The 282736-nt window shown below is 51.2% G+C and overlaps 6 protein-coding genes and 2 long non-coding RNA genes across 13 annotated transcripts; 5 read left to right on the top strand and 3 right to left on the bottom strand.

Annotated features, from left to right (window-relative positions):
- Positions 1-6380: 6380 nt before the first annotated feature.
- RAMAC (RNA guanine-7 methyltransferase activating subunit) lies at positions 6381-11473 on the bottom strand. 2 transcript variants are annotated; one of them, XM_080809286.1, is made up of 3 exons: positions 11375-11473; positions 8286-8464; positions 6381-7587 (listed from the first exon to the last, which is right to left on the bottom strand). In XM_080809286.1, exons 2-3 carry the CDS (start codon positions 8453-8455, stop codon positions 7401-7403), a joined length of 357 nt encoding a protein of 118 aa, XP_080665412.1. In that variant the 5' UTR covers positions 8456-8464; positions 11375-11473; the 3' UTR covers positions 6381-7400. The 2 variants fall into 2 exon arrangements, with proteins under 2 accessions (XP_080665412.1, XP_080665413.1); XM_080809287.1 differs by lacking the exon at positions 11375-11473 and adding an exon at positions 10393-10563 and having other exon boundaries at positions 6387-7587.
- A 30441-nt stretch (positions 11474-41914) lies between these two features.
- HOMER2 (homer scaffold protein 2) lies at positions 41915-118454 on the top strand (the record flags this gene model as incomplete). The annotated part of the gene is given in 11 exon segments (XM_080808471.1): positions 41915-41938; positions 41940-41960; positions 41962-42005; positions 85004-85160; positions 94921-95052; positions 106886-106978; positions 112496-112602; positions 114544-114700; positions 116418-116528; positions 117123-117203; positions 118266-118454. Coding segments are annotated over 11 exon segments (1116 nt in total).
- A 13961-nt stretch (positions 118455-132415) lies between these two features.
- Positions 132416-149228, bottom strand: WHAMM (WASP homolog associated with actin, golgi membranes and microtubules). The gene is made up of 10 exons (XM_080808381.1): positions 148517-149228; positions 147252-147425; positions 144968-145118; positions 143189-143358; positions 141916-142081; positions 139966-140153; positions 138864-138950; positions 138507-138602; positions 134461-134932; positions 132416-133192 (listed from the first exon to the last, which is right to left on the bottom strand). The coding sequence occupies exons 1-10, from the start codon at positions 149114-149116 to the stop codon at positions 132891-132893; spliced, it is 2406 nt and encodes an 801-aa protein (XP_080664507.1). The 5' UTR covers positions 149117-149228; the 3' UTR covers positions 132416-132890.
- LOC308345848 lies at positions 133590-139781 on the top strand. The gene is made up of 4 exons (XR_013967116.1): positions 133590-133893; positions 134404-134577; positions 136448-136593; positions 138915-139781. It is a non-coding gene; the product is annotated as an uncharacterized lncRNA (long non-coding RNA).
- A 162-nt stretch (positions 149229-149390) lies between the features above and the next one.
- FSD2 (fibronectin type III and SPRY domain containing 2) lies at positions 149391-194822 on the top strand. The gene is made up of 15 exons (XM_080808382.1): positions 149391-149972; positions 151986-152175; positions 153160-153330; positions 170847-171474; positions 171616-171711; positions 173470-173700; positions 174977-174999; positions 175938-176059; positions 178308-178463; positions 180647-180781; positions 181515-181665; positions 183877-184010; positions 185930-186062; positions 189844-190020; positions 192003-194822. The coding sequence occupies exons 3-15, from the start codon at positions 153173-153175 to the stop codon at positions 192253-192255; spliced, it is 2397 nt and encodes a 798-aa protein (XP_080664508.1). The 5' UTR covers positions 149391-149972; positions 151986-152175; positions 153160-153172; the 3' UTR covers positions 192256-194822.
- LOC308345849 lies at positions 194168-200044 on the bottom strand. The gene is made up of 3 exons (XR_013967117.1): positions 199971-200044; positions 196502-196640; positions 194168-194485 (listed from the first exon to the last, which is right to left on the bottom strand). It is a non-coding gene; the product is annotated as an uncharacterized lncRNA (long non-coding RNA).
- Positions 200045-221013: 20969 nt separating this feature from the next.
- On the top strand, positions 221014-224133 carry LOC308346067 (uncharacterized protein; the record flags this gene model as incomplete). The annotated part of the gene is made up of 4 exons (XM_080808673.1): positions 221014-221031; positions 222665-222866; positions 223118-223407; positions 224101-224133. The coding sequence occupies 4 exons, from the start codon at positions 221014-221016 to the stop codon at positions 224131-224133; spliced, it is 543 nt and encodes a 180-aa protein (XP_080664799.1).
- A 772-nt stretch (positions 224134-224905) lies between these two features.
- On the top strand, positions 224906-254171 carry AP3B2 (adaptor related protein complex 3 subunit beta 2; the record flags this gene model as incomplete). 5 transcript variants are annotated; one of them, XM_080808832.1, is made up of 27 exons in its annotated part: positions 224906-225018; positions 232690-232765; positions 232907-232981; positions 233236-233331; positions 236235-236395; positions 236670-236736; positions 236836-237018; positions 237110-237393; positions 238065-238119; positions 238420-238491; positions 239735-239797; positions 240140-240272; positions 240523-240632; positions 241059-241235; positions 246434-246620; positions 247392-247510; positions 247620-247676; positions 247922-248030; positions 248332-248449; positions 248828-249011; positions 249188-249248; positions 249575-249681; positions 249853-250081; positions 250471-250555; positions 250768-250865; positions 253448-253586; positions 253691-254171. In XM_080808832.1, 27 exons carry the CDS (start codon positions 224906-224908, stop codon positions 253839-253841), a joined length of 3309 nt encoding a protein of 1102 aa, XP_080664958.1. In that variant the 3' UTR covers positions 253842-254171. The 5 variants fall into 5 exon arrangements, with proteins under 5 accessions (XP_080664958.1, XP_080664959.1, XP_080664960.1 ...); XM_080808833.1 differs by lacking the exon at positions 247620-247676; XM_080808830.1 differs by lacking the exons at positions 224906-225018; positions 247620-247676 and adding an exon at positions 227900-228147 and having other exon boundaries at positions 238065-238134; positions 238393-238491.
- Between the last annotated feature and the right edge of the window lie 28565 nt (positions 254172-282736).

Raw genomic sequence — 282736 nt, forward strand, 5'->3', positions numbered from 1 at the left:
TGTTACATGGATCACTGTTAGGATGCTTTCCTTGACAAGTAATGGAAACCCAGCTCTGTCTGGCTTACACAACAAAGGGATTTATTAACCTGCTACCTGGCAAGTCCAGAGGCAGGGCTGGCTTAGGTGTTAGCCTGATGCAGCAGCTAAGTGAGTTCACAAAGGACCCACTTTCTCTCCTTCCCCTGACTCACTCTAGGTAGCAGGGCCAGCTTTAGCCCTAGGCCCGCTTCCCTCATGGAGGCAAAAAGGCAACAGCTCTAGGTTTCAGGTCCATATATCAACCATCCAGCAGGCAAAGAGGCCACTCACCGAGAAGAGCTCTGATTTTTTTTTTTAATATTTTACTTATTTATTTGACAGACAGAGATCACGAGAAGGCAGAGAGAGGGGGGGGGGGAAAGCAGGCTCCCCGCTGAGCAGAGACCCCCCGATGCAGGACTCGATCCCAGAACCCTGGGATCATGACCCGAGCTGAAGGCAGCAGCTTAACCCACTGAGCCACCCAGGCGCCCCTCTGATATTTTCTAAAAGCTCTAAAGCTTCTTCCCCCTCCTTTGTGTCTAAGGGTTTAGGGGGTGGGGGAGAGAACCAGAGAATGTAGGTGGCACCTTTGCACTGTTTAAAGTTCCAAACAGCCAAAAACTCGGACTTCAGGAGGCAGGTTTTTTCTGGGCTATGAATTGCTGGCATCCCCCCCACCACTAGGAATTTGTAGTAAGGGATCTGGTTAAGTAGTTCCTTTTAACTGTAATGCAAAATGTAAGTTCCCGAAACACACTGTGACACCCACTATGGATTTTTAAAATGCATGTGACTAGAGACTAAAAATTTTAAGAAGCTAGATTTTCAGTTTACATCCAAGAGATGGCACCATAACGCAACAGCAGGAAGCCACCGAGACTCTGAAGGGACTGACAATTCCTTTTGAAGCACTAGTAGGAGATGTCTTCCGTAGCTCCTGACTACCAGCGTCACACGCTAATCCTTCTTGTCTGGTCTTGGAGACATTACCTAGGCTTAGCCCCACATTCCTCGAGTTCGGTTCCGGCCAGAGTGTGGTGTTAGCGGCTCCATGGTGTAACCTCCTTGGCTGCATACTCAGAGGTCCTGGCTCAGTACCTCAGTGGAGTCAGCGTGGCCCCGAGTGTCTCCATTCTGCAGCTTTCGGAAATCCCCAGCTTAGTTGATGTTTTTGAAAATGGAATTGGGCTGGAAAATTGGCAAGAATTCATTTCTAAACACAATGCCAGTTTACTAATGTGAGTGAAGAACACACCTGCCAGATGGACTGTATGGGGGCATCTTCTAGTGAGCACCTTGTGTTACTTTGGGAAATCTCTTCAAGAAGCCAGTCATCATTCGAAGACCACTTGGAGAGCGTGGATCAGAAATGAGGGGAGGGGGCAAGGGAGTTCGGACCATCAAAGAGACTCATCATATCTTAGCCCCTCTCCTGGGACAACACTGGACACTCACACTTCTTGACACAGGCGCTGCCCTTTTCAAGGTTCCATGAAGACCACGTACTTCTGCCCAGATGGGCTTTCCTCTGCCTCTACACTTCAGTTGATGAGCTTTTCAGCATTTCGTAATCCTTTCCTGGCTGTGTGCCACAGGGTCCATCTAATCCCTTTGATAGAGAGTCTGGGCAGGGGGGAACCCTCAAACTCGGCAGCACAATTTACAGGCTCAGTGGTCATTTCTACCTGAGACTCCTCCAGGATACGGTTTTGCCACCACATTGGCCTTCAAGTTGTGTCAGAGCCTTGTGTTCCTCCAGAGATACCCTGGGGGGTTGGAGAACCGGGGCAGAGGGGAGTGAGGCAGGTCAACAGAACTCCAAGCCTTTAGTCCTCTTCCGAAACTGTGCCATCAGGATGGCAGCTGCTAGGCACATGTGCTTACTGAGCACTTGAAAGGTGGCTTATCACATTTTTTCTTTTTTAAACAAAAGCATCAGGGAAAAAAAGGCCACGTTGGAAACAACAGAGAAGAGGTTGAAAATAGGGCACAGAATTTGGAGGGCAGGATGGAGAAAGGTGAGCAAAGAAAGGAGAATGACAGATCTGAAAGGCAAAGGGAAGTCAACGACATAACTGGGGTCCTGAAAAAGAACCCCAAAGTGGAACAGAACAAAGATTTCAAGATATAATCAAGAAAATATTGGGGAAAAAAGGATTTTAAGGAATAAAAGGTGCAGCATCCCAAGGGAAACACTGACAAAGCATGGCTGACAAGGACATAAAACCTAGTGAAGTTCTTGGAATTCAAAAACAACGCCCGTGGCCATCTAGATGAAAAGTTGAAGTCCTAGGAAGGGAGAGGGGAGACGCATATGTACATTCATATGTGGTCACCTGGGAATGTGAACTGCTACAGTGTTTTGGAAAACATGGCACTTAACTAAAAATGTAGGTGTTTTAACCTAATAGTCCTACATTGGAGAATACCTCATAGAACACACAAAAATAAAAATGCCAAGGAGTATATGAGCAAAAATGGGGAAACATAATCTAAATGTATACCTACTGGAGAATAATCATATAATCAACAGAAAGTTCGTACGAGAGAGTATTAGGCTGTTAATTTTTAATCTATAATTACTGAACTAGAGTCCTGTCTGTTACGTTGCACAAAAAATGATAGACGTGTGTATATATATATTTATATACAATCTCACTTTAGTAAACAAGGAAAACTATCAAATTTACACATTTGTGTGGGCATGGTAAAAGAGCAGCATACACAACAGGCCATATCGCCGGGTGAGTGCAGTGATGGGTGGTGTTTCACTTCTTTACAGTATTTATTATTTTGTATGCACACCAAACATATATAGTGAAGGAAATTTTAAAATGAGAAAACACTCAAATGCAAAAGCTCTGGCCTTTAGCAATGAGAGCAGCTTTATTTATGTAATTCAGACAAAGGCTGGAGATCCATTAGGGAGTTAAAGGCACTGGCAGTGGAAAAAAACCATGAGATCATCATCACATCATTCCCCTGAAGCTGTCTCAGGAGAAGTCACTGAAACCCAGAGAAAATCTAACTGGTAATTAATACATGGGGCTCTGTGTGTCCCTTAGGGACAGGAATGAAAACAGCAACTGAATTAGCCCATCAGCCCATGGAGACACTGGGTAAAGACGTGTGAGCTGCATTTCTTGCACCAGGCGAGCTCAGAGGTACCCCCCCCCCATCCCACCGCACTTCCGGACGCACACAGCTGACCCAGACCTGCAACCTACCATGTGCCCAGCCCCGTGACACACGCTTTCTGTAAATGCTTTCACTTAATCCTGCAAGGGGGCAGTCTGATTACACGTTAGCAGTTTTGATGGAAGACCTGTCCTGTTACCGTCTCATACTGTCCTGTAAATCTTAAAATCCGGAGGGTGTTATCCACAACTTATCTCCACTTCCCCAGTCTGAGGGCACTGGTAACCAGCTCCTCAGATAATGTTTCTTGGCACCTGGCAGCCTCCGCAGCGGGACAGGAGCTGAAGCTGCTTCTTCAACCCTGGCTCATCCTGAGAGTGTCCAGCCCTATCGATGAGGCCCATGCAGCCAGCCCAACCCAGGCCATTCTCTCCCAGAACAGCCATGGGTTAAGGGATCTCCACTACAGTCCCTATTTTCCTCAAAACTTGGTCCTAGTAGAGGTCTAGACTTCTAGAGAGGAGGAGATACTTGCCCAAGGCTACCCTGGAGTCCAGTAGTATAATCTATTTGAATCTAGTTGTTAATTTGGCTCCATAATAATTTATCTGGAGCCAAGAGAAATCTTTGTTTAGATAATACAGAACACAGCATGAAGAGTCTATCTGAATTTTGAAGTAGAAATCTAAAAATGAACAACTCCTGCCAATGTCAAGAGTATTTACTCCTGTTGGCCTTAATTCATTCTAAATTAAAAGCCAGAGGATTGTAAAAGCACACATTTCTAAATTTATATATAGAGGAAGAAACTGAGTGACCTATATAATTGGGTTTTTCACACAGAATTAGCCAAAGTCTATCTAGTACTTCAAAATCCTCATTTATATCTCAAATATGATTCTGTGGTTAAAATACAATATATTGAAAGACAAATCCCAAATAAGCTTTTCAGTGAATGGTTTATAATACCTGTTTGTCTAACGCTACCAAAGTAAAGCACGTTCACAAGCCAGCTTCCCAGCTAACTGAAGTTATTAAATCGTACTACAAGTTGCTGTGAGCTGGGAGTCTATTTCCTACATTTTCTAATGAAAACAATAAATTGCCTTTCACTATAAGCAATAGTGAAATAATAATAAAAGAAGTCAAAGGCCATGGGCATAGGTTTCCATACACAGCCAAATCCATGTTTGGGTTGAATGAATCAGAGGGAATGGGTCTTGGAAAAATTTTAAGGTGTTAAAAAAACTATCTTTAGAAACAAGATGTGGAGTTCAGAATTAGTGTTATCAGTAATCTTCAGGGCAAGAGATCATTTCCTTCCGTTTTAGTATTCTAAACTTAAAACTGACATTTCATTACTCAATTCTATCAAAATTCTAGATTTTCCTTTAGGCGAATAAATTACAAAGGGAAAATTAAAATTAAATCCTGTCTGTTGAGCATTATATTATAAGGAATGCAGCTTTGAAAACCAAAACCATGCTAGAAATCTCACCAGATGGCTTTTTTCCTATCTGGTTTCAAGAGTTCAGACTGTCCTCAGAACCGTGACCCATGGTTATGAGTACTCTGGATAACCTCAAATCCTAGCACTCAAGAAAGAAAAAAAAAAAAACCTCTAGCTCAAGTCTCTAGCAAGCTGGTCTCAAAAGGATATTAATCTGGTATGTTTCCATAATCAGCATTTGACATTTTAAAATGTGTCAATTTCAAACAGCAAATGCTAAGTTTAGCTCAATATTTACATAAATTTTCTTCGATATTTGAAATTTGTTCTATTCTGAAGGACAGAATATCTTCTTCATTTGCTAATTCATATATTAATTCACATAAGAATCACAAATCTTTACTCTCAATAAGTCTCCTGCTCTACCTTATCTTCTGTCAGTTACTCTATACCCTTTAGATCAACACCGTGCTTTATAACTTACCAAATACTTCCCTCCCATTGACTCTGCAAATGTTTATGCAGCACCAGTTATGTGCCAGTGGGGGTTAATGGTCCGAAGCCCTAGTTTCTAATCTTAAGCTCTTGTATGTTTGGTCACTTTTTTTATGATGACCCTGTGAAGAGTGGCAGGGTATTTTCCTCATTTTTACAGGTGAGCACATAAGCTCCATGCTTAACCGATTTTTCTCAAGGTCCTCTACCTGTAAGAACAGGACTGGAAACCAGGGCTCCTTACACTTAATGCTATAGGCTATTACAACAGACTATTTGAGATTAATTCCATTTAACACTATTTTAATTCTTTCTTCGGGTCATTCTCTGAATTATCCTTATTTTTTTTAATGTTATTTTCTGTCTCTCCCACATGAAGCAGAAACCATGACTTTTATTTCCTCTCCATTTTAAGCATAAAGGGGAGTCTAATGGTGACTGTTTAAAAAAAAAAAAAAAAGACAAACCACTACCACATGGGCTGTTCATGCAGAATACAGAAATAATTCACGTTAAAAGGACTCATCGTATTTTCCAGCAGGGCTGATACTCAGGCCATCTGTGAATATTTCAATACTATTAGAAAATAACCTTTCCTTGGAGACCCATCCCTCACTCTAAGCCCTGCCCCCTGGGCCCAGAGGTCCCCCTAAGTAGTGCCAGCAGCTGGCACAGCGGACAGCCCTGAGGGTCCTGCTCTAAAGCTGTGGCTGCTGCCACCCCACTGAGTCAGTACCTGTGCTTTATCACTTGATGGGTAGTTTTAATAACCCACCCGCCTGCAGAGAAGATCGTGGTGTGCGGTGAGGCCATTTTGAACTCTCTAGGCTACATATCTGCAGTATCAAGAAAGAGATGTAACAGCACTGTGCCTATTTATGTAATCAGAGGGGTATAGGGAAAACCCTTATCTTACTGTTAAAATTTTATTTACATCTCAGTGTGAAGACCTGATTTATTAGATCCTTTCCAATCAAAGAGTTACCTGAAAGGACGGCTCTTCCTGAAGGGCAGTAGAGGGGAGAGGGGTTCAGAGCATGGAGTAGTGGTGCCTGGAGAAGTCAACCTCAAGGGCCTAGAGTGCAGTGCTAAAAGAGAAGGCAGCAGAAGGCAGGTTTAGGGAGTTGCCTTTATACTCCTTTTCCCTATGATGAAGCTTCTACTCTTAATATTACTCTTAAGCCAAATAAGACTTTTCAACAAATATAAAGGAAACAGCAATAAAAAACCAAAAGGTTCATCACATTAATGAATGGTCTAACTGCCAAAACTTGAGAGAGAAATTGCTTAATCTTGTAAGTACTTTATTTGAATGAAAGCATTGAAATGGCCATTAAAATGATCTGGAATATACTGATCGGTCTGAGAGAAGTTCCAACATCACGGTATTTACACGAGGAAGCAGCGAAGATGCACATTTGGAAGTGAATATAACATTGTACGATCAATTCACATAAGTACATAAAAGTACGTAGTCGGAATGCAGCGTTATATACACACTACTGAAAAGGAAAGGAGAATATTTACAGAGTGAAACTTTCTTTTAGAACATGTGAATTTTGATCTGCTTTAATTTAGCAAAAAACCTCACGGTTTGTAACAAAATGACTGTGTGCCCCAATCTCACCACCACTAGATCAAGACACTGAAACTGAGAAGGTTCCCTTCCCCAGTTTAAGGTTTTATTTTTGACATCCTCTAAAAAGAGACCAAAGCGATTGTGGACCTCACTCATACCTGGAGTAATGATAAAAAAGTACCACAGTCACAACAATGGAAGCCAAAAGAAGCCTCTGCGGTCGTTTTACCTTCAGCTGCTGGTGCCATGTACAACACGTTACAAGTGAGCATAGTTGTGCATTCGTGAGTTGACTGTACTAACCGCTGTAAAAATTTGGGAATGAGAAAATCTGAGTATATGGATACGTCCTTATCTTACAAAGTAAAATCAAGCATTTTCCACTTTATAATTTTTATTTCTCTGTAAAACAAAGACAGAACTCCTGGAGGTCAAACAAGGAACACAGACACCAAGTTCAAAGCACTATTAAGTCATGAAACAAAGAAAAATCTGAGGTAGAAGTCAGGCAATGGAATCCACAACCTTTTTAGGGGAATACTGAACCAGCACATCTCTAGTAAGATCTTTTTTTTTTTTTAAGTCACAAGTTCCAAAAAGTTTATAATCCACTCTCTGAAATCAGATGTAAAACTATGACCAACAGAAGATACACACAAACTTTTGTCATGTTAACAGAGGAAATGATTTCACAAAAAGCTGCTGACGTTTCCATCAGTAGTAACCATAGGGAGGCCGTTGGTTGTAACCATAGTGTCCGTATTGGTGGGGGTAGTAAGGTTCTTGTCTGTGCTGCGGGTAATTGTTACCCCAGGATCGTCCGTGCCACTGATTGGATCGATTGTCACTTGGCCACCCCCGTCTGCTATCCCTACCTCTAAACTGTCTGTTATCTTGCAACCTACAACAACAAAACAAAAAGATTTTTATACTTCCCTTTTAAAAAAATACAAATGACAAATCTATCCCACTGCATTTCATTTCTCAACCTCATACTCCATAAACAAAAGTTTAAAAAACATTTTTCTCTGCAGAATGTTATATATAGCAACAGTTATTCAAAACTCTCCTAAGATTTAAATCTTTCTTCCAGTATTATACTGGATACACTTTGCAGAGAAATAGACAGACCACAACACAAAACCCACAACAACAGGACAGTTCTGAATCAAACTGAGGTCTATTTGATTGTACGAGAGCTATTCTGAATTATGAAATAGATGAAATCCAACTGTATAACTTTCTTAAAGTAAAACCAAAGACAAGGCCTTCTTTATAGAACCTAGCACAAAGTTTTGTAGAAAACTCCAGGTTCATAAAATATATTGGCAGAGAAAATAAAATGTTAGTCTACAGAAAGAATATTTTAAAAAACAACATTAAAACACAACTGAACAGCGAGGAAAAAAACACACGGTGCTGACAAAACACTAAAGTAAATCTTTACCAGCCACTCACTGCATGCAGGCAGTGACTAGGCACAAGGTATACGGTTCTGAACAGAAACACCGGTCCCTGGCCTCACTGGCCTTACGGGCACACGGAGTAAAGCCGTCCTCTCCCACATCAGCCACCTGTGTCTCCTGAAGTAATACATACCGACTGCCTCTGTTTCTCTGGTTCCCACCAGCTCTGCTATTCCATTCCTCAACGATCGGCGGGGACTCAGGAGGGCGTTTCAGGTATTCCTGGTACTCTTTGTCATCTTCTGTGAATCTGCTGGCAAACATCTCTTCAAAGTTGGGAACAGCTTCAGAAGTGTCTGTCATCCTGAAATTCTGCACAGTTTTTAATAGGTTTCTATGAGAATTTTTAAAAATATAATACTCTCCCACTTGACAGTGAAAAACCAAGAAATGAACAATTTAGTCAAGGTACACGTAAAAGTCTTTGTATACTTTTACATTTAAGATGGTTTTAGATACTTCATTCAGTATTTCCTGATTTCAGTACCACAGGCACTGTGCTAACTGGCGCCTGGGATACAAAGATGAACGATATATCGGGGCCTCCACCCCCCAAAGAGCTCTCAGTCTAGTGTAAGAGACAGACATGGTGCAAATACAGAGGGAGGAACAGTGAGTGTCCAGAAACAAAGCTGGAAAAATGGGCAGGGACCAAACTGCAAAACTGTGTTCCAGGCAAACAACCCTGCCCTTATTCTGGTAGGAAAGGGGAAGTCTTCAGCCTAAGCGGTTTAAGCAGGGAGAACTCTAGGGCAAACTGACTACTCAGAAGGACCGCTTTGCTAACAGGGTAGGGAAGAGACTCGTGAGGACAGACCAAAGGCAGATAGCTGCAGGACTGGAGGGCTGAATCTGAGGCAGCAACTACAGGTACAGTTTGGTAGGAATTCCATTAGAAATTAATGGACTGACTACATTGGACTACATTGACTAATGGACTGACTAGACAACAATGACTAGATGTTGGCGGGGGTGGGTATAAGGGATAACTTTCAGACGTCTAGCCAAATGACCAGATGGGCTGTGGTGTCATAGGAACCACAGGAAAAAGGGTGGGTGAGGATATGGAGTCTGAAGTTAGTTATGGGATGTACATCCACATGGGAGAACCAGCTCCCAGTTACCCATTTTGGGACTGAGAACTAGGGTGATGATACATACGGGAGACATCAGCAATTTTGTTGGTGGTTAATGCTGTGAGAGTGGGTGAGATTTCTCAGGAAGGCTGTGGAATAAGAAGTGTATCAAGGAACAGAATCCTGGAGCACACTGACCTATAGTGAAGTTGGAGATAAAGAAGGGATAAGAGGAGAATACACACAGATCAGAAGCAAAAGAGCTTCCCACAGGAGGCAGGAGAATAGAGTGAATGGTCCTCAGTGTGGAATGGCACAGTGACAGAACCAAGAGGAGAAAATTAATTGGACTTAGCCATCAGGAGGTCATTATGTTAGAGTACTAGGGATTGAAGCAGGACGGCAGTTCTGGAAGCTAAGGAACTAGAAATCTACATGGATTATAGAGTGAGCTTTCAAAATGCTTCACTGAACACGAGAGGAAAAAAAAAAGTAGTAGCAAAGGGGTTACTGGAAGAGGACCTCTAGTCTTCCCAGGACAGTGTCACTGAGGTTGTTTATAGGAAGAGAAAACCAGTAAGAAAGAGAAACTGAAAATACAGGAAAGACATGAAAATGGAAAAGCAAACAGGCATTTAAATGAACAGCTAATCAACTCTGGGGTACTTTATAGAGGCATCCAATGTAGTCTTACTCTGGAACAAAATGAAAATATGATAAATACTATCTAACAGCTAAAAAACTCCCAAAACCCTGAAACCTCTTATCAGCTGGGTTCCGCCAGCCGAGTAGTATTGCTGCACCCACATTCTCAGAGACCCTCTAGCTCTGAGGAAAGATCTGGCTCAGGCCACAAGAGCCTCATCCTTGAGAAGCCAGGGGACCAAGAGTTCACTTCTCTTCATCCTTATGCACGGCCTGGAAGCCCCATCAGTATTCTGTAGGTAGCCCCACTTGCCGTCTTCCCCGGCCAAGCAGTGCTCAGTACTCCCATCCCCCGCCTCTCCTAACCCTAACTTCATCTTCTCGTCGCTCTACTCTTCGCCTCAAGACTCCTAAAGCCTGTTTTATGATTCGGGGCGTATGGGACATGCTAAAACTAAAGCTGAATCTCCCCCTCTCGCCTGACATCCGACAGTTACTTTTCTTCCTGCGTTACTTCACCTTTGACAAACACGTGATGGTGGAAGCCCGCGTCTTCCTTGATTTTCCCGGGATCCCTCCAACATACGCCGGGGTGTACACTCCTGCCCTTACCCCAGCAAACCGACACCAAGACTGCCGTGCGGGTGCAAGAAGCAACACCCGGACCTTTCTCTTTCTCCCAGTGTCTGGGACTGGCAGACTGGTGTGTCGTCAGTTCAGCTACGGAAAACCGCGCCTGGACTTCAGAGGAATCCGGGAATCTCCGAAGGACGGCCCACACCCCACCAGACGGGGAGGAGAGGTCACAGGGCAAGGCACAGTGCGACTCCCACGACCCCTCCCCCAGGTGGGCAGGCGTCTTTATCGGCGCTCCTGAGAGAGAGTTGAACAGAAATCCGGTGGATCTGAGCTTTACGTACGCGAGCAATCTGAGGCAGTTGCAGTGGTTCATGTTTATACTGTTTCGATCCGAGGGAAGCAAAAACCCGCTTGATTCCCTCCAAGGAACCCTCAGAAGACTGGGGGGGCGGCTGGTGACAAGCGCCCCGCCGGGCCTCCTAACCCAGTACGCTAGTCCGAGCGCTACCGGGAACGAGCTCCGTTCTCCTCGCGGGAAGGAGGGGTCAGCCCTTCAGACTCGTCCTCCGACACCACTCGTTTCCGTGCACGTACCGCCACCCGCAGCTGCCCGCAGCCGACTGGCGCCGGACGCGACCGCCTGCCTGGGCCTTCGCTGCCGGGAGACGGACGCAGACCGCCAGCAGGGCCCGGCAGGGCTTGCCCACCACGGTCCTGACAGGTCTGCTCCCTCCCGGGGCCCCTCATCGCGACGGCCGGTGGAGGCCGACAGGGGTTCCCGCTCCGTGAGGCCCCTCGGCTCGGCTCGGCCCGCCCGGCTCCCTGCTCCCCGTGGCCTCCCCAACCGGCGACCGGCCCGCCGGCGGCCGCGTCCATCCCGCTCGGGCCGCACCCCGCCCGCCGCACACGCAGGGACACCCACCTCCGGCCCACACCGCGGCCAAAGGATCGCCCGCCACTTCAGCTCTCCAAGGTAACGCAGCCACTCGAGCGACGAGCCGACTTTCGCCCCACTTCCGCTTCCGGCGGGCGGGCGCGGGGGCGGGCCCACCAGGTATCGCGAGAGCGCGGGCTCGCCTTCCGGCTTCTTGGTAGTGGCTGGGTAATCGCGGCGACGTGCGGGCGGTGCGCGGCAGGGGGAGATGCCTCGCTGGCGCTCTCGGCCCGCGCTCCCTGGGATGTGTGTGGGAAGTGTCCCCCTGGCCGGGCGCCAGGGACGGGTGGGGACAGGCGTTCGGGAAATAAGCGGAGGGGACGGGGGGAGGCCACTTCCGGCGGGGCGAGGGCTGCCGGGGACGGTGGGCACGAGGGGAGGGCCTCGGCGGTGCCCCGCCCCTCGCCCCGCGGGAGGACGGCGTCTGTCGTCGGTTCTGAACCGGTTTTTGCCGAAACACCCCCTCCGCAGCCGCTGACTTCGGCGCTCAGCTACCGCCTAGCGTCTTGGCCGTTCCTTCCCGGACGTTGTGCGGTCGTGCCCGCCGGATTTCCCACGTGTAACCGGGCCCCGTCCTTGCAGACGGCGCACCCCCTTTGTTAGCGTGAGCACCGGTTTCGACTGGGACGCCTGGATGTCCGTAATTGACGCTTCCCCCTTGACTGACTGCCGTCCGTTGACGAGCTCTGTCGGTCCTACCTCCGCAGGAATGCCGGCATCCCCTCCTTACCCCCTGCGTCCGCCCGCTCCGCGTTCTCCTTGCCAGCCCTGAGCGGGGGAAATGCACTGCTTTTCTCCCAGGTACCTTCCTCCGGCGTCGCTTGCCGCCGGCCCAGCCGACAGCTGCTGTGATCTTCCCTGGCTCCCTGTTGCCTATAGGCTAAAGGCCAAATTTATTAACTTGGTTTAAAAACTCTAGCTTCGTTTTTTGCTGTTCCCCTTTCGTTCTCCTTTGCCCGTGGCAAGGTCGCAGGAAGCACCTCTTGCGTGAATGACCCATTACCTTTCTAAAGACTGCTCCTGTCTCTTTCTCCTTGGAATACCCTCCCCTCCCCATCTTCTAAGGATGCTGAGATTCTGTCCAGTCTTTAAAGTCAGATAAAGTGACCTCTCCATCTAGAAATAAATTTTCTTTCCTACTGAATGTCCATCCTGCTTTCTGGACCATTCTTCATTCACATAGTACCACTTTCTAATTTTGAGCTAAAATTGTGTACAACTCTTCCCCATACTAGACTGTAAACAGACCTTTATCATTCCTACGTTCTGGAATGTGTAATTTGTGCTTCGCACAAAGCGAGCCCTCAATAAATGTGGAATGAATGTGGAGCTGTGAACATTCCAAGCCATGTTTTACAAACACTGAGCCAGCAAAAGTGGCTAGGACAGTATGGATGAGGAGCTCTGGCAGTGTCCGTGTGGGATAGTAAAGGTGAGAGGGGAAGAGCAAGGTTGCAGTACCTCGAGTAACACTCTCCTTAGTGACGGAACGGATGGTGGGCGAAAAGGATTAGGAGGAATCAGGGAAGACTGCAGCCCTGTGAACCTGGGAAATTGGGACTGAGAAGGGATAGCCATAGGGTGAGTGGGTTTTATTTCTTTGAGCGAGAGCAGGGGAGGGGCAGAGGGAGAGAAATCTCAACCCCCGCCAACTCTGTGCAAGGGCAGAGTCCGATACGGGGCTCAACTCCACACCCCTGAGATCATGACCTGAGTTGAAACCGAGAGTCAGAGGCTTAACTGACTGAGCTGCCCAGGCACACAGGGACCCCCCAGGGTGAGTTAATTTAAAGCAGGAGTTAACACCATGCTCAGAAAGATTTGTAGAATTTGAGATGGCATGTTAGGAATACGGGACTAAAGCTGAAGAAAGAGAGGTTATGCCTAAATATGTATATGTGTGAGTCATCCGTGAAGAAACAACAGTTGAAATCATCAGTGTATAGGATCTTTCCAAAGGAGAAAGTATTTATAGAGAGGAGCAGAAGGCCAAGGCCTACGCCTCAGGAAAACCCATATTTAGGAGGCAGGAATAGGAAATATAAACTTGAAGAGGAAATTAGAATAAATACATGGTAGCAGTGTAACAGTTGAAAAACTTAGAAAAATGCTTCCCCACCTGGTATCAGGAGTCAGGGAGGACAGTTGGAAAAAGGAGGGTGGTCGGAGACCATTTGTTTGCTTCTTTGTGACTTTATTATAGCATTATTTCCAGGTGATGAAGACTTGCACAAGAAAGAGTATATTTCTTTAATTTCATAAGTACTTAGAAGCTCCTAAGCTGCTGCGAGTTTCTGTAAAGAACTCTAGGTATTCAAATCAATTTTCACATGCAACTATTTCTGCCCATTAATTCTTTCAATATTCTTTCTTTAAAAAAAATATTTAGGGGCACCTGGGTGGCTCGGTCAGTTAGGCATCTGCCTTTGACTCAGGTCATGATCCCAGGGTCCTGGGATTGAGCCTTGCATCAGGCTCCCTGCTCAGTGGGGAGCCTGCTCCCCCTCCCACTGCTGCTCCCCTCTGCTTGTCCTCTCTCTTTCTCTGTCAAATAAATAAATAAATGGAATCTTAAAAAAAAAAAAAAAAGATTTATTGGGGCATCCAGGTGGCTCAGTCAGTTAAGCATCTGCCTTCGGCTCTGGTCATACTCCCAGCGTCCTGGGATCAAGTCTCATTTCAGACTCCCTACTCAGCAGGGAGCCTGCTTCTCCCTCTCATTACCCCCCCCCCAACTCATGCTTTCTCTTGCTATTTCTCTGTCTCTCAAATAAATAAATACAAGATTTATTTATCCACTCTAGAGAAAGATTTAAAATTTAAATCTTAATTTAAAGTTTAAAGATTGAAAAATCTTTAAAAATACAAATAAAAATATTTTTTAAAAATTAAGAAATTTATTTACCCACTCTAGAGAAAGAGCAGGTGAAGGAGGTGATGAGGGGGCGTTTGGGAGGAAGGGACAGAGGGAGAGAATCTCAAGCAGATTCCCCACTGTGCGTGGGGCCTGATGCAGGACTAGATCCCACCATCAGGAGATCATGACCCAAGCCGAAACCAAGAGTTGACTGGATAGTAATGTCCTTGGGCCTGTGGATACATCTGGAAAAGATTGCCCTATGTTAGTTGACTTTTTTGTCTCTGTTACTAATCTTATATCTCAGTTTTATCTTCAAGCAACCCTATAAATTAACTTAATTTTACCCATAATTTCAAGCCTCATGTCAACCCAGTCATCTGGAGGCAAAACACACCAACAGATGTCCCTGGGGGATTGTGGCAGCTAAAAACTCCTACTCTCAGAGGCTGTGAGTGACCTTGGACAATGACCACTTTAAAGATGGTGAAACTGGGGTTCCAGCGGTTATGCAGGTGTTTCAAGGGGCCCGGCTGGTGAGTGGCAGCAGGATTTGGATCAAGTCTGTGATCCTTCCACAAAACCTTGCTCTTTCCACAGTGAAACACCGTTTCCTCCCGTTCCTTCCATACTCCACACATGGGGAGCCACACTGAGCCCCCTTGCTGCTGCCGCCCAGCCCCGACTGCCCCGAGATGGGGCTGCCGGGGAGCCCAGAAGGCAGGAACTCTGCCCCCGCAGCCTCCCCCCAAAACACGCAGCCAGGACAACCTACCTGTTGCCTCGTGTCCCCCACCTCTGAACAAATTTCTCAAAGGTGTATCTCACAGGCAGGACCCAAGTCAGAGGGCTGATCCCCAATGGAAAGGAAGGCTGAGCAAGTGAGCTTTTAGTTTCCTCTTGGGAGAGGCAGGACTCACAAGGTGGCACATCCTCTAAACAGAGGAAGGATATTCAAAAGGTGCTGGCAGACAGGAAGTGTGACAGTTACCCCCTGTGCTCCGGTTTATACTCCATTTGGCCTTGTGTTATGGTTATGGTTCTGAGCATACGTAAAATCACAGTATTGAAGCACTGTAAAGGATTGTCTGGCTGGACGCTTTTTACATTTTTTTAAATTTTTATATTTTTTTAAAGATTTTCTTTATTGTTTAGAGGTAGAGAGAGGGTGCGAGCAGGGGGAGGGGGGAGGGGCAGAGGAAGAAGTAGGCTCCCACTGAGCAGGGAGCCCGATGGTGGGACTCAGCTCCAGGACCCCAAGATCATGACCCAAGCCAAAGGCATACCCTTAATCGACTGAGTCACCCAGGCATCCCTACTTCTTTTCTTTTAACTAATGCCACAGGAAATGAAATGACTTCTCCAAGGTCACAGTGTTGGTCAGCGGCAGAACTGGAACCGGAACCTTCAGACGTACTTCGTGATTTAACAGATGTCTTTCGAATACCTATTAGATGCCAGGTTCTGTGCCAGGCGCCGAAAACATTAGCGAATAAGGGTAAAAGCCCTGCCCTCGGGGAGCTTCTGTTCTAGTGGGGAAGATGGTTGGTTGAAAAAGTGAACAGAAGAGTGACTCCACGGGGCAGGAGGACAGAGGGCAACGGGCCATCACTTTGGAGCGTGTCCTCAGGGAATGTGGGAGTGCGTGGTTTTTATCTCAACCCATTTCCTTGTAAGGTGGAGCTCTCACACTTTCTCCCTCTCAGGAATATACAGATGGAATACTGTGTTTATTTTTGACGTCTGTTCCCCTTCTAGTGAGTAGAGGAATAGGTCTCTCATTTCTGGGACCGGGCAGATGTGGCCTACTGTGTTCTGAAACTGTGCCCCGTGGCAAGATTGAACTGCTGTGCCTATAGCTTGAGTCGGAACTACAGGCTCACAAATTGTCTTTCTGTCTTCGTATCGTGTTATTCAAACCACCTTTACTGGGGCGCCTGGGTGGCTCAGTCGGTTAAGCCTCTGCCTTCGGCTGTGGTCATGATCTCAGGGTCCTGGGATCGAGCCCCACATCGGGCTCCCTCCTCAGGGGGTGCCTGCTTCACCCTCTTCCGCTGTGCGCGCGATCTCTCAAATGGATAAATAAAAATCTTAAAAAAAAAAAAAAGAATAAAAAGAATAAGCCACCTTTCTTCCCCCCAGCCTCCCTGCCCCACCCATGAATATACTGACCGTCTTCCATAGAGCCAAGCACACGGACTGGCTCAATAAATAAGTTCTTGAAAAAGAATTAAAATACAACAGCCTTCCACTCACTTTTTCTGACCTGGGCAAATGTCAACATGTTTCTCTGCCCTGCTTTTATCTTCTGCAGAATGGGAATAATAATCCTTTCTCTCTCTCTGCCTCGGTAGGTTATTGTGAGAAATAATTACTGCATATACGAAGTACTTTACGTTCAAGTGAACAAAGACGTTATGCAGATGCTAATGATAGTTATTATATGCTACATAAATATTTAAGCGGCATGAAAACGCTTCAGGTTATATGCAGCATTGGTTTAGAGAATTTTCTTTTTTAAAAATTTATTTATGTATTTATTTTGGAGAGAGGGAGAGCACGAGCCTGCACGCACCCCTGAGGGGAGGCGCCCAGGGAGAGAGAATGTCAAGCAGACGCCCCGCTGAGTGGGGAGCCCAGTGCGGGGATTGATCTCAAGACCCTGAGTTCAGTGACCTGAGCCGAAGTCAGAGACGCAACCGGCTGAGCCCCCGAGGTGCCCCGAGGCATCGGGGTAGATTCACATCTGTCCTCCTGTGACTTTTAATTACAGGGAATTGTTTTAATCAGAGATTACAAGATCCTAATCCAGTTCCGGCTCTCGGTGCCATCCTCCCACAGGAGGAGTCCTTTGGGTAAGGGGCTTTCCCCAGGAGAGGGTAGGAAGCAAGCCCGTGCTACTTCTTTTGTTTGCTACCTGAGCTTGACTATTTCCTGTAGCAGCCAGTTGGTATCATCGAAGAAATCACAGAAGGAAAGATGAGCAATCTTGGGGAGGAAAAAGCTATGCGTTGCGCTTAGTGGGTTGGAACTAAAGTCTCTTCCCATTCTACAACCCGATTGTGATATGAAGGGTTTTTCTCTCCTTTTCCTCGTGTTTGTTATGTAAATAGTGGCCCAGTCTATGTTTTCTAGGTGGAGGAGACTCAGATTCAAGTTGTGCTTGAGTATCTCTCTGATTCTGCTCCATTTGGCAGGGCCCGCGTGAGGCCCCGTGGTGGCTCCGTCTTTAGTGTCCTTCCTTTGCTTCCGTGGCTGCTTTCTCCGCATGCTGCAATGCCCAGCTCTCATAACCTACTTCAGCGTCCTGTTCCTGTCCACCTCTTCATCAGATACGCCTGTTACTCTTAGAAGGGACCTTGGAAGTGTGCAGAGAGGCCAAGAGACTTGTCCACTGAGGTGATCATCACAGTTTAAGTGTTACAAGCATTCTCTAAGCCGCTGGGACGGGCATGAGTGAGTCAGGATCCTTATCTGAGGATGAACTTCTGCTAACTGCCCCATTTTAAGAAGGTCTCAATCCAGGATCTTGGCAAGCTTCTTGTCTTTGATGACAGGGTGGCCTGTTCTGCCCTTGTGGGAAGGCAGCCTTATCTGGTGATCTTTCCAAAGAAAAGTATGGGAAGCCCCTCTTAACAGGGCAGCGTTATGTGAGGCAAGTGTCTTCAACCTGAGTGAGTGTAACGTAGGGAACAGAGCACCAGGCAAGGAGTCAAAGACACTTGAGTTAAAATCTTACTCCCTGTGGCTTGTTGCAGGAGGTCATAGACAGGGTGTGACCACCAGATGACCCTGGAGCTGGCCCGGGAGCCATCGAGCTCCTCACCTCTCCCTCAGCCTTCTAGTGCTGGTCCTGCCCACCATGCCCATGGCCGGAGCTATTTTCAAGGATGCAGCCTGGAGAGACAAGACGTTGAGACCAACCCAGTGGAGGCCTCTAGTAAGCGTCCGAGAGTCTGGCAGGCAGTGTGGCAATCTACCTGTCTTGCGGCCACCCAAGACAAGCCTCAAATGTACGTTCCCTTGCTTATGAAAGCCGCCATCCACTGATCTGGAGGGGCCCGCCTCTTTCTTTGGTCTCTCCCCGCCTTCAGTGGGGGGTGGGGCAGTTTGCAAACCAGCGGTTGTCCTGCAAGTCACCCCGCCCCTGGGCCTTACTTTCGCCACCTTGTTCCCGACCCCACATATGGAGTTGAGGCTTCAGCCTCTGTTCCCTCAGCTTCTCGATCGCAGACCTACAGTGCACCCACCTCTCGCCCCTTCCCCCCATTTGTCTTCCAGGGTCTCAGGGCCGCCGTGTCTTGGGTCAGTGTGCAACCTGCTCTTTGGGTCTGTGCTTCTGCAGTTCCTTCTGTCTCCTCTGTTTTCATCCCCCCGCCCCCACCCCCGAGAGTTTACTTGCTCAAGTTTCTCAGTCTCAAAACAAAACCGATACCTGCCCTCAGTCCTGTGTCCTCCTCTGAACACCTCGGATCTGCTTTCTCCACACCGTGAGCCCCTCACCAAGAGCCCTGCACACCTGCACCGGCCCCTTTCTGCCCCCAGGCAGGCCTCCGAGACCAGTGCGGCACACTTCACCAGGACGAAGTTGACCTGGGGCCGAAAGCGATGACTGGCTGTCTAAGGCTTCGGTTTATTTCGCACTTGTGCGGCATCTGACGCTGTCCTCTCCTTGCTCCCTTACACCTTCCCGTCCCCTTGTTTCCAGGTTTCCCATGATCCTCCTCGGCCCCAGGTCACTGTCACGTCTCTACCTCGATCTCCTTGGCCGACTCCTCAGTCCCCTGCTCATCCCTAAGTGCTGGTGTCCCGTGACCCCGTCTGTACTCGCCCAGTGTCACCTCTGCATGCTCGGTGTCTCTGTGGCTCCAGCTTCCAGCCCTGGGCTGACGACTCAGTAGTGGTACCCCTAGCCAGCTCTAGACTCGTAAGTCTGAGCTCTAGATTCATAAGTACTGCCCGCTAGAAATTTCTCTCTGCAGGTCTGGCCGACATCTCCAGCATATGTCCACTGGCAAGTTCATCCTCCTTTCTGGACCCATTCATCTGCTCTGTCTTCATTTTCAGGGACTGTGTCCTCCCAGTTACCCACACTAGAAACTGGCGCTCATCCCGGACCTCTCCCCCTCTCTCACACACCCTCCCCTCCCCGTGCCCTGGGGACCTCAGCTCCTGACCATCTCTTCAAGCAGAGAGCCTCCTCTTCCCTGCTGCTGCAGTTCTGACCCTCACCCCTTCTCATGCAGACCAGGCAACAGCCTCTAACTGTCCCTGTAAGCCGGCTCTGCTCCCCTCCAGATACTTCTCCACCCCGTAACAGGTGTTCTTTAATTCTTATGAAACTCGCAGAAAAGAACTGAAAATAACATAACCAACCCCAATGTGCCAGCCAGCTCGGGGTCGGGGTGGGGGGTTCTTTCTAAACCACAAAGCTGGTGTCTTCTGTCCCTTAACAGCCCCACCTTTCCGGGCTTTCTCGTTACTTCCAGCGTGTACTCGAGGCTGCTGAGTGTGGAATTCCGGCCCGGGAAGTTTCATTCTGTCCTATGCAGCCTCTCCCGCCACTCTCCCCATGTGGACTAAATGCGCGGCCGCTGCAAACCATTTCAGGTTCCTGGAAGACTGTGTGTGTCTACGTGCTATTCCTTCTGTTTGCGGTGCCCTCCCCACTCTGGTCTACTCGGTGAACCCTCGCCTGTTATGTCACTTTCGGGCGGCCTTTAGTCGTACACCCCTTCTCCGTCCCCACCTCCAAGGAGAACCAATGATTCCTTCCTGAATATCTTGCACCTGTATAGCCCCAGGTCCCTAAATTACAGACTCCTTGAGGGCAAGGCTGTATCTTTCACATCTTTGGCGATTAGCGTAGAGTCTAGTGACCTGATACATAGTTGGTGCTCGGGAAATGTTGACTGCTCCGGCCCCTACCTTCCTGTCCCGTCTTGTATTTGAGAAATCTTCTCCCACTTACTTTCTCCCCAAGCGCGTATAAAGACCCTGCCCCCCTCCTGTGCACAGCGTGTGTGTCCCCTGGACACCCCTTCCCTGAGCACCCTGGTCACCTTGTGGAACCTCTCCGTGGTCCCCGCTGGAGTGTAGGTGCTGCGAGCCCCTCCGGACCACCGTGCGCGGTCTCTGCCTCCCAGACACCTGAGCGCCAGGGCCAAGGCTCAAGGCAGGGGAGAAGCGTTTGCGAGCCTGCAAAGGAGGGAGTCAGGCTTGCTGATTTCTACGTCCTCCAGCTCCAACTGTGTGATTTGAGGTTCTGAAAACTGTGACATAATCTGGAAGTTTTCTCCCAGCAGATGGTCAGAACAGTTGAGACACCGATTCAGACAGTTGGCAGATACAACGGTAAACAGTGAAGACAGTGAGTCAGAAGGAAGGTGAGTCCTCCGACGGGAAGGGGAGCGCTGGCCAACAGCCTCCGTGGTCACCCGCGGGCCTGCCCCCAGCGGTGGGCTCCGTATGTTTGCTCCCGTGATCCATGGGCCTCGAGACCGTCTCAGAAAGGTGTTTGACAACTTCCCTCTGACTAAACCCCACTGGCTAAGAATGAGCTGAGAGCACATTATTTCTTTCTCTGCAGCAAACATTACTTTTTCTTTCCCTTCAGCGTTTCACTTTAGTTTGCTCATTTTTGTAAACTCTAACACCAAGTTTGGTCATTTATTTAATACTTTATTTCTGTCCAGATAGAACGCTAGAGAAAACCCCGCCTAAATGCTAGAGAAACGCCCCAAGACGTTTTGGGGGCTTGTGGCCTTTTCTCCCCTCCACGAGCACTTACCCACCTCCAGCAAGTTTCTAGGGTAAGTGCTGGGGGGAATGGACAGAAGTGAGGAGACCTGGAACACAAACCGTAGGATCTAAGCGAAGAGTCCAGTAGAGGATTGTCCCGCTGTAGCGTAGGCATCATCTGAGCAGGACGAGGTGACCCCATCGAGTGCAGGGAAGGGGTAATTCCAGCGAGGTACCCGGTGTAGACAGACTCGAGGCTGAGGGAAAACTCAGAGCAAAGTGAAGTTAGGACAGATGCGTGCACCCACGCACACGCACGCGTGCTCACGGCCAAGCACAGACGCCAGCGGTGAGCCCCTGGGAGGAATCTGGGCTTGGGGTGTGGCAGATGACAAGGCTCCCCACTTCCCTTTAGGCCGACTCACTCCCTCTCTACTCCTCTCTCTCCTGAGACCCGCCCCCCAGAGAACCGCTGCGTAACGTTGCCCCCTCCTACTTGGAATGAGGGTTGTGACCTCTGCTGACACGGGGCAACATGTGTCTCTCCTTGACTTTGGCCTGTTCCAGTGAGACATTGCTGAGGGTGGACTCTGTCTCCCTCCTGGCGGGTGAGAGCCTGCCCCCTCCTACAGGCGTGTGTCGGTGGGAGAGCTTTTGCTGCATGGGGACCCGGAGCATTTTTAGGTGGAAAGAACATCGGCTTTCCATGCAGGCCAGCCTGAGTGACCTTAACCAAGAATGAGGTTATTTCTCCTTATTTCTAAAATGATGATAACAATTATTATCTTCCACTCCCGAGATCATGATTGTAGGACTTAAGAAACGTTAGTGAGTCCCCCCTCTCCTTCCTCACCATTCTCCAGACTGAAGCAAAACACTCTGACTTGGCTGGTTTGAGCAGGGAGAGGCTCTGAGGCGAACCCTTTGCAATGGCCCCGTGAAAACACGCCTGTCGCAACACTCCCACCAGCGCCGTCTGCTGAGCGCGGACTCCAGGCCCCGGGCACTGCCTCGGAACTATGTTATCTCCTTCAGGCCTCGCTGACGCCAGGTAACTTGCACAAGGTTACACAGGCACACAGAAGGGAGATTCAGATCCACGCCCTCCTCCCCAGAGAAGGGACACCAGACAACCTCAAGAACACCGCATCGGAGCTGGAGGTTTGAGGAATAGGCGACGTGAGACAGGCCAGTCATGACTGCCCCCCGGGGCTGAGAAATGAGAACCCGGATGTTCGAGGCATCGGTCAAGGAGGCGCCATTGGCTTTTGTATGAGACCTGCTCGAGCCGGCCGTGGACTTTCACGTAGCAGCTGAGACTCAGTTCACTTTGACTTTGGTTTAGTCTGAAGCAGGGACGGGAATGAGGCAAGGAGTCCAGGGGGGCTCCCTGAGGCCTGCCTTCCTGCACCTCAGGGAGGTGTGCACACACTCTAGTGTGTCCAGCGAGCCCACGCAGGGTGAGGTGTCCGCCAGATCTGAAGCTTATGACCCAGTAATGACGTGGGCCGCCACGGAATGCCATCAGTCTGCTACTCACAAGGCCGCATCACCTGGACCTGAGAGCCACGTCTTTGCCCTTGAACTTCCTGCCCCGTGTGCTAGAATGTGCAGCAGCACATTTCCCTGCACATACACTGCGAGGCCTGACAGTTTTCCATTTGTGTCCACTCGTGTCCACTGAGGTGCTTCCTGTGGGCAGGCCTGGCCACGGCCTACGGCAGATGCACAAGCACAGAGTCACGTTCTGCTGTAGAAACTGAAGAAGGCGGTGTGCGTCCTTACCCAGAGGGCCTGCCCATCCTCAGGCACAGGTGTGAGAATTTATGGATGGCGACACCCAAAATTGTGTTCAAAAAAGAGGCTCTGATGGAGACAGAGGACTCATCAGTGATTGCCGGGGTTTACGTAGAAGAGAGGGACAGACTACAAATGACAACGGAGGAGCTTTTGGGGGCCAGGGACCACGGAAATATCCTGACGCCAGATAGTGGTGGTGATAGTGGCATGACTCCCAAACTTTGCTAAAAAGAGAGAGAGAGAGAGGAGAGCATCTCTGGATCTGCATGAACAGATGACAAGCACTTTGTTGAAACCCCAGCGTGACAGACCATGGACCACAGAAGAGAAGATTCTGGCCTAGAAAGTGTTAAGAACAGAAGCAAACCATTAGAATCTACTGTCACACATCCAGCCTTGAGTAGTCTGCCTCCTGATGGGCCTCCTTGGAAAGTTGACGACTGCAATATATTTTTTTTAAAGATTTACTTATTTTAGGGGTGCCTGGGTGGCTCAGTGGGTTAAGGCCTCTGCCTTCGGCTCAGGTCATGATCTCAGGGTCCTGGGATCGAGCCCCTCATCGGGCTCCCTGCTCAGCAGGGAGTCTGCCTCTCCCTTTCCCTCTGTCTACTGCTCCCCCTGCTTGTGCGCTCTCTCTCTCTCTGTCAAATAAATAAATAAAGCCTTTAAAAAATGTATTTATTTTAGAGAGAGTGTGGGAAAGTGTGTGAGTAGGGGAGGGAGAGGAAGAGAGAGTCTCAAGCAGACTCCCCGCTGAGTGCAGAGCCCAGCTGGGGGCTCAGTCCCACGACCCTGAGATCATGACCTGAGGCAAGATCAGGAGTCGGGGGCTCAACGGACTGATCTGCCCGGGCGCCCGACAGTCGTAATATTAACAATGCCTCTGACAGAAATGGCTCGTCCCCTCCCGCGATATCCACCCTCCCCTTCCGCAGAGAGGGAGGACTTTGAGGCCTGCCTTCCTGCACCTCAGGGAGGTGTGCACCTGGTCTAGAGGCGGACGGACCCCGGCTGAGTCTGAGGTTAACAGCCAGAGCCATCCTTTCTTGCTTCCAGGAATCTTTCGAAATCCATTTGAGTTTTCACATCAGTTCTCCGTGGTAGAAGTTGTTGCCTCTGAAGAGAAATGTCACGGTGAGACATTCTCAGTCACTAAAATTTGAAAGGGTGTCAAAGAGAAAAAAAGATACCCTTAGTGGCTCTGCCTCCCCAACAGCATCTGTCCGTCTCCCTCTGTGTGTGTGTGTCTGTCTCCACGCCCACCCACCCCTCCAACCCTTGCCTTTGACCACCACCTGTTCCCCCACCCGGTGCAGAACTGAGAGAACCAGCGTCACCGGGGTTAGGAAGAAGCCTCGTGCAGTCGCCACGCCAGGGAACTGGGGCGGCAGGGAGGGGCACGTGAGCCTCTTCTACCCCCTCCCCACCAGGTGATTTGAATTACCCGCACCTGTGGCATGATCCAGAGGCCAGACCCCCCGCTGGAAACATCCAGAACTCTGAGTTGCTTGCTGTTGGCTTATACTGACCAAGCTTGTGTAACCACGCTAGCATACCAGTGTCTCGGGAGACCAGATGTCAGTTTATTAATTTACGGTGAGAAATACACCTTCTTTCCAATGGGCTACCCCCCCCCCCACCCCCGCCAGCCCATCGACAACTCAGAGTGCCTCTTTCCTGGTGTCTGAGCCTCTGGGCCGCCGACCATGCCTTTCCACCTCGGCCTCCTTGGAACACAGCTGGTTCTCAGTAAATATTTGCCAAACCGAGCTGAAATTTTGCCGGGGATAAATGTTGTTTATCTTTCGCCATTTTTTGGTTGAATAGGAGCTAGCGATGTTTTACTCAGCGTATTTTCTGAGTCAAACGCTGTTTCTAATCCACAAGGAGCCATGCAAGCACTGTATGGCAAGATTTACCAAGAGGCCATTTGTCTGATTTTCTACCCCCAACACGGCTGACTTCGTTCTAAAGCAAATTCTTCTCAGAGGATTTACCTAGCAAGAAAGCAGTCTGCCTCACTGTGTGTTCTCCCTTTTCCTCTGTGTTTGAAACGAACGCTGTAGAAGATACAGTAATAATAGCACACACAGCTACGGACGGTCCACTGGCCATCCCCGAAATAGATCTTCAGTAGAAGAACAACAGTGTTGTCATTTACCCGGTGGTATGGGAAGCAGAGATCGGAACTGCAGACATAAAAAGACTTATGAGTCAGTGGAGCCTAATTTAGCCTTGGTAGTAGTGTGAGGCCTATTATTAGGTCCATTTTCAGGGAAAATTGTATTGTTAGGGAAGGAAGCGTCCTGTCCCTTTGTCAGAGCCCTGGCGATGATGTCCCTGGCCGTAGGGAGCTCTTTTTCAGGCCCTCAAACAGTCCTCCCCTTCCGCCCTCCTCTCCCCTCTCCAATCCCCTGCTGAGCTAGACACCCATAAAGGTCCCCAACCCCTCTAACAAGCTCTGGCCACCCCCCGGGGCAGGCAGGAAGAGTTTCTGGGGTAGGGTTGGTGAGGTCGTCTTGCTCTGAGCTCTCGGCTGCTGTGACACTTGCTTTGTCTGTGGTCTGTGTGCCTGGGGCTCGGCCCCTGACCTCTTCTCATCCTCTGCGCTCTTCACAGGGACCATGTCCGATCCTGTGGCTTCCACCACCCCAGATGCGGGCGCCCCTGCTGCTCATTCCGTGGGGTTCGGCCGACGCGTCTGCTGTCCACCAATGATCTTCCCTCCGTCCCACTGCCTGCTTGGTCCAGCCCCACAGACATGGACCGCAGGGTTCTAGTCTCTCGAAATAAATGCTCCTTGTTCAGTTTGCAGGGTTTTCCAGTTTTTGTTTACTATCCAGCAACTGTTGGAATCCCTGAAGTCTTAGCTGTCCGCTCCTCTCCTCTTTCTAGCCCTGCACCCTCCCTGACATCACTCATTAATACATTTCTGTGTCCCAGAGAGAATTTTCCAATACACATGTCTGGTTCCAACTGTCTCCTGTCTCATTTGGTATATGAACTTGGATGTTTCTCTGTCTCCTTAAAATAAACGTCTGTTGTGGCTTCGGTTCCTGGATCTCTAAAATGCAGCAGTGGATACAGAGGTAATTTAGTAAGTTACGGTGTATCAGTGTGATGCAGTTTTTAAAAAAATATTTATTCATTTATTATTTGAGAGAGAGAAAGAGAGAGAGCGCACACACGTGAGAGCAGGCGTGGGGAGGAGGGCAGGGGATGGAGACAGAATCTCAAGCAGGCTCCATGTCTGACATGGGGCTCGATCTCACAACCCTGCGATCATGACCTCAGCCGAAATCAAGAGTTGACCGCGTAATTGACTGCACTGCCCAGGCGCCCCTCAAAACAACGCAGTTTTGAGCAGCTATTAAAAATGCTTGCAAGGGGCGCCTGGGTGGCTCAGTGGATTAAAGCCTCTGCCTTCGGCTCAGGTCATGATCCAGGGTCCTGGGATCAAGCCCCACATCGGGCTCTCTGTTCAGTGGGGAGCCTGCTTCCCCCTCCCTCTCTCTGCCTGCCTCTCTGCCTACTTGTGATCTCTGTCAAATAAATAAATAAACAAACAAACAAACAAACAAATAAATAATGCTTGCAAACGACTGTGGGTAAATCCTGTCTCTCTATGCACTTCTAAATTTCCCCAAGGAGAATTCCTTTCTTTCCTAATCAGGAAAGAAGGGAGGACACAGGTGACATGATCAGTTGTGGTGAAGAGGCAGTAATTCACTGACCCCTTCACCAGCCACACCTGGCAGATCCCTGGAGACTCCCCAGAACCCTCCAGATTAGCCATCTTTACCCTTTCCCGGTGCCCGACTGTGAAGACAGATGAGATGATGATCGGCCTCGAAGCAGAAGCCTCTCGTTTGTCTCTAGTTCCCTCTTCTCAAAAGAAAGTGCTCTTTAGACCCAGAGCTTCCCCGGGAGAGGACCTTATTTTATTCATTCCCGTAACCCCAAAGCACGCATCGCAGGACGCGGATTCTAGCCTGGCACCACGGATACTATGCAGCTGGGAAAAAGGGGGGGTTCTTTTTGTTCTGTCCTAGAACGAGCTGCAAGGTACTTAAGGGGGGAAAGGCCAGCCGCAAAGCAGCGTGCATAAGATGGTACCGTCTGCGTAAACGAGGAGGAAGGAAAGTTCTAATTTCTGGAAGGATGAGTAAGAAACAGGTACCTCTGGAGAGGGAACTACGTGGTGGGGCCAGAGAGGTCAGAGCGAAGATTTTCACCACAAACCCTTTTGAACTTTTTCAGTTTTAAACCCTGTTGAATGTTTTAGTGATTAAAAAAAATAAAATTTAAATTTAAAAAATAGATGTTGAATTTATTCCAAATATGCAGAATAGGTAAATCTGTGCAAACAGAAAGCAGGTAAGTGGTAGCCAGGGGCTAAGAGGAGGAGGGAGCAGGGAGTGACGGATTAATTGGGAAAGGGTGTCCTCCTGGGGTGAGAGGACTGTCTGAGGCTGGATGCTGGTGATGGGCTTGCGCAACCTTGTGAATGTACAAAATGCCACCGAATTGTACACTTTGTTTTTTATGGAGGTATAATTGGCATCATGCACACTTGCAAATGGTTAAAATGGTGAATTTTATGTTACGTGAATTTTGCCATAATTATACACAGGTAATTTTACATATTCTATGTAATTATATTTTTGAATGAGCAACTGAATGAAAAGATATAATGCCTATTGTATTTACAGGCCTAAATTAGATGGTGTCTCTCTGTAATGAGATGTCCCTGCTTTGTGGAGTCATCGTCTTTTTTTTTTTTTTTTTTTTTTGATTAAAAAAAGTTTTTGTAAGTAACCTCCGCACCCAATGTAGGGGTCAAACTCATGACTCCAAGGCCAGCTGAGCCAGCCAGGCGCCCCTGCCTGCTTTGCAGAGGTTTCAATGGGAAATTCCAAACATACACAAAAGCAGAACCATATAGTGGCCCCTTACCTAAACCCCCAGCTCCGACAATTAGCAACTCATGGCCAGCCCAACTGCACTGATACACTGGGCTGCTTCTCCTCCATACCTCCCGGATTATTTTGAAGCAAATTTCAGCTATTGCTGTGTAGACCTCTAATAGCTAAGGACTCTTTAAAAAAAAAAAAAAAAGTTACTTACAGTGCATTACCATCTCTAAGAAATTAGGTTATTCCTTAATATCATCAAAGGGCAGTGTTCAAATTTCCCAGACTGCCTCGCAGATATGCTTTTTTAGATTCGATTCATTGCTATGTGGTTTAAAGAGACCAAACTGCTTTTCCCAGAACCGGCCTGGTAAGTTCATTCCCAGCCACAACGAGATTTTAAAGAAATTCAAGTTTCTTCATGAGGACAGCTGAAGTTGGGCAGCATGCTTTTAAAGTTCCAGTCCTGCTCAGGCGTTTCCCGGAGGAACCCCTTTGCCTGCCCTGACCCACGTCGCTGTGTGGCGATGGAGGCCAGTCCTGAAAGGCCAGTGGGATGACTGAAATCCTCGTTTGAGAGGCCGCAGTTTAGCACTGGAACTCACCAGTGAGAGCATCTCCGTTCTCCCTCTCTGTTATTAGTATGGTAGCCCCCCCTTCCTTGTTTGGGGGGGATGTTCCAAACCCCCCAGCAGATGCCTGGATCCACAGAAAGCACCCACCCCATACAGACGACCTGTTCCTGCACACAGATACCTGCAATGATGCATACCTACGTACCAGTTAGAGACGGCAGGAGATGAAAACAGTAACTCATTTTTTTTTAAGATTTTATTTATTTATTTGACACAGAGAGATCACAAGCAGGCATTGAGACAGGTGGGGGGGGGGAGGGAAGCAGGCTCCCCGCCGACCAGAGAGCCTGATGTGGGGCTCCATCCCAGGACCCTGAGATCATGACCTGAGCCGAAGGCAGAGGCTTTAACCCACTGAGCCACCCAGGCGCCCCAGTTAACTCATTCTAAAATAGAACAATTGCAACAGTACAGTGTGACAAATGTTATGTCAATGTGGCCTCTCTGTCCAAAGACCTTACTGGGATTTTTCTTATTCTTCCCATGAGGATGTGAGATGAGAAAGCGCCTACGGGAGGAGATGACATGAGGAGGGTGACGCAGGCACGTGTCTGCGACAGAGTGTTGGGCGGTTGGTGACCTGGGATGTGTTGGGATCGTCTGCTTCCAGACCTTGTGTTGACTGCAGGTAACCGAAACCCCCGAGAGGGAATAGTGCGTGTGCGGCGGGGAAGCTACTGGATCTTAACTTCTCCCCTTCTTGGCTTATGCAGTTCCGGATGACCGTCCTTCTCCCCCTGGGGACTCCTTGGTGGCTCTCAGCTCCCCACACTGCCCCGACTGCCCTCGTCGGTCGTCAGCCCCCTGAAGACAGGGGCGATGGCACTCGAGGCATTGCAAGTTACCGCAGAAGCCGTCCCAAGAAATTCTGAGGTTTGACTCTTTGCTTTCTTCTCCTCTGCTTTTTTCCCCTCTATTTTGTGTTTGTAACACCTTGGTGGACCCGCGTAAGTACGTATTTCTACATGGCCCATCTCAAGGCGGACTTGATTCTCTTCTGTTTGTCTTTCTGCACATTTTAGTGACCGTCCTCCTTCACCCCGCACCTCTGCATAGCCGCCCAGACGCTCGGAGTTTTAGTACAATGCTCGTCTTCGGTTAATTCCTATCCCCTTCCTTCACCCCTCCATTCTACTCTCCTCCCAACGTGCTGTGCCTTCCTAGGTGACCACTAGCTTATCTGCAGGACCATCAAGCCCGGAAGTGAGCGAGAGGACCCCCCTCCTGCAGGAGACCATGCCTCTGTGGTTGGACAGTGCTAGCTCAGGGCGTGGCTTCATCTCCTCGCCAGCACCTTAGTGCAAAGGTGCCAATACTGCCCATTTTACAGATGACAAACTTGAGGCCTAAGGAGTTTAGTTAACATGCCTGAGCCTAAAAGGACGGGGGGAGAGCCCGGGTAAGAATCGAGACTGTCTACTCACCTAATTACCATGCTATGTTGCTTAAGCCTCGGAAGTGATTTTTGTGGTTACAGACAGAGGAGTTGGTATTCACCCGAGAGCAAACACAGTAGCAACCACGTCTTTCTTTTTTTTTTTTTTAATTAAAAAAATTTTTTTCATTAACATACAATGTATTATTTGTTTCAGGGGTACTGGTCTGTGATTCATCAGTCTTACACAATTCACAGCACTCGCCATAGCACACACCCTCCCCAGTGTCCATCCCCCAGCCACCCCATCCCTCCCACCCCTCTCCCCTTCAGCAACCATCAGTTTGTTTCTTGTAAGTCAGGTTGGCACTGGGTTATGGCATCCCTTGTTTCACCATTTCCCAAAACGTGTCCCCTCTGGAAAACATAAGGTTTCGTTGTTAGTAAATTCACTTAATTTAGAAAAGATAGTATATTGCATTTACTTCTTGGATTTTCCTGTCTATACCGACACAGTACAGGTTCTAAAAAGCGAGAGAGAGACAGATAGACAGACAGACAGACAAGTAAAGAAACCTATTTTAGTTTCATCCAAACCTACGGAGGACAGAAACTTTTCCTGCTGCGTAACACCTGCTGACATCCCACGGAAACACTACTTTACGTCAACTCTGGAGGGAAGGTCAACACGGAGCTTTTTCAGAAATTTCGTGTCCTTTTCTAATTTATTTTAACGACAACAAAGCCCCTTCTGGCTTTATTAAAAGGAAGACATTTCTGAATTTCTAGCCTGTTTGGCCATAACCTGCTCTGACCCATCGTACCCTGGAAGGGTTGTGGGAGAGGGGGGTCATGTTTCTGTGGTGCTCGGAGGCCCGCAGGGCCCCCGGCTAGAGCAACCTGAACATGAGTCAGCCTCCCGGGCCTCGGGCTTCCTCCGGCTGGCTTGCATCAGGAGGGCCCCGAGGTGGAATTTCAGCTGTGATGATATGGTTGGTGTCCAGTGTCTCCCTCGGTAAACACCAACCTCCGATTTGGTAGATATAAGCTTCCAGACTTATTTCCATGTAATGACCCAGATGGAGCTAAAGGTAGAGTCTGATGTCACCGGCTAGCTGCAGTCATTCCCTAATTAATACCTAGCCATGACTACCTGGCTCTCTTGTTCTAAATTAGGACTCTAGCTCATTGTCACCCCTCAACTATGGGGAACCAAGCCAGGGGATGAGCCGCCAGAGCTCTGGATCCACCAAGGCCCTCGGCACAGAGCAAGGAACGAGAGGCAGCAACGGGCCCTGTGTTCAGGATGTGGAAGAGGAAGGGCCAAGCGTGCGGAGGCAGCCAGGCACAAGGGAGTCTTAGGGGCCGGGAGGCCAGGGAGGGCTTGGGAAAGCAGCCCACTGGTCTGAGCAGCTCTGGAGCATAACGAAAAGTCTGGCGGGGAGCCTTTACCTTCCCAGCCCCAGGCCTCTAGGCTGGCCCCGCCTTACTGATGGAACATTCTAGTTCATTCTTTCCCAAATTTGTCTTTCATAAGAATCACTCCACGTATTTATTAAATATGCAGATTCCCAGATCCCACGCCCAGAAAGTACTGATGGGATCTGCTTAATGAAGGCCCTGAGAGGTCTGTGTGATGAGGCAAGTTGGGGGAAATCGTCCTCTGGTTGGTCAAGGGATGTTACTCCGGAGGAATGGGCTCGGTCCACGCCTCCAAGTGATTTTGTGTGCCGTGGGTTCATCTTTTGGTCTGAGATGGAACCCCACAAGGGTCTCACGTTCTCTCAGCAGAGAGGACTAGGGCCTCGTCCTCCTCGTTCTCATCTTCTTTGAGGGTCTTGGACACCTAGCTCCTCTGGCCAGGGACGGCACGTAGCCTGATGTCGGGCCCCATCTAGAAAAAGTTTCCAGGTTTTCTCCCTCTTGGGAGGAGGGAGTGTCAGTCTTCCCCCTCTTGCTTTAGTAAGACGTCATTTTGGGAGATGTGGTTTAATGCACTCTTGGTTCCTGTTTGGTGTCTTTTATATTAAACCTCTTGTCTGCACTAGTTGGCCCAGACTATTTATAGAGCAAGGATTATGTGTAGAACAAGGAATAAAAACTAAATTAAACATGTTCCCATCCTCTGGGCGTTGACAACTTTGTTTGGATTTCGAAAAATTAAAAAGTTCTGGAGACAAAGAGTGGTGATGGTTTTGTGACACTGTGAATGTGTGATTTCACCAAAACCGTACACTTAAAAATGATTAAAATGGTAAATTTTATGTGACATGTATTTTGCCGCAATTAGAAAGAGAGAACAAAACCCAACTTGCTCAGGAGACGATATACCCGAGAAGCCACTGAAGAAGATGTTTCCCGAGCGATAAACCAGCAAATGTAAAGAAGCGTGTGACCTTGAAGGGCCACTTGAGTGAAGAAAAGCAAACGCTCAGGCAGGTTTTGTGTTGTTTCTGAAAGAGGCTAGGAATCCTGAGCTCATGGGATGTTGCAAGGGAAAGAGTTCAGAAAAGAAAACGAAGTTCTACAGGGGAGGCTCCGTGGAGAAGGCAGCCCGCACACTTCCTAGCAGCCCGGAGTCTGGGAAGTGGTTGCCGGGAAGGAAAGGGAATGATGATGGGGAGATCTCCCTGGGGGAAGCAAGGGTGGGCTCTTGTTTCCACGGGGTAGAGAGTTATTGTCTTGATTCTGGGGGACTTTCTGCTGTCTGGTATCATAGCACTGTTAAGAGGAAGGAAACTCTGGAGACACGTCCCCCATAACCCCACCTCTAGGGACGACTGTTGGAGGGATGGTTAGAAATGGCCAGAAAAGGTGGATGTGCTCCTCTCTGGACCGATGCCGGATGGCGCATCTCTGTCCTGCGCAGCATGGCGAGAGCCAGAGGTGGGTCTTGGAGCAGGACCGGGCTCTGACCGGGAGCCCCGCACAGGCAAGGCTTTGTGGAGCTCACAGAGCCAAAACCCGCTACGCAGTGATGGGAAACAGGAGGTTTTCAGGAAAGGTGTTACTTGGCACAAGGACCCAGATTTGCGGGGTGGGGGGGCTCACTGAGGACAGCTGGTGGACGGGCTAAGCTTCATTGGAGGCGGGGTTGCCAGGAGCCGGAGCCGCTGTGGCCTCCCAGATGGGGCTGGGGAAGGGACGAGGGGTGGGGCTGTGGGTCTGACCGGCCCAGCCATCTGTGGCCGGTCTGGCACGTGGTAGGCGTTCGGTGACTATGTGCTACATTGAAATGAATCGAAAACCCACTCGTTTCTGTTTCGTAGGATTTGCTTTTTGTTTGTTTGTTTTTGTTTTCTAGTAGAGAGTTGCTTCTATTTTTTTTTTTTAATTTAAGATATTTGATTCAACTAAATCTAGCTGAAGGGGATTGGTCCACATCTACAACAGGTGGCCCCCTGGGTGCCGAGGGCCACTTCTCCACCCCCCAGGCTCCCTTCCCTCTCCTGGTGGTTGGCCCTATGCCTTCCAGCCCCACCTCCGCCCCATCAGCACAGGGATGCTCCTCCTAGAGTTCTGTCTCGGGCGGCCCAGAGTCCCTTTCCACATGCCATACCTGCTGTCTCCGACTGTCCACTGATCATCTCCTCTTGCTTGTCCCTCGGTATCCTGCATCTCAGCACGTCCAAAATTACACCCACCATTTCTCCTCTCTGCTCTGCAGCTGCCCCCCACCGCCCGCCCTGGGCTTCCCTGTACCCTGGAGAAGCATCACCATCTACACCATGTCTCCAGCTAGAAGCCTGCTTAACTCACCCTCGGTCCTGTTGAGTCGCCTCAGACGGGGCTCCGGAACCCCAAGCTGGTCTAGATGTGCAAGCAGGCGCCTCTCTGTTCCGGGGCTGATGCCAGTCAGAGGCAACTCTCCCCTGAACCCAGCCCCCCTCAGAAAGCGAGAGCAGGCTTTAGGATTACCTCCTTCTGTCCTGTGCTCAGAGGGGGCCCCGCATGTCCGTGGCCCCACAATTTCCTGAGGTTTCTTAATTCCCCTCTGGAGCCCTAAGTCTCAACCAAGCCCAACCAATGAGCTAGGATATGTCCTTTCTCTCCCTTCCAGGTCCCAAACTCCTGGGGCTCTTGCCTCACTCGTGCCACTCTCTGGGCATCCCGAGGCTTGGAGCGGTGGTTTGCAACCCTGGCTGCGCGTTGGGATGGCTTGGGGAGTTTATGGGCTGACGGCTGTCTGGGCACCACCCAGGCCAATTAAACCCCGCTGTCTGCAGGTGGGGAGCCGGTGCTGGCATTTTGTCAAGGCTCCCTAGCTGACTTCAGTCTCTAGCCAAGGTTGAGAGCCACTGGTTTGCAGCATGTCTTTCCACTCTTTCTTTTTGGGGGGGGATCTCAGAATTAAGTGTTCTCCAGCTCCCCAGACTGGGTCTTTCAAGTTCTCCTCCAGGAATAGCTTAACTTGGAATGATTCTGTCATATCTTTGAATTTCATCTAACAATTCACCCATCTCCTCTGTGCCTGGTCCCAGGAAACCAACAGAACCGTGTGTTCACAGTGGGCATCTGTTCTCATAACCCCCCGCCCGGCCCACATCGGTTTACTTTGATTGTCCCAACCCTTGATTTTCCTGTGGGTGTCTGCTCCAGTCCCGACCCCAGCCCACAGTCCTCTGCGAGCAGTTGCCTCCGCACCTCACTCGGGGCTGCGTGTGACCCCCCACTAAGCCCATCAGGGCACGTCGAGCCCCCAGGCAGGCCAGTCAGACGCGGTGAGCCTCCATCCTGGGACAGCGGTTTGAATCGCTGGGGAATTTACTCATTTCTTGCTACCTCTGAATGTGGTCCCAGCGCTGGGAAGAGAGCCTATCCACGAACAGAGCCCAGCAAGGAAGACCAAGCGAGGGACCCTGCCCTCAAAGATCGCTGTCCTACAGGGAGACTCACCTGCTGAATCGTCCCAAAGGCCCAGTGGGGGTGATCGGGTGCTAGCTCAGGGCTGCGTAGCGGCAAAACCCAGACCGCCCTGGGGTGCCCGCAGTTGGCCGGGCTGCTCCTCTGGTCATTCCAGTGTTGCCCGTCGTAGCTGAACTCTGGGCGGAGACGGCCAGGGAGGTTCAGCCTCGCCTCAAGTTTGTTGGACTGTTGGATGACTGACCCCTCCGCCCAGAAGCTGGAGCTTTCCAGCGTCACAAGAACTCCCGCTCCCTGCTCTTAGTCCAGGCTCCCATCCCTTCCTGGAGGCTGGTCGAGACACCGCCTCTCCCTTCCCAGCCTTGGCTGAAAGCTGTCCTAACACCATTGTGCCCACGGTCCCCGCCCCTCTAGGCCATTCTCCCTCCAGCTGCCAGAGGGTCTAAGATCGAATCTGATCATGGTCAGGGTTTGTACTTACTCCCCGTGGCCCTCAGAATCAAGTCCAACATCTTCACGTGTCCCCGAGATCGTTCGGTGGAGTCTCACCTGACCTCTCATGCCTGGCCACTTCCTACCATCCACTACTGAGCCAGCCACGGGGACATTGCTACCGTTCCCCGCGTGAGTCACACCCTGGCACTGGTCTGTTCGCAGGAAGCGGCTTTCTCCCCCATAACATCCTTCACGGCCCAGCTGGGATGTCCCCCTTTTGCTGTCTAAGCCAGAGTAAGTTAGTGTCTCATGGAATTTACTTGTACCTCGGTTACACTTTGTGTATTAGGTTGTTTGGAATAGGTGCTCAGTTAGGGTTAAATGAGTTAACGAATGCTTTCAGAATTGCAGCAGGACAGACAGACTTAGGAAAGCCCTGGATGGGAGAGTAGAGGGTCACAGGGACGGCTGGAGACCGGTGATGGCTCGCCTTCCTGAGGGGAGGTCCTGGGCCAGATTGGAAACAGAAGGGACTGGCGCTGGTGGTCCCGCATCCCTCTGGTGTCATCTTAAGACGACATCATCTCTGACCCTCGGTGCCCTGCAGAGGAATCTTGACACTATGGAGAGTTTGGGACACAGGTTTGCAGAGTGTCCCCAGGCGGGAAGTGCGTGAGCCGTTTCATACATTCTCAGAATCCTTAAGCTGACTCCACTAAATTGTAACATGTTGACTGTATAAATAGTATTGGATCAGTATTCCTTCGAATTTCCCCCTGGTTCCACCACAAAAGCCGGTAATAATAATGGTACTTATAATGTGTCAGGAAGGTACTTCTCCAGGGACGGAGCTGAGCACAGAAGTCTTGATTGGGAGGACCACAGGGAGCAAGCGCGGTCCAGTGAGGTCCCCTTGCCTGGCAGGCACGTGGACAGAGAGGCCGGGAAGCTGGCCCCCATCACCGAGATGGCTCATGGCACCGCCAGTGTGAGGCCCAGCTCTGTCTGACTCTGGTGTTGGTGCCCCCCTCCCCGTATTCCTTCTGCTGCCCCGTGAGCCAGATTTTCATGTTCTGTACGTCCGGCCCTTGGTCCCACACACTGATAGGTTTTGCCTAACCAGAGTCCCGACACAGTGAGAATGGAAACCTAGATTACCATCCGAACTAAACTTCCGATCAAAACACATACCCAGTCCCTCACCCGGTGCTGTGGACTCTACCCTCAGATGCATGTCTGACCCACAACCCACCTTCCTGCAGTCCCTCCCTTATCTTTTGTCTCTATGTCTTTACTCCTGCCCCCTTCTCGCCTCTCCTCCCCGTAACCAGACTGGGCTTTGCAGAAGCTAAAGTAGATCCTAGCATCCCCCCGCCCCCGCCCCACCGCTGCCAGCGAGCCCAGATCCCTAACCAGGCCTCGGGCCCCCAGGTCCCCCTCCCACCTCTTCTCGTGCCTCATGAAACTCACCACATTCGAACCAGCCTGACTTTCCAGTTCCTCCGCACTTCCCGCTTCTCCCCCAGCCCAGAGCCTCTGTCCTGTCCTCCGCCCAGGACCTCTGGCTCCACACCATCCCCGGCCCGGCCCTCTTCAGGGGCCGTTTCTGCCCCCGTCCTCAACCTAAATTAGAACTCTTCTCTTCACACAGATCACAGTTTATATGTTGTGTGATGATTTGACTCCTATATTTCACGCGATTTTATAATTCCGTGATGGAAGGATCAGGTCTCTTTTGCTGACAGCTTTGTCCCTGGTGCCCGGCACAACATCAGACACCCAGTAGGTGACGAATATTTGCTGAAAGAATAAACATTTTTCCATGTTACTCTATGGTCTTCCCAGATCTCATCTAGTAGCTGCGTAGCCCCTCGTAGTTCTCCATTGAATTAAGGGCTTTCGTGCGACGTTTGTTTCCTATGTCAAGAACTGACCTTGTGGGGTCAGAAGATAAAAAGTGTTTAAAGTCCTCAGATCAGCAGCATCAGAAATCTGAACACACTAATAATATCATCCGTGGACACGGTGAGCCTCATCTTGCTGTTGAGAGAAAAAAACATATATAGATTACAGGTTTCAAAATCAATGGAGTGGGTTGTGGGCAGCACCGCTTTTAAAAATAGAATAGAAGGGACGATGCTGAATGCTTCGCGGGTGAGAGGGTAAGCATTGTTCTGTGTGACTTTCCTATATATATACATATGTGACTTTTGTTTCCATTTTGTGCAGACAGGTATCTGCAGAGAACGCAGAAGCCGGGCCTGGGCTGTGGTGTCAAGTGCGTTTCTCACCGCCAGTTGCCTGCAAAGCAGGGATACGGGCGGCTGGCTTTGGGGGTCTTGCACACTGTGTCAAGCCCCAGGCTTCACCAGGGGGGGTGCTGGCTCTGAGTTCCGCAGGCTCACCTTCCCGCCGTGGCCGGGGCGACAGGCGTGTGGGACTTGGCATACAGGACATCCCCAGGGCTACTTTCTTTTTCAATAAACTTGTTATTTCGGACCAGTTTGCGATGTACAGAGAAGTGGGAATGATAAGGCCTAGAGCTCCTGCACACCCCTCACCGGGCGCCCCCCGCCATCAGCATCTTACGGTGCCACCGGATGGCAGTGCGAGGAGCCCGCCCTAGCGCGTCACTAGTCACTGAACTCCCGACTTTCTTCGAATCTCACCCGTTTGCCTTTTTTCTCTCCAGGGCCGAGTGCAGGATCTCAGATGCATTCAGGCCTCACGTCTCCTGGGTCTCCTCTGGCCTGTGATGGTTTCTCGTTCTTTCTTTCTTTCTCATGACCTTGACGGAGGAGTCCTGGTCAGGTATTTTGTAGAATGCTCCTGAACGTGGATTTGTCGGGTGTGTTTGTCATGAGTCAACCGGGGGTTATGGGTTTAGGGGGAAATAGCGTCACGCAGGTGAAGTACACGTCTCATCACACCCTATCAGGGGCGCGAGATGCCAACATGGCTCATCACTGGTGACGTTAACCTTGATTGCTTGGTCAAGGGAGGCCTTCTGGGTTCCTCCACTGTGATGTGACCACGTTTCCCTCTCTGTACTCTATGCTTTCGAGGCAAATCACTAAGACACTAAGACCTACTCTCAAGGGAGAGGAGGGTGGAAGGGTGGGGTGTGTCACATGCTACCTCCCAGAATGGGGGGTATCTGTGCATCTCATTTGGAAATCTTCTGTAGGGAAGATTTGCCTCTTCTCCACTTACTTAACAATTTATTATTTTTTAAAGATTTTATTTATTTGAGAGAGAGAGCACGCGCACACAGAAGGAGAGGGAGAGGGAGAAGCAGACTCCCTGCTGAGCAGAGAGCCCGATGAGGGACTCAATCCTAGGACCCAGAGATCATGACCTGAGCCGAAGGCAGGTGCTTAACTGACTGAGCCACCCAGGTGTCCCCTTAATAATTTACATACGCATGGACCGATGTCTGTTTGTTTCTTATTTTGCATCGTAATCCTAATCAGTGTCATTTATCGGGATACTCCGAGTATTCCAGCTTTGGCCACTGGGCCACTCTTTCAGGGGCTCTTGGGTCCCCGTCCTCGTGTCTGCTCGAGCAGGTCCTTACTTCCTGGCACACCAGCATGCTTTAGCTCGCCTTGTATTCACCTTGCCCCAGACTGAAACTGGCCATTTCTCCGGGAGCTGGTGTGGAGAGGCAGGAAGTGAGAGTGGTGGAATGCTGGGGTCTCGGGCACAGAGAGCGCACAGTGCTTTTCCGCCAAGGCAGCTGGGGGTTGAGGTGGGTCGCAGGCCGTACGGAGGAGGGGCGCATGGGAAGCTGCTCCCTGTTTCCTCACTTCCTCAGCTCTCTGCACCTGCAGCTCTCGGCTGAGCCCCCCTACCCCCCCCCCCCCCGCCGTGGTCAGATCTGCCCTGGTCAGAGTGTGAAACGTTCCTCAGGCCGATTGTCTGTTCCTGGCGATCCAGCTCTGGAAACCTCTGCTACCCACACAGAATGGCAGGAATGCCAAGTGCCTGAGTTTGTGCCGGTCGAGGTCTGGCTTCCCAGACTTCTGTGGGTATCTCTGCCCCGCCCACTCCCAGCTCTGGATCTATGCAAACATCCCCTTTGACCTTCCCGAGGCCGCTGTTTCCGAGTTGGCTTTCCCCAGCCCTGCTCTTCGTGCTTCCGGGAGAAGACTGTGAGCCCACCCTTGCCGTCAGCTTTCTCCCGCAGGCCCTCCCCTCCTCTCCAAGGCTCACACCTCTGCCTGGGGCTGGACCCCGTGCTCCCCCGCTCTCGTCCGGGCGGGACCTCCCTCCCCCCACCCGCGTCTTCGGTCTGTGCCCCACTGGCTCCTCCTGCCCAGCCTAAAAGGACACCCAGGCCTCCTGGCCCTGCCTCAGCCTCCCGCCAGCACAGCCTCTCTCCTCTTCACCTCGGGCCTCTTGAAAGAGGAGACTCGGCCCATTCTTCTCCTTGACAACTGGGCCACACAGAGCATGTCGCTGGGAGATGTTTCACACAAAAGGGGTGACAGTTGGTTTGGATGGAGCGGCAGGCCCGGATAGGAACTCCGAGTGGCCCCCCTCAGGGGGATCCCACGGTGACCAAGTGCTGCTGGGAGGGCCCACCCGAGGCTCTGGCTTGTCTGCGAGCCTCCCAGGGGGCAGCCCCACTCTGGGCCCGGAGTCGGGGTTGAAGGAGAGAAGGGAAGCCTCTCCCCACAGGTCCTCTAGCGCTGGTGCGGACGAGGGGCATCTGTTTCCAAATCTTGTCTGCTCCACGCTTTCCCTTTCTATCCTCACCCTGTAGGGAGGGCCTTTGTCCAGAGGGACAGGCACTTAACTCATGGAGTTAAGCCTCCCGTGTCGAGCCTTCCGTGGGCTCCTACCTCCAGCATCGCCCTGCTTTGCACTGACTGAGGGAAGCAGCCCAAGTGAGTCACCAACTCCACCTGTTGTGCCTGGCTGCACCCTCCCGAGGTAAGTGGGTGTGCCCTTCCCGTCAGTGGAACAAAAAGCTATTCCTGTTCAGGGTTCGGGAGACTGCTCGGCCGCGCCGCGGGGCGAATCTGTGTGCCGATATCCCCCGCCAGCTGAACGGGCCTCTCCATCATTCTCCTCTACTGACTTCTGCCTTCCACACTGCCGAGGACAGCCCTCACCCCCACCCCAACTCCTGGTCTTCGGAATTCAGCTGCTGATAGATGCATCTCCTCCAGGACCAAGTACTGAACAGACTCCGAACAGACTCACTTGTGCTTGCAGACCCCGGCCGGTTCTGTCTGTCTGGGGCCTGGCTTATGCCAATTCGTTCATTCAACAGGTGTTTGTGGAGGACGTGCAGGCATAGCTTTATGCACCGGAGAGACAATGATGAACAAAAAGAGACGGCTCCACAGAGTTTGCAGATGTGCCCAGGAGATAGATATTACACTGGTAGTTTCACAGATACATATTGCAAATGATAGGTGCAGTCTGGGCGTTCACAGTTTGTCTAGGGCGTTAAGTAAAGGTTCCACAGGAAGGGACAGTTTAACTGGGATCTGAAGAGTGAGTAGGAATTGACTAGGAGTGACACAGACAGGAGAGGAGAAAATCTTCCCAAAGGGCGAGAATAGCATGTGCAAAGGTCCTGGGGCTGGAAGGGGGATGGTCAGTTGGCTAAGGGCAAGAAGAGGAGAAGGAGAGAGAAAAGGCCGGAGAGGTCAGTGGAGGTACCATGGGGCAGGGGCTTGAGGCATGTTTAGTATCTTGGTCTTTATCCTAAGGACAGTGGGAAGGAAACCCCTGAAGGATTTTAAGAAGAGACATGATCAGATTTGTAGTTGAGAAAATTACCGACCACAGTGTGAAGTACAGGGTGGGTGCCCCCCACCCTCGCCCAGGAGACCTTGGTGGTTAGCAGGTAAACTTGTGGTCCCAGAAGAGATGAGGGGAGGTTTGAGATGGTGGCCCTACTTCTTATGCTTCTTCCTTTACTTTTTTTTTTTTTTTAACTGTCCTGAAATGGCAGGTTTATGTGGGCAGTGTGTTCCCAGCAGATGATCTGGTGGGAGGCCTTCAGGGGCAGAAGGTTAGCTTAGCCCCGGGGCCAGCCTTTCATAGGGAATCGGAACATGATGTGTGGACAAGGGATTCAGGGACTGCTCTTCAAGTTCTTGTTGCCATCTCAATTTCCCTTGCTCTAAGAATAAAACCAAACTTAATTAAGCCTCCTTAAAAGCTATTAGGCTCTCCCTGGGAGCCCAGCCTCATCTTCACCCGGGGAAGAGCCCAGAGCACCCGCTGCAGGTGCAGGACCGCCTGCCACGCTGGCTTCCCGGGTTTCATGGCGGCGGGCACCGGGAGCCACGGAGCCGGGCAATGGACAGCAAAATGAAGGGCTCCGAGGAGGGGCGTGACCGTGCCCGCCTCAGATTCTGGAGACCCGAGCTCGGGTCTGAAAATGTGACCTGGGGCAACTCACTGACCCCCGCCGGAGCCTCAGTTCCCTCCCCTGCAGTCTTGGGTGGCCCCAAAGTCCCTCCAGCTGCGAGAGCGACTCTCGGTCCCGCAGGCGGGGTGCCCGCCCGGAGGTGCAGCGCCAAGCCCCCTGGGGCCAGGGACGGGGGTGCGCCCACGCTGCCCGCGGGAGGAGGGGGCTGCGCGGAAAGCGGGCGGGGGGCGCGCGGCGGCGCGTGGGAACGGTCCCCGCGCTGCCGCGCCCCCCGCCCCTGGCCGGGCGCCGCGGCCCCGGCCCCGAGGTTACGTAAGGAACCGGCGTGGGGAGCGGGGCGGGGCGGGGCGGGGCCCGAGCGCGGCCGCCCAGCCCCCCCGCCCAGCCCCCGCCCACCCCCGCCGGCCCAGCCCCCTCCCGCCCGCGCCCGGCGGCGGCGGCAGCCCCACAGCAGCCGCGCAGCCCCGCGGCATGGAGCGGCGCCGGGGCTGAGCCGGGCGCGCACGGGCCGCCGCATGTGCCGCGCGGGGAGCGGCTGCGGAGCGCGCGGGGAGCGAGCGCCAGAGGGCCCGTCGGAGCGGCCGCCGGAGCAGCGCCGGAGATGGGGTGAGTGAGCCGGCGCCCGCCGGAGGGGCCGCCACGCGTCCGCGGCTCGGAGCCCCCGGGGGGCCGGCGCCCCTGCCCGCGCGCGCCTTCTCCCCGCACCGGGGGCCGCCGACCCCGCGCCCTCCGCCCCGACGCGCCGGCCTCCCCACCTCCCCGCAGGGGCAGCCCGGCCTGGGCGCGGACTTTCGGCCCCGCGCGCCCGGCCCTCCGCCTCCGAGCCGGCCCCGGGCGCGCGGCGGCGGCGGGGACGGCGGTCCCGGGCGCGACCAACTCCCGGGCCTGTGTCCGGAGTACGAGCAGCCGTTAGTCGTCCTGCAGGACGGGGTTCGTTTCAAGCGGAATGGAAATGGAAGTTTTCCTGCGGCGAGAACGGGCGGAATCAGCCCGACCCCCTCCCCGAGCGCAGGAATAGTGGACTTTGCTTGGGGACGGGTGAGGGTGAGGAAGTCTGGAAGGAGCCGGAGGGAGGCCCCAGCCCTCGACACAGCGGAGTAAGATGCTCAGGGGAGAAGTTGAAATACTCTGTCCGAGTGACTAATGCTTGTGCGTACGGAAAGTAATTCAAAAAGCAGGACTGATTGCGCCCTCGGCGTCTCCGCGAGCAGCCGGCGCCGTGAGTCCGGGAGCCGCTGTGCTGACTCGACCGACTCCTTACACCTGCTCACCGGAGAGCAGCCGTGACGTGCGCTCCCCTGGTTCCGGGCACAGCTGTTCTGCCCATTTTACAGATGAGGAAACTGAGGCCTTACGTGGTTCGGTGACTCCCCAGGTTGGACAGCTGACGAGTGTTTGTAGAAGGACATTTCGTGCATCTGCAGAGGGAAAGCCGAAGCTGACGGCGGCCACGGGGGTGGTGGGCGTGCGGCGAGTTTCTGAATCTCTGTGTCCCCTGCTGCTGTGCTTAGCGCCCTTCAAACGGCCCTTATCGCTTTTGCTGGGTGGGTTTAGAGAGCGTGCTTTTCTGTATGGGGTTGGGAAGGAGTGGAAAAGGGCAAGACCGTCCTGGCGGCCTAGCTCCCACCGGTCAGTGGCTCTGTGGCACCTCACTCCAGGAAGTTTCTGGAGTCCTCTTACCCAGTGAACCTTATCTGTGGGGTCGGCAGGGTGTGGGAGGGAACCAGAGGCAGGCGGAGAGGAATTTTGATGAAAGGCAGTGTGAGGGCTCCAGACCCCCATGAACAGGACAGTGGGGAGAGAAAGGGACCGAGAGATTTGCTTAAGACATTGGTGCCAATCCAGGAGATGTCACACGTAGAGAAACTGTGGGTGAGTATACCAGAGCCACACTGGTGGGGAAGCAGATTTTCTGTAACATTTTCAGTGACCTCTTGGTAGACTATGAAAGGGCTGCTCTTTGTGCAGTGGGAAACTTTGAGGTTCTCAGATTTCATACTTTAAAAAAAAAATACGGGGGGAAGAAGGAGTTGGCAAATGTAGGTCTCAAGATGGAAGATAAAAGGGATCTGGTAATTTTACCTCCGTGTCCCTCCCCACAGACAGCCACAGAACCAACTCAGCACACTTGCGTGATCAAAAATATTGAAACTCTGTGGTTGAGATCAAATAGTTCTGTGGAAATGAAAATGTTTACTACAGGAGCTTGAAGAAAACAGCAGAAGGCAACTTGTTTGTGGGGCATCAGGGAGGACTGGCTTGGGCATCGGGTTTAAGTGGGAGGTGGCTGTCCTGGACTTTTTTCATCACTCAGTGCATGTCCGACCCTCACTTCGCAGAGGTGAGGGCTGGTTCGTGACTCCTGCCGACTTCTGCCAGTTTCCATATATCCCTTCTTCTGTAATTTATGTGATACAAAGCACGGCTGAAAATGGGGCTGGAGCTAAGGCCGGATGAGCAGTTCAGACAGAGGAGGGTGGAGGGAGCCATTTTCACTGGAAATAGAGCCAATGTCATGCTTTCTGGGAGTCGAGTGGGATGGGGGAAAGAACACAAGGGCGGCCAGTGGAGAATCTCACTGTGGCCCTCCGGCCCTGATACGGCTCGACTGTGCAGACGTGGCCGAGACTTAAGGAAAAAAAAATTCTGAGTTTACTTCTTCCCTACTTAAGATGCTTTTCCTCTGTCAGACATGAACTGTTTCCGCTTCTCTTCTGTGAAGTGTTTTGTATTGAGCGTGTGATTTCCCCAGTACGTTTGTGCTTTTTCTCCCCGAGGCCGATGTTTCCTACCTTCTCTCCTGAGACTTGTCTCCTCTCCCCCCACACACCTTCACTGACAAAACAAGAGCCACAGACCGAGGAAAGCCTCATGTCCCTGCCCCCTGCAGTCCCGCGGGTGGCTGCCCCTGGTGGCTTTCTTGCCCCCTGTCTCAGCAGCTGGCCGGGCCCTCCTGTTGTCCCCCAGCCAGGACCGTCTGTCCCGCCCCCTCTCTGCCTTGCCAGGCCCCCTCCCTCCCTCCCTCCCTCCGAGGTCTGCCACATCCGTATACACGCGGGCTCTGGTTCCGTGCTGTCCCGTAGACCTTTCCACATCGATGGGAACGTGCTCTGTCCTCGGGGCCCGAGACGGCTGCCACCAGCCACATGTGGCTGTTGGGCACTCGAAATGTGTCTCGTGTGACCGAGGACCTGAATTTTTAATTGAGGTTGAAATAGCCCCATGTGGGTAGTGGCTGCCCTCTTGGAGAGCGTAGCTTTCGCTTCTGTCATCTCTCTCTCTCGTTTCTTTGTTCTCCTTCACCTGAAAACATCTCAGAAGATCTGTCCCAGTCCCAGTCTCTCCCTCAGCTTCCTTCTCCTACCGTGCGTTACCCTTCACGCTCTGCAGTCGCACCCAGCTGCGGGATCCCTGGGGACCTGCCAGATCTCTGTCCTTGTGTTGGCCCCTTGGCCCTGTTCCTCACCAATGGCTACTCCCTCCTTCCTGGTACAGATCCCCCACCCGCCATCCTCCCACCACCCTCCAGCTTCTGGCCTCCGAACTCCCCTGGTTTTCTGCTCATTCTGATGGTTCCTCTTCAGTCTCCCTGCTGCTGCTTCTCTGATCTCGGAATGGTGGGGCTGCTTAGGGACTGGACCGGCGTCCTTTGTGCCCTTGACTCTCTCTTCCGACCGTGTTATCCACCCCACCCCTGCTGGTGACTCCCATGTTTTTATTTCCAACACGGCCCTTCTGGGCGCTTCCAACTCTTGATACCCCTTCCAGCTCTCTCCTTCCCTTCATCTTCTCCGTCTCAGTCAGGGGCCCCACCATCCACCCACTTGCTAAGAGTAGTCCTTGCTTCTCCTCTCCCTCTCCCTCCACATCTGCACTATCTGTGAGTCCCATGGTTCAACCACCAGGATGTCATCTGGTGTCCCCCTGTCCTCATGATCATAGCTCCCACTCTGGTCCTGGCCACCGTTGCCTCCTTCCTGGACCAACATCCTAATAGATCCCCAACTTCCACCTGGGTATCTCCAGTCCATTCTCCACACGGGACCCCGAGTGACTGGCTTTTAAAACTGCCCATCAGATCACATCACCCACCTCCTTGGACACCCTTCAGCCACAAGGGGCTGGCCTGTGCCTCATCCCCAGCTTCCTGGTCCCTCTGGCCGTCCCTCACTGCTTTCTGCTAACATGAGCCTCATTTCTGTCCTTGCTCTGCCTGAGGACCTTTGAACTTGCTCTCCCCTCTGCAGATACCCTCCTCCTCCTCACGCTTCCAATTCCAACATCGGGGCACCTGCAGAGTCTCTCCTGAGCGCGGCCGTTGCTTGCTAGCGCGGCCACACCTTTTTGTCTGCACGAGCTCACCACGGCACACCTGCGATCACTTGGGCTTTGTTTACGTGTTTATAGTCTGTCTTCCCCAGTAGCATCCCACAACGATCGAGTCTTCTCTTTTTCCCCAGTGTCTCTCAAAACCTGGCGCGGTGACCGGCACCTAGGAGGCCCCCAGGATTTCTTGACTGAGTTAATGCTTGACTGTGGCGGGTGGCCTTGCTTGGATGCTGGCCTGGAAGGTGTGATAATTTCAGCATTACCTTTTATATAGCTTGCTTAATTGAGGGTTGCAAGGGCCAAGAGAGAAAGAAATCACATTTGGGTGCAATTTTCTTTTAATGCTAAAGCAAGCCATTTAGCTTTTATTATGACTTGGGTTAATTCTCGGGCTGTCAGCTGTCACCCGAGTATTGGGGCTGTAAATTATCTTTTTACCCGCCTGCAAAGCTAACAGAGAAGCCAGCTTACCTGCTGTTGTGACTTTTAGCTGGTTCTGCCGGTGTTTACAAGCAGGATCTACTGTAGTTCTGTTTGGCTTCAGTTTACGCACTCATTTATCTTGTCCAGCCAAGGTTATGTTGCGATGTGCGGCGGGCGCAGCCGTGGTCATCGGACACCTCGGGCCTCCTTGCGGTAATCTATACCGGTTAGCCTTCAGTTGCTGATCCTTCCTTCCCCTCTGCTTTCCATTCCTCCTGCAAAGTACGGGCTTTGCCCTGGGGTTCGTGTTGACTAGAGCAGATATCGTCTCGCCGATACACTGAGGGAATTTGTCTTTCTTGGTCCTGCCTTGGGCTTTCGAAACTTCCCTCCTAAGGCTCATTCAGTCTGTCCATATGGAAGGCATTCGGAGGATGCAGGACGAGCAGACCTGCTAGGTCATTCCCGTCCTTATGGAGTTTGTATTTTAGCCTCGGAGATAAGCCACAGAGAGAAGTAGCAGCTTTATGTGTGAGTTGAAACAAAATGTTGTCCTGCAAAGGGTGTCGGAGGCAATGCCAGCCTATTTGGGCACTTAGGACAGATGTGCCGGCTTGCTGGAGGGGGGGCCGGGGGGCTATTAGCACCTAGGACCACCTTCATGATGTCGGCAGCCCTTAGTGCCCCCTTCTGTGCCAGAGGTGGGAGAAAACCACAGTGTTTGGAATGGGGTAGACGCCAAATGGATACTTGTGGCATGAATGAGTGCATGAAAGGGAATGAGTGACTACTCGCCGGGTTGACTTTTACCCTGGGGAGATGCCATCATTCCTGTTGAAAACAGCCCCCAAACCCCTTACCTGTGAGAGTTTGAGGATGGAGCCAAGGGCACATTGGCTGCTCCCACATGGTCCCTTGAAGGGGGACTCAGGGCACAGCGGAGGGTTTGTTTCTGTCAAGGGCATGTTGTGATTTCTGTAAATCATGGGTTTTCTTTTCTGTAGCGGCTCCTGGGGAACTTAGAGTTAAATGCGCGGTCACTGACAGCGAGTTTACCAGACCTGTCCTTTCCCGCACCCTCGCTCCATCCTGCGGCCCTGCCCTCGTTTGCCTTTCTCCTGGCTCGCCTATGACCTCTTCTTCCTCTTCTTTTTTTTTTTTTTTTTAACAAAATGAAAATAGCTTTGCTTTTTTCTAATTATAAAAATGCTACATGCTCATACTGAAACATAACAGCATAAAGAAGGACGTGAAAATTACCTGTCATCCCACGTCTCAGCGATGACCCCCGCCAGCAGTCAGATGCTGCCTCTGCAGACTTGTTCCTGTGTATCTGCGTCCCCGTGTCTAGATGTAGGTCTACCTGGAACAAATGTTATTTTTAACAAAATGGAATCATATCCTACATCTGTTTTGTAACATAAGTTTTGCAACTTAAAATACCTTGAGTGGACATCTTTTCATGCCAGGAACTATAAATAATACAGCAGCCTTTAAATCCACACCTACTTCTAAGTTGTCATTTTGCTAAATTTTATACATCTTTGTAAATTTGTTTGAATGCCCTCTAAAACAGGCAGGGTTTTTTTGGGGGGGGGGGAGACATTTTGACAATTCCTTAAAGCAATCGGTTGCTCTAAATGAATTACCAAGGGAAAGGAATGGTAGAGAAACCAGCATCACAATTAAGATTGGGTAATTTGCGGCGACTGTGTAATTTTGGGTGAGTCACTGCTCCTTAGTGAATCTTGGTAAGAACGTCAAGGATTCATCGTTGTTGCTAAGGGTGGTTGGTGGACTAGGACCCAGCTGCTCAAATTCTTTCTGCTTGTTTGGAAATATCAGGGCAGAGTGATTCTCCTTTCAGACCTGGACGAGAAGGTTCTCCGCGAGCGGAAAGCACCCGTACCCACCCCTGAGGGCCGCTTTGGCTTCAAAGCCCTTTGCCTGGGGGGCACCACAACCCCTCCTTCTGAGAATTCCCTTCGCAAGACGGTTTACAGGGACAATCATACGGAAAGGACATTATAGTCCCTGCTTTCGTTGTAAGGCAATTAAAACACACACAAAACCTGGATAAATCCTGTAACCTGTCACCTCAGCCAGCACAGGCATTTAAAACCTTTGGAAAAAGACTTCCCTTCGGTCAAAGGAGTGGGGATGAGAAGCACTTGAAAAGAAAATCTTTACTCCACCTTTCTTAAAAAAAAGCAGTGAGCACGAGACCCCTGTGATACTGTACGTCAATTAGGCTTTGATAATTTCTTTTAACAGTGTAAAAAAAAAAAAAAAAAGGTAAACAGCAGTCCCAAAACAGATTTACGGTGGAGAAAAAGCATTTTTCGGAAGATTAGAATTCTCCAGTGCCAAGTCCTGACCTTCTGGATCTCGAGTGAGACTCCCCCCGCCGTCCCTGCCGCGTGTCTGCATTTCTCAATGGGGTGCGGTGTTTCTGGGTTCGGAGGTGAGCCCCGGCATCACGGGGCCGGTTTCCGAATGGGGTGAGCCTGCGTGGGACGTGGCAGGTTGGGAGCCCTCGCTAAACCACGCCGAAGTTTCCAGCAGTTCTGCCGCCGGGCGCTGCTTGTCATATGGTATCGTTCGGGGAGAATTTATTTAAATTATATTTCAAATTAGCTTGTTAGAATAAAAATATGCTTGTGGGGAACACATTTAGACATTTGTCAACGACTAGAGAGATTTAAGGGGGGGGAAAAAGCATTTTTATTCACAAGCCGGCTGATAATCCCGTGGTTATTGCTCTGGGGGTCCGGGGACGGTGGCATCACCCCCAGCCGGGGTGGTCAGCCCGAGAGGTGTGCAGTCTGAGCCGCGGGGCGCAGGTGTCTCCCGCGCACTCGGAGCCGGGTCCCAGCTGAGGGAGGGGCTCCTGCAGGCCTCGCCCTGGGGAGGTCCAAGTCAGGGCGGCTGAGGCTGTTTGTCCCCTGGCTCTGGGGGGTACTCCCGTCTGTGGGTTATTGGGTCGGGGGTATCCGTGGGGACCCAATTAGTGGGGAAGAGCGCAGACGCTGCTGTCTGGCCAGTGGATTCCTTCTGGGATTTTTAATTGGGATTCACGGAGGGAGGGGAGGAGACCTGCTTTGCCTCCTGTTGTCCTGGGGGAGGTCCTCATGGGGAGGAGGAATGGAGCCTGTTCTGGAAGGCTCCAGAGAGCTGGAGGAGGAGCTCCTGGAGGGCTGGCTTCGAGGGACAGCTCCCTGCTGCCTCCGGGTGACTGAGGACAGAACTCTCACCCAGTGGCTCCCCTCCGGTCACACAGGGCCACCTGCCAGGGGGACCAGGACGACGGTGAAGTAAAGTGCAAACCCAGTGCCTCTGGCTGTGTGCTTGAACCGGTCACTTTCTCTCAGAGGTCGCTGTCCTCCTCTGTACCTGCACAGCGAGGTGACTGAGCAGGGGTTGGGGGGTGGGGCGGGGGGAGGGTGTGAGGCGTTGAGCATGGTGCCCGGCACCTAAGTCCCCAATGCCTGGTGGCCAGTTTTATTAGCCTGGCCGTCGTTCCTGCGCTGGGTGGGATTTGGCGGGTGAGCCCTGAGGAACCTTCTGGAATATGTGGTCAGGGATGCGCCATCCCTCATCTTGGATCCTCTCGTGCACCCCACCCCACCCCACCCCCGTGGCTGCTCCCAGCCCGGAGCACTGCCAGAGGCGGCTCCCTGTCACCGGGCCGGACAACATGAAGCCTGCCCTTGGAGCCCTTGCCCACCGCTCGGGGGTGCGGGAGCAGGACGGTCACTGGCCGGGGGACGGGGAGGCTCAGGAGAGCCCACCCACGTACGCCAGCCAGAAAGCCAGTCTGCCGGCCAGTTGCTTTCGTGGGGAGGAGAAAATGAGGGGTTTCTCCCCATTCTAGGCCTCAGACTAAGGATTTGCGTTGCTGGTTGGAGAACCCTTGGCTTGCTTAGTCATACATTCCCTCCTTCGTCCAGGAGACCATCCGTGTGTGGCTCCCTGAGACTTCTAGTCCGGGGGCATGGTGGTCACCGGACAGACTTTACCTCATGGATCGGCCCCGGGGAATACGGGGCCAGGGGCCGTGTAGACTATGAACCAGTGTTGTTTAGGGCCCTGCATTTCATGGCCCTCACCTGCTCCTAGGGGTCCCAGCTCCTTTCTCATCACCCCTCATCTCTTCATCAGCTCCTGTAGCTTTCTGGAGCCTCTGCCCGGTGACCACCACCCGGCCGTTGAGCGCCACCTCTGGGCCAGGCAGCGGGGAGACAGAGGTTGTAGAACCGGCGCCCCGCCCTCCTGCGGGAGACCGATGGTGAGCAGGTCAGGGGGGCCTGGCCCTGTTGTTGCGATAGGAACAAGGCTGAAGTGCTTTCTTCCGGAAGAGGTGTGAGAAGGCCTCTTGAAGGAGGTGACCTTCAAACTGGGTCTTGAAGGATGCGTAGGAGTTTCCCAGGCAGATGAGGAGGAGTTTGGGCGGGGTGGGTGCGAGACATTGAGACTCAGAGGTCTGCCCGGGCCCACGGGAAACGGTGGAGCACGGAGCTTGAGCACGAGATCCTGGACTCAGTCCTGGCTTCCTGTTCACCTGCTGTGTGACCCGGAGGGAGACGCTGACCTCCTTTGAACCTCCATGTCTTCATCTGTGAACTGGGAGCAGTAACAGTACTGACGTCATGGGGTCATCGTGAGGAGCCGAGGAAAGGCACATTTTGATGTGCCTTAGCTGGGAGCAGCGGAGGCCAGGGAGAGCGTGAGGTGCACAGTCAGCTCGGGAGTGCAGAAGGTCAGGAAGGTATAGGCTTCTGCACCACGGTGCTGGGACTTAGTCCTGAGAGTGCTGGGACTTAGTTTTGGGAGTGGCAGGGAGCCCGCCAGAGGTGAGGTGGCATGGAGGCGAGCAGTGGGTCCTGGGAGGTCCGGGGAGGACCCCGAGTGAGCTCGGGGAGCAGGAGAGGACCAGGTGGGAGGCAGAGGCGTGCTGTCCCCTGGGGGTTTGGACTTCAGTCTGCAGGCCAGGAGGGGACATTTTTGGGCTTGAAGATGAGAGTAATACTGGGATCGAGGATGTTACTCTGCGGACTGTGCTGGGAGCAGAGGGGCAGAGAGGGGAGAAAGACACAGCCCGGGTGTACATGGCGTGAACCTCGCCCGGTTCAGTAAGGGATCCGAGGAAGCCTCCGGGAATACTGGAAATACCAGGAAATGGACCGTGTGTGTCCGGCATCTCGCTGGGGCCTCCCACCCACTGGGAGGGCTGGAGAGTCTTTCCTAAAACATCCCTAATTTGGGACACAACTGGAGCCATCACCTCATGAGACGTTAGCGGGTGGGCGTTACTGTGTCTGTATCTCACTTCTTCTCCCAGCCCCCACTCTCATGGCTGGGGAAGCTGGCCCTGGGGAGACTCTATGATCTACACAGGTCTCCACAGGGAGGGACAGAGCTTAGGACTCCAGCTTGAGTCTGTTTGGGAGCAAAGCCCATGTTCTTCAGATGCATTTCTTGGGGCCTCATCCCCTGTGCCAGTCACAGGGCCAGGGGACCCACAGCTCTTGCTTGCTGGGATGAGGGAAGGGAAGAGGCTGGGGGGGGGGGCGGGCAGCTTGTTGAGATGTTTCTTGACTGTGTGGCTGGTGCCATTGGCTGAAGTTAGGATCGTAAGGGGAGGTGCAGTTTTTTGGTGGGGGCAGTTGGGAGACCTTCGTTTTGGGTGGATCTGATGAATTTCTGTCTGGGGTGGATCTTGCGTGGGGTGGCCTCTGTACGTGGAAATTCGGCTCTGGCGCTCAGCAGTCCGGAGAGAGCTAGAGGATTGGATTTGGGAGCCGTCTCCTCTGGACTCCGTCTCCCAGGGAGAGGACGGGTCCGGAAGATGACCGTGTAGTTCTGGATGACAGTTGAAGGGATTGAGAAGAAGCCAGTGGATGAGACAGAGGCCAGAGGAGAGGAGGCAGAGAGCACGGCTGCTCCTGGAGCCAAGGCCTCAGAAAGCTTGGAGAAAGGTGGGGACCCAAGGTACACCCCAAATACAGCAGTGTGGGGCGGGTGTTGGGGCACGGGTGGACCCTAAGGGGAGCTCTAGTCCAGGGTAAAACTCCAACCCATTTAAGGCCTGTCAGGGAGCGGGTACGTGGTGAGGAGGAGACAGTCTGGCTGAAGAGGAAGGTGAGCAGGGAGAAGGAGGGTTGACTTCCCCCCATAAATTGAGCACATTGGGAGCTGAGGGCAAAGGAAAGGAGGAGACTGAAGGTACTAGAGAGAGTGAGAGGCCAGAGCCTCCGGGAGGAGACGGAGACCTGGTGGGGCGGTGTAGGGAGGGAGGCGTTCTGAGGCTGTGGCGGGCAGGGGTGCGGGGAGCTGGGTGGGCTGGCTTTTCCTTCTCAGCGTGAGCGAAAGAACGGATTGGAAGACCAGGGGTGGGTCAGGGAGAAATAAATGGTGCATCTGCTTGTGGAGGTTGGGGCAGGGAGGTAGCCGGGGGCAGATACACCCTGTGAGTAACCTTGAGGGCCCAGCTGGAGCCCCAAGAGCAGGAGTCTGTGAGGGGGCCAGTCGCCTCAGCTCAGAGGTCACCGGCATGCCCGGTGAGCTGGGGCGGCCGCAGGCAGGCGGTTCCAGACCCTGACAGCAGGTGCGCAGAGATGGGGTAGGCTGGACCCTGAGTGCTGTGCCCTCCACAGCTGGGGGACACCGTGTGGGAGGAGAGCGAGCCTGCTTCGTCCCCATCGGTCCCCTTTCTGCCCTTGCTCCTCCGAGTGGTGAGTCATTGTTGTGTTGTAATAATTCTTCCAGACCCTCTCTCAAACATGCATTAACATTCTTGCCAGCACGCCCTCTTTGAGTAATGAGATCTGTAAGTTTATTAACCTCTGTGAGAAGTGGATCTCCTTGCTCCACGGGAGCAGATAATCTCTGGGAGGGATGAACATTGCTGTGCCGACCTGCAGGTTGAGCTGGATGCCGGAGGGCAGGGGCGGGGTGGTGGCCGCTCATTGGGGCCCCCGCCCCTGTCGGGCTGAACAGGTGTCTCATGGAAAGTGGGCTGGTTGCTGCTGTACTTCGCGCCCCCCCCCCCACCTCAGCCCCACTCAGGGAGTCTCACGACGGCCAAAAGTTGAGCTGGCCAGAGAGACCGAGTCACAACAAAGCCTTGTCTCTCTACACGAGCCTAATTCTTTAAGAAGGGGGAGGAGGAGAGGCGAGCGTTGAGCGTCACGCACACAAGAATATCCAGACTGTGTGTTCATTCACAGCGGCCTGGGAAGCCACTGGAGTTCGCATGGGCATTAGGACACTTGCTGTCCGGCCATGTTGAAACACGTCTTTTGTCTTCCCAGTGTTGGTCTTCACATGTGCACACGTGTTGAACAGCCGATGGAAGCTACGGGTGAGGCGTCCAGCTGATGGCGACCATCTGTGGCTTCAGCCTCATTCGTGTGGCATTTCAAGCCTGCTGTCGCCCAACCTGACCCGCCTGTCCTCGGGCGGACCCTGAGGACTTGGCCCATGCCCCTGTGTATTGCTTATCACCTAAAGCATTTCGTTCTAACACAATGTTCTGTCGACCTGTCATCATCTGCCTCTCCCCCATCCTTGACAACCGGACCCGCCAGTCCTCTGGAAATATCAGTGCCGCATATGGAATTTTTCATGCTCTAACATCCACATCCAAAGAGCAAAAAGCAACAGGTGAAATAAGTTTTAATGTATCCGAAGCCGGCATATCCAAGATATCATGGTTTTCAATATGTAATCCCTAGCAAGTAAATCAGATATGGTCCCTCTTACTGTGGAATTTACATTTTAGCGAAGGAGACAGATTCCACCTGTCTCCACCCTACACCCGATTGTGAACGGATTCACAAAATGACCTGCGAGTCGTGCTCGGTGCTGTGAGGGAATGAGGCAGAGCTCGAGATGGACTTGAGGATGCGAGGCTCGGAGATGCCTCTCAGAAGATGGGACCTTTAAGCCACTACCTCGTGTGAAGGATGAATAGAACATTCCAGGGAGAGGGAGGAGCAGACGTACAGACAGAGTGGGAAGGAGCTGCCTAGAATGTTGGAGAAATGGAAATCAGGAAAATTGAAGGTTTCACCAGGGACGTGACGCGCTCCTCCTTAAGTTTTTAGGAAGATTACTCCTGTGCTCTGTGGCGACGAGCGGAAGGGAGCAAGAACTGGGGCAGGGGCAAGGCTCCTGGGCTCCGGGTGACGGAGGATGCTGTCTGAGGCTAAGAAGGTCGCAGAGGAGAGGGAGATGAGTGGGCGGATTCCACAGAGCTTGGAGATGGGTTCACCAGGACTTTCCGAGGGGCTAGCTGTGGGGTAAGGGAGGAAGGAGGAGGACTCCTTTGGTTTCTGGTGTAAGCGCCCGGTAGATGTGGAGAAGCTGCATGTCGGGAGCCGGGCTGGGGAGTCAAGGTCAAGGATCCGCAGGTCAAGCTTGAGGCAGTGAGTGGAGTGACAGTTAACTTTGCGTGTGGGGCTCAGCAGAAGTCAGACTGGAGATAGGGCAGGGTGGTGATGGAGACGGGGTGGGCCGAGGAGGAGAGGGCTGGGAGTCGAGCCTGGAGCACCTGTCTCCACCGTGGTACAGGACGAGGAGCCAGCCCAGAAGGGGAAGGAGGAGTGGCAGGGGGGGCAGAGGAACTGGGCTGATGGCATCAGGGTGGCCAGTGGAGAAGTGTCTCAGGGAAGGGCTTGGGTATCCGTGTTGCACTTCTGGGAGGTGGCCTCCGACTGGGGGGCAGTGGCACCTGCTGGCGGCCCTCACCTGAGCTGGGTCAGTGGTGCGGTGGAACCGTGGGCCACGTGGTTGACAGTGCAGGGAGGCTGGGCAGCAGAGCGGGAGCAGAGAGTAGGACAAAAATGGGAGAAGCCGCTGGTGAAGGAAAGTTGTATCCAAGATGGGAAGACCCCAGCGCCCGTGGGTGCGGATGCGGATGCCGCCTAAGAGGAGGTGGATGGCGGAGGAGCGGAGGCCCACAGGGGATGCCAGAGCTGGGGTTCAGTCCCAGAGGAAGGGCCGTCCCTTGGAGCGGGGAGGGAGGCACCCGTCATGGGAGGAGGCCCCAGCAGGGGCAGATACAGACAGGTTTGGGTGTGGTGGAAGGTGCGTGAGCTCTGGACGCGGCTCCTGTTTTCTCCAAGAAGTAGGGGGCAGGGTCACGAGAGAGCCGGGGTGGAGGGCAGGTGCGAGTAGTTGGAGCAGAAGAAGGCATGAATTGTCTGGGAGTGGGTGGCAAGCCTGGTAGGGAACCCCAAGCTTGTGGGCCACTGCGCAATGACAATTTGAGGTCAGAGAACATGCATTTAGAGCGAAACTTGTCCACCCAGTTTTGCGGTGTCGCCCAGTGGCTTGGGTGTGGGCCTGAAGGCAGGCGGATGGCAGGGTGCTCCCGGCTGGGGTTTCCCCAGGCCGGAGAGGTAGGATGTTCACACGGGGCTGGCAGCAGTGATGGTCCCATAGGCTGGGTAGGGGCCGCGGAGGAGGAGAGGGAAGCCAGGAGGTGGCTGGTGGAGAGCAAGTAGGTTAGTGGAGGCTGGAAGGATGGGCCGTGTGGGCAGGAAGTCAGGACCCGAAGGTCACATCCTGGGGGGCTGCTTTCTGGAGACAAGGGGTCCCGCACATGGCTGTGGGAGAGTGCCCCTGAGGGGAAGAAGGCATTGCAGCGGAGGACAAGAGCTGAGTTCAGGGCGTTGGGGGTATCCAGGTACATGGTGACTGTGACAGGAGGTAGGCAGAGCGCGAAGCCAGGGCCGGAGCTGAAGCCCCTCGTCGGTGGCAGGAAATGACTTAGAGGTAGCACGGGCAGAAGGCAGGGGCCTGGGATGGCCTCGCCTCCATGGGCATGGCGAGAGCCACCTGCCAGGGCCACAAAGACACCATCCTCTGTCTCCGCTGGGGCTCTGCCTATAGGCAAGTGGAGAGGAGCAGAGCTGTGCGTGGTCCTCACGGACTGACCTGGTTTCAGGGAAGGCGTGACCATGAAGGGAACACCCCGGCAGGGCTGCTGGTGTCTGCGAGTCTCCGACGGGTGTCAGCGAGTCCCTGGAGGGATGGACAGCGTAGGGAGGAGCCCGGAGCTTGAGAGAGAGGCCCGGGACCAGGAAGGTGTGGTCTCTCCCAGGAAGGGGTGGGAAGGGTTCACGTCTTGGGGTGTGCTGACGGGCAGATCTTTCCGGGCGTGTGAGAGACTCGGGGCCTTCTAGTTGAAGGTGAGCTCCGTGTGAGTCAGCCCTGCCGGTGTGTCCGTCCCAAGCGCCCACAGAGACGTCGAAGACCTTGGTCGAAGCCTGAAGTAGCTACGATAAAGGAGGCGATGGGTGGGAGGAGGGGCAGCAGAGCGGGAGGGGTCTGGACACGTTCTGTGAGGGTGGCGTCGTTTTTTCTTTGTTTTAGTCTTCTCTTGTTTTTGTTTTTTTAATATTGAATTAATCTCTACCTCCAACATGCGGCTCGAACTCACTACCCTGAGATCAAGAGTCGCAGGCTCCCCCGACTGAGCCAGCCCAGCACCTCCCCCCCAACTCTGGGAGGATGGTTTGGAGGAGAGGGTCTCAAAGAGTGGTTTCTCTGCCTTTCAGGGGTCTGTGAACGTCCCTCCCCCAAACTGCATGGGGCACCCTATGCAGGTGCTTTTCTGGGGAGACACCATCGTTTTTTATCAGATTTTCAAAGGGGTCTCTGACCCAGATGGGATTAGCACCACCGGTGAAAAAACTTGGGGGTGCATTTAGCTGAAGAGGGGGAGCTGGGGTCTGGAGGAGCAGGTGGGGGAGGGGAGAGTGCTTTCCACGCAGGCCACCAGCTGTCACTGGGTGTGGGGGGGCTCATGGTGTGTGGACTCCACTGGGCCAACCCGAGTCACAGAGAGGGAGGCACAGGGAGCCCGGGTTTGGCTTTGTGGGCGTCTGAGGGATCCTACAAGCACCCGTCGCAGGTGGGGTACACGCAGGGCAGCTGACAGAACCAGGGGGGCCTGCCTGCCCTTCTGGAGAATTAAATACCGTCTTGGGGAGCGGCCCTTCCACGTGTCTGGGAGCCTCAGCCGACTCCACTGGGATGGGGGAAGTAGGTTCCTTCGGTCCTCCCCGCATCTCATTCAGGGCCTGTGAGCCCCCTGACGGGCCCTCCGTCGCCCAGCTCTGTGGTGTGTGGCACTGGGCTCCCTTCCACCCCGCGGAGCTGGGGGGCTCGTGGGCTGGGGTTGAGCACAGCTCTCTCTCCTGGGGGGGCTCCCGTAGGCCCCCGCACCCCGTGTGCTCGAGGGGTAGCTGGGCTCTTACCTTACTTTGGCACCAACAGAGTCAGATCCGCTAAATTTAAAAGTGATTCCCGTGAGACAAAAGTGATGATTAATCGGGTTTGGCTCTGTCAGAACTTCCTCTTTTTTTTTTTTTTTTTGTATTTAATGTTTTGTTTTCCCTCAGTCTTTTTTTCTAAAAGTAGGCATGCCTCACCAAGGTTGGAATATTCTGGAAGACTAGAATTGGAATCCCACAGTCTGATTGAAAGCCATATCACTTGCTTTAAGGGAGGGAGCTAAAAAAAGCCACTCCTTGGCTTCTCCCATGAATTTTAAATGTTCTGAAAATGTTGCCCACAAAGGAAACAATGTCTCATTCCTTAAATAATTAAGTAGGGTATACCAGGAGTGGGGCATTACCCCGGTCGGGTCACACCATAGCCTCTGGGGGCCTCTTCCGCAAGGGGAGAGCTTGGGTGGGTGCCCGAGGAGGTTATCCTCAGGAAAATCGATGCGGCCTCCGCTGCCTTTCAAGCACTTGGTGAAATTGGCGCAACCCCGGAAATGTCACGAAAGAGGAGAAAGGTGGAATGTGCTAGAATGCAAGCTTTCCTCTGGGAGGCTGCCTCCATCAGTGTTTGCATTAGCCCTGCAAACTCACAGTTGGCCTTGTTTGTCCCCTCGTGGCCACGTGACTGCCCACGAGTGATGACAGTGGCCGGAGGCCAAGTCCGTATCCTCGCAACCACTATAGTATTGGCACTCATTTCTGTATGTACTTGATAGAAATTTCTGGAGAATGTGTATAGGGAAGAGAAGGCTACTTTATCTTCTGGCAAGAAAGCCTCCCGCCCGGAGCCCTGGTGGTCTCTCCGACCAGACCCATCATTTCCGGGCCCCCTGCCCAGCCGCACATTCTGCGATGACCCGGGATGCTTGCAGGTGCCGGACAGACAGAGGGTCATGCCAGATGGTCGTTACGCGGTCTTGCTCTGTTTCTGTAGAAGAGTGAGCTGAGCCGGGGGAAGGGAACTGCGTGTATCGATTATGGATATGTACCCTTTCCTTTAACCATTCTGATTTACCGAGGAGGAACGGGTGGGAGTCCCGAGAGGGTGAGTTCCTCGGTTAGGGTAGTGCGTCCAGGACACAGACGGGCTGGCGGCCGTTACCAATGTCCCGCTCTGGGGTTCACACTCTGCAAGACTTCTACAATTCCATGAGAAAAACGACCTTTGTTTCAAGAGTACACCTTGCGGTCTAAACTGTCATTGAGAAAGACGTACCTCCGGGGAGTTCTGTCAGTCCCCCTTTAAAAGAGAGGGGTTTGAAGCAGGGATTTGCTCTGATGTGCGCACAGCTGTTCGCACATCTGTCTGAGCCGTCCACGGATGTCTTCTGCCCGGAACCTCCTGCTGTCTTTCCTTCCTCATCCTTGTCTCCAGGTTCTCCCAGGGTCCTTTCTGTCAGATCCCGGTGGAGGGTCTCAGAGTGACGCCGTTCTTCAGTCTCGAGCTATACGTTGTGATCACGACTACGGGGATGTTACTCAGATCATGCAGTAGGGATCTAAATCTCCGATAAGTGGGCCCGTTGGTCTGGGTCTGCTTCTGATCAGTGACAACGATATTAGTCTTGACAGGAGCAGGGCTGTGAGCTCTCCAAAGCCCCGGTTCCCCTCCCTCTTCTTGGCAATGACTCAGAACCCGTCATGCTTGTCAGTGTTTCACACTCGAGGTGGCTGCCTGCGTCGTTTGCCTCAAAGACGCATGAGAGCTCTTTTTCCCTTCCCTTCCCTTCCTCTATTTCTTTCCTTTCCTTTTCTTTTCTTTCCCATACTATCCCGTCCCACCGCGTCCCGTTGTGTGTTCTGGCTACATCGTTGTAGCTGGGGATCTCCCGGCCGCAACAGAAGGACTTGCCCGTTAGGAACCTGAGTGGAAACGTGGGAAGGTGCCTTTGTGATGCGGTTTTCAGGAGCGCTTTGCCAGTCAAGCCACACCTTATCTCTGTAGAAGGTGGGGGTTTCAAGCCCCTTCATCCTAGGTAGGGGTCAGACTGAGACTGAAGCAGTGAAATTTGGTGCTCTCCATGACTCTTATAAAAATTGTTTGGTTTAGGAGCGCCTGGATGGCTCAGTGGGTTAAAGCCTCTGCCTTCAGCTCAGGTCATGATCCCAGGGTCCTGGGATCGAGCCCCGCATCAGGCTCTCTGCTCAGTGGGGAGCCTGCTTCCCCCTCTCTCTCTCTGCCTGCTTCTCTGCCTTTTTGTGATCTCTATCAAATAAATAAATAAAATCTTAAAAAAATAAAAAAAATTGTTTGGTTTATTTATATGTCCCCTTCCCTGGAGCAAGTCTCCTACCCACCAACGGCTAAACTAACCTGGTGAATGATGGGTGCAGCTAGAAGAGGACGTCAGAGGCTGGAATGATCAAAACCTGGATGGGACCTTGTTGCATGTTTTTGGCTGGAAGAAGTTCACGGTTGAGGGTCTTCTGGGTCATCTGTTTTTGGAATGAAAATTTCCAAGCAGTTGCTAACAGGTAACATCAGTCCCCCCTCATCCGTAGGATCACGTGTTTGCACGGCAGAAGCAGAAAACCCTGGATGTGCTCCTGTCCCCGTGTCCAAGGGCTTCCGGTGTCATGTGCTTGGGCTTATCAGAGTCAACACCTGTGTCAAGGTGGCAGCCGGTGGGGTGGGTGGGGGAAGAGCTGAAGTCGGGGTGGAGGTCACCTCGCCCGAAGCAGAGTGAGCCCAGCCGGGCGCATCTTATGCCCCACCTTGCTCCTCCACAGCCTCCGTTAAGCCATATTTACTGGGTACCTCCAGGGATGACTAAGACACGTCTCGCCCTGTCCTTGTGGAGCTTATGGGAAATTGGATGTTGATTATAATTCACTCATTCATTCAACAAGTATTTGTTTAGCGTCTGTATTTGCACTGGGAGCTGTTCGTGTATTGGGGATATCAGAATCGCTGCCTTCATGAAGCTTACATGCAAATGACACACAACAAATTAAAATGTAACAAGTAAGTAACTTTCAGAGTGTAGGGGAGGAAAACTTTCTCTCTCCTCCTTTTTCGGTTCTTTGGCCAGTCTAATAATTAAATGTACACAGAACAGATAAATGAGAGAAAAACTTAATTGCTAGGGGAGCCCCCAAGATAGGAGGCTCAAGGAAGTGACCAAAGCCGGCAGCTTTTTCACCTTTTAGAGAAAGAAACTATAAACTTGCGAAGAATTGGAGAGACAGGTTTGGGCTTGGCAGGCTCAATTAGTGAGGGGGTAACCAGTGTTGGTTATACAACCTTCTCAGCCTTGGATTCCCTGTCTCTGGTGATAAGCTTGCCCTCTGCCCTCCTGGTCCAGGAAAGATTCCTTCTCATGGAATGATTTACCTCCTGCTTTCAGGGGGACAGAGGGGAGTCAGAGTCTCATTCTTGCACCTGCTGTTTCTAAACTAGCTTTAATGCAAAACGATCAGTATGCCACAGTGGTGTATTTTGGGGGGCATATTGCGCTCCCCCTCTGTGACATGCTGTAAGGGGGTAAGTGCTGTGGGAAACAGGCAGGTAAAGGTGATTGGAAGTATGGGGGGGGGTCAGTTGCAGAGGGGGACGCATGACATGAAAATTATGGCTAGGTTGGAGTTAAAAACCAATGACAGGTTATGACAGAGGGGTGGAGGGCTGCAGGGAGAGAGAGGAGAAGTCTGAGCCCCTGGGGGCGGAGGGAGGATCATCCGTGTTGTGTATTGAAATGACTGAGAATCAAGACGGGAGTTGTGTAGGAGGGAGGGACTGTGGCCCGGGAGCTAAAATCATCGAGAAATAAGGGGGCGTGATATGGGGGTTGCTGGTTGATGGCAGCAGTGAGGGGTAGTGGGTGATGGTCTGATGACAAGTGATTGAAAGCTAGGGAGTTTGGGGCGGGGGGAGGGAAGAGAGTTGTCTGGAGGGGCGGGAGGAACTTGTGGTCCAGCCATGCATGGGAAGGGCTCGGAAGGGGAGTTACAGGGCGGGTGGGGGGTATCAACCTGGGCTGGATGGGCTGGCGATGGCTGCTGGGTGCCGGATTTTAAAATCAATACAGATTTGGTCCTCGTGCCATTCCTGGTACAGAGCTCCCAAAACCTCTGGAATGAGAGCCAGAAAGGTATCTTTTGTTATGTTAATGAGGTGGCTTTTGGAAGGCACCTGAGGAAGGGGGCTGGTTGCCTGGGATGCCAGCCCTGTGATTAGAGGATCGAACATTCAGCCCCAGCCTCCTCTGTGGAGGGGAGAGGGGCTGGAGTTTGAATCAGTTGCCAGTAGCCAGTGTTTTGATCAATTATGCCTACATGATGAAGTTTCCATACAACTCCAAAAGGACAGGCCATAGAGCTTCTGGGTCAGTGAACTCGTGGAGGTTTGGGGAGGACAGCGCGCTCAGAGGGCGTGGAAGCCCCATACCCCGTCCCCATACCCCGCCCGGCTGTTCCCGAGTTCTGAGTTCTGTCCTTTCATAATAAACCGGGGAGCTCACGAATACTGCGTTTCTCTGAGCTCTGTGAGCCGCTCTGGTAGATGAATCCAGCCCAAGGAGGGAACCTCGGGTGTCCAGCTGGGAACAACCCGGACTGGCAGCAGGTGTCAGAAGCAGGAGCGAGGGGGCGGTCTTGGGGGACGGGGCCCTGAACCGGCGGAACCCGGTACCCGACGCTGGCTCCAGGCTGAGGGTGTGAGGACCGAGTGGAATTGTAGGACACCGGGCTGTTGTCTTAGAGAATCGCTCAGTGGTGTGAGGGCGGGAACCACACATTAGAATTGGGTGCAGCATCTTAGCCTCCCTGAGGGGCTGCCATTTGAGGGGGTGACAGGTGGGGGGGGGTGTGGTCCAGAGGCCGTCAGGAGGGAACAGGAAGTTTCTAGGGCTGCACTCAGGAGGAGGTCTGCTTCACCTGTGTGGGGGCCAGTGGGGGCATGGAGCTGGGAGAGACGGGGTTTCCCAGGGTATTTGTTTAGTGTGTGGGAGGAGAACTGTTTTGGTAGTTGGAGGCTGCAGAGAGATCCTGGGGGCCAGAGGGAGGTTTTCTGTGGCCACCCAGGAGGCGGGCTGTTGAAACACCAGCAGAGCCCCGTCTTACTGACCTAGTGGTTGGTCGATCAACATGGTCCAAACAGGGCTGAGAGGTACCATTCAGAGCCATGAGTCCTTAGACAGGAGCTTGAAGGTTTGGGGAACTCAGGTAGAATTTTCCAGACTCTCCGCTGACTGTTGGGACTCGGGAAGAGCTGGGGGGTTGCTGCAGGAAGACAGCCTGTGTGAGAGATGGGTAAGGGTGAGCCGGTTTATTCTGAGACCCACAAACTCCTCAGGAGAGCCTTGGCCTGCCCTTGGTGATGGGAGAGAGGAGAGCAGCCGAGGCGGGCTGGTGTGGGGGTGGTAGAGCGCAGGTGTGGGACATCTCTGGGGCCCCCCCCGAATGGACCTGCGTGAAGAGCACCCGAAGCAGTGTGTGTTGGGCTCAGGCGGATTCCGTGACTGTCACTTAACGGCCGTGACCTTGGGTACATCACTTTATCTTTTTTCCCCTTTCTGTTTTCCTCTGTGAAACGGAGACTTGGATGCTGATCTCTCAAGGTTGGTGGGAAAATCAGGTGAGAGACGGATGTCAGGGCCCAGCAGGATGGCAGCACACAGCTGCGGACCCACTCGTGCTAAAACCTCCAGGAAGGACCTTTTCGGAGGCACCGCTGGGACGGGTGGGGGGGCTGGCACGGAAAGACCACGGAAAGGCATTTCCTGTTGAGAAAACAGATACAGAAGGGAGCGTGAATGTCACCCGTGATGGAAATGTGCGCAGAAACCCGCAAATCTTGGAGAAGATAAAAATGGAGTGGGGAGAAATCTACACACGGCCATCTGGCCCTTTGGAGGAGAGGGGCGATGTGTCCTTGGTGCAGGGGAGCATGCTGGGGCTGTTCCGGGGCCAGACTCTGGGCCACACACACAGGCCCCAGCTGTCTGGCACCTGCCGGCTGCCTCGCTCCGCAGAAAGCCCAGCGTCAGACCTTTTCCGAAAGAGGGAAGAGACGGTAGAAGACCCAGTACTGTAGTCCCGTGTTTGATGCGTCAGACCCTGCAGCCCACACAGCCTCCAGAGCCTTCCACGGAGGGACGGGAACACGTGTCACTCTTCCAGAAGGCTTTTATTTCTCTCCACTGCAGACCCGCCGGTACTCTGTCCCTTGTCCTCCCAAACCTGAGGACGGTGTTGGTGCCCGTGCCCTGCTGCTCCGTCTCCGCGCACCCTAATCTCTCTGTCCTTTCCTCGGCTGTGGCACGGCCCAGAAGAGGCGAACATGAGCGCGTGGCCCTCGAGCTCCCCGTGGCAGGGTTGTGCCTTCACGCCAGGCCGGGCTCGTGGGGAAAGGTCACTCGTGCAGCCCAGCAGCGTAGAGGGAGGAGGAGGCTAGTGGGGACGCCAGGAGCCGAGCCTTCCCCTGTCCCGGCGCCGCCTGGTGCTGGGAGGGTCGGGACGTCTGGGTGGCCCACGTGTCCGTGCACGCCCTGGGAGAGAGCATCACCAGGCAGCTCGGCAGTAGAGTCTCCCCCACGCTCCCACAAGGGTCTGCTCATCGCTTGCCTGGCGGAACTGCGCGGAGCCCACCAGCGAGCCCCTTGTCCCCCTGGGCTCTCTGCTACTCGGGTCAAAGCTTCTGGCGTCACCGTGAACGCTGCCGGACTCCGAGCGAGAGGCCTTCCGGGAGGAGGGCACAGCTTTCCTGAAAGCACCGCCGTGGGGCGAGCAGGGACTTCTGTTTGGTGAAGACGGGGCGCTGTGCACAGGGATCGCTGGGGAGGAGACCACGACGTCAGGTGGAGACAAAGGCTGGGTGAGGGTCTTGCGTTTCAGCTCGTGGTGGGGGGCTGTCTTCAGAGCCTGGCTGTGGATGGCTGGACGGGGCGGACATCTGAGGTTGGTTTGAACGGAGTGTGGCTGACTCGCTGTTGTACAGGGGACTGCGGCACAGAAAAGGCACAGAAAAGGTTCCCTTCAACTCGTGTCACCTGTTTGAGGTCCACAAGGGCTAACTTTCCGTGGACCGTGGCCTCTCGTTCCTTCCGAGCCGGCGTGTGCCCCGGGTTGTAAGGCTCCGGGGCGCTGTGGGCACAAGACTATTTTTGTGGTCCTTCAAACGCCTGTGTTTATTTTTAAACCGGAGCCTCTGTACAGCCGGGAGGTATCACGCAGGCTTTGCTTTTGAGTAAAAAGGTTCTCTCGGACTGATGGAACCGGCGAAAGATGTTCTCAATGTAAAGTTGTCCGTGCTTTTCATTTACCGCCTCAGCACATGTGATCGGCGTTTTGGGGAAGGCCACCGAAGTCCTTTGCTCTTTAAACAAAATCCTGGAAAGAGGAGACGCACATTTAGTTTGCCATTTCCTGAGCAGGCGCGCGCGCAGGGCTGGGCCCTGAGCAGCGGTGCTCAGACAAGGGGCGTCCTTGGGCGTTGGGGGTGGGACCGGGTGGGCTGTAAGTCTGGGCCCTGCCAACCTGCCTGCCCCGCTCTCTCCAAGAGGAGCCTCAGGATAGAGCGTCTGCTGTCTCAGCATAGGCACTTTGTAACTGAAAAATGGATGAGAGCAACCGAGTCGGAGGTGGGGGACTCAGAGCAGGTGTGTTCTCGTGCCTTCCCTCCCCGGAATCATCAACCTGCTGGTAACGCGATCACATAACCCTGGGACGGCAAGGTGAACTGCGATCCCAGGGGAGTAGCAGCAGCGGGGAGATTGCTGCAAATCCCCGGACGCAGGAAAACAAGCAGGGAAATGGTGAGGCCAACGATGTGTCCGAGGAGCCCAGAGTGCGGCAGAGGGGCTGTGGGGGATATGGGGGTGCCGGGGGGGGGCATTCTGCCCTGTGGCCCTCCGGTGAGCCTCCTGACCCAGCCCACAGGTCCAGCCCCGGGCAGGCCTGAGAAGTGGGGCCAGAAGCTGGAACTTCGATGGAAGCTCCCAGGGGCGCTGTGTGTATCAGGAGAAACTGAGGGCACGTGAACATACTGGCAGAGGTGAGGCGGAGTGGGGGTCGGCATTGTAGAATAAAGTCGCGCTGGTCTGGCAGGGACCCGGCGTGGGCGGGAGGCATTGGAAGCTGTGGAACGAGTGTGATCAGCGAGGACAGGGAGTGCTTGGAGCACGAGGAGTCTGGAAGAGGAGGAACCAGCAAAATGAGCTTCTCATCCGATACAAGGGATCAGGATGTTGGTAAAGCAAGGCTCAGAGGGAAAACCGTTTGTCAGCCATTAAAAAAAAAAAAAATTCCTCTCCAGCGTGGGCAACTGAAACATGCCCCCTTATCTGTTCAGCCCCAGACCTCTGAAACCAGCCAACGCGACCACGTGCGATAAGAGGGTCTTTGCCGACGTGGTTAAAGCAAGGGCCTTGGGATAGGGAGCTTCTCCTGAACAATGCCCGTGGACCCTACATGCAATTACGGGTGTCCCGATGGGACTGAGGCAGAAGACAGAGAGGGGACGTCCGGCCCTCAGCAGGAAGAGTGACCTGAAGATGCCAGGCTGCTGGCTTTGCAGTCAGGACGCCAGAGACTGAGTCTGGAGGGAGCGCAGCGCTCCTGGCTCCGTGGTTTCAGCCCAGAGGCAAGGACGTTGTGCTTCTGGCCTCTGCTCTGTGAGAGTCTGGACCTCTTGTTTCAAGCCCCCAGGTCAGCACGGATTCAGTGCCACAGCCCTAGGAAACGCACGCCCGCCAACGCAGTCAGGCGAAAAGGCGGTTGCAGATGTTCAGGTCCTTAACGGCTACCTCCCACTCGCCTCGAGGGTCCACACAGGTAAGACAGGGGTGGGGAACGGAAGGAGACAGGTGGGAGCACGCAGAGGAGCCGTGTCTTCCAGGAGTCCGAAGTAAAGCAGTCCCAGACAGACGGCCGTGAGCCGGCCCCCCAGCGCCAGTTAGAACCAAGGGTCACTGGTTGCAAGAATAACATCTTCAGGACAGAAACTGGGAACGGACTCCAGACGACGGACAGAACAAACAAGAAGCCGGGAGACACAAGCATGGTGGAGGGATGGGCTGTGTTTCTTTTTCTCAGTCGGAGAAAGAAGGCAAAGGAAAAACACAAAGAAATAAGAACGTTCCCACGCACATCCTATTCCAAATACGAGAGGCACTAGGATCCCACCTGCTTTTATTTTTTATTTTTATTTTTTAAAGTAAACTCTGTGTCCAACAGGGGGCTTGAACTCATGTCTCCAAGATCAAGCACCACCTGCCATACCGTTGAGCTAACGGGTGCCCCTGTATTTCCTGCTTTTTGAACAGTTGGGAGAGTGCTAAAGAGAAGCTTCTCTCTCTGACCTCAATGCCAGAAGCCTTGTCTTTGAGGAGCACTTGGCTCTGGACATTGGAAAGGTCCAGAAAGAAACAGGATCCCGGCCCATTTCTTGGCTCTGCAGGGAACAATATTTGTCTAGTTCTTATAATGTTCTCTTTCTTGGGTGGTTACACAGTGCTCTTGTGTTAACTTAGTGATCTAACTCTTCCTGGTGCTGGGCATTCCATTTAATTTCTGGTTGACCTTTCTGTAAGTCATGCTGGAATCTGACGTCCGTCTGATCCGTGGAGCCTCCTTGTTGGAAGGGCTGGAGAACTGAATTGTTAGCCCGGTTGTGTGTGTTTATGTATGGAGGGGCAGGGGCCTCAGGGGCAGGAGTGATGACCCAGTTCCGAAGGGAGGTGGCTGGTCTAGACCGACCCCGTTATGGGCTGACCGGCCCGTCGGCTTCCCTGCTCCTGTACCCCCAAGCAGCATGGTGGTGCTTCCCTGAGCAGGTGCCGGCAGGCAGGAGGGCGTGTTGGGTGGGGCGGGCAGGCCGACTCACAGGTCAGGTCGAAATGGGAGAAACCCAAGCTTGTGTATGTCCTGACAGAAAGGATCCAGACACAGAAAGAAACTATTATAATCAAGGTTGGCGTTTCCCAGTCTTTTTTAATGTCCCGGACACAGAGCACATTTTTGTTCAGTACACGGGTAAATGGATGAGCCCACTCGTGGTCGGATGTGACCCGCCGGGCGCTCCAGTTGTGCCCCACGCTGAGCTCTGCACCCAGAAGCTCGAGGAGAGCCTCCTGCTCCAGCCCAAAGACATCTGCGCCGTTGAGAAACAGGCACACCCTCCTCTAGATGCCTGCTGGATCTCTGCCACGTGCTGGATCCAGTTGGGCAGAAGAGTACAGATCTTTGGGAGCACGGAGACGGCCATCCTCAGACTGTGTGCCGAGCCGCCGGTCGCAGGCTGGCTTGGCTCGCTGCTGGCTCACTCGAGGACGTTGTGCGCAAGGAGGCCGAGGGCCCGGGTGGCGACGGGCGTGAGCTCCTGGGCTTCTGGCTCGCGGCTGGAGCTGACGTGGGACTCACTGAGCTGGGGCTGCGGGGAGAGCCGGTAGGGAGGGGAGCTGCAGCCGCTGAGCTCAGTGCTGACCCCTGGGCTGCAGGTACACACCAGGGCTCCCCAGGGAGAGATGGTTCTCAACACTGTGGAAGTGAGGCGTAAAAAGGGTTCCTGGAGGAGAACCTCAAACAAGCCCTTGCCGAGGGGGGGCCTGGTACTCCATTGGAGGGGATGCTGCACACGGTGGGGTCCTGTCCCAGTAGGATCGCGTTGCCCTGGGACATCCCTGGCAGAGACCTCTGACCGCCTTCCCGGAGCCCCGGACCTGCACCCTCAGGCACCGCTGGCTCTTCTGGGCGGCAAGTGCAGTGGGTGGGGGGATGGGTACCGCATCCATCTCTCTGCCCCTGGGGCCCGGTGTCTAACTTTTGAAGGGCACCGATGACCACAGACAGAAGGCCAGAGTTGGACTCTGGGTGACACGGGGCGCTAGCGCCCTGCCAGCTCCCGGCCCCGGGTTTCCTGCAGGGGCTCCCCAGGATCCCTGCTCTGAGCTGCCCCACAGAGCGTGTGGCCCACCCGGGACCAGGCTGGCTCTCCTGCAGGGCGCGGGTGTCGGCAGCTGTCCCGTGGGGGCCCCCCAGGGACTGCAGGTGTCCTGTCTGGGGGCTTGTGTGTTTGCACCGGACAAGCCGGTCTATACTTCTGCCCCTTTTGACAGTGGTGGGAAACAACAGTTGTTTTGCCTTGCTGGGCCCAAGTGATGGGGTTTCCATGTTACATCAAAGCCAAATAATTCAGTTTAGCAAATATTTTGGACCTACTGTGTGCATAGAGCTTGGGAGGTGCCCTGTTTCCACATGTCCGAGTGAACTCAGGCGGCTCTAGCGCGGTTGGCTTATTTTTTAGTTACTAGGTCTCCTTCCTCGAAACACCCACTGCCTCGGCCTCGTAACGTGAAATCCTGAACGTGAAATCCTGAATGTGTCACTTTTCCCTTCTGTGCGCACCAGACCTTGTTGCCTCCCCCGCAGGCAGACCCCCCGGAGCTCGCACCTCCCACAAAGACCATGGATGTCGCATGCACTGTCCTTGGGCGCAAAGGGAAATGTTCTCCAGCTGTCCCCACCCAGGGGCCTGGGAGAGCAGGGACAGGTGTCCACACTGTTCTGCTCTCGCCCCGAGACAAAGGGCAAGTTGTTGGAGCCCCCAGACAGCCGAGGCTGGCAACGAGCGTTCCTGCGTCTTTGGCTGGAATCCTATCCGTTCTTGGGGCCACCTCGGTGAAGTCCTGTCGGGTAGAAAGCTGTTTGGCAGTTCGCTGTGACTTTGATCAATAAAGAAAAGAGAAAACAAATTATTCTTTCATAAATACCACCCAGAAGGCCAAACTCTCTCAATAAACAGGGTCCACAGGGAAGACACAAATAATAAATTACTTCCTGGTCACGAGGTTGGAAACCAGCGGGTTAACCATGAGGTCGGATCAAACCCAGATGATAACTCAAGATGGGGGCTCTGGCTTTTTCCAGAGCAGTCCCTGGTTTAGAGATCTCCAGCCAGGCACCTGGGTGCTCAGAGGGCCCCATCCAGCTTCTGTCATCTCTGTCCCCTGGCTATCTAAACTTTTTAAAATCACTTTATTGAGGTATAATTGGCCTACAAGAAATTGTACGTATTTAATGGATATTTAATGGATACAGTTTAATGAGTCGGGAGATACATACATGCCCAGGAAATAGTCACTACAGCGTATGCCATAAACATTTCCGTTGTCCCTAAAGCTTTCTCCTGCCCCCTTCATCATCATTGTTGTGTGCGTGTGTGGGGGGGCATACAGGCACTCTAGGAACACTTAGCACAAGATTTCCCGTCTTTGCAAGTTTCACACCATGCTGTAGAAAGTTCTTGGGAGTACCTGCCTCTCTCCCTCTGTCCATGGTGGGGTTGGGGTCCTCTCACCCCTGTCTTGTTTGGTGCACGTAATTGCGCCTTTGACCTTAAGCTTGGGAAGCAAGAGAGAGGGGTCTCTCCCTTGCCCAGATACCAGTCCACATTGCACGCATTCGATGAGCCTGGTCCCTCTCCTGCCAGAGAACACCCCGGCTGCATGGTCACCTTTCCACACTTGTCCCCTTGCACACACACGGGCCCCGACACAGACAGGGAGGGAGCTCCCTGGATCCTGAGGCAATGCCTTGGGCTTATTTCCTGGGGTGTTTTCAGTGCCCAGTTCAGCCCTCTTGTGTAGCTGCTAGTAAACATTTGTTAAGTAAGTACGTATCGATATTAGTATACATATTTGTAAGAATGGGAGTGGAGCAGGATGCTGTTCTGTAACCTTATCTTTTCTCTTAATACTGTGTCCTTGACATTGCCAGCCCTAGTACTGGCTAGGTTCTGTGGCAATTCTGAAACCTGTAAGGTTTTCTCCCCCCCCTCCTTTTCTTGTTGTTGTTTGTTTTCTTTTCTCCAAAGCAAGAGATTTTGAGAGACATTCAAGTTCTCCAGCCACTCTGCTTTCGTGGTAAAATATTCGCAACATCAAGTTCTCCATTTTAACAATTTCTAAATGCATTTGCAATTCAGCGGCATCGAGAACATTCACAGCGCCGTGCACCTGTCACCACCATCCGCCTCCAGATCCTCTTCATCTTCCCAGACAGAAACTCTGTCCCCACGGAGCCGTAACACCGCCCCCCCACCCCCCGCACCTGATAATCACCTTCTACGTTCCGTCTCTGTGCATTGACTGTTTGGGTCACGGAAGTGGAACCATACCGTTTTTATCCTTCGGTGGCTGGCTTATCTCACTTAGCTTTATTTTCAGGGTTCACCTGTGTTGTCACGTGTATCAAAATGTCATCCCTTTGATGCCTAAATGCTGTTCCATTGCATGTCTACCCGCTCATCCGTCAGTGGACACGTGGGCTGTTTCAGCCTCCTGCCTGTTGCTGTGAACCGGCCGCCGTGAGCGGGAGTGTCCGAGCCTCTGTGTGAGTCCCTGCTCTCAGTTCTTTTGGGTGTGTGCCGAGAGTTGCCAGGTCCTAGGATGATTCTATGTTTACCTCTGGCGGGGAGCAGCAAACTTTCTTCCGTAAGCCCCGCATGCTTTCTGGATAAGTGACAACAAAGAGATGGCCCCCGCGGCCTCCGGGACCTGTGCTGTGTGGGGACCCTGTGCCTGGGGGTCTGGACCAAGGGTCCGGGCAGGGGGCTGGGGCAAGAACAGTTTCCTAAGACTTGCAGAGCTTGACGATGTGGTCGACTGGCTGTCCGTAGATGACTGCTGAACGTGGGCTGTAGGGAGGGTGGCCCCGCACGCTCCTTGCTGGGGTGAGATGCCCGAAGTGAGGACAGTGGCTGAGATCTGGGGACAGGAGGGCTGCAGGCTCTGGGCCGGGGGGTACCACGTCAGACTGTTGGGCCCCTGCAGGTAGACACCACTGGCCAGGAGTGGCCAGGAGCAGCCAGGGCTTTCCCAGCTGCACAAAAGAGGTTCTAGAAGGATCTGGAGCTCTCCTGTCCTTGCAGTTCAAGCCTCTGCAGGATGCAGACGCAAGGTGAGAAGAGTGGAGGTGCTCCCAGGGGATTGGGGGCTCCTATAAGCCACCCCCCCCCACCCCAGGGCACAGGGATGCAGAGCTGTAACTGTCCAGGTCACTCTAGACAAACAGAAGGGCAGAACCCAGAAGGCCGTCTTCCTGGCCTTGAAATGTGCCCCCCGCCAGTCTACAGGTTTGCCTGCGTCTTCCGAGGTTGCCTTAGTAAAAACCATTGGCTGCGCTAATTTCCCAAATCCCTTTCTTGCTTCTCTCTAAACCCCACCTCTCTGTGTTTTCTGTATTTCTCAAAGCAAGAAAAAATTCTCCTGTTCATAAAAGACTTTGAAATAAGCGGTTCGGTTCCCTCCTTCAGCAGCAGCCACCAAGGAAGGTGGTGGGAACACAGAGGAGGCACACATTCTGTCACCGTGGGTTGTGGTCACCAGACCCAGGGTGGTGCGGCCTCTCGGAAACCAGGCTCCAGCCCCTCCCCAGAGCTGCCCTGTGACCCTGCAATTCCGCTCCTACGGACGTACCCAAGAGCTAAGAAAACACACATCCATGCGAAGGTAGGACACAAATAATTCACAGCAGCATTCTTTACAAGAGCCAAAAGGTGGGAACCACACAGATGTCCATCTCCTGAAGGACGGAGAGACAAAGTGTAGTGTGTCCGTACAGCCGACTGGTGTCCCCCACAGAACCCGGTGAGGTAGTGAGACATGCCCATCACGCGTGACCCTTGAAGACGCTGTGCTCGGTGAGGACGGCCAGACACGGCCCGCGTGAACTGTGTGACTCCATTTATGGGAAGTGTCCGGGGAAGACAGATCGATGGAGACCGAGCGTGCATCGGTGGTTACTGGAGCGGATGGAGGGGAAGGGGGAGTGAGTGCCGAGGAGCACAGGATTTGGGGGGAGCTGCTGAAAATGCTCTGAGATTAGACAGTGGTGGTGCTGCACACTTACGTGAGCAAACCGAAACTCACAGAATCACGTACTTCCCAAGGGGGAGTTGTGTGGTGTCTAAATTATAACTCAATAATGTAAAAACTGTCCATGGTTTATATGAAATTCAAGTTCAACCAAAAATCCTGTATTTTGTGTGTGTGTGTGTGTGTGTGTGTGTGCATGCACGCACGCACACGCCAAATCTGGCAACTCTGTAGTTGTCACTTATGTTTGTAAATGAAGTTTTCTGTAATACGTAAAAAATGCAATAGCCCGAGAGGTCAGTCGATGGTGTAAACGAAGGCATTGGGGCATCCTTTGGGGGTGTGTCTGCACCTTTGGTTTCGTGTTTTACATCTTCTGCAGTGGACTTGGCAAGTCACCAGCCTCTTCATACCGCACGTTTTTCATTCTAAACAAGAGTAAGTCCTACGAAAACAGAAACAGCTTTTCTCCCCCCAAATCTGAATTCAGAGCAGTAGCCATGCACTGAACGAGGGTTTGGCTTCTTGAACTGGGACTAGAATCCCCCGGCGGCCACGCAGGAACCTAAAAGGGTGAACCACGAAAGCAATTAGCTGCAACCAAAGGAGAAAACAAGTCTCAGACTTTTAAACTTTGAAAAAAAAATTTTTTTAATTATGAACACACACAGTTACTCTTCTTGAAGATTTTTTTGTTTAATTTGATGCTTTTAGGAGAGACGGCTCGATGGTGTCCGGGCGACTTGAGCTGTCCAAGGTGGGAAAGGGATGGTCCTCCGCGCAACGAGATCTCTGCCGTCACTAGCGACTTACAACCTTCCTTTACCAGGCTGCCGTTCGTGACAAGCATTTTGCACATAGTCCCTTGGGCTGGTGGGATTCAGAGTGAGGTGACTGGCCCCAGGTCGCACAGGCAGGGCGAGCGTCCCCTGCCCCAGGGCCCTGATGCAGCTCCTCCTGACTTGTCAAGAAGTCCCTCCACTAGAAGGGGGAACCCTCTTACACTGTTGGTGGGAATGCAAGTTGGTGCAGCCACTTTGGAGAACAGTGTGGAGATTCCTCAAGAAATTAAAAATAGAGCTTCCCTATGACCCTGCAATGGCACTCCTGGGTATTTACCCCAAAGATACAGATGGAGTGAAAAGAAGGGCCATCTGTACCCCAATGTTTATAGCAGCCATGGCCACGGTCGCCAAACCGTGGAAAGAACCAAGATGCCCTTCAACGGACGAATGGATAAGGAAGATGTGGTCCATATACACTATGGAGTATTATGCCTCCATCAGAAAGGACGAATACCCAACTTTTGTAGCAACATGGATGGGACTGGAAGAGATTATGCTGAGTGAAATGAGTCAAACAGAGAGAGTCAAGTATTACATGGTCTCACTTATTTGTGGAGCATAACAAATAATATAGAGGACAAGGGTAGATGGAGAGGAGAAGGGAGTTGAGGGAAATTGGAAGGGGAGGTGAAGCATGAGAGACTATGGACTCTGAAAAACAACCTGAGGGTTTTGAAGGGGCGGGGGGTGGGAGGTTGGGGGACCAGGTGGAGGGTATTAGGGAGGGCACGGATTGCACGGAGCACTGGGTGTGGTGCATAAACAATGAATTCTCTTACGCTGAAAAGAAATTAAAAATAAAAAAAGAAGTCCCTCCACGTCTTCAGCCTTGTCCCTGACGGGGACAAAGTGTCCTGGAATGGCCCTGAGACCAAGAAGGACTCTTAAATCTTGTTAGTCCCTCGCTCGGGTTTCTGTCCCTTTGTTTCCTTTCTCAGAAAAGGTAGAGCAGCCGGGTGGCCTTTAGAGGACGTGGAGCCCCTGGTCGTCCGCCTGGGTGGCCCGAGGACTTCCTTGAATTTCAGGACCTGCTCCTTGCTCCTCTTCCCGCCCGGTGCTGGGTGCTGGGCTGGGTCCCTGCTTCGGTCGTCTGTCCCCTCCTTTCTCCCTGTGGGCTCTCTGTGTGGTGTCGTCGACCCAGGCGGCCCCTCGAGGTACTTGCCCCGGAAAGGGACCGCGTCCTCTCCGGCATTTCCGCTGGGCGGGCCGCACGCCAGGCGGGCTCGGCACCGTGCGGGTCCCTCTCAGCCGCCCCGGCCCGAAAACTCCGTCACTGGGTCTTCTTTCTGCCCGTTCTCACGCACGGTTGATCTTCAAACAAAACAAACAAACACACACCAAAGCCATTTTAGTGCGACGTAACTCAAGTACAGTACAAGTCAGTTTTATAAAATATACAATTCACTGATTTTTTTTTTTTTTGTATTCAGAACTGGGGCAACCATCAGCACAATCTAATTTTAGAACATTTTGATCCCTCCTCCAAGAAACCCAGAGCCCATTAGCAGTCACGCCGCGTTCTCCCCATCTTTACTACAGACGGGTACGCCAGTCCCCAGCATTTCAGGTTAGGAGCATGTGTTTTCCGGTCCTTTGAGAACATCCGTCTGCTGTGACGGGGCGTACTGTCGCCAAGTCACATTCCCATCTCACGTTTGGCATCGAGTCTTCTGTATTTTGTTGTCGTTGCAGTGTCGTAAGGAACTCTGTGCCCAGACATATTAGAGCACGAGGAAGAGCATGGACCGCTTCTCCAGCCTCCTTTGGGGCTCCCCTGAATTAGCCGTCCCAGGACTCATTAATCGTTACGACTTGGGCAGCTCGCCACCTGGCTTTTCAGAAATCATCACTTGGGTGATCTGATTCTTGGCTTGGTGTTCACAGTCCATGAATCATAAAACTCTGCTTTTTTGTTTAAAACTCCCTTTTTTTTTCTACCATAGATTCAGATGGAATGAGTTTTGATAGCATAAATGCTCAGTATGCCACACACAGCATGAAATCATGAATATGTGCTAAAATCCCAAGACAGGATACCTTCCGCAGGATAAACACGAACAGAAGGTGCCCATCGAGGTGACGGTCAGTTTGCGTGTGGCGAGCACACACCTCCCAGATGACTTCCAGCGGTCTTGGGTAGAGAATGCCATTTCTTTCTTTTCTTTCTTTTTTATTTTTTTAAAGATTTTATTTATTTATTGGAGAGAGAGTGAGCAGGAGCAGAGGGAGGGGACAGAGGGAGGGGGAGAAGCAGACTCCCCATGGGGCGCCAATCCAGGACCCCAAGGTCATGACCAGAGCTGAGGTCAGACGTTTAACTGACAGAGCCACCCAGGTGCCCTGAGGATACCATTTCCTAAAGGTGACACCACATGGTGAAGAAAATAACTAGCCAGATGCATTTCACATTTTCCCTACACGCGTATTTCTTGGAATGTATTTGAAGAGAACACAGCCTTGACATAAACCTTCCATGGAGCCCAGGTGGGAGAGGGTGGCCCCAAGGCGGAGACTCATTTCCGTAGTGTGGCGGTCAGCGTCCGTGGGTATCCAGCCGGGGCCCGCCTCTGGCCTCGTCTCCTCTCTCCGCTCCCGCAGCCGTGCTCACCGTGGTGCCGGCTTGTCTCCGGGCACACCTGCGGCGTCTGGAGGGCCTCTTCCCCCGCATCTGCCAGGCCCAGAAGAGTGGTGCGGGGGCAGCGGAGGGTGTATGTGCGGAGGAGGGAGAGAGGGTCTGGACGGGGATAGACGGGGCCCACGTGAAAATGGGGTGACATTGTAACTGATGATGAGGTGGGGTTTTTAAAAGTGTGTATTTCATTTCCAGTTCACATACAGTGTCCTATTAGTGTCAGGTGTACAATATGGTGATTAAACACTTCCGTACGCTGCCCAGTGTTCATCAGGACGGGCGCCCTCCTGCGTCCCCATCACGTGTTTTGCCCCCTCCCTGGCCACCAGCAGTTTGTTTTTTGGTTCATCTCTTTTTTTCTTTGTTTCTTCAATTCCACATAGGAGTGAAACCATATGGTATTTGTCTTTCTCAGACCGACTTATCTCACTCAGCAGAATACTGTCTAGCTCCAGCCATGTCATTGCAAATTGCACAATTCCATTCTTTTTTTTTTTTTAAAGATTTTATTTATTTATTTGACAGAGAGAGAGAGAGAGAGATCACAAGTAGGCAGGGAGGCAGGCAGAGAGAGGAGGAAGCAGGCTCTCTGTGGAGCGGAGAGCCCGATGTGGGGCTTGATCCCAGGACCCTGGGATCATGACCTAAGCCCACTTTAACCCACTGAGTCACCCAGGCGCCCCCATTCTCTTTTTTAAGAGCTGAATAATATTCCTCTGTGTGTGTGTGTGTGTGTGTGTGTGTGTGTGTGTGTTGCTGCTATAAACATCAGGGTGCATGTATCCCTTTGAATTAGTGTTTTTGTGTTCTTTGAGTAAATACCCAGTAGTGGGATTCCTGGGTCATAGGGTAGCTCTATTTTTAATTTTTTGAGGAACCTCCATACTGTTTTCCACAGTGGCTGCCCCAGTTTGCACTCCCACCCACAGCACAAGGGGGTTCCCCTTTCTCCGCATCCTCGCCAGCACCTTTAGTCTCTTGTGTTGTTGATTTTAGCCGTTCTGACAGGTGTGAGGTGGTTTCCCATTGTTGTTTGATTTACATTTTCCTGAAGAAGAGGGAGGTTGAAGATCTTTCCATGAGTCTGTTGGCCATCTGGATGTCACCTCTGAAGAAATGTCTGTTCATGTCTTCTGCCCGTTTTTTAACTGGATTATTCATTTTGGGGGTGGTGAGTTAATAAGTTCTTTATAGATTTCAGATACTAACCATTTATTGGATACGTTGTGTGCGAATATCTTCTCCCATCCAGTGGGTCGCCTTTTCGTTTTGTTGTGTCCTTTGCTGTGCAGAAGATTTTTATTTTGACGTCGTCCCAACCATTCATTTTTGTTTTTATTTCCCTTGTCCCGGGAGACAGACCTAGAAACATACTTCTGTGGATGACGTCAGAGATTAATGCACGTTCTCTCCTCTAGGATGTTTATGGCTTCAGGTCTCACATTTGGGTCTTTAATCCATTTTCAGTTTACTTTTGTGCGTGGTAAAAGACAGTGATGGTCTGGTTTCATTCTTCTGCATGAGGCTGTCCAGTTTCCCCAAACCATTTGTAGAAGAGACTGTCTTTTTCCCGTTAGATATTCTTTGCTGCATTGTTGAAGATGAGTTGACCGTAGAGTCGAGGGTCCATTTCTGGGTTTCCTGTTCTGTTCCACTGATCTGTGTGTCTGCTTTTGTGCCGGCACCATACTGTTTTCATGACGACGGCTTTGTGATAGAGCTTGAAGTCAGGAGTTGTGATGCCGCCAGCTTTGCTTTGCTTTTTCAAGATTGCTTTGGCTTTGCAGGGTCTTCTGTGGTTCCACACAGATTTTCGGATTGTCTGTTCTAGTTCTGTTGAAAAATGTATTTTGATGGGGATTGCCTTAAACGGATAGGTTGCTTTGGATAATAGGATGTTTTAACAATATTTGTTTTTCTAATCCATGCGCATGGAATGTTCATGTGATATCTTCAGTTTCTTTCATCAGTGTTTTATAGTTTTCAGAGAGGTGGGTTTAAAAAAAAAACAGTTCTTTAACCAGATTTATTTCTGGTGTATCATCATTTTTGTCAGTTTTGCATAAGATGTATTTTTAAGGAAAATTTTTTTAGTTATAATATATATACAGAAAAGTGCATCCATAAATTATACGTGTACAGCTCAGTGAGTTTTTACAAAGTGAGCGTGATGATGTAAGCATCACCCCGAGGAAGGTACAGAACATCACCGGTACCCCAGAAGCGTCCCTTATGTCCCTTTCGCTTGTCACCCTGGTGAGTTTTGTTTTATGTTCTCTCTTGTTCCTGCCCTTGGTCTTGTCTTCCCATAATCTGTTTTCTTATCCTTCGTCCTCAGAAGAGCCCCCCACGGTATCCCATGTAAGTATTTGCCTTCCATATCAGCTTTGATTTTCTGAAACTCTGCCTCTTCCCCTCCTCACTGTCGGGATCCCCCCCCACTGTGGGAGACTCCTGATCCTTTCCCAGAGCACATGGGAGTGGATCTGATCCAGGGCAGCCCCGCAGCCTGTGACCCTGTCCCGGAACTTGGTCAACCCCACATCAGAGGAGGACCCACAGAGAATGTGTGTGGAGGGCTCCCGAGAAACTGTCAAGCCTTCTGGGACCTAAGGCAGTGTCATCAACAAAACCCATCAGCATTCATCAGGGTCACTTGCCTTATTCTGTTCTCTGATGTAAATGTGACCCGAAAAGGGAATCCCTAGTCCGTGGAGGACTGGTGACAGATGTGACTTATGTGAGCTCTCTCCTTAATCGGTTGTGTTAATCTGGGCAGTTTGGGGGCAGGCAGAAATAACCTTGATAGACCGGGTCTGCCATGACTCACTTGGCAGGGCTCAGACCAGGCGTGGACACAGGCTTCTGGCTAGGGTCCAGCAGGTGCGGGTTTTCCTCAGAGAGTTGCTAACCCCTTGTCGTAACAGGGTATGTGGGGCGACTCCCATGCCCCGCACGGATGAGAAGTACCACCTACATCATGTGCTGAATTCCTTGGGCTTCTGTTTCTAAGTTGGTTGTTCAGTTCCATTAATTTACTTCTTTGCTCGATACCTCCCTGTTTCACGTGCTGGACTCTACAATTAAGTATTTCATTATCCGACAGGGCTGACTCTCCCTGCTCTTCATTTTCAGAATTTTCCTGGCTGTCTTCATAGGGCAAGTTTCCCACACAAATAGCCCCGTCTGGTTCTCAAGATACTCCTGTTGATATTGTGACAGATGCATGGATTAGTTTAGGGGTCCTTGACATTTTTTTTGTTTAAAGACTGACTTTATTTATTTGAAAGAGAGAGAGCACACACAAAGGAAAGCGAGAGGGAGACGCAGACTCCCTGCTGAGCAGGGAGCCCCATGCGGGGCTCGATCCCAGGACCTTGAGATCATGGCCTGAGCTGAAGGCAGAGGCTTAACGCACTGAGCCCCCCAGGAGCCCCAAGAGTATTTGATATCTTTATATTGACTTTTCCTATTTAAGAATAGAATGTGTCTTATTTATTAAAGTCTGCTTTTCTGTGCCTTTAGAAATTCTTGTCTTGATGTTTTTGGGGCAGATCTTGCACACTTCTATAGATTTCTAGAAATGGTATCTTTCTGTTTGGTGCTCTTGAAGGGATCTTTAAAAATCTGTTACATCACCTGCGAGGTTGTTTGCATCTAGAAGAAGGCTGTTGACTTTATTTTTTGTTAATCTTGTAACTAACCATCTTACTGAACTTTATTATTCGTGTTCACTTTTTCAGTTGATTTTCCTGGGCACTGTAGGTGTGCAGTTATGTTAGCTGCAAATAACAGTAACTTCACTCTGTTGTATTTATTACGGGGGTTGGTATGAAAGGAGAGCCATAATGCAGTCATGAGTTCGAGTCTTCGCATGGAGCATGCACTAGACGGATCTTCTGCCCGTTATTTCCTTTGTCACCCACTCTGTGTCCTCGTCTTTGGAGGCTTGACCCTGTCTGCCAAGGGCCTTATTTTTTTGTTGTTGTTTAAAGATTTTATTTATTTATTTGTCAGAGAGAGAGATCACGCACAAGCAGGCAGAGTGGCAGGCAGAGGAGGAGAGAGAAGCAGGCTCACTTCTGAGCAGGGAGCCCGATGCGGGACTCGATCCCAGGACCCTGGGATCATGACCCGAGGCGAAGACAGAGACTTAACCGACTGAGCCACCCAGGCATCCCTGCGAAGGGCCTTATTAACCATCCTGGTTAATAACCAGGTTAATAACCAACCTGCCTCGGAGTCAGGAGAGACCACATTGCTGGTACCTGTGACAGACACTCAGTCCAGGGTCCATGTCCTGGGGCGCAGATGGGACATCTCAGGAGGCCGTGACAGCACGTGAAGGACGAAGAGGAGGTCTTCTGACTCTCGAAGAGGGTGGGATGTTTAGGCTCAAGACAGGGCATGGGCTGGCGCACCTGGAAATGCTGACAGGTGAGGAGCAGGGCCAGGTGGTCCGGGCTGGGGGGACATCCTAACACACCTGGAGCGTGTCCGATGGGGCCCAGAGCCAGGGAAGGCCTTTGCGACGGGGGGGGGGACCGTGCCTTACCTTAATCTGTCGAGCTTGGCAGCGAGCGTTTCTTTTGGTGCCAAGTGATCGATATCTGGAGGGGTTCGAGACCCAAGGTAGAAAAGCTAGCCAGGGCTTCCTATGAGACCATGAAACACTGTTTAAACAGCTGCAAAATACTGTCTGGATGGTTTGGTTTCCATTCAAGCCAAGCAGAAGTAGGAATAATAAGAATCGTGAGGTTTCACAGACCCGTATCCGGAAAAGCGTGGGGTCGAGCATCGCCGTTGCACGTGGAGGGTGACGATAAATTAAAAACATCATTTTTCTTTTTATTTTTTTTTCCCCCTGCAAAAATTAGTCCTGCCAGTTCTTTGCAGAATTCTCTTACACGGAGCCAGAAACCATTTAGAGCAGGAGTGGTGTCTCTGCTGAGTGGGTTTCATATTCCAAACATACATATGTTGCACAGAGTGTCTAATTATTCTCGGGGACAATTACTGTCAGGTTCCAAAATGTGTTCAATGAGCAGCAATTGGTGTTTATTCAGCTCTAAAAAGACTGTGCGAGGGAACAGTGGGTTATATTGTCTGCCTAAAGCAACGTTTCGCCATCCGGAAACATCTGCTTTCTATTTAAAACACTGGAGAAGGACTGGGAGTATTTTTGAAATCCACTCCCTAAGCATCGAACACCAAAGAAAAGAGAATAAAATTGGGTATGAAGGTAGTTTCTGTTCTCTGATACACACTCTCTTCAGCTCTTCCCTGCTGGGAGGGAAAGGCGGCCTCCTGGGTCGGAAAGTTCTGCTTCTCTTGAATTTTTCTATTTATACTGACTTGCACACTTATCGGAACTGAATCCTGTGTCCTAGTTCCAGCGTTTTTGCTTTTTCAGGTGAGGCAAGATGATCTCTCAGAGCTGGGAATCTGCGTTTCTGAATTTTGGGGCGAGGTTTATAGACTTCTCCGATTTGCCCATCACGATGTAAGGAGTTGTGATATGTAGTAGACTTTCTATGAAGGTCGAGGTATTAGTTCTCTTTTGCTGGGTAATAAGTTCCCACCAACTTAGCGGCTTAAAACAAAGGACTCTCTCTGGGTCCAGAGTCTGGGCGTGGCTTAGCTGCGTCCTCTGCTTCCGGGTCTCTTAGGAGTGTCTTTAAGGTGTCAACAAGGGGTGGGGGTCTCAGGAGAGATCTGACCCCTGAGTTTCCAAGTGGTTGTTGAAAGAATTCCAGTTCCCCAGAGGGTGTTGGGCGGAGGGCCTCAGTTTAGGGCCTCAGTTTTCCTCTGGCTGTTGGCTGGAGGCCACTCTCAGTTCCTGCAACTGTGGGTCTCCCCAGCATGGCAACGCGCCTCACCAAAAGCCATCAAGAGAGTCAAGAGAATCTGCTAGCGAGACAGACATCATAACCCTGTGTAGCTTACTTGTATAATGACATCCCATCACCTTTGCTGTACTCTTTTGGTTAAAACACGTCACAGGTCCCTCCACCACCACCATCATCAAGCTCGGGGCAGGGAGGGAGGGGGTTCCATAAGGGCATAATTACCAGGAGGTGGGGATCACTGAGAACCACATCAAGAGCTGCGTCTTACAGAAAGCTATTCTTTCCGAAAGAGTGGAGCGTAATGATTAAGAGGAAGGTGACCATGTCCCTTGGAACTGCTTTCACGTCTCAGATCTGTCACTTACCGTGTGACCCAAGGCAGGTCCTTGGCCTTTCCGAGCCCCCATTTCCCCACCTGCACACCTCCCGCAAAGGATCTTTATGATCCTAAAGGAGAGGTCACGGGTAAAACATGGCAGGTGGAAGGACTCAGTAAATACCGACTTTTTAAATTCTTTCTTCCTCCTTTTCTTTAAACACCATTAGATTTGTGAATTTTAGAAGAATTCATTAGAACTCCCCACTGGCCTCAGACGTGGTTATTCATGTGGAAATCCCAGTCCTGTGAGCAGTTTCCTGGGTTCAAGGCTGCGATCAGACTGGCCCCATCTTGCCCAGGACTGAGGAATGCAGGTCTCTGGTCTCCCGGGTGATCTCCTCAGCAGGGGTGCGGGACTCCCCGCAGCTCCCCTTCCAGGGCCTCTCCCTGTGCCTCTCCCCCTGCAGAGGCCTGACCACGGGAGACCCGGGCTGCAGCCAAGGACGGTGTGGCCGGCTGGGTCCATGGTCCTCTTCTGACATCCTTGCATTTCTGGCCGGGGTCCCCAGGGCGGCCCACCATACCTTTGGTCCATCCCCAGAGCCGAGCCGCTTCGCAGGTGACTCTTGGCTTTGGCTTATCCCCGGTCAGGAAGCCTCCCTGTCCTTCCCGCCTGGTCTCTGGTCTCCCTGCTTCCCTCACTTCCTCTCTCCTGCCGGGCTCAGGGACACAGAGTGCTTGACGTCCGTGACAGCTTGGCCACACGGGCTTCCCGCGCCCCCCATCTCTACCCAGAGCACTTCTGCCTCCCCACTCTTTGCACCCCCAAAATCCTGTCCTCGGTTTCACCGCAGTCCCCTTCAGGCTGTGGGAGGAAGATCTGGAATCATTCAAAGCTCGTTGTGTCTTTCCGGAGGAGGGATGCTGGCCATAGGCTCACTTCTTCCGTCTTTTGTCTAGATCACCTGTTAATGTCTCATTGTGGGTTTCTCCCCAGCTTCTCTGAGGATCAGAATCACCTGGATCTCTTGTTAAAAATGGAGCTCCCCAGGCCCGTCCCTGAGAGCCAAGTTCCTGCGGGGGAGGGACGGCGGCAGAGAGACTTTAGCACAACGCAATTATTTTTTTTTAATTGAGGTATAATTAGCATATAACATCATTTTAGTTTTAAGTACACAGCATGATTCGGTATTTGTATACATTGCAGAATTCCTCTACAACTCTTTTCCGTGGTTACTGTCCTTTCAACCGTCGCCTCCTCTCGCATCTGCAGAATTCCGTGTGAGCAAGCGTTTTCCTTTCTGGTGCTGTACGTCGATGATTAGCAAAATACGGTGCCTGGGCTGGTAGTAACACAGCTGGGGGCCCAGATGCCAGACTTCCCCACGGGGACTTGACGAAGAGCGCGGCAGTCATGGGCACACGGGCTCCCCCACAGGCTGGCTCCCCTGGTGACGACAGTTGCGGGAAATTGCAGGGGGAATGTTCCTTTTGTTTCTACGTCCTGTCACCCTGTGGCTGGAAGGGTGTCAGTTTAGGCTCAGGATGGTGGGTAAACCTAACCACGGTTGAGGGAAGACAGACATCCGAGTGATCCACGCCCCCAGAGGGGCTTGTCCTGCTCTGGGATCTAGAAGGGAGGTTTCAGGGGTGCGGGCAAGGAATGCTTCCATTGGTTCTTCTGGAAAGCTGGCCTCTTGAACCCACTGCATTGAGTTAGCACAAGTAGCATGCCCTTGGCTTTTGTTCTCCTGGAAGAGCGGTCATGGAAAGGGGTCTGCAGCCACAACTGATGGTTGATGCTGATGTTTCTGGCGATAGTATTCTTTGCAGGAGGCTCAAATAATAAATTGCTTCTAGGAAGACGTTTCTCTTCTAAAAGAGCTTTCTTTCCAGTAATGAGCCTCATCTAGGCAGAATAGGTTCAAAGACTGCTTTGCCTAAAACCACTCCATCTGGAGACCAGAACACTTGAAATTCACTTTCTCCCTTTGATTTTTTTTTTTTTTTGTATTCACTGAGTGTCCTATATTTTATGCCACCCCTTTGGACACTGTAAGGATGTTAAAAGTTAATTTGTTTTGAGTTACTTTTTGGTTTTGTTTTTATCTCTAATAAATGCTCATTAAATCTCATGAACATGATACTTCAACAGAAGTATCACCAAGTTAACAACAACAACAAGTAGACTTGAGGCATCTCATGAACAGTGGGGCCACTTTTACCTGCTGGGAGCTGCTTCCCCCCCACCCCGCCCCTGTGTGATCGTATTTGGAACACTTAAAGGATTTTTGAGCCAGTTTGCCCGAAAACCCTTTCATTAAAATTAAGTCTATTTTGTAATGAGTTTGTGTCTCCTTTTACATTACTTTGTGAGTTAGGTACCTTACAGATTGAAATGCTGTGGTATCGGTTTCAGATTTTTATCCATCTGCTTTATTTCTTGATGCTTTATTGTCAAGATCAAAACAATTCCCCACTTTCCAGAAAGAAACCTGGCTCCTGTGTCCATTTGGTTGATAGTCATGTTAAGAATTCACAGGAGCCAAAGAGCAACAACCCTACAGAGGCAAGAATAGCAAAAGGAAAGGATTTCCTGAATTAAGCGCCTGGACCTCCAAAGATTTCTAAGTTGGGAACATGAAACTTTAAGGCTCCGTCCATTGTGAGCGAACGTGTCTTGGGTAAAATGCTGCGAATTTGAGAAGTACTTACTAGAAATATAATACGAAGTTGCAAATTGTAAATCCTAAAGTCGTGGCAAGATCCTCCGAAAGAAATGTATTGCAGCAACCCGAGCACGCCAGCAGGTTGTCAGACAGGACCGGGACGCTCGACAGGAAGCGAGGACTCGGGACCCGCACGTAGGGCGAGTCGCTCCTTGCCAGTTGCCCGCAGCCCGCGGGGGGTGGGTTTCCGTGGCTCCCGTGCTGGCCTCTCTCCTTCCCCCTTGTCTTATTTTATTTGTCCTCCTGTATATGCATCTCTCCCAATAAGCCGTTGAGATCTTTGGGGCCCGCAGGAGGTGGGGCGCGAAGTCCTAAATACCGCGCGAAGTCCTGCTCTGACCCTCACGCGCCCTCCTCTCCTCCCGCAGAGAACAGCCCATCTTCACCACGCGGGCGCACGTCTTCCAGATCGACCCCAGCACCAAGAAGAACTGGGTGCCAGCGAGCAAGCAGGCGGTCACCGTTTCCTACTTCTACGATGTCACCCGGAACAGCTATCGCATCATCAGCGTGGACGGAGCCAAGGTACCACCCGGAGGCTGATGTCACCATTCCCAGTCCCTGCCTTGTCAGCAAGAACCGTGTGATACGGGGGCGCCCCAGGGGCTCAGTCCATTAAGCGTCTGACTCTTGGTTTTGGCTCATGTTGTGATCTCAGGGTCCTGGAATCGAGCCCCGCATTGGACTCTGTGCTCAGTGCAGAGTCTGCTTCAGATCCTCTCTCCCTCCCCCTCTCTCTCTCAAATAAATAAGTAAAATCTTAGAAAAAAAGGTCAGTACGCTATGTTTCAAAGTGGTGGAGAAAGGATGCACGCAAATCCTGCCACGTTACACAGGTGTTTGTTCCTGTATTAATCATGACATTGGTCTAATCCATGCCCTGCCTTTTCTTTTTTTCCCATTTAAAATTATGACAAATGAGGAAGAAAAAAAAAAGAAGATTTCCCTGTTACCACATTGTCTTCGTAACTAGCATTTTAATGCTCGTGTAACAGTTCCACTACGGTCCTGCATTCTTTTTAATCTCTCCCCTTATGGTTGCCTATGTTCGTGGCTTCCAGTTTTTTCCTGGTCTAGATAATGAGCATCTTTATACAACAAATTCTCCCACTCATTCATCACGTACCTATTGCTTTCTTTTGGGTATTTCCTTAGGCTTGATTCCTGGAAGAAATACGGTAGGCTGAGATAGTAACCATTGATTCCTGGCATGTGACCACTGTGACCAAATTGCTTTCTGCAGAGTCTGTTCTGCTAGCGTGCATGAGAATGCTGGCATATTGCACACGTCCCAACAATTATAACTAGATAGGTGTTATATCTAGTGTGGTTTTTATGTTATTATTCCTAGCGATCAAATCTGATTAAAAGATTTTGGAGAATTTCTTGAAATACCTTTTTCCCCAGGTATTTGTATTATTCTGCTGTCTTCCTTGATATTTTTGCCACGTTGCTATGGTGGCAGAGTAAAGAAGGGATAGCAACAGAAGTATCGCCAAGTTAACAAAAAAAAAAGTAGATTTGAGGCTTTATAATTTCTTTTCTGTCTTTAGTCAATGTTCATCCCGCTGGACAGTTTTATAATTTCCATTATCTGCTGTCACCCTAAACTCAGTGTATCTGGGGCGCCCAGACAGCTCAGTCAGTGGAGTGTGCGACTCTCGATCTTGGGATCGAGTTCAAGCACCATTTTGGAGGTAGTTTACTTAGAACAATTAGATAAATTAACAAAGTCACTTATAAAAGAAGAAAATGAAATTCACTGTATTTGAAGGAGAATTCCATTTGCCCTCTAAACCGCCTCCCCATTTTCATTCCCTATCAGTTTAAGCTGGAAAAAAAAGAAAGAAAAGCACAAATTCATTCCCTTTTTAGTTGGTCAGTGAGTCTGCTTTTGAAGTGCCTCACATTTATACCTAGTGTTTTAAGACCATAACTTGTCCTGAAGGTCTTTTTTTTTTTTTAAAGATTTTTTTATTTCTTTATTTGACAGAGAGATCACAAGTAGGCAGAGGCAGGCAGAGGTGGGGGGGAAGCAGGCTTCCTGCTGAGCAGAGAGCCCGGTGCGGGGCTCGATCCCAGGACCTTGAGATCATGACCTGAGCCGAAGGCAGAGGCTTTAACGCACTGAACCACCAGGCACCCAAGTCTTTTTTTTTTAATTGGAGTATAATTAGCCCGCAGTGTTGTCTGGGCTTCAGGCGCCCCGTGTGTTGGACAGTTCCGTCCCTCGCCCGCTGCTCCTCACGAGAAGGGTAGTCACCGTCGGTCACCAACAAACATTTTTACGGGATTACTGACCGTATTCCCTATGCTGTACTTCTCGTCCCCACGACTCATTCATTTATCTTAAAGCCGGAAGTTGACACCTCTCAGTGGCCCTTACAGATTTCCTCCTTCCCTCCCACCTGCCTCCCCTCTGACAACCATGCGTTCGTTCTGGTTTTGTTGGTCCGTTTGTTTTCCGGATTCCACCAGTGAGGGAAGTCATACGGCGTTTGCCTTTGACTTGCTTCCTGTAGCCTGACTCCTTCTAGGTCCATCCACGCTGTCACAGGTGGGGAGAGCGCGTTCTCTCACGCCTGAGGGATGCTCCGTTGTGCGCCTGCGCCCCGCGCCCTTTGCCCGTTCATCGGGGGCGAACACTGGGCTGCTCCCGCACGGTCTTTGGCTACTGTAGATAATGCCCGGGAAACACAGGGGTGCGTATCTTTTTAAATTAGTGTTTTCATTTCCTTTGGGTAAATACCCAATAGTGGATGACTGGATCGTATGGTAATTTTATTTTTGATTTTTTGAGGAACCTCCATACTGTTTTCCACAAGGGCTGCACCAGTTTACGTTCCTGCCAACAGTGCACGAGGGTTCCCTTTCCTCCACATCCTCACCAACACCTGTTGTTTCTTGTCTTTTTCTTTTTTTTTTTTTTTTAAGATTTATTTATTTGAGGGGCACCTGGGTGGCTCAGTTGTTAAGCATCTGCCTTCAGCTCAGGTCATGATCTGAGAGTTGTGGGATCGAGCCCCACATCGGGCTCTCTGCTCAGCGGGGAGCCTGCTTCTCCCTCTCCTGCTTGTGTTCCCTCTCTCGCTCTCTCTGTCATAAATAAATAAAATCTTTAAAAAAAGATTTATTTATTTGACAGCGAGAGAAGTCAGAGCAGAGGGGGAGAACCCCAAGCAGACTCCCTGCTGAGCACAGAGCCTGATGGGGGGCTCCATCCCATGACCCTTGAGATCACAACCCGAGCCGAAACCAAGAGTCAGATACCTAACGGACTGAGCCACCCAGACACCCCTCTTGTCTTTTCAGTCCCGGCTATTGTGACAGGTGTGAGGTGCTGTCTCACTGTGGTTTTAATTTGCATTTTGCTAAGGAAGAGGGATGTTGAGCACCTTTTGTTTGCTCAGAATTTTAGTAGCCTTCTGACGGGCTCCCCTCTCCTGCCTGAAGCCTGTCCCACCCTCTGCCTGTAGGCCAGCAGCCCTCGGAAGCAGGGGACTGGGGGTTTGAGCAGTGGACTGGGGCCTGGTGGACGCTTCTTGCTCCTCGGAGCCCCCAAAGCAGAAGGCACAGAGAAGCCTCCATCGGAATGTCCTCGAGGGACGTTGGGAGAGCCTCGTGCTCCTCCTGATCTCTGGCCGAGGCTCCTTGTGCTAAGACAGAAGCCCCCCCTTCAGCCGCGTTCTCTCAGCAGAGCAAAAACTGCAGGTGACGTTGGCCGGGCGCCTCGATCCTGTGTCTTTTCCTTCCAGTTGTCACAACCCTTCCTCCTACCTAGGAAGGGAGCCCAGAAGTCCTCATTGCACGGTGGAGGTCGAGGACAGGCTGTCACCCAGCCCAGTTTTGCACCGCCAGTGAGGCTTGGCAGGCCTCATTGCCAAGTGAGGCCGGCGCCTGTGGCCAGACCCCGGGACACCCGCTGCCCAGTGCCTGGGTTGCAGCAGATGTCACACGAGCCTCGCGTGTCTTCTTCCGTGCTTGGACAGCCGTAGCTGGTGTGGCAAAGACGTCTAAAGCCAGGCAGGGGCTGGTTCTCTCCTCTAAGCAAGCAGGAGGAGACAGGGCAGGGTTCTGCTGAGTGCGGAGCATGCGTGGCAGTGCCTGGCACCCAGTAGGTAGGCAGCTTGTGTTTGATGAGCGAATATCTGCAGCGTGCCTTTATTATTGTTGTTGTTGTTGTTGTTGTTGTTGTTGTTGTTATTATTATTTTCTTCCGGGAGACATGGTGCTACTGCCGTTGAATTACCTCTTCCCTTCTCTGGGCTTCCGCGCTGGAATCGCCGCGCCTCGTGCCGGGATGTCCCGCTGGGGGTGGTGCATCAGGCTGACCTGCTTTCTTTCATCTGTCGATGCTGTCACTTCATCTGCTGTCCTCGAGCCGGGTTTGCACTGGTGTCGGTTGAGTTATCCAAGGATATATTGGGCTTAAATATAGATAAAATGACTTGCTTTGAGAAAGTGCTTTTAGTCCTCTTAGCTGGGCTTTTAGGGACTTGTCAAAGTGTCAGCCGCTCTGTCATCCAGCTCTGCAGTTTCTGAAGGCGGTGGCGGTGTGGTGGGGTGCGAGCCAAATGAGGCAGCTAAGAGAAATCAGGTGGGGGGGTGTGTGTGGAGGGGAGGGGGGCTGACCCCGGAGCTGCGGAACAGAGCCAGCTCAGGGTTGGTGTGGGGGACCTGTCGATTTGGGGAGTCACTTGCAGAGTGGGAACCCGGCCATGGGACGCCACTGGAATTCAGAGATGGTTTGTGGTGGTGGGGGCCCAGCACAGGTGTGTGGGTGGGAGGAGCCGCTGGAGGTGGGTGAGGAAGGGACCTAGGGCACAGGGCGGCTGACTTCTGGGCAGATGAATGGACCTTCTCTTGTGAGACAAGAGAATAAGGGGGTTGCGGCCTGGGTCAGGAACTAAATCACAGGCTGGGTGACACCTCCCCGCTGACTCATTTGCGCATGGGTGACAGAAAGGGAGCAGTGAGCTGGGCAGTTGTTTGGGGGTCTGGGATCCTTGCTCGGAGCGGGCACGGGGAGATCTGAGGAGCGTCCGCCGCCGATCGGACCCACCCGCTGAAGTCCCGCGAACGAGCCAGATGGGTGCCTCGCAGTACGGGTTTGCCTCCTGAGATAAACAGCACCCTGTGCAAGTTACATGCTTCCCACAGCAGAAAATGTCACCTGAGACACATAGAAAATTGCATCTTTCTGAACTTTCCCAGAGTCAGCACTTGCGTTTTTGAGTAAATTATACACATTCTGGCGCGCGGTGGTCCTCTGGCAGCTGACAGCAGAGCCCAGATAATGGCAGTCGAAAGGCATTGGAGGGGGGACGCCCGGGCGGCTCAGTGGGTTAAGCCTCTGCCTTCGGCTCAGGGCATGATCTCAGGGTGCTGGGATCGAGCCGCACCTTGGGGGGGGGGTCCCTGCTCAGCGGGGAGTCTGCTTCTCCCTCTCGCTCTGTCTGCTGCTCCCCCTGCTTGTGCTCTGTCTCTCTCTCTCTCTCATATAAACAAAATCTTAAAAAGAAAGGAAGGAAGGAAGGCATCAGGAAACTGCAGGAAGGGAGGAAGGAAGGAAACCATAGAAACACCGTGAACACAAGGGACTAAAATTCCAGAGAGGTGAGGACCGCTCAGCGATGACAATGACAATGGCAGTTGGCAGCTCTTTTCTGCTGTGAGCTTTTGCCAGACCAGGCTGCAGGTGGACGCTGCTGGGGGAGGAGAGAAGCCCCCAGGGTGGGGAGCAGTGGGGGCCGGAGGGGCTTCAGGCCACGGCTGGCTTCCCCACGAGATGGTGGCTGAACGGCAGGTGCGCGTGGGCCTACAGGGACAGGCTGAATGTTTCTGAGGGTCGAGTGAAATTCCCCTCTTATTTACAGTGCTTAGAAAGCGAAGAACTGCCCAAGGGGTCTAGAAGGGAACAGCAAAGGCATGAGAGCCCCAGAGAGAGTGGGGGAATCACCGCGGGGCGTCTCTACCTTCCTCCTCCGGCGAGGGCACTTGCTGGTGTGGCGGGAGGTAGAGGCTGAAAATCCACGCTTGGCCCCTGGGAAAAGCAGAGCAGCAGGGACTTGGGAGCTAGAATGAGAGACTGGGGGATGAGCGGCCCAGACACATGGCCAGTTTCTCCTGCAGAGGTTTGCCAGATTTGGAAGTTAAAATTTGGAAGGCCTCAGAGCAAAGCTGAGACGTCTGACAAACAGAACCGAATCTCCTGAAATCTCTCGGGGAAGTGGAGATAGAGACCTGCCAGACCCCCAGGGGAAAGCCCTAGAGGGCCTGCCCTGGAAGCAGGGGTGAGGCAGAGGCGGAGGGAGTCTCACCAGACCGGAAACTGGGCCCTGACCTAGCTCGGTCCCAGAGCGAAATAGGGATTTCCTGTATTCCTACCTGCCCAGCAGACAAGGGGGGAAACGCTCTTTGTAGGCAACAATGTCACGTGGAACCCTAACAAGTCCTTTCATACCCGTTTCCCGCCATACGTTGAAAAAGGTTGGACACCCAGAGAGGCAAGACCGTAGGCCTAGAATCAAGAGAAGCAAAACCCAGATAGTAGAAGCAGGTTCCAGCACAATCCAGAGTTTAGAGTCAGCATCGAGGATTTCTAAAGAACTATGATTATTATCTTCAAGGAAATAGAGGGGAAAATGGACAAAGTAGATGACAGGAAGGAGGATATCCCCCAAAGACTTAGACATTTTTTTTTAAAGAATCAGATGAACATTCTAGAACTAAAAAAAATGCAGAGTCTAAAATTGAGTTCAGTGACTCAGTTTAGCAGCAGATGGGTTCTCTCAGGAGCCAGGATTAGTGAACTGGAGGACAGACCGATAGAACATATCCAGATTGAAACAGAGAGAACCAAGAATCAGGGTGATAAGAACCGGTAGGAACATGAACTGTGTTGGGCACACTCAGGAGGTCTAGCATATGTGTACTTGGAGTCCCGGAGGACAGCAGAGAAGACAGAGCAGAAGTGGTGTTCATAGAATGGTTGAGAATTTTCCAAAAGAAAGAAAGAAAGAAAATTGAGTCTACAGGTTTGAGAAGCTAAATGAACCCCCAGCAGGATACAGCTCTTGTTTGTCCTTGCTCTGTAAGTAGTACATGCTTTATATTCCTTTTAACCACTTACTAGCTGTGTGACCTTGAATGTGTCATTTGACTTTGTTGAGCCTCAGTTTTCCCATCTGTAAAAATGTGGATGAGATAGAAGACTGTGTGAAAAAGTGCATTAGGAATTATTACACTGTAAAGAAATACCAGGGGTCCTCGCCTTTGTTATTCCAGCCTGACTGACCCTGGGACAGCGTGTTTGGGGCGAGCTCCGGAGGTGTGTCCTGTACTCTGCTCAGCCTCTGTCCTCTGCCTTTTAAGAGGGCTTTGGGGAGGGGTTCTGGAGGCTGACTTAGAGGCACAGGAGCACAAAGATCTAGAACGAATCAGGTTCTGAATGAGTCTCATGATTGCTTTGCCCTCCCAGAATTCTGGTAATTGGGAGGTGACCGGGGTTGGCTTTCTGGGATCACGTGATGCACTCTGATCTCGTGCCCAGGCACACACCTGCCCTCAGCCTGCTCTGATCCCACCCTATCAGTCCCGCCTGGGGCTGAGCCAGACCGCAGTCAACCTCTGAGGTCCCAGAAGCATTCCTTTATGCTCACCCCTGGTTTAGGTCTGCATTTTCCATGCCCCACTCCCCTGCCCCCATCTCTGATTAGTGTCAGGTGACAGCAGGCAGAGCTCTGGACCCGCTCTGCTCGCATCCAGTTATCTGAAAAATGCTTGATCACGTGTCATCACTCACGTGAACTGTGGTGTTCTAGGAGTTACCACGGTCAAAGGGAAAGGGCGGGGAGTGCGGTGGAGGCATCCATGGTACAAAACGAGAAGCATGTTGTATAGAAATTCCAAATGCAGGTTTCTGGGTCTTTTCTCTGGCCCTGCTCCTTACCAGGTCATTTTCCCCTGTGACATGGAACGGATAGTCCCACCGCACACGCTCACACGGGCTGATGGAAGTAAATCATTCAAGACGTGCTCAATACATGGTCATTGCTGTTCTTAGTATTAACTTCCAGAAGTTATTTTGGCAAATAAACGAGGTTTATACTTGAGCTAATGCCTCCTTAGAAAACTCAGCGGGGTGGGGGGCGCCTGGGGAGCTCAGTCATTAAGCGTCTGCCTTCAGCTCAGGTCATGATCTTGGGGTCCTGGGATCGAATCCTGCATCCAGCTCCCTGCTCAGCAGGGAGCCTGCTTCTCCCTCTCCATCCGCCTCTCCCCCTGCTCATGCTCACTCTCTCATGCTCTTTCTCTCAAATAAATAAAATCTTTAAAAAAGAGAAAAGGAAAGCTCAGTGGGCATTTTCATACACACATAGCGATGATGCCTGTTTCTAGAGGCGACTCTGACTCCCTGTTTGGGTCTCTTTATTAGTTAAAGCAAGAATCTGTGTCCGGAAGGTCCACCCTTCAGCAAAATAATCGGCTGACGTTCCCACCACGGAAAGGGAGGCCGTGCTCGTCGGCGTTTTCTCTTCCCTGTTTTATCAGTTATGAGTGGAGTTGACTGTTGAGAACGCACATTTCCTCAATAAGGAAAACTGGTAGTAGATTCATCCTTGAGCGTACTTACAGGCGCACCGCAGAGATGCGTGGGTTCGGTTGCACACCGAGGCAATAAAGCAAGTGTCGCGATTAAGCACGTCACGTGAGCCTTGTGGTTTCCCGAGTTCGCAGACTCGTCATGTGTGTGCGGTGTCTGCTCAGTGTGCCACAGCAGGACTTTGGAAAAAGTCCATGCCTTGATTAAAAAATGCAGTTTTATTGCAAAAAATGCTAACAATCCCCTGAGCTTTCAGTGAGTTGCCGTCAACGATCACGGGTCATCATCCCAAGGACAGGAATTGACAATGTTTGAAATGCTACGAGAAAAATCCAGATGTGACACCGAGAGGCGAACAGAGCGAAAGCTGTTGGGACGGCGGCGCCCGCAGACTTGCTTGACGCAGGGTTGCGGCGAACCTTCAGTTGGTAGAAAGTGCGGTTATCGGGGCGCGGGACAAAGCGAACCCGTGGAGCCAGGTGTGCCCGCATTCAGAAGGCTCGGTTTCTGCTCAGATCGTCACAGACGCTTTCACGGGGGCCGTGAGCTGTGGGTTCTGCCCTCCGGCCTGGCACAGACGTCCGCTTTCCCCACGAGTGTCCCTGGGAGGCTTAGGGCTTCTAAGGGCTTCTGCCGGGGTGAGCCTCCCGTCGATTACTCACTAACACTTCTGGATTGTTCAGTGGTTGTTTGTTTACACGTCTCTCCCCTCTTCCTACTTCCTGCCGCCGGAGGATCAGGAGTCCGGACTCCTCCGCCCCTCGTGCTCGGTGAGCAGTGCGCTGGGCGAGCAGATGCTCGGTAGACGCGGAAGGCCGGACCCCGCCCGGGCTGGAGGGCCTCCTTTCACCCCCGCTTCACTCAGTGCCCTCGCTCCCCTGCCGGGGTCTCCGGGAGGCTGATCTGCAGGCTCCAGCCCTGGGTCCGCGGGGCCTCTGGCTTCTGGCTGGGGCCGGCCGCTGGCAGGGACCACGGGGCAGAAGCGAGGGTATCCGTTCTGTGGGCTCCCCTCCGGGGGGGCGCCGGGCACAGACTCATATGTCAAGACAGCCTGTGGCTGCCAACCACAACCCTGGCCTTCCGCAGCCTGTGGCCTCTTCCTCCCCTCATCCTTTCAGGCCATGGAGGGGGCATCATTGAGCGCCCAGTCCCTGCACCCCCGCTGACAGCTTCTCTACACCCCGCTTGTACCATTACCATTGCTTTCTTTGTAAATTAACCGTCCACGATCATCCCAATCGGAGCATGGCTGTTCCTTCTTGTCGGGGAACGGCGAGCCCCAGTTGCCTATAGAGATTCAAAGTTGTTCAGGCTGCACACGGGGGCTCCAGGGGCTTGAAAAGGGACATAGCGCAGCTCCTCCGAGAGTGTGCGGCGTGGCTGGCTCACCCCTGAAGGCCATTGGTGCCCCGGAGCTTTGGGGAAATAAACAGCAGTTTGGGAAACTAGTCTCTCCTTAGGGCAGACTTTCTCCCGCCAACTGTAAGATCTTCTTTTAGAGCGACCGTCTGTTTTTGGGTCTCTGCAAGGACCCCTGATTATGGGTGTGTGTCTGATTCGGCAGAGGCTGTGCTGGGAGGCCCCGGGGGCAGGTGCCGTGGGGCGAGGGTGCGCGCGCTGGGTGCTCCGTCCAGGTCAGACCCAGCGTTCAGCTCCTCCTCTTCTGGCTCTTTCCTGCAGGTGATCATAAACAGCACCATCACACCCAACATGACCTTCACCAAGACGTCGCAGAAGTTTGGGCAGTGGGCTGACAGCAGAGCCAACACCGTGTTTGGCCTGGGGTTCTCCTCGGAGCAGCAGCTGACGAAGGTAAAGCGGTCGTCCCATCGCACGCTCCATCCCTCGGTCCCCGGATGCCGCCCCTGGGCAGGATTCCTCTCCAGGCTTTGATCTGATCCCCTCCGGGGCCGCAGGGCTGCCCGACCCGATGACCTTTTAGAGACCCCAGGTGCCCCGAAGTGGAGCCGTTGCTGGGGAAGGAAAGCTTACGTGCCACCTGCCCCTGCAGAGCCTGAGGTCGCAGCCCCAGCAAACCGCTCTACCTGTGGTTCTTTTCCCATGTGGGGTCACGCCAATCCCTGGGTCCCACATGCACTTGACAGCCATCAGCGTCAGTGACCCGTTAGCAGAGGGAGGTGCTGCCGAATACCGACGGCACACAGCTCCCGCCCTGGGGTCCCCATACCCCTTAAAACGTCACAGTGTTTGGAGTGCAGGTCACTTTTCCCCCCCTGGGGAAAGGATTCATAGCTTTGATTTGATTCTCTGATGGGGCTTGGGACACACTCTGTAGACAGTCAGAAAGGTGTCAAGGAGCGGATGGTGACCGACCACAGCTGGAGAACCCCAAGGTCTGCGGGAACAGGCTGAGCGCCTTGGATGGCGGGACGGAGCTTCTCCGGGCGAGGGGGTCTCCTCGTCGTAGGCTGCTGGAAGAGCCGTGCGGGGTGCGGGGAAGGCCTTGCCCGAGAGCAAGACTGGCTAGTTTACAGGACGCAGAACTTACAGGACGGACGTCAGAGGGTCTCAGAGAATCTGAGGGAGTGTGGAAAGGGAAGGGCCAGAGCCGGGCTGGCTGCAGCAAGCTTGGCTTTAGGACTTATCTCTAGACCGTTGCTGCGAACGTACTTCCTGAGCTGTGGCCGGGCCCACGCGGTGCCAGGTGCTGAGAATACAGAGCTGCGGTCCGTCCCAGAGGCGTTCACAGAATCCCAGATTCCAGGGGACTTGACTGGGTTGCTTGGTATGGACCTGGCTGCTTGGGCTCGCTGTGTATACTGAAGTCAGCTTTCAGGGGAGGGCGGTGGAGACAGGTCAGGAAGCCACCGTGCAGGGGCCCACAGATTTGCACCTCGCGTCTGTCTAGCACACGAGCACGGGCTGTGCGCACACACGCACCTACACACTTATGCACACACGCATATTTCTAAGGGGCCTGCGGCCCTCAAGGCAGCCATCCTACCTCCAGCAGAAAGGAGCCCCTGATGGAGGACACCCCACAGACCATCCTCTTTGGCATCTCCACGTACTTCCATGGGGATGCCACGCCCTAGGAGCCCCAGAGACCGGAAACGGCCTGGTGGCCTCTGGGCATCCCTCTTGTGCCTGCACACTTGCAGAAGCATTCTTTCCTAGGTAACAAAACCTCTCCTCCAGGGGCACGTGAGCGCCTCATTCCATTAAGTATCTGCCTTCAGCTCAGATCATGAGCCCAGAGTCCTGGGATCAAGTCCTGCGTGGGGCTCCCTGCTCAGCGAGGATCCTGCTTCTCCCTCTCCCTCTGCCCCTCCCCGTGTCCGTGCTCTCTCGCTGTCTCTCCAGTAAAAACATAAAATCTTTAAAAAATAATAATAAACCTCCCTTCAGTTCATCAGGGCCCTGACACAGGGAAGGAAGCCAAATTCTTGAGTCTAGGTCTTCGGGTGTCATTGTGGAAACAATGTCCTTTGGGCCCCGGACTCGTGTGCGGTGCCTCAGAAGGGAAGCAGTGCGTCCCACGCATCTGGAAAGCGTGTGTTGCGACAGGCAGCCCGCGGACTTCTGCAGGGTGGGAGGACTGGGAATCCTTCGCTTTATTTTGTCTGCGGAGAAGTGAGTTTGCTGGTTTGAGCCAGTGCTGTGCGGTGTAGACGACCTCAGGCAGGTCTCTGAGCGGCGGGGCCGGCAAAGCGACTGTGTCTGTCAGGTGAGGACGAGTCACTGTGGACGAAGGGGCCAAGGCAGGCAGCTCTTCACCGAGCATCTGGCTGCTCACGCCAAGGAACGAGGCAGAACGGGGGCTGCAGCGGGGTCACTGTGGTTGGCGGTGGGCACGCAGCCCATCGGAGGTCGGGGTGGCCTGGAAAGCAGGAGTGAGTTGTCAAGGTCCCATGGTGCCTGCCTCCCTGGCGCCCAGGCCAGTGTGTCTGTAAGCCTCGTGGGCAGGCCCTGGGCTGCCAGGAGGAGAAGGTCTGGGTGTCCCTAGATCGGCCCTAAGGATTCCCTTTGGCGCAGAGGCGGGGAGCTGGGGAGACTGTCTTAGTCCATTCGGGCTGTCAGGACCCCGGGCCACACACCGGAGAGCTCATACACAGCAGAGCTGCGCTCTTGGAGCTCGGGGGGCCGGAAGGCTGAGACCAGGGCTCCAGCACCGTCCGCTTCAGGGGAAGGCCTGCTGCCTGGTTGTTTGCCGGCACCTCATGGTGCTCTCCCATGCTGGAAAGAGAGCCGGGGGGCTCTGTGGGGTCTCTTATGAGGGCACCTGTCCCATTTATGTGGGCTTCACCCTCCTGAGGTGAGAGGTGACCTCATCACCTCTCAGTGGCCCTACCTCCTGATCCCTCACCCTGGGGCCTAGGATCTCAACATAGGAATTTGAGGGGGTCACAGACTTCCAGCCAGTTGCAAGCACTCACGTGGAATGTGAGTGTTTTCAGACTCCAATTCCACGGGACCCCCTGGGTTCCACTGATGTCGCTCTTCCCAAATCTCTTTGTCACTAACCTTCCAGATTTGTTTCTTCCTGGTCCCTGCCCAGGCAGTGAGGCCCCTGACCATTTCCCCAAGGTTCAGTGCAGATCGTGACCCCAGGCCACCTGCCCTGTGCACACTGGACAATGAGATGTTCCAAGTCATGTCCCCGGGGGCGGACTTCCCTTTTCCATCATCCTCTGCACAACAGCAGCAGCATGAGTAAACCCATGACACCCCAGGAGAGAGGCTGTGACCAGGATGTGGGGGTGTGAGGGTGGGCAAGGCTGTGGCCAGAGCCCAGCCCGGGACTTGAGACCGTGGCCTGTGGAAGATTTCAAGCCACGAAGGAAAACAAGCAGCTTCGAGTTGTAGGCAGGTTTTCCCGGCAGACTGGGTTGTTCTGGTCCTGATCAGGGATGACGAGGGCCTGAGTAGGAGCCGGAGGGACTTGGGCACTACGGAGGCGCTGAACCAGTGGGACCTGGTGAGTGGACGCGGGAGGCAGGGGCTCTGGGATGAGGACGGACTGACAGACAGAGGGAACTGCTGTTTTCTGAAACGAAGAACAGGGCTGTGAGAATCCGAGAATTTATGTGACGTGGAAGCAGGTATGATGGTGATTTGTTGAACAAATGATACCAGCACCCGTCCGAAGTGGACAGCCGATTGGGTGCCTGTCCCCTCTGGAGGAGCACCTGGAGGTGGCCGTGATGTGGAGGGGAGGGGGACACTTGGGAGCAGCCCCCTCCCCCCATGTCCCCTCCCCACACCGGCTGGTGTCCTCACGCCTCTGGGGAAGCCGGCGGAGAAGCAGAGGCTCCCGTGGGAGGCAGGGCCCCAGCGCCCCGACCCTACCCGACGCTCCGGGCCTTCCAGAAGCGCCGACGGCTGACAGAATCGCTCTCAGGGGCCTGGAAGAATTTCTTCCCTCTTCGGAGGAATCAGAGGAGCTGGGAAGCATAAACGGTGAATGTTTCTAACGAAAAGAATCGAAAGCAGGGAGAACCCAAGACAGAAATGAGAACAAATTGTTGACGTTCACTCCCTGGGCCTCTGAGACCCGGGGAGGCCTCAGGCCGTGCCTGCCTCCCCGCCCGGCCACCCCCTCACTTCCCCAGGCCGAGGGAAATGTCCTGTGGTCACGGAGGAGGCCCCGTCTCCCCGAGTCCCTCGGCTGCCTCGGGCGACGCCGGTCGGACCTGCCGTTGTCACAAAGGCTTCTCAGGTGTCTCCTTTGCTCAAAATGTTTCAAGTCAGCCTCTTGCCCGTCTCCGTGAAGGGAACGATTAGCCACACGCTGATAAATTACCGTCAAGTGAGGCTGCCGGGCTCGCCCAGCGGCAGTTAGCGGGCGGAGAGGAGCTCGGGCCTGAGGGGACGGCTGTGGCCGCGCGTTCCTGACTCCTCCGAACGGCGCCCGCGGGCCGGAGAGAGGGCTCGGTGGTCACACCCTGTGACTGGGCGAGGACAAGGAACCGTGGCTATTTTCGCTTAAGAACAACTTACACTCCGTCTCTCTCTACCCCCCGGAAGGAAAATAGGTGCCTTGGTCTTCGCTGCTCCCACGACAAGGAGCCCTTCCCGCCGCAGGCCCCAGAGCACCACAGGGACGCTGTGTGCCCTTGAGACAGGCTTTCCAGAAACGATAGCAGCCGCGTATTCCCAGAGGTATACGGGGGCTCGTCGGTCCACCTCAGCCCCCCTGAAGACCCTGGGAAGGGGCTTGCACGTGCTGATAAAAGGACGAGCTGCTGAACAGAGACCCAAGGAGGGCGATGCAAACGTGAGCGTGAACCAGTGGTCGAGGGGAGTGTTCTCTCCGGCAGCTGACCTCGAGGGGCCGCTGTCCCAAGTTTGGCTCCGTGTCACTTATCACAGACAGAAGGAAGCCCGTCCTGCCACAGAGGGGCTGATCCAGGATGGGGCTGCTAGTGCTCTGTGACTGGTTTGTCTAAAGTCACACACGCACGCACACACACACACACACTCTCTCTCTCTCTCTCGTGTACACACACACATACACACACGTACGCACACACGGCGCGGCGTTTGCTGTTGACCCATTTTAATGATTTCGTCTGTCATTCAGATGCGTATCATTAGGTTCAAGTCCGTGCAGTCGTAGGAACGTTGCTCTGTCTTCTACCTTTCCGATTTAAGGGCCATTGTTTTAGAGTGGGGGAGATTAATCATTCTTTTGATATGTTGTAGGGAGAATGCTTTGGGCTACAAGTAACAGGGAACGAGTCACAGTGCTGAAGCAAATAGCGTTATTCTTTTCATACAAAACAAGCCCTGAGGCAGGCCATTGCCAGCATCCATGCGGTGGCCCCATGACGTTGGCTGTGAGGTCTGCGCGCGACTGTTTCTTTTATTGGCCTTTTCCTCATGGTGCTAACATGGCTTCTCCAGCTCTGTCCATCACATCTGCATTCATGGCAAGAGGGAGAAGGCAGAAGGGTTCCTTGTGAGCTCCCTTGGCAGCTCCTTGCGTCCAAAGTCAGTCTTCAGTCCCTGGCCACCTTCCCACAGCAGGGGTTGGGGGCTGCGGAGAGAATTAGGTTGTTATGACCAGCTTAGACTGGTTCTCATTCTTTCCCACCTGGGAAATTTCCTGCTCTGGTCCAATTTGAGATGTTATTAAGCCAAGAGAAAACAAGAAATGGATTCTGAATAAGCAAGTAGCGTCTGCTGCAGGGTCTTCGATGGCCAAGGCCAAAAAAAAAAAAAAAAAAAAGCGCCACAAATGAAACAACAGTCTTTCATTTCTGGCATGATAATGATGAAAAAAATGATGATTTAAAATTTTTTTAACAGATTATTAGTACAAGTTTAAACACTACAGAAAATGATCCTAATAAGTAAAGATGTGAGAATTTGGAACACATTTCAGAAACCTGGATGCTTTGAATATCCTTTGATCTGTTGGTTTCATTTATTGGCATCTATTCTAAGGAAATAATTATACCTGAGCACAGATTTTGCTGTAAGAATTTTCCTTGCAGCATCATTTAAAACAGCAAGAGCAAAAAAAGCAAAAACACCATCCACATGTCCAGCAGTAAGAATCCAGGCTAAATGAACTCCAGTATATCCTTCAGGGTACTGTGCTATATGGCAGTTCAGAAGCTGTAACAGAATTTTGTATGATTACATGGAAATATTAATGTTGCACCGTTAATTGCAAAAGTGGCTATAAAATGAGGTGGACGACATCGTCCTGGTTTTGAGAAGAGATATGTGTAATGGGACACCTGGAGGGCTCAGTCCGTTGAGCGTCTGACTCTTGATTTTGGCTCAGGTCTTGATCTCAGGGTCATGGGATTGAGCCCCGCATTGGGTTCTCTGCTCAGCAGGGAGCCCACGTCCCCCACCCCCTGCCTGTCTCTCTGCCTACTTGTGATCTCTCTTTCTGTCAAATAAATAAAATCTTTAAATAAATAAATATATATGTGCATATATATATATATATATATTACATATATATATATGTAATGGATGCATACACACATACACACAGATAGGAAGCTATTGGACGTGTATGTAGTCAGTACGTATTGCTGGGTGGTAGGACTATAGGTTTAAAAAATATTTTTTTCTAAGCTACCCTTTCTAAATTCACAAGCATATGTGATGTTTTAGAATAAGGGGGAAGATTAGAAAACTGTAGATTTGGAGTCAGGGGATTTTTTCACTGAAGGACAATCCTCTGGGGGCCCTTGGTCGCTGCTAGGTTTCCATTATTATCCATAATGCTAGGATTAGCATCTTTGTATTGAAGCCTTTTTTTTTTAATGTTCTCAATTTTTCCATAGAATTGTTTCCCAGAAGTGGTATCACTAGGTCAGTGGGTATGAATGCTTTTTTCACTGATGATCCCCATTTCCAAATTGCTTCTCGGTGGGGCCGTGCCGCCCACACAATGGTCTGGAAATATCTTGTCCACACTGGGTATTCTAATTGTATTTAATGTTTGCTAATTTAGCGAGCAAAGAATAGTACCTCATTATTTCGATTTGCAAGAATAGTACCTCATTATTTCGATTTGCATTTCCGGCGGGACCAAACGGTCTTTTTTATCAGTTGCTTACTTACTGTGTTTTTCTTAATTGGTGAATTTTGCCGTTTATCTATTGGGCTTTTCATTTTTTCCGTGTGCACAAACTCTTTCTCTGCTAGAGAGCGGGGTGCCGGCCTAGCTGCGGATATCCCCCGCTCAGGTGGCTGTTTCCCTTCTGATTTCACGTTTTTCCGCTTTCCTGTTCAAAAGCTTTAAATGGTTGTGTAGTCGAGTCTGTCACTCCCGTGATTTTTCTTTTATATCTTCCAAGTTAAGATAATTACCCTCTCACTCTTCAAGCAGGAGTTTGATAAATGTTCAATTCTGTTTGCATCCAGATTTTTATTTTTCTTTTATTATTTTTTTTTAGTAGATTTTATTTATTTATGTGACAGAGAGAGAGAGAATGCAGGGGGAGCGGCCGGCAGAGGCAGAGGGAGAAGCAGGCTCCCCTCTGAGCAGGGAACCTGCTTGGGGCTGGGTCCCAGGGAACCTGGTGGGGCTGGGTCCCAGGACCCTGGGATCATGACCCGAGCAGAGGGCAGACTCTTAGCCGACTGAGCTACCCAGGCGACCCACGCATGCAGATTTTTAAAAAACATGCTTACCCCTTTACCTCACTGAAAATGTATCATGCTACTGGTTTGTAGTAAGGATTTAAACTCATTTCCCTCTGTTTACTGAAGTGGTATTACTCGTTGTGCATCGAATCATTTCTCCCCATCCGTGGAAGGTTCGTTCCTCCTTTGTCACCAGCTCACGCTGATATAAATGGTTGGGTCTGTTTCCATTGTGCGTCTACTGGTAGCCCATCTTTTAGAACGATTATTTATTTAAAATTTATCTGATAGGGTTTATCCTACTTCATTGCATTTTAAGCTTATTTTCTGGAATTTTCTTTCTGATTCTCACCCATTTGAGTGTAAAACCAAACCCTCTACAAAGTCAGAGTTTCTTTGGGGACAGAAACCGAATCTTTCTTGCGTGTCTCGGTGTCCCCAGCACAGCCTGTGGCACGTAGCCATAACCAGTTCCTGTTCCTGAATGAATGAATTTTATGGCGCTCTCTTACGAAAGGTCGTGGTTTCCTGGCTTTTTCACTTTTATTTTTTACTTGAAGAAATTAACCAAATGAAGGCCAGAGAAGCCCAGGTTCCCTTTCCCGAGCCGCTGCCGCACACCCAGCAAAGCCTCATCTCTCCTCCTCCGGTGGTGCCGGGGTGCGTCGTCGGGCCGTTGCACAGAGGAGGAGGCCGGGGCTCGGCGTGGTTCAGTGGCCTGCGTTTGAAAGGCTGGTGAGGGTCAGGGCTGGGCAGCTTGCCTGAGCTAGCCAGGAAGCAGGTACATGTAGTGTCCGGTGTCGGTGTCGGTGTCCGATGGCCTGTGTGACGCTGGCGCTTAGGAGACCCCCCTCCACGCCATCCTTCTTGGTATCCTGAGCACCCGAGCGTGGCGGTGACCGCGGTGAGACCAGCCACTCCAGCCGCTCTTCTCTTCGCATCCCTGTGAGCCAAGAGTGTGTGTCCTTTTCCCTTTGCTGAGATGTTCGAGGCGGTTATTACTGGGAATGACACCATCACTTTGCAGTCCTGTGGGGACGTGCGTTATAGACGTACGTGTGACAGCTGTTCGCAGTCTCCCTTCTGTAACTGAGAAGGACAGTTGCTCGATGGAGCGGAGGAGAGGAACGGAGCTGGTCGGGCGCCACTCCACGTTGGTATTCTTTGCCTCAGGCCTGTCTTGGCCTTCAAGGTCCCCGTGGCCTATTTCAAGTTGAAGCTTTGACAGGTAATTTTGTTTGAAAGAGGGAATGAGTACAATCCTATTTTACATTTTAAGGTAATGGGGCTTCTCTTTTTGACTGGAAAATCTAACCCGTAAATACTTAGCAACTGCCGTGGGCAAGACTTTCAGCGTCCTTGTTGGCACAAGATGGTAACTGGAGGCGTGGAAGACGGATCTGGGCCCGAGTTCAGGTTCACCAGTTATTAGCTGTATGACTGTGGGCTTCTTGACCGACCTCTCTAAGGCTGCCCTTTCTCATCCGGAAACGGTAGAGGAGAATCCCCGTCCTACAGAGTAGTGGTGAGGAGCCCAAGAGAGAAGGTGTGTTAAGAAGCCATTAAACTCATTAACATACAGATGTGGTTGTCCTGTGGGCCCCGGGGAGGAGGGTAGGGCCACGAAGGGGTGTCCGGGGACGGAGAAGGAAGAAGCCATTGGAGCTGAAGCTTGATACCCTAGGCTGGGGGTCTCCAAGACCAGAACCAAGGTCTTCAGGTCTTCACCAGGTAGGGATGGTCAGGGTGAAGTAGGAGAGAGAGGGAATGGAGGCCCCAAGCTCTGTCCGGAAGTGACTGACTCTGTCAAAGCCTGGCAGAATTTTACGTACTGACTTGGTTGCCAGTGTCTTCTACTCAGCTCTTGGCCTCCTGGGAGGCAGAGCGGCATCTGGCTGCACAGTGTACTCGCCCCAGCACCCGGTTTTATGTGCGGCCTGGCTCAGGGATGGTGGAAAACACTTGTTCACTGAAGGAGCAAGTGCTGCTGGGACCGTGTTTGTGAGTGTGACGCTGGTTAATGACATTTCCAGTCTACTCTAGAAGCAACTTCAAATAAGACCCATGAGAGAAAGGGACCCTGATGGGGACAAGAAGGATCTGAGAGCACTTCTGGTTGGAGAGGCTTGTGGAGGGGAGAGGTGTCCCTCCCCTTACCGCGTACAGTGTGACTGAGACTCAGGCAGCAAGGGGGTCTCTTACAGCTTCCTTCAAGTCACATTTGACTTTTAATTGATACTGGATACAAAAACACTGAAAATAAGACCTTTCAAAATCCAGTCTTTTAATGTCTTAATAAGATTGAAAGGACTTTATGGTGCCTGCAAAAAACCTTCCTGGGCTCGTGTTCATGTTCTGAGGGAAGCCCGGCCTCGCTCTTGGGGGGATCCGGTCAGCTGAGGAAGCAGGAGGAGGGAGTGGGGTGCTCCCAGACGCCGAACCCCAGTTCCTCACTGAGCGCTTTCTCATCTGTCCGGCGAAGGAAGAGCTGCGCCCTTCTTAGGCTAGACCCGTGCCTTTGACATGATTTGTTCTCAAGTGGCCAGGGGAGGGGGCGTGGGTCTGGAACCCAGAGTCCTTCATTCACCCAACAAACCGACTTGCTCCTGCTTCCTGCAGGTGCTAGCGAGGAGGCCGAGGGGAAAGGCACGGAGCCCGCCATCAAGGAGTTTCTACATGATGTGTTCACTTTAAGGGCCCCCCCAAAAGGAAGCAGGCCGGGGAGGGGCTCTGTCCATCCTGCTGGACCTCACATGTGTTACCCGAGTCATGTGGTTTTCCTCTGACAGCTGTGGGGCGGCTACATACAAAACCCCGTGGCTCTGGCTTTACTTCTGGTTCTGCAGGAGCAATGCGGGTCAGAATAGAAGGGCTGACCTCTCCCGCGCAGGCCAGGGTGCGTCGTTCCCCAGGGTCTGTCATCCGGCGAGGCTACCCAAAGCAGACCGCTGCCGCCTGCGCCGTGCAGATAGCCAGAGGGTAGCCCGCGCTCCGGAATTAATGCATTCTAAGCAGAAGCCTGAGAACTGTCAGCAGCCTCGCTCCCTGCCGGCTCCCTGTGCCCGGCAACCGCACGCTGTTCTCTCTCGCTTTGTGATGCCGACACCTCCCTCCCAGGATGTTCTCTGCTCCAACTGCGTATTTGCTAATTAAAATCAGTTGCCTTGTCCGTATCTATAAGCCCGTGATTGATTTGATTGCCCTGGCATTTGAAGGATGTTTTTTAGCATGGAAATATTAGAAACATTTTTTTAAAGGTAGAGAGCATCGTAGAATCACCACCCATATACATATCACTAGGCTCAGTGCTTATTAACATTTTCCACATTTCTTCTTCTCTTTTATTGTTGTTGAAGTCTTTTTTTTTTTAAGATTTTATTTATTTATTTGACAGAAAGAGAGATCATAAGTAGGCAGAGAGGCAGGCAGAGAGAGAGGGAGAAGCAGGCTCCCCGCTGAGCAAAGAGCCCGATGCGGGGCTCGATCCCAGAACCCTGAGATCATGACCTGAGCCGAAGGCAGAGGCTTAACCCACTGAGCCACCCAGGAGCCCCTGTTGAAGTACTTTCAAGGACATTGCAGACAGCAAGAGATTTCAGTATCTGTCTCTAAAAAAATAATGACGTTTTCCCTCATGACCATGACATCATTGGCATTTGTTTTTTGTTTTTTTTTAAATTTTATTTATTCATTTGAGAGAGAGAGCGAGCACGTGTAGGGAGGGGCAGAGGGAGAGAGAATCTGAAGCAGACTCCACACTGAACACAGAGCCTGATGCAGGACTCGATCCCATGACCCTGAGATCTTGACCTGAGCCAAAACCAAGAGCCTGACACTCAGCTGACTGAGCCACCCAAGCACCCCAGTTTCCCCCCAGTTACAGGTGGTCTGTTCAGCACAGGATACGGTCATAGGCTACATGTTGCCTTTTGCTGTTTTGCATTTTGCTATTTTATATCTTAAGCTTTTAAAGTCTAGAACAGTGCCTTCTCCCCAACTCTTTATCTTGTTGGTTTCCGTCATACTGTAGGAGTTCTTGGATCTTTCCATAGCGATGGTGACGTTTAGGGTGGATCCCTTCTGTGATACAGCTACACTTAAGTTCCTGCCATTGGAGGCGCTTGTTTTTACTACTTCATTATTAAACTAGCTTCAGCAGCCTGGAAGTGATCCGATCAGGGGTACCCGGGGGGCTCAGTTATGCAGCCCATTCTTGGTTTCAGCTCGGGTCATGATCTAAGGTCCTGGGATCGAGCCCCGTGTCAGTCTCCGTGGTCAGCAGGGAGTCAGGAATCAGCTTGCGGTCCCTCTCTGCTTCTGCCCCTCCCCCATGCCCATGGGCGCTCTCTCTTTAAAATAAATAAATCTTTAAAAAAGTGATTTGGATCTGACCTTGGCTGGTAGTTCGCTGGAAGAAGCGTTCCTTATGTTCTTTTCATCTCAAATAAAATCATCTTCTGGATTTATATGGTTTATTGACTTAAAATGAGTGCAAAGCACCAAAGGGGGCTTCTGAAAACCAGCGTGCGCGGGGACGAGAACAACCCCAGTAACTCCTGTTCGCGCTCAGTTTGCAGAGAAGTTCCAGGAGGTGAAGGAAGCTGCCAGACTGGCCAGAGACAAGTCCCAGGAGAAAATCGAGACCTCGAGCAACCATTCCCAGGTACGTAATTTGTGCACAAAATAAATCTGGCGTGGGATCAATAAGTGGGACTCTTTGTTCCTTGTCACTTTTGACAAGAAATAGGGACTTGTGGCAGGAGGGCATCTTGAAGGCTCTTCTGGTGGTTCGCGTGCTCCCGGTGAGGTGGCTCGGACATGTTTGCACGAGACTCGGATTTTCCGGATGTGCTGGTGTATTTTTGACAGAGAGCAGCTGATGCGATGAGAATCGCTGCTTGCCCTTGGCTGCTCGGAGGCATTCTCTGTCACTGTGTTTCCACACCAGAGAGAAGCAGGGTGTTTCCCTCCTGTGCTGGGAGGTGTGCATCGAAAATACGGGTGCCTCGTGCCCGCGCCACAGAAAACTTTGTTGATGCTAGGGAACCCCGGTCTCTGTTTTGTTTTGTTTTGTTTTTTTAAAGATTTTATTTATTTATTTGACAGACAGAGATCACAAGTAGGCAGAGAGGCAGGCAGAGAGAGGGGGAAGCAGGCTCCCCACTGAGCAGAGAGCCCGACGCGAGGCTCGATCCCAGGACACTGGGATCATGACCTGAGCCGAAGGCAGATGCTTTAACCCACTGAGCCACCCAGGCGCCCCTTGTTTTGTTTTTTTAAAGAGAGAAAGCAGAAGTAAACTTTTTCTTTTTTTTAGATTTTTATTTTTTTATTTGGCAGACAGATATCACAAGTAGGCAGAGAGGCAGGCAGAGAGAGGGGGAAGCAGGCTCCCCACTGAGCAGAGAGCCCGATGCGGGGCTCGATCCCAGGACCCTGAGATCATGACCTGAGCTGAAGGCGGAGAATTTAACCCACGGAGCCACCCAGGAGCCCATCTGTCTTTATGGTTTAATAAAGTCGGATGGGAGATGGTGTTCCAGCAGCTCTGGATTAGCAAAGGAGATGCGGCTTTACCAGAAATTGAGTGTTCTGTCTACTTGAAAGTGTGATGATTGACCAAAAGGAATCTCTTTTAACCCAAAGTAAAAATCCCTGCATTCTTGATGTCTGGTTTGGCATGTGTTGTGGTGCGCGGAAGGCCTGACTGAGGGGTAAGGTTCTGCACAGGAGACATTGGGGGGAAGGTTCGGGGTTAGGACTAAGCACGGGGCAGAAGCAAGACGGCCAGGAGTCTGCCTGTCAGGAGTGGGGTGCGCTGTGGGAGGAATTAGAGATGTGCTTGGGGATTCTTCATTTCTAGTTTATTAATTATTATTTACTTAATTGTTATTGGATCGTTTGGGCAGACATTGGGGGTGTTGCATGATGGTTTCTCTGGAATCAACATGAGGGTTGTTTGCAGGTGGGAAGGAAGTCAGAGTGACAGACAGCTTTACCCCGGGGGTAAAGAGGAGGGCGTGGGGGTTGGGGACAGCCAGGGGACTGGGCTGTCAAGTTGGACATTTTCAAGTTGACTGTCCGCTTTGAAGAAATAATAGCTGAAGCCTTGGGTATACCAAGAAGCAGTGTGGGGGACTGGTGCCTGGGGAGCTCAGTCGATTAAGCATCTGCCTTCAGCTTGGGTCATGATCCCAGGGTCCTGGGATCGAGTCCCATATCCAGCTTCCTGCTCTATGGGGCGCCTGCTTCTCCCTCTGCCTGCCGTTGCCCCTGCTTGTGCTTTCTGGCAAATAGATAAAATCTAAAACAGTAAGAAAGAAAGAAGCAGCGGGGAAAGGAGGGCAAAGCTAGAGCCTTGGGAAATGCACCCAGCTGTGGGAAGAGCGCCCCGAAGACCGCAGAGAAGGAGACCTCTCCCCGTCACCGAACCCGAGGCAGGAGCGCGCTCCGCAAGCAGGGCTCTGCGTTTGTCTGCTGCCGGGGCTGGCCCTGAGGACCCGGGACTTCCCAGGGCCTGTCCTGGCTTGTCATAGGAAAGATGCCCCGTGTGAATTTATGGAATGGGTATTAGGCTTCAGGTGCACAGGAACTTTCCCGAATCTTTCTAAAGAATCTTTAAATGATCTGAATGATGCTCTTAATGTCATATACTAATTACCATACTGAGTCATCGCCCTGAGGACTGGCAATGGTCCATAACCTAAAGAGTTTCTAATACATGATCTTTTTCTGAATACTACGTGTTATAGAAGTATCCTTGAACTTCATAATCAGAAGTTCTTTATGTAAGGTTTCTGTTTTAATGTTTGTTTTTACCGAAAAAGTATTTTTAAAAAAAAATTTTTAAAGCTTTATTTAGCCATTTGAGAGCAAGCCTGGGCATGGAGGGAGGGACAGAAGGAGAGGGAGAATCTTAAGCAGGCTCCCTGCTGTGTGGGGCCCCGCCGTGGGGCTCTGTCTCACGACCCTGAGATCATGACCTGAGGCAAAATCAAGAGTCAGAGTCAGACATTTAGGGGCACCTGGGTGGCTCAGTGGGTTAAGGCCTCTGCCTTCAGCTCAGGTCATGATCCCAGGGTCCTGGGATCAAGCCCTGCATCAGGCTCCCTGCTCGGCGGGGAGTCTGCTTCCCCCTCTCTCTCTGCCTGCCTCTCTGCCTACTTGTGATCTCTGTCTGTCAAATAAATAAATAAAATCTTTAAAAAAAAAAAAAAAAGGTCAGACGCTTAACTGACTGAGCCATCCAGGTTCACCCCCCAAAAAGGTTTTTGTTTTTTTTTTAAAGATTTTACTTATTTACTTGACACAGATTACATAAGCAGAGGGAGCAGCAAACAGAGGGAGAGGGAGAAGCAGGCTCCCGGCTGAGCAGGGAGCCCGATGCGGGGCTCAATCTCAGGACCCTAGGATCAGGACCTGAGCTGAAGGCAGCGGCTTAACCGACTAAGCCACCCAGGCGTCCCCCCAAAAAGCATATAAACCTTAAAAAAACAACTATATCCCTAAGGTGCTATTTTATATATATGTATTAATTATATGTCAGTTTTTTGTCTCCAAGCTTTAGTTTTCATTTATCTTCCTGACGTTTCCCCAAGTGTAGAGATCATTGTACATTTTTCTTCACATTTTTATTGGAAATTATACATTTGCTTGCTTTCCTGAATCTCTTAGGGAATGAACACTTTGGGCAAGTCTTCCAAATATTTGAAGATCTTAAAACATCTTACATGGGTCTTATCCTGAAGGTGAAAGCGATACTATTTACCGTAGAAATCAAAACCGTGCGGTAGTCTAAACAGGAGAACGGGAACGACCTGCTTTCTCACCACACAAAGACACTGTTCATGTTTAGGTGTGTTCCTGATACACTTTTGTAATATATTTTTATATCTTTTTTTAACCTTTTTACTTTTTCTATTTTTTTAAGATTTTGTATATTTATTTGACAGAGGGAGATAGCGAGAGAGGGAGCACAAGCAGGGGGAGTGGGAGAGGGAGGAGCAGGCTTCCCGCTGAGCAGGGAGCCCAATGCGGGGCTCGATCCTAGGACGAGGGTCTCCATCCTAGGACGCTGGGATCGTGACCTGAGCCGAAAGCAGATGCTTAACCAACGGAGCCCCCCAGGCGCCCCAACCTTTTTATATTTCATGATCATTCTCCTGTGTTTTCAAATATCCCTTTTCAAGACTACCTTAATGGCTAGCATTTGTCTGTATAGCAACATATTCCATTAACCCACACTTTGGGACATCGATGTGATTTCTAATTTTCAGGAATATAAATGACCCTGTGATCAATGTCTTTGTACATCTCTGCATTTGGTAATTTCTGCAGGATAAATTCTTGAAATGCCAGTATTAGGTTAAAAGGTAGGGACATTTTAAAAGCTTTTGACAAATACTGCAGACTTAGCCTATAGAAATGTATGATTCTGACTCCCACCAGCAGGGACTGAGAACAATTTTTTCCTCCCACACTCTCACCAACGAAGCTTTGTTGACTTGACAGCAGGAAAATGTATTCTGTTGGCTTTTTTCATTTCACGTTTCTTTACCAGTGAGATTAAATATTTTTTGTGTCGATTGATTCTATCCATTTCTTCTTCTGTAAATGTCAATTATGTATATTTTTCCTTTTTTAAAAAAATCGAAGTATTCATCTTTTTGTGTTGACTTTTTTTTGAGATTTTATTTATTTGAGAGAGAGCAAGAGAGCATGAACACAAGAGGGGATAGGAGTGGAGCAGAGGCAGGCAGAGAGAAAGGGAGAAGCAGACTCCCCACTGAGGAGGGAGCCTGACTCGGGGGCTGGATCCCAGGACCCTGCGGTCATGACCTGAGCCAAAGGCAGATGCTTAACCGACTGAGCCACCCAGGTGCCCCCTTTTTGTGTTGCTTTCTAAGAATTTTATTTTTTAACATGGTTATTTTTGAACATACTCAAAGCTAGGCAGAATTGTATAATGAACCTCCATGTGACACACAGATCAGCTTTAAACAATTAGGAATTTATGATCAATTGTTTGCTTGGTGCCCCCCCTTCCCCCTCCCCCTGAATTTTAAGCAAATCTGAAACATCTTATCATTTCCCCCATAACTATGTCAGCATGTGACTCTAAAAAGACAAGGCCTCTTAAAGTTTTTCAGATCAGAAAGGTTATTAACATCTTGTTTTTCATATATGCAAATGTTCGGCAGCCGATATTTTCCCCAGGTTTTTGTGCATTTTTAATTTTGTTTACGGCATTTTTTTTTTCCAGGGCAGAAATTCAGCGTTAGTCAAATGTAGGCATCGTTCCCTCCATGGATCTTTCCTTTGCCTTTAAGCTCAGTGGAGGCTAAGATCTAAGATCTTCTCCAAGAGCAAATGAGATTTCACCTCCCTGTGGCATGACTTATTACAGAAAATATTTCAGAATATTTATAATAATGCTAACGAGCCGTGGAGGCCACACACACATCCACGGCTCGTCCCTGCTGGTTTCGCACGTCTTGCTCTCTCTCTGGCTCCAGGGGCTAAAGGTTGTCCCCATTTCTGATACTTTTTCTCTTTTCCTCACTCACTCTTTCTTGTTCCCTGTCGTAAACCCCACTCCCCTCTCGTCCGTGGCTTTGGTGTTGAATAAGGGAGACCGGGTATGCAGGCTTGTCTGGTGGCTCTGTGGAGTGGGGTACCACGATGGAAGTGTGCTCTGGTCAGGAAGGTTCACTTTCTCAGCTTTCCCTGGACTCCTTTGGGTCTTTTTTTTTTTTTAAACAACTTTTTTTAAGGATTTTATTTATTTATTTGAGACAGAGATACAGAGAGAGAGAGAACATGAGCGCAGGGAGTTGCACAGGAGAAAGCAGGCTCCCCGCTGAGCAGAGAGCCCGATGCGGGGCTCGATCCCAGGACCCTGAGATCATGACCTGAGCCGAAGGCAGACGCTTAACTGACTGAGCCAGCCAGGTGCCCCCCCCCCCCGCAATTTTAAAAATTAAGTTTCCGAGGTAGAATTTAATGATTAATAGCCTCTCGTGCTAGCCTTTGCCGCGTTCTGGTCTGACAAGTTGGTCGTCCCCCGCTCACGAACACACTTTCTCATTATGCCTGACCTGCTGCTACTGTGAGCAAATCCGGTGTGAAGGTGACTCACTTTGGCCAGGAACCTGGGTGTGAAACCCCGTCTTCTACTCAGGTGTCCAGCGTCAATGGGACAGACGATGAAAAGGCCTCTCATGTGGGTCCTGCTGACGCACAGCTCAAGTCTGAGAACGACAAGTTGAAGATGGCCTTGACACAGAGGTACGGCTGTTTACAATCCACACGGCCTTTTCCCAAGGTCAGTGCCTCCCTTGGCCTTTCCCGCCAGGCGGGGTTTCACGAGGAGACCAGGTCCTGCTCAGAGTGTCTGGTCTTGTCTCCGGGCCAAAGGAAGGCCAGCTGGCTTCATGGCTGTTCTCTGACCGCCCAGACCAGAAGTGCGTGTGCCTGCCTGTGTGTGTGTGAGATTTCCGAGTGTGTGAAAGAGGGGTGTGTGTGTGTGTGTGTGTGTCTGTGTACAAGTGTGAGAGAGACTGATCCCTGTGCTTCTGTTTTGTTCTGGTTTTTTGAGGAAACAAATGTATCATTGATTTGTATAGAATAAGACTGAATCTCGAACATCCAAGAAAAATCTATAAAAACCTAACTATTAAGAATACAACCTCTCACAAAAATCAGTAGCTTTACTAGATACAAACAAGCATTACATAAAATATGTATTTGAAGATGAGATTTCCTTTATGATATGAACTAAAACCATAAATTACATGAACTAGAAACATAAATACAGAAAAGGGCACAGAATCTCTGTGAAGAAAGTTTTAAAATGATTTTGAGGGCCATAAATGAATAATTGAACAAATAGAAAGATAGATTCTATTGGGAGGTGGTAGAAATGTCTTCATATTTTAAAAAGAATCCATTTCCTATAAATGGATGCATAAATTTAATACAGTCCCCATAATAAGATCAACATGATTTTAATTTTTAATGACTACACAGGCTGTGCTTACATTTTCCTGTCTTGAGAGTGTGGCCCATTTCCCGACGGCTGGGCTGGCCCCGTAAGCCCGCTCAGAGTGGCTGTCCTTGGGAGTCACGCTGTCCTCACGCCGGGCAGGGGCTTGGCCAGCTCCCCCCAGCCTTTCTGTGGCTGAGAAGCTGCTCTCCCCAGACTTGCCCCATTAAAAAGCTGGATCATATTAACTCCATTTTACAGGAGTAAACTGAGGAAACTCAGTCTCAGTGGTAAAATGAGTCCTTGCCTAAGGTCACATGTCAAGGCGATTTCCCCACCGTCCTGCCTGCTTTTCACTCTTTTGTTGTTTAAGACTCAAGATGCTGTTGGATGAAAATGTTTCACCCCTAAAAACAAAGGTTTTTTAAATCCCAACTTAATGAACAAGGGCATTCTAGGAATGGGTGTGAAGCCATTTCCCTAAAGCAGCTTAAATTCTCAATCATGAATTCTGAGATTAACCAGATTCCATCTTGCTATTTTTTGCCTGTGGTGTTTGAAACTGAAAGCTTGTATTTCTAGTCGCGTTCCTCTGTCCCTGAGGCTGTGGGATGGAGGAGAACACGGGTTATTGAGAAACATTCCTATTTACTTACCCCCCCACCAAAAAAAGGCCTTTAGAGACAGAAGAGACGTCAGCCAGGCTGGATTGATTAGAAGCCGGACACTTTGAGTGGGGTGTGTCGTGTGTGTCCTGTGTGCCCAGGTGTCTGTGTGTCCACATGCCCTGTGTGTCCTGCCTGCCCACATGTCCTGCGTGTCTGTCGGCTCTGGATTCCGTACAGGCTGGGAGGAGGCACAGGTTGTCACCTGGAGCTGGGCTGCCCGTCACCCCCAGGGTCCTGGGTGTCGGGGATTCCTGAGACCCTCAGGGGCCCGCTTCAGAGCCTGCGACCTTGGGGCTCGCTTCAGGAAGGGACGGGACAGCGGCGTCTGGGGCAGGGGCTCCGCAGGGAGCGAGGGCTTCCTTCCGAGCTTCGGCTGCTCCTTCTCCAAGAGTTTTCTGCTTTCCTGAAGCGATTCTTTAAGAACGCAGCCCGGCAAGGTGACCTGTTGGCACTAGAGAGGCTCCAGCCCTTTGAGGCACCTGATCCCCGTGGCCGGCTGGGGGGCCAGGGTACGGCGTGGGGTCAGGCGGGGCAGGTGGCCCCCGGCGCCCGGGTCACCGCCTGGCCCACCCGCAGTGCCGCCAACGTGAAGAAATGGGAGATGGAGCTCCAGACCCTGCGGGAGAGCAACGCCCGGCTGACCACGGCGCTGCAGGAGTCGGCCGCTAGCCTGGAGCAGTGGAAGAGGCAGTTCTCCGTCTGCCGCGACGAGAACGACCGGCTCCGGAACAAGGTGGGTGCCCGGGCGCCGGGGGTCCCCGGTCGCCTCGCTAGCCCCACCGCCCTCGGGAGGAAGCGTCGCTGTCGTTCCCCCTACCTCCCCACTTTCCCGAGCAGGAACACGAGGGAGGGAGCAGGTTTCGTCCAGCCTCATCCCTCCAATGCTGGTCGGGGTGGCCCTCCCGTGGCTCGCTCCGTGGTGTGTTCATCTTGGGTAGAGGACGGATCCAGAGGGTGAGTGAGGATAAGAGATTCAGGAAACCACGAGGAGCTGAGTGGTAGGGCTGTCGATGAGGTGGTTGCACGGCGGCCAGAAAGTCCCCCATAGAGACCCGGGCCACCTGTGTGGCCGTGCTTTGATACTTAGCACGTTGGTCTGGCAGGCTGTGGGCAGCGGCTCCCGCGTAAGTGGCAGGGGGACACATCACCCCGAGACGGGTCTTCACTCTCCCTGGCCCCCCGTCTGCAAGCTGCCCTGAGCGGAGCCTGAATGGAGCCACCAGAGGCCACTCCCGTGCTCGCCCGTCTTTGCTGCAGATGGCACATAAAACTGCCTCTTGTCATTGTTTCACTTCTATGCTGCAAGTGCTGACCGCGAGGGCACCAGGCCAAGTGCTGACTCCGTGTGTTCCCTGCCAGGGCCAGGCCGATCTGGCTGCCAGCGGGATCGAGTGTCCTGTCTTCTTTCCAAGCAGGGAGCTGGCTCTGTCCCTTTGCATGAGTGTGATGGGGGAAGAGAGGAAGTACACTCCTTAGAGTTTGCTGCCTGACCGGGAAGCACGGCGAACTTGATTTCCAGGGCACAAGGTAGAAGGTGGTGGAGTCCCCAGTGGTTCCTGGGGCTGGGGGTTCAGACCCCGGGGGCTGGCGTGCAGCTGCCTCTGAAAGTGTCGTCATAGTGACCATCCAGCGCCCTTGGCCTTGAGGACTCCCGCCTGCTTGTGGGACCCCACCAGTGTGGGGCTTTTATGTTATTGCTGGTTCCCTTCTGCCTTGTACCCTGCACACAAGCTCTGGCCGCTGGGAAGCGCTCAGCGTCGGGACGCAAGGCCAAGTCTGTAAGGCCTTTGAACCCGTTCCGAGGGGTTAGGCTGGGGAAGGGGAGGAGAAGGCACTCTGGGGATTCACCCGTCCAGCCTGTACCTCTCAGCTCTCCCGGAGGAGGCTCGCCACAGGCCAGGCCCCTCCTGCATGTGTCAGTAAGGAAAGGTCACCCGGGTTTAAAATGTTTGAAATGTCATCACATCTCATTTGGTGGCCGGTGGCCCACAGCGTTGATCAGTTCTCGTCCCTGCAGTCTTAAACCTTTCAGATGAAATAGAATAATTCAGGACATGATCAAGTGATGTAAAAAGTCATTATGGGGAGAAGCAGATAGATTCATGAGACACCTGGTCCCTACTTGAGACAAATCCTTTAAAACAAACTGCTGTTCCTCCCTGTGGCGGTGAGTGGGAACCGGAAGCCAGGAGCATCCCGTGGCCAGGTTTCGTGACTGCCATGGGTCTGCTGGCGTTAGACAGGGCGTCTTGTGCACGCAGGGCAGGGCGGGCAGCCCCACGGGGGAGCCACACGGGGTCTGCTTGTAGCCACCGGAACAACGTGTTAAGCAGGTTAGTTCACGGTTCGTTGTGAGAGCGTAAACAGCAGTGGTGAACTTCAGCCGTGGTGAACAGCTCAACGACCGGAGTAGGGGAGCCTCCCAGCCTCAGCCTGTGGGTCTGTTACAGATTGACGAGCTGGAGGAGCAGTGCAGTGAGATAAACCGGGAGAAGGAGAGGAACACGCAGCTGAAGAGGAGAATCGAGGAGCTGGAGTCGGAGCTGCGGGAGAAGGAGACGGTGAGTGGAGGCGCCCGCCAGCCCTGTGCTCCCGGGACACGGCAGGTGTCTTTGGGGGGGGGGACCAGCCCTGGGGTAGGGGGGCAGCACGGGGGCCAGCCAAGAGCTGCACCGAGGCTGGGATGCAAGGGGGAGCCGGACGTTGATGAAACATTCGGAAACGTTTGTAGGTGATTTGTCCTTGGAAGTGGCGTTGTGCTGTCCAGCCAGCGAGAGCCCCCGCTGTGTGGGCGTTTGTTTTCTGGGGGGTGGGGTGGGGGGGGCGCAGGACTGCTAAGTACACAGACATTGGAGACCGTGGACCAGGCACCAAGCCTCCCAGCCTCAGTTTGCCTAGAAGATGGGGATGCTGAGGATCCCTGTCTCTTTGTGGCGGTGTACAAGCTTCCCACGATAATGCACGTGACACACTCAGCCCTCGGGGTTACCCGCGTGCTGAGTACTGACTCCAACACCTCGTTATTACCGAGGGCGGTATAGACTCCAAGAGCTGCTTCCGCTAATGTACACACAGATCGTGGGTTTTTAAGGTTTTCAAGAAGACGTTTTGTCTGACTTGCTTTCACATCCTTTTTCAAATTTCGTCCCCTGTAGGAATTGAAAGACCTCCGCAAACAAAGTGAAATCATACCTCAGCTCATGTCGGAGTGTGAATACGTCTCTGAGAAGTTAGAGGTAGGAGGGGCGCCTCCCTTCACCTTGGTCCAGACCAGAAGGCATCCGTGGTGTTACTCTTTCTCTGGGGCCTCCCCTCTCACAGCTCCCCTGGTAAAGAAGAGTCACTTTCTAGTTGGGAGAAGCCCGCAGTCCCTGCATGACCGGTGCCGTCTCTGCCCCCCGGGGAGCAGACCGGCTTGTGCTTTTTGTGCTTCTGTCAAAGTGGCCTGTGCAGAGCCGTAGTGCGGGGACCGTGTCCCACCCCCAGAAGTCTCCATGGAGCCTTAGGGCCGTGAGAAGCTGGGTGAGGGCAGGGCAGAGAGTGTAAGACCCAGAGCAGGGCCACCTCTCTACTCCCCAGCCAGTGGCCTTGAACACGACCTTGAGCGGTGCCCCTCAATGGCCCCAGATTCCTGATCACGTCCTCGTTCACCTCCCCCTACTTCAGGAGCACATTATCCAGGTGTACAACCCCAGTATCAGTCACTGGTTCCTGTAAACCCAGAAAGTCAGCCCCTCACTGGGTGTGGGGGGCGCCGGCCTATGCCTCGGTTAGGGACTCAAAGCCACCCTGCCCTTAGGAGGAGCCCAACTGGCTCCCCAGTCACACCACCTGATCCCAGAGCCGGGACTGCCGGCCAGTCCTGCCTCCTTGAGGACAGGGAGGCCTTGGCCTCTCCGTGGAACCAAGGAAACAAGTCACTGCCTGGTTTGTCTCGTCTCTCTCTCCCATGGTGGAGCTCACGCGTGGCCTCTGCCGCCCCTTCTGGGAGGAGGCCTGCAGATTTCGTCTGCCGGACCTTGTGAAAGGGCCCACTTGCAGCCGGCTCCTCCAGGCAGGCCCCGAGCTCTGCTCGTGTAGGGCCGTCCTTTACCAGGCCGGAGTGGGTCTGCGCTCTGCCTGTCAGCACCCCGGCCGGGGAACAGGCGGGAGAGCGGGGCGCACCGGGACGCCCCACATTCTGCGCTGATGTCCCCAGTCCCAGGCCCGGGAGAGGGGACAGCTGGGCTGTGGCGGGGTCTCGGCGGACGGGCCCCTTGGCTCCGCTCCAGGCCCTTCCCGCGTTCGTCTCGCTCCAGGCGGCAGAGAGAGACAATCAGAACCTAGAGGACAAGGTGCGGTCCCTCAAGACGGACATCGAGGAGAGTAAGTACCGCCAGCGCCACCTCAAGGTCGAGCTCAAGAGCTTCCTGGAGGTGCTGGACGGCAAGATCGACGACCTGCACGACTTCCGCCGCGGCCTCTCCAAGCTGGGGGCCGACAACTAGGGGCGGGGCCGGGGGCGGGGCGGGCGGGGCGTCCTCCCGCGCGGGGCCGGGGGTCCGCGGGCTGGGGGCGGGGCTGGGGGCGGGGCGTCCCCCCGGGGGCGGCGCCTCTGTCCGGCGGGGCGGGTGTCGGCGGGGGCGGGGTCGCGTTTGCGCGCCGCTGGTGGGGGGTGCCATCGCTCTGCCGGTGCGCCCGGCCAGGCTGCGGACGCCGGGACGCCGCTGACTCAGGAACCCCGCGCCGGTCCCCCGTCCGCGGTCACGCGGTCGGGGCGGGGACGGTTGTATCTTTCTCAAGGGCTGTTGCAACCGCACCGACTGAGCAAGGTGTTTTCGAATCCAAATACGCACACCCTTTACACCTCCTTCGGAGGAGCGCGGAGTGTTTGAGCGTCGGCGGGGCGCCCGTGCGGGGGCGGGGGGCACGGGGGAGCAGCTGTCCTCTGGGTCAGAACCCAGATGCTTTCCAGCAGCCACTTAGTAGGCGCTGGTCGAGAAAGAACAGGTGTGGGGGGGCGCGGGGACCGCCTGCCTCCGTTCCGCCCCCTCCGTCCCACCTCAGGTGTGTAGGTTGCCACCGCGTTCCTTTCCCGGGTTTTACTTTCGGAGCAGATCGCTGTGCGGTGGGAGCCACACGCGGTGAGGGTGCCTGGCATAGAGTAGGTGCTTAATAAATATTTGTTCAACTAAACATTTAAACAGCACTTAGTGTTTTAATCAACCCGCCAGCGGAGTCCATGGGACCCTGTTGGACCATCCATCCTCTTGCTGCGCTGGACAGGAGTTTGGGTGCAGTCAAGCTTCTGGATTGCCTCCAGGTGCCCTCGGCAGGGTGGGTGGCAGAGGAGGCAGCAGGGGCTGGTTCAAGGCCGCTCACTAGCCCATCCATGCTGCTCTGCCCCCGGTGCCTTTGAACTGGGACCACCCTGTTTCTCTAGGGTGGGGAAGTAGACTGGGACCCCATGTTGGGACTGGACAGCTAAGAAATAAATCACAGGAGTCCTCGAGAGAGAGTCTGCTCAACCTGGCTAAGCCTGGCCTTCGCGACAGGAGCCTCTGCCCCTGCCCTGTCTCTGTTCCTGCTAAAGAAGGGACCAGAGCCATAAAGCCCTCCTCTCTTACTGAGTTTCTCAGCGGGGCTGGGGGCATCTGGGCTCCCTGCATGTGGCAAGATGGTTTGAATCCCTGGCCACAGGCATTTCTAAATGCCTTTCTGTGTGATGGAGCCTTTGGTGCCTCCTTACCCCCCTTGCCTGCTTTGGGAACCACCAAAAGAACATCTCCTTCTAGAAAGAGTTTCTAGAATTTCCCCCTAGTGGATCTGGGTGAACAACGAAACAGCCTGAGGAGGCGGGTTGGCACACGCAGATGTGAGCCAGGCCCTGGGATGAACCCTGCTGTTGAGACCATGTCTCTGAGCAGAGAGCTCCTGTCCGGCTGAAGGAGGGAAGGCCAGCTGGCTGGAGCACCCGGGCACCTCGGAGTGGGGATGGGGGGGCACCTGCAGGCTGGGGAGCAGCTCCGCTTGGACACACTGGGCTCATGGCAGACAAAATGGAAATTGTGGTCTCTGGTGGTCTCCGGATTTTGTGCTCTGGTGATACCTCTCGGTGACCTGACATACGCTGCTGCTGGCCTGCGTTTTCCACGGAGCCCCAGATGGCTCCCAGGGGAGTAGCAAGCGGCTCCCTGCTGGTCAGGAGCGCAGAGAGCTAGGCTGGCCGTGATTCGGCCCCGTGGCCCAGCACTGGCTCCAGGGGCTTCTTCTCAGGACAGGTCAGCCCACCTATCAGCAGGCGGGGCCTGGAGCTAGTTGCCCAGGAGCAGTGCACGCTGGGATCCCCAAACCTCAGCTCGGGGCTTCAGTGCCCGCCACCCCGTCTGCTCTGTGACGTACAGCTCTGGAAGGAGCCGTCTTGGCTGACTGGAGCCTGCTGGGGGTGGGGGTGGGGGCACAGTCAGGGGAAGAGAGAGTCGCCAGAGCTCTGTGTGCATCCTACAGCGGTGGCAGTGGGAGGCTCTGCGGGGGCAGCACCGTGACGGTTGGCTGCTGTGACCCTCCGTGGTCAGGACCCGTGGTGCCTGTTCTCCGGTTCCTGGGCAGTGTGGCCAGCGCCTTCCAGGTGGTAGGATCTGCACTGTGGCCTCTTGTGTTGCAGCCCAGGAGCCAAGAGCAGGAGGGGCTCCCCTAGGGGGGATGTCAGGTTCATCGGGGAAGGCACCCCAGCTATAGGAGAGCGCTGGCCGTTCACTCCCTTCTGCTTTTCCCTAAAGACCTTAGTGCTTCTTCGCTGACTTTATTTAAGAAAAGATGGCCCTGGGGGCAACACAGAGGGTCTGTGGAGAGACAGGCCCTGGCACCCCAAGGGTGGGTCCCATGGGTGCTGCGTGTATCCCACCTTCTGCCCGAGTCAGTTCCATGCCCTCACTTATGGGGACATCTAGCAATACAGATGTCCTTCGGTCGTCCTTACCGAGGCCGAGCACGGGCCTCACACCCGCCTCGCATTCGTGCACCCGCCGGCCAGGCCATGCTGCTCGGCCATGTCGAGCCAGGACCCCGCTCCCTTGCCAGGTCACATCTCCTGAGGTTGACGTGTCCGGGGCTGGTCGCCTGAGCAGGGATTAGCTTTTTTCCTGCATCTGTGAAGCCTGGGGCCTGAAGGAGGCAAGGTGAACCGGGGAACCCCTTCATCATCATGGGCCTTAAAAATAATTTTCCTCCTGGGGCGCCCGGGTGGCTCAGTCAGTTAGGCGGCCGACTTGGTTTCGGCTCAGGTCATGATCTCAGGGTCCTGGGATCGAGCCCCGTGTGGGGCTCCCCACTCAGCAGGGGGTCTGCTTCTCCCTCTGCCTCTGCCCTTCCCCCTGCTCATGTGCTCTCTCTCTCTCTCTCTCGAATAAATAAATCTTTAAGAATAATAATAACTTTCCTTCTAAGTAAAGACCCAACTTCAAAATCGAGAAGGATGGGACGGGGGGTGGGGGAGCCTTACTAGTGTCCAGGGAATGTAACCCCCAAATGACAGGTTGGGACAGTGTGGTCACGCCTTGAAGGTAGAGTGAGCCAGCATCCACAGACACCTGGAGCTTGGGTGGCCCATCTGTCCCATGCTGTCCTGCATGCTGTCATGTTAGACCTCAGGTGGGTGAGAGCTTTGGGCAGTGCCATTCCCCATCTTGCAGCTGGGGAACAGAGACAGACGGTGACATGCCCATCACCCAGCAGCCTCACAGGCTCCGCATCCAGCTCTTCTGGACCTCGGTCCAGGGCCTTTCTGGGCGCCGTGCCACTGCTCTCCTTCTGTGACTTTTGCGTGCCAAGAAAAAAGTTCTCTGGGACCCTGATGAGGGCACATTGCAGTTAAGTTATTTTAATATATGTCCACAGCAAGTGATGATTTACGAACGAGCAAACTAGAATTATATTTATAGTCATTACAGACCGTAAGTTCCATGTTTGAATGTCTCTGGCTCTGCAGGGATCTTTCCGAGAGCGTGTTGGTTGTAATGATGTCCGTGCTCTGAGAGGCCAGGTCTGCAGAACACAAACATTGCAAGTTCTTCGTTTTTGGCTTGCTTTGGTGGTGGTAGAGAGGACTGTCCAGAACAGGTGGGGAGCCCCGAGAGGGCAGAGCGGTAAGCCGGGTTCCGGCTGGGAGGTTGTCCGGCCACTGCCCACCCCTGCCCGGAGCGGAGCCCGCTCTGGGGAAGGAGTAGGCCAGCCCTATGGTTACAGCAGGGTGAGCGGCATCTGGCTTGACCCCCAGGAGGACTGTCCAGGTGGGCAGTGGTCTCCAGTCCGCAGGCTCCCTGTGGACTGCTGCAGACTCAGGCAGCCCGTGAACTCTGCCTTGAGGATTGGGGGTGCCCGGTGGGTAGATACCGTATTTGGCGTGAAGCATCGAGTCTGGGGTAGTACAGAGCAGGGCTCAGGCGCTTCCTGGAAACGCTTCCATCTGCCCATGCGAAGGGACTGCTTTTGTCTAGAAATCGAGGCAGTGTTGGATAAGAGCCAGCCACCGGGCAGGCCAGGGACCGTACTGGGGTGTACCTTAAAAGGGGGCAGCTGTGATGGGATTTTAGAATAGGCGTTCAAAAGAGTCTGCCCTTTGAGATGGAGACCGCCATGCTCTTTGCTCGTCCCTGAAAGTGGGTTGTTTGTGCCATTGGTCCTTCTAAAAGTCACGACTCTTTTATTTCCTTGAAATGTCATTGGATTTTTGAAGCGCTGGCAATTTAAACTAGAAGCTTGCAAATCATTGTATGTATTTTTAAATGATGTGCATGGTTTAAAAGGAGCCTAATTCTGAGTACATGATTTCTTCAAAAGGAACATCGTATATTCGGGGGGGCGGTGGCGTTGGCATCACAGAGAGGGAATCCTGTGCAGAAATGTATGTTCCTTACATGTCTTTTCCATACACCTGTCTCAAGGGTATGGGGTTTTCCTCTTTAAAAACCAGCCAGGCAAGAAGGTGACTTCGGTAATAATTTGGCAGCTGGATGGAATGTTCTAGTGAACTTAGGAGTGTGTGTGTATGCGTGTCTGTGTGTGTGTTTGGTTGGAAAAAGTGGGAGAAACTATAAGGAACTGTTTTAAATAAAAATATATATATACCTAAGAATGGTCTTTGATAATCTTGGTAGTGATGCTGAATGTTCTGGAATCTCTTTCTGAGAAGAGTTTGTGGGTCGTTTCGGGTCGAATTGTACAGAGCCCTACTCTCTTTGATGATGCAGAGCCTTGTGAAAAGCGGTCCCCCAGGCCACACAGACCCCTGGCACACCTGGCAGAAGGCCAGACTATGGGACATTTTGGCAGATGATTGACAGGTCTGATGACGGGCAGCTGTGGGGAACATGTTACTATTTTTACCCTGTTGTACTGCTTTCAATGTAAAGTCCTGACTTGAAATAAATTGTAGCAATGTTTTGTGATATAACAGCCCATTAGGCATATCTTATATCAAATATAAGAATTTAATGATTAGTATGAGGTGGTCATGTGGACTCTCCCAGAAGTATGAGGGCGTGGTTTTTTTTCCCTTCTTAAATGCATTTTTGGTACCTAAATAATATATACATTTTTCAAAAGAAACTACAGACGAGTGAAAAGAAAAAAATCACCTGATATTAGACCATCTGATTATAACCACTGTTAACATTTTAGTATATCTCTTTTCAGACTTTTTTTTATGTGCCTGTATTCATTTCATTACTTTTTCATGAAATACAATTATGTTATACATAACTGTTTGGTAACTTTTTTCAATTGTGACATTATATCATGACTATATGTCACTCAAGAGGTAAATTTCATCATTTTTAATGTCTATATGGGTTTTCCCACGGATACTTGGGTGGTTCCCGATTTTTTGTGGTCAAGGATGTAATGAAATCCATTGGTCTAACATCTTTGTAAACTTGTCAGATTTACTGAGGATCATTTCTAAAATCGGACTCAGTAGTTCTAAAGTGTGGGGAGCAGCACCCACGCTGCTCCGTGTCTCCTCCTGTCCTTGCTGGACACACGGGAGACTCCACTCCAGCCCCCTCATCTGAAGTCATGCAGGGTCCTGTGACCTTCTGGTCAATGAGACCTGAGCAGAAGAGACCTGGGAAGCTCCCAGGCCGAGACTGTGAGATGCCCATGACCCGTTCTCCAGGTTGTGCACCCTTGCCTACACACGGGGTGATGTCCCGGCCCTGGGGCCTCTGTCAGCCGGGGTCCTTGAGGGACTGCAGAAGAACCTCCTTCTCCCCTCACACCACCCACCCACGCGCCTGCACGGACATGGAGCATGGGGTAAACGGTAAGCCTCGGGCATCACGCCACTGGGGTTTCAGGGCTAATTTGTCACTGCAGCGTAACATGTCCTATCTGGACTGATAGAAAAGGCTACACATGTTCTTAGGACTTTTAATATATATTGCCTCTAACTGCCTTCCTGAAAGATGATTCCAAATTATACTCCCACCAGCAATGTGTGAGAATGTCCTGCTCCCCCTTTAACACTGGTGTTGCCGTGGGGCGGGGGCGCTAGTTTCGGTATGCATTGTTTGATTCAAGTGTGACCCTCACTAGCAAACTATCGATTGGAAAGTATTCTTTTGTACTTCACTTATTCATCTCCTTTGGCCCCTTTTCTTATAAGATGTGTAGCTATCTTAGTGATTTCTAAGAAGTTCTTCCTTTCCCCGTAAATATCTCTTAAAAAAAAAAAGAAAGTACGTATGGCTTTTTAAAATGTTTAGACATTTAAGCATTTCTTTCTTTTTATTCAAACCTATCTTTTCCTTCATGCCTGCTACCTTTGCTGTCAGGCTTATGAAGATCTTTCGGATCCTAATTCCAAGACTGTATAAATAGTCACCAGGATTTTATTCTTACACTCTCATTGTTTTTAAGCAGTTAAATCTATGGTGGGTGGGGGGATGGGTGAACAAAGGAAAGGAGATTCAGAGCACACGCATCATGATAAGCAGTGAGTGAGAGATAGGCTTGTTTGATCACTATATCGCATGCCCAAAACTAATATTAGTGTATGCACTATACTGGAATTAAAAAAAAAATAGGCCAATAAATAAATAATAAAAATAAAATGAAAAAAAAAAAGTTAAATCTATGATCCATCAGGAATTTTTTTTTCCAAATTGGGAAATGTGTCCTTTCTCTTCAGACAGGAAATTCTATTTTTTACTGTATACCCAATCCTTCTATATCATTAAGTGTCCTTCCGAGCTTTCTGTGTGACACATCTGGCACTGGAACCCCACTGTTTGCCATCACATGTTTAGACTAAATGTCTCCACGAATTAAACTTTTTCAAAAAAATTTTAGTACTTTTTGTATATGACTATTTCTAAAAGAAATTTGGGATCATTTTGTAATGTTTAGAAGAATTGGGCATTGGATCGTGTAAAAATTTATAGCTTACTCCTATAATTCTTCAGAAAGAAGTGACATCTTTATAATATTTCAACTTTGATTTCAGTAACTTTATAAAGTATTATGTAACCTCGGTATATTTTTTCTAGCATGGGTAATTTTTGAAGCTGTGCTCCTATTGTAAACGAGCTCTCATGTTCATTGTATTTTCCAACTGCTTACTGTTTATATAAAGCACTACTTTTTTTTAAATGAAAACTAGACTCACTGACTTTTATTTAAAGCATAAGAGAAGAGCTGTATAAATGTACACATTAGGGGAAGACATAGAGACTCAAATTGCCCCATAACGAAAATCCCTCTGCCCTAAGATAGTTAACAGTTGGTGCATAGTCCCCCAATTTTTTTTCTAAAAATGTTTTTCTCTCTTATCCTTCTGAGCATATGCTACACTACAACTCTTCCACTACTTGCATTTTTTACTTGACAATAGAACTCGGGTATCTTCCTGGGTCAATACATGTCAATCTACCTCATTCTTAGCTCTGCATAGAGAGCACTGAGTGCGTATTCTGGTTTATTTAATGTGGCAGTTGGTGGTTCATCTTGTAACCAGCCAGTTACTGAGTTTTCTTTTCTTCTAATGGTTTTGTTGTTATTCTTTTGCCTCTCTCAGGTAGATAATGGTTATGTGGTGATGATAATTTTACCTCCGTATTTTTAATTATCTTATTTCCCTTCCTTATCACACTGATCATTTTTGGAAGAACGTTAAGTGACATGTATATAATTCTGCTGGTCTTGTACGTTCTTCATAAATTTTTTACTTAGCAAGAATACTTCTAGTGTTTCTCTAGAAGTATAAATTTGAGTCTTAGTGTGAGATATTCTTAGCATTTGAATTTCTATATTAAAATGATGTCTTTCTAGTTTGCTGAAAGCTTTGAGTAATGGATGTTAGAATTTTCTTAAATTCCTTTTTTTCACATCTGTCAAGATGATCAAATGGTTTTTATCATGACCTAAGACAAATCTTTTTCATAGACTTGTTAATGTCTAAGCTCTCTTTGCATTTCTAGAAAAACCTGGTATAGACATAGTATAGTGTTCTTTTAATATAGATCTCCACCCAATGTTAACAGTGGTTATTTATGGTGGGTTAGTTTATGGTAGATTTTTATTTTGTGTTCTTGTCTGTATTTTCTGATTTTTCTACAAGTCTCATGTCTTACTTGTATAATAAAAAGAGCTTTAAAGTATGAAGAATATTCTGAATTTGGCTTGCTCATATCTTCAGATTTTTTGTTATTAAGATGGATAGTTGATTTTTTTTTTGTCCTGCTTTGTCAGGTTCTGGTGTTGGGTTTATGTTAATTTCTTTAAAAACAAAACAAAACAAGAACTTGGGGAGCTCTTGCTCTCTTTTTTTCTATGCCCTGGAAACAGTTTAAATAATACTGAGAATTTTTTGCTCCTTCATGTTTTTATAATCTGTGTAAAACTGTCCAAGTCTAGTGCCTTTTTAGGAAATAATTCTTTGACACCTTTTTAAAATGTTTTCCAGACTCATTGGTCTCTGCAGACTTTCTTCCTATTCTGTGAGTTTTGGGCCATTTAAGTTTGTTAATAAAGATTCCATTAAGATTTTCAGATTTTCCCGTGTGGAGTATTATTCTTTCTCATCCATAACGTTGTGTGTCTGTGCTTTCCCTTTATTCTGAGTGGTTTTTCCAGAATTAGTTTATTTTATCAGTCTTTTCAAGGCACTTAAATCCTAATTTACTCTTACCGTTTTATGATTTTTTTGGTTAGTTTTTGTTATTTCCTTAATTTTTTTTCACTTTCTCTAGTTGAATGCCATTTTAACTTTGTCTAATTTAATGATGGATGTGATTCCTAGCAATTGTAAGGCTGTGATTTCTCTTCTGAATACTTCTTCATCCATATCCCTCAAATTTTTAAGTAGGGTGTTCTAAGTTATAAACAATTTGTAATCTCAGATTTAACTTCGTTTTTCACTGGAGAGCTATCTGAAATTATGCTTTCAAATTTCCAGGTATTTTGATATTTGCTGTTGTTGTTTTTAACATTTGTTACACATTTCGAGTTTAACTGCTTTGCTGTCAAAGAGGGTATGGCCTGTACAGTTTCTGCATTAGAGTCTACTGCTATCTTCTTGGGACCTAACAACTTGTCAATTTTAGTAAATATTCCCAGGAAACTGGAAAAGAAGATATATTCTCTGAAGGGAACATAATTCAGTCTCTCTGTATTAATTTGACCTTATTAATTTTAATATTATGGACAGTTAATTTTTACTTACTTGATCCATTAAAGACTAAGGAAAGAGTGTGCATCTCCCACTACTGTGGAATTTCTATTTCTCTTCTGTTTCTAATGGTTTTTGCTTAATGTGTTTCAGTATGATGTTATTTGGCAAATTATCTTGTTATATTTAAGGCCAAAATATGTCCCTTTGAAGACTTGTATACCTTTGTGAATTTCACTTGATTTTATTGTAACAGAGTTGTTTATGTAGAAATACATAGTTCAGTAAAATGTTTATGTCTGTTTTTAAGTCAACAAAAATGTTTCAGGATTTCAAAAATCCTTTGTATCTTAAGAAGGTATGGGGTGCCTGGGTGGCTCAGTGGGTTAAAGCCTCTGTCTTCCACTCAGGTCATGATCTCAGGGTCCTGGGATCGAGCCCCGCATCGGGCTCTCTGCTCAGCAGGGAGCCTGCTTCCCTTCCTCTCTCTCTGCCTGCCTCTCTGCCTGCTTGTGATCTCTGTCTGTCGAATAAATAAATAAAATCTTTAAAAAAAAAAAAAAAGAAGAAGGTATTTTGGAAGCTCTTGATCTCCCCAAGGGTAGGTTGATGTTCTCTGGGGTCGCTTCCTGAGCCAAAGCAAGGACGGCAGTGGAGGGTGAGGTCCATACGCTTTTGGTAGAGAGGGAGAGGTTTTGAGTACGCCAACATTTCCAGTTCCTGCTTGGGACAGCCCCGTGCTTGCGTATGCTTAAGGGACACCTGCCCTTCAGGTGGTGACCTTTTGCCTTGATGGGGCCAATACCAGAGCTCTTCCCAACCCCACAGACATGTTTCTTCTGCAGATCTAGCGATCTGAGCGGAAGGCAGCCGAGTGTATTGTATGTTTGTGTTCCTGGCTGTGCAGGGAAAGTTAATCTCAAAGACTCATTCTACCAGAAAAGATTTTTCCAGAGCTGTTTGAACAGATATTCACGTGACAAAGTCTGCATCAGGCAGAGAACCAACTCTTCCCAAACCCGTGGAGGTGGTGTGACTCTCAACCCACGGCTCAGGAGCGGAAGAAATGAGATCTCTCTTCCCCCCTCATTCAAGTTCGTTTCTGGTTTGAGTCCCCCTTCTACCAGGCCCATGCAATTTGATCTGGGTCAGTTCTGGGACCCCCTTTTCTTCAGTGTGAGTCTTCAGAGGTCCTGGGGGCGCTTCCATATCTTTCGAGGTTTGGGGAGGAGGGATCTAGTGCCTGCCCAGGTGTCCTCTGTCCCCGCCCCACTCTGTCTCCCACTCCGCTCCCTCTGGGTCCTGCTTGTGTGCTTGGGAGGACGAGAATTTCTCAGATGTTGCCATGCCCTGGTGATCTCTCAGCGGCCGTCCCGTTGGACAGCAAAGGTTTCAGGTGGGGGGTGATTTAACCTGAAGGAACTGCTGTGTAGGCCAGATGCGTTGGCGTAGGAGCTCACTGCCGAGTGGAAGTGTTTCTGTGGCCGCGGACACAGGCTCTTTGCCGACGGCTCCCGTCCACAGGCCCTCAGCTACCTTTTGGGTTAGCCTGTGGCCCCGCCTGCTGCGAGAGCCACCTCCCTCAGGGGTCTCCTCACACCACACGGGGCCCTGCCTTCTACCTCTCGGGGCATTTGGCCAGGTTGCCCTGGCTTTTGAAACAACCCTCCCGAGACGCTTCAGTTTTCCTTCCCAGGGCCGTCTCGCTTCTATCCCTCCTTCCTCCACTCCTCCTCCTGCTTTGGGGTGTTGGGGTCTCCAGGCATCCGGCCCGGGGTCACCTTCCCCGACACTCTCCCCCCGGCCACTTCAGGACCTCTGTGGTAATTTCATCAGCAGCCGCCCCCCAACCCCGGTTCAGCTCCCGTCCTCCAGTGCCGCCGCCCTCCCCTCTGCACTGGCCCATCTTTGCCGCCTGCGCAGCGATCGTGATGTTGGGGTCCTCCCTCGGGCTGTCTCGTCTCTTCACCCCTGCCCCGCTCTGCAGACGGACCACCCCGCCTGCTCCCGGCCTCCGTCATCCCGGAGCTCCTCCACCCTCTAGTTCCTCTTACGTGAAGCTGCTCAGAGGCCTTTTCCCAAGGCTGAGACATCAGGTTTTAGCCCACGTCCCACCCCCGCAAGGGGACGTGCTCCTCACCTGGCCGGCCTCCCCTCCTGGCCGGCCTCCTGCTTCTCCTCCGCTTGCCTGGAACCCTTCCAGAAGCTCTGCCAGCCTGGGAACGCAGAGGTGAGAGTCCCCAAGTTTCCCCAGGTATGTACCTGCAGGGGTGAGGTGAGAGGGTATGTTCTGGTGCTAATGGAACCCAGCTGATTGGGGGGGGGTGTCTGTGGGGCCCGGAACGGGGACCGGAGCACAGCCGGCTTCTCCAGAACCGGGGAACCCCAGGCCACTCGGAAGGGGCTCAGACCTGTGAGACCTCGGGCTTCCGGGCCCCCGCCCTGGGAGGGAGCCCACTGTGACTCTTCGCCTGCCTCACGCTTCCCTCGCCGCAGCCCTGAGTTTGTGGCCCGTGTGTGCCGGTGGTCTTCGGGGGGTGGTCTGCAGACCAGAGGCTTCGGGGCTACCACAGCCCAGTCCCTGGAACCTGGGACTCTGTGACCTTTCTTGGCAGCAGGAACCTCGCAGCTGTGACTCAGGTTACAGAACTCCAGGTGGGGAGACGATCCTGGATTATCGGTGGGGGGGGGTGTCTAATCACATGGGTTCTTCAACGCAGAGCACCTTCCTGGCTGATGGCAGGACAGTCCAAGAGTGAGTGGCTTCAGAGCGGAACAGAGGCCACCGCCGGGGAACGCCACCGCCGGGGAACGCAGGTGGCCTCCAGGAACGGGAAGAGGCAGGGAAGCAGCCTCTCCTCGCGAGCCCCCGGAAAGGCACACGACCCCACTGACACCTTGAGGTCCGGCCGACTTTGCATCTTCAGAACCGTAGCTGATGGTCTGTGTGCAGTGTCCGGGTCCCTGGGGGTTGCTACGGCAGCAGCAGAAAACCATACGCCCCTCCTGTGAGCTTACGGACCTCAGCATCACAAAGCTCTGCTGTGTAAATTCATTCGCCTACACGGGCTCACCTGGCGGGTGGTGTGCGTGGGAAACCGCGTGATCCCGGCACCTGCTGCCCCGTGTCGATCCCCTGCTCGGGTTCTGAGAGGGGGCGAAAGAACACGGGAGCAGGTAAGTCCGATGGGCTCAGCTCCTCCTTCTCCACGGCAGGGTACCCCCGAGAATGCTGCCCCTGCGGACGGCCGTCCTGGACCAGCTTTGGCCAGAGGGCTGGTCCAGGTGGGAGCTGTGGCCTCAGTGGGCTGCGCTTGTGGCTAGGGCTGCAGGTGGAGAGGCAGTGGGCGCCATGGTCGGAGGGGAGGGGTCGGGGCAGGAGGCCACGGGCCGGACCCGGAAGGATGGGTGTGGGTTGGCCAGGGCGTGGGGGCAGGGGACATCCCAGCACTTAGGTTTTGACGGGGGCAGCTTGGTCCTGAGGACACACAGCGGGAGGGGCGGGACCGCCCAGGGGACTTCTGCGAGGTCTCCGAGGGTCGAGGACTCTGTCCCTGGTGGGCTGCGCAGGAGCTGGGGAGCTGGGAAGGCGGGTGGGAGAGGGACTGGGGCCCTCAGAAGAGCATGTTGGGAGGCTGGAAGTCTGGCAATGGGAGGGAACCCTTGTCCCTCTCCTCGGCTCTGAATTCCCTGAGTCCAGAGTCTGGGCTGAATTCAAGGCTTGGCTGGAAGCCGGGGCAAAGGGGACAATGAGGGAGAGGCGGCTGCAGAGAGGGGTAAGTTCTGCTGCACGGAGCACAGTCGGGTGAGGAGCTTTAGCAGCGAGAACTCTCTTTGGAAAAGGATCCTGTCCCCAGAGGCCACTTGACTTTGGCAACCCTTACAAAGCAAATTCTGAGACCTAGCCACGCTCGAGGATGTCTCAAGATACGGAAATGACAATAATTAAAAACAATACCACACCGCAAAGTAAGCATAGGGAAGCCCAGCAAATCTCTGACTTTGCTGTTTTTTTAAAACACCAGATTCTTCCCAGAAAAACGTGCTAAGCTTGGCCCGCGTGTGCTGGGCCATGGGGCCTGAGGCACAGGCCCTCAGCGTGCCTGGGGTTTGGGACTGAGGGCCTGCAGGTGGCTGGCGGCAAGCGTCCCCCCCATGTGGCGCTCCCGGGGACCTAGGTGGGGCCAGGGCGGGGGCAGCAGAGCCTGGGCTCCGAGGGCAGAGCGCCCACATGCACGCACAGGAGCCGGCGTCCGGTTGGCACCTCTCGAGGTCGGGGAAGGCAGGACGCGGGACAGAGCTGTGGGCGACCTGACAGTGGCCACACACGGGGGGTCCAGGCTGCAGCTGCGGAAGAAGGCCCCGGTCCCTCCCAGCGGGGCCCCTCAGGCCTGCCTCTTAGATGGAGTTAGTTAAGAAGACTCTGGAAGTAGGAGGCGGTTTTGGTGAATAACTTTTCTTTGGAAACCAAAGAAGGTCGATGTAGCTCATTCTGTGGAAACCCAGGGTGGCCACGGCGAGGGGATGCTTCTGAGGTCCGTGGGGATACTCTGGGCGGTCTGAGAAGTGAGCAGACTGCCTGTGGGGACCCCGTCCCCTTCCTGAATTCAGCACAAGGTGAGGAGGGAAGATCCCAACAGGAGACTTCCGTCCCTGCCGGGACCATCATCCCCTCCCTTCAGCATCTGCTTACGCGGGCGTCCATCTGAAACCGCGTTAAGAGATTTAAGGCCCCCGCCCCCCACCCGGCAGGGACAGCTGTGTTCAGATATGACGTTTCGTGTCCTCATGAGTGACACTGATGCATTATAAATAGTACTTTATTATGAGTTTATATAGTGCTTGATACATAAAATAGATTTCATTTGAAATAGTTAAAATAGTTCCTGGCTGGAAGCCCCTTACTCCGATTCTTGCTAAAATCGTGTTCACCTTCCAGCCCCTCGAGGCGAGGAGAGCACTGCTGCCCGCGACCGGGGGGACCCGGCAGGAGCCGCACGCCGTGGCTCGCCCCGGTGGCAGCAGCTCCCTTCCCGAGTAAGGGAATGATGCTCGATAATCCTTCGTGAAAAAATAGATACTTTCTCCCGCGCCGTAATACGGTGGGATCTAAGATCCCAGCTCCAGTGTGGCCTGTGGGAGTCGCCACCCCTTGACTTCCCGCCCTGATTTTCGGAGCCGCAGCTTTCCAGAAGAGCTGCCGACGTCCCGCAGAGCCCCTCAGCTCTTGGGCTGTCCCGGGCATTTCCAGCGCAGGCGCCAGGGTGGCGGGCAGCGCTCAGTGGTCCCACTCGCCACCGGGGCCCTGCTCCTCGCCGTCCTCCTCCTCCTCCGAGTCAGCGGAGACCCTCTGGATTCTCTGAAGCGCCGCCTTGATGCTTCTCTCCAGGTCGCCGGCCGGCTTGTTGCCGGGGCTCGGGCTGAGGCCGGAGGGAACCTTCTTCAGCTTGACCCCCTGCCTTATGGCAGCCAGAAGCTGCTCGTTGAAGGAGGCGGGGGGCCGGGTCAGAACGGGCGCGTCTGGCCTCTGCAGAGGGCTTCTGCCCCGCCTGAGGGAGGCCAGGACTTCATCCATAGACCCTGAAACGGAGCAGACAGAGCAGGTGTGATCAGGAGGCCACACCCTCCCCGCCCAGGACGCTTAGTGACATGATTTCAGTGTGTCGTCGTTCTGTTACACAGACGCTCTCATTACCTGCTGGAAAAGTCCTCCCCAGGTGCACTGAGCGCAGGGAAGTCACTCATTTCCCCCGACCACTCCCTGTCCGCCCCGTCCTCAGAGCCACAGCAGCTCAGAGCCACGGTCACGCACACGTGTCCTCATGATGGCTGGGATGAGTCCTTCCCCGCTCCCGTCCCCCGCCGAGGTCTGCCCACACCCGAACTGCAGGCCCGGGCGTGCGCGCCCCTGCTCCGTGTTCACACTACGCCGCTGCGAACCCCCCGCGCACGGGCCAGGTGGTCTCCTTCTAGGAGTGTGGATGTTTTCCTTTGAATCTGCTTCAGGGCACGGCGGAACCGCAGTGTGGAACGATTCTGTTTATATGGTTCATGTCGCCTCCTGCAGATCCCTTGCCAGTCCCAGGTGGAGGGGCTCCGGCAAAGTCTTTGCAACAAATGCACACAGAATTCTGCTGGGATTTATCTAACCACCTCCCCCCGCAAAGCAGCAGCTCTGAGTCTGGCAGATGGATTTAAGCCCGTCTCCTCAACAGCCAATGTATCAGCCGGAATTAGAACTACCGGTCAGAGCGGCAGCCCTCGTTCAACAAAATATTCACGTGTGTTCACTGTATTGTACTTGTAAAGGCAAAATGGGGTCTACTGGTTTTTTTGACCACTTCACTTTAGAAAGATCTCCCAAAATATCGCTTATCAGCCCTCCAGTCTGTAAGAACAGCCTTCTGCGTTCTCATGTCCCTCTACCATAATTCCCAACCCATATTCAGCTTAAGTCATAAAAATTAAATTCTGCAAGTGACTCAGAGCAGACTCAACAGCAGGCTTAACTCGATGCAACATGAGAAAAATTCCAGGGGCAGAAATCAAACACACGCTCAAGTCCTAAGCACCTGAAATGGGAATCTTTAAGAGCGACCCCAAGTCACGAGACCATTGAATGTCTAGAGACAGTTTCCTCATGGCGAGCTGACATTTGTGTCTAGCAAACTCCAGTTCAGGCTGTGCTAACTTTGCATTAAGTTACCACTTAAGGCAGCCAATGCTGGAGAGTTTTAAGACTGTAGAGACTCCTCCAAAAGATTCTGATTTGAGGGTGATTGCCCCCACAGTGAGAATGCTGCAGCCAGCCGCAGGGGGACTGAGCGGGGACAGATGGCTGCAGTTACCTGGGCCTCCGAAACCGGCTGAGGAGTGATGCGCTCCTGCAGCCCTCGGCTGGGACGAGCCCGACGAGTCGCACACCAGGGGAAGCGGCTGATCGGCTGTCGCTGACGTCTTTCCGTGTGAGTTCTGGCGATTCTCGGACTGAGAATATGGAAAGGGCCCAGCAGGGAGGGGTGGTGGGAGTGGTGGGGGGGGAGGCGGGGGCGGTGGTGGGGGCGGTGACAGGTCCTCACTGGATGGGCAGTGTGTTTGGTCGCCAATGGGAAAAGAGCTCTGGACGGTCTTTCCCCAGCCCGGCGGATCCTCGGGGGTTTGCACGTGGCTGACTTCAGAGACGGGCTCGCTGCCAGCTTCCCCCGAGGACAGGTGGCTCCCGGAGGCCATCGGAGGGGTCTGCGGGGAAGGCCCAGCTGGCAGGTGTGGAGCTGCAGGTTCTGAGCAAGGGGTCTTTAGGACAGAGCCACCTGGACACCTCTGGAAAGGAAACACTGCTGTGAGGCGCTTGCCACGGTGCAAACCGTCGGAGTACGGAGCCGCGCGCGCAGCGTGCCGACGCGGACCGGCCTCTGCAGGGGTGGGGTCGTGTGCGCAGCGGCTCCCTCTCACTCCGGACAGCCGCCCTTGCTACCAAATCTATTCCTAAGGAATAGCATCAATTTCCTGGATATGTAATACCTTCTCTGCAATAAATGCAATAATGCAATAAATGCAATAAATGACGTGAACGCACACACGTCAATGAAAACATTCTGGTTTAGTATAAAAAATAAGACTCGAAATAACGAGACTGTTGGCTGAGAAAATGATGGTGAATCCGTTTAAAGTAGGAGGTAGCAATGAAAATCAGTACACAAAGTCGGTGAAACAGCCTAAAAAATACAGATGATACAGTGTTACATTTATAATAACCATGTAAAACACAGCGGTATGAAAAATTCCGCCAGAATGGACCTCAAGGTGACAGTTGTATCGTGTCTCTTCTCCAATTTTTAGGTTTAGAGTAAATTTTGTAACTTAAAAATGTAAATTTATTTTTTTCAAATTTGAGAGATTGAGAGAGCACAGAAGGGGGAAGGACAAAGGGAGCAGGCTCCCCGCTGAGCAGGGAGCTGGATACCGGGGTCGATTCCAGGCCCCTGAGATCGCGACCTGAGCCGAAGGCAGACACTTAACCCACTGAGCCACCCAGGCGCCCCTAAAAATGTAAATTTAAAACATTCTGGTCTCTCGAGTACTACTTTGATAAAGGAAAACATAACCTTATAAAAAACAAAATGAAACTTGAGTGGTGGGAGCACGGTCCCTAATGAAGGCACTGACTAGCCAGTGAAACAGAAAATGTAAATATGTAGCCAATAGAGTGGACTAGATCTCTCTATATAAACAGGAACACATCTCAAAAATGTAATTTAAGTGGAAAAAAACCTGGCAGAGGCTGTATGTAACGTGATAATACTAATGTAGACTTAGCAGTAATATACCAAAAGTGCAAAACAAAGAGTACAGGCACACCTCATCTTACTGCACTTGGCTTTATTTTGCCTTGCAAATATTGTATTTTTTAATAAACTGAAGGTTTGTGGCAACCCTGCATCAAGCAGGTCTCTTGGGGCTGTTTTGCACCAGCATTTGCTCACTTCATGTCTATCACATTTTGACCATTTTTGCAATATTTCACGTTTTCATCATTAACTTTGCTATGGTGATCTGCGACCAGTGATCTTTAATGCTACTATTACAGTTCTTTTGGGAGGGGCGCCTGGGTGGCTCAGTCGGTGAAGCGTCTGCCTTCAGCTCAGGTCATGATCTCATGGTTCTGAGATCAAGTCCTGAGTCAGGCTCTCTGCTCAGTGAGGAGTCTGCTTCTCCCTCTCTGTGCTTGTGTTCTCTGCTCTCTCTCCCCCAAATACATAAAATCTTTAAAAACAGTGGTTTTGGGGTGCCCTGTGTCCGTGTAAGACCGTCAACTTCATCGTTGTCTTATTCTAGGACACTGCCGCAGCCAGCCCACCTCTGGCCACCGTGACCCGCCAGCAGCCAGTGACGTGGAGGCCAGACCCTCCACCAGCAAAAAGACCACAACTGGCTGAGGCCCGATGATCACATTTTGAGCAATAAAGTATTTTTAAATGAAGGTATGTACATTTTTGGAGACCTCGTGCTATTAACAGACGACACTAAACAGAGGACAGTATAGCATAAACATCGCTTTTGTATGCACTGGAACACCAGAAAATTCACCTGCCTCTCTTTACTGGGGTGGTCTGACCCCTGCACGGTCTCCCTCCCACGCTTTTCCAAGTCTTTCCACAGCAAACAGCAGAGCGATGGCAGCAAGCCCCAGACCTCACCGATGACTAGCAGTCGCTAGTCATGGAGTGACTGTGTGACACACAGACACAGAACTGGACTCCCAGGAACTCCGGGCCAGACTCCGGGGTCATCTAACCATCCTGAGGGCAGGGATGCCCCCCCCCAGGACCCTCTCCTGAGCATCCCCGCAGCTGCAAGTCGCAGTGACCCCAACCTGCTGAATTCTGCCTTATGTTGCTGGGAGGTCTGTCTCCCCAGGGCTCACCCAAGACAAATTAAGCCCTTGACCTCCAAGCAGCCCCTCAGAAATTTAAAAACAACTTGTCTTGGCACAAGAAGTTACCACGTATCAGGATTCACTTCCTGTCTTCTCCTGCTTCCTTCCTTCCTTTCAAAGGTGGTCAAATTGGCTTTGTCCCCTTCGAGGATGGCACTTTTGGCAAACATGGGATCCCCTTGTGCTCCAACTCAGTCTTCCCACTTCCAGAGGTGGGTCTGGGTGTTCGTGGCTTTCAATATTCTTTTTTTTTTTTTAAAGATTTTATTTATTTATTTGACAGAGAGGTCACAAGTAGGCAGAGAGGCAGGCGGGGGCGGGGAAGCAGGCTCCCCGCTGACCAGAGAGCCCGATCCACTGAGCCACCCAGGCACCCCATTCGTGACTCAAGCTCCCCAGGTGATTCTGATGTGCTGCCTGGGCAGGAGAGGGCCTGTTGCGGCTCTGGAGTTTGAGATAGGCGGCTGCATATAAGCCTGGACTAAGTGTGGCTGCTCAGGGTCACAGGGTTAAGAGGTAAATGAGAATGAACGTATGTGTCTAGCACCGGGCCGGTATACAGTAGGTGCTCATTTATGATCAGAGCAGTAAGCACATCAGAAAGCAAGGTGAAGTGAGGATGTCCTGATTTGTCAGTCCAGTGGCCCCTTTTCTTGTTGGCATCACAGCACACCTTCAATACCTTATTCCAGAATTTTGTCTGGCTGCAGGCGGTCTCTCCTTGCGGGGGCGGCTACGGACTGGGGTCTTTGTGAAGGTGTGTGTTGTAGATGTGTGATGAGAACAGATGTATGTTTTATGCTGCACTAGTTTAACATTGTTTTTAAATAAGTAGCTGTTTACCTTCTTTTTAAACCTATTCACTTTTCACAGAGCACTTCACTATGCACTGTGTCACTCTGCTCCCTTGCCTGCATTTTAGAGAATTCTTTATTACAACTGAGGCAATGCAAGCTAAGGTTGAGGCCAGTGTAGCCGCCCTCCATTCTCCTGGCTGGACAACACTACAGCAGGCAGAGTCAGCCCCGCGGGCCGGGACGGGAGAGCAAGCACCCTGGTGTACAGCAATGTCAAAAACTTAATATTCTAATATTTTCGGGCGCCCGGCTGGCTCAGTGGGTTAAGCATCTGCCTTCTGCTCAGGTCATGATCTCAGGGTCCTGGGATGGAGCCCCGTGTTGGGCTCCCTGCTCAGCGGGGAGCCTGCTTCTCCCTCTCCCTCTGCCCCTCTCCCCAATCATGCATGTGTGCTTGCTCGATCTCTCTCAAATACATAAATAAAATCTTTTTTTAAAATATTCTAATATTTTTGTTTTTTATTTCTACACTAAAAATAATGGTGTTTGGGGAACATTTTGTGTTCCCAATGATCTGTTCATAATACTTTTCTCCCAGCACGGGTGATCTTCGTTTATTTCTCCAGAAAATGCAGGTGAGGGGACTATTTCTAGAACTTACCTCTTTAAATGCTCTCAGCCGCTGGAGCGTTTTCTTGCGTTCCTGGTTTATCCATTCTTTTTTCTTTTGCTCTTCTTCTTTCATCCTGTCTCTTTTCTATATTTAAAGAAACAGATGTTTGTACATTTCTCCAAGTAGAAGTCTTGAGAAGGAAAGGGCCAGTGACCAGATGCAGGTGCCTCCCCCAGCCCGTGTCCCAGGCCCCCTCTCCAGGCTGCAAGGCTGGACTGCAGGCTCCCCAGGATCAAGCCTGGTGGCCACCCCTACCCCCCACACCTGGGGAGATCCCCTCTCCATAGATGTAAGCCAGTGTGTCACGTGATGCGAACATGAGATGTGTTCTCTTCAGCCACTTACCACCTGGATACGATGATGCTGATGGAAATGTTTCACACTCTCTTCCGCCAGCTGCAGTCGGAGACGATGGTTCTCTTTGCACTGATCCTGGGAAAACGATACAAGTCACCGGCACGTGTTCATTGTTACCGTGGCTGCTAGCAGAGAGGCCTGGCAGGAGGAGGCACTGCGTTTGTGCTGTCGTGTGAGGCAGTCGTTCTCAGGGGTTTCTGGTGTGGCTCCGTGGTCCTGCCTCCCCTCGGTCATGGGACACATGCGGATGGGCTACCGACAGGGACTGGCGGCCCCCAGTGGTAAGGACCACAGCTGATCTCGTGCCGGGAAAGATGGAAGAGCAAACCCCCCAAGTGGAAATGAGGGGACACACAGGCCATCCCCTGTGCTGAAACGCATGTGTCCTAAGAATCTATTTCCACATCTCCCCATAATGTTACAATAGTAACTACATTTCCAGACATACCTACACAACCATATCCAACCCACAAACACCTGGGAAATTATATTAAAAACTGTATTTTAACTGTGCTTAACCATTCTTAGTATATCACTTTTATGTAATCACGGAGTTTTTAAAAATTAAGAAAAAAATCACTCACCAAATACAAGGACTGGTATAAGCTGAATTTTCTTTTTTTAGATTAAAATTTTTTTAAGTCATGTCTACACCCAACGTGGGTCTCAAACTCACAACCCCAAGATCAACACCTGCACCCCACTGACTGAGCCAGCTAGGTGCCCCGTTATTTCTGATATTCTATAATCGGTAATTTAAAATAAATTTTAGAATATACTATAGCTGATTATTAGAAGTTTCTTCCTACCACTATTTTAAAAATAGCTGTGTATGTAACAGGCATTCGACACAGTTGTTGGACAGATAAACCAAAAATCTAGACATTATGGTAAATGCTTAGGCCCCAAAAGAAACAGAATCTTTTTTAAAAAAAAAAGTACATATATTTTATCTGAAGCCACTGATAGCTATGTAAACACATGAAATTAATCACTGTGTTGGCAGAAAGCCCTCCTTTCAACACCTCTATTTTCCATAGAAGGAGTCCCCAGAAGGGGAAGGGCGGAGAGCGGCTGCGCACGCGCCTACCTGTCTGTTCCTGAGACGGGCTCTCCGGGCACAGATCCTGCCCCGCTGCGACTCCAGGCGCCCGCACTGCCGGCTCAGCTCCTTCACCTCCGCGCTCTGGTCCCCCGGCAGCCCTGCCACGCCATTGAGCGCCCCCAGCTCCTCTGGGCTTTCACACGGGTCGTAATAGACAACCTCCTCCTCTTTATCTAGAAACATATTGATGACGTCTTTAAAACATGGTTGGGTATAAGAAATAACACACAAAAATACTTCGAGTGTTAGAAGGTAAATATGACTTGTGACCCCACCACCTAGGGAGAGCCGCTACACATACACACATACACACACACACACACACACACAGCTAGCTACACATACACACACACACAGCCACACGTATCAACAACACAGGGCTAAGAGGCCATTTTCCATGTGATGGAAATAGAATTTTAATGGCAATGCAGTGCCCTCTCATTTGAGCATTTTGTACTACAATATTCCGGGTCCCGTTACTATCAATTTCACAGTGATTGCACATCTAAACATAAAATCTGTGTACGTTTTTATTACTTCTTTATTCATTTATTTATTTTAAAGATTTTATTTATTTGACAGAGAGCACAAGTAGGCAGAGCAGCAGGCAGAGAGAGTGGGGGAAGCAGGCTCCCTGCCGAGCAAAGAGCCCGATGTGGGGCTCGATCCCAGGACCCCAAGATCACAACCTGAGCCGAAGGTGCCCCTTATTACTTCTTTAGAAGATGAAGTCAGGGCCCTTGATAATCAGCACTCAGTGGCCCTCCACAAAGGCAACTACCTTCGACCAGCAGTGTGGCATTTAGGCACCTTAAAGATATTTAATTATTACATATGTATTTTTTAAAAATACGTGCCACTTATAACAAATCCCAGCCCTACAGAACTGAGTAAAATAGAAAGTGAAATTTCCTTCTTCCTTTCTCCTTCCTTCCGTCCTTCCTTTGGAATCCCATTCCCAGAGGAAAACATGATGAACAATTTGGCACGCATCTTTCCGGGTAACTTTTCAAATAGGATTTCCCCTATTTGCACAACCTCAGTCTAGAAGGCCATTATATGGTACGGAATCTGGAAATCAAAAGGTAACAGAAGTGAGGAAAAAATGTGAATCGGACGATTACTGTAGTGTTAGCAGGTGTGTGTCCGTGTGCAAAGTCCGCACTGTCCTTGATGCAATGATTCCACCTTTGGAAATTTATTCCAGGATCGCTTCTCGGCCTTTTGGCTAAGATCAAGTGTGGAAATTTATTCCAGGAAATAATCTTGGGCACCTGGGTGGCTCAGTCGGTTAAATGTCTTGCCTTCGGCTCAGGTCATGATCTCGGGGACCTGGGATCAGTCTACCTGCTCAGTGGGGAGTCGTCTTCTCCCTCTCCCTCTGCCTGCTGCTCCCCCTGCTTGTGCTCTCTCTCAAAAAAAAAAAAAAAAATCTCTCTCTCTTAAAGGCGCGGACGTGTAAAGGAGGGTTCTTTGCCGCACCGCCATTTGCAGTAGTGAAAGGCTGGAAATCTTGGCATATCCGTTTAATCAAACACTGTGAAGCCATTAAAATGTCTGATGTTTTTCTTACTTACTGCAATGGAAAGATGGTTATTATGTATTAAATGAGAAGAGCTTACTAAACAGGATATGCAGTTTGGGTTTAAAAATTGGTATTTACTTGTGTACATCAGTATACAAACAGGGCTCTCCAGCACACTGTCCTCCCTCCGTATCTCTAGGTCATGGGACTGTGGGATAACCAGTCCTTTCTCTGTTTTGCTGTGTGTTTAACTACGACTGTATCACTGGAATAACAAAAATGCTAAAAGGAAACTTAAGGAAATTTCAGTAGATGGTTTAGCCAACTAAAAAGAAGTAATAACGTGGCCTCTATTTCCTTGGATGTGTGATTTAAACATTTTAACATATACATTTAAAGATAAATCTTACCTTTTATAAGCCTTTTAATTGAGTCCAACTGTGTTATAAGCAGTATTTCTTCATATTTTAATATCTCGAATTTAACCTCATACAGTTCTAATTGGACTTCATAATATTGTATTTCTAGTTCATCTACAATGTCTGTATTTTTTTCTTGTTCTGGAAGAGCTTCCATCTTGTTTTCATGAAAAAAGTAAGAGCAAGTTAAAATAATTAGTACACTGAAAGCTAATGTTCAATGCATTCGATCAATTTTCTACTCTCGGCTTAAGACCAAACAGAAAACAGACAGAAGAAACATTCTTTCAAGTAACAAAACAAAAATGCCTTATTCAATATTTATTACAAATACTTTAACTTACCCTTGAAATATACGAAAACATTTAGGTTTAGAGAAAAATCAATAGCAGTGAGGCATCTGCCCTGTTTCCTGCTTCAAACTTTTATCGTTACTGGAGGAAATTTAAGTGGCTATGATCCTAGGAGGAAGGACCTTTGTATTACTCTCGAGTTGGGTTGAAACACTGCTTCACTCATTTAAGTGTATCACCCACTTCAGTACTGAGCTCAGTGTTATTACCAGGAGCATCTTAGAATATTTCAAAAGCATCTTGACCGAAAGGAAGCTGTACGGCCAACCTTCCACAGTCTAAATTTTCAGCTAGTAGAGGATGTTGGAATGAGTGAAGCAAGGAAGGTCTGTTAATAGTGCTTGGAAAGAAAGGTGCTACCTAGAAGTGTAGGCTTTTCTTTTTTTTTTCTTTTCTCTCTTTTTTTCCTTTTCTTTCCCTTTCTTTTTTCCTTCCTTTTCTTTCTCTGCCTTTCCTTCCTTCCTTCCTTTCTAGAGAGAGTGTGCACAATGCATGTGCGTCAGGCGGTGGCTGGGGCAGTGGGGAGAGGGAATCTTTTTTTTTTTTTAAAGATTTTATTTTTATTTATTTGACAGACAGAGATCACAAGTAGGCAGAGAGGCAGGCGAGGTGGGGGGGGGGAGCAGGCTCCCCACTGAGCAGAGAGCCGGATGCAGCACTCGATTCCAGGACCCCGAGATCATGACCTGAGCCGAAGGCAGCAGCTTAACCCCCTGAGCCACCCAGGCGCCCGGGGAGAGGGAATCTTAAGCAGCGCCCACAACCAGTGTGGAGACCATCGAGGGGCTCGATCCCATGACCCTAAGATCATAACCTGAGCCAAAATCAAGACACTTAACCAGTGGAACCACTCAGTTGCCGCAAAAGTGTGGGGTTTTTTCCCAACCAGGTTTCATTTATCTTTGTCTTACCTTTCTCTGAATTTCAGCTCTTTTGTGATTTAAACACAACTCTCTGGCTCTCATGAGCTGCAAAGTCTCTCGGGCTAACATCAGCTTGAGTTTTTCTAATCTGGGAGTTGCCGTGGCCCAGGCAGCCTGGCCAAATCTCTTCTTGTCCTGTTCCATTTGTTTCTGCATTCCTGTTGGATTATAATTAACAAAATAAAACGCAATTACCACTCATTGAAAAGGGAAAAATGTATCCTGAGGTAATTGTTTACTGCCTTCCATGTTACTTACAAAACATCCTTTCTAAGAGAAAAATTGTTTTATTTTAGTGATTTTTTATTGTTGCAAAAATAATACATGGACATCAGTGTAAAATCTTCAGATACTTCGGGGCGCCTGGCTGGCTCAGTCAGTGGAGCATGGGACTCTTTTTTTCTTTTTTAAAGATTTTATTTATTTGACAGAGAGAGATCACAAGTAGGCAGAGGGACAGGCAGAGAGAGAGGAGGAAGCAGGCTCCCTGCTGGGCAGAGAGACTGATGTGGGGCTCGATCCCAGGACCCTGGGATCATGACCTGAGCCGAAGGCAGAGGCTTTAACCCACTGAACCACCCAGGTGCCCCGAGCATGGGACTCTTAATCTCAGGGTTGTGAGTTAGAGCCCCAGGTTGGGTGTAGAGATTACTTAAAATCTTAAAAAAAAAAATTTTCAGATACTTCATTTAAAAATTTCAGATACTTCATTTAAAAATAATAATTATAAGTCATAAATCTCATCTACTTGAGGCGATCTTTCTTACATTTTGGTGCATATATGTCCAGACCGTTTCTACGTCAAGCTAGACTGGCAGTTTGAACCAAGAACAAAAAGTAAAAACCCCACAAGGGGCACCTGGGTGGCTCAGTCGGTTGAGCATCTGCGTTGGGCTCAGGTCATGATCCCAGGGTCCTGGGACGGAGCCCCGCATCAGGCTGCCTGCTCAGTGGGAATTCTGCTTCTCCCTCTCCCTCCATCCCTCTCCCTGCTTGTGCTCTCTCTCAAATAGATGAATAAAATCTTAAAAAACAAAAAAACAAAAAAAAACACAAGATCATCATCTTCTTTGAAGCTTATTATTTAACATATTGTGGAACTCTCGCCGTTCATAAAAACAGATACAGAGGATCCTACTTTGTGACCAAGTGACATTTCACTTGTTGAATGGAACTTAACGGAATGGCACACGTTAGTTTCCTTTCTGGGGCCGTCAGCGACCGCGACTTACTCCGTCAGAAGTCCTTCGTCCGCCCCAGCCACCGTCTGCGGCATTCTGTCGGGCCCGTGTCCCTTCCCCTTCCGTCTCTGTTCCAGCCCCCAGGCTTTCCTTAAGTTCCTCACACTTGCCAGCCTCCCTTCAGCCAGAGAACCTGGTCACTGTCATTTCTTCTGGAACACTCTTCCCTCACTTTGATGCTCTCTCAACTCCCACTGACCCTTCAAGAGATCGGGGCAGGCGCCACTTCCCAGAGGCATTCACTGACCTAGTGAAGGAGCCTCGTGCCTCCTGGCAGCCCTCAGAGCCCCACGCTTCTCCTCTTCACGGAAGAAGATGGCTGCTACTGCCATCTTCCGTGTGCTGGAAGGAATACATAAGTAGGATCTCTCTCCCCTCACCAGACTGTACAGTGTCTGTTTATACTCATCCTTACACCGAATCCCCAGCTCCTAGGAAACACAGGGTCTTGTATTCAAGAGGCACTCGAGTGTTTGTTGAATCAAGTGAACATGACACACACCCTGGTATAGAATTTTACACTTACCTGCTAACGCTTTTACTGTTTCTTTAAAATAATTCACTGTAATGTCCTGAATAGAGACTACGGCTTCTTCAGCCTGTCTGGTCCATTCTTTGGCTTCCTTCTGCAAGGCAACTATCCGCTTAGGACCCAAATTATCCTCATCCAAGGATTTCTACAGAAGACGGGAAAATCATATTAGAAGAGTAATGCAGAGCCAGAGGAAACTGAAAGGAAATGGACTGCCTAGATTATGCCAACTACTTTTAATCCTACTACTTAATTAAATTTCCTTCATCCGGCAACTCCTTACTGAGTATGAAGGAGGCTCTAAGCTAGACACCACCTGGAAGACAAAGGGATACTCTGGGGTGTGAAGAAGAAGAAAAACCTACTTTCATCTTGCACTACTAGAATAACACTTTCCAGACAGGAATGCTCTCAAGTTACGTTTCTCTGTTAATACACAGTTCTTTCAGGGCACCTGGCTGGCTCAGTTGGTGGAGTGTGCGACTCTTGATCTTGGGGTTGTGAGTGTGAGCCTCACATTGGGTGTAGAGATTAAGTTAAAAATTAAAAAAATTTAGAAAATCCCACAATTGTTTAAATGACACCTGTGCTGTTAAGCACAGGGCCTGGTACACAGCATTCGAGTGTTAGCTGTCACTACGGTTTCTTTTAGGGATATGGCAGGAAGCTTTTTCAATATGATCATTCTTCTCCGAAGTGCAAAGATAATACATAACCTAAACATAGTAAAATCTAAACATTCATAGTTACAACATATACTAGCAGTCTTTTGGCAGCCAATTCTTCTACAAAGCTGTTACTCTAAGAAATACACAGAGGCTGGCCATCAGGGAAATGTAAATCAAAACTCTAGGACACCACTTCACATCCACCAGGATGGCTAAAACCAAAAAGACAGACAGTGACAAGTGTTGACAATAATGTGGACAAACTGGAGCCCTCACTTACCACTGGCAGGAATGTAAAATGGTACGTTTGCATTGGAAAAGTCTGACAGTTCTTTGGAAAGGCTAAGTATAGTTACCATATGACCCAGCAATTGTGCTGCTAGGTAAACACCCCAGAGAAACGAACACATATGTCCGCATAGACACCTGTACACAGATGTTCACAGCAGCTTTATTCCTAATATTCAAAAAGTGGAAACTAACTTTTTGAATGGAAGTTTAAATGTCCATCAAACAAGCCAAAGCTCCACCAGCTCCTAAGTGGATAAGTAAAATGTGCAATATCCATGTAGTGATACTACGGGACCAGAGAGAGAAACAAAGTTCTGGTACGTGCGCCAGCGTAGATGGACCTTGAAACCATTATGTGACACGAAAAGAGCCAGACACAAATCTGTACATGATCCCGTACAAGATGAAGTGCCCTGAAGTAGAAAGTAGACTGGTGGCCGCCTAGGGTCGGGGGTGGGGGAAGGGAATGGGGAGTGATGCTACTGGGCATGGGGTGGGTGTCTTTCGGGGGTGATGAAAATGTTCTGGAGCTAGACAGTGGTGACAGTCGCTCAAATAAATATACTAAAAACCACTGAATTGTACACCTTAAACAGCTGAATGGCATGGTCTGTGAATTATATCTCAGGGAAGCTGTTAATTAAAGAAAAAATATATACAGGAAGAAAAGACTATCCAAATAATAAACTTCCAGAGTAACGAGCAGAACAACTTTCTCTAAATAGGATACCATTTCTACACTCCCAAAGCTTGGCTGGGGCCATGAGAACATGTGTGGCTGGCCCAGTGCAGGGGGCAGAGATCAAGAGATCTCTCTGATGTCTTCTGACTCCAGCTGGTTGAGACCTTACGTTCCTTTGTAACACTGACAGAACGCCTGTTCTAACTAAGGTCACTGGATTGTTCCAGAGCTCCAGGAAATAGGAGCGATGGCGACATTTACTAAAGCTTAAATTACTGAATTATGACCCAGGGCCTTGCTATTTATATTTTCATCCTGTTTCTTAGAAATCTGCATATGTCCTTAGAGTCTGAAAATAGGCTCAAGTAAATACACATCACATCAAAAACAAGTCATCAGCAAAGAATGTGTTTAACCCTTGGAAAGCTGCAGAAATCTTAATGTATTCAGATGACCAATGTAAAATGCCTTCATTTTAAAATTAGTTTTAAAAAATAAATTCAGTGTATATATCATATCATCTAAACAGAACGGTGAACCCAAGGCACAAAAACAGACTGAATGTCAAATGAGACTAAAGAAATAATATGTGACAAAAAGTCAATTTGATAAAATAAAAAATATAAAGAAAACATACCAAAATACCAAGCTTACATAAAGTTGCAACTTCTCTCATATCCCTAAATGGCTTCAGCAAATACTGGAAGAACATAGTTGCCCCTGTAACTAATTCGTGGTACGCCTCATCTTCCTCTTGATAGACGTTCATTAGTGCTACCATGGTCTGGGCTTTCTCATGCCCCTGAAGAACCTAGAAGACAGAAAGTATATAGAGCTCAAGGAAGGGCAGTTATTTATAAGATCAAGCCAAACAAACAAAACTAAAGAACCTTTAATGCCCTGAACTTTAAAATTTGAAATACTGATTAAATATGAAAATGCTATTGTCCTCCAACCAAAAGGCCCCATAAAAACAAGAATGGTTAATGAAATCATGCAATATCCATGGCAGAATGTTATTGCTGTAATCATTCGATGGCGTGACACCCTTAACAAGCTCCTTTTATGAAGCCATTTTAATTTAAAAAGCTCATTCCATAGGCAGCTGAAGGAGACGTAATTAAGAGTTTGCAACGTGGCTGAATTCCTCTCCCACACCCTTCTTCCTCAAAAGAATGCACAGAAAACTCATCCAGATTAAGAACGACCTGTGATGAGAATGAGCAAGCAAGAGGACATGTCCAAGAGGACATGTCCACTAAATCTGGGCCACGGTAGTAAACTGTGGATATGCACGCTGTATTTTTTTTCCCCAAACCCTTTTGTGGACTGGCGTTCCTCCTCCCCTTAAGTTCTGTAAGTTTATAACTCAAAGAATGAATTGTTCGGCTTCCCAAACGACCCCTTTTAAGCTTAAAATTGCACTCCTGTTGCTAGTCCAAATCGGTAAATAAAGCTCACTCCCCTTCGGCTTTCCATGTGACCGAGTGTGCGTTACTTTCCGAACCGTCTCCCCGAGGCCCCTTCGTCGTCTGGAGCAGCGGCCTCCCTTGCTCCCGTCCCCGCCCCCGCAGAACCGGGAAGTGTTTACATCTAGTGCGTGTCGTTGTTTCCCACACGCACTACGGCCGTTTCCGGTTGTGTTTCCGCTACTCTCTAGCAAATCCTGTGAGCACAGCCTGCTCCGCCAGAGGCACGGTGACCCGCCGGAGCACGCCGTCCCGTCCCCCTGTGCACCTGTGCACCTGTGCGCACCTGTGTGCACCTGTGCGCGCCCCGCCCCCCGCCGCCTGGCCGGCGGGCTCTCGGGAACACGACCCGCCCACCCGCGCCCACCCACGCCCACCCACGGCGCGCGCAGCCCAGCGGCCCCATCGAGCCGGCGGAAGGGGCCGGGCGTACCTGGCGCAGCCGCGCGCCCGCCGCCGTCCACCGCGCGCGCAGGGCCCTGTCCCGGAAGTCGCGCAGGCTCTCGCAGTCGGGCGCGCCGCCGTCGGCCGGGAAGAGCGCGTCCCGCACCGCCGCGCCGCCGCAGCCGCTCGCCGCCTCGCCCAGGTAGCGCTCCAGGCGCCCGCACAGCTCCTGCAGCGCCGCGTCCCCGGGGCCCGCGCGCGCCGGCCACACCAGCGCCCACAGCCCGAGCCCCAGGCCCCAGGCCCCGCCGGCGCGCGCGTCCAGCTCCGGCGGCAGCGGCGGGAAGCAGCGCTCCAGCGGCGGCCACAGCGCCGCCAGCTGCCGGTGCGCGCCGCGGAGCCCGGCGGCCGAGAGCAGGCCCGCCCAGCTCGGGGGGGACGCGGCCGGCTCGGGCTCGGGCTCGGGCTCGGGCCGGCTCCCCTCGCGCCGCCGCCGCTGCGCCGTGCGGTCGTGACAGGTCACCGCGAACTTGCCCTCCGCGTCGTTCCAGGCCACGAGGAAGCGCAGCTGGTGCCGCTCGGGCTCGGCGAAGAGGTCGTCGCGGACCGGCACCCAGCCCTCCAAGCTGTCGGGCTGCTCGTCGTCCATGGCCGGCGGCTCAGCGGCCCGAGGGCCGGGCTCGCGCGCGCCTGGCCTCCCCGCACCCCCGGGGGCCGGGCGGCATTGTCGCCGGTCCGCGCTCGCGTCAGCGCCCGTCGGGCTCAGCCCCCCGGCGCCTCTGACTGGCTGTCGGCGCGAGGGCGGGTTCTCGGCAGCCAATGAGAAGCTGAGAGGTTGTCTCGGGGCCCTGGGCGGCGGTCCCCGTCGCAACCCCGCCCCGGAGCCCGGGAACGTCCACTCTTGCCTCACCTTTTCCACCTTTGGACCTGCTCCCGTAGGAAGAGTGTTCCTCACCTGAGCGAGCTACCCTCTTAGCGGCCTGCGCTGAACTGCGAGCCTCTTGGGAACGGGGACGGGCCTGGGCGCTGTGAGTCCCCGAGGGTTCCTGCGCCCGAGGACCGTGCAGACTTGGACACCAAATGTTAAATGAAACGTAGGAGTTACTGGCTGAGGGCCTCGAAGCGCCGGCCAGTGGGTAGCAGCCACACATTTGCCGTTCCCGAGTGAGAAGGCTTTCGTGGGGTGTCAGCTGTGTGCAGGTCCGGGGGCGCACACCGAGGTCTCTCGGTCTTCAAAGCGTCCCAGCTCCCAGACCGCGTGCGTGCGTGCGGTGCGTTCCTGCTCTTCTTTTTACAGCCGCGGAGACGGAGACCCGGCAATGCACCGTGTCCCAACAGACACACGAAGGCTGATAAGACCACCTGGCCCCCCAGGACCTGTTGGAGGAAATGGGGAAATCTCATTTGCACGTGGCGATGGGATGTGGCTTGGAGGGAATAAGACAGCCCGGTCTGCGTCCGAGAAAGGCGCGGTGCGCGCCGGGGCGCGCGGGGAAGCCGTGCAGGTGGGCTTCCTCCTGGGAGTGCCCTGGGAGGGCTCGGGGGTGGGCTCCGGGGAAGGCAGGTGCGGGGAGAGGCCCTGGAAGCCGCGAGGAGGAGCCCTTCTCTGAGGCTCCTGAGGGTTTAGATTCAGGAACCGGGGAAAGAGCTTTTGAAGGCTTGGAGATGGGAAATCCGGACGTCAGATTCGCCCTTGCTGTCTTACCCAAAGGAAGCAACCAGAAACCAGGGCCTGCCTGGAGCCATGGTTAGGGCATCTCTCCCCGCGGAAGATGAGCCCAGGGTATCTAGAAACTTCTGTGGAATGTAGCTTGAAGTCTGAAGTTGCTTGTCTGAGCCCCCCCACCCTGACCCCTGTGGAGCCGTGGACTCAGAACTGCTGCTCTCGGCAGTCCTCTCGGAGAGAACCTGTTAGATGAAGGGATTTACTTTTCCTCAAACCATTTTTTAATATATTAACTTAGCTAATGTGATTTACTGATAATTTTTTAAGTCTGTATTGGTATCTTTTTTGTATATTCTTTACAGTATGTCTTTTTACTGTATTTGTTTTATGTTATTTTATCCTTTCTAGTAGTCTTTCTAATTTATTTACTTTATCAAAATGACACTAGCAGGGACACCTGAGTGGCTCAGTCAGTTAAGCTCTGCCTTCAGCTCTGGTCATGATGTCAGGGTCCTGGGACAGGTGGGAGTCCTTGCTCAGCAGGGAGCCTGATTCTGCTTGCCACTCCCCCTGCTTGTGCTTTCTATCTCTCTGACAAATAAAAAATAAAATCTTTTTACAAAAATGACACTAGCAGGCTTTCAAATTATAAAAGTAATTTCTAGGGGCGCCTGGGTGGCTCAGTGGGTTGAAGCCTCTGCCTTCGGCTCGGGTCATGATCCCAGCGTCCTGGGATCGAGCCCCTCGGGCTCTCTGCTCAGCGGGGAGCCTGCTTCCTCCCTTCTCTCTCTGCCTGCCTCTCTGCCTACTTGTGATCTGTCAAATAAATAAATAAAATCTTAAAAAAAAAAGTCATTTCTATTTTTGTGTGAGGGAAGGTGTTTGTACATTCTTAGAAAAAAATAAGGGCAGGTACCCACCAAACCTAATAATTGTTGCCAGCATACATGCCTGCTTTATTTTCACTCTACGGTTCTTCTGTAATATTGCCCTTTTTCTAAGCCAAATATCATATCTTATTTTTCAGTAAAAATATTTTTAAAAATTAATAAAATGTGTATATATAATTGTTATTAAAATAGGTATAAGATATAAAGAAAAAAAAATAAACTAACTCAAAAGAGTTAAACCTTGCTCTCATTTTGAGTGTACTATTATATACAATATCATATATTATTATATATCTATAGTATATATTATACTATGTAGTATATATTTGTTATTTGTAGTATGTTTATATATCTCTATCATATATCTACATATCATCTAATATATTTATGATTATGCTGTCATGAGATTTTATTTACACCCTTTTTCTACTTACAGATATATTGTGGGTATTTTCCACCTACAATATAGGCACCTACATGATTATTCATACTTGCCAATGTTGAGTTGACCGTATAGTGATTTAACAAATTCTGTATTGTCAGACATGGGTGAATCTCAATTTTCGGCAAGCATACATAAAGTGGTGGTGAACATTCTTGTGCATACATCTTTGCATAACTTTTTTCTTTAATTTTTTTTTACTTTTGATATTTTATTGTGCTTCTAGTATTTTTATGTTATAGATACCTGGCAGTAATGATATCTTTCAAATGACATTTTGACTGAGATTTTAAAAAGCAACAGATGTAAAATTCTGAGATCCAATCACCATAAGCAGACTTTTCAAGGAAGCTGTCCAGAACCCCGTTCATGCTCTCAGGAGGGAAACTGGTGAAGCAGTTTCTCTGGGGAACACTGTAGGTGGGCTACGGGGAGGGCTGGAAGTCCCGTCCTCTACCCCTACACCCAGTGAGGGATCTTCAAAGGGACACTTTAGGAAGCTTGGTGTATCTTTCTGCAGGTGGCCTGAGGTGAGCAAATTGGCTGCTTTGATGGCAGAGTCCGAGGAAGTGGCAGATTGGGTCCGACTGCCTCCCAGAGTTTGCAGGGACCAAGGATGGGCCTGCCTTCCAAGATCCAGATGTGAGCCAGCGGGAAGACAGAGTCAGCAAGGAATCATCAGATCCTGCCTAAGAGAGCCAACTGCACAGGTAAGGAAACCTCATTCGAGAGATCTTGGAAGTGGTCCACCAGGGCCTATAAGGGGAATGCGAGGGACCCCCTGGATAGAGGGGTTCTCAGCCTGGTTGTGTGAGCTCGAAGGAAGGGTCTCCGTGATGGGAAACTCCAGAGATGTAAAAAGCTCCCCAGGAGAGAGGGGGGAGACAAAGAGGAAAGGAGGGCGCACAATAGGGAGCTCTAAGCGCCTGCCCGCCCAGAGAGCCTGAAGCTAGCACCCGCTGCGGCCCCAGCTCCGTTAGAGGCCGCCTCACCGTCTCGGCGCTTCCGCCCTGGTGTTCCAGCAGCAGCTCAGGCAGGAGGTGTGAGGAGAAGAGGCCAACCTCATTCCTCCTTTCCCAGGGCAGACTTCCAGCTCAAGAGGCCCAGACTGCGTAGGGGAGAAGACTTTGATACTGGCTAAGCGAAGTTTGACTTTTGCGTTAGTATTCTGGACGGTACGCTCCGTTACTGAATGGAGACTGTGCCTTCAAATAACCCTAGGACTGAATGTCACCTAAGAGGGAGCAGAAAGTCACGGGTCTGCCGGGTTGCTCGTTTGTTTGTTTGTTTGTTTGTTTTTTACTGGAGAGGGGAATGATTTCCACTGTGAGTACATGTGAAAGGAATGGTGGAAGAAAAAAAAAGTGACATTGCGTTTGATTCCCTTCAGAGCCGTACTTGTTCAAAACACTTCGGGAAAAGTCCATCAGGCCAGGTGGAAGCCACCTGGCTTGAGGACTCTCAGAGGCCCTTCCTCCCTCTCTGCATGGCTCGCAGCTGCCCCCCTGCCCTCTGCACACGACCAGCCGTCCAAGCAGCTCAGGGGAGCTACAGACCTCACATCCTCCCAGTAAATGAAGGAACTCAGGGGACAGCATGTGACCCCTCCTGGTGACACTTGAGTGCTAAGAAGTGCAAGACAGCCGCTGCGGGTCTATATTTGGGCTCTCACACACAACTGTTGCTATTTGCAGTGGGAGCTGGCTCATGTTACCGTCACCTGTCACCTTCCATGCCCCAGTTACAGCCCTTGCTGTAAGCCAGGCAGGGGCAGGCTGCGGGGCTCGAACAGGTGACCTGGAGGGAAATCCTTCTCCAGACGCCTTGGAGGTCAAAGAAGAACCCGTGGACCCTGAAATCAGCAGGCAAGTTTCTGGGTGATCTTATTCTTCTCATGCAAAGGGTATTACTAGGAAGTCAGTTACTTAATGGCGCGATGTTAACGTAATATTGTTCCTTTAGGCAAAGAGGTATCATCTTAAATTGCGGATGTGTAAATGGCAGTCAGCAGTGGGAATGTTTTCTGTGCCCTCCTGGAGCATGGGCTCGCCTCGACTGAATGCAGTGTTGGTATGGGGTGTGAAAGCCTCTGCGGCTGCCGATTCCTGCGGTGTGCCCTTAAAGTATTTTTAGTGCAGGAGTCCATTTGCTAGAACAGTTTGGAACCTTGTGTAGTGTTCTCCTCCGGCAGGCTGATAAACACATTTTATTTTAATCGGCATGTGCGTCCTGACAAATCATAATTTCATATTTTGATGGAAATACAGGAAAACCGAATGACAATCATTTTCACCTGTTACACATACCCCTCTCCCCACAGAAAGTTTTCGGGTTTGGACTCTGCCTGTGAGAGCTGATTTGAACTATTCGTGTCACTGTACAGCCAACGCTTGATAGCAAGTTTCCTTAGCTGTGGCTCGAGAATTGCAAAGGGCTACCTGGGTGAGCTTCTGAAATTACAGGCAAAATTCTGTTGGTGCCCTAGGGGCTCACTTTTAGGGAGAGAATTCACAGCTTTCAATAGATTCCCAGAGGCGCTCATGCCTGACAGAAGGTTAAAAATCATTTTTACGGGGGGACGGGGCTTTTCTAATTAATGCACTGGGACACACCTCCCATATAAGACTTCAGCAAAAGCCTTTTTTGTTGTTTTGTTTTTTACTGCAGCCCTATGGCCTAGAGTAGAAGCTATCTAGCTATTATATTTTTTATAGGCTGTGACCTATTTATTTCTCTAAGGCTCAGTTTCATCACTTACAAAATGACGAATCCTTTTTTTTTTTTAAGATTTTATTTATTTATTTGACAGAGAGATCACAAGAAGGCGGGGGGGGGGGAAGCAGGCTCCCTGCTGAGCAGGGAGCCCGATGTGGGGCTCGATCCCAGGACCCCGAGATCATGATCTGAGCCAAATGCAGAGGCTTAACCCACTGAGCCACCCAGGCGCCCCTAAAATGACAAACTCTTGTTAATTGTCCTTTCTCCCCCAATTCTGAACGTTTTGGTAAGGCACTGAAGGAGTCCAGACGCTGAGGAGGAAAGGGCACGGCCGCTCTGCGGGGGTGTTGCAAACCTCGCATCTCAGTGCTGAGCACCCAGACCAGTTTGTTTGTCTGTCCAAAGGGGAAACGCAGGCCTGGAAGAATCTGCTCGTTAGGTTTGTTCTTGATGTTTCCCAGCCTTCTCGATTGTGTAACAGTTGGATTTGGTGTTTCACTCTCCAGTTTACGGTTGAAAGAATTTGTCAGCATGGTTTATTGGTGATACAGAATTCTGGTTTTCTCCCTTTCGGTAGCACGCAGAAGTGTGTTCTTTTTAGCAGGCTGCTCTGGGGTCTGGAGGTGATACGCTTTCGTGGAGAGCTGGGTCCGGGGCCAGCTCTTTACCTGCTGTCCGAGGGCCCCTCCGTCCCTAGAGTTCCACACCTCTGCCCGGGCCCCCCAGAAGCTCTTGCTGTGAGGACCGGTGACCTCCCAGCCGGCCTCTGGGCCTGGATGTGAGGCTCTTCTGCTCTGTTGCCTGCTCCCGACGTCAGTTGTTTTCAGGGGAAAGAATGACCCCACAGCGGCCACGGGTGTCTCCTCCTCGCGATGGCCACTGTGAGTCTTCACGTTCTGAGCCTGGACCTCACCCTTCATGAGCGCCCCAGAGGGAGAGGCTGAGGTCCAGACAGTGGCTCTAGCAGCCACCCCCACACTCATGACAGCACCGGACGTGGCCTGAGGACTCACGTTGAGCCACGTGCTGTGCTAAGCATTTTACACAATGTTCTATTATTGCACCCAAAAGAATTTCACATACATCATGTTATTTCATCTAAATGTTAACTTCGTGAGGCAGGAACGAGCAAAAAGCCCATCATGTGGGCCCATGAAAGTAAGGCCCAGAGAGGTGGTTTTTCCCAAGGCTACAGCACTAAGAAGTAGCTGAAACCAAAGGCAAACAGAGCTTTCTAATCCAGAGGGCAGAGCCTCAGTGGTGAAGGGTGTCATGGGGGGCGGTTATCTGGAGATTGAGTTGACAGACCCGGAATCAGCACTATTCAGGCATCAGTCACATGGGTGATGTCAAGGATGAGCTCCCGGCTCTGGTTTGGGTGCCGAGGGGAGGGGGTGTTGTGTTATGTGTCAGTGGATGTTAGGAACGCGGTGGCCCTCTTGAGGGTGTGATACGCGTCGGCCGTGGTGGAGGGGCAGTGAGGTGGGGAAGGGTGGGCCGCTGTCAGCAGGAAGAGCAGCCCCGGCCAAGACCTCAGGTGAGACTTGGCGTGGGACAGAGAGCCCTGGGCTCCGTCAGAATGAACAGTGGTGTCCGCTGGAGAAGGTGAGGCTGTTTGGCGGGGGTGGTGCTAGGGCAGAAGGGGTGCCCGGTGTCCACAGGAGTTGATGGAGACTTGCCAGTCATGGAGCCCTCAGAATGCAGGGCCTGTGGCCGGCAGACGGTAGAGACAAGATGGTTTCAAGAAATCTCTGCCTGCGAGGTGTCAGTCAGGTGTGGCCCTGGGCGCTGGGGCCGTATTCGCTTATTTAATCCTGGCAACGAGTCCTCTTCACTTTCAGATGAAGAAGCTGGCTCGGGGCCACTGAGACAGGTGGTCAAGGTCATATAGTGGTCAAGGTCATGCAGTGAGACTGTCTCTGACCCCGGAAGCCAGACTTTTCCTTGCGCCTGCAGAGCCGTCCCCGCCTTTGAGCGCTTCCCCTTCTGGGAGCTGGGCTGGGCCTTCACTGGTTCCGTGTCTGCGCTGGTGAGGCTGCGGGTCAGACCCCCCAGACCTCGGTGTCCTGCAACAGCAACAGACGTCCCCCATGTTTCCGCCGCTTTGCTGAGACACACTTGACGTCCGACACTGGGCGGGTGTAAGGGCTACCCTGGGATGGTGTGACACATGGCTACACTGTGAGACGGTGACCCCGACAAGGTCGTTCACCGTAGCGTCCCTCACGTCACATCATTACCTTCTATGGCCTGTGCTGAGAACACTGAGTGTACAGTGCGGTCTCGTTCACCACCGTCGCCGCACTGACCACTTACTCATCTTGTCGCTGTCGGTCTGTACCCCTCGACCAGCATCTCCCCGTGTGCCCCCTCGCCAGCCCCTCAGCCACCGTTCCAGCCTCTGTTCCCGTGAGCTCGGCTTGCTCGGGTTCCGCGTCCGTGAGGGAGACCATACAGCCTCGGCCCTTCTCTGCTGACTCGTCTCCCTTAGCGTAATGCCCTCCAAGTCCACCAGGTTGTTGGAAATGGAAGGACTTCCTTCCTCCTTTCTTTCTTTTTTTTCTAAAGATTTTATTTCTTTACTGAGGGAGAGAGAATGATAGAGCGGGAGCATGAGAAGTGAGATATCAGAGGGAGAAGCAGACTCCCCGATGAGCCCAATGCGGGCCTCGATCCGGGACTCCGGGATCATGACCTGAGCCGAAGGCAGTCGCCTAACCAACTGAGCCACCCAAGCGCCCCAGGACTTCCTTCTTTCTTACGGCTGAGTAATATTCCGTGATTTACCTTCTTTATCCATCCATTTGTTGATGGACACTTCAGTTGTTTCTACGTCTTGGCTACTGTGAATAACGCCCTAATGACCATAGGAGTAAAGATCTCCCTTTGAGATCCTGATTTCATTTCGCTCACACATATGGTAGTTCTGTTCTTAATTTTTTGAAGAATTTCCATACTATTTTCCATAACAGCTGTTACCAATTTGCATTTCCAACAGTGAACAAGGGTTCCCTTTTCCCACATCCTCACCAATGCTCTTTATCTCCCGTCTTTTGGGGCTGACATTCTTTTTTTTTTTTTTAAGATTTTATTTATTTATTTAACAGACAGAGAGGCAGGCAGAGAGAGAGGGAGAAGCAGGCTCCCTGCTGAGCAGAGAGCCTGAGGTAGGGCTTGATCCCAGGACCCTGGGATCATGACCTGAGCTGAAGGCAGAGACTTTAACCCACTGTGCCACACAGGCACCCCCGGGACTGCCATTCTAACAGGTGTGAGGTGCTATGTTATTGTGGGTTTTGAGGGGTTTTGTTTTGTTTTTTGTTTGTTTTTAGGTAAGCTCCATGCTGGGCTTCAAGTCCCAACATGGGACTTGAACTCACGACCCTGAGATCAAAACCTGAGCTGAGGGGCACCTGGGTAGCTCAGTGGGTTGGGCCTCTGCCTTCAGCTCAGGTCATGATCTCAGGGTCCTGGGATCAAGCCCCACATCCAGCTCTCTGCTCAGCAGGGAGCCTGCTTCCCCGTCTCTCTCTGCCTGCCTCTCTGCCTACTTATGATCTCTGTCTGTAAAATTAAAAAAAACAACAAAAACCTGAGCTGAGATCAAGAGTCGAATGCTTAACTGACTGAGTGACCCAGGCATCCCCTCACTGTGGTTTTGACTTGCATTTCCCTGACAATGAGTGATGTTGAGTGTCTTTTCATGTGTCTGTTGGCCATGTGGATGTCAGAAAAGTGTTTAGTTATGTCTTCTGTCCATTTTTAATCAGGTTATTGGGGGTTTTTTGCTATTGAGTTGTACAAGTTCCTTACATATTTTGGATATCAACTATCATGTAAATAGTTTGCAAATATTTTCTCCTAGTTGCCTTTTCATTTGTTGATTGTTGATTTCTTTTGCAGTGGAGTTATTTTTAGTTCAATGGTCTCCCACATGTTTATTTTTGCTCTCATGGCTTGTGTTTTTGGTGTCACATCCAGAGCGTTGTTGCCAAGACCGATGTCAAGGACCTTTTCCCTTGTTTTCTTCTAGGAGTTTTATGGTTTCATATCTTACATTTAAGGCTTTAATCTACATCTTGAGTTAATTTGGGGAAGTGGTATAAAAGAGGGGCCTGGTTTTATTTTTTTGCGTGTGATTATCCAGTTTTCCCAGCACTATGTCATGAAGAGACCGTCCTTTCCCACAACAGGGTCGTTCTGATTAGCTAGTGGCCACACTTGCAGGAGAGCAAAGGCAGCACTCAGAGCTCCGTAGGACGGAAGGCTTTGACTGTGTTGTTGACCAGTAAGGGATATGGGGGTCATAGGCTGGATCAGGATAGGGGAGAAGGCAAAGTGGCATTTCCCCAGCTGGGTGGCCCCTTTGGCCTTGGGAACCATGGAAGAGAGACATGAGCTGAGGTGGGGGTGTAGCACGTGTACTCAGGAGTGTCTTGCAATCCTTTGGGTCTGGTATGTGTGTGGGGCTGTAGAGGGAAGGCTTCTTGGTCCATCTCAATGCTGGTTTTGCTGGGATGCAGACCCATCGTAGGGAGCTGTGTGCTACTTCACCTGAAGCTACGCTTCCCCATCCCTAAAACAAGCTACGTTGTGACGAGGTGCCAGGACGGCCCCAGCCAGAGTCTAATGGTGGGCAGGGCTCTTACAAGTAACCCCAAAGAACATCCAGACTCTGGGATCTTCATAAATCACAGGTGCTAGGGAGACCCCAAAGCTGCTTGCTTTGTGATGCTGCTTCTGGGAGCAACCTTTATTCATCCCCTCCTCCACCCCGGGCATCGACCAGGTCCCCATGGACCTGCTGGTGGACCAGGACACGGTGGAGCTGGTACCTCGAGCCTCAGTCCTGCGTGGTCATGGCCATGGTACTCAGCCACGCCACACATTACTGATTCTCACCACTGTCATCCATGTAGAGTTTCAGAGCCTTCAAGAATGGGACCGAAGTGTTTCTGAACCCTGATGTGATGTGCCCTGTCTTAGAGTCTGGGGAGTAAAGTTTCCTTATGGATCCAGACCCCATAAGCCAGTTGCATGCATGGTATGTGGCGGGCAGGGCATTGTCTCTGTCACTCCTGGCTGCTGGGAGTCTGCCGCTCTGGCTGGTGCTGTCGGAGGAGGTGAAACGAGAGCATCCTGTGCGGACTTCAGAGCGGGGCAGGGAAAAGGCAAGAGTCCCAGGGACTCCCCTTGGAGCTCGGCAGAGCCCGAGTCGTCCATTCCCACTGTCCCCCCACGCTCAGAGAAGGCCAGTCAGCGGCTGTGTTTTGTCTTGCCGTCAGCACAAGCTGAGGTGAGCCCATGGGGATGTGTGAGGGACCCCCAAGGAGGGTTATTGCCCCAATTAAGTTGGAAGAGTGACATTTGGGACAGAGCCCAGATGAAGAGAGGTGGCTGGGGGCTTCCCCAGGTTAAGGGTAGAGCGGGTCTCCATCCCTGGAATCCAGAATCTACTATGAATCTTCCCGAAGTAAGGCCAGATGGGGGACGGGGGTCAGTCCTCTGTGCTCCTAACTGCCCCCCCCCTTAGCCTTTCCCTGTGCTCATAGGACAGAACTGGGGGGCGGGGGTCAGGCAGCAAGAGGAGCCTGGCAGCGAGCTCCAAGAGTGAGAAGGGAGGGCTGGGCCACGAGGGCAAAGGGTCCTCCCTGACCAGCCCTGAACATGGGCCAAGTTCTTTTCCCTGACAGCAGAGGTGGGACAGCTGGGTGATCCTTGGCCTCTGCAGATAGAGCAGACGAAAAGATACGAAACCGAAGGCCTGTAGCAGAAATGTGCAGAAATGCTCAGGACCCAATCAGTGGCGTTAAAGGCAGAGCGCAGAGAAAGCGGGTTCTCCAAAAGGGTGCCAAGTCCCTGGGAGTTCAGGCATCTGCCGGCGTGGCCTGTGGGGGTGATCACAGGCTCGTGGCTCGGGAGATAGCGTGTGTGTTGTCACGTCCCACGTCAGAGTGGAGAAAATGAGAGGCAATGAGCTCCATCCGGCGGTGTCAGATGTGGGAGAATGAGAATGTTCAGGAAGGCTGCGGCTTCTCTAAACTTCTGCCTGTGCTTGGAGCAGAGGTCAGGGCCGGAGACAAGGATTTGGGCCGCTGGCAGAGAGGGGGCCGTGAAGCCATGAGAGTGGACGGGATCACCTGGGGCAGGTGGAGAGGGAGGAGGGGAGCAGGAGTGGAAGCCTGGGAAGGCCGGGGTGAGGAGCAGCCCAGTGGGGGACCGTCCCAAGAGCAGACGGCAGGCTGAGCGGGGTCAGCGGGATCAAAAGTCACAGAACAGCCAGCAGAGCATGGGCCAGTGTCCGTGGATTTCACAATTAGGCCAGCAGAAAACGCTGTATTTTTAAAAAGACAATCAAAACCAGAGAAAATGGAAAGAAACATGAATGGCATTTTTTGCATAGCTTTGGGGTAGTTATTGAAAGGATAGTCTATCAGCAGCGAGGAGTCGCTCACTGCAGAAGGACCAGTACTGTGGGTTAGGGAGGCACTGCCCCTGACTGCTAGGGGTTAGACAGACAGCTGCCTGCTGGCTCTGATCCCACAGTGGAAACTAAGGCGGGGGGCTGTTTGGATCATAATAGGGGAGTGATAAACTGGGTCTTTCAATTTATTTTTATTTTGTTATTTTCCTCCAAAATGTATTGCATATGTACCATGTTGGAATGGTTTAGTAATAGTAGTTTTCAATTTTTACTTTTTTAAAGATTTTCTTTATTTATTTGAGAGAGAGAGAGTACAGGTAGGGGGAAAGGCAGAGGGAGAAGGACAAGCAGACTCCCCACTGAGCAGGGAGGCTGATGATACGTGGCTCAATCCCAGGACCCCAGGATCATGACCTGAACTGAAGGCAGTTGCTTTAACTGACTAAGCTTCCCAGGTGCCCCAGTAATAGTGGGTTTTTTAAAAAAGCATTAGGTTTACCACAATTTATTGTTAAAGGGGGTATTAGGAACTGGATTGTGGGGTTGCTTACACAACTTGAGAAATTTACTAAAAACTGTCGAATCATGCACTTAAAACAGGTGAATTTATGGTATGTAAATTATATTTCAACAAAGTTATTTTCAAAATAGATTAGTGAGTAAGCTAAGCAGTTCACAGAATTCCTGGTTTTATGTAGGAATGTGTTTTTGATAAAGACTTGTGCAGGCTAATTAGAATGGTAGAACAGTTCAGTGGGTAGAAATTTTAGTCAGTTTTGGACATCAACTGCGCCTGTTGTGACTTGTACAATTAAATGAAAAAAAAAATAATAACCAAAAAGGTCATTCTAAGGGGCGCCTGGGTGGATCAGTCAATTGGATGACTGACTCTTGATCTCAGCTTAGGTCATGATCTCGGGGTTCTGGAATCAAGCCCTGCGTTGGGCTCTGCACGCAGTGGGGAGTCTGCTTGAGATTCTCTCCCTCCCCTTCTCCCCCTGCCCCTCCCCCTGCTTGTGCATGCTCTCTCTCTCTAATAAATAAATAAATCTTTAAAACAAAAGGTCATCCTTTTTTGTGTATGGATTAGTGGTCTTCAATTTTTTTGGGCTCATGACCTCCCTAAGAACCTTTATATTATCTAAAAATTTTTATCAAGTTTAAATAACCTTGTATTAAGTGACAGTTTCTCAGACATGATACCAGAAATTCAAGCTAAAAGAAAAAAAATAGATAAATTGGACTACATCCAAATTAAAAACTTCTGTGCTTCTAAAGGACACCTTCAAGAAAGTGAAAAGATAATTTACAGAGTGAGAGAAAATATTTGCAAATCAAACATCTGATAAAGGACTTATATCCAGAATAAAGAACTCTGACAATTCAACAATAAATAGGGGCGCCTAGGTGGCTCAGTCAGTTAAACATCTGCCTGCAGCTGAGATCGTGATCCAGGGTCCTGGGATCGAGACCTGAGTCAGCTCCCTGCTCAACAGGGAGCCTGCTTCTCCCTCTCTGTCTGGCCATTCCCCTGAGTGTGCTCGTGTTCTCTCTCAAGTAAATTTAAAAAAACAAACAAACAAAAAACTCAACAATAAATGGACAGATAACCCAATTTGAAAATGGATGTATTAAAGTTCTCCAGAGAAACTGAACCCACTAAGGGGGAGTGGGGTACGTGAATGGGTATAAAGAATATGAGAGAGACACGTATTTTAAGGAATGAGCTCATGCAGTTATGGACGCTGGCAAGTGAAAAACTTGCAGGGTGGGTCAGCCTTCGGGAGACCTAGGCGGGAGCCAGCACTGCAGTTCAAGTCTAAGGCCACGTGCTGGTAGAATTCCTTCTTGCTTAAGGCAGAGCCACCTTTGTTCTGTTCAGCTCTACGACTGATTGGAAGGACCCAGTGACGTTACAGAGGGCAATCCGATCTACCCCAAGTCCACCAACTTAAAAATCAATCTCATCCAGATGACCCCCTCACAGAAACATTCGAAATAATATTTGACTAAATATTTGAACACCATGGCCCAGCCAAGTGGACCCATAAAATTAACCATCACAATGGATAAAGGATTTGCATGAACATTTCTTCGAAGTTAACATACAAATGCCAATAAGCGCACCAAAAGATGTCCTGCATCATTATCCATATGCAAAATGCAAATCAAAACCACAATGAGCTGTCACTTCACATCGACTAGGATGGCTCCAGTCAGAAAGCTGGACAATAACAAGTATTGCATGGGGCCTGGAGAAATTAGAGCCCTCCTACTCAACTAGTGGGAAAGCAAAATGGTGCAGCCACTTTAGAAGAGAGTTTGGCAGTTGCTCACAAGGTTAAATGTAATTACCACATGGCCCAGCGATTTCACTCATCAGAGTACACCCAAGAGAAATGAGGACATATGTCCACACAGAAACTTGTACATGAACATTCACAGCCGGATTGTTCATAACAGTCAAAAAGTGGAAACAACCCGGGTATCCATCAGTTGGATACGTTATCTGTAACATAAATGAAATATGTTATATTCCTACACTGGAATATTATTTGGCTGTAAAAAGGAGATGTCATACCACATGGATGAACCTTGAAAATATTATGTTCAATGGCAAAAGTGCTGGGGGAGTGACTGCCAATGAGTATGTGGTTTTGGGAGGTGATGAGTGTTCTGGAATTGGATATCAGTGATGAGCCCATAACTCTACATTTATTAAAATATTAAATTGTACGCTTTTTTAAAAGAAGATTTCTTTATTTGGGGGAGGGAGCACGCAAGTTGGGGGAGGGGCAGAGGGAGAGAATCTTCAAGCAGACTCCCTACTGAGCACGGAGCCCAATGTGGGGGCTCGATCTCATGACCCTGAGATCATAACCTGAGCCAAAAGCAAGAGTCTGACTTAACCAATTGAGCCATCCAGGCATCTCTAAATTGTACACTTTAAAAGTGGAACCTTATGGTGTGTAAATTATATCTTAAGCCATTATTTTTAAAAGTATGGATAGTTTTAAAAGATGTATTTTCTAAATAAAACTATAAAACTATTTTATAACTCTTAAATTTATTTAATGGACTCTTAAATACTACTGCAGTTTGCTGCCCTTCATCAAGTGTGCTAAAAAATGCAACAAAAGCTCTTACGGGGCACCTGGTGGCTCCATTGGTTGAGCATCCAACTCTTGGTTCAGCTCAGGTCGTGATCCTAGGGTTGTGAGGTTGAGTCTCGTGCCGGGCTCTACGCTCAGCATCGAATCTGCTTAGGATTCTCTCTCCCTCTCTCTCTTCCCCTCCCACTCATTCCACTCTCTCTCTCTCTCAAATACATAAATCTTAAAAAACAAACAAACAGCAAACCTCTTTTAGGGGCACCTGGGTGGCTCAGTCAGTTAAGTGTCTGCCTTCAGCTCAGGTCGTGATCCCAGGGTCCTGGGATCAAGCCCTGCATCGGGCTCCCTGCTCAGCAGAGAGCCTGCTTCTCCCTCTCCCTCTGCCTGCCTCTCTGCCTACTTGTGTGCTCTCTCACTCTCTCTCTCTCTCAAAGAAATAAGTAAATAAATCTTTAAAAAAAAAACTTTTATAACATTAGAAATTTTACCTTCTTCTTTTTTTCTTCTTGAGCTTCTGTTTACATTTAACTTTTCAGAAGAGAAGTTTCAGAGTTTTGTCCTAATGTATTGTTTTTTTATATCTAGAAAGTCTTTTATTGATCATCTATGAGACTTCTCTACAAAAAAAATACATGCATGGGATTTAATTTTTTTTATTTTCCTGGAACCATAAGGCTCTAAATGGTAACCTCTTTTTTCTTCTGGATTAATTTATCAATACAATTTGTAGGCACATATGAGCAAAACAACATACGTTACTAATTTTGACAAATATTAAACAAAACAAACGTGAAATGGAAATGCATCTCTTGGTGAGCTGGGTAGGGCTTTTTTTTTTTTTAAAGTTAATTCACATTTTCATGTATGAATTATTGCATGCAATTACAAATTATATTATTATAGCACTATCATTCAACTCTTTGAACTCTTTCCGAAATGTATGCTAAAAATTACATAGTCATCTATTATGAAAAATCATTTTTAGTCATATGTCAGCTGACACTTGATTAGATCCTCCTTCAGTTTTGTTGAAAGCAAAAATTTGGAAACCACTTAGCTTACAAAAGAATGTTTCTTTTCCTCCCCTTAGCTGCTCTCCTGACCCACGCAAACTGTGCAGGATGATAAATAGTTATTATTTGTTTTGGAGCAAATAATACACTGTTCCTTCTCTCCACCTGGCCATCCCCTCCTGCTACCATTCCTTCCCACTCCTTTTGTCTCATTCCGGTTCCTACAAGGAGTAGCATTTACACCATCGATCTTCAGACTACAACATCTGTGCATAAAGACTTTCCAAGGGATCTGTGGATGGGGATAATTTTAACAGTATTAGATTCCAGATGCTTAACATAATACTTAATCTTCCCCAGAGCTGCTCTCTCCTGAAATGAGCCAGCAGTTGAGGCTTCATGCAGGTTCTGTGTTCACAATATCCCTTCCTCTCTTTGCTGCAAAAGTAAAACTGCACCCTCTCACTTCTGAATATTACATTGCCCTGTAAGATTTCATGGCCTTGGAATTTAAAAACCTCTAGTGGGGGGGCATCTGGGTGACTCAGTTGGTCTAGTGTTCAACTTTTGGTTTTGGCTTAGGTCCTGATCTCAGGGTCCTGGGGTCGAGCCCCCATGAGCCTGCTTGGATTCTCTCTCTCCCTCTGCCCCTCCTCCAACTCATGGGTTTTCTCTCTCTCTCTCTCTCTCTCTCTCTCTCTCATAAATAGATAAATCTTTAAAAACATAAAATAAGTAATAACCTCCAGACTGAGTGGAAGGACAATTTGAAGTATTGATATCAGTGTTACTAGAGATGAAGAGGAGCATTTTATAACAATAAAAGGGGTCAATCCATCAAGAATATATGGCAATTATAAATGTACATGCAGGGAGCCTGGGTGCCATGGGTGGTTGAGCATCTGACTCTTGGTTTCAGCTCAGGTCATGATCTTAGGGTCATGAGATCAAGCCCCTTGTCAGGCTTCATGCTCAGCACAGAGTCTGCTCCTCTCCCCCACCTCTCTCTCTCTAAAATAAATAAATGAGTCTTGAAAATAAATGTATATGCACCTAACAACAGGGCACCAAAATACATGAAGCAAAAAGTGACATAAATGGAGAAAGAGACAACTCAACAATATCAATTGGAGACCTCAGTACTCCACTTTTGATAACAGGATGACTAAAAAGAAAATAAATAAGGAAATAGGGACTCAAATAACACTATAAACCAGCTGGACATCACAAACGTCTAGAGAGCACTCCCCCCAACAACAGCGGAATACACATGCTTCTCTAGGCATATCGAACATCCTCCAGGATAAACCAAATGCTAAAACAAACATCCATAAATTTAACAGGATAGAAATAATGCGAAAATATGTTATCTGACCACAATGAGATGCTATTAGAAGTCAATAACAGAGAAATTTGGGAAGTCACAAATATGTGGAAATTAAAAATACACTCCTAAATAACCAACATATCAAAGAAGAAAGCAAAAGGAAATTAGAAGTTAATTCAAGATGAATAAAAGTAAAAATAAAACATACCGAAAGTTTTGCCACATTATTGGGATGTGGCAAAAGTGGTGCTTAGAGGGAAATTTATAGTTATAAATACCTGTATTTAAAAAGAAGATCTTAAATCAACAACCTAACTTGCCACTTTAAAACACTGAGAAAAGAACAGCAAACTGAACAAAGCAAGTAGAAAGAAGAAAGTATTAAATATTATAGTGAAAATTAATGAAGAGGGGAATAGAAAAACAAATGAGAAAAATCCAAGAAGACCAAAAGCTGCTTCCTTAAAGAGATCAGCAAAGCTGACAAGCTTTTACTTAGACTGATCAAGAGAAAAAGAGAGAAGACACACATCACTAGTATCAGAAATGAAAGAAGGGACATTATTACCAAACTTCCAGAAATAAAAGTAATTAAAAAGAATACCATGAACAGTTGTATTCTAATAAATTAGATAAATGAAATGAACAAATTCTTAGAAAGACACAAACTACCAAAAGACTCAAGAAGAAATTGACAATGTGAATAGGCCTATGTAAAATAGACTGAATTAATAATAATGGGAAAAAATCACAAAGAAAAGCCCAGATAGCTTCACTAGTGAGTTACCAAACATTTAAAGAAGAATTAATGCCAAGTCTTCACAAGTTCTTCCCAAAAAAGTAGAAGAGAAGTAATATTTCCCAACTTACTCTGCGAGGCCATTATCTCCCTTACATCAAAGCCAGACAAAGACATTACAAGAAGAGAAAACTACAGGCTAATATTTCTTAGGAATATGAATGCAGAATTCCTCAAAAAATACTGGCAAACTGAATCTAGTTCATCCATCCATCTATCTATCTATCTATCTATCTCAACATCATGACCAAGTGGGATTTATCCCAGGAATGCAAGGTTGGCTTAACCTCAGAGTTGGCAGCAAGTTCTTAGATATGACACCAAAAGCACAAGTAACAAAAGAGAAAATTAGACTTCATCAAATTTAAAAACTTTTGTGCTTCAGAGGACACCATCTATAAAGAGGGAAGTGCCTGGCTGGCTCATTTGGTAAAGTGTGTGATTCTTGAACTTGGGATCATGAGTTTGAGCCCCAGATTGAGTGTGGAGCCTAAGTTGTTTGTTTGTTTGTTTGTTTGTTTGTTTTTAATGGGGGCATGTGGGTCACTGAGTTGGTTAAGCATTTGCCTTCCGCTTGGGTCATGATCCTGGGGTCCTGGGATTGAGCCCCGCATCAGGCTCCCTGCTCAGTGGGGAGTCAGCTTCTCCCTCTCCCTCAGCCTGCTGTTCCACCTGCTTGTGCTCTCTCTTTCTGTGTCAAATAAATAAAATCTTTTTTTTTTTTTAAGATTTTGTTTATTTAGTTGACAGAGAGAGACACAGCGAGAGAGGGAACACAAGCAGGGGGAGTGGGAAAAGAAGAAGCAGGCTTCCCACTGAGCAGGGAGCCCAATGCGGGGCTGGATCCCAGGACCCTGGGATCGTGACCTGAGCTAAAGGCAGACACTTAATGACTGAGCCACCCAGGTGCCCCAAATAAATAAAATCTTTAAAAAATAATAAAGTGGAAAAACAACCTACAAGATGGGAGAAAATATTTGCAAATTATGTGTCTGATAATGGACTATCTCGAGAATACATAAAGAAATTTTACAAATAACCCAGTTAAAAATGGGCAGACTATTTCAATAGATAGTTCTCCAAAGAAGACATACAAATGGCCAGTAAACGCATGAAAAAATACCTGATATCAGTTTTCATCAGGGAGATGCAAATCAAAACCATAATGACATACTATTTCACACCCTCCGGGATGGCTACAATCAAAAAATCAGATAATAGCAAGTGTTGACAGGGCTGTGGAAGAATCCAAGCCTTCGTACACTGCTCGTAGGAATGTAAAACGGCCCGGCCACTTTGGAAAACAGGTAATTCCTCAGACAGTTAAATGTAGGGTTACCCTATGACCAAGCAACCCCACTTCTAGGTATTTACCCAAGAGAGATGAAAACATATAGCCACACAAAAACCTGTACACAAACATTTTAGCAGCATTACTTGTGATAGTCAAAGGGTGAAAACAACCCAAATGAAAAGGGAAACATACAGGGGTGCCTGGGCGGTGCTGTGGGTTGACTCTCCAACTCTTGATTTTGGCTCAGATGGTGATCTCAGGGTCATGAGGTCGACCGCATTGGGGTCCACGTTCAGTGGGGAGTCTGCTTAAGTTTCTCTCTCCCTCTGCCCCTTCCTGCCACACACTCTCTCTCTTGTTTTTGGCTCAGGTCATGATCTCAGGGTCGTGAGATGGAGCCCCACATTGGGCGCCATGATCAGCGAGGCGCCTCCTTGAAGATTCTCTCCCTCTGCCCCTCCCCTCACTTGTGTGCTCCCTCCCTTCTCCCTCCCTCTCTCTCTCTCAAATAAATAAATCTTTAAAAAACAGGGAAATGTGCAAATAAGCTGATGAAGGGTTAATAAAACACAATGTGCCCACACAATAGAACGTTATCTAGCCCTAAAAAGCAGTGAGTACTGACAAACGCTATAACATGGGTGAGTCTTGAAAACATTGTTTATGAACGGAGCCAGTCCCAAAGGACAGTATATTATATGATCACACTGATGTGATTCCATTATATGAATCCGGTATATGATTCCATTTATAAGTCAATAGAGACAAAGTAGATCAGCGGTTGCTTAGGGCTGGTGGAAGTGAGGGGGTATGGGTGGTGAGAGCTGCAGAGTACAGTGTTTCTTCGTGAGGGGATGAAAATGGCCTAAAATGGACTGTGGCCATTGGTGCTCATTTTCGCAAATATACCAAAAGCCCTTGAAGTATGCACTCATGACAGGAGCATTGTATGGTGTGTTACTGCTGTGTCCGTAAAACTATCATGAAGAACAGTCTGACATAATGGCAGTTGTATACCCAGAAGAAAGCAGGGACTGTGGAGTCCAGCAGACTGAGTAAGCCACGTCCTCCAGGAGGCAGGCACCAAATGGGACTCGATACACCAGGATTTTAGTAGGACAAGCCCGTGTCCAAGATGAAATGGGGAGGGAGATGGGAGAGGCTGAGAGAGCCGTCAGCCTGTGATGCAGCCCGGCCCTGAGTGAGGGAGGGAAGGATGGTTTGGAGCAGTCACCCCAGTCTGCTGCGCACCCTAAAAAAGGCTTAGCAAGGCTGTCAAGGAGCCCTCCGGCCAAAATCTGCCCTCAGAGGAGTTTCGTGTCAAATTGATCCGCCTTAGTGTCCCTGCTGCACTCTGTCAACGGATGGAGATGCCCGTGCGAAGCGTGTCCTCCGTGCGGTGAGATGACATTTTCAGAGCACAGCTGGTCACCCAGTCACCTCAGCTCCCTGTAGCCGGACATCCGTCAGGCACAGTCCCAGGGCTGCCACACAGACTAAGGTTCAAATCCCAGCCCAACAACTTCCTCAGCACAGGACCTTGCTCCAGATAGCCTGTCTGAGCCACAGTTTTGTCATCTGTAAAATGGGGGTAATTGCAGTGCCTACCACACGGGGGTATGCCTATAACCTGCCGAGCCCAGAGAAAGCACCCAGTAAGTGCTCAGTAAGTAGTAGCCGCTCCCTATGTTGTATTTACTACTTGTACCATTTATTATTTCTGTAGAATGAGTATTCTGTTTATTTTACTTAATGTCATACCGTAAGTCTTTCCCAAGTTATCATTTGGTCTCCCTAATATTTTAAAAAGTCTGCGTTGTGTTCTATAGAGTATGCATATCCTAGTTGAGTTAACCATTCTCCTAATCACTAGGGTTTTACTTTTTTTTTCCCTGTCATAAAATTTTTGTGGACACCAGGTGGCTCGGTGGGGTGAGTGTCCAACTGTTGATTTGGCTCAGGTCACGATCTCGGGGTTGGGAGATTGAGCCCCGCTGCGCTGGGCGTGGCGCCGGCTCCAGATTCTTTCTCCGCCCCTCCCCCTCCCTCTAAAAATATTTGCGGTGGGTATTTTTTATAGAAACATTTTCCCCCTGTATTGGATATTTCCCTTCAGGATCCTGATGAGAATTACTAGCTCGAGGATTGGGGACATTGTTAAGGCTCCTGGTCCATGCGCTCCAGTTTGCCCTCGGGAAAGGCGGGGCCCATGTGTGTCCGTTCGGAGAGTCCTCCCGTGGCTGGGCCCTACGCAGCCTTGGGGAATCGTGTATTTTAAAATATTTGCTTACTAGGAAGGCAAAACGGCATCTTACTTATTTTTTCTCTGTTACTTATAAGGGTGGACCATTTCCCAAATGGTTTTGCCCAAGTGATTCCTCCCTGGATTGTCCTCGCACACTAATTTATTGCGATCTTAATTTTTTCCCACCGGTTTATACTGTATGTTTAGTAATTCTTGCCGGAGACACTTCCCATTGTTTGGCCTCTGTTTGTCTGAGTCAAGAGGGACCTACTGACATTTCTCTGGTAATTTCTGGTCCCCAACCGCTCCTCCTGGATGATTCAAAGTAAAACCGCAGCTGAGCTGCTCGGCGATGTTTTAAACGTCGTGAGTGAGTGGAGCCAGTCCACCGGCCGCTCCCTGGGACGGCCTCTCGTAAGCGGGGTCCCTCCCTCTCCCTGTGTCCTAGGAGCCGCGCGGGAGGCGCCCACAGGTGCAGAAGCGCCATGGACGGGAGGGCCGCGGGGGCTCCCCCGGACTTGCACTTCTACCCCATGGATCTGTACGACCCCGAGGACCGGCTGCACCCCTTCCCAGAAGGAGCCACGCGGACAGGAAGGGAAGTCTACGCCGAGATGGCCGAGGGGGCCGGCGAGCCCAGGGGCGCGGCCCCGGGAAAGGCCCCGAGAGCCCTGGAGGAGGAGGTGGACGAGCTGGTGCATCTGTACGCCCTCGGGGGTGCGGGCGAGTGGGGCGCCGAGCTGGCGGACGGAAGCGCGCCCTGCACGGAGGTTCCGGAGCAGCGGCCACTCGGGGCGCAGAGGGACTGGCGACGGGGGCCCGAGGCCGGGGAGCGCGCCTGCGCGGGCTGGGGTGCCGCCGGCCCGGGCCGGGACCTGCGAGAGGCCTACAGGTACGCGCACGGCCGGGCCAGCGAGGAGTACGAATGCTACGTCATCCCCGAGGAGGAGGACGAGGACGAAGCCGCCCTGGTCTTCTGCGTCACCTGCAAGGCTCCGGTAAGGGCGCTGGAGGTTTCGGACGAGCACAGGGAGCACGAGGTGACAGCCCTCGACAAGGCCCTGGAGAGTGCCAAGGTAAGCGGGTGGCCTCGGTGGTTCCGTGGCTCGGGCCTGCGTACCGCGGACCCCGAGTGGGCCGGCAGGGGCTGAACGGAAAAGGCCTGCTCGGGAAGAGAGAAGAGCGCTAAGGGCTCCTTGCCACCCTCTGTTTGCCAGGATGAAATTCACAAAAACATGTTCAAATTGGAAAAGCAGATTCTGGAGATGGAGAATTTTGCAAATCACTTGGAGGAGGTTTTCATCACGGTGGAGGTAAGAGCGGGTGTGGGGAACCCGTCTCCCGTACACATGTGCCGCAGGTGGCTAGGCCAGCGGCTGTGACCCCTGCGAGTCCCGGAATCTGCCCCGACTTCCCGCCCTGCCCTCCCAGGGCACGTGGGGATGTACCCCATGGAGCCCCTTACCTGTCCGCCTTCCCTCCTGAATCCCGCACTCTCCTCTGTCTGTCTGGCCTCAGCCGTGCTGGGCGGTTGGGCTCTTCCATGGCCCAGCCTTGACCGGGTGTTGCAAGACACCCGTCCCTCCTTGTTCGTGTCCCCAACTCTGCTCTGTGTCTCGTAAGATGACTACACATCCGTGCCTGCCACCAAACATGTCACAGTCCCCTGCGTGAGCCCATTAGGTATCTACCACACCACGGGGACGCCAGCACCCAGCCTCACCAGCCAGGGAAGGCGCGCCAGGACCGAGAGGAGACTCTCCACCCCCCTTCTCTTCCTGCCCTGCTCTGCGTCTCCTCACAACACAGCCTCGGGCTGTAGCCACAGAGCACCTCGTGTGGATTAGCCAAGCCCCAGGCCCCTGTCCCGCGAAGCTGGAACATCTTCCCCCGTCTTCCCCCCGCTCGTGAGCGGGAAGAGGACTTGCACTCCTCCCCCACGCAGGGCACAGGCAAGGCTCGAGCGTAAGGTGGTGGTGGGAGGGAGAAGTGTGCGACCCCTTAGACGGACTCCTTACACTCGCACGGGCAGCTCGCCCTCGGACCAAAGCCGGTCCCCCGCAGCGAGGACTCTGAGTTTTTTTTTTTTTTAAAGATTTTATTTATTTATTTGACAGACAGAGATCACAAGTAGGCATAGAGGCAGGCAGAGAGAGAGGGGGAAGCAGGCTCCCTGCTGAGCAAAGAGCCCGATGTGGGGCTCGATCCCAGGACCCTGGGATCATGACCTGAGCCGAAGGCAGAGGCTTTAACCCACTGAGCCACCCAGGCACCCCAGGACTCTGAGTTTTACCCAGTTTCTCACACCAGTACTGGTACCATCGCAAGCAAGTGCTGTGCTCCTGGAAGACGCTCAGCAAGTGCTCCCCGAGCCGGTCCTGAGAGCCTCTTCTTGGGAAACGTCTCTGTTGTCTGGTGAGGCCGGCGTCCGTCGGAAGCCAGAGCTCTCTTGGCCTCCCAGCCCGAGCGGGAGGACCAGTGGTTGACAGGCATGTGTGAACGTGACTCCTGCGGTGCCCCCGGACTCAGCACTGCCCTCCTGTGTTCCCCCACCTACCGGACAGCGCCGTCCCGCCGCAGCCCTCCCTCCCCTTCCCCCTCGGCAGTCTCTTAGTTGATGTGAGGGTCCGCGTGATCCTGGCGTTCGTGTGATGTGAGCATCAGGGAAAGGAGGTGACTGTCGTGAGACATTGGGGGCTCAGGAGGGAAAGCTAGGTGGTCATATCCCGGGGCAAACATCTCTGTGTTAAGGTCCAAGGATGCAGCAGCAGGCTGACACCTCACTGACCACCTTCCGAGGTCACGGTGGCCACAGTGGAGGGGGGCGGCTTGGGGTGAGGGTGCAGTGGGAGGGGTGCGAGATGCTTCCAGGAGAGAACGCCGCACTCCTCACCGAGCTTATCCCCGGGGCTCTAGCCACCGACTCCTGGTCCTAGCTTCCGCGGCCAGAGATGACCAGACGGGGAGGTGACAGCAACAGCTCCGGGTGGGTACGTTTGCATGCCCCGGTGGCCCTGTAGCGGACGCGGCACGTCCACTGAGATGATGGCTGACGTCCACCCGTCTTGCAGGAGAACTTCGGAAGACAAGAACAAAACTTTGAGTCGCATTACAATGAGATCTTGGAAACACTCGCTCAAAAATATGAAGAAAAAATACAGGCTCTGGGGGAGAAAAAGAAAGCCAAGTTGGAAGCCTTGTACGGACAGCTGGTCAGCTGTGGGGAAAACCTCGACACCTGTAAGGAGCTCATGGAAACCATTGAGGAGATGTGCCATGAGGAGAAGGTTGACTTCATCAAGGTCAGTCCTGAGGTGACATGAGGTCACAAACCCGAGGGATGGCATGGCTGGGGCGGATTAGAGTGTCCCCTCTCTGCCTGGAGGCGTTGATGTTGACCACCATGGCCAGCCTCCGTTTGGTTCCCGGATGTTCATGATGGTGGGGCGGTCGCCCACGTCTCTGCACAGCTTTGCCGTGAGAGGCTGAGCAGACTCGAACACGGCCGAGCCCTTCCCTCCACCGTGGCTCTGGCCTCCGCCAGCCTCAGTGCCTCCCTCCTGGAGACACGTCCCCTTGCCGGGGAGCTGGGCAGCGTCAGCACTCGGAGAGTTTTCTCGTCAGCTCAGGTGGCCTTTTGAAGGCCCAGGGAGGAGGTTGTCCAGGCTAAAAAGGCACCTCCAGCTCTCGTTACAAGGGCACCAATTTTAAATCTTTATAAATGCAAACACACACACAAATCAATTTTTCTTTGAAAACTGGTTTTCCTTGAAACCAGTTAACTCTGACCTCAAGGCCCCATGCTGCCAGGCTGTGGAAATTTCAATCTCGGTCAGAGGTGGGGTCCCCTTTCTTCACATGATCCCACAGGAATCTGGGGCAGTTGTGGTGTCTGGGATGAGGGGCGGGGGAGGGGGGCCTTCAGCTGCCAGAGCTTCCCGAATGCCAAATGTGGCCTCCACACTGACCCCGTGGGGGTCCCTCCAAGCCCAGCAGCACTTCCTTCCTGCCGGTGCTGGTGCTGGTGCTGGTGCTCCTGCTCAGGGCAAGGGACCCGCGACAGAAGCTGGAAAGCAAGTTGGCAGGCTCCGTGAGAGCCCCGATACGCAGACCTCGCGAACCACGGGTCCCACCATGTCGCTGCGTCTCAGAGACACAATCCCAAACGTGCAGGACGTGGCATGTGCGACAGCATTCTCACTGCTCTCTGTGACGCTGAAACCTCACAAGCAGCCGAGACGTCTATCGGCCGAGGCCTGGCTGCGCTAGCAATGGAGATCCCCTTCGGGGAACTGGTGGTCCGTCTGAAACTGGCGGAGCAGAAGGGAGCATCCGTAAGGGGGGCTGGGGGGCCGGGGCGGGGTGCCGCGCTCACGCAGCCTCCCCGGGAGCACCGGTCATCGGAGCCAGAGCACGGCCTCGGCGGGGTGGCTTCTTTGGAGTTGGGGGGTACAGCTGCTGCTTTTCTTTTTCCTCATTTCCAAGTTTTAAAATGTGTTTTTATCATTATATAGTTCGAAAAAGAAATTTCTTTCCAAAATCAGTTTGATATTTTCTCCTTTTCCTCCTCCGTTTTAGGACGCTGTGGCCATGGCTGACAGGTAATACTTTTGTTCTGAAACGTGTTTTCTTGTTCTGTTCCTGTCTCCTCTACTTATCCAGATAGACTCAGTTCCCCTTGGGCGTATGGTCCCAGTTTCTGCCCCAAGGTCAGATAGCAGTGGCTTTGGAGGGAAGATGGGGTCCCAAGGACACGCTGGCTCTGAATCTCAGGATGCCAGGGCTGGGAGGGAGTGGATGCCCGGGCCCAGCCAGCAAGCCGTGGTCGGGTCTCCTCCGTAAGCGCCTCCTTTCACCAGGAGGAACCAGGGTCCGGTGTCCCCAGCACCCCCAGCTGTGCCAGGACCCAGGCTGCGCTCCGCAGGAAGTGTGCACATCGTGGAGTCAGACAGGCGTTCCCAGCCAGCTTAGGACCCACCTTCCTTATCTGCAGGCAGGAAGAGTTTTATGGGAATTAAATGAGACACCGTCTGTAAAGCAACGTGGATGGTGACGCTTGATAACGTAAGGGTTAAGAGAAGAGGTTCTGGCAAAGGACAGACCTGGTTTCAGATTCTGCCCTTGCCCCTCACAAACCCCATGACCGCCAGGAGGCAGGAACGCTTAGGGCCCTCGTCCACTGATAGCAGGTTGAGTAGGCTTGGCCCCACGGAGAAGAAAGCCCAGAGTCTGCACACCTCGGGCCCTGGGGTGGCGTGTGGGGCTGGAAGCTTCCACGTCAGCACCTGGGCGTGCCCTCCAGCTGAGTGCCCCCCGCCTCCCCTCAGATGCACACATCAGTCCCACCCATCCCTCCTGGAGGCCCCATTGGAGACCCCCAGGTCAGTCGCCAAAGCAGATGGCAGAAGGCAGCCGGCAGCGTGTTAAAACAAAGATGTAAGGATTCAGCAAAGAGGCCCTTCTCAGTGTGTCACTGGTGACCCAGCGCAGTGGACACTCCCTAAGGGGTGTGCCCCTTCGTTCTCGTTCCTTCCAACAGACTTGGGAAATTCTTGAATACAGACACAGACGTGGAGATCGCTACACAGCCCGACTTTGAAGACCAGACCCTGGACTTCTCCGACGTGGAGCAGCTCATGTGCTCCCTTAACGCCCTCCCGGGTGCGTGCTCCCGTGCGTGTTCCCGTGCGTGCTCCCGTGCGTGTTCCCGTGCGTGCTCCCGTGCGTGCTCCCCTTTGTGTTCCCGTGCGTGCTCCCGTGCGTGCTCCCCTTTGTGTTCCCGTGCGTGCTCCCGTGCGTGCTCCCGTGCGTGCTCCCCTTTGTGTTCCCGTGCGTGCTCCCGTGCGTGCTCCCGTGCGTGCTCCCGTGTGTGCTTCCCGCGGGCTCCGCCCCCTGGGCTTTGAGTTAGACCTTTGACGGCTAAAAACAATCAAGATTTAGAAACAAGTATTCTTCCATTCTCATTTCACATCTTCATGGCGTGTAAGGGGGAGAGCAGAGGCTGACCTCCCCTAGGGTAGGCGCCTGCCTCACTTTCCAGGGAGCTAACATCAGGCCCCAGGCAGCGCTGGAGTACTTTTACTCTGTAGTCTGCCCAGACTCTTTGCCTGCCTGAGTCAGTCCAAGTAAGTAGCCCAAATTTTATTTACTTAACCAGCACAGTGGCTGGGAGATGAGTTTTAGGATCCCATGGAGCGGGTGAGAATCCCAGGCCTGCCACTTCCTAGCTGTGTGTCTCTGGGCAACTTACCTACCTTCTCTGAGTCTTGGTTTCCTTGTCTGGGAAATGGACATCATAATGCCTCCCGGGGCTTTGGTGACGGTTGCATGAGGTAATATGTGTAGGGCACGTCACATGGTACCAGATTGCTCTTAAGAATATTGTTGTAATTACTTATTTCTAAGAATAATATTGTAATTTAGCTTTTTTGTTTTGACCGCTTGCCTTCTCTTTCTCCCCGACACTCAACTATGCTATAAAAATGTTGTATGTATCATTTTAGGTTTTTCCTTTTCATAGATTTTTTTGAAATAAGAAGTTAATTATTTTCTTTTGTAACCTGCTTTTTTTAATCAAAACAATTATGACTAACATTTTCTTGTACTGATAAGTTCCCCTATAACATTGTTTTAATGGGTATATACCTTCATTTGCTTACTGAGTCCTCAACTAGATTGGATGCTGGGATGTTTCTAGGTTTTTCCCCATTAGAAACCACACTGTAATGGACATCCTTAATTATAAATCTTGGAGGCCATCCTTAGACTCATGGCTCAAGGGGTGATTTCACCGAGCTGTGATGTCCATTGGATGATCCCTTCTAGGGATGGTGCTGCCCAAATCATCGGGCCCCAGCATTTGGAAGGAAAGGCACTATCACCCCAGTCAGTGCTTGAGACACATGAACACCTCGCCCCCCTTAAGTCCAGGTCCCGTGCAGACCGTCCCCCTCCTGCCCACATCTGCAGTCTCCTGAGTGGTTCCCAACCCCCCGGCCATCTCTCTTCTCACTGCAGCAACTGCTTTTCTTGATGCGGGGCTGTTCCTGGCAAGATGTAGAGGGACCCTGCTGTCCATCCTGGACTTTGTCCGTTGGGGATACGGGTTCCTTCTCTTCCTCCCTCCTTTGTCATGTTAGGACCTTCCAGGCTCTGAGCAGAGAGGAAAGGCTGAGCTGTGGCTAGGTAAATTCCTTGGAGTTTGGTTGTGCTCTTACCTGGACGGAGCAATGTCACCATCGGAAGCGAAGGTTGTTGTACCAAGCCTGGGTTGGAGGGAGGTGCTGCCATGGGAGAAGAATGATGAGGAAAAACCAGGAGTATTTCCTAGTGGTGTGTGAGTCTGGGGAGTAGGGAGGCAGAAGTACTAATCTACAGAGAATGAACAAATCGACTCAGTAGACTAAAGACGATGGTTCTCCAAAGCACAGTGGCACTCAGCCCTGTCTTCTCTCGCTGTAACAAATATGTGGCTGCTGGACCCATCCCCAGAGAAAGCAGAGCTTCCCTGTTGAAGGGATTCTCTCCCTCCGTGGCTCACTTCAGGGCTGCAGCCACACCCCTGTGGTCCTGGCTGTCTTGCTTCTTTGGATGGCACGGAAGGGGTCAAGGGACCCATGCCTAGGGCAGGTCTGGCAAACCACACCCCAGCCTGAGTCCCTGTCACAGGCCTCTCCGCCCCACGCTTGTGTGGCTTTGTCAGAGCAGGAATGGACGTGCTGGTTGTTGCTCGCAAGTTCAAGGTTGAGACATTCGGCCTTCCCAACCTTGTCCAGTCTGGGTTGCTGCGTCCACTTCCAAAGCCTGAAGATCAATCCGGGGACCAGTAGTCCCTTGACGGGGGTCGTTCCCCTCCCACCTCTGCGTAAGGCTCCTCACTTGTTTGTTTCTCTCCCTTGTCCTTGTCTAGCTCCTTCTGCTCCAGTAATAAACCCACAGGCCCCCAACTCCGCCACGGGGTCCTCCGTCCGAGTGTGCTGGAGCTTATACTCTGACGACACCGTGGAGAGCTATCAGCTCTCCTACCGGCCAGTGCAGGACAGTGCGCCTGGGAAGGACCAAGCAGGTGAGGCCCGTGCTCTGCAATGGCTGAGGGCGCTCAGAGGCCGGGGCCCTGCCTTCCGAGCAGTCAGAAGGGCGGAGGTGGCAGCGGTCTACGCATCCAGCTCATGGGGGCTGTCGTGATCTAGGGGCTACCTAGAGAACAGGATGCAGGCGGGGGAGCATGGCAGAAAGGGCCAGAAAGGCAGGTTGGCTGGGGCAAGTCACAGGGCCAGGCTAGGGCATCTGGAGTGTGGATAGAGCTGTGGGGCCAGAGCTGCCCTGGGATGACGCCCGGGCTGCACTGTGTGCAGGAAGGGTGGGGACACCCTTCCCAGAGGAGGCCCAGCTGGGCTGTCGGGGTTCTGATGGGCCTAGCATGTGAGGGGAGGGGAGGCTGGCTCTTCTCAGACCAGCCCTGTGTTGGTAGAGACCGGAAGGGTATCCCCCAGACCCCTGTGAGGGGTGAGGTGAGCCACTGGTGCTCAGACCTGTGTTCTCAGACCGAGCAGGCTCCTGGGAATAGACCCTCGCCTCTGCTGTGGGCAGCCCACCATCTTCCCAGGGAAATGCAGCTGGCTGGTGTGGGGCTAAGCCTGGGGTAGCTGCCGCCCCCCGCCCCACATAACAGATAAGCCATTTACCTGTTGAGAAGAGAGGATCAGACATTAGAGGAGCCCCAGCTGAGCCCTTGGGGGAATCGGGGGACCACGGTTAGCCTGTCAGGGCCTATCCTGTGTGCATGGGGGCAGAGAGAGGTTGGGGGAGAGGGCCTTGGGGATTTCCAGTTTATGGACGTGGAGACTGAGACCCCACAAGAAACGAGCTGTCTGTGGGGACATATTGGGTGATGGCAGACCAGGATAAGAATCAAGAGTGCAGGCTCCCTGCAGAGTTCTGTACAGGCCAGGCAGGTAGAGGGTTCTAGGTGCTGAAAGCAAGGACGGTTTTTATGCCCAGGGACCAGGAAGGAAGGGGAATTTTGTTTTAATTTAAATTCATAGAATGTATTATATGTATTATATGTTAATATAAATTAACGTAGAGTGTATTAGTTCCGGAGGCAGAGTTCAGTGTTTGATCATGTGTGCCCTCAATGCCCATCACCCGGCTACCCTATCCCCCTACCCCCATCCCCTCCCGCAACTCTCAGTGTGTTTCCTAGAGTTCAGAATCTCTCTGATTTCACCTTGTTTTATTTTTCCCTCTCTTCCCCAGTGATCCCCTGTTTCTTAAATTCCACGTATGAGTGAGATCCTATGATAATTGTCTTTCTCTGACTGACTTCACTTAGCATCATACCAGGAAGGGGAATTCTTAGGAAAAGGGAGTTTAAGTGATGCTGAGGGAGGTGAGACTAAGGGGAGCAGCCGATGAGGGTGGTCTGAGCAGAGAGGGCGAGCAGGGAAAGGGGAAGACTTTGGGAGGGAGATCAGGGACCAAGAAGCCAGACCTGATTTAAGCCCAGCCCTTGTCGTGAATCCACCGTAATGGTACTCCCGGCAGAAGCATGGAGGAGGCCATTGTGCGGGGAGTTCCCGGCTGTCTCTGAAGATCTTGTAAACAGACCGCTTTGTAATCAACTGATATCAGCGGGTGGTGTCATGCGTTATCACTGCCTTCCCAGCCCCGGGAGGATCAGAGGTGTATCAGTTAGCTTTTGCTGTGTAACAATACCCTATCCCACCCTACTCCATGCATATATATACAACCTGTTGCTTAAAATGACAAACATTTATTATTTCTTGTAATTCTGTGAGTTGGCTGGATATTCTTCTGGTCTGGGCCAGCTTGGGTAGGACCAGATGGTCTGGGATGGCCTCCCTTCCAGATCTGGGGATGCGGCTGGGATGGATGGGGTGACTTGGATGGCACCCAGGCTCATCGTGCAGGAGGCTGGCTCGGGCTTGTTCACGTGGAAACGGACATGTTCCCAGCAGCAAGAAGACAAGCCCCTGTGCTCTGGCATTTCCCGAGCCTCTCCCAGCATCCTGCTTGCTGCTGTCCCGTTGGCCGCAGCAAGTCCTATGGCTGAGCCTGTCAAGGGCTGGCAGGGGAAACCGAACCACATTGCGGAAGAGTGCACATACAGGGATGGGGGGAATTGGGGGCCAATTCTGTAATCTACTATAGGGAGATTCAGCACAACTAACTGGGAGCTACCTGGCCAATTTTGGAGTTGAATTCTTTTCTTTTTTTTCTTTTCAGTGTTTACAATGACTGTCAAGGAAACGTACTGCTCAGTGACAAATCTTGTGCCAAACACCCAGTATGAATTTTGGGTCACAGCTCAGAACAGGGCCGGCCCCAGCCCCGCCAGTGAGCGTGCAGTGTACATGACAGGTAACGGGGCCCGCTTGTGCCTGGAGCAGGTCCTTGACCCCAGGGGACGCGAGAGTCCCAGCTTTCTAGCTGTGGCAGGACCCTTGACTTCGTTTGGCAGGGCAGGAATACCTGGGTGTTTTTCTTTCACTGAATACACGGAATCTGTATACCTAGCGTGGAAGGGACATTTGCTTAGAGTTGGTCTCAAAATATCAAAAAGCAATCACAGTGGCATGGAACCTTCCAACCCTCTTCTGCTCCTGGAATGTGGGAAAGGGATGCCCTGCGTCTCGGTCTGTCTGGGTGGCCACAGCAGAGCAGCATGGACCAAGGGGCTCATACACGACAGACGTTACTGCTCAGGGTTGCGGAGGCTGGAGGGTCCAGGATCACGGAGCCAGCATATTCAGTGTCTGCCGAGAAGCCTTCCTGGCTCAGAGACGGCGGGCTCAGTCCCTTCTGTGTCCTCACACAGCAGAAAGGGGCCACGGAGCTCTTCGAGTTCTCTTTTATAAGACATGTCCTCCTCCTCCTCGTCCCCCAGGGACCCCACAGACCATCACTTTGGGGAATAGGTTTCAACACATGAATTCAGTGGGGAGGTGGGGCGTCAGGGGGGTTCGGAAGGCGGGGAGGCTGGGGAAATCTCTTTTGTGCCAGGACCGTGCTCGTGCTGTCTGGCCAGGCTCTGGGCCCACTGGCTGCGTGTAAGCAGAACAGCTGTTCCTCTCTCCCTTTGTCCCGCACCCAGCGCCTTCCCCTCCCATCATAAAAAGCAAGGAGATACGGAGCTGCGAAGAGGCCGCACTCATCTGCTGGGAGTCTGGAAACCTGAATCCTGTGGACTCGTACACGGTGGAGCTGACCCAGGTGGAAACACCCGAAGCCTCGGGCGTGACCGAGTGAGTCCCGGGGGGCCTTTGCTGGGCACAAGAGGCCTTGACGCCTGACACGGTGACACAGCCCAGGAAGTGCATGGGGTCGGAGGGAAGGTCAGTTTGGGACATGGGGAACCTTAATCTGGGGCTGTTTCGTTTTCATGAGAAGTTGCTGGAACATAGGGGCGCCTGGATGGCTCAATTAGTTAAGCATCTGCCTTTGGCTCAGGTCATGATCTCAGGGTCCTGGGATCGAGCCCCACGTAGAGCTCCGTGCTCAGCGGGGAGCCTGCTTCTGCCTTGCCCCTCCCACCCTTGCTCATGCTCTTTCTCTCTCAAATAAATAAATAAAATCGTAAAAACAAAACAAAAATAAAAAAAAGTTGCTGGAATGGTACTATTGAAGGTGCATGATGCGTGAATAAATGCTTTAAACCCCGGGTTGGTTTTCTCAGCCCAGTGACGTTTTACCTTTCATTCACTCAGCACACGCTGTGGGCCTCGGTGGTGCCGGGTCCAGTGCCTGGGCTCTGGGAGACTAGACAGACAAATCCCTGCCCTGCGGCGCTATCAGGGGGAGCAAATAGAAAACAGGAAAACTAACAAATGCGTGAGATGCTGGAGGAACGTTAAGCCCCCCACCTAGAATTTAAGGGGCGGGAGGGCATCTTGAGCCAAAACAATAGAGGTTAGAGGTGCGCGCACAGAGACCTCTGTGCCCGTCGTGGGAGGCTGTGGGAGGCTCACATCCACCCCAGGTCCCCAGAGCTGAAGGTGCTCACAGGTGGGCGAGGGCTGGGTTCAGTTGCCGCGGGGGCCTGCAGATCCCTCGAGTGAGCAGCCTGTGGCTCTGGCCACCAGAATGATCCCGATTTCCTTTGCAGTTTGTTCTAATACGTTAGGAGCCCCTGGCACCTCGCACCAGCCCAGACGAGGGGGCGTCGGTGATCTGGGGGATGTGGGGTAGTCCCCGATCTCCCAGTACAGACCAGTCATCTTGAAGAAAAGACAACATTCCCTCACAGACGAGCCCTTTCTTGTGAGCTCATCCCACACCAGCTTCTCTTCCCTGTGTGGCTCCAGCCCCCCGGTCATATTCTAGCTCTCCTGCTTCCCGGGCTCCTTCCTGCCACGTGGCTCTTCTGTGGAGACTCCCGTCCCCGTTTCATCCGGTGACTTCCAGGTCATTTTTTGGAGCTCAGCTCGGGCGTCCCCTCTGCGGCATCAGGCACTCCGTAGTACGCCGTCACCACATCATGGTTACCGCCTTCCATTGCCTCCAGTGGTGGCCTGAGGAGTGCCTCTGCCCAGCCTGGCTGTGAGCTCTGTGAGGCCAGGGACTACGTGAGTTTTCCCCAGAGCCTCCGTCTACGGCGCCCAGAACCTAAGGTGCTTGGTTCATGTTTTTTTGTTTGTTTGTTTGTTTTTAAGATTTTATTTATTTATTTGACAGAGAGATCACAAGTAGGCAGAGAGGCAGGCAGAGAGTGGGGGAAACAGGCTCCCTGTCAAGCAGAGAGCCCGATGCGGGGCTCGATCCCAGGACCCTGAGATCATGACCTGACCAAAGACAGAGGCTTAACCCACTGAGCCACCCAGGCGCCCCAATTGGTTCATGTTTATTGAACGAAGTGGGAAGGTGCCCCTCTGGCCCGGAGCCGCAGCCTTTCATGACCGGACAGCCAGGCCCCGTTGGGTGAGGGTGTTGTATCGGCAAATGGGCATGAGCCCGAAGGTTTCTCTTTTTCCCTGGACTGAAGCGGTGTTAGCAGTTACAGGACTAGACAGCGGCCGTTATGGGCTCATATTCGTGTCTGGTAGAATTTAAATAAATTGGCTGGGGGCTTCTGTTTGTCACCAACACAGACAGAGGCCTGCTGGGGGCCCAGGGCTGGGCTCGGGTCGGTGGTCCTCAGCCCCCGGCAGACAGCGGGGAGCCCATGGCATCCCACCCCACACCTGCCTCCACTGACAGTAGACGCCAGGCGTGGGGCTAGGTGCCTGGGCCCCCGCGGTGGGGAACCCGGAGGGAAGAGGGCCGCACACACCTGGAGTCACAAGGGAGCGAGGAAAGTGGACTGTGGGGAGGACACGCTCTTGGCTGTGCTGCTGGTGGTCGGAGGACGGGGGTGCGAGGCTGGGTTTAAATTCCCAGCTTCAAAGCGGAGGCCTGGCGCTGGCACCTGGCTGGCCGGCCCCACCGTGCGGTAACCGCAGCTCTGCTTCTCTGCCCAGGTCGGTGGTGGGCATCCCAGCCTGCGAGTCCCTGGTGCAGCTGCAGCCCAGGCAGAGCTACACGATGTCCGTGCGAGCCCTCAACGTGGGGGGCCCCAGTGCCAGGAGTGACCCCGTGACAGTCCACACCACAGGTACACGCCTGGGCCACACACCCTTGGGGACTTAAGGGAGCCACCCTGTGGCAGAGCAGAGCTGCGTGACTTCGCTGGAAAATAAGGCAAGCCAGGCCAGGAAGGGGCTGGGGACATCAAGGCCCTGAGGTCCCATTTTATAGACAGGGGACTGGAGGCCCGAGTCACAGAGCAGTCTGGTGACAGAGCAAATGGGATGGCTCAGGGGTTTTCTCCATGCCCTCAGGTAGGCTAGAGGCTTGTCGCCCTGGACCGTGGTGGCCAGACACCTCATTGCTCACACAGGTCACGCGCTGCCCTTGGAAGGGCATCGTTATTCCCAGCAGGAGCTGTAGGCCGTGGCTGGTCTCCCGTTTTGCTGTCTGCCCAAGAGTCTCTCAGCCACCCACAGGCCCAGCTTGGCCCTGGCTGCTCAGCCTCTCCCTGGGCCCTGTCTGGCCGCAGGGGGTGCCACACCCCCAAGCCCAGCCCCCTGCCCTGTGCACTTGCCACCCTCCTGTCCTACAAGCCCAGATCTCGAGTGAGCAGAGACATCACTCGCAGCCCTCCCTAACTGTGCCTTCCCAGGAGAAGCCGTGCGCCGAGCCCGGGCTCTGACTGGGGCCGTTCCGTGTGGGACATTGTGTCCTTCCATCCTCCTTTCCGGCACCAGGAGGAGAGTTATGTGGTTAATTCCCGTGTTGCTTCCACACAGATGGAGAAAAACCAGCCGAGGGGCCCCGAAGGCCCCAGAGCAGGTGTGGGCTTGTGCTGGGATTAGGACTCGGGTTCTTCTCTTCGGTCGGCCCTGGGCCTGCCTTAACCTGGCTGGTCCTCCTCCTTTGCTGGGCTGGTGTTTTTGAAGTGTCAAAGTCTGGTTATTTCAGTGAAAGGGAACAGAGCAAAAGGGACAGCCAGCACCCGATTATTCCGTCATCTCTGAATTCGTTTGTTCATACAATTTTTACGTGTATTTATGAATGGGGCCCCTGGGCGGCTCAGTCGGTTAAGCTCCGACTCTGGATCTCAGCTCAGATCTCGATCTCAAGGTCCTGAGCTGAGATGGTAACACGTGAACCCGGGTTTGAGATGAAGAGACGTGACAGGACAGGAACTCGAGAAGAACAGAACTTGCCTAAGACACAGGGGTGGACAGTGAGTTACAGTGCCCTCAAACGATGGATTTTTTTTTACTAAATAATTTGTTCTTAAATCTATTCATACCACTTTGTGATGAGATTTTTGTTTTAACCATGACTTGGGGAGGGCTGTCATCTCCTTCCCTCTCCCCGACAGCCCTAGCTGGAATGCTGAATTTCACTTCCCTGGGTCAGACAGGTCGGTCACAATCTCCCCAGTTCCTGTTTCCCTGGCCGGCGGGAAGAGGTTCCCACCTGCACGCGGTGTTTGCCGCCTCATGGTTCAGAGCCAAGCCTCTGGAATCGGAGGGGCTTGGGGGTTCTAACCGGAGATCTGTCATTTGCCAGTTGATCTTTTTAACCACCCGTGCCTCAGCATTCTCCTCTACAAGGGAGAATAATAGCACCAGTTTCTTTCTTTCTTTTTTTTTTTAAGATTTTGTTTATTTATTTGACAGGCAGAGATCACAAGTAGGCAGAGAGAGGCAGGCAGAGAGAGAGAGGGAAGCAGGCTCCCCGCTGAGCAGAGACACCCCCCTCCATGCGGGGCTCGATCCCAGGACCCTGGGATCATGACTTGAGCTGAAGGCAGAGGCTTTAACCCACTGAGCCACCCAGGCGCCCCCTAGCACCAGTTTCTAAGGGTGATTGGTGAGGCCTGAAGCAGCAAAGACTTGCAAACCACTGCTGGGGGCTGGGCACAGGGAGCCCGGTGCGGGGTAACGGGGGGGGGGGGGGACCCGCGAGGCTCGGGCTGCACGAGGAGGTGGCAGCGGTGACGGGCTTTTGGTACCTTCGCAGGCAGCCGCTTTCCCCTGAACCAGCACACCTGTCATCCCTGGCTGACCGTGGCTGATGACGGGTTTACGGTCGTGCGAAGCGAAAGGAAAACCCCCCCAAAGGAGCCGCTGCCTGGCAACACCCGGTTTAGCAGGTACTTCTCATCAGCCGCTCACTGGAACATTCTGTGAACCTCCCTCATACTTGCTATTGTTCAGGTGCAAGTGGGTGATGACAGGTGCCGTCTTGAGGGGAAGCAGTCCCTGAGATAGATAAGGGCTGAGGGGTCTGGTGGGGAGGGGAGCCTGGAGGGGGAGGGAAAGGGTCCAGCTGGTGTGGGCGGAAGACGCACGTGGCCACAGAGGTTGGGTCCTGGGCGGGAGGAGTCCGACCACGAAGCCAGCCGAGGGTCACACTGGCAGGCGACGGGAGAGCAGAAACGAGGACATAGGTCCGATGGCTAGGCCCAGAGGTCCCTCTCCTACATCGTGAAACCTTGTTTTAAAACTCCTGATGGAAACCCACGATGGAGCCTGAACCAGGGTCGGCGGGGAAGACGGGGATTTCGCGAGTGACTGACCTGGGAGCCGGGGCTGGTCTCCCAAAGATGGGCGCCGTCTGTCTAGCTCTGTAGTTGTTTCCAGACCTGTTGAAACCATTTCTTTATGCCTTATTTCTTTCCAAATACTTAGAGGACACTTGAACTCAGGGCAAATACACACTACTGAAACAGAAAAGTCAAAGCAGTGGGAGAGAAAGGACATAGGTCACGTTCAAGAGCAAATTCCATTTCCAGGAATTCACGTGAAACGTGGCTCTCAGCTTCCCGGCCATCAGGAAGAGACGAGGTCATGGTGGGTTAGATTTAGAGTCGGGAGGATCTTCCAAGAAGGAAAAGGGGCTCTCCGACGGGGGCCCCAAGGGCCACTGCCACACATGGTATGCAGCCTCCATGCCCGGGGCCCCGACTCTGCGGGGCTGGCTCTTCCTCTGATGCTGGCTCCCTGCTGGCCTATCTGCTGTGTGTGCTAGTGCGTTAGTGTGTGTGCACGTGTTGGTGTGCACACGGTACGGTGGAAAGCGACTTTACCCACCCGCCTCTGCCCGTTCAGCCCAAGGTCAGGGGGCGTGCAGGGTAGGAAGAGATAAAGGTCTTACCTGTGTTTAAAAAAATAATTCAACGAAGCAGATTTTGAAGATCTTATTGGCTTGATTCCCTGCTGTCTGAACTGGGCAGCGTCCAGTCCCGCGGGCAGAAAGGAACGCCCAGGAGCTGTGCGGGATGAAAGACTTGGGCCGAGTGAGCAGGAACAAGGACGTTACAGTGGGCAGAGCAGCCAGTGGTTGTGGCGGGTTAAATTCTTTCGGGGGACAGCAAGGCCTCTCAGGCACGTCACCTCACTCGTGCTCATCAGACGATGACTGGTTGACTGGCTAGGATTCCAGATCTGAGAGCAATGACCTGATGAGTTGTCCCAGTTTGGGGACATGGGGCTCAGCAGGATGGGGGCTTAGCCATTTTGGGCCTGTTGTCCTGTTTTCCACCCTTTCGGCACCTGGCTGGTACCAGGGTGATGCGTGTGCCTCTGTCGGACAGCTCCCGGGTCGTGGCCTCCCCGTGGTGGCCCCTCTCTGGGACAGGATGCTCTCAAGAACAACGCGGGGACAGCTTTCCTGTAGTAGGTTCCATCCACCCCCGGTCCCCTGAAAACACCCGCCTCTGACCACGCCTCTGCTCCCTCCCCTGGCGTGTGAACCCCGGGAAAGCTCCCCAGGCGGTCAGAGCCTCAAGCATCCCCCCTTCCAGCCCTTGGATGTTGCACTGAAAGCTGCAAATCGGGTTTTGGCCACTGGGGCCTGCGCTGGTGGTCTAGCGCCTCCCCTGGAAATATGGGAGAGCTCCCCATCTGGGGTTCTGTTCGCAGCCTTTTGGGGTTCAGCCAAGCCGAGTTAGTCCCAGTGCAGTATCCTGTTACCAGTCCCTCTGGTGCCCTCTGAAACACCGTGCTGGGTGCTTGGGGTAGAGATGAAGGTACTGTCCCTGCCCACCTGACTCACACAGGCAAGTCGGGGAGACGCAGGTGTCAGGGGCACACCTATGAAAGATAAGGTGGGAGTATGGGCAAGGCATTGTGGGAGCCCCAAGGAGGAAGGCTTCGTGCAAGGGGAAGGGCTGGAAGGATGGACGGGAGTCCTCCAGGCCAACAAGGGAGATTCAGAACCTTACACAGCAGAAGCAGAGAGGCCGTCTGTTTGGAGAAGTACGAGCGGTTGAGCATGTCAGGGGTGCAGAGTCCATAACGGGAGGATGAGATGAGGCGGGAAAGGTGGGCGGTTCTAGTGCAGAACAGGTTTGGATCGTGCCCTTCTGGTCACGGAGAATTAACGTAGGGGAAGGGACAGGATCAGATTCGTATTTCAAAAGGATCACAGTGTGAGCTGGGGGTAGGGGGGACAAGGAGACCAGAGAGGCGGCCGTGGAGGCCCTGACATAATCAGCAGTTGGAGGGCGAATGAGAGGAGATAGACTCAGCAGCGACTCAGCAGCTCCTCAGCCCGTAACACCACCGGCAGGGAGAGCGGCCAGCTGGCTTAGGGGCGGGCAGGGGAGGGATGGGTCAGGGGCCGTAATCTATGGAGTGCTGCTCAGGTACTGGACACATTCCAAGTGCTTTGCGTGGATAATCTCATTGAATCATCACAACATCCTGTGAGGTCCAAACCATTATCGGTCCAGTTCGACAGATGAGAAGATCGAGGCAAGAGAGAAGGAAGGGAATTTGCCCAATGCACACTGCTAGTAAGGGAGGGTTGGTGTCAGAGTTCAACTAGAAGCTGAGCTTGTAACCACTGCATTATCTTTCTGTCTTAGTTTGCTGCCTTAGGTTACTAGGTAGACGGTGAGTCTATTTCCCGGAAGGGAGAAGACATGAGGGGTCACTACCCCACCCCACCACAAGCAAAACCCACAGCCTGGCTGGCCGGAGGGGTAGGAAGGTCTGAGTTCTGTCTGGGACGTTCTGAATGAGACAGCAGATGGCTGGAGGTGTGGGTCTGGAGCTTGGAGTACAGACGGCTTCATTTTACAGAGAAGGAATGACTTCACGTGTGGTGTCCTTCCCGGAGCTTCACGTGGCCTTCAGAACTGGGGGTTTGAGGATGTGAGGGCGATCTGGCTGTGACATCTGGCGCCCCGTGGATCACCAGGGCTGATGCGGCTGACCCGGCTGGCTGGTCGGGGATCCCGTCCCACCCTTGCGGCTCCATGCGTCTCCTCCCAAAGCTGCATGCGGGGTCCAAGAGGACGACCTTCCCGGGTAGAGGAGGACCGTTCTTTGGTCAAGGGTATAGGAGTAGCTGCGCTCCCCTGCCAGAACCTCCAAACAAGCTCTCAGGGTCCATTTGCGGGAGAATTTAGGGCCGTCAGGCTTCCACGACTCCAGACACAGCCAGATGAGCCCTGCAGGTGGCCGTCTGCCTTTCCATAGGTTAATTAATTAATTAATTAAGAACTTGAGGTTTGAGAGCAGAAATCATGCGTTAACGACAGCTAAACAAATCTGCCTAGGGATTTGGGGAGCCACCTAGAGTTTCGTTTTGGAGATACTGATGTGGCCAGATCTCCAACAAGAACCTTTCTCTGGAGAATGCTGCCTTGTTGTAAAACAAAACGCAACTCTGACCTTTTTAAGTGTAATTGTTCCTGGGGGCGTCTTGGAGATTCTGATCATCTGTGAGGAATCTGCTCTTCGCTCTTCTTCGGACTCGAGTCCCCGTCTTCTGCCTGTGGGCTGCCGCTTCACACGGGAGGCATTCAGAACACCGCCCTCCACGTGTGCAGACCACCTGCTGACCGGCCCCAACAGCTGGCGTCACTGCCCAGCACGGCCAGGCCAGGGCCGCCCCAAATCACACGTGCTCCTTTCTAAACCCAGGTGTGTTGCCGTCATGGGGAATCTAATTCCAGTCCGAGGGCGCCACTACTGGGAGGTGGAGGTGGACGAGCGGGCCGACTACACAGTGGGCGTGGCCTTTGACGATGTCCCTAAAGAGGACGACCTGGGAGCAAACCGCCTGTCTTGGTGCATGAGGCACAGATTTGCATCATCGAGGTAAAGTAACATCTGGACAGCCAGTGTTAACATTCGCTTTGCAAGAACAGATCCGGAGGTCTTAGTAGTAATAATGAAGGCCTACAGTGTGTTTCAGAGGATGTTTTAGGGTATTTTTAGGGGGTTTTTCTAGTCCTTTTCCCTAAAGTCCAGATGAGAAGAGAAGGAGCAGCTTTGGGTGCTTTTCTTTCAGATAAAAGTAGCGAAAATTCGCGGAGAGCTTGTTCTGTGCCAAGCACTGTTCCACACTCTTAGATATTTTATCCTATTTCCTTCTCAAATCTATTATCCCATTTTAAAAACAAGAAAGCTAGGCCTCCCAGCGGTTCAATAATCCATCCAACATGAGTTTTCAGAGCTTGGAATCAAATCCCGGCAATCCGGCTCCAAAGACAGCATTCTTCACCACTAAGCGACTGGTTTTCCCTGTTCAACTCGTGTTATTAAATGCACACACGTTTGATTTGAAGCCCCAATTCTGTCTCTGTAAGTGAGCAGAGGTTTAATAGTTAGGGCTCATTCTGGTTTGCTTCTCCTGCTAAGCACTCTGTCCTGTAGGCATGGACTAGTTCTAGAAAGCTGGGGAAATCCCAGGAGGCCCCCCGGCCAGTGGACATTGTCAGACTTAGAAAGCCACTGTTGCAACCTCCCTTCGCCTCAAAAACTGTAAAACTGCCCACCATTTTCCCAGCACCTTTTTGTGGGGCCTCTGACCCTCACTGGCTTGCTGAATCCTATTAATGTCTGATCCGGCGTTCTCTGCCTGTGAGCTCCATCACGGTCAGACACTGTCTGTCATGCCCACACGTGCGTGGGAAGACCAATGTCCCCCCTGTAAGATGGCTGGACTAGAACTGACCCCACTAAACCTCAGGCCCCGTTCGAGGAATACGAGACATACGAGGCACCGGGCCACAGGGTTTCTTTGGATTCTGCCTCAAGTAAGACTAAAAATCAAAGTGTCCTCTCCTGGAAAGGTAAGAACGAAGGGCAGAGAAAGACACTGGGAGGATAAAGGAAGTGTAGGGGTCTGTGTATGGGGGGTGGGGGGTGGCAGGACAGAACACAGAAGAGGATGGAACGTGAGACAGCATGAAAAGGCAGGCCAGAAGCCAACCCCCGAGCTCGAGCAGTTGCATGCAGTCCCACCTCGGAAGGATGTGTGAGGAAGAGACGGAGCTGCCAGTGGAGGATGAGGGCTGGGTGTCCCAGCTGACGCGCATTTCTTGCTTTAGTCTTGCCTCTGCTGTGCTGGAAGGAAGCGAGAGGGAAGGCAGGCTTCTGGTGGCTGCTTAGCTAAGAAAAGGAGTCGAGGGGAAGATGAGGCGAGACGGCCTGGCTTGCTGTCACGCTTGGAGACTATTCTGAGTGTCCCCCCGGGGCTGTGGACCAGCATGCTGGCCCTGAGCTCTGCAGGCGTCTGTGGGTAGCAGGGGGAGGAAGTCCCTGCGTCTGGTCTCGGTGCCAGCCATTTTCAAAGCACACGGGCCACAGAGCATGGCTGCTGTCGCAGCTAACGGTGACAGGCCCCCGGGCGGCCGTGCTAAGGCTGAAGGTTTGAGAACTGTGCCTGAGTACTTGTGCACACTCTCCCCAAAGGCCCATGGTATTACATGAAACATCAGGAGGCCGCCTGTTGCAAATGTCTTCATTACAAAGGCTTTATACAATCTGATCCTTAAAAATCCACAAATTTTTAAAACATCTTTCTACACAAATTTTGATGCAACAGGAGTATATGCTACTATATGTAAGGTTTTTAGGTTAAGAGATTGTTCAGAAACAAATGGAATTTAAAAATATGTCTCAGGACAAATTTTAGAAAAGAGATATATAATTTTGGAAATGGCCTGTTTGGGTAGTCAGTTAATAAAAAATAAAGCGTTCACAGGAATATGTGAGTAAAATTAATATGAAATGCTGTGTAAATAAGCCCTCTACAGAATTTCTGAAGCTTTGTTACATCAACACTTAATTTTCAGGCATGAGTATGAGTTCCTGCACAACAAGACGACTCCAGATATAAGAATAACGGTGTCCCCAAGGAAGATCGGCGTTCTGTTAGACTATGAAAACTCAAAATTGTCCTTTTTCAATGTGGACATTTCTCAGCACCTTTACACGTTCAGCTGTCAGCTCCACGGATTCGTGCATCCCTGTTTTTCTCTGGAAAAGCCTGGCCATCTGAGGATACATAATGGCATCGCGATGCCCACGCACGTCACTTTCTATTAGACGGTTCTGATGCCCGGCTTCCTGTCGCTCTTGTGGTCCCTCCCCTCCCAGCCGCTCAGCCCTCAGCCCGTGGGCCTGGGCATTCAGGCAGCACACACCCGGCCCCAGTCCGGCTCCCTGTCTCCTCTGGCGGATGGGTGTGCTGATGCTCGTCTCAGCAGACCTGGGTTCTAGGCCCGCGCTGCCACCCGTGTGATGTTGGGTGCGTCCCCACCAGGCCCGGCTGTCACATGCACGCTCTGCCAGCGTGAACCCAGAGGTCCTTCAAGTGGTCAGGCCGTACCGGTCTATTTGTTTATAGGCAAAGTATCTGAATCTCCCAGGCCCACAGAGCTCGGGCTGAGGGGCAAAGGAAGGGGAGGGAGGGATGCGACACCCGTGCCGTGTCGCCAGCGGCTGGAACAGACCTGCAAAGGCATGGGTCCATCCACAAAGAGAAGCAGGGAAGCCAGGCGCCTTCCCCTCTCCTGTTTTCCCAGCACTGTCAGCGCTGTGAGGAGGGTCTCCCGCTGCGCACTGTGTGACGCCGTTCCTGTCCTTCGCAGAACACCCGCTCAGGCTTTGCAGTGCCCTCTGCCACGCCCGATTCTGTGAAGGCGGGTCGGGGGTCTGTCTTGTTCATCATCCAGTCCCAGGGCTAGCCCGTAACGAACAGGTACCCACCGCCTATGGGATGAGTCCGTGTCCTCTCCATCCAGCCACTGCCCGTGGGTGCGCTCTCCCTGCTCTTCGGCTGAGGGACGGTGGGGCCCCCTCAAAACTCCAGCACAGGACGCGCAGCCGGGAGACACCGCGGAGGGGAGGCGGTAGGAAGGCACAGAAGGGCCCCTGCAGCTTGATGGCAAGACGGGGACACAGACCACCGTACTACCGCACAGATGCGGCACTTTCACTGCATCGACAAGGGGCCGGGGAATGAACGAGGAACACACAGACATGAGTGGCAGCTGATCCTAGGAACCGTCCCATAAAGAGAACCAGGTTTGAAATCAGAAGACCGACGCTGGACCGCTAGTCTGTAGCTGCTTTGCCTTCAACCCTAGAAAAGTCCCACTATCTTCAAACGCTCCTGTTTCCCTTTAAACAAAGAAGAAAATACTCGTTTCATAGGACTGGAAGATTTCACAGCGTCCGTGAGAGGGCACGACAGCACAGGGCGCGCAGCGAATGTACGGCAGCTTCTGAAGACACCAGCCCCGGGGACCCAAGATGAGCTCTGGTGAGTGGTCGCCCCGCCGGCAGCTCTGGGACTTCCAGCCCGGCTGCTCTCGTGCCATCCTGCGACCAGGGGACCCGGCCCCGCTGGCTGCATCCCCGGTTCTCCAGCCCAGGAGTCTGGTCGTCTCTCAGAGCTCTGCACACAGCACCTCCCAGCTTGCAGAGCAAATGACTCCGTCTGTGAGGCAATTCGCAGAGACCATTCCGTGTCCTGCCCTGTGGAGACCTCTCTAAGCAAACATCACCTCATCGCTTCGGGTTTTTGTGAACTGAAAATGCCATGGCTCTAGAATCTTCGTGTTTTCTAGCACACTCGAAGTCCGACAGTGAACACCCCTCCTGTCTCCAACTCGGCCTGTGATGGGGGCAGCAGCTCAGATTCCTGACTTCACAACCCACCTTGATGATGTCCCAGCTCCCTACTCTCACGCGCACACACACGCACACACACCTGCCCTGCCGCGCTGTATCGCTGGCCCGAAATCAGGAAGGTGCGGCCCGTGTAAGCACAGACGGTTCAGGTTACAGACACATGCGTGTATCCAACCCTGTTCTCAGCTCCGGAGACGGAAACTGTGGTAGGAAGTAGGACATCACAGATAAGGCAAGTCTGAACTCAGGATTCTAAAAGGCTTTATGGAATGTTTCACGTGTAATACAGACATGGATAAAATGATAAAAACTCGACACCTATAAGGTCTGAGTGAAATTTTTATTTGATCAAGAAAAAAACTAAAATTGGCACTGAGCATTGACATTTAAATCCACTTAATTTACACAAGGCATATGAACAACTTAAAGCATCATAATTACTCAGCGTAAAGAACTTTGGTTTAAACATGTTTCTTCTACAAGAAGAAAAAATAAGTCTAGAACAGAACCAAACAAAACTTTTTTTTTTCTGTAAAATATTCCAGTTCCTAAAATATCACGAATAATCTGCTGAAACTAAATTTTAATAAGGGGCAGGATTTACCTCAAGGCCACGTTCACCTGCAACCTGCTGATAAATCTGTTAAAAAACAAAACAAAAAGGATTTTTAGAACATCAGACAGTCAAGGCCATGATTCCTGACTGCAGTTAAAACAAAACATGTCAGTCTGTTCTTTCCCTAGGTTCACCTGCCTCACTATATAACCCTTGAGCAAATTATTAACAGAAACTTTGGCTTCCCTCAACAAAGGGGAGTGAGAATATGTAAAATAGCCACAGAATCTTAGTGTAACTAACATGGGTTTAGTAATTCAGGATAGTCTGATTTGAAGGCACCTGAGAAAGGGCTAGAAAGTTGGTGAGAGACTTGGGATATAAAACGACACTGGTTGCTGGTAAAATTAAATTGCCTTTTATCAGGAAACGTGTATATTTAATAACTGACTTCCTGCTGGTTCAGACAACGATATGCAATCACTTATACACATTCAATAGAATATTTCAGAAGCACGTGCTTGGTGATCAGTATCAAGCAGAGCGATTACATGGACATCAAGGCCTTTTCTGCACCACTTCCCACCCTCCAGTACTTGTCAGAAGCAGAAGTTCCCATGGCTCGCACGCTGGCGGCTGCCCGCAGCACGCGTCACTCTGACACAGCATTCTGTAACTCAGACTCTGCTGGTCTCCATACAAGGAGGCTCAGCTCCCAGAAAACGTGCTGTACTCCCTGAAGGCTGCACCACGGGCGAGGTCCTCCTTCCACTTTCCTGAGCAGCTTCTCCAATTTCCAGCCCTGTTCCTATCAGTTAGCACTGCAGGAATTTTCGTGGATCCACCACCTTCTCCCACCCTTTCTAATCTAATACTTTACTGTTCCTATTTTACAGTAAGACGACTCGAAGTGTGTAGTTGCTGTTGGTAGATAAGTAGGTCTTGAATTTATTTTGCAAACAAGACCTGTTCTATCTACCTTTTCCTTTAGGAGGCTAACAGCAGAGTCAGCTTGACTTCAAGGACTCTGTTTTCTTAGTCTCCAGAAGACCAAGTCCAGCTTCTAAAGCACGGTCCTCTAGTGTGTCAAGGCACGAAAGGAATGGTCATCGATCACTTTTAGGTAACTGATGACTTTTCAAGTTTTCAGAGATTTTTCTTCACTGCAATCCACAGTTAAGGAATCTAAATTCAAGACGAGAACCAGTAGCTTGGGAAGAAGACTCCAGCCAGTGAGCAAGTCTCCTAGAAGGCATGTGATGATGAGCTGGGCATGATGCCCCGAGGCAGGAATGACGTCAGAGTAGCTATGGCACAGGTGCTGCTGCCCTGCTTGTTTTCTGCTACTCCCAACCCCAGGATACAATCAAGCCCCATTCACCGACTGATTGCTTTTTCTTCATTTTCCCAGACTTTGACACTATCAGGTTCTCTGCTTTGTCTACTCAAATCCTGGTAGAATCAAACTGTCGTTGATCTGAATTGTGACAATTCAGCTACATAGCACGCAGCTCAGACAACATGCAGTCATGCAGAGAGCCCATAAAAAGGCTTTTGAATTATGAACTTGGATTCTCCTTTTGCGGTCTCCCTCATGCTCATTCCTAGGCCTAGATGTGGGCTTAAGAGATGCCCTTAAATTCAAAAAGACGGGTCTGGAGTCAGGAATATAATCCATTTGCTAGGAAAGCACTCAGTCAACAAAACCTAGGTCTCCCAGCTATGCATTTTAAGAAAGGAACTTCGTTTTTTTAGAGATGGATTTCCTGAGTACATACACTGCTTCATGGTAAACCTGCCATCTCATTCTGCCACTCAGAAAGCTTCCTACCCTCTGCTTTCTTTTATATCCCAAACACCCACCTGATGAAGGGGGAAACAGGGAGAGAGGAGGAGAATAAGAGAAGAACTACCCAAAAGCAAGGCCAGACCCCTGAAGAAAGGCAGAAGATACCTGATAAGCCACAGATCCCCAGGCACCTGGAATGGACCGACGTGTTCTTGTCCATCGAATCCCTACGTAGCTCAAAGGTCACTTCCCGGAAGCACTTTCTCCTAATTCCTCCCTCTCCCAGGCTGAGTTCAGTGGCACACACTCACCTCTTTTTGAGTGGCATACTGCAACCCGCGACCCGTGTCGGCTCCACTCGGCTGCACGCAAACCAGAGGCAGGAGCTATAGCTCCTCACCTCCGAACCACCAGAACATGGAAGGGATGATGTCTGCAGAGCTCATTTACCTGGAAAGAGGTAAGAGACATCAAACTGTCTCCCAAGTTGAATCTCTTCATCAGAAAGCAAAGCACTTTTAAATTATGTGTGCTGGGTGAGGAGAGGGAGATAAAAAATATTCTCAGCCTTTCTGCAGTCCCCACATACCTAAGGATCCACCACAGAATCCCACTAGTAACAGCGACTTCTGACCTGGGAGGAGGCGGAGGGGGCTGACAAGATCTGACGCATGAGGAAGAGGTTTAGAATGCTCCCTTCCCATCACCACAACACATCACTAACGCTCCCATTTAATATTTATTGCAGTTTTGACTATCCTTAGAGAGCCCATATTTTAAATGCTCTGAAACATCAATTTGGTTTTTATGTCTGGAGGCTGATGAGTAGAAGTGAAGGCCCTGACAGAGCCTGATCGATTGCACGGCACACCACACCAGGACTCTCTGCCGGTCCTAGAATCTAAGACTTTCACGGAGAAATGACATGCTGTAAGGTTAACGACAACCCCAGGGATGTATAAAGACTGCAGGTGATAACTTCTCAAATGTCAAGTGTCTTTTAAAAATCATTTTATGGGAGAGATTTCCTCACCCCTCCCCAAAAATTGTAAGCAAACTTATTTATCAGACATGGGGTGAAAATCCAAGTATATGGAGGCACCTCTTATTCTTGAAATCTCATCCTTTCCTAAAAAGTTGATGGTATTTTCAGACTCTAGGTTTCATTATTTTAAATTGGAAAGCTGGGGACACGTGGGTAGCTCAGTCGGTCAAGGTCTGCCTTAGGCTCAGGTCATGATTTCTGGGTTGTGGGATCAAGCCCCATGTCAGGCTCTCTGCTCAGTGGGGAATCTGCTGCTCCCTCTCCTTCTGTGCTCTCTCTCACTCTTTCCAGAAATAAATAAAAATCTTTAAATCAGAAAACTATATTCCCAGCCCTTCAAAGAATCTTAAGCCAATCTCCCCCAAATAACTGCATATAACTCTACCAAGGATTTCTGTAAAGTCAAAGGCATTTTAAACACCGATTACCTACTTAGGTAATCATTATGAACTCAGCAGTGGGTACATTTCTGTGCAGTTACTAATCCACTGAAAAGCCTCAAGCTCTAGAAGTGAGAGAAGGGAGATCATGCAGACCATAACGTGCTGTGGTCACTGGAGGAGAAGGTAAGAGCTGAACAGCTGGGGAAGTGAGTGGAACAGAAACCACCTACAGCCTGTCCACGTCCAAACCCACTCAAGAGGTGGTCTTCTCTCCTCAGCCCCCTCTAGTAGTCTGAAGCGCTGTCTGGAGCGCTATGCAAACCAACAGGAGGAAAGGAAAACAAAATGGAAGATGTGTTCCTTGTGCCTAGAATTATACGTGCCCTGGAAATAAAAGACTGCTCCTTACTGCATTTTTAAGACAATATTTCTGCCCATGTCACCACCACTTGCAACAGCAACCATGTCTACACCATCTCAAGTTTCTTAGGAACATTTACGCAGAGCATTTGTTCTCAGGGCCTGGCTCTCGTGGAGGCCCAAGACCCTTTCAGAGGCTCAGTCAGCTCAAAACTACTTTCATCATTAACACTGAGACATTATTTGCTCTTTTCACTCTTATTCCATGAACGTACAGAGCAGAGTTTTAACAGACGCTACACTATGTGAGGACATTCATCACTGACAACAGTATATGCTTGGATGTTCTTTGATTAAAACGTTTCTCAGTTTTAACCTCTAACACTAAAAATAATCATGTGTGTGTGTGTCTGTGTGTGTGTGTGTATGGATATGTATGTCCCACATAAACAAAATCTCTTTGGAATCCTCAGTAATTTTAAAGGAGGGTCCTGAGGCCAAGAAGTTTAAAAGTTCTTAATACAGAGCGTCCATGGCTTCCCCACAATGAAAATCTAGTTGAGTGAGTTCCTCGGTAGTAAGAGTACACCCATGTTTTTCAGTACTTGCTAATATACAAGCTGTTCTGTAGAACTCTGAGGCTTACACACTTTCTTAAAAGACATTTCCATTTAAAAATATGAAAGAGACGACAGGGGCAATGCTCAATACATTTAAAGAGCACGAGTACCAAATGCAGTGTTACCTAAGCTGAGGTCTGACTGCAGGGCACCCTACAGCGTCTCACCTGGACTTGGGGTGAACTCACAGGCTCACTGTGGCTGGTTTGATTCAGACAGCTTCCAAGGTAAACATTTCCATGGCTGTGACAGCAAGTTCTCACAGTGAGAGCTCTGACAATAAGTAGTTAGCTGGAAGTCTTGCAGGGGGAGCACACATCCATGAAACTCAGGCCTCTAGGAAATGACAGAAGGGACCTGACAGACTCCTCTCTATCTACACAGCATCTGTAATGTAAATAAATGGCTGCACCTGGGTGGCTGGGTTGACTGAGGCTCCCACTCTTGATTTCAGCTCAGGTCATGATTTCAGGGTCATGAGATCGAGCCCCTCATGGGGCTCCGCAGGGAGTCTGCTTGAGATTTTTCTCTCTCCCCCTCTACACCCTCTAAAATAAATAAATAAATCTAGACACCCCCCCCCCAAAAAAAGTAAATAAACGACACAGTTCTAACTCCTGAAACATACTGACTTTGCCTTTCTTGGATTCATTCTGCACGGAAAAGTATATCTCCGTCTTCACTCCCTTAAAAAGACGGCTTAGCAATCCAAAAAAACCAGTTAAGATGTGGAGGACAAAATGATGGCCTGGAGATGAAGAAATCTCGCTCCTGGTCCTGGCTCTGTCACTAACGAGCTAGGTGACTTTCAGCCTGCCTCCTCTCACTATGCTTCAATTTAAACTGAACCAAGGGGCGACGACCCAGACGGCTGTTCCTCCTCTGACACCAAACGACGTTCCCGGCGGATTTAGGAAGCTTGAGAATGACCTGCCGTGCGTTTACGTTTTCAAATTCATGCAACAGGTGCCGCTGCCTCAAGCGGGAGTCACCGATTCAACCCGTCTGCTTCCGTACAGGCCCTTGTGTCACACCCCTTAAGCGACACTGGCCACCCCTGATGTGGAACTCACCTACTGCATGATCTTTCCTTAAACCTTACTCCGGGCGTGTCTTTCTCCCTCCCACACACATCCCCACCGCAGCTCCGCGAACCACCCTGCTGGGTTTTTTCAGACGAGGTCGAGAAAGCTGAGCGCGAGCTCGGAACGAGACCCAGCTCACTGGAGACGCGGACCCCGCGACAGATCCGCCGACCTCTCGCCTCTACGCCGGTTCCCCGCCGTACCCCCTGAAACCCGACACACCAGCCAGCCTGCCTACGAAGACGCTGTTACCGCCCGCCCCGCTGGTGGCCAGAGAGCAGCCTCACCGTACGCCACGGACGAACCCGCCCCTCCCGCGTTGATCGCGGCAACGCCTTCTCTCTCCTTCCGGTGGAAAGGAGCCCTTTCCGGTTTCCGGTCGTGGGGAGGAAGTCCCGCCCCGCGCAGCAGCGTAACATAGCGGGACGTGCTGACGCGACACAGATGCGCCCGCAGATGCGAGTCAGTGGCGGGGTAGGTGGAAAGAGGGACTCTTGGACTGAGGTCGCAGTTGCTGGGTCCCCGGTGGGGAGTGGGGAGAGGGCAGAGCAGTTCAGCGGGGCCTGGGAAAGCGGCTTGGAGACTCCCGTTTCCCCAAGAACTCCCTCCTTCCTCCCTGAGCGTCCTTCGGGGGATCGAGGTCCTTTCCTCGCCGGCTGCCCCGTATTTGACTCAGTTTCTGCGTTCCGTTTATCTGCGTAGCCGCGTACCCTGCAGTCATAATGGTTAGGCTTACTGAGCATTAGCTGTCCGTCGTCTCGGAGCAGGAGCTCCTAAGCTTCAGTAATTCCTGCCGACTGTTGCCCACTCCTGAGAGGGCTTGGGTACCTCCATAGCTCTCCGCTGGACTAGGGACATAGCGCTGTTGCGGTTAGGAAGACAAATTACAGATTAAAATTGCCCTTGTTTTAGTTTCTGAGGGCTGTCGTAACGAAGCATCACAAACTGGGTGGCTTAAAACAACGCGTTTATTCTCTTACAGTTCTGGAACCAAGAAGTCCCACATGAAGATGTCAGCAGGATCATACTTCCGTCTGAAGCTGTGGGTAAAAAGGCTTTCTTGCCTCTTCCTAGTTTCTGGCGGTGACCAGCCATCCTAGGAATTCTTTGGCTTGTAGCTGCATCTTTCCTATCTTAACTGTTCCAACAGATGTTTTCTCTGTGTCTCTGTTTCTCTAAAAGGACAAAGTTCTCAGGGACAAAGGACCACCCTACTCCAGTGTAACCTGATCTTAACTAATTATATTTGCAATGACAGTTTGCAGGTCAAGTCACATTCTAAGTTTCTGGGAAGGACATGAATTGGGGGCAGGGGTGGGGTAACACTGGCTAGCCCCCTATAGCTGTCAAAGAGCTTGAGAAGTTGGGAAGCCAGAAGCTGAGAATTTGCTGTAGTCCGCAGGAATTCAAACGTAGTTCAGTTGGATCCAGGAAGTTTTTGTGGACATTTGAGCTATTGCCTTGATAGGTGGGTAGGATTTGGATGTGCCGTCATAGCTCACACCCAGCGTTCTGGGCAAACAAGCGTCACAGACAAGGTTGAACATGAAGTAAATTGGGTTAAAGCAGGAAGGATCTTGAATACAAGCTGAAGAGTTCGGACTCTCTTCTGTCTGTAAAATGAGAGTAAAAGTGTTTTGGCAGAGAAGTTGTGTTTTGAAGATTAATTAGTAACCTAGTCAAACCTGCTTTGTGTTACTTAGTCCATTTAAGAAGTCTTAAATCCTGTTCTCTGAGCATATCCTGTTATTTTTCATCCCGGTGTCTCTGCTCCTGCTGTCCCTTATTCCTGGAGTGCTGCCATCAAGGAGAGTTGTTCAACTCATTTTATGTTTGCAACCCAGTAATGCCAAAACCTGACCAACATAGCACAGGAAGAAAAAACTGCCAAACTCCCGTACATACAAACCCCTAAAATAAAATATTAGCAGATTCCATTGTTCCCTCCATCTGGAACAAAAAAGGTTTTATCCCGGAAATGATACAACATTAGAAAGCCTGTTTCTATAAATCACTGTATTAGTTTAAATCTGTATGAGGTTTAAATCAGTATGATCATCTCAGTTGATAAAGTGTTTTTTGAAAATATTCAATACCTCCTTTGATTGAAAACACTTAGCAAAATGGGAATAGACAAATAGCAACTTGATAAAAGGTACTTGAAAGAAACTGATACTAAATTTCATACTTAATGATAAAACAGTAGAAACATTCCACAGATTCGGAAAGAAATCAGACTCTGATTTCTCTCAATGCTGAGTTGAATCTCAGAACAAGAGTGACACCTGGATGATTAAAGGTGGTACAAACAGGGCTCCTGTGTGAGGAATACTGGGCATGGTGCCTGGATGCTCGATGTGAGTTGTTTTTTAAATGAATTCAAGACACTTGTGTAAACATAGGAGCATTAGGGAATGAGAGAAAGGAGACCCAGTTTGACAGCAGGTGCTTGCTGCCAGTGCGCCAAAAGAGTGCTCAGGCAAGTCACTTAAATGCTGTGTCCTGTGTCTGGTTTATTTTCTTATAAGTAGTTATCAAAAGAGTCACTTTATATTTGAAGTTCTTCTCTACCCAGTTCCAAAAGTGTAACAACTAAAATAGTAAATTCCTGAACTCAGTTCCTCAGATCTCAAAATGACTTTTCCTCTAGTTTAAGGAGAGAATTAGGCAGTTTAAGGAGAGAATTAGGAGTTTGAACCTTACAGTTAAGCTGCCTGAGCTAAAAAACTTAGCTCTGCAACAGCTTACCAGCTGTAACCGTAGTCTAGTTAATGAGCTCGACCCGGTTCCCCCACATGTATAATAAGCAAAGCTACCCATATAAGCATGTGACACGGGGCTGGCATATACACTCTCGAATTGTTCATGAGTTCGGTCGTTACTGTCATAAGAAGGGACACTCTTGAGTAGGTACAATGCTGTGGAGTGAAATGTGCCCTCTCCCCTGAAAATATGTATGTTTAAAAAACGTATTTTTTTTAGTACAGTTGACAGTTCTACATTGGCCTCAGGTGTACAACGTGGTGATTCACTTCCTCTGTAAAAAATATGTTGTCTAAAAACTTGTATTTTTAAGCCCCAACCCTGAGTGTGTTGGTATTTGGAGATGTGACCTTTGGGAGCTATTTAGGTTTAAATGAGGTTAGGAGAGCAGAGACCTATTGATGGGATAGTGCCTTTATGAGAAGAGACACTAGAACTCTCTCCTCCCTACCTTCTTGCCTCTGGCCAGAAGACAGCTGTCTGCAAGCCAGGAAGAGAGCCTTCGGTAAAATTCAACTATGTTGGCACTCTGATCTTAAGACTTACAAACTCCAGAACCATGAACAGCCAACAGTTAAGAAAATGTTGAGTTCTAAATGACTTATTTTTTTTTCTAGTGGAGTTCTGGATAAGTCTTTGTGATCATAATAATATATAATCATATATTAAGTCATTATATAATAATATAACATGTTATATTATTATATATATAATAATCATATAATAAGTCATTATAATCATTATAATACAAGCTTTTCTTCCCCAAAGTCCCACTGATTTCTTAGAGTTTTCTTTTTGTGTAAAAAATGCTTTTTGTTGTTGTTGTCATTACTAAATCGGTATTAGGTATTGTGAAAGGAGTTAAAAGATTTCAGTCCACAACTTCATTAAATTAATACCAACTACTTTAAGGTTTATTTCTTTATTCTACATGTGAGCAATTTTGTACACTTGTGTATTCACTTAATATTATTTCGGTGACTCATTTCAATATTGCTATTTGTTTAAAATATCCATATAATATTCTTTAGAACCACATTATCTCTGATAGGGTGTTGGTAATATGCAGTGTGTATGGCCAGTGGATGCCAGTCTGACCACTCAGACCAGGGCCCAAAAGAGGATATGGTTTGTCCACCAAAGTGTAAGGTCCAGACTTCCATTTTTAGGGTAGTGAGCTCAAGGTTTACAATCTTTAGAGGGGATTTGGGAAATTGATGGGAATTAATCTGGCAAAAGAGGTATGAAAATTTTAGAATGTAAATAGAAGGGAGAGGAGATTTGGAATTGGCATTTGGTATGTAGGGATTTTTTATTAAAGTCTGATTAAAGTCATTTTCCTCTGGAAGAAATATTTGAATATTCTGATAAGTCATTTTCTTCTGGAAGGAAAATCTACCTGGGACTTTGGGTAACTAGATGATCATTTACTTATAACAGGGAGGGAGTTGGATGATTTTAAACATAGATCATAAAACTGCAGCATACAAACACACGCATTATGAAAGCTGTTGATTGGAGACTCTGGAGGTGTTCCCCCTGCTGCCTGAGATGTTCACCAGGATTCTCAGCGACCTCCTGGACTGATTGTTTATCCCACAGTTGTAATGAGCCGGGAACTTATTAGCAGATAAAAACCAGAGTAAAGAAAACTATAGCCTGGAATTTTAACAAGTGAGGACTTAGCAGGCCTGGGGTCTTTTTCCCCAAGAGTATCTCCAAGAGACTGCAGACTGAGAGCAGAACGTGGAGAGAGTGGAAATGAGACTAACAGCAAAGGAATTAACTGAAGGCCAGGACGGAGGACCGGGCAGGTTCATGCTGTGGCTCTCCTCAGCCCCACATGCAAGTGACCCGCTTCGCTGCAGTCACCACTGAACACGCCCTAAACTGGAAACAAGCTGGAGAAACTGTTTCTGCGTGGGGAGGGTATCCACTTCCAGTGTAGGAAAGCCCTTCTCACTTGGGCGTTTGGAAGGGTCCTCCTTCCTGCCCGCTGCACAAGGACCCTGAACTGAAGTCCCCCACTTGACACGCCCTCGTGTGTGCAAAGTTCAAGTGGTCCCTCCATTCCACAAAGAGGCCAGCTGGAGAATTCAAAGTCCCTGAAGAGGAAACAAAGCCAGCCACCCAGAGGCCCTCTCCTTTGTTCTAATGTAAATTTTCTTAAATGTTCAATCAAAATTTATTCCTTGTGAAGAAAACCAACAGCAGGTAAGAAAAAGACCTTAGGAGCAAACAGCCAGTCTAAGAGGGTAACTAAAAACTTTAATTAGTGTCTATGGAAAGATTTGAAGATCCTGCATCATAAATAAAGAATTGGCTACCATGGAAAAAGAATGAGAAAATGATTGTTAAAATAAAAACATAATACTCCTGGAATAAAAAATACATTTTCCCTAAAATGATAACTAGAAACAATGTTAGTCCAGAAAAATCTAAATGCCTGAATTTAAGAAGGAGGGGCACCTGGGTGGCTCAGTGGGTTAAAGCCTCTGCCTTTGGCTCAGGTCATGATCTCAGGGTCCTGGGATTCAGCCCTGCATCAGGCTCTGCTCAGCGGGGAGCCTGCTTCCCCCTTTCCTGCCTACTTGTGATCCCTCTGTCAAATGAATAAATAAAATCTTGAAGAAAAAAAAATTTAAGAAGGAAAAAATCAGGGAAAAAATGGAGGAAAAGAAATAATAGAAGAATGGTAGTTTAGGTAACTCAAAGGTACATGTCTTTTTATTAAAAGAATACTAAACATAGTGAATTTAAACAGTGTTTCTCTTCTCGCACACACACTACAAACTCTTGAAAGATTTTTGAATACTAAGGATAATAGCCTAAAAGCTTCCAGAGAAGGAAAACAGAAGTTACCTAAGAAGGAATGAGAATTAGATTGGCATCTGTTTTGTCATCAGCAAAAATGTATGTTAGAAGATAGTGAAGCACATCTTCAGAGGTCTGAATAGAGACGTTTTTGAATACAGAATTCTGTATCCAAACAATTAAATAGAAAATGGAAATAGATATTTCACTTATGGAAGAATTTACTTGTACTTCACATCGACATTTTTATGAAATTACTTAGTATTCTTTGGAGAGAATAAAACATCTAGTAAAAAGGATTACAATCAGGGGTGCCTGGGTGGCTCAGTGGGTTAAGGCCTCTGCCTTTGGCTCCCGTCATGATCCCAGGGTCCTGGGATCGAGCCCCGCATCCGGCTCTCCCCAGCAGGGAGCCTGCTTCCTCTCTCTGCCTGCTTCTCTGCCTACTTGTGATCTCTGTCTGTCAAATGAATAAAGAAAATCTTTTAAAAAAAAGGATTACAATCTAGGAATGCAATGAGAAAAAAAATCCTAGGATGTTAGCCATGCAGCAAGCCTGAAAAATGGGTCTGCATTAGAACAGGATGCCAAAGGATCAGAAAAATTCCTTGAAAGAAAAGGTAGTTTCCTTTTAAACAGGATTAAGAGGCTGGATGATCATCACCAAAATAGGTAATGGTATATGCTTCATTTTGTCAAATAAAAGCAGTTATTAGAAACACCAGGGAAAGCAAAGTTTTTGAAAACATGGTAGTCCAAACACAGAAACTAAAATGTAGCATGATTGTAAGCAACTACTAGAGTGTAAAAAGATTTAATTTGACCTTGACTCTTGAAGTGGCACAAGTCTGGTGATACAGATTACATTTCTTCCTCTTTGAATATAATCATTCCTTAGTCTTGGAGTGAATGATACAGAAATCTGATTTTGTAAGTGCTACACACTCACTGTGAAATTTTAGAATCTATCTGTAAAATACAGAAAAAAATGACTAACCTGAGTAAAGTTCAAAGTAATGTACCCAATAAGGATAAAAGAGGTGCACAAAAGTTGGGAGATAATTTCCTCATATAAAAGTCAATAGACGGGGACGCCTGGGTGGCTCAGTTGGTTAAGCCGCTGCCTTCGGCTCAGGTCATGATCCCAGGGTCCTGGGATCGAGTCCCACATCGGGCTCCTTGCTCGGCGGGGAGCCTGCTTCTCTCGCTGCCTCTGCCTGCCTCTCTGCCTACTTGGGTGTACTCTCTCTGACAAATAAATAAATAAAATCTTTAAAAAAAAAAAAAAAAGTCAATAGACGTAGGGGCACCTAGGTGGCTCAGTGGGTTAAGCCTCAGCCTTCGGCTCAGGTCATGATCTTAGGATCCTGGGATCCAGCCCCGCTTCAGGGTCTCTGCTTGGTAGGGAGCCTGCTTCCCCCCCTCTCTCTGCCTGCCTGCTTGTGATCTCTGTCTCTCTCTGTCAAATAAATAAATCTAAAAAAAAAAAAAGTCAATAGATCTCTCTACTATTGTATCAAACTAAAGTATTGATAAGAGAAGTAAAACCAGTGGAAAATATTTACTACAGTGGACTCACTCAGTTGAAGATAATGGAGGTGAGAGTCCAGGGAGACCAAGGCAGCTAGAGTTTACAGGACAGTGTACCGTTGAGGAGAGACCTGGATAGGTCAATATAGAAAGTGGGTTCACATGGACTATTCACCAGAGTACTGATCAGCTCCTATGTGAGGAAACGTGATGCCAAAAAAAGAACCACCTGAAAGAATTACGCAGAAAAAGTAGCGCCTGTTCCCACCACCAAGACTGGAAAAACTTGTAAGTCATTAGGCATTGGGGAGAGTACTGAAAAGGTCTTGCTTCATTAGTGGGGAATAATTATCCCTAACCTAAATACAGTTCTAGTCCCACCAGACAAATCTCAAAAATAAGACCAGAAGGGACTACATTCAAAATAATTAGATCTTAGAACTGTATCAATGCTCCAAAAATATTGTAGGAATACAAAAATATCCAGCAGTTAACAGTGTAAAATTCACAATGTCTAGCAACTAATCAATGATTACCAGGCATGCAAAAAAAAAAAAAAAATGCAATCCAAATGGGGTGAATAATCATTGAAACCAACCCAGAACAAAGATACTAGAATTAGCAGAGAAGGACGTTAAAAGTTATTAGAACTGTATGCCATAGATTCAAAAAGCTAAGTAGAGAAACGGAAGATCTAAAATCCCAATTTTAACTTTTTGAGATGAAAAATACAGCATCTGAAATGAGAAACTGGGTTGGATTCATAGCAGATTAGACATTGCAGAAGATTACTGAATTTGAAACATAGTAATAGAAACTATCCAACATGAAACAGGAAATTTTGTTTTGAAATTTTGATAACAGAGTATCAGTGACCTATTAAATAACTTCAAGTGGCCTAATATACTTGTAATTTGAATCCCTAAAAGAGATAAGAGGGGAGGATATATTTGAAGAAATAATGACCAAGATTTTCCTAAACAGATGAATCCTATAAATCTACAGACTGAAGCTCAACGAACATCCAAGATCAGGAAATAGGAAAAAATATACCAGGCACATCATAATCAAAATTTTTTAAGCTAGTGAAAAAAATTTAAAAGCAATCGTGGGGCCAGGGTGCGTTGCAGTATGAGGAGATATTACAGAAGAACAAAATTAAAGATGATGGCAGATAATTTGGTGGAAACATTACAAGTATATATTAGAGCAACATCTTTTTTTTTTATTAAATTTTTTATTTATTTTCAGCGTAACAGTATTCATTGTTTTTTCACCACACCCAGTGCTCCATGCAATCTGTGCCCTCCCTAATACCCACCACCTGGTTCCCCCACCCTCCCACCCCGCCCCTTCAAAACCCTCAGGTTGTTTTTCAGAGTCCATAGTCTCTCATGGTTCACCTCCCCTTCCAATTTCCCTCAACTCCCTTCTCCTCTCCATCTACCCTTGTCCTCTATATTATTTGTTATGCTCCACCAATAAGTGAAACCATATGATACTTGACTTTCTCTGTTTGACTTATTTCACTCAGCATAATCTCTTCCAGTCCTGTCCATGTTGCTACAAAAGTTGGGTATTCGTCCTTTCTGATGGAGGCATAATACTCCATAGTGTATATGGACCACATCTTCCTTATCCATTCATCCGTTGAAGGGCATCTTGGTTCTTTCCACAGTTTGGCGACCGTGGCCATTGCTGCTATAAACATTGGGGTACAGATGGCCCTTCTTTTCACTCCATCTGTATCTTTGGGGTAAATACCCAGCAGTGCAATTGCAGGGTCATAGGGAAGATCTATTTTTAATTTCCTGAGGAATCTCCACACTGTTCTCCAAAGTGGCTGCACCAGTTTGCATTCCCACCAACAGTGTAAGAGGGTTCCCCTTTCTCCACATCCTCTCCAACACACGTTGTTTCCTGTCTTGCTAATTTTGGCCATTCTAACTGGTGTAAGGTGGTATCTCAAAACCACATAGAGCAACATCTTTAACACTAAAAAGAAAACAAAAGACTGTCGAGCTAGAATGCTATATCAGTTCTCTTATTTCAAAAACAAAGGTGAAATAAAGACTTTTTCAGACATGTTAAAGCTGAAAATTAATCAGCAGCATCCCCTCCCTACAAGAAATATTAAAGGAAGTCATTCAGGCACGAGGAAGATGGCACCAGATGGAAACCTCGATGTACCGGAGAAATAAAGAGCACCGGCAGTGACAACCACACGTGCGTTTTTTTCTCAAACGGAACTTGTCATTTTTTAGAAGAGCCAGGCTATTCTTACGACACTACAAAACTGGTAGAGTTAAGATATGATTTTTCCTGGTTTCTGCTTGGAATAAGATAAGGATCATTGCCTCCTGTGGTATCATCCCCTCCTTAACAGAACAAAATCATCGAGAAAGTCATTTCTTTGACTTTCGCCACCAGTTTGTTAGTGACATCCACCCCTTCATGGACCTGGAGCATAAATAGTGGTGGGAGGCACATTTATTTTCTTAATCTTCTTTCATTGTTTTAGCTAACTTGTTTCTGTGATGATGAAGTGGACGCATCTCCTCACTCCAAGATATAAATTTTAAAGTATTGGTTCACCAATGTTTCTGGGACCACCAGTCTGTTCTGTTAGTCATTTTGTCTCATCTTGTACTAGTACCACACTGTCTTAATTATTACAGCTCTATAGTAAGACTCGGTATCTGGTAAGATGAGTCCTCCCACCTCATCCTTCAAGACTGTCTTAGTCTTCTCAGCCCATTGCTCCCGTGTACACATTTTAGAGTCTTAACAGTTTCTGCAGAATAAAGGTGAATAAATGATTCACGAGTTGTATGATCCTCAAATAAGACTGGGGGCAAAATTTTCTGCTTAAACTACTTCTTGGGTGCAAATAAATAGTATATGTGTTCTATAAGCTTTATCTTAAGCTTGTCTCTTTCGGAATTTTCACAGGGTTCTCAATTTCAGGTTCACATGGTTTTGTTTTGTTTTTTTCCTCCCAGAAATTTTAGTTTGGGTCCTTATCACCTGTAAGTGCCTTCACTGTATGTTTGAGGGATGTTTTTCACTTCTGGTTGTTGTGACAATTTTGCCTCTGTTCTTAATCCCAAAGAACAATCTGACAAATATAAACGTGGCCCAAAATACCTTGGAGCATGACGGGGTGGCACAGTTGTATAAGGCATTGAACCACGCAGGTGTAGCCTGCACTTGCTCAGGTAAGACCCAGCTGTTCCCTGTGGAAACTGTCTCCAGTGAAACACGGCCAGTCTGCTTTATCAGCGAGTCGTGCTGACTCTGTCCTCTGGGGATTGCCGGGGGCACTCCCCTCCCGTCGTTTCTCCCTCCAGTAGACTGACCAGTAAAGCCTGGTGGATAATAAATGGTTAATGAGCTCTCAGTAGATGAGACCCAACTTACTAAACAGATACGAAACGTACCTCTCAGACTCCAGGATCCTTACTCCTTTCAATCAAATCCTGAATATTCAAAATTGGAGCCTTCGGATGCTCTCCTACATGTGTGCAGACAAGATGGTAATGAGTTCTCTATCCTCCAGGGACCTGAGAACCAAAAATACAAGCAAATGCAGGAATTCCACAGAAGCACCCCAAAGGTTTTCCCAAGTTCAACACAGATGAATCAGTCTATTCAGATACACATACTTTCATGGTTACATATAAAAACTCATTCTCTTTTGAAGAGACCAGATGGCAATTACCTGTGATAAAAAGGTGATAAAGATGGTTCTTATTTGCATTCGGCTGTTCCTCGGCTGGCCAGCGGGGGGTTCCTGGCATTCCACTGGAGGCGGGAACCAGCTGTGGGGTGAGGAGAGTGTAACAAACATCAGGGGATAGACAGATCCCTAGTGCTTCTGCTAGGCTCTGAGGAGGGTCAGTTGGTAAAAACAAAAACCATAACAGTTCTGTTTGGATGCTGTAAGTCTCTGACTTCTGTTGAGGAAAATTGACATAATTATGAAAAGCAAGGAAGATACTGGTGATCTTCCGGATTTGAAAACCTCTAAATGTATTCTCTTGGAATGATCCTGAGTAGAGACGGACATGAAGCTTTATCTGTAACAAGCCAGGACTGAAATCTCACAAAGATGCAGGTTCTGCTCTCTCAACAGCCCTATTAGCCAAATAGACCGTAGTTGCTCTGCATTGTTACCCATGGGGTTCAGCCGCCAGAACACCTGGGCTTTGGTCCTGGTTGTGTCCTTTGAACCTTGAAAAAAACCCTTTAAAATCATTTTCTCTAACCTGCTTGTCTGTACTTTGAAAGGATTAAGTAAGTTAATGTCCTAGCACTTTGAAAGAGTAGAAAGTGCTATTAATTACCAGTGGACATGAATCAAAACCTGGAGGAAACCTTAACTCTTAACCTATTTTGGTTGGGAAGGGAGATTTGGGGTTTGGGCACACCCCAGTTAAAAGGATTCTCAAGTGTCAGTTACCTCAATCTCTCCTTTATGTCCCTTTTTATTGGGCCTGCCGTGGCCTTAGTTAACACATTCATCTCTTAATTCATTTGTCCTCATCCAGCCACCCCTGAAAACCTGCTTTCCCAGTTTCCATTGCCCTTCACACTGGCCACTAGTTATTCTCTAGAATTTATTTAACTACAAAATTCCTATTCCAGTGGCTCCTTAGGGGATTACAAGATGATCCATGGTATATCAGGCTTCTTCCATTCTACCTCTCAGGTAGTCATAAGCACTAAGTTTGTATAATGCCCGACACATAGGATTCAATATATCTAGTGTAATGATTTATATAATATTATTAATGTTATTGTAAATAATTATAAATATGGATATTGTATATAAATATTAAATATAAATATTTTAAATGAAAATTTTATATATAACATTTTTTATATACATAAAATTATCTCCATTTAGCCCCTTTCCTCTCCATGAGAATGAGAGATGAAACTGAAAATTCTAACCTTCTAACCATGGCTTGGTCTTTCTGGTGACCAGCCTCCCCAAAAGCCCACCAAGAGTCACCTCGTTAGAACAGAAAACATTGCTCTCACCTATGATCGGATCCAAGGGACTTAGGAACTCTGTTTCAAGCCAGGGCCAAAGGCCAAATGTTAAAGATGCTTCTAGTGCTCTTATCATTTAGGCCTTTAAAAGGATTTTAGGAGTGCCTAGTCAGGAACCAGGGACAGACCAATATATATCTTTTCTATCCTCACATTCACCATTTACTACACTTAGCTCAAATCCCTGTGTTGTTAATTCTTGGCAAACATTATTTCTTTGTCTAAAAGGTATAAAAGCTTCCTTCTCTGGTTGCTTTTTCAGGTCTTCATTGTTTTGTGAACCTTACCCCCCCCACCCCCCACCATGGACGGGTAGAAATGTAATAACATCTTTATGCTTTTCTCCTGCTAATCTTATATCAGCGTAATTCTTCAGTCCAGCCAGAGACCCTGAGAGGGTAGAGGAGGAGTTTTGGGTTTTTTTTTTTCCCTTACACTAACATCTTCAGTACAGTGTTGAGTAGAAGCAGTGATAGCAGACATCCTGGTCTTGTTCTAATTTTGAAAGGAAGCTCTATTAATTCACTAGGCTGCTGTAGCAAAATACTACAAATTGGGTGGCTTAAATAGTAGGAAGCCAGTGTCTCACAGTTCTGGAGGCTAAAAGTCCAAGATCATCATGTCAGCAGGATTGGTTCCTTTGAAGCTTGTGTGGGGAAGCCTCTCCCTGCCTCTCCTGTGCCTTCTGGTGGTTTCCTGGCAACCTTTAATGTCTATTAGGCTGTAAATACATCACCCTGACCTCTGCCTTCATGTTCATACGACGTTCTCACTCTGTGTGTGTGTCTGCTTCTGTGTCCACATTTCCTCTTTTGGTAAGGATACCAGTTACGTTGGATTGGGACTCACCCTAATGGCCTCATATTAACTAATTACATCTGCAATGACCCCATTTCCAAATAAGGTCACATTCTGAGATCCTGGTGAGGATTTCAACATACTAGTATTTGTGGGACACAATTCAATTCATGAGCAGCTCTGACACTTTGGTATTAAAGTGTTTGCCATGATAGTCTTTATTAAGTAAGTTGTTTCCCATTTCCAGCTTGCTTAAAAGCTGTTATCTTAGATGTTACCCTTTACTCAGTGTTTTTATGTACTTAATGAGATTATAACATATGGCTTTTCTTCTTTAATCTGATAGTGGGTGATTTATTCTAATAGCTTTTCCATTTTAGTCCATGCCTGAATTCTCAGAATAAACCCAAATTGATGGTGAGTTTTAAATACATTCCTATATTCAGTCTGCTAATATTTTAGAAGATAGTTTCTGGATCTTTGCTCATAAAAAAGATTGGCCTGTATGGTTTGTTATTGTTATTGGACTGTCTTTGCTTTTGATATTGTTACAATTGCCTCATAAAGGAAGGTGGGAACTGGGACAGAGATTCTGGGTTGTTTCAGTTGAGGATGATGAAAATGTTCTGGAGATGGTTAGTGATGATGGTTGTATGACAGTATGATTGTACTTAATGCCACTAAACTACACACTTAAAGATGGTTAAAATGGTAAATTTTATGTTTTGTGTGTTTTAACACACACACACACACACACACACACACACACAGAAACCAAGCCCACAGGTGACATCATGCTTAATGATGAAACACTGAAAGCTTTCCTCTTAAGATTAGGAATAAAACAAGGATGTTTGTTCTTGCCATCCCTATTCAGTATTATACAGGAGGTTCTAGGCAGGGCAGTTATGAAAGAAAAATAAATAAAAGGCATCCAGATTAGAAAGAAAAAATAAAACTGCCTCTATTTAAAGATGACATGATGTTATATATAGGAAATCCTAAAGATTACACACACACACACACACACACACACACACTTAATAGAGCTAATAAATTCAGGATGGTTTCAGAAGATAAGATCAATGCATAAAAATCAGTTGCATTTCTTTTTTTTAAAGATTTTATTTATTTATTTGACAGAGATCACAAGTAGGCAGAGAGGCAGGCAGAGAGAAAGGGGGAAGCAGACTCCCTGCTGTGGGGCTCGATCCCAGGACCCTGGGATCATGACCTGAGCCGAAGGCAGAGGCTTAACCAATTGAGGCACCCAGGTGCCCCTCAGTTGCATTTTTGTACACTGACAATGAACAGAAAATGAAATTTAGAAAACCATTTCATTTACAATAGTATCAAAAAAAATACTTAGGAATTATTTTTTACAGAGAAGTGCATGACTTGTACACTAAAAACCACAAAACATTGTTGAAAGAAACTAAGGAAGACTTAAATAATAGAAAGACATCCCATTTTCATAGATTGGAAGACAAGATGGCAGTACTCTCCCAAACTGATCTACAAGTTCAACACATTCCCAATCAAAATCCCTACTGCCTTTTTTTTTTTTAAAGGAATGGACAAGCTGATTCTAAAATTCATATAGGATTGCAAGAGACTTTAAATACCCAAAACAGTCTTTAAAGGTGGAAGACTCCCATTTCCCTACTTCAAGCCTACTGCAAATCTATAATAAAGACGGTGTGGTGCCAGTGTAAGGATAACCATATAGATCAGGAGAATCGAATTGAGAATCCAGAAATAAACTCATATAACTATGGCCAATTGATTTTCAACAAAAGTCCCAAGATTATTCAGTGGGGAAAAGACTATTTCCACAAATTGTGCTAGGAAAACTGTAAATCCACATGTGAAAGAATGAGGTTGGACCCTTGCCTTACACCATATACAAGAATTAACTCAAAGTGGATAAATTAGAAGTTTAAATTAGAAGAGTCTGAAAACACAGCTGTTAAATTATGACTCTGTATTATGCAATACTTTCTTCACCAAAAGTACAAGCAACAAAATTAAAAAAAAATTTTTTTGAACTATACCAAAGTGGAAAACTTTCAGGTGTTAAACTTTTATATATCAAAAGAGTGAAAAGACACACTCCACAGAGTGGGAGAAAATATTTATGGACTTATAATTTGATAAAGTCTAGTAGCCAGAATATATAAAGCATTCTTAATAACCTAAAAATAAAAACAACCCAATTAAAAATCAACAAAGGTATTAAATAGATATTTCTCCAGTGAAAATATACAAATGGCCAATAACCACATGCGAAGATACTCAACATCATTAGTCATTAAGGAGATGCAAATCAAAACCACAATGAGATACAACTTCACACCTACTAGGATTGCTATAATAAAAAAAAAAAAAACAGACAAACAAGTATAAGTAAGAAAGTGGAAAAATTGGAAAATTGCTGGTAAGAATGTAATTTACTTTGGATATTTGCAAATTTGGATGTTTGCTTTAGAAAGCAGTTGGATGGTTCCTCACAAAGTTAAACACAGAATTACCATATCACCCAGCAATTCCACTCCTAGATATCTATCCAAGAGAACTGAAAATATAAGTTCCAACAAAAACTGGTACTGAATATTCATAACAGTTACTCATAATACTCAGTGGGAACAACCCAAGTGCCCATCAACTGATGCATGAATAAACAAAATACGGTATATTCATACAACACAATATTATTTGACCATAAAAACAAAGGCTACACATGGATGAATCTTGAAAACATTGTGCCAAGTGAAAGAAGCCAGACACAAAAGGTTGTGGATTATATAATTCCATTCATATGAAATGTCCAGAATATGCAAATCTGTTGAGACAAAAAGATTAGTGGTTCCTAGTGGCTGGGGGACGAGGGGATTCAGGAGTGACTGCTTCATGGATATAGGGTATTTTTTGAGGGTGATGAAAATGTTCTGCAATTAGTGGTGATTGTTGTGCATGTTTATGAACAATCTAAAACCCGCTAAATTGCATATAATAAAATGGTGAACTTCAACGAGATTTTACAGATGAGAAGTGTGCACATGAAAATATGTTCAACCTATGAAGGAAATGCAAATTAAAACCATTGTGAGAAGAGGAGCCCAGAGAGATATGATGACTAAATGTTATATGGTATCTGGGATGGAATCCCGAAACAGGAAAAAGATCTTAGCAAAAAAGTAAGGAGATCTGAATGAAAGAATAGACCTTAGTTAATAATAATGTGTCAGGGCACCTGGGTGGCTCAGTCAGTTAAGTATCTGCCTTCAGCTCAGGTCATGATCTCAGGGTCCTGGGATCAAGCCCCATGTTGGGCTCTCTTTCTCAGTGGGGAGTCTGCTCAGCCTCTTTCTGTCCCCCACTTGTGCTTGCTTGCTCTCTCAAATAAGTAAAATCTTAAAAAAAAAAAAAATGTCAATTTTGGTTCATTAATTGTCCCAAGTGGACCATACAAATACGTTTAAAAGGGTTAGTTCTTTGGGATGGTGAACCTGTTCTTTTTTTTTTTTTTTAAGATTTATTTATTTATTTATTTATTTGACAGACAGAGTAGACAGAGAGGCAGGCAGAGAGAGGAAGGGAAGCAGTCTCCCTGCTGAGCAGAGAGCCCGATGTGGGGCTCAACCCCAGGACCCTGGGATCATGACCTGAGCCTAAGGCAGAGGCTTTAACCACTGAGCCACCCAGGCGCCCGTGAACCTGTTCTTGATCTTGATCATGATTAATCTATACATGTGTTAAAATTCATAACAATGTGGGCACCTGGGTGGCTCAGTGGGTTAAGCCTTTGCCTTCGGCTCAGGTCATGACTCTTGCAGAAAGCCACAGACTTCATGGCTTAAGAGAGCAGTGGATTTTAGTGGAGAAGTGGGAAAAATGGGTAAAGGTGGTCAAAAGGCACAGACTCCCAGTTATATAGATGGTCCCAGGAATGTCATGTACATCATGGTAACTATAGTTAAAAAAAAATCAGTGGGTGAAGTTCAGACCAGCTGCCAGAGTAGCTGGATATTGAGGGAGAATAACCAGAAAGGAGGTATCCCCTAAATCTGCTTATGAAATCCCCTCAAATCTTTGGGTGACTCCCATACTGCAGAACTACTGGGTGAAACTCCAAGGAGTCCAGCGGAAAGCAACAGCTCGAAGGCAGGAAGAGAAGGGCAGGTATTTCATTTGCTGCCTGCTCCAGGAGAGACAGGATTTATAGTTGGATTTTCACAAATTCAGAGGGGCTTGGTAAATGTCTTAGATTGCCCACTGAAATCCCACAGGGACCACGTCTTGGAAGACTCCACTGGGAACCTTAAACTCACCATAACAAATGTTGAACCCAAACTACACAAATACAAGGTCAGTTTCCAGCTATTAATTTGACTGCCTGCTAATACAAAAATCAACATTCTTCAGAAGATAAAAAAAATCCAGAATCTGTATAAGGTGTCATCCCCACCCAATGTCCATTATTGAATTTTTAAAATCCTAGAGATGCCCCACCTCCAAATGTGACTCAATATTAATAGAATTAATAGAATGGCAGTAAATACCAGTACCACCCAAATGTTGTGGGGAGCAGAATTTGAAGTAGCTATTATAAATATCTATAAGAGAGTTTAAGGAAAAGAGTTGTAATGGATACATGAATGAGAAATCTTAACAGAGAAAAGAAAATTATTCTTAAAAACAAACCTAGAACTGAAAATAAAATAAAAAATTTGATGAGTGAGTTTAACAGCAAATTGACAGAGTCCAAACAAAGGGTCAGTGAAGTCAAGTATCAAGAGACCTCTCAGTCAAGGGACTGAGAAAAAAAAACTGAAAAAAAAAAAAATGACCTATCAAACAATATTCAGATGATGGCATTAACTGGAGTTCCAGTTTTCAGAGAAAACAGGGTAGGAAAATGTGATAAATTAATGACAACAACAAAAATCCCTATGTTTTGTAAAGACAAAATTTTCAGATTCAAAATCTCAGGGAACCGCAAGAAGATTAAATATGAACAAAACCACTCTTAGACACATCACAATCAGACTTCTGAAAAGAGAGATAAAGAGAAAATATTGAAAGCTGCCAAAGATGATAAACACATGACATCCTGGAGAACAATGGTTGGAGTTCTCATTGACTTGTCACCTGAAACCATGAAGGTCAGACAGTGGGGGAGGGGAGAGTCTTTATTTAAAGTGCTGGGAAAAAATCATTAATAATTCTACATCCAATAGGATGAATGAAGATATATAGATATTTTTCAGATAAATCATCTAAGAGAATTTATTGCCAGCAGACCTGCACAAGGAATGCTGAAGGAAATTCTTCAGGCTAAAGGGAAATTACACCAGAAAATCTTAGACCTTCACGAATGAATGAAGAGGCCAAACAAAAAAATACAACAAACAGGTATTGCCAGAGGGGGATGGAGGGACCAGGGAAGTAAATAAAGGGGATCAAGAGTACACTTACCTTCATGAGCATTGAGAAATGCACAGAGTTGTTGAATCATTTTATTGTATACCTGAAACTTACGGAGCACTGTATAGTAAATAGACTTCAATTTAAAAAAAAAAAAAAAAAAGAACGGAAGAGGATCAGAAGTGGTGAATGCAAAAGACTATTTTTGTCTTCTTACTTTCTCTAAGAGATAGGACACTTTAAAGCAAAAATTATAACATTAGCTTCTGGTTTTTATAGTATATAGTTAAAACACACATAATAAATACAGCATAAAGGATAGAGTAGGGGATAGTGGTAAATCGACTCATATGTTTACAAGTCTCCTACATTTTACATGAAGTACGATATTATCTCTAATTAGACTGTAAAAAGTTTAGTAGGTACATTGCAATACTTAGAGACACTCAAAATTAAGCCAGAGGTTGAGCTAACAGTAGATAAAATGAAGATAAACTTGAATATGTTGAAACAAAACAGGAAAGGGAGAACAAAGGAACAAAAATAAAAAAGAACTAAAAAAAATGGTAGACCTAAGTCAAGCCATATCATTTATTATATTAAATATATATGGGCTAAACAGTTTAACTCAAAAGCAGAGATTGCAAAAATGAATAAAACAAGATTTAACTATATTCTGTCTAGAAGAGCTGCAGTTTAAATACAAAGAGAACAAATTGAAAGTAATAGGACAGTAAAAGACAGAAACTCCAAATAGGGAGCATAATAACATGAGATGAAATAGACTTCAGTGCAAAGTGTAGTAGCAGAGATAAGGAACATTTTCATAATGATACAAGGTCAACTTGTCAGAAAGACATCACACTCATAAAATGTTGATGTATCTAATAAGTTTCAAAATCCACAGAGCAGAACTCAATAGAATTAAAGGGAGAAATAATAGACCATCTTGCAATCGTTGGGAGTTTAACATTTCTCTCTTAACAACTGATAGAAAAACTACCAAAAAATCAATAAAGACATAGATGATCTGAACATTATCAACCATGTTGACCCAATTAATATTTCTAGAATACTATAAATGAGCAAAACAAATATTTTTAAATGCACTTGGTATATTCACCAAAATAGACCATATGTTAGTCGGTAAAGCAAGTCTCAACACATTTAAAGGGAACACAGAGTTTCTCAGACCTCAGTGGGTTGGGGAAAGGGCACTTGAGTGCAGCTATCAAACTGGCTGGGGCCTTAATGCTCAGGATAGGGCCCCAGGGCTTCCTGCTTTACCTGAGGGGCAGATGGCTTGTCCTCCCTGCTCTGGCCACAGAAGGAGAGCACCCAGCAAGGTGTGGAGTGCGGCCACTGCAAGGTAAGCTGCTTGGGGTAGGGGCTGGGATTCCGGTGGGGTTCCTCTGTGCCAAGAGGGAGGGGGTGACCAAACCCTTTGTAAGAGCAGGAAGGGCCAGAGCAGGGTGTTGGGGGCTCAAGGGAGGGACCTGCTCTGCCCCAATAGGGAGCTAAAGGTGACAGCCAAGGGCAGTGACCCCAAACTCTTGCCTCCCACAGAGGAACAATGTCTGGGACTAGACTGAAGGGGGATGGGAGGGGCCGGAAGTTAGGGTCAGACTACAGTCACAGAACCAAGGGCCACCACAATGGCCCACAACGGAAGTGACAGGACCCCATTGGGTTGAGGTCCTGCAGGGGCCTCAGAGAGAGGGCCTGACACCCTGGTACAGGACTACCCTCATCATTCTGTTCCCCCGAAACCCTCAGGGTGAAGGGAGGAAAAGCTCAGGCCCCCAGCAAAGCCCCAGTGGAGTAGAGTAGGCAGCATTGTCAGGACGGGGCCGGGCTCTAGCTCCCAGCTCCTTCTCCTTTCTCACAAAAAAAGTGGAGGCTTGGTTCAATGAAAGTCAAAGGGAAGGGCGGCTGTTTCTCCAGGTCAGGAAGGATACAAGGGGTCAGTACTTGGCATTAACTAGTGCCTGGTGGTGAGGTCTAGGGGAGGGGGGACACTTGTGCGCTGGCAACATGAAAGAGGCAATACTGTGCAGTGGTTAAGGTCAAGGGCACTAGAACCAGACCGTCCGGGGTTGAATCCTGGTTTCTCCACCTACGAGCTTGTAACCTTGGTAATCTCTCCAAGCTGTGGTTCCCGTGTCTGTAAGATGGGAAGAATAACAGCGTCTCCTTTATGACAATTGTCGTTAGGACTCAGTGGGGTTTTAGCATAGTTTTTGGCAATAGATATTATTATGGATGGAGCGCCGCATGTAGCCCTAGATCCGCTATCTGAAGGGACACCTCGTCCAGACCCTGAGTCAAATTCCAGGGCCTGGCTGACAGTGGCCAAAGTGCCCCATGACCCCACCACCACTGGGAACTTTCAGAGGGAGAGTCGGGTGCGGCCCTGCCCGCCAGGGCCTTTCCAGCTGGGTAATTCTCGGAGAGCTCTGGGGTAGGGGTCACGGAGGCAGCCAGCCTCTAAGGGCCCATTGTTCTTCTCTGAGCTGGGAAAGATGCCTTCCCCCCACTTCTCTAACTCTGTCTGCTCGGGAGCGGAACAAAGATCAACAAACACCGCCCGTCTCTCCTTGCCCAGCTCACAAAGGGCTCTCAGTGTCTCACAATGGGCCCGTGATGCCCAGCCTTCTGAGCTTATCGGACCCGTTCACAAACGAGAAGTTGAGGCCCACAGGGACGAAGTCGTGTATGTGATGTCTCATAGAGGGAAGTGGCTCAGCCAGGATTCGGTCTCCCTGTCCGTAGCCAGGACTGCGGACTTAGGGGCACAAGAAACGCACAGCTGTGCGTGGACAGCCCCCCAGCAGCGCGCACAGCCTAGGGGGACCCAGGGGGAGGGGCGACGGCTGGAACCCTCCCTCCTCAGCAGTCAGGTGGTGGTAGCTGTTTTGTTTTGTTTTGTTTTCTCTCTAGATGAGCTTCACGTCCCAGGTAACCGGAGCGGAAGTCCTCAACTTGTCTTTTCTCCCCAGGTGGGGGATGCCTGCTGCCTCAACAGGCCCAGGGTACAGCTGTGACCATGACTTGGCGTAATGATAAAGCGGGAGGGAGGGAAGCAGGACTCAGGTGCCCGCCCTACGTGGTATGTTGCCAGAAAGCATGACCAAAGGCCAAAGGGCTATGCACGTGACTGTGGTCTCCTGAAGTCAAAGGACGTGGAGAGACCAGAGTCTAGGGTGACCATCCAGGTTTTCCTGGGTTCAGGATGTGCAACTTTAAATTTTTTTTTTAATTTTTAGTTTTTTAAAGATTTTATTTATTTATTTGACAGACAGCGAGAGAGGGAACACAAGCAGGAGAGTGGGAGAGGGAAAAGCAGGCCTCCTGCCGAGCAGGGAGCCCGGTGCGGGGCTCGATCCCAGGACCCTGGGATCATGACCTGAGCCGAAGGCAGACGCTTAACCACTGAGCCACCCAGGGGCCCCGCAACTTTCAATTTTAAAACCTGGAAAGTTCCAGGCAAACGGGGATGAGTTGCTGACCCGAGTGTCCCACAGCTTCCAGTCTGGGAAAATGAGACTTGCCCAGGAATAAGTAGAGGAGACTGGAGGTGAGGGCCAGGAAGGAAACGAGAGTGTCAGGGACGGGAGAAACCTGGACACACAGTGGTTGACACTCTACAGCTCGGGCCTGGGCCGCCCCACTCCTCATTTTCACGTGGGTCCTTCCCATCCCAGTTGAATCTGCTGGAGTCAAGCCCCTCCATTCCAACAAAGATACCCAGAGCCCTGGGACCTTCTCCCAGGTCCTCTGCCAGCCTGGCATTAGTCAGTGCTCAACGGGCCCTATTTTCACCTTCTTTCCCGGGCACTGTCTCAGACCCCATCTCTGGCACGGCCCAGGGGGCCATCTTTCCAAGTCCCCAGAGCGCTCTGTTCCCAGGAGATAGGACAAACCGGACAAAATGGCCTCCTTACCTCCTTAGAGAGGAAAGGGAGATAAAGGTGACCAGGGCTGTGTGCGCTCAGGCAATGGAGAACCTCAGCCTCAGTTTCCTCAACTTGCAAACAAGGATACTGTACCTCTCTTGTAAAATGGTATTAAGCATCACATGACCAGCTACTCAATAGATGTTTGCGGCCGAGGCTGTTGGAGGGGACTTAGTCCACTAAGTCCCCAGAGGAGATGTCGGTCTCAGGTCCACATGCCACTCAGGTTTCTGTTTCTTCAGGCCTTCTGCTCAATTCGGGTCCACACGAGTCCGCCTGTTGCCTCCAGGGAATGGAAAGATGGGAGATGTTGAGGAAGAGAGAGCTAGGGGTGGGGAGGGAAGTGGAAAGGCTACAATTTAGGATGAGAAGAAAAGGCTGGATGAGGAGGCAGTCGCCATTGCTGGGAACTGAGGGGTTCTTAGTGGTGGCTCCAGGCAGGATTTACCTGTGATGTCCAGGCCTCTGGAGTTCAGCACACGGAGGCACAGGTGCGCTAGTGAGGCCTGGCCCTGGGCCAGGTCTCCTTGAGCCCCGGGAGGCCCAGCGGACCCGACTCCCTGGGGGAGGAACCGGCTCCCCCTGCACCCCGGCCTGTGCAAACGCCCAGTGGTCAGGGCCCTGTTTCCTCTCAGGCCCTGACAGGGGCAGTGAGCACCATTAAGTTCTTCCTGTCTGAGGCCTTCCTGGGGCGGCACTTCGAGGCGGTGGAGTTGGAAGGCAAGGAGCCCGAGCCGGGAGACCTCTTCCTGTTCAGGCTGTTGTCCCCCACGGGACGGTGGTGCGGGGCCCACGTAGGCGTGTACTGTGGCCGCGGGGAGATCATCCATTTCGAAGGTGAGCATCTCCGGCTGAGACGCCGGCCCCAGTCTGCGAAGAGAGGCGGCCCGTCGCAGCCCTGCGCCACCCGTGGGTGGGGCCCACGGGAATGAAAACTGCAGGCCCCAGGCTGGAGGCGCGGGTCTCTGGAGAAGGGTACTTGGGCCCCAGGGTATGGGGCTCAGGACCCCCAAGTCCTGGGATATTTGGGAGCAGGGTCGCGGGACCCACCCCGGCTCTGATCTACAGCCACTGGGCCATCCCTGTAGGGAGGAATGCGGCCAGCCAAGGGCCTCACGCGTTTCTGGGCTCCTGCGAAGGCATTGTATCCAAACAGGGGCAGCGCCCGCTGCAGCGCTCCCGCTCGCTGTGGCGCGTGCTGCGTAGACGTGGCGGCGTTGACCGCGCGGCCCTGGAGCGCCGTGTGCGCGAGGCCATGGACGCCGACCCGCCCCCCTACCACCCCACGCGCAGCAACTGCGTGCACTTTGCGCTGAGTCTGCTGGGCCCCGGGCCCACCCTGGACCCCCTGCGAATAGACGGCCGTCCTGTTAGCTCGGTGAGTGCGGCTGCATTGCCCGGGCACGACCCCACCCCGCCTCCCACCCCACCTCCGCCAGTTAACAAACGCAGCCAACCTCAAACTCATGATCCACTTTACTCTGCCGGATCCAAAGCACCCAGAAACAAAGCAGGCCTGCCAACTCGAAGTTCCGCTTCTCTAAAACTCTTTTGGGCCTTCTCCAGGAAGGCCCCAGCTCACAGATCTTGGGCACATCTATTTCCTCCAGCCTATCAGCTTCCAAACCCAGATGCTGCGCTGGTCCTTGTTAACCCCCTTTAGCATTCCCCCAGCGGAACCTACCTACGGAGCCCATCTTTCTGGCCATTTACACCCAGGCCCACAAATTCTGGTTCTGATCCCACACCGGGTACCCAGTCTATAGATCAAGACTCAGCCCTATGAACTCCGGCTCTCCAAGTCAAGCCCTCCTGTCCTCCTCCTCCGCCTCCTCCTCCAAACCCAGCCAAGAGACCTCAGCCATCCAACCCGATGCCCCAAACTCGGGCCCAACTGGATCTCACCCCTTTCCCGAAACCTGGTCACTACTTTCTCTCTAGATCCAGGCCATCTTTCCTTGGGGGTACTTCGGGCCTTGGCTGCTGAGCTGGAGGCCTCACATGATCCAGGAGCCCTGGCTGTCACACCAGACCTTAACCCAGCTTCTTCCCTCTCTCCCTTCCTTCCTAGATGTCGGTGGACCTGAACTTGAGTGTGGACTAGGTGTGACCTTAGGCCCTCCTGACTGTGCATGGGGGCTTCAGAAATGGTCATTAAACTATTTTGCAAAGATGAGTTCAGGGTTCACTGTCCCTTCTATTCAGTCTCCATTTCTCTACCTGCAGCCGGCTGTAGGCTCCTCCCACGGACAAAACCTCCTTAAATTCTGTCACGTCCAGGAAGTCCCCTGGCTTCCTGGTGAGAAACCAAGACACCATCCGAGGGGCCCAGATTTTCTAGGAAAGATGGAGCTGGGAGAAGGAGCGTCCTTGGTCTCTGAAGCGGGTCCCTGGGTGCTGTGCCTCCTTCCCGCTCTAGGACCCCCAGCACTGGGACACAGCCTCCTCTTCAGGCCCCGGCTTTCCTTCCACTGCGCGGGGGAGCGTATGTGGCTGTGTCTGGAATGAGCGGAGCCGGGTGGTCGGGAGGGTGAGGGAAGGCGCTCTGCCTCTCCCGGAAGGCCGTGCCTCCTCAGGACGCGGAGGTGCATCGAATCCCCGTAAAGCACGGGAGTCTCCTTTCCCGGGAGGGGCAGGGGCGGGGGTTTCCGAGGGTGGGGGCGGGCCCAGCCCCTGCGGCCCCGCCCCGCCCCCTCCGTGGACACGCCCTCCGCGCCGCACGCGCCGGTGCCTTTAAGAGCCTCACGGCGCGGCGCTGATTGATAAATCCGCGCGCTGCCTCCGCTCGCGCAGATTGCGGCCTCTGCGGAGCCCGGCCTGCGCTCGCTTCCTCGCCCCAGCCTCCGCCCCGGCGAAGCGCTCTGCCCGGCCGCCCCATGTCGGCCGCCCCCGCCTACGGCGAGGACAAGGGCGGCTCCGCCGGCCCCGGGGAGCCCGAGTACGGCCACGACCCGGCGAGCGGCGGCATCTTCTCCTCCGACTACAAGCGGTGAGGGAGCCCGCGGCGCGCCGGCACCATGGACAGCGCCCCGGCCGCGCCGACCGGAAGCCCGCCCTGCCCCCTCCCGCGGCGGCCGGGCCCCGGAGCCCCCCTCCCCCGCGCCGGCGCCCCGCGCCCCGGCCCGGCCGGGACCCCGGGAGGGGCTGCAGGCCGGCGGGGGAGGGGCCGGCCCTCCCGCCCGGGCGTGCCTGCGGTCTGCGGGTTTGCTACAGGTTCCCCGCCTATTTCGCGCGGGGCGAGCCGGCTCCAGAAGGTTGCGGGGGAGGGGTCAGCGTCCCTGAGCTTGAGCCTGGGGCCTGTCTGGGAAGGCCCGCGCTGGTGCCCTCGGAACCTCGCAGGCCTGGCCCCTCCCACCAATCCATTTCCCTCATTCTGGCCCCACGCTCGCGCCCCCATCTCCTCCCATCTGGCCGGTGCTCGCACACTCCTGCTTCCCACCTTGACCCTGGAGTTCAGCCCCACCTGGACTTCCCACCCTTCTACCACCAACCCCCCCACCTTCGGATCACTCGTTGGTTCTTTCGTTTGTTTGTAAATCCTGAAATAAGCATTTGGAAGGGGCTGCTGTGTCCATTCTCCTCCTAGTCCCTGTGAATGCAGGCGTGAACCTGAGACAGCCCTCGGTCCTCGTCCTCTGGCTGCTTTAGAGGGGAGCACAGGGGAAGAATCCGTACTGTAGGAGTCGGAGGGATGCTAGGAGCTGGTCCCCATCCCTGGAGGACAGAGGGAGGGGAGAGAGAGGGATGTTCCAGGCAGAGGAAAGAGCCTGTAGGGAGGTGGGGAGATGGGGAGCCAGGTCACACGTTTTGTAGGTGCTAATACAGTATGGCCCGAATCGTGTGCAAGCCCCTGGAGTGACCAGAAATGAGGGTGGGAGGATGCCAAGTGCTCACCGAGAGCAGGTGATCTCAGATTGGCGTTTTAGAAGGATTCTCGGCTGGATTGTGGAAAAGACATTGGGGGTATGCTGGTTTGAGCAGGAGACAAGGGAGAGGGACAGGAGGGTGGTCTAGACTGTGGGAGGGGCAGAGGATTCGGGAACCTCTGAGGCAGTAGAAGTCACAGACCTGATGATTAACTGGGGGGAGAAGATAAGGACAATACTCAGGTTACTATTTCTTGTAACTGGATAGATGGTAGCACCGTACAGTGTTATTGGAAATAAAGACGTTACAAGCAAGTTGGTGAAAATAATGTTGAGCCCAGCTTTTAACAGACAGACTGTAAGCTCTGAGGGATATATTCAAGCCTAGGAGGTAGCTGGGATCGCCGGAGAGGTTATTAGCAAAGCCACAGAAGGAAGTTAAGATAACTCAGGGAGAGTTGATGAAATGCGTGCAGAGACAAACTGTGAAGATGTAGACATTAGGGATGACCAGAATGCAGGGGAAAGTGTTTGAAGGTGATTGAGGAAAAGTAAACCAAAGACAGGAGGAAAACCAAATGTGCTTTCAAGACGGAGGAGGCCACCAGCAAGGTCAACACAAACAAGAGAAAGAGATCATGACTGTTGGTTTGACAAAGAGCGGGTCAGCCCCGCTCTGCTCCCCACCTCCTGTCCTGGGGGACGAGTCTGGTCAAGTCCGAAGAGGGGGAGCTAGATTATTTTTCCCCAACATTCTATATGAACAATGTTAAACATACAGAAACATTGAGTGCGGGATACAAGGAGTACGTGAATATCCAACCACTGTTGACATTCTGCCATATTTGGTTTGTATGACCCTCTGGCCGTCAGTAGTTTTGGCCGAACCATGTAAGTTCCAGACATCATGGCCCCTCAGCCCTAAATTCTTATCAGTGTCTAAAACCAGTGAAAGTGAGTAGAGGGACAAATAAGAGGTGAGTGGATCAAACGCGGCAAATGGGAAATTTGCTTTCTGGAAGTCTGTGAAGGGGAGAGAAAAGAAGAGTCGCCTGAGGAGATCAGTAGTTCAAGAAGATTTGTTTATTTTACTTGTGCTGTTATTTTTTTATTTATTATCAGGATGGGAGAGAAGTCTGACTGCTGTTGGGAGGAGCCGGTAGTGTGGGAGAGGCTGAAGGGAACCGCAGGCTCAGGGGCCCCTGGGTGGTGGGAGGAGAGGTGCACAGAGCTGGGGGGAGGACGGAGCTGGCTTTGAGGAGGATTGCTCTCCGGGGGAAGGAGGGCAGGAGGAGAGGCGAGGCAGGTGTTGGGGATTTTGTCTGAGGCCTTTCATTTTCCGAGAGAAGCAGGTGGCGAAGCTCTGAGAGCAGGAGAGCAAGGCTGTGGGCGGGGATTTGAGACACATCGAGGGGGTCTGAAATGCAGCAAATAAAGCCAGCTACTCCTGGGAGGGTAGGGGCAGCACGGACGGGAGGGCCAGGGGTGTGAGTGAGTGAGAGAGAGAGAGCCGCTGGAGCCAGGGGGCAGAACCCCCTGGGCTGGGTGGGGGTTGGGGGTGGACCCGGGCCAGGGAGGGAGGAAGTAGAGATCAGAGAAGGCCAATAGAAAGGAAGGAATCGGGGACCTGGCTCTGGTCTCGGGTCATAGTGGGCAGGAGGTGCTCACGATTTCTGAGGAAGAGCAGTTTTGGGGAGGCCGAGGTCCAGATTTGGCCGGAGAGTGGAGGTGAGGAGGGCGTCCCTCCCCTCTGTCTGGATCAGCTCTCCCCTGCCCCGCTTTCCCCCTGGCCAGAGATTGGGGTGTCTTAGTCCCCGCTCCCTACCTTCCTCCCCCTCTTGAGTCCTGTCTCTGAGCAGTGAAAAGGAAACCAGAGCCTCCTTCCCTGCCCGTGTCTGGTTTCCGAGTTTCGGGGGCGGGGGCGGGCCGTCTAGGACAGCGACAGGCGTCCCTGGCTCCCCGGTCAGCTCAGTCTCCTCTCAGAACAGGACCTGGCGGCGCCCAATGCAGCGGTTCCTGCAGCTCCCGGGGGCCGCGGGGAGGCCGGGGGGCAGAGGGGCCTGTGGGGCTGACCAGGAGGCCGCCAGCCCCGTGCTGGGCCCTGACGGCGGGCCCCCACCCTGGTACCAGGCCCTGCAGCCTGAGGAGCTGCGGTGGCTGCAGGCCCCCGAGGAAGACACAGCCCCGGAAGCGCCCCTGGAGGGACCCTGCCCAGAGCCTGGCCAGAGCCAGAGCCAGAGCCAGCCGCTGAGGTACAGGGGACTCCTGGGGACCCTCTCCGGACGCCGGGAAGGAAGCGGTGGGCAGCCGGTGGGCAGCCGCTGCTGTCGGCTCAGGCTCTCCCGGCCCCATCCCCTCAGGAGGAGGGCCCCGCTGGGATTTAGGGTCCCGGGGGCAGGGGGAGGGGTCAGGGGCACAGTGTGGGCGCTGAGGGCACGAGGGGGCTGAACTTAACTCCTGCAGCTCTCGGGGAGGAGGATAATGTTGTGACCCACCTTGACCTGCCCCCCCCTTCCCGGTCCTGGCTCAGGTGGGCTCCGGGGGAGGTTCTGAGACAGGCTGAGGCCCACCTGGTGGATTGGGGTTCGGGTGGTGAGAGGGAGGAAGGTGTATATCAAGGCGGGTGGTGAGCACGGCTGGCCTCAGTGCCGGGTTTTGCCCCCTGCCTGGCCCCTGGAGAGTTCTTCAGGCCAGGCCAGGGGACAGGTCAGGGTGAAGGCGGTGTAAGGGGATCTGACCACGGGAGGCTCGGGTTTCCAGGCCTCAGAGCCTCGCTGTGTATCCCTCGCTTCCTCTCCCTCTTGGGCACACGAGCTGGTGCTATGAAGACGTGGGGCCTGGAGTGGGCCCATCCTAGGAGGGAGCTGCTGTCTGTCAGTGGGCATTTGGGGGTCCTGCTCTGTGCACTGTCTACCCCCAGTCTCTGCTACCTCAGTTCCCCTGGGCCTGGCCCGGAGCCTCCAGGGCCTGGGGTGCAGGCACTAGGCCGGGAGGCTGGGGCGGTATGAGCGCTGCAGCGGTGCCCTGGGGCATTTGACAGGGGCCTGTGGCATTTCTGGGAGTGGCGAGGACACCCGGGCGTGAGGCAGTCTGCTTTAGAGAACACCCAGAGCTGAAGAGGACAGGGCAAAGTCCAGCTGTTCTGGGGAGGTCGCCCCAGGCTGACCCCTCAGAAGGAGGCCGGAGGATCCATGAGGCTGTGTGTATTTGATCCTGGAAGCCTCAGTTCATCCTCCAGAATCTCAACCGGGAGTCTGCTGGACACTGGGGAAGGAGACCGGAGTGAGAGTTCTGTCCAAGGGCGTCTGTACGTGGTGTGTGGCGGAGGAGGCATGTGGGGCTGCGTTGTGTGGGTTGTGCATGTCTAGATGAGGGCATGGGGGAGAACAGAGAGATCTTGTGGGGTGTGTGTGTGTTTGTGGGTGTCTAGGGATGTGTAGGGGAAGCGTGTGTTGGTGGATATGTGGGCTTACACGTGGAGAGTGTTTTTGTGGGAAGAGTCTGAACGGGAGGGGTGTGGGTGTGTGACCGCGGGTTTCTCTGGGGGCTGTGGGTATGTGTCTGCAGAAGGGTTTTGTGGGCGTGTGTGGGTTTGCATATGAATTGTGTGTCTGGGGTGCAAGTGTGTCTGGGGGTGCAGGTGTGTCTGGGGGGGTGTGGGCATGTCTATAGAGGGAGGTGTGGGGGACATATGGGAGTGTCTGTGGTACGTGTGGATGGTGCTGGTGGAGGGCGCGTTGGGTGTGTAGGTGTTGGTGAGGTCTGAGTTGACCGTGAGGTGTATGTGTGGAAGGACCTGGCAGTTCAGTGGTGGGCGTTTGTCCCCTGGGGACGCTGGGGCCCGACTTTCCTTCCCCTCCCACCCGCCGCAGCTCCAGTGCTATCCGGGCCCGGCTGCATGGTCTGTCCCTCTTTCTGTGCTCCCATTGTCCTGAGCTCTGCCCCTTGGGAACTGACCATCAGGTCTGTGTGTGGGAGAGTGAGAGGACCCTCTGATTTGGGAGGCGTCCCCCATGTGAGGGAATTTTAGATCAACATGGCTGGGGCTGCACATCTTTTGCCTTCATGTGACAGCTAGCAAGTCCTCTGTGTTCTGGAAAGCTGCATCTTTCTACTTGGCTTTCCTTCCAAAAATCTGTTCAGGAAAGACACTTCCTAAAGCCTTGGAGCATCCGTCTCTTAGCCCCACTTCCGTCCTCTCTGCACGTGTGGAGGCGCGCAGGCGTTCCCGCAGAATGCAGCCCCAGGACGCGGCAGCCGTCCCGTCCCGTCTTCTCTTCCTCTGAGCCTTCGTCGTTACTCATCTCTCTGCAGCGGCATCGCATTTGCCTGCCTGCGACCATCGTCATGCTCTTCCCTGCTCTCACTGCTCCCCCCGACTTCTGATTTTCTACTGTTTTAAATGTTTCACTGCTTTTTAACTTCTACCGTTGATGATTCCTTTCTAGCCTGGGTCACAAGCTGTGGGTTATCAGAGTATCGTCTGGAGATGAGAGAACCGTGCAGGACCCCACACGCAGCTGCTCACCACATTTTGGAACTGTTTTGGTGACACATGAGCACATCAATTGTCCCACAGCTGTATCAGCTGTGTACAGACACATTTTTTTCTATGAGTTTATTCGTAGTTCTCTGTTCACGTCTTTCACGTCTCTGTTCACGTCTTTGACCACTGAGCATGGTTGGGCAGGTTGTTCACTGCACAAGGGTACCTGGCCAAGGAATACCAGACTGTACTCTATTCATGGAATGGGGAGCTACAGCTCAGGGCTGTGTCTGTTTGGGAGGGCAAGCAGAGGGTGGCTATGCTTGTGGCAGCCATGACAGTGAATGCTGGATGTAGACCTTAAATTGATATCAGTACTTCATTTTGAATATTAAATTTTAATTTGCCACATCCCCAATATTTTCTTTTCTGTTGCTATTAGAGACTGGATTGTGTCCCCTTCAAATTCCTGTGTTGAAATCCTAACCCCCAGTACCTCAGAATATGACTGTATTTGGAGAAGGGTCTTTAAAGAGGTGATTATGTTCAAATGAGGTCTTTAGGGCTCTAATCCAGTCTGACTGGTGTCCTTATAAGAAGAGGAAATTTGGACACAGGGACACACAGGGGAGGACCCTGTGCAGATATAGGAAGACAGCCATCCACAAGCCAAGGGGAGAGGCCTAAGAAGAAACCACGCCCGCTGGCACCATCTCAGACTTCTAGTCTATAAAATTGTGAGAAAATCATTTAGGTTGTTTAAGCCACCTGGTGGGTGGTGCTTTGTCACGGCGGCCCTAGCAAACAAATACAGTTGCCCTATTTTTTTTTCTTTAATGTAGTTTCATATACCAAAGTTAAAAAAAAAAGTTAAACCTTAGCCATCTGGTTACTGATAACTTTATGACCTTGAAAATAAAAATTTCCCCTTCCACGTCTATGTTTAAGAATCATTTCATGATTAATCACAGATGTGGGGTTTCTTTTGGCCTGAGATGCGTGGACCAGCTCAATGCTTTGCTGCACAGCAGCTGTCCCAGCAGCGTGTATGTGCGGGAAGGAAAGGTTCGTCCTTCCACTGGTGGGTTCCTTGTTCCTAATGTACCAATTCAGACCCATTGATGAAATTGTCCCCTATGACCTTTGACTTTGTTTTTAATCTGGTACCATGGAGTTTTTGTCATTGCCCTGTTTTGTGTTTGCAGCTCCTGGAGGGTGAGCTGCCTGTCATTGCTCCATTGTTCTCTTCTTCCCCAAATTATTCTTTGGGGCTTTTACCTTTTTTTTCTCCAGGCAAATTCTGCTGCCATGTCAGGAAGTTTGACAAAATGCCTTCATTGAAATTTCATTGGACAGTGCATGGAATTTATGTATTGGCCTGAGGACGACCTCTCTTCCTTTCAACCATGTGCCGGGGTCATTTATTCAAAGCTTCATTTATTTCTCCCAGGACAGTTCTATAACTTCCTGGAACCCCCGTTGAATGTTAAGTGACAGCTCTGGCTTTTGTTCTGAGGGCATCTCAAGAGATTTCTGGAGCCCCGGGACCCGTCCCGTGCTGGGAGTTAGGTCAGTCTGTGGAGTCCGGGCCCGGGAACACACCTGGGCTGGGGCAAGAACATTCTGTCCCGTTTGGACACTGACTCCTTCCCACGAGCTCCAGAGCTTTCCCTTCTCTCCAGCTGGCCATTTTCTGGGCAGGGCCCGTACTTTTGGTGCCCCAGACCTTTGCTCTTGTCTTCCGGCTCTGGGTCCCCGCAGGTAGGGGTTTCCTAGGGATGCCGTAACACAGAGCCCCAGAGTGCGTCGTTCAGAACAAGTGTGTTGTCTCACAGTCAGAGGCTGGCAGGCCAGAAGGCAGGTGTGCAGGGCCACGCTCCCTCCGAAACCTGCAGAGGGATCCCTGCCCCTTCCTGGCTTCTGGCGGCTTCCTGGCAATCCCCGGTGTTCCTACACGTGGAGATGGATCACCCCAGGTCTCTGCCTTCACCTGGCATCCCCTGTGCCTCTCTGTCCCCACGGCTGTCTTCCTAGAACACCAGAAACACTGCGTCGGCCATACTCCCGTGTGACTCCCGTGTGACTTCCTCCTCATTACAACTGTGGCAACCGTTTCCAAAGAGGGTCAGCTTCTGGGGTCCTAGGGGTTAGGACCTCAACATCTCTTTGGAGGGGGACCCAGATCAGCCCGTACCAGGGGCTGGCCCCCTCTTCTCCCGACCCCAGGTCCCCTGCCCAGGTCGCTTCTTCCCACCGGGCTCCTGTCGGGTGCCCCCTGCTGACGTCCTGTGCCTCCCCCACCCGCCAGGCATGACGACCTGAAGGAGATGCTGGACACCAACAAGGATTCCCTCAAGCTGGAGGCCATGAAGAGGATCGTGGCTGTGAGTGAGGAAGGCGTCCTCGGGGTGGGGGGCTGGCGGGCAGGGATCGGGGAGCAGCTCCCCGCGGCTCCCTGCGGACCTTCCCGCCATCAGCGTGGGCCTCCCCGCCTTTCCTCCCCCTCCCTTGGCCGCACGCCCCAGATGATCGCCCGGGGGAAGAACGCCTCAGACCTGTTTCCCGCCGTGGTGAAGAACGTGGCCTGCAAGAACATAGAGGTGAGCGCCTCCCGGGAGGGGTCCCCGCGCTGCCGCCGGTTGGGGCGAGGGGGAGAACAGTCCCGCCCCGGCCCGGCCTGCTCCGAGCGCCCTCGGTTCAGGAGAAGACACTGTGCGGGTCCGAGTGGAGGACCCGGGCACACCGGGGACGCTCTCCCGCCTCGGGAAGAATTGGTCCCCGGGGCCACAGCCCGCGGGCGGCCACGTCTCCTGGGGCGGGGGGCGCCATGGCGCTGAGGAACCGCCGTCCCCAGGTCAAGAAGCTCGTGTACGTGTACCTGGTGCGCTACGCCGAGGAGCAGCAGGACCTGGCCTTGCTGTCCATCTCCACCTTCCAGCGCGGCCTCAAGGTCAGAGGGGTCGCTCGCCTCCCTGTGCCGGAGGAGCGGGCCCGGGAGAGGCCGCTGTCGGGGCGGCAGCCTGGGGCCCCGTCCCTACCTGCCCGGAGCGGGGAGGGTCGGCGGCGGAGCAGAGGACCAGCGGGGCCCTCAGCGGGGGAGGCCAGCTCCCAAGGGCCGGAGACGTGGGCGGGGGGGTGCCCAGAGGCCGTGTCGCTGCCCCCCTGAGGAGCCTGTGATGATGGCGGCCGCGAACAGGAACCCCCGAGCCCCTGAACATGGAGAGCCCTGGGCTCCCTGCCCCTTGGTATAAAGGACTTGTGGCCACAACCAGACAGAAGTCCCCTCCTTAAGACCGACTCTGTGAGGGGGGCGGCTGCCCGGGTTCCTCTCCTCTGCGGGTCACAGCCTTGGCACCAGCGGGGGCTCCTAGTCTGGGTTTCTGTGGAGAACAATGACTTTGGAATTTGGTAAGGAGGACAGAGGGTTTGTTGAAAACAAATGAGCTCTACCCAGAGGAAAACAACAAAGTTCACCCCGTAGGAGAGCTGCCTCAGACGTGTGTGCGCGCGCGCGCGTTGGGTTCAAAGGTCAGCGCAGACGCCATAAACACATGACGGTCCGTTTCCAGTGAGTTCAGTACAACCGGTCATTCCTCTAGCGTTGAAACAAGGTGATTAGGACCATTAAACAATTAGAACAATCAGAAGCAACGATTAGAACCATTCGTTTCCAGCAAGGATTCTCCCTTCTTTTGATCAATTCAGGCTGAGACTGTGTTTGCTTCCTTAGCAGCCCACATCTGTGGTTTGCTCAACTCAGACCTCCAGTGGGCAGTCAGATAATCTAGGTCTCCCTACATCCTGTCTTAATGCAGTTGGTCCCTAGGACCCCCATGAAACCCTATTATAGTTCATTTTATTGGTTTAGCACAGCATCCAGTTCAGGGTGACTGTAAATTTTAGTTCTTGTCCTCCTGATTTTGCGTCTTCCTCCAAGATGTTGATAAGCTGCACAGACTAGCCCGGCAGACTCAGTCCCATTGTGTATCATGTTTCCAGGCAGACGCCAATCTGCTCATAAACCTTCCCCAAGTACAATGTTTGACCAAGTTGTGGATCCACCTAACTATACAGTCAACTGGCATTTTCTTATCTGGTTAGAAAGGATCTTATTCAATAGCAGAAAAATTTCTTAACACCTTTCACGGGCAAAGGGCTGTGGAGACACAGAGACAAAACGGACATGAGTCCTGCTCTTCAAATGCTAACATATGAAGCGAAACAAAAGGCCTGCATCAAAAATGGCCAGCCAGGGGCTACGAGACGCCCACCAATGCTTGCTGAAATCAAGATCCACAGTGTTAAAATCCACGAGCCTCATTACCCTATCAAAAAGGAAAATGCTTCTTTTAGTAACTTCCTGTGAATCCATAATCATTTCCAAATACAAGGTAAAAAACAGGTCAGAGCAGTAGATAGGATATGATTTGACTCTGAAAATACAGACTCCTGCTTTTTATTATTTTTTTTTCAGGATTTTATTTATTAGAGATCACAAGCAGGCAGAGAGGGAAGCAGAGAGAGAGAGATGGGGAAGCAGGCTCCCTACTGAGCAGAGAGCCCAATGCGGGGCTCGATCCCAGAACCCCGGGATCATGACCTGAGCTGAAGGCAGAGGCTTTAATCCACTGAGCCACCCTGGTGCCCCCAGACTCCTGCTTTTTATTTACTTATTTATTTATTTATCTTATTAAAAAGATATATATATTTTTTTTTTTAATTTTATTTATTTATTTGACAGACAGATCACAAGTAGGCAGAGAGGCAGGCAGAGAGAGAAGGGAGGAAGCAGGCTTCCTGCTGAGCAGAGAGCCCGACGCGGGGCTCGATCCCAGGACGCTGGGATCATGACCTGAGCCGAAGACAGTGGCTTTAACCCACTGAGCCACCCAGGCGCCCCAAAAGATATATATTTTTTAAAGATTTTTATTTATTTATTTGACAGAGATGACAAGTAGGCAGAGAGGCAGGTAGACAGAGAGGGGGGAAGTAGGCTCCCTGCTGAGCAGAGAGCCCAATGCGGGGCTCCATCCCAGTACTCTAGGATCATGACCTGAGCCAAAGGCAGAGGCTTTAACCCACTGAGCCACCCAGGTGCCCCCAGACTCCTGCTTTTTAAATAAGGCTTCTAAACCATGTGTTTAAAAATTGCTTCTAGAATTTTGACAGGGATTACAATCATCGTGCCCTGTCATTTTCATGGATCTCCTCTTCCTCCGTTTTGGAACATCAAGAAGGCACCTGCCCGTGTTTTGGCACCTCTCCCATTGTCCGCCATTCTCTAAAATTCACAGCAATATACAGCCAGCACAGCTGCTGTTGCTCTCGCATGATTGCAACGTACCGTGTCTAGGGCTGTGCTCCCGTGTGCCCTGGAGGCGACAGGAGTGCTCCTGTGCCCCTGTCTGTTCTAAACACTGAAGGAAGAGGAAGAAGAGCAAATTCTGGGAGGTTGCTGGGGGGAAGGAGTATTAACGATGAACTCTGCAAAGGAGGCCAGTTTGAATTTGCAGGCAGTCACCTCTGGCATAAATACAAAGACCTCCCCCACCCCAAATCCCACCCAAGGACCAGGAAGTGTTTCAGAAACTCTAGGTATCCTGGAAGATTTTCACTCTTCCTGAAAAATGAAGCAATGTACTGCCACAACTGTTCCGGTGTCAGATTTCTGCAGCAGGGGACGAGAGTCAGTTCCCTCAAGTGTCCCCCCCCCCCCACCGGGTCCCTAGGACTGGCACTTCATTCAGGGAGGCAGGAACTGCTGGTAGCTAGGGACAGTGAGTTCCACTGACATGGCCTCTCCGATCAGGCCACTGTGCTCTCTCAGGGCTCTGCCTCCACCTCTGCTCCTAGGACCCCAACCAGCTGATTCGTGCCAGTGCCCTCCGCGTCCTCTCTAGCATCCGGGTGCCCATCATCGTGCCCATCATGATGCTGGCCATCAAGGAAGCGGCCTCGGACATGTCACCCTATGTACGGAAGACAGCTGCTCATGCCATCCCTAAACTCTACAGGTGTGCCCCCAACCTAGCCCTTCACTTCTCAGGGGGTGGCCCCAAGCCCCTAACGCACCCCTGGGCTCTCCCAAGGCTTGCAGACTGCCCTTCTTCTCTTGTACTTCGGATGGTTTGCGATGGTTTGGGGAACTGATAGAGATGGAGGACAGTGTTGGTGGCAGCTCACACGTCTACCAATAAGGTGGGGGTGGGGGTGGTGAGCACAGTGTGAGCAGGGAAGGCTGGGGAGGGCAGAGGGGCAAATCGCAAATTGCAACCGTTTCTTCTTCAGTTTGGATTCTGACCAGAAGGACCAGCTGATCGAGGTCATTGAGAAGCTTCTGGCCGACAAGACCACGGTGTGGACATGAGCACACACGGATGGGTGGTGGAAAGGAGGGGCCCAGAGGCCCTCTACCCTTCTTGTTCACACTCTCTTGCCCGTGTCTGTTCCCCAGCTGGTGGCGGGCAGCGTGGTGATGGCCTTCGAGGAGGTCTGCCCCGAGCGCATCGACCTGATTCACAAGAACTACCGGAAACTCTGCAACTTGCTCATCGACGTGGAGGAGTGGGGCCAGGTGGTCATCATCAGCATGCTCACCCGCTACGCGCGCACGCAGTTCCTGAGCCCCACGCAGAACGTGAGTGGACCCCGCCCCCAGCAGCGCGGGGAGGAGGGCGGCCGGGAGGAGGCGCCCACCGCCCCCCGCCCCCCGCCCCGTCTCCGCCTAGGAATCTCTGCTGGAGGAGAACCCCGAGAAAGCCTTCTACGGCTCGGAAGAGGACGAGGCCAAGGGCCCGGGCTCGGAGGAGGCGGCCACCACCACAGTGCCCGCCCGGAAGCCCTACGTCATGGACCCCGACCACCGGCTGCTGCTGCGCAACACGAAGCCGCTGCTGCAGAGCCGCAGCGCCGCGGTGGTCATGGCGGTGGCGCAGCTCTACTTCCACCTGGCGCCCAAGGCGGAGGTGGGCGTCATTGCCAAGGCGCTGGTGCGTCTGCTGCGCAGCCACAGGTGCGCCCCCCCGCCTGCCCCGCCCCCCGCCTGCCCCGCCCCCCGCCTGCCCCGCCCCCCGCCTGCCCCGCCCCCCGCCTGCCCCGCCCCCCGCCTGCCCCGCCCCCCGCCTGCCCCGCCCCCCGCCTGCCCCGCCCCCCGCCTGCCCCGCCCCCCGCCTGCCCCGCCCCCCGCCTGCCCCGCCCCCCGCCTGCCCCGCCCCCCGCCTGCCCCGCCCCCCGCCTGCCCCGCCCCCCGCCTGCCCCGCCCCGCCCCCGCCCGCCCCGCCCCCGCCTGCCCCGCCCCCGCCTGCCCCGCCCCCCGCCTGCCCCGCCCCCCGCCTGCCCCGCCCCCCCCCACCGACTGCCTGCCCCGACGGCGCGGGGAGGGGTGGCGGGGTGGGCAGCCCCCCCCCCCCCAGCGGGCTGACCTACATCCACCCACGCTGCCCATTTCGGGAGGGGTAGGCGGGCCCTCCCAGCTTTTCTCCGACCCTGGGTGCACACGTCGTGCCCCACTCTTCCCCCCTACACTCCACCCCCCCCTCCGCCGGCGCCGTCCTGACCCCATTCGTGCCCTCCCCCGACTGGCGCCCTCCCCTCCCTCCTACTTGGCTCACCTCCCTTCCCTCGGCTCCCTGCCCCTCGCCGGGGCGGAGGGCCGGGGGTACCTCTGACCTGTCCCCCCCGTAGTGAGGTGCAGTACGTGGTGCTCCAGAACGTGGCCACCATGTCCATCAAGCGCCGGGTGAGCACGTCCTGCGTGGCGGTCGGAGGAGCGGCGCCTGTGGGTGGGGGCGGCCCCCGGGACGGCAGGACCGGGACGCCTTAGCTGGGCGGAGCGTGGGAAAGGGGAGACCCCAAGCGCCGGACGAGGAGCGGGGCCTGGATCCTGAGGGCCGCTGAGGGAGGAAAACCCAGAGAAGAAAGACGCGGTCACGTCTGAGAGGGAGGTGGGAGGACAGGGCGGGGGCGGGAGAGCTGGGGTGGCTCTGGGGATGAGGCTCGGGCTGCGAAGGAGCGCCCTGGGGCCGCCTCTCTCCGCCAGGGTATGTTCGAGCCCTACCTGAAGAGCTTCTACATCAGATCCACGGACCCGACCCAGATCAAGATCCTGAAGGTGAGTGAGGCCGCCTTTCCGCCTCCCTCCCTCCGCCACCCACAAACCCGGACACCCGCAGGCCACCGTGGTGCCTGCCTGGTTCTAGCGCTGGGCTCAGGGCCGCTGAGTGAGAAGTGTGTGCGCTGCTGGGAGTGCCTTGGCCTATCACCTGTTAGACTCTGCCGCTTTTCACATGTAAAGTAACCTGATTTTCATAATAAACTAAGGAAGCAGACATTGTCTCGGGTTTATAAAAATGTAGACCCAAGGTCCCTAGCCCAGAGTCAGTTCTGCTGACTCCAGAGTTCCTCCTTTACCCCCACTGTGGTCTCCTGTCTTCCACCCACCGTGTTCCTTTCCCCACACACCTACCCCCCTCAGGCGTTCACGCAAACAGACACCCACAGAAGTGGTGTCAGGAGCCCCTACCCACATTCCATTCCCACTCTGCCTCCTCCTTACTGAGTAATTTCCCATTCAGCGGCAGTTAATCCCCACTCTGAACATCTACTATGTGTCAGTCCCAGCTAGATCTCGGGGTGTGAGGGACGGCAGACTCATCCTTTGCCCTTTGGAGCTTACAGTCTAGTGGAATGAGAGAAGACACTGAGCAACCAATTGCAAAACAAATGTAAAAATCCGTTTGAGAAATATGGTCAGAAAGAGAAGTGCAGAGTGCTTTCAGCACAGAGAAGGAGGCCCTGGTCTAGTCTGGTGCCAAGGAAGCTTTCCTCTAGGAGGTGAGGCTTGAGCTGAGGCCTGAGAAATGAATGTGAATTGTCTAGTCGAATGCAGAGACAGGAATGGCAGGAACTGCTTCACAGGGAGGAAACAGTATATGCAAAGGCCCTGAGGCAGGAAGAGGTCTGACAAAAGGCCAGTATGACTGGGGCGTGGAGGGTAAGGGGGAGAGCAGTGTGAGGCCAGAGGTAGACAGTGGTTGGCTCGTGGAGTTTTATAGACCATGGTAGGGATGTTGCCCTTTATCCTAAAAGCAACAGGACGCTTTGTTTTCAGTGGAAGTGGAGGGTGACATGCTCATACTCTCTATCCGCGAACTCAGGGAATCCATTTAGGGGGCAAACTGGTCTTTTTGCATTTTGGACAAGTTTTACAATCTGTTATTTCCTTCATCAGTTTAAGGATGATGCAGGGCTGCCCGTAGGATTGTTTCCCGGCCTGTGAAATGTGTTTGGGACCAGGGGTTATGGAAGTACACAAAGCCCTGGCTGCCCCGCCCATTTTTTTTGCCTCCCCACAGCTGGAGGTGTTGACCAACTTGGCCAATGAGACCAACATCCCTACTGTCCTGCGGGAATTCCAGGTACGGGCCAGGCCCAACTCCCAGGGGAGGGACCCCGGAGAGTTGCCTGGAAGCTCCTTGTGCTCAGTGACAATCGTGCTGATGGGCCGCTCTTCTCTTCAGAGCCACAAGTAGAGAAACGGTTGTCTTAGACCCCCTCCCAGTGTCTTCTGCTGGCTATGGGCCCGGGAATCACTGTGGGATGAATAAGAGGGTCACTCTCTCTCCCAGAGTTTCGTCTCTGGCATGACAAGTCATTGAACGAGGGGTGACAACCTTCCCGGAAGGCCACCCTCAGGCCTGCAGAATCATGGGGAAGGGGGTCACGGCCAGCAGGGGTCATTCTGTTGTGGTGTCCCACAGACCTACATCCGCAGCATGGACAAGGACTTCGTAGCGGCCACGATCCAGGCCATCGGGCGCTGTGCCACTAACATCGGCCGAGTCCGTGACACCTGCCTCAACGGCCTGGTGCAGCTGCTGTCTAACCGTGATGGTCAGTGTTGGTCTGCGTGTCTGCCTTTGATGACTGGAGGGCGTCTGCCTGTCTGTCCGGGCATGATGCATGTTCATCTGTCCATCCACCTCAGCGTCTAAGTGTGGCCACATCTCTGAGAGCCACTGGAGGAGTGCAGGGGGCTGTGGAAGAGGGCTGAGGGTCTGGGAGCGGGGCAGGCACGTGCACTCCCTTTGCACGTGGCCGCCTCACCACCCCGGGGCCCACACGCTCATTCCCCGACTGGCAGAGCTGGTGGTGGCAGAGTCCGTGGTTGTCATCAAGAAGCTGCTGCAGATGCAGCCGGCACAGCATGGCGAGATCATCAAACACCTGGCCAAGCTCACTGACAACATCCAGGTGAGGGCGTGCCCCCGCTTGCCCTCCCATCCTAGCTTCCTCCTCGCGATTTTAACGCCCGATAATTAAACACTGTAGCCTTAGTGAAATCAGCTTCCATACCTTCCATCCAGGCTCTGAAAGGACCGCAGGTTGCCCAAGCCTCGCTCTCCCCCCTGCGGGTCCCTTGCTGAGCTCCACGGCCTGTACCACTGCTCACATTTTCTCTGAAGCTCTGGCCGATGGACGGACCTCGTGTTTTTCTCTTTGTCCTGTGAAGTTGAAACTTTCGAATAAGGCATACCTTGAGCCCCCTGGCCCGTTTCCCGAGGACCCCACTGTTCGTTGGCCAGCACAGATGGGAGGCATGGCATTTGCTCGGCTGGCCACGTGCCCACCTGCACGTCCACACGTACCCGGGTCCTGACCGCTCCCGCACACCCGCAGGTGCCCATGGCCCGAGCCAGCATCCTGTGGCTCATCGGCGAGTACTGCGAGCATGTCCCCAAGATCGCACCTGACGTCCTGAGGAAAATGGCCAAGTCCTTCACGGCGGAGGAGGACATTGTCAAGCTGCAGGTCATCAATCTGGCAGCCAAGCTCTACCTGACCAACTCCAAGCAGGTGAGGAGGGAGAGGTGACCCCCGGACACGTACTGAGCCCCAGAAACGGCCCAGGCGGGAAGCTGTGGGCCCTTGCCAGGCAGCCGGGAACTCCGGCATCTCTTTCTGTTTGAAGACAGAGTTCAGGGCAAGTGTCTAGTGTACCTAGGGACCCAGTGTGCCCCCAGGGAACACAGCTCCTCTGAGGGCTCAAGGGCCAGGAGGGATGGTGGACGGGGTCGAAGAGGCTCCCCTAGGGGGCTGTGACGTCCGGTCTGCCTATGCGAGCGTTCCTCCCTGCTGCCTTGGGAACAGTAGGGCCGGAAAGAACCACAGAGGAGTGGGCCTGAGGGAGGGGCCGGTGGTGGCGGACACTGGTGGGAGAATGTGTATTCTAGGAGATGGGGTCTATCCGTCCTCCCAAAGCATAGTGGTGTTTGGCCAGTCTGTGCCAGGGATGTGAGGGTAAGTCTCTGCTTGGTCCGGGATGGTACTGGCGTCCGTTGTGGTTCTCAGGGTTAAGGTTATGGGAGGTACCACAGCCAAGGGCATGGCTCAGCTAGGCTGGGATATCAGGATAGTAAAAGCCTGGTAAGTGTCCAGCAAGCCGTGAGATGGTCCGAGGAGATTCTCCTAAAAATAAAGTGTTACGTGCAGAGTTCTCAAGGTGTCAGAGTCCAAGCACTACGGCAGTTCCCACACTCATTGGTTCTCTCAGTTAAGTGAGGTCGGGGGCCGAATCCAGCCTACTGCCTGTGTTTGTAAATAAAGTTTTATTGGGACACAGCCATGTTCATTCATTTGTATATCACATATGGATAATTTTGCGCAACAACAGCAGAGTTGACTAGTTGGGAGAGCCCATATGGCCCATAGAACCCAAAATGGTTATTTTCTTTTCTTCCTAAAAAAAGCTGGGCGACCTGTAGAGCTGAGTGTCTGAGCAGGTGGCTTCGGTCAGCAGCATGGCTGCACCCTGGAGATGGTGACTCCCCACCCGCCTGCAGGTGGCCTCTTTGCCATCCCATCGAGTCTCCAGGCAGTGGCACTCGTGTCTTCAGTGGCTCCTTTGATCCTTGGTGGCTTTGGTGGGCCCCAGGAACTAAGCTGGGGAGGCAGGGCCATCAGGGGCTGGGACACTGGTCAGGATTTGGAACAGGCAGCAGTCATGCGCGGAAGCAACGGGGGACGGGGTCTGTGACTGTCGGTGTCGAGGGAGAAGCAGGCTAGAAAGTGAAACTAGACAGCACACTCCCGGAATGAATATTTGTGTGCCTCCTTTGTTCAGAGGGGAGGAAGGAACAGGCGGGAGGGCCGCTTGAAAAGATGAAGCCACACGGGTGGGAAGTCACCCAGACGGGCTGAGGACCGAGCAGAACCCCTGAGCCCCCAGATGGTGATGGGTGATGTCGGCATGTTCCTGAAGGCTGCTGTGTCCCCATGGCATTGCCCCAAGCTGTCATTGTTAGCTACGGTGCATTTGCTCATTCCTTCTTTAACATAGATTTCTCAAGTGCTCACAGTGCCTGGCACTGCGGGGGTGTCCTCGAGCATGACAGTGGATGAGACATGTTTACTGGCCTCCAGATGCTCCTAGCCAAGTAGGGGAAACAGTAGGAGACACAGGGCAGGAAGAACTGTAGCAGGGTTGGCGCAGAGTGTGGGTGTGGCCAGCTGAAGCCGTCTCCCAGACAGGACACCGGGGGCCGGCCCCGTCATGGCAGCCGGCATAGGCTGTTCAGGCAAATGGACGTGGACCTCCATGTGCCCTTCACCTGAACATGGGTCCCAGGAACAGGCCCTTTAGGACGGTTCTTTGATTCAGTAAAGAGAGCTTTTCTCCTCTCTCCGGTCCTCCTGTTTTCCACTTCTTTTCTTCCCAGCCTGTTCTCAGAGTGCTGGAGAAAAGAGAATCTTTGGCATACCGGGAGGGAGGAGGTGTGGGCGTGCATATGGATGTTTGTGCAAAACGGTGGTGATGCTTCCCCCTCCCAGTACCATGGGTGACATTCTGGGCCTGCCATGGGCCACAGCAATCCCAGCCACTCCCTACTTACTGGTCTGTAGCACATGCCGGGTCCTGGCCCAGGCCAAGGGGCTGGACATAGCTGTGCCTCATAAGCCTCAGCAGGTAATCAGGCTCCGGGCCAGAGGCCACGAAATTTCAGATAATAGAGGTACTGACAGAGGGCTGGGGGCCGAGGCCCAGTCCAGGTGGTCCTTACAGCACCTGGGGTCTGACACCTGGGGCAACTTTCAGCAGTGAGTTTGCTTTTGATATGCCGGCTGAGATGTGTGGGAGGAGGGTCTGCTACGAGCGTGGTGGGAGCCAGAATCTGGCCTCTACCATGGATGGAAAATTTTGATAGAGTTCTGCAGAATTAAAAAAAAAAAAAAAGTAACTTTTTTTTTAATATATCATAAAGGTCATGTATGATCATTATAACCCATTTGGAAAACCCAAAAAAATAGTAATTAAAAATATAAGTTACCCATAGGTCTGCCACTTAGAAAAGATCCCTATTAATCTTCTATTTCTTTAGCTCTTAAAAAAACATTTCTGGTGCCTATACGGAGTCACCCAAAAGTTACACATCCCTGTCTCGTTCAGTATCCTAACTTTTCCATTTCTGTTTCCTTCTAGTGCCTTCGTATTTAGAAAGTTGTTTCCCCGTTCACAGATCAATTAAAAATCCCACCTACAGTCTTCTCTAGATTTAGAGTTTTGTATTTTCTGATCCATCGTTGTAGTTTTCTCTTGATGTGTCACAAGCTACCATAAACCCGGGGGCTTAAGACAATGTGGGTATTTTCTCACAGTTCTGTGGGCTGGGAGTCAAGGCGCGGCTTCACTGGGCCGTGTGCAAGGCTGCCCCGAGATGCCACTGAGGGCTGGGCTCCCGTCCGGCGCTCTGCAGGGAAGGGTTCTCTTCTAGGTTGGCGTTCTAGGTTGGCCTGGTTGGTGCTTAGATGCAGGGCCTCGGGATGGTGGGGCCGAGGCCCCGGCCTCCTTCTGGCTGTTGGCTGGAGACTGCTCTCTGTTCGAGAGACCACCCTCAGTTCCTCGCCAGGGGGGTCTCCCAACACGGATGCTTATTTCTTCCAGGCCACCAGGAGAAAAAGTCTCCAGAGCAAGGCTTGTATAATGAAACTTAATCATGGAATTATGTTTTACCCCCATGACCTTTGCCCTAGCCTGTTGGTCAGAAGCGAGTTTCGGGTCTTGCCCACACTCACGGCAAGACGATGACATAAAGGCATGAGCAGCAGGAGGCAGGGACTGTGCGGGAGGACCTTACAATCTGTGTGCCACATCCGTCTAGAGCTTATTTTTATACGTGAGGTCAGGATGTATTTTGCTTTCGTATTTTGAAGAACCAGTGTCCCGGTGTGATTTAACAGGTGGTTCCAAGGTAGCAGGTGCGTTGACATTGGTGCTCAAAAAGGGGTCCATGTTCCCCACTTAAAAGTCTTCTCCTGGCAGCTGGAGCCCAGTGGTCCGTGGGAACCTCGTTTCATTCTTGGTGCACTGAAGCAGGTCTCTTGGGCCTCTTGAGCTGCCCGTGAATCCTGCACATCCTGGCTGAGCGAGGGGAGGGTCTTGGTGGTGCAGACTGGATGCTAGGACTTCTGGTGGGTCCTTGGGGTGGGGAAGGGTAGTGAATTGTTATAAGCAAATCCTGCAGTGACAAGCGGGGTGTGAACCAGGCCCTTCCTGTGTTGGTTGTTGATGTGCAGTTAAAGCTGCGGACAGAGGGATCCAAACCCTTAACACTTCTTTCCACTTCTTTCCGGAACTAGGCAAGGACTTGGGGAGGGAGAGAGTGTGGTTGGCCATCTGGGATGTCTGTAGAAGGGAATCAGCAGCAACTTGACAGTGGACCATGTCGATAAGGGCATCGACCGGCCGTGACTGGTCAGACGATGTCTGGCCCAGGGCAGGGAAGGCCTGTGATGAGGGCCACTGCAAGCTGTGCTGGGGCGTCTGGTGCTGAGGGTACTTATCTGTGATGGGAACAGTGTTGTCGGCGCTGTACTGCTGGAAGGGACTGAGCAGAAGGTGGGGCCACCGACATCCCTATGGGCTGTGTTGTAGGTACAAGAGAGTCACAGCGGCTCTCTAGCTTTGCCACAGCGGTGGCTCTGATTCTCGGCCAGCAGCTCGGGGCTCTACCCCTCGTGGACATCTTTCTGACACTCCCTCTGGGTCACCTGAGTTAGCCATGTCCTCGGCTAGATGCCCATCAATGTCAGGAGGACCCGACTGGGGTCTCGACTTCCTCCGCTGCTTCCTGCCGCCCGGGCACTCTGGCTGTGGGGACCTGAGGTCTGTGCACTTGGTGGTTTTGTCTTGCTCATAAGCGGTGGAGACCCAGGTGGGGGCAGCAGCCTCATGGCAGCAGGGAGGTGGTGCGGGGGGGGGGAGTGGGGGAGACAGTGGGTGGCCGGCTTCGGCGAGCCCGGGCCTAGAAGCAGCGCTGACTGACTCCTTAACCCGAGAGAGCCGCTTCTGACTCTGCTGCCCCTCTGGAAGGGGGGGCATAGCCCCTGCCTCTCAGAAGGGCTGGGATGTTACATGAGAGCGTGTGAAGCGCCTTACACAGCACACGGTGCTGGAAGGCCTCCCTGAAGGACGTCGGCTGCCTGTCATGCTGTGAACGCAGGGCCCAGAAGGCCAGGATCCAGGCAGAAGTCAGGATCTTGGGTCCTGGGATGCGGCTGCCTCCACGGACCCCACAGGACCCCAGCAGCCCCACAGGCAGCTGCAGTTTGCTCTCGTATCATCGGAACCTTCTGTGGGAGCTCACGGCCTCTGAGACTCTGGGCTGCTCAGAACGTACCGTGTGGGCCAATGGGACATGAGGACAGCCCCTGCCAAGGGGATCCCCGTGTGCCCCCCGCACTCACCCTGGCACCCCATAGCATAGAGGCTGGCCCGGGCTGGAGTAGGCAGGGCAGGAGCTGGGTCTGGGACAGGGGGACCCCCAGACTGAGGAATAATGGAGCTCACCGCCCAGAGGGAGGAGATTCTAAAAGGGTGACCTTTTCTGCGGGGCACGGCCGTTGTCGGAGCTGGGGTCAGGAGTAGGGCCAGGGGCTCGAGGGGAAGTGCAGAATGGTCCGGCAGCGAGTGCGGGAGGCAGCGGGCCGGCAGGTGTTGGCCTGCGGGATCTGCTGCAGGGCCCGCCCACCCCCGTGTCCCCACTCTCGTCCCCCAGACCAAGCTGCTGACCCAGTACGTGCTGAGTCTGGCCAAGTACGACCAGAACTATGACATCCGTGACCGAGCGCGCTTCACCCGGCAGCTGATCGTCCCGTCGGAGCAGGGAGGGGCCCTCAGCCGCCATGCCAAGAAGCTCTTCCTGGCACCCAAACCAGCCCCCGTCTTGGAGTCAGCCTTCAAAGGTGGGAGCTGAAATCAAGGGTGATCTCCTGGGGGAGGGGGAGGAATTGGTCAGGACCCCAGACCTGGCCCGTGCCCCTGAAGTCCCAGTCTTAGCCAGACATCACGACTTTTAGAGAAATGCCAGACGCCCATTGCCGGGAGGGGACAGATTTGAAAATCTCTCAGGAAAGAGGCGGTCCCTCTCTCCTTCCCGACAGCACCCCCTCTCTGCGTTACCCTCCGGATACCACAGGCTGGGCCTCTGGCCCTGACTCCTTCCTACTCCCATTCCGACTGCGCACCCCTCCCTGTGGCATCCAGAGCCTGACTAGGCATGTCTTCTTCCTCCTTCTTGACCCAGCCTGGCCAGTCTCTTCCTCACAGTTGCTATCCTCATACCAACCAGGCCTCTGCCCAAGCCTGGCCATGCTGAGGCACACAGACCCCATTGCCCCAGAAGAGAAGGCCCACTCACGTGTCTGCCTCCCCCAAGACAGAATCAAGCAGATGGGCGAGCAGCATCTCTGGGCCTGGAGCCCCCTCCCGCTCCCCCTCCGCCCTCCTCCACAGTCCCACCCGCCCCATCCCTCAGCCCACGCGCTAGTCAGGCCAGACAACCTTATCTCCCGGCATGCGGTCCTAACTTCTGGCTGGAAGTCCCTAACAGGTCACAGCCACCGCTTTCACCTGCCTAGCTGGGGGGATCCAGCTGTCCACCCCACCTGGGAGATAACTCCCCCAGGGCATTTCCTAATACCTCCTCCTGCCCTCACCTCTAACCTTGCCCCCAGACCGGGACCACTTCCAGCTGGGCTCACTGTCCCACCTGCTCAATGCCAAGGCCACAGGCTACCAGGAGCTCCCAGACTGGCCGGAGGAAGCTCCAGACCCATCTGTGCGAAATGTGGAGGTCAGCCAGGGTGAAGGCCGAACTGTGTGTTTGGGGGGTGGGGGCGGCGCAGGTAGCAGAGAGCCCGGCAGTGCTGGCCTGGCCCTCCTGACACCCTCCCCACATGCAGGAAGAAGATCTCTCCCTTATCGAGACCCACGTGGGCCTGTTGGGCGAATACACGGAGGTCCCCCTGCCCGTGTGCTGTGCTCTCTCCCCCGACCCCGTGCGGCCCCTCCCCTTCCCCTGGTGTGCTGTACCCTGCTTCTCGGTTCACAGTTCTCCCTGCGTCAGCAGCATCCCCTCCCCTCCCCATTTTTCTCTCTTGGAGACTGGACCAAGGAGGGCAGGGTGCAAGGTAGAAACCTCGTGCTTTCCTTCCTCCGCCCCAATCATGATTTGATGCTCCTCTCGCCCCACCCCCATTTCCAGGTACCCGAATGGACCAAGTGCTCAAATCGAGAGAAGAGGAAGGAGAAGGAGAAGCCCTTCTACTCGGACTCTGAGGGGGGGTCAGGCCCCACAGAGTCTGCGGACAGCGGTGAGGAGATCAGCAGAGCTGGGGTACCGTGCCCCGGGCCACGTGTGTGTTCCACATGGTTTCACATGTGCAGGGGGTTGTGCAGCTGCTTGTGCGGACCTGTATGTCTGTGGGTGGGCCCGGGGGATGGCACGTTGCTTTCGAGTCCATCTGTGTCCTGGTTGGTCCAGGTGACGTCTGGGGCCGGGGGAACCTCGGGGGTGCAGTTTCCCTGCTGAGTCATGGCGGGATCCCAGGGCACCTGTTCTGGACCCAAGGGGGTCTGCATACAGGGAGGGGCCCTGAGCCGGCTCCTCTGCAGACCCCGAGTCCGAGAGCGCCTCGGACAGCAAGAGCAGCGGCGAGAGTGGCTCCGGGGAGTCTAGCAGCGAGTCTGATAGTGAAGACCAGGAGGAGGAGAAAGGGAGGAGCAGTGAGAGGTAAGAGGGGAGCTAGCCAGGTGGCTGGTGGGGTTCAGGGGGTCTCCTCTGGAAAACAAGGGGGAATGCTCAGCCTTAGCCACTCTCCTAAGAGCCCCCGAACTTCCTCCTGATCTGGTGGGGCCTGCAGACCTCCAGTCCACTCCCATGATGGCTGCGGTGGCTGGCTGCAGGGGTCTCTGTGCTGGGCCTGCCCCCTCACGGGGGCAGTGTGGAGAAGCAGTCTGGGGCCGGGGCCCAGGCACAGGAGCCCACATGTGGCCTCCACTGGCTTGACTCCCCTCTCCTCCCTCCTGGGCTTCTCCTGCTCTTCTGGGAGGCAAGGAGAGGTGTTGAGGCTGGGCCGGAGCCCTATTTGCCCCCTCTTCTCTCCTCCAGTGAACAGAGTGAGGAGGAAGGTGGGAAGAGGAAGACCAAGAAGAGGAAGAAGGTGGCTGAGGGACAAGGAGATGGTTCATCTTCAGATGATGGCAGTGATTCCAGCAGTAGCTCCTCAGAGTCTGAGAGGACATCCGAGACAGAGGAGGAGCAGGTGGAACCTGCCTCATGGCGGAAAAAAACAGTGAGAGCCTTGGGGCCGGAGGGGGCCTGTGGGCTCGTGGGTCAGAGCCTTTCCCATGTCCTGGGCCAGGCCCAGTCATCTCCCCACCATCTAGAACAGACCATGGTATCACCTACCCAACCCACAACAGGCCAGGTTCTCTCCTCCCGCACCTGCATCCCATTTTTCTCTTTCAGCCTCCCAGTGGCAAAAGTGCCCCGGTAGCCAAGGAGATCTCCCTGCTTGACCTAGAGGACTGTGAGTTTGGGTAGTAGAAATAGCAGGGGAAGGAGACCTCGGGAGGGTTGCTTAAGAAGGTCCATGGGCGCTCTGGATCAGGTTCCTCAGGTCTCCGGGCTAAGAGGAGGAGACAGAACACACTCCTGGGTTTGAGAGGGCAGCAGGACAACCTTCCCAGGTGTGGGGTTGGGGTCGAGCAAACACCACCGGGAGCCCGTAGGCTGCCGTGTGCGTCGCTGTCCGTGGTGCTGACCCGTGTGCTCCCTGAGCTCTGTGCTCTCTCCTCAACTCAAGCCAGTTCCACATCGCCTCTCCCTCACAGCCTACCTCGTCTCCTCCCACAGTCACCCCGCCCAGTGTCCAGCCTGTATCTCCCCCTACGATTGTGTCCACCAGTCTGGCTACTGACCTGGAGGGCCTGACACTCACAGACTCCCCACTGGTGCCCTCGGTGAGTGGGATGGGGAGGGACTCGGGGCAGGGACGCATCTGTGGTGCAGTGTGTGGGGGTGAGATGCAGGGGATAGCCTTGAGTCTCCACTGCTCGATGACCCTAGGTGAGGGCAAGGCGGGGACAGGCCCTCTCCTTGTTCACTTCCACACTGGCCCTCCTCCCCTCCAGCTGCTGAGTCCAGCGTCAGGAGCTGGGAGGCAGGAGCTGCTACACCGTGTAGCTGGCGAGGGGCTGGCTGTGGACTACACCTTCAGCCGCCAGCCTTTCTCGGGGGACCCCCACATGGTGTCTGTGCACATCCACTTCTCCAACAGCTCTGAAACCCCCATCAAGGGCCTGCACGTGGGCACCCCCAAACTGCCTGCTGGCATCAGCATCCAGGAGTTCCCTGAAATCGGTACGGAGGGCCTTGGATGTGGTGGAGAAGGAGGCTCCTGGGCAGAGTCAGTCTTTCTGTGGCTGCTGGTGCCCTCTATGCCGGGCCAGGCTGTGAGGATTCAGAGAGGGCATCTGATATGATCACGCCCTGGTAGACAAGATGACTAGGAAACAAGCAAGTCTGTTTCAGGGCAGAAGGTGCTTGAGGCCTTGGTGATTTCAGGACTGACTTCAATGGGGGAAGGGAATGGGAGAGTGTTTAGATTTAAGGAGAAAACCAAGAACCATCTCCCAAGGGCTCAGAAGGTCATGAGTGCATGGTGGGGTGGTCAGCTCTGGCAGTGGTGGGTTCCAGACCTATTAGGTGATGGTGTCCCACCTCCCCCTTTCCCTGCCTCATACCCGCAGAGTCCCTGGCACCTGGAGAATCTGCTACTGCTGTAATGGGCATTAATTTCTGTGATTCAACCCAGGCGGCCAACTTCCAGCTGTGGTGAGTATCTAACTCATGGTGGGGCAGGGTGGAGGATAGGGAGAGGAGGGAGCAGAACCGCAGGGATACGTCATGTGCTGCCGGGTCTGGAAGCCATCCCAGGCCCTCAGATCTTCTCTCTTGCTCTCTTGCTGCCTTCGGTCAAAGTGGGAGGTGAGGGGCAGGACTCTGGCCTCATTTCCTCTCCCTCTGTCTCCTCCCACCCTTTGCAGTACCCAAACCCGGCAGTTCTATGTCTCCATTCAGCCACCTGTCGGGGAGCTCATGGCTCCCGTGTTCATGAGCGAGAATGAGTTCAAGAAGGAACAGGGTGAGTGCTCCCTGGGGTGGACGGGGAGGGGCTCAGTCAGTCCACAGTGCCGTGGTGCTGGAGGAGTCTCCCCAGCTTCAGGCAGAGCCTCAGAGCAGAGGCTTCACCGAGGGTGGGACAGGTCAGTGAGGCTTTGGAGGGAGGGGGACTCAGCCAGGCAGAAAATTCTAGGGCAACATTCCAGCTTGGGGGAAATATCGTGAGTACGTGTCAGGGAAAGTACCAGGAAGAGAGAAGAGTTTGGTTTGGGGCTCAGGAGTCCACAGCACAGAGGGGTAGTCAGAACAAAACTGAAAAGGAGAGGTCTGCTCTAGTTTCTGGATGCCTGGGTTGCTATGCTACAAGATTTCAGTCCCAGAATTTGGGAGCTGGAAGGGGTCGCCAAAGTTACCAGGTCCACCAGCACTGTGAGGGAGATTAGGACTGTAGACCTCATTTTCCTAGCCATGGAGGGTCCCCGAAGGTGTCTGAGGAAGGGACCAGGTCCCTGAGGAATGGACCAAGGGACCTTGGCTTCAGCAAGGGGAATCCGGCAGCACTGGCAGCTGGGACCGCCCCGGGAGAGCCTGCAGCAGGCAACGAGGAAGGACAGCTTGGGGAGGAGAAGCATGGGGCTTCGTGAGCCCTGGCTCCATATTCTGACCCCGCCACTCCCTCAGTGTGTGACCTTGGCCTAAATCCTGTCACTGTGTATAAGGCTGTTGCAGTAGATCTGGTGAGAGAGGTTGAGCACCAGGATGAGCGCCCTGGCAAAGGCATTGCAGGGCTGGGGCAGGGAGTGGTGCTGGGCAGGGGGCAGCTGAGGGCTGCCCGCTGCCCTGAGAAGGAGAAGAGGGAGGTGTACGAGGATGGCAGGGTGGCAGGGAGAATGGCAGTGCCCTTGCCTAGGCCAGGAGTCGGCAGCCTTTTCCCGTGATGGGCCAGAAAGCAAATGTTCTAGGCTTTGTGGGCCATGTGATCTCTGCTCAATGACTCAACTCTGCTGTTAACACAGAACAGCCACAGATAACGTGTAAATGAATGAGGGTGGCTATGTTTCAATAAAATTCTATTTATGGACACTGATATTTGAATTTCATATAATTTTCATATGTCGTGAAATATTAATCTTTTGATTTCTTTTTGCGCCCCCCCCCGGCACTTAAAAAATATAAAATACGTCGTGGGCCGTGGGCTGGATTTGGCTTGCCGACTGAAATTTGCCCAACCCCTGATGCCAGAGGAGGAGGAATGGGCTAGGCAGGGGAGGAGGGAGGAGCGTGGTTGGTTCCAGATGAGCTGATGGTGAGGTGCACGGGGCATGGTCGGGAGCTGACCCTTTGGTAAGCGACCGCAGGTGTGGGTCTCTGGCCCGGAAACACCTCTCAGTTGGAGTCAGGAGCCGAGGTGAGAGCTGGAGCTGTGAATGAGCCACATGTCCCTGGGAGAGAGGTGGGTGGGAAGGTGAGGCCAGGGAGCGTCCTTGAGGAAAACCTGCATTCTTCAGGAGAAAGAGGGGAGGGATAAGAGAAGGAGCAGAGTGAGGGCAGAAGGAGACCCCGGGGAGGAGAGAGGGCAGAATACTGTCCTGGGGTGGGGTGGCTACAGGCCAGGATGACCCAACACCTTCTGTTCCACGCTATAGGCGGCTGCTGCCCACATCTGAGAGCAGATCATTGCAAAGAGGGGACAGAGACCAACTGCAGTGGGTGGGAGGAGACCAGGGCTTGAGGCAATAGAGCCTTCTTGGGAGGACTTTGGCCATGAATGGGGAGGGAGACACAGCAGTAGCATGATGGAGAGGACTTTTTAAGGACTTGGACACTTGGCCACAGGGAGAGTAAAGGTACAGGGGCACGGAAATGTCATTACTCCGGAAGGAAGGGGATGGGGGCAGCAGGAGAGGGAGGACAGAGGGGCTGCAGGGAAGGCGGCAGGAGGTCACACAGCTGGCCGTGTGTGGAGGTCACACGCTCACCGAGTGTGTGAGTGGAGAGGAAAGCTCCGGCCTGCAGAGTGAGGGGTTGTGGGGTGCTGTGAACGCCCGGGGGTCCATAGCTCGCGCTGCAGGTGACATGAGAAGTCCATCCCAGAGCCTCACGTGACCACTGCACTCTGGCCTGTCCGCTGGGGACCGGTGCCTTGACCGAGAGTGTAACAGCCACTGGCGATCTGTTTGTGGGGACTCCGCTTTCCGGAGCTGGGAGGGATCTGAACTCGGGTTGGAGGGCCAGCCAGGAGAGACCGGAGCGTGTGGGGCTGGGGTGGAGGACACCGCTTCGGGCTGGCTGGCCACCAGGTCCACGGGCCCTCCCTCCCAAGGGGCGGGTAGCCCAGAAGTCTGACGGTGGGGAAGGGCCAGATCCGTCTTTGGGCAGCAGCACGGCTGGAGCTTGGGACGGGGGGCCTGGGTTCCTGAAGTGGGCTGCGGTCCAGGACGGAAGTAGCCCCTCGAGTCTGAGGGATTCAGACCCGCTTTTAGCGTGAGACCTGCCCAGCCTGCAGGGGACTCAGTTGAGGGTGCTCGGACAGACCCAGGTGCCAGCCTCTGGACCCAGCATGACCTCTGCCCTCACCGTGACCTTTGCCCCACCCCCCCCCAGGAAAGCTGACAGGCATGAGCGAGATCACAGAGAAGCTCACGCTGCCAGACAGCTGTCGCAGTGACCACATCGTGGTGCAGAAAGTGACTACCGTTGCCAACCTGGGTCGTGTCCCTTGTGGGACATCTGACGAGTACAGGTAGCGGCCACCGGCAGAGGGGACGAGATGGGCTCTGGGGAGGCCCGCTCTGCAGGAGGGCCCCATGCCGCGAGGCTGAGCCCCCGCCTCTGCCCTCACCCCAGATTTGCAGGCAGGACGCTGACCAGCGGGAGCCTGGTCCTGCTGACCCTGGACGCCCAGCCCTCGGGGGCTGCGCAGCTGACCGTCAACAGCGAGAAGATGGTGATCGGCACCATGCTGGTGAAGGACGTGGTGCAGGCTCTGACCCAGTGACGCCCGAGGGCCGGGAGCTCTCAGCCCTGCTTGTCTCTCCCTGGCGGCACCCGGGCTGCTGGCCCCCATCCCTCGTTCTCTCTCTCTCTTTTCTTCTTCTCTCTCTCCTACCAGATTCCTCATGCCAAGTAGCATCAAGGGTGGGGGTGGTGGAGCTGTTGCCCTCTGGTCATTCCCAGTCATTCCCCCCTTCCCCGTAACGCGCCCCATAATGCCCCTCCCCACGGGTTCCACATGCTCTGTGCAGGGAGAGCCCCTGACTGCGCCCTTGTCTTCCCAGCTTTCTGCAACTGTGTGTGTAGCAGAATCCCAATAAAAAGGCTTCTCCCTACATGCTGCCTCAGCTTTCCCTCCTTCTGGGCTCCGTCTGAGGGGGACGGGGGCAAGCTGCTCTGAGCGGCCCCACAAGCGACTCTTGTGAATGATCATCGCTGACTTTCTAGGGAAGACTGGGACTCGCTCCCATAGGTGACTGGCGGGACTCCAGGGTGACCCTCCCCGAGTCTCCAGGCCTGTCTGTGGAAGACGCCTCCAGGCAGGGGTGGGGGGCCGAGCTGGAAGATCTCCCTGTCCTTGCTAGCAGGCTCTGCAGAAGCGAGGCCGCTCTGATCACTGTCAGTCCCCATGGATTTCCCTCATGGGCCCTTGGGAAAGACCGCTAACGTGGGGGACTCCCTGACATCGGTGTGGGGTTCGGACTGTGTGGGCAGTGGGGCCCCTGCCCGGCTGGGGAGCTGACCCAACGAGCCGTCATGGAGGGGCGGGAGCGGGAGAGGTACAGCAGTGTTCCCCAACAGCCCTGCGTCTGATCACCCCACAAATTCCAGTCGGCGTCTGCAGGAGAGAGCCTCTTTCTCACGGAGCCCCGGGGGCCGAGGTTGCTCCGCGGACACACTTGCGCAGTGAAGACGGACGGCCTCTGCAGCTGGGACGAGGCTTCCAGACGTGGTGGTGAGTATCAGGGGCTCCTTGATGCCTTTCTCTGTGAGGAAAGAGGCTGAGTGAGCAGTGCCCCCCAAAACATGTAAAAAGTAACACAGTAGCATGTGTTCTACCAAAAAACAAAAAAATGAGAGTCTATGATCAAGTTTAGGAATAATGGATTTAAAGATTTTATTTATTTATTTGACAGAGATCTCAAGTAGGCAGAGAGGCAGGCAGAGAGAGAGAGAGAGGGAAGCAGGCTCCCTGCTGAGCAGAGAGTCCAATGTGGGACTCGATCCCAGGACCCTGAGATCATGAGCTGAGCTGAAGGCAGTGGCTCAACCCACTGAGCCACCCAGGCACCCTGGGAATAATGGATTTAAACGAAAGAAGTTTATTTCCCACAGGCCTTCTCAGGGACTTTACTGCGCCAATTTGTATCGTGACCTATCCCTGCCCCAAAGGGGCTGGCGCAGTGTTATCCAAACCTGGTTTTGACTTTGGAACGCTTTCCCCCCAGAACACATCGACTGCCGGGGTTACGAGGAAAACACACTCAAATGATGGTTGGAGAGGAGACGCCTCAGCCCCCAGTCCTCCATGACTGAGGCTCTAGACCCTTGGTGTTCCCTCCCTGCCGCCTTGCCCCTGAGGCGTCCCTGACAGGTCTCTGTAGGGGAGAGATGGGTGTAGCAGGTGTGGCCTCCTCTCGGGGAAGGAGGACAAAGGCACTGCCAGGGGACACCCCTGCCTCCATCTCTGGGGACGCGCTGGGCTCCGTGGCACTAGACAGCAGCTGGAGCCCACGGTCTCCCTGGGATCACGGTTTTTGTCACTGGGGGTTTGGCGACAGGACTGATTGGCCAGTCAAGGGCAGACAGAGAGGTCAGCCTGCTCTCCTGTCTCGAATCAGCAGCGCCTGCAGAGTAAGAAGGTGAGCGAGGTTCCCAAGGCGCTGAACAAGGACCATCAGAGAATTCTTTGCCGATCTGTACTGCGCAACAAAGGCCCCAGAACGGACGCCGTCGGAACCAGAAGTGCGTCAGGCATCTCCCCCGACCTCCCTCCAGGAGCTCGCAGCCCAGATTCCCACAGCCTCTCAGGACGGGCCCTGGGATCCAACCCCGAGTGAGACTCCAGGTGCTAGAACGTTGGTCCCGGCCCCGGGCTGTGGGCTTAGCGGTCTCAGACCTTCATGAGAAAATGGTTCTTGTGCTGGTGTCAGGAGAGCGAGGTGTGCCTGGGCAGCTGGCCGGGGGAGGGAGGAGCCCCGGGGGCGGGCAGTGCAGCTGCGGCTGGCGGACAGACGCAGCAGCCTCCGAGCCAGGAGGGGGAAGGCGCCGGCTCTGGGCTGAGGGGATGGTCTAGGGAGAGCAAACCTTTGCCAGGGGAAGGGAGTGGCTGCCCCAGCCCTTGGCCCAGCCCAGGTCTCCCAAGAGCCTTGGTCCCTGGCCACACCTTCCCCGAGCCACTGGGACTGAGTGGGTCTCTGCCAGAGTGAGAAGGGCCCACCCAGCACACAGTGGGGGGAGCTGCCCAGACCTGCGGGGGCTGGGGGACTTCGGTCTCCCCCAGAACGTCCTTCTTTCCAACCCGTGTCATACCCTGTATTTTGTCACTGACCCAAGTCTTTATACCTGTGGTGCCGCTTTGTCCCCAGGGCCTCGGGGGCCTGGGCTCAGGCTTCCTGGATTTCACGCTGCCCCCTTAGCAGGAAGCCGGCCCAGGGCTGGCGATTCACGGAGGGCCCCGGACCGGACCGCAGCGCAGCCTAGCGTTCTGCCAGTGTGCGGGACAGCTGGGGGGGGGGGTGGGGGGTGGGATAGAAGCGCCGGCAGAATGTGCCCCCAGGGCATTACGGCAGACCCCGGAGGTCTGAGTGTGGTCTGAGCCTGACCATGGGTCTCTACAGGTCAGAGCACAGTGAAGGCAGAGAGAGCCTGGGAACTGGCGCCCAGCACGGCTCCAAAGTCGCGCCCCGGGCAGAGGCTTCGGGTTCTGGCCGGGCTGCAGCAACTGGCTGGCCGCCAGGGCCGGGGGACAGATCTATCTGCAGAGGATACAGAGATCCCTATGTAGTGACATCAAGGAAGCCACCACAAGGCTGTGCCCACGCTGGGACCCCTGCCCAGCATGGGACAAGCCCTATGCCAGTTTAGCACCTTCTTCTGGGCATTTTGGGGTCACCTCCTAGCATAGCCTGCAGATCAAAGGGGTTGCATGTGTAACTCAGTGTGCCAGGGCATCCCTGGTCTGACTGGGCAAGGAAGGGAAAGCAGGAAAACTCTGACCCACAGAGGGCCTGGCCTCTGGACAGCCAGGATCCTCACCACCAGCTGCTTGCCTGAGACTTGCTGACCCAAGTTCATGGCCTGCTTAGTCACCCCCGTCTCTACTCTAGCTCAACATGCCAGGGTGGGAGTGGGGAGAGGCCTGCCTGGGTCCTTTCTTCCTCCTCGGTGACTGAGTAGCCGACGTGTCTTAGGCACTGTGGTGACAAAGCTAGGACCACTGGCCACCGGGACAAGGCTGTGAACCACAGAAGGCCTGCCCAGCCCTGGAGATCCTGTCTGACTCCATCAGCCTACAACCGGAGGCGGAGTGTGTGTGGGAGAGCTGGGGCAGGGTGCTCATGGACTGGGGTCCTCAAGGCGGTGGTCTGGGTCTTTCTTCTGTAACTGCCTGCTCAGTCCTATCTCCCAGGGTCAAGAGAAGGACAGTGAACGAGAGTACCTGGAAGGGTGACGCCCAGGGTGGGCTATGAAGAACAAGGGGGTAAAAGCAGGACCCAGTATCTTGGATTTTCTACTAGAAAGTGGTCTGAGCCCTTTATCTCCCCCAACCCCCACCCCACTCATCTATCAGGAAAGCACTTAGGGCTGCACTGTTGGATCCTGGCCATTAGGAGCTCCTATCCTTACTGCCTCATTACTGCGGAGGATGCTGTGGTATCACTGAGGCCTCACAGCCGGGCCTGGAACCGTCCTGAGGAGGGTGAGCAATGCTGGGGGTGCCCACACTCCCTGACCATCTCACCACTTCTTATCCTGGTGCCAAGAGTGCTCCAGCTTTAGCCACTTTTCAGATCTTCCACTCCGAGATGCCGCTCGAACAGAAACACTCCGCGGCTTCCCCGTGGTACCTGGAGAACAGAGGTCGGCAAGAGCTCAGACAGAATGCTTGTCTTTCTTCTGGGAAGATCCCAGACACCTGGGTCCGTGTCTGGCTCAGTTGGTTAAGCGTCTGCCTTTGGCTCAGGTCATGATCCCAGGGTGCTGGGATCAAGTCCCGCATCGGGCTCCCTGTCCCTCTGCCCTTCTGCTTGTGTTCTGTCTCTTGCTTTCTCTCTCTCTTAGATAAATAAGTAAAATATTTTTTAAAAGGCTTTAAAAATACTATTTAAAAATTAAGTATAATATTCATATTGAAAATTGTACAAATGACAAGTATGCAATTCCCCAAGTTTTCATAGAATGAACCACCCATGTAAACGAGAAGCTGAGTGTAATGACATCCCCCGCCCCTTGTGCAGTGTTTTATTTCGCTCAGAGACCATGGAGCTTTGAAGCTATCTGACACCCAACTACAGTTGGAAGTGGGATCCCGGGCAGCCGGGACAGACTCGTGTCTGGCAATGGCGGCACAGTGGCATGTGCTGGTCTCTGGGGCCACTAGGGCACCAGCAACCCCTGTAGCAGGGGCAGGGTGCGTGGAAATTAGCAGGATTATCTTGTTTTAACTGAGGGAGAACGTGAAGGAGCAGCTCTGCAGAAGAAGGAACTCTTGAGGGCCTGGGCAAGGTGACCTTGATGTAGGCTTTCATGTATGAGAAGCCAGCATCTGCACCTGCGGAGGGAAGGCAAGGAGAGGTGGGGTTGGGAGAGGGGGTCTCCCTAGGACGAGGCAAGACGGAGGCCTCCGGATTCTGACAATGGTAGCTGCATTCTTTCAAGTAAATTCCGAATCATGTCTTTTTCCTTTGCTGGAAACAAAGGCCATGGCCTCTTGAGTTCTCCCGTTGCTCCTCCTCCTTAGACTCTGGGTATTTCTAACCCACTCACCAGCATCTCGGGACAATCAGCCCTCAGCTTCCCTTGTGATCAGTGTGGCAACTGACCTCCAGGACCGTACGTGGGGATCCCTGCTGCTTCCCATCCGCGGCCTTGGGCCTCTCATCAGGCTTGACGGGTGTGAACAGTGGGATATTGCAGAAGTGACAGTATGTCCTTTCTGAGATGTTATAAAAGTCACTGTACTTCTACCCCAGTCTTTTTCTTTCTCCGTGCGGTCATTTGCTCTGGAGAGGGCTGGTGGCATGTCTTGAGCTAAAGCCGGCAGCCCTACGGAGGGGTCCATGCGACAAAGAACTGAGGCTTTGCCAGGGGCCACGTGAGTGAAGTAAGGAGCAGAACCGCAGCTCCAGGCAAAGCTGCCAATGACTGCAGTTCTGGTCCCAGCTCAGCCGCAGCCTCAGGAGGGATCCCCAGCCGGAGCCACCCAGCAGAGTCATTCTTGGATTCCTGACTTGCAGAGATTGTGCGAGGTGATACGTGTCATTGTTTTGAGCTGTTCGCTTTACGGCCACAAATTAATACCATCCAGCCCCAGACCCACAGCGGGGGAAAGTCCTGGCCCCCAGGCTCTGGCTTTGCAAGCACTTGGATCCCCACTTGGCGCGCGTGGTTTGCTGGAGCGGGCTCGTGCCGGCTCAGAGCCCCGACCGCCACGCCTCCAGGAATTCTGAGCCAGGTGGTGTCGGACTGGTGGCTGGAAATCAGTTGTGGTGGGAATATTCACGTCGCAGAACTAGGCGGTTACTGCAGATGACTCCCCTTCCCACAGCTTGTTGTGGGGCATCTGCCAGCACACCACTGCCTTTAATGATCTCCGTCCCTTATTTCTTTAAAAAACTGTGATAAAGAATATCACATAACCACGACTATTGTCCTGATTCCCAGGCTTAAGGACCAAAGCACTTACTGATTTGGGCAATACCCTTTGTACTCATTACATTTCACAAGCTCTGCCCTCCTCACCTGAAGTAAACCACTCTTCAGAATTTTCTGTTGATCGATGTGCATTTTTTTCTGTACTTATACTACATATGGATATGCCCCTAAACGATATATAATATGGTACTTTGTGATAGCAGTGTACTGCATGTTTTAAAATTTTATATAAATGGCATCATAAAGTGTGTCTTCTTCTACCTCCTGCTTTTTTCACTCAATATTATTTCTGAGTCATCTACATTGACGTGGCCTGGCTCTATTTCATTTACTTTTACTTATACATAGTATTCCATTGTATGACTCTACCACAATTTATTGTTGCACTCTCCTGCTGGTGGATATTTAAGGTTGCTATTTTATTTTTGCAATTGTGAATAGTACAGCTATTGGCATTTTTTTTTTGAAAGATTTTTTTTTATTTATTTATTTGACAGACAGAGATCACAGGTAGGCAGAGAGGCAGACAGAGAGAGAGAGAGGGAAGCAGGCTCTCCGTGGAGCAGAGAGCCCGATGTGGGACTCGATCCCAGGACCCCGAGATCATGACCTGAACCGAAGGCAGCAACTTAACCCACTGAGCCACCCAGGCGCCCCAGCTATTGGCATTTTTATTCAGGCCTCCTTTACCCTATGCAAAGGTTTCTCTAACATATTACCCTAAGATCAGAATTGCTGCGTCATAGAGTACCAACATGTACAACTTAAACAGCATTGGCAGAGCAGCTGCAGTTCACATCAAGAATTTCGTGGTACCTTGGCTCACAAGAGGCCCCAGACTGGAAACAATTCCAATACCAGTCAACAGGAGGATGGAGAAGCAAATTTGGTACATCCGCACAATGGAATGCAGCTTAACAAGAAGAAGACTGAACTGTTGCCACAGGCAACAACATGCGTGGGTCCATATTAAATGGAAGAAGCCAGATGTTTATGAAGTTCTACAACAGGCAGAATGGAGGTCAGGAAATGAGTAAGAATAATAGTTACCTAAAGGAGGGAGGTATGAAGTGGGAAGAAGCATGATGGAATCCTGTGGGGTTCTGGAAAGATTCTATGCCTTGATGTAGGTGACAGTTACCTGGGTATATATGTAGGTAAAAAATTATTGAGCTGAACATTTAAGATTTGTGCATCCCATATTATATGTGTTTTCCCTCAATTTAAAACATGTAGAAGATCAAAGCAAAAAACTAGAATGGGGGAGCCAATTTATACCCTCAGTGGCAGTGATCCTGCTACTGGGAAAGTGAGACTTCCATTTTGTCTGTGAGAATTGTGAATTGTCTCTCCTGTGGTTTTATTTGCATTTCCCGGTTATTGCTGAGGGTACACATCTAATGCTATGTTGGTCATTTGTTTTTTTCTTCTTCTGTCAATTGCCTGTTCCCATCCTTTGCCCATTTTTCTATAGGGTTGTCTCTTTTCCTCATTGATTGTAGAAGTTCTTATGTATTCTGGAAACCAGTCTTTTATATATCTCACATTGCAAACATCTTCTTCCAGTTTATGACTTGTTTTTTTCAAATTTTAAGGATCTTTTGTTAAATCAAAGCTTTAAATTTCAATGTGGCCAAAGTTATCAATCTTCCTTTATGTCCTGTGCTTTTTGTTTCTGATTTACAAAATTCACCCACACTCTGAGGTAATAAAATATTCTAATATTTTCTTCTGAAACTTTTCCAAGTAGTGCCTTTCACATTTATATCTTTAACCCACTTTAAATTTACATTTGTGTATGACGCAAGGTGGATCTGATTCACACTTTTAATCCCACTTTGAAAGACAAACAAAAGAACATGGTTTCTTCTTCACAGAGCTTAGGAAAAGTCGAGGAGAGACTGTGTGCCTACTTTACCTTGTGGTCTTGAGTTCTTGAGTCAATCCCTCTTCTGATCTTTTTCAACCAGGAAAATTATTTCCTCCCCACACTGTCTTTTCTTTTTTCAGCTGCTTGCTGTAGAAGTACTGAACACCTGAGCACATACACGACTACATGGTTCCTCCTGTCCTCCTCGTACATGCATTTAAAACTTAGTCCGGGGAATTACCGTTGCGCTTAAACCTGTATTGCAAATCTGGAGCTTGACTGCAGAGACGGTGCCAGGCATAGCTGGGCTCAAAGGCTGTTTGTTGACTCTGAGAATGGATAATGCTGCCCATTTGTTCCTGCTACTTCTGCCAGTGACCAGCTGTGGGGACTTGACCGAGTCATTTAATATCTTCACCTCTGCTGCTTTCCACACCGTACCCTGTGGATTGTGGACACCTTCCAGTCAGAAGTACTGTTCTTCCTGTTCTACCTGCAGGCATGGCCAAGTGAGGGCAAGGAGCAAAGGGGCGTGGCCACACCTGAGACCATGACTGCATTTTGACTCAGCCACTCCATCCTTCACCATCTGCATTGAGCGCTGGGGTCAGAAAGAACTGCGCACAGAAGGGTGCCAGCAGTTTTGTTCTTATCTGGTCAAGGCTCTGAAGCAAGAAGACTGTCTGGGTTTGAGTTCCCACTCCTCTGTTTCTAGCTGGGAATCCTTGGGCTAGGTACTTCACTCTTTCCTTTTTGAGCTTCGGTTTTCTCATTAAACACAGGTAAAACACTTAGAACTCTGCCATGCGTGTAGTAAGTGCTCAGTGAAGGTCAGCTATTACCACTGTGCCAGCAAGTTTAGGCAGAGGGATTTTAGGCAGCAGCAATTTTTTTTTTAAGATTTTATTTATTTGACAGAGATCACAAGTAGGCAGAGAGGCAGGCAGAGAGAGAGAGGAAGGGAAGCAGGCTCCCCGCTGAGCAGAGAGCCCGATGCGGGGCTCGATCCCAGGACCCTGAGATCATGACCTGAGCCGAAGGCAGAGGCTTAACCCACTGAGCCACCCAGGTGCCCCGGCAGCAGCAATTTCTGTTCCAAGTCACCCGAAGGACACCTGCATTTTCTTATGGTTTTAAAATATGAAAGAGTTCCCAGATACCTACTCCCTTGGGCACTATTCCAGGTTTCAGATTCTTATCTTGCTCAGCTTTGGGTCAAGAAGGAAGGATGTACACAAGTTTGCAGCAAAAGGGCTGCATGGGGCCCCTGGATATACGGGGCTTTGCTCTTAAAATTCGATTTAGTGACCAAATTTAAAATTAAGAAGATTTCACCTTGAAAAAAAACCAAGACAACCCAGGTTGTCTTGAAAGATCTGGCTGGGCTGGGACCTTATTTCGGCACGGCATCTGTCGGCCACTGGCCCTTTCCATGCGCTGGGCCTTCTCGGTCCTTTCACCCTCAGGTGGCTCCTGGCCTATCGGTGTCCAGGTTGCACCCCCAAGAAGACAAGCAAGATACACCACTTCGGAGCAGCTGTACTATGCTGTCTGTGGGCCAGAGTAAGCCTTGGGGGGGTGGACTGTTCCCCAAAAAGGAATGGCCCCAGGAAGGAACCCCTGAAGGAGGGTCCCAGTGAAGCTGAACCACGAGGTATGGTTCTCTGGGTGGCTGGAATGGCCCGGCGTGAGGAGGAGGGCAGATGGTTAGGCAGAAAGAGGTCAGAATAGTTGATGGGTCGGGGGTGCCAGGACCCCCTCTTGCCCTGCCCCTGCAGCATCACCCTCTCTGCCCATGACCCGCGCAACACAAGGAAGCCCCCTGCATGAGGACATTCTTCTGAACGGAGACCAGCCGACCTTCATTGTCACTCTGAGTCCTCCTGTGGACTTGTACTCCCATCTGTTCTTATCCTGGCCACCTTCTCCCCTTAATCCTCCTGAAGCAGTAGATAAGCCCACTGACTTCCTCTCCTTGCACAGAAGCCTGAAGTTACCTGCCCACCCCGGCCCTGGCCATTAGATCCAGGCCAGCCTCACCAGCCTGCCGGGAAAGGTGGCAGTCCTGTTTTCCCAACTGCCAGGAGAAGCCTTGTGCATAATAAATGCTTTATAACTAATGTTATAATGATGAGCTAACCCATGTGAATCACTTAGTAATGCCCTGCAAACGCTGGTCCCTCTCCTCGCTCCAGTCCCTTGTTTCTTCCCAGCCTCTGCCGAGTGTCCAGTAACATCTAACGAGACCTGATACTGCCATTCTCCTGTTGACAATTCTTAATAGTTCCCTGCTGTCTGCAAAATAAAGGCCCTTCACAGACTGGGCCCGGGCTTCCCTCCTGTGGTATCAGCATTATCCTCGTCCTGGTCGGATTGAGCCGCTCTGTTCAATCCTCCCTCGCTGCCTTTGCTTGGTCTCCCGCCTGGAATGCCCTCTCCGCCTCTGCGCTTGCCTGGGGCTTCCGGTCCGCTCCTGCGCCAGCCACCCCAGGTCGCCCTTCCTGACAACAGCCAGGACCACAGTGGTGTCTCTTGTCCCGTGATCCCCGCCCTGTCCCTTGTCCCCTCTCCCTGAAGCTTCCTATTACAGTAGGGCAGGAGCGTCGGAAGCGGTTTCCCCAGGAAACTACGGTCCAGAGAGGACCCCTGGTGTCTTTGGAACTTTCGGGAAACCCCGACGCGTCCCCCTTTGCAGCTCACGGGCCATTCCAGCACACGGAGCAGCAGATCTAAGAGTCCTGGGGCCAGAGGCAAAGGCTAGGGCACTGGCCAGGGCGGCTGGCCCCCGCCCTGGAGGGGTCTTTGGAAGAACAGGAGCAGGGGCACGGGGCTCTGCTGACAAAGCCCCTTGCCGCCGCGTCGCAGGGTCTTGTAAGTCGCGCCCTATGCGTACGGGGTGCGGAGAGTGAGGCCGCGAGGAGGTAAGTGACTTGAGCAGGGTCACTGGGTGAGTGGCGCGCTCCGGCGTGGGCCTCTGGGCTCCCGGGCGCGGGTAGCGGCCGCCCCCGTCCAGGAGCCCGGCTCCGGGTGGGCGGCTGAGCCCTCGGCCGGGCCTGCCGGGAGGGGCGGGGCGGCGGGGGCGGGGGCCCGGGCGGGGCCGACACAGGTGCTTCGCATCCGGCCGGCGGGGGGGGGGGCGGGCGGCTCCGCGGGGGCTTTATAAGCGGCCCGGGGCGCGGCGCTGTGCGCGGCTCGCTGCAAAAATAGCGCCCACGTGTCCGCGCGTCCCTCGGCGCGCCGGCCCGCCGCCCGCCGGCCGGCCCGTCCATCCCGCAGGGCCACGCCGGCCCCATGGCGTTCCCGCTGGTAAGAGCCGCCCGCCGCCGCCTGCCGCCCGCCGGGGCGGGGCTGGGCGGGGCGCGGTCCCGGCCGCGGCAGCTAACGGTCCGCGCGCAGCCTCGGCCGGCTCGGCGGTCCCCTCCTCCCCGCCCTCCCCCCCCCCCCCCCGTGAGCGCGAGTCCCGGGCGGGGCGCGGGTCACGTGCCCGCGGGCGTGGGGCCTCGTGGAGGGGCGTGTGGCGAGGGGGGGGCAGGGAGCCTCCTCGTGACTCAGGGCCTTTGGGCTTAAAGGCGCCGCGGCCCTCCGGGGGCGGCCGGTGGGGCCTCCAGGCTGCGCTGCGGACTCCCGGTGGCCTCGAGTGTATGTCCAGACGGGAGCCCACCGGACGGAGAGGCGCCTCGGCGCCGGGAACACTTCCCTCTCCCGCAGCCGTCGCACGTGAGACCCGAAGCCGCCGGCGCAGGGAGCTCACGCGCTTCGCAGCGTCCCCCGCGAGCCTCGTTCGTACCCAGGGGGCGGCGGGAGTGGGCGGCCCGGGTGGGGCGGGGCTACGGGCGGCAGCGACTCCCCCGCGCCGGGCCTACGCTGCCTGGAGGGCGCCACGACGGCAGCTGGCGCGGCTCCTTTAAGGCGGAGGGATCAGGCCCCTCGTGCGGCCCGGCTTCCCCAGCCGGTGGGTCACGTGCCTTCACACGTTCGACTGTGCGGGAGCCGCGTTCTGGGGGCGGGGTCAGCGAGGTGGGGTCGCTCGCGGGTGGGTGGCCCGGCACGTGCACCGGGGCCTCGCGCGGGGGAGGCCTGAGGCGGCGGCTCCGAGGTGGGTCCTGCGGGCCCGGGCGGGCGGACGTGCAGACGTGGAGGCTGCGCCGCCGAGGAGGGAGCGTAGGCCGCACCTGCTTCAGCCTTCCTGACCCGGCAGCCTGGCGAGAGGACGTGTGCATGCGACCCTGGTTTTGCCCTTCTCTGGTCAGTCCAGCTCCGGGCCGGGTGCACCAACTTGGGACGAAGGGATGCGGACCCCGCCCCGGCCTCAGGTTTGGCGGAGCTGCAGCTGCGGGGGTAGCGGGCCAGGAGGGCCTGGGCCAGCCCTGATCCCCGCTGGGGTGGTGGGGACCCGGACCAAGGAGAGGTCACTCACCTTTGGGTGCGTCACTTGCGTCGCTCCCTGGGCGGCTTCCTGGAGCGGGTCTTGTGTGTCATTCAGTCGCTTCTGACTTAGTAGCCTGTTTGCGGGGTGCCCGGGGCCGGACAGAGGCTTCGTGAGGGGGCCCAGTGCTGCCCCGGGGTCTCCGGGAGGCTGAGGCAGCCCTGGCGCAGGCGGCCAGCGGGGTGCGCCTTGCAGGCCTCGGCCCTCTGCACGTGCCTTCCGGGAGCACCGCGAAGCGCCGCAGCCTCCGTGACGGCGCTGGGAAGCCAGGGGGCGCTTCTGGAAGCGCAGCGGGGGGCGGGGGCTCCCCTCCCCCACGCGCACTCCCCCCCCCCCCCAGCCTCGGTGCTCAGCGCTGCATTTCTCTGGCAACTGCCTCTGGTCTCCCTGGCTACCGCTCCGCCGCCTCACTCTCTGTTCTGGCACCTGAGTAAAGTGCTCTGCGTCATCTGTCGGGGGGCAAGGGGCAGGCGGGCCGGTTGGCTCTCTGGGAGGCACAGGTGTGCGGCCTGCCTCTCATCTGCGCCCCTCCCCCAACCCCAGGTGCCAGCGTGCCGGCTGGAAGTGTGGCTGGGGAGCAGAGTTTGCACCCTAAGGCTCCGTTTGAGCCTGGGCATGCACGCTGGGTTAAAAATAAGAGTAAGTCCCAACAGGCAGCACAAAACCTCGGAGACCTCAGGCTGGTGATTGTTTCGCTGCTTGGTTGGTTTTTTGTCGTAGGTAGGAGAGGAGGGAAGGAAGTTCGGCTTCTGTAACTCACGAGAGTTCTGGGCTTGGCGGGGGGGCGGGGGGGGTGGGAGCCCCTCGGGATAGTAATGCTGAGGGGCTCACCCCTGATCTTCCGTGGTTCCCGGTGGAGCTTTGAGTGGCACTGTGTTCCCAGAGCACGTTGCTGTAGAGTTTGGTGTTTGTCACAGTGATTGGGTTGAAACTTGAGAGGCCTGGCCATGCATGTTCAGTCTGTAGGACTAGAATTTGGAAGTAGGGCACCCTATATGTAAGTCAGTCTTGGTAATACGAAAATGCTTGCCTCCCCGCCCCCGTCCCCCAAGGTTTGTCTGCACCGCCAGAGCTGGTGCGTGGGGTCAAGGAGCACGGAAACATTTGCAACTGGGGTTGGGACATAAGCACCTGATGCGGGGGTGGGTATTCTATCGGGGTCCACCTTTCATGGCAGTGATCTTGAGGCAGAAAGCAGAGGAAGATGGTGAAAGTAGGAAGACTCCAGGCTTCCCACCAGACTAGTTAGCAAGTAAGCTCGTGATACTAGCTGTCTTACTGAGTATTTTCATGAGTCATCAAGGTGTTTCTTTTGTTTTTAATCTTTAAAACTGGTTGTGTGCTCAGATCCCTGCAGGGGACTGAGGTTACGTAAATGAGGGAAGCAGAGAGAGAAGAGTAGTGCCTACTGAGCTACAAAGTTTGTGTTTGAAGGGAGCGGCCAGGAGCTGGTTCTTGTCACACAAAAATGTGGGCCCAGAGTTGATGGATCTTTGAGTTTTTTCTTAGTTAAGCTACTAGTCTCTGTTATAAATATAACACATAAAAAATTGTGAATAGGGGCACATGAGTGGCTCAGTGGGTTAAGCCTCTGCTTTCTGCTCAGGTTGTGATCTCTGGGTCCTGGGATCGAGCCCTCCATCAGGCTCTCTGCTTGGCAGGGAGCCTGCTTCCCCCTTCTGTCTGCCTTGCCTCTCTGCCTACTTGTGATCTGTTAAACAAAATCTTAAAAAAAAAAAAAATTGTGAACAGTGTAAGGATCAAAGGTAACATGTCTCTGAAGACGAGAGTCAAGCTGAGGGCTAGCTTGGGATCTCAGTCTTAAAAATCTTTTTTTGAGATTTTCCCCTGTTTTGCAAATGAGGAGGTCAGGCTCAGAAATCAAGTTACAGGGATGTCAAGGGATAAAACCCAAGTATGAACCTAGGTCTTTCTGGTGCCATAGCTCAAAGTGTGATACTGTGTGCATTCTGGTAAGTCATAGGGGTCAAGGAGTTATTGTTGGTGTACATTGTATAAGAAATGCAGTGCTTGGAGCGCCTGGGTGGCTCAGTGGGTTAAAGCCTCTGCCTTCGGCTCGGGTCATGATCTTGGGGTCCTGGGATCGGCCCCACATCGGGCTCTCTGCTCAGTGGGGAGCCTGCTTCCTCCTCTCTCCCCCTCTGCCTACTTGTGATCTCTGTCAAATAAATAAAATCATATAAAAAAAAAAGAAAGAAATGCAGTGCTTGGGGCACCTGGGTGGCTCAGTGGGTTAAAGCCTCTGCCTTGGGCTCAGGTCATGGTCTCAGGGTCCTGGGATCGGCCCCACATCGGGCTCTCTGCTCAGTGTGGATCCTGCTTCCCCTTCTCTCTCTGCCTGCCTCTCTGCCTACTTGTGATCTCTCTCTGTCAAAATAAATAAAATTTAAGAAGGAAAAAAGAAAAAGAAATGCAGTGCTTTATGGCCCGGTCCATTTACAGGCACAGTAAACCTTCACTGCATTGGAGGGAATCTCTGGTTGTTGTGGAAGTCAGTGTGGGTCTTCTGAGCATTAGTGCAGCAGTGTTGATGTCAGGAGGAATGTGCTGTGTCTATCATTCCGCGATGTGTGTCAGAGCAGTTAGCTGATCCTGAGAGAGCCAGAGGTCTGGAGAAATCAGGCTCCTCCCACTGTGGGGGTGACCCTCCCAACCCTCTGCACAAAAGACTTTCCTTTTTCAGGACAGTTAAAATTTCAATAAATTTCTTCTTCTGAGATTACGCAAATTTGAAATTATGTAATTGTTTTAAGACCTCTAAAAGTAAAATGTGGCTTATTAAATCTCACCTTTTCTCTCTTAGCTAAAATTCCCATAATCATACCTCTTAGATTTCCAGGAAGAATTAATAAGGGTTTTAGCAGTATGCGCTAAGATCTTCTGGAATAAGCTTCTAGGACATAAAATAGCCCTGTGCCAGGAATGAGAGATTGGGTTTTCATTCTGGGTGAAAGAAACTTGAAAGAAACTGTGTACACAGCAGTGTACACAGCCACGCTTGCAGATGTAAAGGGATATGTACCTTTATTTCTGTGTTTTATTCCCGAAAGATTTAAAGCATAAAGCAGTAAAGACCATATTCAGAGCCTTTGCCAAAGGGATTTTTCTGCAAAAATGCAGACTCCAATACCAGATAACTTTTTTTTTTTTTTTTTTTTTTTAAAAATCTCTGGTCTGGGAAGTTTTTGGAAAGATGGAAACTTTAGAATGTTACCTGGTTTCCACCTGCTTCTCTAGCAAATGTTTTTAGTTCAGGCGCTCAGCTATGAGTTACGTATTTGTGAATTTGGGGGTAGGGAGGAAGGGTGAGGTGACTAAAGTAGCTCTCTGCTGATATTTTAATGTTTATGTGGTAGGCAGTATCTGTGTAGACTTTCTTATTCATTGGTTTCAGGTACCTTGACTAAATGACCATTCCCTAAAATAATGTGTTTGTTTAAAATGGAAATTAATGGCTTAAAGTTTGGGACAGGAATGCACACCAAACCTGGATACTAATGTGTAGACTGTTGTCTTCGGTAGCTAGTGTTAGAGTCAGTAAAAGAATCACAGGATCAAATAACAAATTATTTTCTTTCCTATGGAAGAGCTGTGCTAATCCCATCCTGTCCTGCAAATCTGCTTTTCTTAGGCAGTATCTAATCTATACTCATTCTGGGGAGAACTTGCCAGAAAGCCTGGGAACAGAGAATAAGGAGTAGGAAGGGGGTTAGACCCAGAGGTTGGAAAAGAGGAGGTTACAAGACTTTTTGCTTTTATCTGTTGTTTGGTTTAAAGCCAAGCAGCATTGATTGCACCCTTTCACTATTCTTGTCTTTTGGACACCGCTGACCCTGCTCATAGGCTCCCCACATTCCTGCTTTGGAAATGCTCATTGTTTTCTTTCCTGCCTTTGCTGCTGCCTGTTTTGGTCATACCTGCTCATGAGAGCTCATCCCCTTCTGTAAGAGTAGATTCCAAGTGCTGGAAGTTTTTATGTGTAAGATAGGAACCCCAAAACAAGGCATATCTCAATTATAGTAAACCGGCTGAAAGGATGGAACGAAAAGGTATATCATGTATGTGATATTTTGCATTTTTCATGGGAAAATCATCTGACTTTCCATAAAGTCAGTATCCAGATTTCAGTGTTAAATTTGGATCGTAAACATAATTTTCATGGAGTTTTGTTATTGGGATTCAAAAAGTCTTCTGTCAGGAATTATTTTGCTGCTTTAATGTATAATATGAGTGTTTTTAAGTAACACAGGCCTGGGGAGAAAATTCCTAAATGGGGTTGAGCTTTGTGTGCAGGAGTGCAGAAGAACACTGAGGCATGGATAACCTTTGATTTCCACTTTGTTTTTTAGGATTCATGTATGGTTGGAGCACCCTTTAGATTACCGTGAGTTAACACTCTTTTGTTAAGGCATTTTGTGATGACTTGCCTTGAGGTAATGTAGAATCCTCAGAGGACAGGTCTAAAGATTGATTTGTATTCGAAAAATGGGTCACAGTTGCACCTAGCTGTTGATTCTGGGAGTAACTTAGCTATAATAGTGTTACTGGTTTCTTTATTCTTGGTCAGTATTGTGCAGATATGTGGTCAGTATTGTGTGCAGATATAGGTACCATCCTGACAAGTTTAGCATCTTGGCCCAAAGTCTTCCTGGATAAAAGTATGGGAGTAGCTCTCTGTTGGAGGAAAGCAGTTACCTTGAAGGGCTCGTTGGGTTTTTTTGTCTTTTGACAGAACACTTAATCTCTTACTACTTTAACACCTGTGCTCTGTGCATTCTGGCTCTGATGCCATCTGTCTCCCAAGTCTGTCCTTTCTCTTGAGACTTTTTTTTTTAAGCTGTAATTTTGGAATTGTTGCGAAGCTCAGAAGATATTAGAGGCCTGTCTGTCTCCCAGATATAACTCATAGTTGACAACACACACAGATTCTAATGTCTGTTTTCTCAGACAAGGGGACTAAGCTTAGCATGAGAAGTGATTGTTTTAAGTTAATACAGCAAGTGGATGATAGAGTCAGCACTGGAACACAGGTCTCTTGATTTCCAGACTGGTATTTCTAGAATTCATGCACCTCGTCCTTTGCTCTGTTGGTCTCTGATTATTTCCTTCTACTTAAAATTTCCACGTGTCTTGTAAGAAAGACTCTATAGCTCCCTCCTCCTCCTGTCTGATAGGTCTTTCTTGTCTTGGCACTTACAGACTACCCCCCACCCCATGCCACATTTCCTATGGTTCATTCTGTTGGCTCTTCATTCCTCTTGTACAGAGGGGCCTGTGTATTCCTGCTGCACTAGCCCCTTTCTCTGGGACCAAGTTTTAGGTTGCCCTGCTTGTTCTCAGAACCCATTGGTCTGATTGGCCTAGTGAAGGAGTTCTATCTGTTGGAGGCATATTAAACCCAGCAGGTTTAAAAACAGAACCAATTTCTTCTCTCTACTCATCTCCTGAGGCTAATCTAATTCTATCCCCTCCACCCAATTAGTCTATTTTTTTCCAACTAGACTCTAGTGTTCTCTTGGGGGAAAGAACTGTGTTTGGGGTGTTTTGGTTTTCATTTTTTAATTTTTTCAGTCACTGGAGGCCCCAGTACAGAATTCTGGAAGCTAGATGAATGCATATTTGTAGCTTTTCTTTGGAAATCTCTTTGCAATTTCTGTAACTATAAAGTGTTGAAGTGGTCTGTGTGTCTCTCTTGGCCCCTGCATCCTTTCATTGCTGCTGCTTTCCACGGCTGCTGGTAGGTCAGGTCTCCCTTGGAGGAGTGTTTTCAGTCTGCTCTTTCTCCCTTCTTCCTTAGTTCTTGCCTATTCACACCCATTACTCTGTGTGGAGCTCTATCCCACTAGTCATTCTGTTGTTCCCCAGACCTATCCTTCTGACCCTTGGTCCTTGGATGGGTGCGTCTCCCAAGCTCATCCCTCTGTGTCCCTGACCTCCAGGAATGACTACTGAGGTCCTGCTTAAGTCCAGGAGGTTCTGTTTTTGTTTCTTTGCCCAACATGGGTCTCGAACTCATGATGGTGAGATCAGGACCTGAGCTGAGATCAAGAGTTGGATTCTCAACTGACTGAGCCACACAGGTGCCTGTTAGTTTAGGAGTTTTCAGATGAAACTCAAACTTGCCTTGGATTTTGGACTTCACAAAGCTGAATTTAGTGCTGCTGGTCAGGAGGTTATATCTGTTCTCCCGTCATGCCACTTTTCCTGCACATGTTACCCTGAGTTTGGGGAGGTCTCTTATTGCCAAGGCTTCCATACGTTTCACATGAAACAGAACAGTTTTTCATTGCCCTTGTGAGAGCCTCCCATACAGCTTCAGAGTTGCCACAGAGCAGTTCCTTGGCCTGCTCGGTCTCCTCTCCTCCTCTCCATTTCTCATGCTGTCTTAAAGCGGAGGAAGAGGAGATGTGGAGTCTGAGACCCTGATTTGAGTCCTTGTGCTCTGTTAACTGGTTGATTTTTGAACAAGATTGTCAATTTCTCTAAGCATATCTTTTCCTTTGCAATGGGAGACTAACACAGGCTTATATGTTCTTGCGTGCACCAAAAGACACTCTGGGTCCTGCACAGTTGGTCATCTAGGTCCTGTTCTTTCTCCAACTGGACTTGGCTCCGATTACATTCCCTATCTCCGGCTATTGCAGGAGTGGCTTATCCCCTATTCAGGGAGCAATTTTGTGCATTGGAGTCCATCTTTCTCACACTCTCAGGACCTTTTGGTGCACTGTTGTTGCCACACCTTCCACCTCTGTCTGTAAACACGATCATGTCTCTTCCATGTTGAGACCTTATCTTCGTACAGCACTCCCCTCGAGCAGCCAGCCTCACCGGCTTTGCTTAGCTTTTTCCCACCAAGCTTTTCTACCGAGTAGCTCCCTCCTCATCTTGACTGGCCCACTCTTTGCTCATCTCTTAAAGCCTTGAGATGGGACATCAGAGCTCCTCTTCCTTCTCACGCGTGCATTTCTGAGAATCTTTTCCCCAAGTTCACTATGCCCTTAGAAACGTTCCTTCAGTCTTTCAGGGTGGTTGGATTTCTGCCTGGATGTTCCTGTAAGATCTTCAAAAAGTGCCAGTTTGATCACCTTCTCCATAAGGCAGAGGTTCTCAGACATTTTCCTCTCAGCACTCCATTACTGAGGACCTCAAGAGCTTTTGTGTATGTGGATCATATCTATTGATACTTGCCCGTTAGAAATTAAAACTGGAAAAATAAATTTTAAAGTTACAAATCCATTACATATTAACACAATTAGATTTTTGAAAATGAAGAAAAATGGGAAGAGTGAGCATTCTTTTACATTTTTGAAAAATCTCTTCAATATCAGATTTATTAGAAGATAGCTGGCTTTTCCAGTCTGTTTCTATCTTTAATTTGTTGACATATGTTGTTTTGGTTGAAATATATGAAGAAAATTTGGCCTCACACAGATATGTAGTTGGAAAGGGGAGGACTCTTTGGGTAGCCTTTTCATTTCATTGTGGGTATTCCTGTTTGATACTACACCAAAACTCTGCAAGTTTTAACTTCCTCAAGGTCAGTTGCAACATGGAATCTGAAGCCAGATGGGTGTACTGTTCTTAACTCTGTTACATTAAAGCATATTGATCCTCCGGTACTTTGGCTAGCTCATTCACCCATGCCTGATTTTGTAACACTATATTTCAGTCGTTTGACAAATACTGGTTCATTCTTATGCAATATTGCATAGTAAATGTATTACATATACACATATACACACTATGCTGACACGCTAGTTAATAACACCACCAGTTTCACAGAAAATTCTTAAAGTATTGAGGAAGGGTGTAGGTGAAAATTTCCCTGTTCTGTTTTTTCCTTCAAAGCTCAAACTTTAGTCATTGGCAACAAGTACAGACCATTAGTATTTTATTTGAAGTGTCTAGCTTGCTTTGTTTTCAAGAGAATGTTTGCCGAATACCCAAAGTTTGATAACCATAGTAGGTCAGCTCTTTCAAGTAAAAAAGAGGTTTCATTAAAAAAACAAAACAAAACAAAAACTAATTCTTTCTGAAACTCAGTCACATAAATCTGTGACCTTGAAACAACTATTATACTTCAATATGCAGCAACTGGGCTTCATGCTTGCTTCCCATTTGTCTCACAGAATATTGAAGGCCTGTACTCAAGGGTCAAGACTTAATAAATACATTTTTAATGCTTTCTCAAGGACCTCGGTAAGAGAACCTGGCTGTTTCTGGGATTGAAGAGCACGAAGAGTACCGTAACTGCTTACTACAGTTTATTGGCATTGCCTTGCCTTGATTCCTGCTAAGATGCCAGTTTTACCCACTCCAATTATTTTTTTACCATCATTGCAAATGTTGGCTTAGTGAGAAAAGAATTTGGTATCTTAGAATTATGAAAGTAGTTTAGGCTTTGTTGACCCTTGGAAGGGTCTTGGGACCTCTGTGGGTCTACAAGTCCTCCCTTGGAGAACTACCACTGCACAGTGAAGGTCAGGACCCCTGCTGGTAGCACACAAAGCCCATCATGATCTGGCTTCAGTTTAATGACCGAGTTTAATCCCTACTGGTCTCCTCTTTGACTTTAAAATTGAGAGAGAGGGGTGCCTGGGTGGCTCAGTGGGTTAAGCGTCTGCCTTTGGCTCAGATTATGATCTCAGGGTCCTGGGATCGAGTCCCGCATCAGGCTTGCTGCTCCTTGGGAGTCAGCTTCCGCCCCCACCCTGCTCATGTGCTTGCTTGCTCTCTTTCAAATAAATAAATAAATCTTTAAAAAATATTTAAAATTTGAGAACGTCTATATGGTATAGTAAAAGGCACTAATTTTAAGTGTATAACGTAGTCTATTTTACATGTTTGTATTATTTTTATACACCTAAGTAACGGCCACACTGATGAAGATACCGAACATCTACAGTACTCATTAAGGTTCCCTTGTGCGCTTTCCCACTTGGTATCTCTGTGCCCTGCCCCCCGCCCCGCCAGGATTAACTCCTACTCTGACTTGTGTTGTCCTCATTGGTTTTGCCTATTTTTGAACTTAAAATAAAATTCTGTAGTATGTACCCTTCTGAGTCTGACCTTTTTCCCCCACTTAATTTAGTATCTGAGATTTCTACAAGTTGCCATGAAGTCCAAGTTTATTGCTGTTGTCCCAGAACCAGTAGTGACTTAGTACACCTAAACTGTGCAAACAGTGTGGTGGATGCTGAACACCTGCTCACTTCCTGGGGTCTGGAATTTGGGCATATTCCAGGCAGAGGCTGTCTGTGTGACCACCTCTCAATAAAAACCCGGGGAGCTAAGTCTCCAGCAAGCTTCCCTGATTGGCAAAAACTCCTGTGTGTTGTCCCAGCTTACTGCTGGGGGAGCTAAGCAGTTAAGCTTATGTTGTGTGAATCCCTTGGAAGAGGACCCTTGAAAGTTTGTACCTGGGGGTGCCTGGGTGGCTCACTTGGTTAAGTGACTGCCTTCAGCTCAGGTCATGATCCTGGAGTCAGAGGATCCTGGAGTCTGAGGATTGAGTCCTGCATTAGGCTCCCTGCTCAGCGGGGAGTCTGCTTCTCCCTCTGACCTTCCCCCCTCTTATGCTCTCTCTCTCTCACTCTCAAATAAATAAAATCTTAAAAAAAAGTTTTACCTGATTTCTCCCACACTTTGTCCCATAGACCTTTTCCCTTTGCTGGTTTTCCTCCGTATCTTCTGGTTGTGATAAATGTTAGCCGAATGTGCTCAGTACAGCTGTATGCTGAGTCCTGTGATTCTTCTAGTGAATCATCAAACCTAGCAAGGGTGGTCTTGGGGACCACTAACACAATGGGCATTAGATTTTGCTTCTCTTCAGAGTCTGAGTATAACTAAAACTGCTGTGACTGTTCTTGTACATGCCTTTTTACAGTCCATCTTTTCCCTTGCACTAACGAGCCTGAGTACAATGCTGGGTCATAGGATGGTGTCCCTTGCACTTAAAATTTTAGCATTAGTGTACTTCTAGTTGCCTAAAAGCATCCCTGTTTCATAACTCCTTGCCTTTTGTACATGTTGTTCTTTTTACCTAGAATGCCCTCCCCACTCCTATGACTGTTTGGTAAAACCTTTTTATCTTCTCACCTTCCTACTACTCTTGTTATTTCTCTGTATATTTATTGTTGGACTTACCATACAGCACATGCTTGTTTACATGCTTGTGTTCCCATTAGACTCACTCCTTGGGTGCACAGATTATCTTATTTATTCTGTCTCCAGAATGGCTCCTGGCATATGATGCAAATACAGTCCATAAATGTAATTATAACCTCTGGGTCTGCAATCACCAGGTTATGTTGTTTATGAGTTCTTTGTTTATTGTTCATGTGAAATGTCTCTGGTCCAAGGGGTTTAAAACCCCAGTTCCTGAAATGGCTGTGAGTTGCTTAGAGAAGAAAGCAGAAGGTCAGATCTGACAGAAGAGATGGACTTGGTGACTGAATATTGATTTCGATCTTAACATTGAAGAAAGGAGTCACTGCTGGTGATGGAGGTTGGATCGAGGTGGTAGAACATACCTGTGAAAGTGGCGTGGTATGGGTCTGCCTCTCCTGGGGTGTCTGTGTTGAGTCCCTGCCCATGCTGCGGGTATGCTGAGTGCTGCTTAGATCAAGGTCCTGCTTAGATCAAGACCTTACCATTTATCAAACACAGAGCTAACAGCCCATCTAGCTAACAGTTTGACAGGTAAGTGGGACAAGAGCTACGGTTGCAGTGACCATGTATTCTGGATATTCTTTAGCAGTCATGGTATTAAATATTCCCTTAATGTTCTCATAAACCTGTCTTGGAAATTGTAGTATTTCCTTTTCCAGAGAGATAGAGAGTGAGTATATGTGTGGGGGTGTGTGTGTGTCGCATTGGCTCTATCCTGTATCCGGTAGAAACTGAAAACTAACCAGAAAAGAGCAATCAGTGAGAAGGGGGTTCCTGAATTCAGCAAGTGGAGAATGGTTAAGGATCAGATCTCCAAAGATACCAAGTAAGATAAACCTGAAATATTGGTTGGGTTTGGCAATTATGAAGTCATTAATTTAGCAGCAGTTCTGTAGTGTTTGTGTGTGTGTGTGTATGTGTGGGAGGGGGTCATACTAGCTGGATATTGGGGGTTAAGAGGACAAGCAGAAGGTTAAAAAGTAAGTATAGCGTATTTTCTAGAAGGTTGGTAGTAGAGCAAGAGAAAGAAGGCAGTGGCTTGGGAGGAGTTTTAAGTCAACAAGGTGTGTTAGGATGAGAGAGCCTTGGGCATACTTACAGACTGATGGGAAGGAAGCAGTGGAGAAGAAAGCAGAAGGTCAGATCATGAAGGCAAAGAAAGAAGGAGTGTGTCTTGAGTCTTTTATCTGGTGATGGATTCACTTTGTCTTTCTCCAAGTAAGGACCTGCAGCCATTTCTCCTTTGTTCCTGGTGACCCTCCCTGTCCAGCCCTGTTCTGCCACTTCCTTTTCTTGAGTTTACTGTGTTCTGTATCCACTCTGTATGTTCCCTGTCCTTTCCCACGCTTAGAGAAATTCTGATTTTTCTTTCTCTAGCTTAAAAGTCCGAGTTGTCAGGCCATTCCAGATACCTTATTTACTTCTCTCCTGTATATGTAGCATTTTGTACTTAATCTCCACTTACCTAACGAGATTTCTTTCTCTTGCTTGACTAAATCTCCTTAGGCCAAGGATTATGTTTTATTTACCTGTAATCTCAATATCTAACCTAACAGGTTTTTAATATTTATGAAATATTAGATTGAGCTGTGTGAAACTGCCATTTTGTTGGTTGCAAAAGGTAGAATGTTGACAATTTTGTATGGACCAACCCAATAAATTTTAAGTTCTTACAGTGTTGCACAGAAGACCTAAGGTGGAAGTTCAGTTAAGAATGATCAAGTAAGGGCGCCTGGGTGGCTCAGTGGGTTAAGCCACTGCCTTTGGCTCAGGTCATGATCTCAGGGTCCTGGGATCGAGTCCCGCATCGGGCTCTCTGCTCAGCAGGGAGCCTGCTTCCCTCTCTCTCTCTCTGCCTGCCTCTCTGTCTACTGTGATCTCTCTCTGTCAAATAAATAAATAAAATCTTTAAAAAAAAAAAAAAAGAATGGTCAAGTAAGGGTCAAGGAGAAAAACCTAGAGAAGCATTTTTTTAAAAAAAAGATTTTATTTATTTATTTATTTTAAAGATTTTGTTTATTTACTTGACAGATCACAAGTAGGCAGACAGGCAGGCAGGCGGGAGGGTGGGGGAGTGGGGTGGGGGTGGAGCAGGCTCCCCGCTGTGCAGAGAGCCCTATGCAGGGGAGGGGGGGCGGGAAGCAGTTTCCCCACTGTGCAGAATCAAGACCTGAGCTGAAGGCAAAGGCTTAACCCACTAAGCCACCCAGGCGCCCCATAGAGAAGCATTTCTTAACTGTAGAGTCAGTAAAGTTCAAGCAGAAACTGACTTTGAATGACCAGGTGACAAAGCACACGTGGAAATTTGGCTAGATGATTTACATTTTTCCCTAAAGAAAACATATCCATTCCTCAGGTGAAACTGTAGCATTTCTTAGTCTTTTGTCTGAATGATAATTTTCTAAGTGGGTATTCATATAAGGTCTGTTCAAAGTTGTTGTTAAGGGGCGCGGGTGGCTCAGTGGGGTAAGCCTCTGCCTTCGGCTCAGGTCATGATCTCAGGGTCCTGGGATCGAGCCCCACATCAGGCTCTTTGCTCAGCGGGGAGCCTGCTTTCTCCTCTCTCTGCCTGCCTCTCTGCCTTCCTATGATCTCTCTCTCTGTCAAAAAAAAAAAAAGAGTTGTAGTTAAATAGTATTTCCAAAATCATGAGTATAAATGCTATAGAGGTTTTGCTCAGCTTTATTACTGTAAAAATAAAGGCAAATTGCCAAAGTAAATCTCTGAACCAGTTCTTTTGGGGGCATCTAAGTTTATTGTTTTCTGTTGATGTGTCATGTCTTTTTTTTTTTCTTTTTCTTTTTGTAATCTCTGCACCCAGGGTGGGACTTGAACTCACAACCCCAAGATCAAGAGGCAAATGCTTAATTGATTGAGACAGCCAGATGCCCTTCTGTTGGTGTGTCTTAATTTAAAAAATTTAAATGTTCAAGATTAATGCTTTCATCTAAAAAAAGCCCCTCTAATTAGAATATCTTATCCTCAGAAAAATTTTTTAGTGTGAACACCATTTTGCTGGAGGCTTAGTATTTTCCCATCTATGGACCCCAGGTTAAAACTTCCATCTGGAAGAATAAACTCTGTCATTCAGACAATCTTCCCCATAAATCTCTCAACTGGCTTTTCCATGAAGCCATGGTAAATGATTAGTAGGAATAGTCTTGACGGGGTCTCTGATATAGGTACTGTGTTTTTTATTAATGGCAAACTGAGTTATAATCAATGTAGAGGTTGTAGCGTTGGCATTTATTTATGACCATTAAGTATCCACAGACCTAAAGAATGGCCATGCCATCACCATGTTGATGCTGGGTTATATGGTCTCCAAAGACAAGGCCAAGGTTTTCAAATTAAGCAATTCTAGCATACAAATAAGTATGAAATTTGGGGTCTTAATCTTTAAGTAGAAAACCTAGCGAGGTGGTATGGGTTCAGATTTTTAAAGCGTTATGAGTGATAGTTTCAAACCACAGGTGCAGAAAAACCTCCACTTAGAAGTGCTAACCAAGTGAGGGGTGCGTGGGTGGCTCAGTGGGTTAAAGCTTTTGCCTTTGGCTCAGGTCATGATCCCAGGGTCCTGGGATCAAGCCCCGCATCGGGCTCTCTGCTCAGCGGGGAGCCTGCTTCCTCCTCTCTCTCTCTGCCTGCCTCTCTGTCTACTTGTGATGTCTGTCAAATAAATAAATAAATCTTAAAAAAAGAAAAAAAAGTGCTAACCAAGTGAATGGGCTTCTTGGTGAACTTGACTGGGATGAGCCTAGCCATGTACTTTACAGATTCCTCGTTACTACAAAGTCTGCGAAGTAGATGGTACTCCGTTTTATACCCGAGGCTACCAAGGCTCCTAGAAGATACTTAAGTGTTAGTATTTATACTCCAAAGCCTGTGTTCATTCTGCTTTGTGAAACAGTGATTCAGTTTTGGGGAAGATTCTTCCCTTGTGGAAAAGGGGAATGCTTTTTTCTGACTGTTTTCTCCTTCCCCCTCCCAGCTGAGAATTATTGCTGTAGGAGACCAGTGTGTCATGATGGGAATGCCAACTTTTACCTGTTGAGGAGAACATTGAGACCTGCTATAAAATAGCTTGTATTAGCAGAGATTCCTCATGAACTGTTCTTTCTGACAATAAGGAGGTACAGCTAGTTTTGTCTCAACACCATTTTTAGCCAGTGACAGTAAGAATTACTAGCATCGCCAAGTAATTTGCTCTTTTGATCCGTGGTTCTCAATAGTATTATGATTTGCATTCCAGGTCTCTGATCCTCTTAAAGCCTCCTTTCCTGTCCATTGTGAAAGACCAAATAAAGGTTTAAAAAAAAAAAACCCTGCAAATGATCTCACTTTGAGGCAAAATATGCCAAAAATAACCATGAAAAGTATCAGACAACAGTGGTATAACCAAGGGAGGGGGGACTTTTTCTTTATGGTAAAACATTGGTATGAGCTCAGACCTACGCATCAGTTAAGATAGAGTATACAAAGTAATAGGTGTGGATGAAAGGTCTGTGTTTTGAAAATGAGAAACTGAATTCTTTTAGCTGGAGGGTTTGAAGGATCACTAAATTGTGTTGTTAGGTACATGTTTTAGACAGTTCAATTTGTATCCTGGCTTTAGTCCTTTTAATTAAAATTTCTAAGTAAAAGGATTAAGAAAATTAAGCATGGAAGGGCCTGCAGTCTTCAAAAGAATAGTTGGCTTTGTCTTCAGTACATTTTTTCCTTTCAGTAGCAAATAGTCTTTTCTTCAGGGATCCTTGTGGTGGCCTCTGACCCCTTGGAGTAATAGTGATGATACTGCTGACAACCAGCATTCTTCTGTTCAGTGTGTAATTATGTGCCAGGTACTGTGCCAAGCATGTTACGTGTATTCACATAAATATAAAATGTAAAAGCCACATGAAGCCGTAGTATGCCTTTTATTCCTGTTGTGCCCCTAAGCAAAGTGGTAGGTCTGCTTCCCCTCGGACGTTGCTAGCTTTGCTCTTCCTGGCCCACCCCCCCTTTCCAAATTGGTTATTTAAGGCAAACCATTGGTACTTACTGATGTGATCGAGCAGTTTGGGATACTAATCAAACACTCCATTTCCTTTTGGTGTACCTGAGCGGAAGGCGGGTAGGGAGGCACTCCAAATGGCATTTGCCTGGGGTTTGAAGTTACAGTGTATGTTCCACATGGGATTTGGAGTGGGTTAGCTTTGGCCAAGTGCATTTCTAAACTGGGTTTTTTCCGGCTGCTTGAGATGGTAAGATTCTTAGACTTTGCCCTTCTCCTGGGGAAGTGGGTTTCTCCCAGAGGGCCTCTGGGCCGGTGTCTTCCCCGGACGACTGTGGTGCTTCCCTCACTGGTTCCTCCTGTTCTCTTTCATGGTTGCTCAAGGTCTCCTGAGACGCAAATACAATGTTTACCTCCTTGCCAGGATCTGGGAATCCACAGATCAATAGCACATCTGTACTGGTGAATTAAAATCAGATTAGTATTTGTGTATTAGGAGGGGCCTTTTAAAATTTGAAAATGTCTGATGTAGGAGATAATTCTAACTCCTTAACCTAGCGTGAGGCCTTCTTTCCAGTTCTCACTCTTGCCACGCTGGACAACTTTCGATAATGCCCCTCTGTCCTCTTTGTGCTTCAGACCTTCTTCCCACCTTTACTTTCAGGCACGCCCTTGGCTGAGCAGACAGTGAGCTCTGAGCGCCCTTGGCTGAGAGGACAGTGTTTGACCACAGCAAACTGTAGCTTGTGTGGTGGCTGTTGACAGCATGATCAGATCTTCGTTCCCCTTCAAGACTTCAGAAATCTTTCGGTTGAGTGTGTCTAATCTGCCTACACTTTGGTTGCTCACTGTACATAGCAGGCAGTTGGTTAATGTTGATTAGGCAGCAAATGAGTGAAGTTTGTAGCCCTCAGACCTGCAGATTGATGGTAAATGCTTGCATCTTACCCTTTGTGATGTTGCCTTAGTGAGGCTGAGAATCATCTTCGAAATCTACGTTGTGAAAGGGGCCTTGTGTGTGTGGCTCTCTGGAGGGCGTGGGAAAACAACCTTGCAGGACTGTGTGTTCTGTTCCTCCTGACAGCTTGCAGAGGATACCAGTCTTTTAAAGAGATTGAGAATGCTGCGGGACTCAAGTTTGACCCTTTAAGGCCATCCTGCAGAATTGATAAAACTCTTAGGCACTTCTGGTCATTCTCATGCGTACCTTAATTTTAATAGGCTAAACATAGAGACACCCAGCTTTTTAAAAGTTTGGTTTTGAAGTGACCAGCGATAAGATTCTAGGTGCTAGTTGCCTTACTTGGTGTGAGTTTTGTTTCTTTTCCTCGAGGTAATTGGGAATTGTGGAGCAGATGAGTCAGACTTCCCTTAGAAATGATTTTGTCCGCCAGTATGTCCTTGCTAACTGTGTCAGGCTTCGGATATCCTGAGTGAGAGAGTGAAGAATGGTCCCAGATTTCTGTCTGGGACACCTGGTGGATGCTGGTGTTGTCTACTGAGCTAGAGAATAATACCAAGAGAATCGCTCTGATTGCGGAA

Source organism: Martes martes, assembly GCF_963455335.1.
Source record: "Martes martes genome assembly, chromosome: 7".
Classification (NCBI taxonomy): domain Eukaryota; kingdom Metazoa; phylum Chordata; class Mammalia; order Carnivora; family Mustelidae; genus Martes; species Martes martes.

What these genes read in the sequence shown, in the direction of transcription:
- FSD2 (XM_080808382.1), top strand. Translation starts at nt 153,173, where the DNA reads ATGTTACCGTCACCTGTCACCTTCCATGCCCCAGTTACAGCCCTTGCT. An exon ending in CTCCCTTAACGCCCTCCCGG is followed by an intron (nt 176,060 to 178,307) that starts GTGCGTGCTCCC and finishes GTCCTTGTCTAG; the next exon opens with CTCCTTCTGCTCCAGTAATA. An exon ending in GCCTGGGAAGGACCAAGCAG is followed by an intron (nt 178,464 to 180,646) that starts GTGAGGCCCGTG and finishes TTTTCTTTTCAG; the next exon opens with TGTTTACAATGACTGTCAAG.
- WHAMM (XM_080808381.1), bottom strand. Translation starts at nt 149,116, where the DNA reads ATGGACGACGAGCAGCCCGACAGCTTGGAGGGCTGGGTGCCGGTCCGC. An exon ending in TATGTAAGCTTGGTATTTTG is followed by an intron (nt 145,119 to 147,251) that starts GTATGTTTTCTT and finishes CGTCTTCTGTAG; the next exon opens with AAATCCTTGGATGAGGATAA. An exon ending in AACAGTAAAAGCGTTAGCAG is followed by an intron (nt 143,359 to 144,967) that starts GTAAGTGTAAAA and finishes ATAATCCAACAG; the next exon opens with GAATGCAGAAACAAATGGAA.
- RAMAC (XM_080809286.1), bottom strand. Translation starts at nt 8,455, where the DNA reads ATGACAGACACTTCTGAAGCTGTTCCCAACTTTGAAGAGATGTTTGCC. An exon ending in CAGAGAAACAGAGGCAGTCG is followed by an intron (nt 7,588 to 8,285) that starts GTATGTATTACT and finishes TTGTTGTTGTAG; the next exon opens with GTTGCAAGATAACAGACAGT.